This window comes from Pantherophis guttatus, chromosome 7 (genome assembly GCF_059756535.1).
Source record: "Pantherophis guttatus breed Tessera chromosome 7, ASM5975653v1, whole genome shotgun sequence".
NCBI lineage: Eukaryota > Metazoa > Chordata > Lepidosauria > Squamata > Colubridae > Pantherophis > Pantherophis guttatus.
The window spans coordinates 80,398,911-80,687,268 of record NC_142069.1 but is presented as its reverse complement, the minus strand read 5'-3'; the positions used below and the strand labels follow the sequence as shown (position 1 = coordinate 80,687,268).

The 288,358-nt window shown below is 41.9% G+C and overlaps 6 protein-coding genes and 3 long non-coding RNA genes across 20 annotated transcripts in view; 3 read left to right on the top strand and 6 right to left on the bottom strand.

Moving 5' to 3' along the window:
- LOC117678872 (uncharacterized) overlaps positions 1–11,314 on the bottom strand; it is a 16,750-nt gene extending 5,436 nt beyond the window's left edge. For 2 of the 4 annotated variants that reach the window (XR_015728777.1, XR_015728776.1), the window contains exons 1-5: positions 6,061–11,314; positions 2,502–2,694; positions 2,101–2,209; positions 810–995; positions 182–319 (exon numbers count right to left, since the gene is read on the bottom strand). This is a non-coding gene — a long non-coding RNA (uncharacterized LOC117678872). The remainder of the gene's footprint in view (positions 1–181; positions 320–809; positions 996–2,100; positions 2,210–2,501; positions 2,695–6,060) is intronic. The other 2 variants (XR_015728778.1, XR_015728779.1) reach the window with 2 other exon arrangements.
- Positions 11,315–23,658: 12,344 nt separating this feature from the next.
- LOC148112945 (uncharacterized) lies at positions 23,659–46,311 on the top strand. The gene is made up of 3 exons (XR_015728780.1): positions 23,659–45,626; positions 45,736–45,819; positions 46,183–46,311. It is a non-coding gene; the product is annotated as an uncharacterized LOC148112945 (long non-coding RNA).
- Positions 45,164–51,934, bottom strand: LOC117678871 (uncharacterized). The gene is made up of 4 exons (XR_004595169.3): positions 51,721–51,934; positions 49,025–49,142; positions 47,699–47,878; positions 45,164–46,777 (listed from the first exon to the last, which is right to left on the bottom strand). It is a non-coding gene; the product is annotated as an uncharacterized LOC117678871 (long non-coding RNA).
- Positions 51,935–59,875: 7,941 nt separating this feature from the next.
- RIBC2 (RIB43A domain with coiled-coils 2) lies at positions 59,876–70,759 on the bottom strand. The gene is made up of 7 exons (XM_034440356.3): positions 70,543–70,759; positions 68,817–68,898; positions 67,454–67,798; positions 65,926–66,044; positions 62,871–63,098; positions 61,349–61,515; positions 59,876–60,060 (listed from the first exon to the last, which is right to left on the bottom strand). The coding sequence occupies exons 1-7, from the start codon at positions 70,639–70,641 to the stop codon at positions 59,979–59,981; spliced, it is 1,122 nt and encodes a 373-aa protein (XP_034296247.2). The 5' UTR covers positions 70,642–70,759; the 3' UTR covers positions 59,876–59,978.
- A 143-nt stretch (positions 70,760–70,902) lies between these two features.
- SMC1B (structural maintenance of chromosomes 1B) lies at positions 70,903–110,906 on the top strand. Of its 4 annotated transcripts, XR_009620682.2 has the most exons (27): positions 70,903–71,003; positions 72,129–72,237; positions 82,350–82,542; positions 84,383–84,491; positions 85,342–85,545; positions 87,799–88,037; positions 88,140–88,398; positions 89,811–89,951; positions 91,666–91,748; positions 92,163–92,370; positions 94,557–94,742; positions 94,941–95,120; positions 95,806–95,952; positions 96,599–96,736; positions 97,036–97,152; positions 98,097–98,203; positions 98,670–98,811; positions 99,498–99,643; positions 101,985–102,138; positions 102,575–102,673; positions 103,708–103,864; positions 104,505–104,659; positions 105,778–105,929; positions 108,336–108,405; positions 108,620–108,726; positions 109,846–109,956; positions 110,085–110,906. XR_009620682.2 is itself a non-coding variant. In XM_087873292.1 (26 exons), the coding sequence occupies exons 2-26, from the start codon at positions 72,129–72,131 to the stop codon at positions 110,187–110,189; spliced, it is 3,711 nt and encodes a 1,236-aa protein (XP_087729418.1). In that variant the 5' UTR covers positions 70,903–71,003; the 3' UTR covers positions 110,190–110,906. The 4 variants fall into 4 exon arrangements, 2 of the variants coding, with proteins under 2 accessions (XP_087729418.1, XP_060540104.2); XM_087873292.1 differs by lacking the exon at positions 108,620–108,726; XM_060684121.2 differs by lacking the exon at positions 108,620–108,726 and having other exon boundaries at positions 70,936–71,147.
- A 238-nt stretch (positions 110,907–111,144) lies between these two features.
- On the bottom strand, positions 111,145–131,973 carry SIRAL2 (SIR2 antiphage like 2). 4 transcript variants are annotated; one of them, XM_087873295.1, is made up of 10 exons: positions 131,761–131,919; positions 128,926–129,041; positions 124,263–124,325; positions 122,459–122,711; positions 119,588–119,809; positions 117,607–117,735; positions 116,336–116,621; positions 114,716–114,748; positions 113,689–113,772; positions 111,145–111,889 (listed from the first exon to the last, which is right to left on the bottom strand). In XM_087873295.1, exons 3-10 carry the CDS (start codon positions 124,307–124,309, stop codon positions 111,861–111,863), a joined length of 1,083 nt encoding a protein of 360 aa, XP_087729421.1. In that variant the 5' UTR covers positions 124,310–124,325; positions 128,926–129,041; positions 131,761–131,919; the 3' UTR covers positions 111,145–111,860. The 4 variants fall into 4 exon arrangements, with proteins under 4 accessions (XP_087729421.1, XP_087729420.1, XP_087729422.1 ...); XM_087873294.1 differs by lacking the exon at positions 128,926–129,041 and having other exon boundaries at positions 131,761–131,973; XM_087873296.1 differs by lacking the exon at positions 128,926–129,041 and having other exon boundaries at positions 131,721–131,869.
- Positions 131,974–136,884: 4,911 nt separating this feature from the next.
- UPK3A (uroplakin 3A) lies at positions 136,885–173,163 on the bottom strand. Its single transcript, XM_087873291.1, has 6 exons — positions 172,985–173,163; positions 155,664–155,866; positions 154,410–154,565; positions 145,543–145,780; positions 143,656–143,735; positions 136,885–138,644 (listed from the first exon to the last, which is right to left on the bottom strand). The coding sequence occupies exons 2-6, from the start codon at positions 155,758–155,760 to the stop codon at positions 138,508–138,510; spliced, it is 708 nt and encodes a 235-aa protein (XP_087729417.1). The 5' UTR covers positions 155,761–155,866; positions 172,985–173,163; the 3' UTR covers positions 136,885–138,507.
- Positions 173,164–173,220: 57 nt separating this feature from the next.
- Positions 173,221–246,929, top strand: KIAA0930 (KIAA0930 ortholog). 2 transcript variants are annotated; one of them, XM_087873290.1, is made up of 10 exons: positions 173,221–173,632; positions 224,814–224,962; positions 233,728–233,832; positions 236,312–236,389; positions 238,129–238,230; positions 238,824–238,964; positions 241,006–241,200; positions 242,208–242,370; positions 242,885–243,040; positions 245,801–246,929. In XM_087873290.1, exons 1-10 carry the CDS (start codon positions 173,500–173,502, stop codon positions 245,839–245,841), a joined length of 1,263 nt encoding a protein of 420 aa, XP_087729416.1. In that variant the 5' UTR covers positions 173,221–173,499; the 3' UTR covers positions 245,842–246,929. The 2 variants fall into 2 exon arrangements, with proteins under 2 accessions (XP_087729416.1, XP_034296240.1); XM_034440349.3 differs by having other exon boundaries at positions 233,725–233,832.
- A 13,702-nt stretch (positions 246,930–260,631) lies between these two features.
- NUP50 (nucleoporin 50) lies at positions 260,632–280,782 on the bottom strand. Of its 2 annotated transcripts, none has more exons than XM_034440347.3 (8): positions 280,438–280,782; positions 277,345–277,463; positions 274,745–274,828; positions 272,591–272,789; positions 268,352–269,002; positions 264,776–264,857; positions 263,157–263,275; positions 260,632–260,940 (listed from the first exon to the last, which is right to left on the bottom strand). In XM_034440347.3, exons 2-8 carry the CDS (start codon positions 277,411–277,413, stop codon positions 260,735–260,737), a joined length of 1,410 nt encoding a protein of 469 aa, XP_034296238.2. In that variant the 5' UTR covers positions 277,414–277,463; positions 280,438–280,782; the 3' UTR covers positions 260,632–260,734. The 2 variants fall into 2 exon arrangements, with proteins under 2 accessions (XP_034296238.2, XP_034296236.2); XM_034440345.3 differs by having other exon boundaries at positions 280,681–280,782.
- Between the last annotated feature and the right edge of the window lie 7,576 nt (positions 280,783–288,358).

The window sequence follows — 288,358 nt, the reverse complement described above, 5'->3', positions numbered from 1 at the left end:
TTAAAGATGCCCTGAAGAGTTAAATGGAAGCAGGAGAACTTGTGGGGAATCAGTATAGACAGAAGAGCTGCAGGAGGAGGGGTGCTTGGTGGGTCAGCAGCTTGGCCTCTGACCCTTCCCTCTATGTGACCTTGAATGTTTCACTCTCAATGCCCCAGCCCAATTCTAAGCATCTACTCACCACATTGCTCCACATTTTGGAGTTCCATGTCAATAATACATTTGACTGTTCCTCCCAGGAGTCTTGGTGCTGTCCTCCAGTCAGCAGGTTGCAGAACTTAAAAGCACCAGCTCCTGGATTGCTCACCTTCCTTCATTTCTTTTGAAAACATGAAAAACACAAGAAGAGAAAAAGGGAATGGAAAGTAAAGGAAAGGATTGTATTTTCTAGAATCATTTTGATTCAATTAAACACATGTTCAGTCATATAAACACCCTGTGATTAAAGAAACCAGAGTGGACAACTAGTACTCCTGGCTTGGACTCATCATTTTTTATCTTGGTTTGGTTTTACATTACTGGACATGTTCCACAGGCACCTGGGTTGATCAAATTTCAAAATCTTTTGCTCATTCAGAGGTTAAGGATGGTAAGTGATCCCTAACAATTGGAAAGTAATCAATCTACTCTTATAGCACCAATCGGGTATGAAAGGTAAAACTGCTTTGGAACACATTTGCCTCCTATTTACCTTTCCTAAGGGGACCACAAATGGCTGTTCTTACCCCTGGAATCTCCCAATCCTCTGAGAAGTTGTCTTAATGGGGAAGATCCCCCTGAGGCTAGAAGCCCTTCTGAAGACTACTTACATCTTGGAAGCCATCTTCACTCAGATCACTGAGAGCTGACAGAAACTGATAGTTGAGCTGGATGGATGACATCATAAAGCCAGAAGAGTCCTCAAGGATATGATAGGCCTCCTTTGGGATCCTATCCAAGATCATCTTCTCCACCTTTTCTACACACACCAATGCCAGAAGAAGGTCTCTAGGAACCTACAACAAATCACCAAAGCTGACTATTTCTCATCTTTTGGCACAGAAGACATAGCTCTTTGGTTGTAGACTGCCTCTTTATATGGAAGCTCCACTCAGCTAGCTGACTGAGCAAGAGTCACTGATACAGCTCTTGGTCAGCATCCAGTCCAATTCCCTTTGTATTGCCAAGCTGTGTGCTTTTTATTTCCCCCAATATATATGGCCAGCAGTGTGCAGCCGCCGCCAAAAATGCCAACTCAATTCTAGGTTGCCTTAACAGAGGGACAGAATCAAGATCATATGAAGTATTAGTACCAATTTATAAAGCCTTAATAAGGCCACACTTAGAATACTGCATCCAGTTTTGCTCACCATATTATAGAAAAGACGTAGAAACTCTGAAAAGAGTGCAGAAAAGAGCAATAAAGGTGACTAGGGGACTGGCGACTAAAACGTATGAAGAACAGTTTCAGGAATTGGGTTTGTCTATTTTAGTAAAGAGAAGGACTAGGTGCAATATGATACCCATGTTCCAATATTTGAGGGGCTGCCAAAAAGAAGAGGGAATCAACCTATTTTCCAAAGTATCAGAAGACAAGACAAGAAACAATGGATGGAAACTAATCAAGGAGAGAAGCAACATACAACTAAGGAGAAATTTCCTAAAAGTGGGTGCTCCATCATTGAAGGTTTTTAAGAAGAGATTGAACAGGTATATGGTCTCTTGCTTGGGTGGGGGTGTTGGGACTGGAGGACCTCAAGGGTCTCTTCCAAATCTATTATTCTGTTTTGTTATTCTGTTATTCGTCTATGATCCCATCAAGCCAAAAGAAGTCAGGAATGGTATAGGATCTCCTGCCATGGGCAGGGGTTTGGATTAGAAGACCTCCAAGGTCCCTTCCAACCTTATTATTCTATATTTTATGTTCTATGATATGATATGAGTCTGATTTGGACAGTACATTTTTAAACATAGTGTTTTAGTAATACTGAATTTTCAGGTGAACTGTTTATTGAGGATTAAAGGAGCAATTCCTATTCCTATTAAGAGCTGTGGTGGCGCAGTGGTTAGAATGCAATATTGCAGGCTAATTCTGCTGACTACCAGCAGTTCAATTCTCACCGGTTCAAAGTTGACAGTCTTCCATCCCTCTGAGGTCAGTAAAATGAGGAGCCAGATTTTAGGGGCAATATCCTGATTCTGTAAACCCCTTAGAGAGGGCCGTAAAGCACTGTGAAGTGATATATAAGTCTAAGTGCCAGTACTATTACTATTCCAAGAATATACAAGCAACTATGACAGACTAGCAAGTAAGAAAAACAAAAATAGGAAAGTGGACAGCATTATTACTTAAAATCCATATCCTTTTATAATTATTAGCATCATTAAAAGGTACTTGGAGGTTCTCCATCATTAATCAAACATGCTGTACTCATCTGACCTATATTTTTAGGTTTGTTTGTTCATATCCCACCTTTATCACTTTTACAAATAACTCAAGAAAGCAAACAAAGCCAACATACCTTCTTCCTTCTTTTTTCCCAACAACAACAACCCTGTCAGGTGGGTTGAGCTGAGAGTGATTGGCCAAAAGTCACTCAGCCGGCTTTCTTGGCTAAGGTAGATCTCTCACTTTCGTTTTCTGGTGCCTTCACCATGAGACCAAAGTTGGATTTGTATAACACATGATGTCATGAGACATACATGTTTGGCTTCCTGTAAGAAAAAGAAAACACATGAAGAGCAACTTACTATTGCAGATAACTTATTATTGCACAATTCACACAAAAGGCATAAATTATGATTCAGAAACTACAATCTGCTATTTGGATTAGCCAGTTGCATCTGAACAACCGGAAGAAATCCAGGGAGTAAAGTAGCCCATGAGGCGCCAAGGAAGGTGAAGGGCTTGCAAGGAGGACTTTAAGTCCTCTCCTCATTTCCTAGGCCCACCACATCTGGACTGCAAAAATCCAGGTGACCATTAGAGGCCAGTCAGGAAAGAGTCCTTATCTCTCTTAGATACAGCAGGCTGCCAAGGGAGAAGAAGCCTTCAGGATGACCGTTCTCAGGCCAAAGGAAGAAGCCCTCATGTCTGCTGGCCCTTTTCCCCTCATATTTTTCAAGGGAGGTAAAAGAAGCAGCATCAGACAGGACAGGAAAGAGGCTTTTCTGCCCCGTTTGCTTCTAATGGGTCCTGCAGGCCCAGGCAAGAACTGGACACTTTATAATAAAAAAATGAGACTCTGAGTCAATCTGTCTATAGGTGATTCTGAAAAGAGTGTGAACATTTTTGTCACCAGAGTGCTGAACCACCTCTCTGGGCCCTTCTCTGGCCTGCTGAGCCCTTTGCTCTCCTCCTGGCCCAGCTTTTGGGCTGAGCCATTTTCCTTTAACTAATATGTAGCCAACTGAAGAGGCTAACAAGAGATACAAGGCTTAAAAGGGGCCTCTTTGAAATGGTTGAGGAATTGAGGCCTAGAGGGAAGAGTCCAGGACCACAGCAGCAAAGAAGAAAACGCCTCATACAAGGGCAAGATTAAACAAATGAGGTAAAGCAGTGGTCCCCAACCTTTTTATCGCCGCGGCCCGCTGAGCGCGCGCAGGGGTGGGGGCACGGCCCAGGAGCTTTTGCGCACGGCCCATTGCGCACGGCCCAGGAGCCTTTGCGCTGCAGCGTTCATGTCCCCCGGCCGCTACGCGGCCCGGTGCCAGGTACTCCACGGCCCGGCACCGGTCCGCGGACCGGGGGTTGGGGACCACTGAGGTAAAGGACCTTCAAGGAGAGTTAAAGGAGGAAGGGGATGAATCATCTCCTTGGATTCACAAGGGCTCAGCAGGGACAGCCAAAGAAGGGAATCAGCTGAGGAAAGGCTTGACTCCTCCAGCTTCAGAGCTTGCCCAGATCTCTAGCCGAGGGGCTGATGCTCTCAGGGGAAATGAGTTCTTACTGGCAAAAGATCAGAAAGCCGTAACTGATATTCGATTGGATCTGGCCAAGATGCAGAATCAGGGCAAAAGAAATAAGTGCAGAATCAGAGAAAACCCAGAAAAGGCTACTTTAACGGGTATTTCATCTCAAGACTGAACAATTTGCAGAGTTAAAGCTTTCAGATTAAGGGTGTCCATAGAATCTTCTCTCCTAACACGTTTGACAAACTAATAAATACAAATGCAAAAGCCAAAAACATACTGAAAAGTTTGTGAGCAGACAGATGAAAGAACCTGCTGGACGAAGAGAAAAATTGGGGTGGGTATAAAATCCATGATAGTATTAGAGGCAGGTTGCTCTAGTGGTTAAGGCTGGAAACCAGGAAGCGCTGAATTCAAGTGCTACCTGAGGCAAGAAAGCCACTGGGAGACTTTGAGCCAGTCACTCTCTGTCAGCCAGACCCACATCACAGGGTTGTTGTTATGGGGAATGTTATGTATTGAATATATATAGTTGTGTTAAGCCCTGCTTAAGAGAAGCTAACCTTTAGAGGACCCTAACTGTTAGCTTTTTCAAGTATTATGGCCCTAGAGCCATGATGGCGAACCTATGGCACGGGTGCCACAGGTGGCACGTGGAGCCCTATCAGTGGGCACGCGAGCTCAGCTCCGGCACCCATGCGTGCGCCAGCCAGCTGATTTTTGGGCCTTCTGGGCCCACCAGAAGTCAGGAAACACACTGTTTCCGGCTTCTGGAGGGCCTCTGGAGGGGTGGGGAAGGCCGTTTTTGCCCTCCCCAGACTCCTAGAAAGGCTCTGGAGCCTGGGGAGAGCAAAACACGGGCCTACCGGGCCCACTGTGCCATCATGTGCCAAAAATGGGGGGAGCACGGGGGGAGGGGCGCATAGAATTATGGATGTGGGCACACGTGTGTGACCCCACCGCGCTCCCCCCGCTTTTGGCACGCGATGGCAAAAAGGTTAACCATCACTGCCCTAGAGTATAAATTACAGGGATTTGCCTGTTTTTCTTTAGTTCCAGTTTTGAGTCAATAAATGCTGTTGCATCTATGCTGGTCTGTTCTTGCCTGCTGCAGCCCACTACCCAATAGGGAAAATAAGAGGAAGGAGGATTAGGTATGTTCATCCCCCTTGAATTATTTATAAAAATAATAATCCTGTTTAAAAAAAATTTTTTTAAAAAAAACCTTTGTAAATTCTTTTTCAACATGACACATCAAGTATCTAATAGCTGAGATTTTAAATATAGCCAGAGAAAGGGAATCTTTTGGACATCTAGGACTTAATACTATTAAAAAATTTATCTGACTATTTAATAATAATTTCACCTCATGTGAAATGGGGAGAGAATAGAATAGCAGAGTTGGAAGGGACCTTGGAGGTCTTCTAGTCCAACCCCCTGCTCAGGCAGGAAACCCTACACCACTTCAGACAAATGGTTATCCAACCTCTTCTTCAAAACTTCCAGTGTTGGAGCAATTACAACTTCTGGAGGCAAGTTGTTCCACTGATTAATTGTTCTGTCAGGAAATTTCTCCTTAGTTCTAGGTTGCTTCTCTCCTTGATTAGTTTCCACTCATTGCTTCTTGTCCTGCCCTCAGAATTCCTACCCTCAGAGACTCAGAAGTATTTCAAGTTTCCCCTTCTGAAAGGGAGAACATGGGGGACCCAGGGGGCAAAGTCAGACACCCCACTCTCCCCAATCTACAGCCTGGCTGTTTTCCATTGCCGCAGAGCAGGCAAATGGCAGCCCAAAGCCAAGAAACAAGGACTTCTACAGCCACTCTGCCATGCTAAGTAAGAGGGAGGCAGGAGGCAACTAAAGCAGGACGGAGATACAGGAGCAGTAGAGGGAGGTGAGGGCTGTTCACTAAGATGGTCACTCATGTCTCTTCTCTCCTTTGATCTCACAGCAAGCTTCCACCCGCCATGGACCCACATGTTGAATCTTGCCTCCTGGAGAACTTTAGGTTCATTTGCTTGTCCTCCATAGAAATAGGAGACAAGAATGTTTCAGAGGTAACAACAACCCAGCAAACTTTCTGGAACTTCGCTTAATGCATTGTAAGCCACCCTGAGTCTCCGGAGAAGGGCGGCATATAAATCAAACTTAAAAAACAAACAAACTTACTTTTTGGATTTGGCACGGCTCGGAAAACGTTCTGCACGGCATCATCTCTGTCTTTCGTTTCAGGTAGAGAAGAAGTTGCTGGAGGAGGTCTTTGTGCTCATGTTCCAAGGCCTTCTTAAGCAGTCGGCAACAACACAGCATATGATTTTTATTTTGAAGGTAAGGGATCGAAGTCCCAGGGGAGTTTGGAGGAAAATGGGGCCAGTGCAAACATTCACGGAATCAGACGTTAGAACTCCAGTGAAATGTTCCAATATATGTGAATAATCTTGAGTGGGGGATTGTTCTTGAGGATAGGCACCAAGTATCATGGGAATTTGGCACGTCACAAGAGTTGTTTCCCTTCTTCATAAAGAGGCCTCTTTTAACTGTAGTGCACCATGGCCAGAATTGCATATAAGAGACCAAAAGTGTTTATAGGGCCCTTTCCTTGAAATGCCATCCCAAACCATCCTCCTTCCAAAGACCCTGGAATTTAAGAAGCTGGGAGTAACCATAGAGGGAGAGGACGGCTCTGGAGGCCTAAAGAAGGTACCTTAAATTGCACATGTGTATTTTGACAATGAGATTGCTGAGAATAGGAAGTTCCAATCAAAGGTATCTTCCCCCCCCCCCCCCAATTCCACATCAATTTGAAGAACATGGCTGGCAATCCTTCTCATCCGCCTGGAGTCAGATTCTCTACTGTGAGAGCCATCAAATAGGATTCACGTATGTAGCAAACTGAAAATAAGATTGAAAACTTTGGGTTCTCTGCTGTACTTGGTACTCCATCCTGATATAATGTCTTTGGGAGAAAAAGGCAGGGAAGCAGGGTTTCTTTTTCCTTTCTGTACATTTGATGGACTAGGGAGTCCCTGGATGGGATATCTTGCTGCTAATACTTGTGTCGATCAGACAAAACAGGGAATAACTCTGCAAGACACTTTGGCAACAGTATGATGGACTTCTTTCTGTCTCTTCCAGATCGCTGAAGACTAGCAGGTGTTTCCACCATTTCCTGTTGAAATTCGGCTAACTAAAAATAGGATGGTTTCATTAATGAAGGTAACTTTAGTTTGGAGCATTAAGGTGGGGGAGGTATTGGCAAATGAAAGGAAGGAAAGGAAAGGGTGCATATAACCCCCCTTCTAGAACATTGTCCCTCCCAAGACCAGGGTTGCCCAGTATTCTGTTTTTAATTGGTATTAGGGTTGTTTGCCACCCAGTGGAAGTTGGGTGGAAAGCTGCACAAACTGAATCAATAAATACACTTTGGATACTATTCCTTCTCTTGTTTCTCTAAAGAACCTGTGCTCTTTACTATATTTCATTTTTTTAATCTGTATTTTTTGGTTATCTGATTTTTCCAGTCATAAATTAAGTTACAATAAAAGTGCCTGACTCGCAGAAAAGTCATTAAACTGTATAATATTTTTCTTGGGTGCAATCTGTCATACATTTTTTTTTGTTGTTTCTTGTCTGCATTGCTGTATGAGAAATGATGTCTGAATTTAAAAACCAGGAGAGAGAATTTCTCTCCTCTCTCTCTCTCTCTCTCTCTGTCAGTAAACACAGGTTTGTCTAACAATATTTGGCATGACGAAATAGGCGTCTGCACGTAAGCAGAAATAGCACAGGGAGCTGACCCTGGCCAGAGGGATGTTGCAACAAAAACAAGAACCAAAAACAAGAATGGCAACCAAAGTCTACCACCAAACAGCCATGCCTTCAGTGCCAGAAGATGAGAAATAGGCAGCTTTGATGAGTAGTTACTAGGTTCCCAGAGACCTTTTATTTGGCATTGGTGTGTGTAGAAAAGGTGGAGAAGGTAAACTTTGATAGTATCTTTAATTCCTTATTGGTGCTAATCTTTAATTCCTTATTGGTTGAGTACTTTCCAATTCATTGGATAACTTAGCAGCCTTAACCTGTGAATTAGGAAAACCTTTTTAAAATTTGATAACCTCACGTGGTTGTGGAACACCTCCAGTCCTGTAAAACCAAATCAAGGTTAAAAATGATGAGCTCAAGCCAAGAATATCATTTTTCCATTCTAATTTCCTGAATCAAAGTAATTATGGAAACTAGGTTTTAGTTGGCCCCTTTCCTTACATTCCTCTCTCTCTCTTCTAGGGCATTCTTCAATATTTTTGCCTGTTTTAGAGGCAAACGAAAGGAGGAGAAGGACCAATCTCCCGTTTCCACACCGGAGGAGACCACCAAGGCTCCTGGGAGAGTCAGATATGTGGTGGATGTGGTGCTCGAAAAAGTGGAGCGATGTGGTGAGTGGACACTTTGGATTGGGCTGCAACCCTGAGAGGGAAAGGGAAGGATTTCCTTGAGGAGCGGACACCTAGATGCAGCGATATGCAGGACACACATCAGCATCTTTGAAGATGCACAAGAGGGACAGGTCGGAGGCCAAGCTGTTCCTGACCCACTAAGCACCCCTTCTCCCGCAGCTCCTGTATCTATATTGACTCCCCACAAGTTCTCCTGCTTCCATTTGGCACTTTAGAGAACCCTTAAGAGGGTTCACTTGCATGTATTCATATACATTGGCAAGTGGGGAGGGAGAATCTATAGAGCAGGATTTGTCTGAGGCCTCAGTGAGAAGATCTCTCATGGCCAGGAGAATCCACCAGCTCTGTGAAGCAGAAAAAGATTTTAATAGGTGGAATTGGGTCTCGAGGGGAAGACTGCTGCAAAGAAGGGCTTGATTTTGGAGGGTTTTCTTCATCTGGGAGAGACCTAAAACTCTACTGAGCACCTGCCTCTCCTTTCCCAGATTTCTCCACAAGGGATGAGAAGAAGATACTCTTCACAAAAAGGAACAAGGTATGTAGAAAACTGAAGATGGTGAATCCCATCCTCATGAAACCTCTCTCTTGGGAGAAAAGGGCAGGGAGGCAGGGTTTCTTGTTCCTTTTGATCCACTTGATGATGGACAAGGGAATCCTGGACAGGATCTCTTACTGCCAATACATATGTCGATACAGGGAGTGACCCTGCAAGACACTTTGGCAACAGTATAATGGAATTCTTTCTGTCTCTTCCAGCACACTGACGTCCAGCAGGGATTTACAGAATTCCCAGTGGAAATTGAGCTGGCTGAAAATGAGGATATTTCATTAATGAAGGTAACTTTATTACTGATAAATTAATCAATGAAAGAACTTATGACTGATCTTCAAAGTTAAGTTAAAATTGCTGCACCACTCCTGAGATCCCATTTTGGGTGCTTGGCAACCAGTCCACACTTACGAGCTTTTGCAGCATCTTATGGTTATGCAATTGCGTTTTGCAATAGTTTTTGTTGCTTTCTGGGGAAAAAAAAATCACAAAACACCACCTTTGGATAATCTGCATTTGGACTCATGACAACATAATTCTCTTAACATAGCCAAGAAATATACTAATAAGATTTGTGAGCAGACAGGTGAAAGAAGCTGCTGGACTAAAAGTGAAAAATTTGGGGGGGAGGATAGGGTACAATATTGCATTAGAGGCAGTTTTCTCTAGTGGTTAAGGCACCTGGCTAAAAACCAGGAGGTTCTGAGTTCAAGAACTGCCTGAGGTAAGAAAGCTGTTGGGTGACTTTGCACCAGTCACTCTCCCTAATCCTCAACCCACCTCACAGGGTTGTTGTTATGGGGAAACAAGAGTAAAGAGGATTAGATTTGTTTGCTTCCTTCAATTATTTATAGAAATAAACACTAAAGAAACTTATTAAGTTCTTTATCAACATGACAGATAAATATCTAATAGCTGGGGTTTTAAATATACCCACAGATATCTGAATTTAATAGTACTAAAAAAAAATCCAACTATTTAATAATAATTTCACCTCACTGTGGAAAAAAAAAATGAAAATGTAGGATAAAAATATATTTAAATATTCTGGGTCAGATTGCAGCAATTAAAATGATGGTTCTTTCAAAATTGAATGTTTTTATTTCCAACTCTTCCAGTAGAAGTTTCACATGAAATATTAAGGTAAAGGAAAAAAATGATTTTTTGTTGTTGTTGTTTCAAAACTATATACTGAAAACTAGACTTCCGGCGGTGACGTCAGCGTGTCAGGGACCAAGGGGACAGCGCTCTGTTTCCTAAATTCCAATTTTCGATCTGGGAGCCACTTTTTTGGCACTATTGATCACGAAGAGGTCAATAGATTAAAGGGGAAATCCCGGGGACCTCGGAGGTGACAGCAATCGCCCTGAAGGTTTAGGGAAAACCCCTTAATTCCGACCGAAAAAACCCAGCCTTTCTGGGCTGGCTGGAACACTGACTGCCGTCTCAAGAATGGAAGCGAAGATTGAATAAAGACATCACCAAATCAACAAAGAATAAGACTGTGAAAGGTACATACATACAGTGACGGAAGTACAATTAAGAGAGAGACTCCGAACAGATCGGCAAAGCTGAGCCATAAGGAAGCGGCGAAGTGAAAGTAAACGGAGCGAATCAGCGAGATCAACCAGAGGGTGACTAAGCAGAGCTGACAGGCAACGGAATTAAGGTGGACTTAAAGAAATACTGGAGAGTTGTGGATTGAATATCAAATACATCGTTACGAAATTGTCTGGAACTTGAACTTGGAATTGGTAAGGACTAATTGATTTGCGAAGGAATACAAGATCAAGTGTTGGATTATAAACAGAAGTGGAGCTGAGGCGGGAGAGAGACAGAGAACAGATGGTAATTAACTTTGAGAGCGATCGGGAGGAACTTTGAGACTTTGTATCGACGGCAAAGAGATAACATTCTAAAAGACATTGAAGTTTTGGAGTTATAGAAGCAGTATCCTTGGGAGGCACACGGAAGGATTCTGATTCTGATAAGAATCATAAGACGAACGGTTTGAATGATGCAATATTGAGTGTGGATTGCAACGTTTATAATCCCGGAACTAATATAATGCTTGAGACTTAATTCAATCAAACCTTTTCTAACTTATTTTAAATTTTTCTATTTGCAATACTTAACACTTTAATATATAGTAGATTACATAAAAGATTACAGTATATATAACGCATAGTTTTGGAATGTTTTAAGTTGAAGTTTAAAATATAGAATTTAAGCATAACTAAGAGGAAGTGGAATATAAATTAAGAAGTAATTTGATTGAAACATAGATTTTGAATAGGAATAATATTATAACAAATAGTTTACTTGTACCTTCTTCGTATTTATTTGATTGTTTCTGTGCTATAATTTATTACTAGATTAAGTGATTGATATATTATCCTATTATCCTATTTATAATTAATTATATTATTTAAGTGAGGAATTGAGGTTGGTAAGAATTAATAGAGTTAATAGAGATATAATTAAGAATTTAATAGAATTAAATTGAGTTAATAGAATATTTAAATAGAATAATTAACATAGAAATTGACAAATGACCTGCTGAAACGTCGTATTTTTTCCCTACTCCCCGTTAACGACTAAATTAATCCCTTATATAACGATATTAGCCGAATTTGAGAAATTAGATTGGATCTGAAATTTGAATAACAGAAATTGGCTCCTGTAATTAACAGAAGAGAAATTCCATTATAAAATACAGACTGTGAATGAAAATTTGGGAACTGCTAAATCAGAGAATTAAGATGACAACTACCGGCCCATCCGCAGCGACTAAAACCAGTAAAAGAATAGTCACCAGCCAAACATCGTCTATTGCATTACCTGCACAACAGAAAACGATAGATACAATGTTATTGGCAGAAAAAGAGAAAACTCCCCAATCAATTAATATCCAAAATATACACTCAATACTAGCAACGATACAAGAGGGGATGAACAGAACACAGGAATCAATCGCCAATAACCATCAAGCAAGCAATAAAAACCATGAAGAATTGAAGTTGGATGTAACAGAAATAAAGGACAACTTTAAAAAAAATGGACGATAAAATGGAGAAAATTCAGCAAAACATCGCCAAGAACGAACAGCGAATCCAAAACATTAAAGTAAAGATGGAACAAACAGAGAAAAAACTGGAGGATCTAGAATGTGACCAGATAACAACAAATAAAGAACTGGAAGGCTCAATTTCATTCTTAGAGATGGAGAAGGCGTCATTTTATCTAAGATTCCAAAATATCGCGGAAACCAGAGAAGAAGATCTGAGAGATTTAATGGTGGGAATTTTAGCGGTGGCGACCCAAAAGAATAAGGAAGAAATAAATCAGGAAATTGATGAAGTCTATAGGGTATTTACCAATTATGCCCGAAGGAATAAGCTACCTAAAGAGATTCATATTCGGTTTGCAAGAAAATCTGTGAAAGAGGAAATATACAAAATAATGAGAGAGGAACCAATCACCTATAAGGGCAAAGAAATAATTATACTAAAACAAATACCAAGAAGAATAAGAGAAACAAGAAAAAATTACAGTTTTTTGACAACAGAATTAAATAATCACAAAATAATGTTCCGCTGGTTAACACCTGAGGGAATTCTTGTATCATGGCAAGACAAAAAACATAGACTTGACACTCTACAGAAAGCACAAGTTTTTTGACAGCAATTTCGTATCAGAAGAAGAGCAAGAATCCGAAACACAATGAGAATCTGTAAATCAGGAGGACTAATTGGAAGAAGTACAGCAGGAAGGGAGAACAAGTGGAGAGAAAGAAAGGATGGAAAGAGAGGGAGCAAGGGAAAAAATACGAATTACTGGAAAAAACACTAGGAAACTCAGGACAACAAGGAGACAGAAGATTGGCATGGAGAAAGAAATAAGATTAATATCAATTAACATAAATGGCCTTAACACTCCATCTAAGAGATCACACACATTCAGGAATCTACAAAAATTGAACATGGATATTATCACACTACAAGAAGTTCATATCAAAAATCAACAACGTAGATTATTAGAAAACAAATGACTAGGAACACTTTACACAGCATTATCAGAACAAAAAAAGAAAGGCATAGCAATGTACATTCAAAATCATATACAAGCAAAGCAAATATTCGCTGACGAGGAGGGCAGGACGTTGATGGTCGAAATCGAAACAGGAACGAAAAAAATATTACTAATGTTACTCTATGCACCGAACGGAACGCAAAGTGATTATTTCAAAAAGATCCACAACAGAATTAAAGAACTGGACTATTCAAACATATGTCTCATTGGAGACTACAATGCAATTGTAAACACAGAGAAAGACTATCGGACCAGCAAATGAAATAAATCTAGGAAAAAAATACTCCCGGAGACATTTTATGATATGACACAAGAGTTTCAACTAAAGGACGCCTGGAGGGAAATTAACTACGATAAACAACAATTTACATTCTACTCAAACCCGCACCAATCGTGGTCCAGAATTGACATGGCCTGGATGACAGCAGAACTTAGAGCAGACATCAAAAAAATAGAAATAGCAACTAATACATGGGCAGACCACAGTCCGATCGAAATAATATGGAAGGGCCACCAACCGTGGAGAAGATGGATGATGGATAGAGACCTTATGAATGACAAGCAATATGTGGAAATGATCCAAAAGGAATTGAAATTATTTTTCCAAACAAATGTTAAAGAACACACCAGTCTGCAAAATTTATGGGACACAACTAAGGCATACATTAGAGGCCTAACAATTGCCTATACTGCACAAAAAAACAAAGACAAACAACGAACAAAACAAAGCTTATTGACAATATTACAATATGAATTAGAACTACAGGAACATCCGCATAACCAAGAAATTAAACAGAAAATAAACCTTACAAGACACAAATTGAATTTGACCACAACTGCAAAGATAGCAAGGAAAATAAAAATGACCAAGCAAAATCAATTTGAGCACGCAAACAAAACTGGACGGTGGTTAGCTTATAAATTGAAAACAGAAAAAGAAAAGAAGATAATAATGCAATTAAAAGACAAGGATGGATGTTTATACCAGAATAATGAGGATAAAAAACGAATTGCAAAGGAATTTTTCAAAAGCTTATACACAGAAGAAGAGATTCGAGAGAAGGATACGAGAGAATACCTAAATAAACTAAAGATACAGGAATTAAAAGAAGACCACATTGAATTACTGAACAGACCAATCTCTATGTTAGAATTAATAGAAACAAGGAAGAAACAAAAAAACAATAAGACACCAGGAACAGACGGCATACCAGCGGAGTTCTACAAGACATTCCAACAATCGCTAGATGGTATCCTACTACAAGTACTCAACGACGCACTTTTGGAAGCTGAAACCCCACAGTCATGGAACAAGACTATAATCATATTAATTCCAAAACAAGATTCGGACCCCACTGAAATCAAAAACTACAGACCAATCTCCCTCCTCAATGTAGATTACAAACTATATACATCCATCATAACACAGAGAATGAAAACCTTGATCAAACATTATATACATCCCGACCAAAATGGCTTCATCCCTGGACGACAAATCCAAAATAACACAAGAACAATTATGGACACCCTTGAATTCTACGTGCAAAGACTGGACAAACAGCTAGCCTTAATCTTCCTGGATGCACAAAAAGCGTTTGATAACCTTAACTGGACATTCCTCATAGCACAACTGGAAAAGATGAAATTTGGAAAAAGATTTGTAAAGATGATTAAAAGGATATACAGTACCCAAACTGCAAAAATATTAATTAATGGTGAGACAACAGGACAATTTGATATAAAAAGAGGGGTGAGACAAGGATGCCCCCTATCCCCCCTATTGTTTATATTAACCTTGGAAATACTATTAGAAGAAATCAGAAAGGATATAGAAATAATGGGATTAAAAATCAAAAATCAGGAATATAAATTGCAAGCCTTCGCCGATGACATAGTACTCATCTTAGAAAAACTGCTACAATCAGGACTAAAATTACTGACTAAAATACAGCAATATGGAGAAGTGGCGGGCTTGAAAATCAATGAACAAAAAACTAAAATTTTAACAAAGAATCTCACCAAACACCAAGAAAAAGAGTTGGAAAATATGCTAGGAATGCAAACAACAAAAAAGGTCAAATACCTAGGGGTGTGGCTCACCAACAAAATATTGACGCTGAAGGAAGACAATTATACTAAACTGGCTAAACAAATCGAAAAAGACTTGGAAAAGTGGACAAAACTCCAGTTATCTTTTTTAGGTAAAATTGCCACTATCAAAATGAATATTTTACCAAGAGTGCTGTACCTATTCAGGGTGATTCCAGTAAACCCAGGCAGAACATACTTCAAAGATCTGGACAGGATGATATTAAAATACATATGGCAGAAAAAAAAGGCAAGAATCAAATTAAAGCATTTACAGGATAAACGAGATAGAGGAGGAATGGGACTTCCTGATTGGCAGATTTACTATAAAGCGTCAGCATTAAGATAGATAAAGGATTGATTGGATTGAATTGAAAAACAGACGAACATTAACATTGGAAGGTTTCGACTTGACAAAGGGATGGCATGCATATTTATGGGAAGACAAACCCACAAAACAAAAACAATTCCGTAGACATATTGTGAGAAATACCCTGCTCAAAACCTGGAACGAAATTAGAAAGATTCACTATGATAAGATACCACGTTGGATCTCTACAATGGAAGCACAAATCTATCCAAATACAAGGGACACAAATAAAATGAAAACATATCAGGATCTCTTAAATGAAGAAGGAAAATTAAAAACAATAGAACAATTAAGAATCCAAGGTCTTGAAATGGATTGGTGGCCATACTTACAATTAAAATCCAGACATAAAACAGATATGGAGAAATTTGGAATCCAAAAAGAACTAAACCAACTGGACAAAATCTTATTGGGCCCCAACGAGAAACTAATAACAAAAATCTATAACTTCTTACTGGCATATAAATTAGAGGAGGAGATAGTCAAGGAAAATATGATTACGTGGGCGATGAATTTCGGATACCCTATAGAACTAAACAAATGGGAAAAATTATGGAAAATTAACAGCAAACTAACACTATCAGTACCATACAAAGAAAATATCTACAAGATGTTTTATAGATGGCATCTCCCACCGGCACGGATCTCCAAAATGTTCCCCAATACATCTTCACTCTGCTGGAAATGCAAAGCACAAAAAGGGACATACTACCACATGTGGTGGTCATGTCCCAAAGCCAAACAATTCTGGAATAATATCAAAACCCAATTGGAACAAATAACAGCTCAAAAAGTACCACTAAAACCGGAAACATATTTATTAGGCATATTTACATGTAATTACGATAGAGAAGTAATATATTTGATCATACATATTTTGACTGCCTCAAGGATCACTTATGCACAAAATTGGAAGATGGAAGAAATCCCAACACAAGATAAAATAATATCTAAAGTAATGGAATGTGCTGAGATGGACAGACTCACCAAGGAAATTCAAGGAAAGGAAGATTCTCCATTGTTTGGTGGAGACAGCAGCCAGTGTGGGTAGCACTTGCCCAATCAGCTGAAGGACTGAGTCAGCCAATTATGTTAAAGCCCGCCCTTGTTGCCGGGCAGGTCCAGCTTTTGACTCAGTCCCTTCAGTTGATCGGGCGTGTGGTTTTCTGGCTCTGTTCTTCTATATCTCTCTATACCTTTTTCTATAGCTGAAAATTGGATTGATTTACTGTGTTTTTGACCTTGGACTGCTGGACTACGTTTCGTTTGTGGATTTTGGTGTTTTGAACTTGGATTGATCGACTTCGGCTTCTCTTCATGGACTGTGGTCATTGTGAGTGACTCCTGCCTCGTTGTTCCGTCCAGGGCTAGAAGGAGAGCCCGCTTCTCTTGTTGTCCCCTCCGGGGGTTGGGGGGGGGGCTCCTTTCCTCATTGTTGGCTCGTGGTGAAGCCTTTAAAGTAAATTGTTCATTCTGCCTCGTTTTCAAACTCCAGAGCGGCGTTTACTCTCCCCTTTCTTGGGCGCGGCTGCGGCAGCCATTTTGGGACTCCTTTCGCGCCGTTCTCGCATGGGGGTTAATTGAAAACCTCCGTTTTGCCGTTTCCAGCCGTTTTTCTCCCGGAATCTCTATATTTGGCTGAGAGGGGCGTTTAGACCTGGGAGGCCTGCTTCACCTGCTTTGCTACAGCCTCTGCCTTTTTCTTTGCTGCTGCGAGGCTTGTGACTGTCCTTGCCTGCTTGCACCTGTCAATCAACCTGGGAAGCCTCATTTAACTCTGCTTCTGTTCTTCAAAGTGCAACGTTTGCAATCTACTAGCTGGGCTTCTCCTTGTTCCATTCCAGCCACCTCAGTTACTGCAAGAGTTTTTCCTGTGCCTCGCTTGAGCCGCCCGCCATTTTGCCATTGATAATTGCGGCGGCGGCCATTTTGGTGAATTATACATTGACTTTTGACTGGAACTGTGCCATCCTTCCTATGAACTGACATTTGGACAATTATTGTGGAGCGTTTGCGCCCCCTATCCTCAGCCTTTCCAATCTCCGGACAGAAAATTTATTTGAGGGGTTTTTTACGCCCCCACTGCCTATTACAGCGTGATACTTGTGGAGTTCTTAAACGCTCCCTTTGTTGAATTACTATATTGACAGGGGATAATTGGTGGAGTTTTCGCCCCCCCCCCCAGTCTTAATTGAGGCTCTCCATTGACACACTGCAGCTATGCCTAAAGCACTGGCAAAATCTAAACATGGCCGTTTGGCCAGTACTGCTGCTCAAGCCCAGTATCATTCTGGCTCTCAGGATAGACCTGAGGAACTTGCCGTTTCCAGTGACTCTTTGCCATCGGCTGAGCCTCATCAATCTCACCATAAAGGCCACAAGCACAGCGGGGCATCTAAATCTGAGAAACGCAGAGACAGAGTCTTACAAAAGCTCTGCGAAAAAGCGAGCGCTGATATTGCTGCAAAGAGGGTGGTTCCCAGTAGCTGACAACCTGCCTCTTGAGTCTCCTTCTAGGCCTGATACACCTGATCAGTTGTCATTGAGGGATTGTCCGGTGACCATTTCGACTTCGGATTTGTGGGGTTCTTCTGCCCCTTCTACTTCGGTGGCCCCTCTTCCGGTAGTGGTACATCCTGTTGCTTCTGCTCCGACGAATTCTCCTCCGATAGCGACGGTTTCCTGTCAACATCTTCAACTTGAGCAACTCCAGCTTCTTATCGAAACTGCTGTGCAGAGGTCTTTAGCTGCACGAGAGCAATCTCGCAGTCGCCCAGAATCGGTGCGTTCAACTTCATCCGCTTCCCCGGAACGACCTGTTGCTGAGGAAACCCGGCTTCGGGCACCTGATTCTCCTACTTGTTCCCACTCAAGCCATCCCTCGGCCTTGACTGATGTGGACTATTGTGACTCTGCTTTATCTGACGACGAAAACTTACCTCAAGATCAACCAGCTTTCACTGGACTATTTCCACAAGCCTTATTTAAGTCATTATTATTTAAGGCCGTTAACACTGCTCGCCTGTCCTCACCAGCAGTGGATCCAGCTCCAACGTCCGAGGCTTTGGATCCCATGTTTGCTGAGCCGGCCAGACCTGTTACCTCTATCCCGACTCCTCCGCTATTTGTCGATGTGGTGAAACGCCAGTGGTCTTCCCCGGGTTCGGTCCCATCGCTTTCTTCCAACAACCGCAAGAACTTTCAAGTGGCTAGCGAGTTGGATTCTCTTCTTCAGGTGCCGTCTGTTGACGCCCCTATTGCCACACTCCTGCCCAACGCCAACGTTCCGGGTGATCCGGATGAAGGTCTTCGTCCGGATGAACGTCGTTCGGACTTGGTCCTTCAGCGAGCTATCAGGGCGGCTTCCTCCGCCTCGTTCTTCAACCGTACTACTTTACTTTGGCTGCACCAGCTTCAAGAAAAATTGTCTCCGGAGGACCCTTGGATCCGGCAAGATTTAAATAAAATTGTCGCAGCCTTGCAGTTCTCGGCGGACTCCACATTGAGCGCTGCTCGCTTCGCTTCCAAGGCGATGGCTTCCACGGTCGCTGCTCGTCGACTCGTCTGGCTCCGTCACTGGCAAGCTGATGCCCGCCATAAGTGGTGTCTGGCTTCGGTTCCATTTGGGGGGTCCCGTCTCTTTGGTGATGCCCTGGAGCCGTTCCTCACCGAAACCAGAGATAAGAAGAAAGTGTTGGCAGCGGTCTTTCGACGGGGAGAGTCTCGGTTTGCTCCTTATACCCCTCGCTCTCAGTTCCGAGGTGCTGATGGTGCAGGCTCTTCTTCCTCCTTTCCCCCTAGGCCTTACAATAGTTTGGGCAGGCAGCGGGGTGCCTTAGATAGGTCCTCTCGGGGGAAACCTTTTGTATCCAGGCGGCCCTTTCGAGGGGGAGGAGGTCGTGCCTACCGGCGCCGGCGCTGATTGCATCGCGACTCCCATTGGCGGCAGGCTAGCTCTTTTTGCCACCGTGTGGGAGAAGTCTACTTCTGATAATTGGGTCTTGGCTACCTTAAAATCTGGTTTGGCCATCGAATTTCTTTTCCCTCCCCCGAGTACCTTTGTTTGCTGTCCGATTTCTCGTAATCCTGAGAAGAGAGCGTGTATGGATGCAGCGGTACGGCATCTTCTTTCCATCAGGGCTATCCAACCCGTTCCTCCTGAGCAGGTCGGGTTAGGGTTCTATTCCCGGGTTTTCCTGGTCCCTAAGTCCTGGGGGGGGGGAGACCCATTCTGGACCTAAAATGGTTAAATCGGTATGTTGTATACCGTAAATTTAAGATGCAATAGTTGAAATCCATCCTTGACGGTGTTAGGAGGGGCGATCTCCTTTCTTCAATCGACCTGACTGAAGCCTACTTGCATATCCCTATTCTCCCTTCTCATAGAAAATATTTGAGGTTTTGTTACGGGGGGGTTCATTATCAGTATAGGGCGTTGCCCTTTGGGCTCTCGTCTGCCCCCCGTACCTTTACAAAGGTATTGGCGGCTTTGGCTGCTTCCCTCCGGGTTCAGTCTGTTAGACTTTTATGTTATTTAGATGACATCTTGGTTTTGTCCTCTTCTGCTCGCCAAGCTGTGTCGGATATTAAGTTAACTCTGGAGACGTTAGCTGCCCATGGCTTTTCTGTTAATCTAGAAAAGAGCAACCTTGTTCCCTCCACTTCTCTAGTTCATTTGGGGGCCCTAATTGATTCTATGCAGGGTAGGGTGTTTCTTTCCCCTGACCGCCAGAATAGTTTACGGGACTGGTAACTAAGATTGAGGGCTGTAGGTCTAGTTCTCCTTATCTCCTTTCTCAGTTATTGGAAAAGATGATTTCGGCCATTGCCATTGTTTCCTGGGCTCAGCTCCACGCCCGGGAACTTCAATGGTTTCTCTTGCCTTTACAGAAATCGGGCAAGGGCACGTCAACCAGGCCGGTTCCCGTTCCCTCCTCAGTTCTCAGGTCACTCCGGTGGTGGCGATCCCCGGCGATATCAGCAGGCTGTCTCTTTCTAGAACCCCAGCGGGTGGTGGTAACCTCCGACGCCAGTCTCCGGGGCTGGGGTGCCCATTGCCAAGGCCAACTAGCCCAGGGGACTTGGAGTGCAACAGACTCTCTTCGTCCAATCAACTGGTTGGAACTGCAAGCTGTCTTCCTGGCTCTCCGGGCGTTTCGCCACCTTGTTTCAGGCTCCCATGTACTTGTACTGACAGACAATGTGACGGCCAAGGCACATCTCAACAAGTTGGGCGGCACCAGATCCAAGGCCCTGCTGTCTCTGACCATGAAACTCGGCCTCTGGGGGGAACGCTATCTCGAGTCTCTCCGTGCGGAGCACATTTCTGGTGTCGACAACACCCAGGCAGATTGGTTGAGCCGTCAGGAGGTGGACAATGCGGAGTGGCGTCTTCACCCCAAGATCTTTTGACGCCTGGTTCATCGGTTCAGGGCCCCAGTTGTGGACCTATTTGCGACGCATGTCAATGCCCAGTTGCCCCGTTTCTTTGCCCGGTACCCGGAACCTCAGGCGGAAGCCATTGATGCACTTCGGACTCCATGGCCGGACGGTCTTTTGTACGCTTTCCCTCCAACTTCCCTACTTCCCAGGGTCATCTGCAGGATTCTGGACGAATGGGCGGAGGTGATTCTCTTGGCCCCTCATTGGCCACGCAGAGCATGGTTTGCGGACTTGGTTTCCCTCTCTGTCGCTCCCTCCTGGTGCATTCCCTTCGAGGCGGATGCTCTGACGCAAGGGGCACTGAGCCACCCGGACCTTCCTTGGCTCAGCCTGACCGCCTGGAGATTGAGCGGCTCTCCCTGAGGAGTGCTCTGGCTCCAGAGGACGTGATTCGGACGATTCAGGCGTCGAGACGTTCCTCCACTGACAGAATATACTCTGCGACTTGGCGGTCTTTCTGTTCATGGGGTGACCGGACTGGTGTGAATGTTCTCCAACCCTCTATTATGGACATTCTTGTCTTTCTACACGGGGTCTCTCCGAGGGCCTTGCCCCTAACACATTACGTCGCCAGGTGGCCGCCATTTCTTCTGTACTTACCTGCGGTTCACTGTCATCCCTGGCTCAACATACTTTGATTAGACGTTTTCTTCGGGGCGCTACGAACCTTTCTCCTCCGGTCCTGCATCGTTACCCTACCTGGGACCTTCCATTGGTTCTCGAATCCCTCATGGGTCCTCCGTATGAACCGCTGAGGACGGCTTCTCTGCGGTTGTTGTCTTGCAAGGTTGCCTTCTTGGTGGCTGTGACCTCGGCTCGCCGTATTTCGGAGGTGGCGGCCTTGTCCATACGAGCTGATCTCTGTGTGTTCCACACGGACCGTGTTGTCCTCCGATTGGATCCTCCCTTCGTTCCGAAGGTTAACTCCGTTTTCCATCGCTCACAGGAACTTATTCTATCAAATTTCTGTCCTCGACCTTCGCATCCTCGTGAGCGCCGTTGGCACACTCTGGATGTCCGGCGGGCGTTACGAATTTACATCAAGCGGACTGCTGCCACTCGCAGGTCTGAGGCGTTATTTGTCTCCTTCCTTCCAGTCTCATTGGGTCTCAAGGTATCTTCTTCGACTATAGGCCGCTGGATTCGACAGACCATCGCTTCAGCTTATGACCTTTGTTCCCTACCGCGACCTCCCCGGGTGACGGCTCATTCCACACGTAGCGCGGCCACGTCGGTGGCCTGGGCCACTCAAGCTCTTTTGTTGGAAATTTGCCGTGCGGCTACATGGACTTCTCCTGAACCATTCATACGGCACTATAAACTGGACAAATTTGCTTCGGCGGAGGCCGCCTTCGGTCGTCAGGTGTTGCAGCAGGTTGTGACCAGTGACTTGGTTTTGGACCAGCCTGGCCCCTCCCAGACTTGGGGACAGTGAACTGGGGTATGTCCCACACTGGCTGCTGTCTCCACCAAACAATGGAGAAGGGGCGTTGGTCCTACCTGACACGCTCCTTCTTGTTGTGTGGAGACGGCAGCCAGACCCTCCCTTTGCCTGTCTGGTCCCTTTGTTGTCTTCCTTCTTGAGCCTTTTCCTTTCTGCCTAACCACACGCCGAGTCTGCCATTATAGTCCTTCATCAAAAGCTGGACCTGCCCGGCAACAAGGGCGGGCTTTAACATTATTGGCTGACTCAGTCCTTCAGCTGATTGGGCAAGTGCTACCCACACTGGCTGCTGTCTCCACACAACGAGAAGGAGCGTGTCAGGTAGGACCAACGCCCCATCTGACTACTACCTGGTTTGGCAAACGTGGTATCAATGGTTGGAGGGAAAAAACAAAACCAAAAGAGGATCCTAAAAGAGTAAGCCAAAATTCTGTACCAAATAAGATATAACAACGCATAATTAAATATTAAAAAATAATATCGTTATATACGGCGAGAGGAAGGAATATATATCGAGGAATATAGGTTATTGACGTCGGAGGAAATCAGACATTACGTTTAGATGTTATTTATGTTATCAATGTTGTATTTGTCGCACTTGTATGTGTATGTGTATTTTGTGTTTATATATGTAATAAAAATTTAGAAAAAAAAAACTATATACTGAAAACTAAAGAGGAAAAGTTCTGATCAACCTCAGAACCAAAGAGGGTGGACTTAGCCTTATGGCCTCCATCTTCTCCCTCTCTTCCTCGGGAGCTGTTCTCAAAAATTTTTCCTTTGTGGGGGAAGAGGCTGGCTGTACAAGTCATACACGAGCTGATATTCAAAATTGTCCAGAGGAGGAAAAAATAATTATTGATATTGGGCTACAAAAGACCCCTGGAGCATCGTGGTTGGCAGGTCCTTTGCCCTGGGATGGGGAAGTGAGAGGGGAGGAAGATCTTTAGGACTGGGTTCCTTCATAGAAATCTTTTTCTTCTCCCAAATTCAAAATGGAGCAGAGGCAGAGCCCAGACCAAACTTTTCAAATCCACTAAGAACCCCTTCCTTCCTTCTGAAGCTCCTCTGACTGCCCTGCCTTCCTTGAGGTTTTGCCTTCCATGGGACCTTTGGGGAAACCTCAACCATCCCTTGCCAGGGATTGTAAATTCACAAGGGCAAATTTATACCACGATTCGCTTAAAGGTCTGAGAATCATAAGCTGACTGAATAGTGGTATACAAAAATATAAATTCTCATATTATAAAAACATCTCAGTGCTGTGGTAGCGGAACAAGAACAGTGTCTTTCCATAAGAAGAAACAATGGTGCGAGCTGACTGACCCAAGAAGCAGGGATGATGGGACACCCACAGAGAATGGCCTTCCAAAAATCATCTTAATAGCAGGGGATGCATCAGTCAGTCTGGTTCAAGGAGCTAGCTGAATGGAGCTTCTACATTCAGAGACAGTTTGCATCCAAGGAGCTAGTCCTCCTTGGCAGCAAGAGGGAAAATGGGCTATTTTTATTATTTTAGGGGGTGGCTTCCCAAAAGCATTGGCCTGGTTTTGCTGGGAGGCAGAAATGCTAGAACAGGTGATCACTCACAATCACATCATGGTTAAAGGCAAGGAGGCTTGGAATCTCCTTAGAAACTCCAGGGCCTTTGTGTTGCATCCTTTGATGCCCACCGTAGTGATGCAGATGTTTCCTCTATTGGATAAATCACGGAGTTTCCTCAGCGGGAGAATAAAGCCCCACCATTGGCTATAGCGTCTGACAGCTGCTATATATAAAGAGCTGTCAGACAGAGAAGTTGTTGCCAGTTCCTGAGTTGCCCTGTTGTTGCCAGTTCCTGAGTTGCTGTTAATTGTTAAGCCAATAAAGGCTTGTGAAGTCTGCATTCCTGTGTCGCCTCAGTTCTTGGTCCCCCCTTGTTTTCCCTACAGAGCACTGGCGACGAAGGTGGGATTGGAGCTGAGGTAACAGGGAAAGTCACAAATTAGAGCTGAGGCACATTGAGCCAAGCGCTGCCTCTAGTCACGGGCGACGAGACGTCGCTGGCAGTTTAGAAGCAAAATGAAAATTGTCGCATTAAGGGCAATCTCAACGAAAACACAAACAGCCTGTCCTTGTAAGGATGGCACTGCCAATGTTTGCACCATTCAATCCGGCAACCGAGACCTGGGAGTAGGTGAGCTTTGGTAGGATCCCAAAGGAGGCCTGTCATATCCTTGGGAATGCTAATGGCTTTGTGATGTCATCCTTCTAGATCAACTATCAGTTTCTGTCAGTTGTTGTTGATCAGAGTGAAGATAGCTTATAAGATGTAAGTAGGTATTTTTAAAGGCTGCTGGGTTCTGGGGAACCTTCCCCATTTTGTAGCCAGTTTCTCAGAGAACGAAGATATTCCATAGAAGAGGGGAGAACAGCAATTTGTTGTCCTCCTAGAAAAGGGGAAAGGGCGAGAGGCAAATGTGTTGCAGAAGAACGTTATCTTGAATTCCTTATTGGTGCTAAAAGACTTGGTTGAGTACTTTCCAATTGATTTGAATTGATTAGCAGCCTTAACCTGTGAATTAGGAAAACCTTTTTAAAATTTGATAAACTCACATGGTTGTGGAACATATCCAGTTATATAAAACCAAATCAAGGTTAAAAGTGATGAGCTCAAGCCAGAAGTATCATTTTTCCATTCTAATTTCCTGAATCAAAGTAATTATGGAAACTAGGCTTTAGCTGGCCCCTTTCCTTACATTCCTCTCTCTCTCTTCTAGGGCATTCTTCAATGTTTTTGCCTGTTTTAGAGGCAAACGAAAGGAGGAGAAGGACCAATCTCCCGTTTCCACACCGGAGGAGACCACCAAGGCTCCTGGGAGAGTCAGATATGTGGTGGATGTGCTGCTGGAAAAAGTGGAGCAATGTGGTGAGTGGACACTTTGGATTGGGCTGCGACCCTGAGAGGGAAAGGGAAGGATTTCCTTTAGGAGCAGACACCTAGATGCAGGGATATGCAGGACACACTGTTAGATATGAATGCCTAACACGCCTTGTCTATGGCATAGCAGGGGTTAAGGAAACCTGTAACACACACTGCATCTTTGAAGATACAAGGTTGCACAGAGGCCAAGCTGTTCCTGTCCTACTAAGCACCCCTCCTCCTTCAGCTCCTGTGTCTATGTTGACTCCCCACAAGTTCTCCTGATTCCATTTGGCTCTTCAAGGAACCTCTCTCTTGGGAGAAAAGGGCAGGGAGGCAGGGTTTATTTTTCCTTTTGTTCCACTTGATGGTGGGTTAGAAAATCCCTGGATAGGATGTCTTGCTGCTAATACGTGGGTCAATGGGCCGAAGGAGGATGGGGAGTGACCCTGCAAGACACTTTGGCAACAGTACAATGTAATTCTTTCTGTCTCTTCCAGCTCACTGAAGTCCAGAAATCTCCCCTGAAATTTGGGCAGCCTGAAAATCAGGATTTTATTAATGAAGGTAACTTTATTACTGATAAAGTAATAAATGAAGGTACTATGACTGATCATCATAAGTTAAATTAAAACTGCCGCAGCACCCTGAAGGCCTATGATCTCATTTTGGGTGCTTGGCAACCAGTCCATATTTATGAGCATTTACTGTGGTGATGCGATCACATTTTGCAATACCTTTTGTTGTTTCCTGGGCATTCTAAATAAATAATTCACAAGCACATTATTTGTTTTAGGACCATGTGATTCAGTTAACCACAATTATAAAAATGATCTTAAAACTGACCAATATTCTGAACTCAATTATTGTTGTCATTTGAGGTGACCCTTTTGTGGTTTCCACCAATGTAGCCAAGAGATGAAACTCCAACATCTCTGTAGCCTTCAGATGTTCTCATTTTGTTCGTAAGCCTAGGCTTCCTATTTGCCACCTTTTTTCCTTCATTTGTCTCACCTTTTTTTCCCACACAGGCGATCTAAGTTTGGAGGAACTGTGACTTCTGTTGGAAGTGTAAAGAAGCAACTTTATAGCATTTATGGTAGACGTGGGACAAAGCAAAGCAGTGTTAGGATTCACCTCTTAATGACAAGGTTCTTAAAAGTAAATATAAACATACATTCAGAGACTTTTCTTGTAGGCTTAATGGATAAAGACCTTGAAAGAAATGCAACTTTGATGTTATATATGCTGACAGAGAAAGAATATACACAAAATGGAAGGCTACTTTCATTCCCACAATGGACGAATGGCTGCAAAAGTTGATAGAGTTGACTGCTTGGATTAAACTAAATTGACTGCTTGGATTAAATAAAAGAAAACAGTTAATTTTGTTTCAACTTGGAAACTTTTTTGGACTTTTGCTTTGAAGGCTCACAGAGAATGGACTTTATAATAGCTGAAATATGTTTTTTGTAGTACTATTGCACCAGCTACACTTGGGGAGTGTGTTTTTGTATGTTAAATTTGCTTGTATGACTAATAATTTCCCATAAGCCTTAACTTTCTAGAAAATGGCTCACTTTCAAAAACCAGAGCATTTGATACACTGCAGATAACAGTTTCATTTTTGGCTGTTCTCAAGCTTCCATGAGCAAAACAAAGATTCTAGCTCAACCTTGGGAAGCGCAGAAAATGTCTCTTCCCCAGACACATTTTGATGTTTTTCCTTTGCAAATGTTTCTTTTACTGAGAATACAATGCTCTTTTCTATGGCTATGCTCACATATTACTGGATACTTTAATTCCTATGATGTAATTTGGCAGATGACTATTTTTAAACCAATCAACTTTTGCTTTAAAGTTATTTGTTGTGCTAATATAAAAGTCAATGTAAATCATTTTAGCCAGATTCCCCCTTCTCATAGGGAGCCCCCACTTTATCAAAGTCCTCTAATAAAATGTTTTAAAAGTATTTTCTGACTTGTTTCCTCATTGGAAAAGGATGTAGAATGAGGAAAAGCCTAGAGCCAGTTTTGGCCAACAGGTTGAGGTGGAACAAAATGGGCTTGTAAAAATGGTCTAGCTGAGCTCTAGTAGATTTCCTCCTAGAGAATGAACTTGGAAAGAGGAAAAATAGATGCTTGGAAGCAGTGAAGAATGACGGCCCAACAGAAGTTCTTCTCTTTGGCACCAGATTATCACCAGATGCCTTCAAGGAGCAAAGTCAAGAGAACCAACTGCCTTCTTCATCCAGATGAGTTCAACAGGGAAGTTATGTCCAAAGGCCAGATTCTTCCTTGCAATAGGAAGACCATGATGTACCATCCAGCCCTCCACCTTCAGGTGTCCTCAATGTACAGCGGTTTGTTTAGTGGCCACTTGAAGTTACAACAGCACTGAAAAGAGTGACCTCTAACTGCTTTTCCAGCATCTCATGGTCACATGATCAAAATTCAGACACTTGACAACTGGCTCATATTTATGACAATTGCACTATCCCAGAGTCATGCAATCTTCCCAGCTGGCTTCTGTGAAGCAAAATCAATGGAGAAAGCCAGATTTGCTTAACAACCACATTAATCACTTAACAATTTATGACTCACTGAACAACAAGTGGGTCATGAAATGGGACATGACTCATTTAACAACTGTCTTGCTTAGCAGTATTGTGCTCTTTTATTGTAAATTGATTGCTATGTTTAAAGCAATTTTTTAATATAGAAAAGTGTGCACCTGGAAGGAGCCATCTATGTCGTAAACACAACATGAATTCTTTGAGATAGTTCTGAACTTATTACTGGTCACTTAGTAACCATCAAAGGTACAATGGAGCCCAGAGCTACCTATCACCCAGATTCAAAGTTCTGATGACTGCTCCCCTCCCCCCACATTCATGGTCCAGCAAAAAATGGACTTGCTTAATGACCATGGTATTTGTTTCTTGACTGCCACATTCACTTAATGACAATCACAACAAAATTGGTCAAGGTCCATGATGACCTGCTTAATGACAGTCAGATGGATTCGCAATTGGCTGACCTGGCTGAACTGCCATACCCAGCACCAAATCCTTAATGGAACTGCCTCTACATGGAGGGAAACATGCATAGAGGTCCCTCAAGATTCTTTCTTTGGCCCACTACTCTTCCACATCTTCATAAATGAATTAGATGAGGGGATAAAGGGGGAACTCATAAAATTGGCAGACAATACCAAGCTAGGGGTAATAGTCAAAGCTTTAAAAGATAGGGTCAAGATCCAGAAGGATCTTGATAGACTTGAGTATTGGGCCCTATCCAACAAAATAAAATTCAATGGTGAGAAAAGTGAAGTCTTACTGTTAAGCAAGAAAAACCAAATGCACAAGTGTAGAATAGGTGTATCTAGCCCAACAGAAGTAATTGTGAGATAGATCTAGTTATCCTAGTGAACCCCCAATGAAATCTGAGCCAGCAATGTGGTCCAACTTCTGAACAACAAACATATAATATCAAGATCTCTTGAAGTATTACTACCATGTTATATTGCACTGGTAATATATACGGTTCACAAACTACAAACTGCAATTTTGATCAGCCAGTTGCATCTGAACAACCGGAAGAAATTCAGGGAGCAAAGTAGCCTAAAAGGCGCCAAGGAAGGTGAAGAGCTTACAAGAAGGACTTTAAGTCCTCTCTTCATCTCCTAAGCCCACCACCTCTGGGCTAGAAAAATCCAGGTGACCATTAGAGGCCAGTCAGGAAAGAGTCCTTGTCTCTCTTAGATACAGCAGGCTGTCATGGAAGAAGAAGCTTTGGGGCTAACCGTTCTCAGGCGAAAGGAAGAAGCCCTCATGTTAGATCGGCTCTGGAAAGAAACGTGACTCAGCTCTGGTCCGTTCAGCACTTTATTAGAATGGTGAAAAACAGATTGCCAGCAGTGGCTCCCAAGCCTCCTTATATACTGCTCGGGCCAGCCAGCCGGCCAATGACAGCTGTTCAAACTTCCCGCCTGTGGAAGTGACCAATCCCCCGGCGGATGTCCTTATAAGGACATAACACCTCATGTCTGATGGGCCCTTTCCCCTCATACTTTTCAAGAGGGTAAAAAAAGTAGCATCATACAGGACAGCAAAGAGCTTTTCCACCCAATGTTTGCTTCTAATGGGCTCCTCCAGGCCCAGGCAGGATCTGGACACTTTATAATAAATAAATTAGACCCACAGTCAATCTGTGTCTGTATATGATTCTGAAAAGAGTGTGGAACATTTTTGTCACCACAGTGCTGAACCATTTGTGGGTTTAAAGCCAATCTCCTTTCTGGGTCCTTCCCTGGCCTGCAGAGACCTTTGCTCCCTCTCTGACCCAGCTTTTGGGCTGAGCCATTTTCCTTTAACTAATATGTAGCCAGCTGGCAAGGCTAACAAGAGAAACAAGGCCTAAAAGGGGTCCATCTTTGAAATGGCCAAGGAAAAGTCCAGGACCTCAGCAGTAAAGAAGAAAACACCTCATCCGAGGGCAAGAAAACTGACTGAATCTCAAAGTGGACTTGATTTAAATCAGGTGAAGGACCTTCAAGGAGAGTTAAAGGAGGAAGGGGATGAATCATCTCCTTGGATTCGGAAGGGAGGGATTTGGCAGGGACGGCCAAAGAAGGGAATCAGCCGAGGAAAGGCTTGACTTCTCCACACATAAGCCACTGTTGGGTCTCATGGCTGGAGACTGACAAACACCGGACTACATGTCTCCCAGGATGGTCAAGTGGGCGATTTTCCTGACAGGGTATGACTACAAGCTGGTGCACAGACCGGAAAAGTACATTACCAACGCCGATGTCCTCAGTAGGTGCTCCCTGCCAAAACTTGTCGAGGATCCAGCTGCAGCCACACAAGTACTACTTACAGACATTGGACTTAACAGCCCAGTCACCGCCAACAGAATAGCAGAGTACACAAGGAAGGATAAATTGTTGTCCAAAGTTTTAAATTGGTTGTTGAGGGGATGGCCGCAAGAGAAACTGGGGGAAGAGTTCAGAACATTCCAAACTAAACGATTAGAATTGTCAGCACTAAAGGGGTGCCTGTTACTGGAGGAGAGAGTGATTGTGCCACAGGGGTTAAGGAAACAAGTCCTGGAAACATTACATGTGGGCCACCTGGGGATTGTACAAATGAAGGTGCTGGCCTGGAGCAATATTTGGTGGCCAAACTTGGACAGAGACATTACAGAATGGGTAGCGACTTGCATGCCATGCCAGCCAGCTCCACCCTGGGCACCCATCAGGGAGTGTGAAATCCCTAAGGGTCCATGGTCACGGACACATATTGACTTTGAGGGGCTGATGGAGGAACAAACATTTCTAATGGAGGGCTCGGGACAGGGGTTGCTCCTCTGTCTTGGTCCTGTCAGATCTCTCAGCGGCTTTTGATACCATCAACCATGGTATCATGCTGCACCGGTTGGAAGAGTTGAGGGTGGGAGGCACCGTACTACGGTGGTTCTCCTCCTTTCTCTCTGACCGGTCACAGTCTGTGTTGACAGGGGGGCAGAGGTCGACCCCGAGGCCCCTCATATGTGGGGTGCCGCAGGGATCGGTCCTCTTGCCTCTTTTGTTCAACATTTATGTAAAGCCGCTGGGCGAGATCATCCGTGGTTTCGGGGTGAAGTACCATCAGTACGCTGACGACACCCAGCTGTACATCTCCACCCCGGACCACCCCAACGATGCCCTTGAGGTGATGTCCCGGTGCCTGGAGGCCGTACAGATCTGGATGGGGAGGAACAGGCTCAGGCTCAACCCATCCAAGACTGAGTGGCTGTGGTTTCCGACGTCCCGATATAGTCAGCTAGTGCCATCGCTGACTATTGGGGGTGAATCATTGGCCCCCACGGAAAGGGCTCGCAACTTGGGCGTCCTCCTGGATTCACGGCTGTCTTTAGAAGAGCACTTGACGGCCGTGACCGGGAGGATTTTTCATCAGGTTCGCCTGATCCGCCAGTTGCGTCCTTTTCTAGATCGGAACTCCCTACACACAAGACTCATGCCTTCGTCACCTCTCGTCTGGACTATTGTAACGCTCTCTACATGGGGCTCCCCTTGAGGTGCACTCGGAGGCTCCAACTGGCGCAGAGTGCGGCCGCGCGGGTGGTTATGGGAGCAACATGGAGCTCCCATGTAACACCTCTCCTGCGTGAGCTGCACTGGCTCCCGGTGGTCTTCCGGGTGCGCTTCAAGGTTTTGGTTACCACCTTTAAAGCGCTCCATGGCTTAGGACCTGCCCAACCTGACCACAGAAGCAACGATAAGGGCATTAAGAAAATTGCTTGCAACCCATGGATTACCGGACATCCTTGTCTCTGACAACGGACCACAGTTAACTGCAAAAACAATCAAGTCATTCCTAGCAGAGCAAGGAATCAGACATGCCCTGGTTGCCCCATTCAATCCGGCTAGTAATGGTCAGGTAGAACGAATGGTGAGTCTGACCAAAGAGGCACTCATCAGAATGGGCCCCGGTAACTGGTAGGAAAAGATCGACAAATTCCCCTTAGCCCAACATATTGCCCCAGCGCAACCACTAATAAAAGTCTGGCCGAGCTATTAATGGGCTGGAGACTAAGGTTGGACCAGTTGCACCCTCATTGCCATCCGGAGATACCCCTGGACTCAACCCAACAGCTCAGGGAGTTCGAAGAAGGGGATTTGGTGTTTGCCCATAATTACACAGGCCACCCCACTTGGGTACAAGCAAGGGTAATAGCCATAACAGGGTCAAAGTCATACCAGGTGGAACTTGAGGATGGCAGGGTATGGAGTAGGCATACTGACCAACTCTGAAATAGATTAGGGGAGACCTGGTTAAGCAACCTGAAAAATCTGCCATCCAACAAGACCAGAATCCCGGGAGGCAACTAAGTGAGCCTCCACCCTAAGGAGCATACAAAACAGCAAGAGGGAATCAGCACAATAAAAAACTGTCCCTAGCTCCAAAGAACACAGAAACTCTAGATTCAACCCCGAGAAAGGACCGCAAACACTTATCTGAGGATCCGGGAGTCCAGCGGCGAGCTCCAGGAACCAAAGGAGAGGCCAGAGCGGAGTCCTCCACGCCCATAGGAGTGTTCCAGGAGGTTCCTTCTGAGGACTCAGGAGCGGCAGCAGGCTTGATTGTACAGGCTACCACTTCTGAAACAAGTGAACTACGCAGGTCCGATCGCGCCCTGAAGCTGCGTGATTACATTGCCTAATTACAAATGATTGGTTGTGTTCTATCTAGGAGGGGAGGGCTGTTACGTACGGACATAAGGAGTATTCATTTGCATGCCCACCGTTGATTGGCTAATCTAGTGGCGGGAAAAATATACCGCTGTCAGTGGCCGGCAAGACTGCCGGAGCTGTTTAAAAAAAAAAAAAGCTCCGGCAGCCTGCTGGCCTCGTTCCGGATCGCGGCTGGAAATAAAGTGCTGAAACGGACTACAGCATTCCACCTCTTCTATTTGCATCCCTCTATCCAACAACTTCCTTTGGATGATCTAGATTTGGACTCATAACCACATAATTTGCTTTAGGACCATGTGATTCACTTAACAACTATTATAAAAACGTTCTTAAATTTGACCAAAATTCTGGATGCAATTATTGTCGTAATTTGAGGGTGACCCTTTTCTGGTTTCCAGCAATGTAGCCAAGAGAAAACTGAGGCCCTTTTGGTATCCTTTCACCCGTCTTCCATGGGGAAGAAAATTTCATCCACAACTATAGCTCGCTGGATTAAGGCATGTATTTCATTAGCATACAGTAGCAAGGACAAGCCTTTACCTGGGAGGGTGTTGGCCCACTCTACAAGGAGTGTGCCTACGTCTGCAGCCTGGGCCACTCAGGCCTCAGTAGTTGACATTTATAGAGCAGCCATGTGGACGTCGTTAACACCGTTTGTGAATCATTGTAAGTTGGATAGCTATGCTTCAGCTGAGGCATCATTTGGGCATAGGGTGTTACAGAGTGTCCACTCAGCTAGGTCCCCGAGCCCAGCCAGCCTCCCTCCCACTAAATTTGAGCTTGGGTATATCCTACGCTTGAATTTCCTAAGCAGCGCAATGGAAAATGGACAATGACTTACCTGAACATCCCTTTTTGTTGCGATGTGTGGCAATTCAACCCATCCGTCAGGCTGCCTGGTTTGTTCTGGCCCAGGGAGGGTTGTTTCTGTTTGCTTTGTAGGACACGTTGGTGGATGACGCCTTCGTGAAACAACTGAGGCTCAGCAGAGCAAAGGAGGCATGGTCACAACAGATTTAAAGAAATACTACATTCAGTCCCTAGCAAGCAGACAAGAGAAAACCCATGCTTGAATAGCCTAAGCAGTGCAATGGAAAATGTTTCTTACGTGGACACATTTTGATGTTTTCCTTTGCAAATGTTTCTTTTACTGAGAATACAATACTCTTTTCTATGGCTATGCTCACATATTATTGGATGTTTTAATTCATGTAACGTAACTGGACAGATGACTTATTTTTAAACTAATCAACTTTTGATTTGAACTTATTTGTTATGTTAATATAAAAGTCAACATAAATCATTTTAACTGGGTTCCCCCTTCTCATACAGTCTCTACTTTATCAAAATTCTCTAATAAAAGGCTTTTAAATCATTTTCTGACTCGTTTGCTTATTGGAAAACAAAGTAGAACAAGGCAGAACCTAGAGGGAGTTTTGGCCAACAGTTTGAGGTGGAACAAAATGTAACTTTGATTTTTAATTTTGCTGTTAAGATAATTTGTAGATGATGTCAATCTATGTCTATGTGTGATTCTGAAAAGAATGTGGAACATTTTTGTCACCATAGTGCTGAACCTTTTGTGGGTTTAAAGCCAATGTCCTCTCTGGGCCCTTCTCTGGCCTGCTGAGCCCTTTGCTCTCCTCCTGGCCCAGCTTTTCGGCTGAGCCATTTTCCTTTAACTAATATGTAGCCAACTGAAGAGGCTAACAAGAGATACAAGGCTTAAAAGGGGCCTCTTTGAAATGGTTGAGGAATTGAGGCCTAGAGGGAAGAGTCTAGGACTACAGCAGCAAAGAAGAAAACGCCTCATACAAGGGCAAGAAAGTCAACCTGATTGAACAAATGAGGTAAAGGACCTTTAAGGAGAGTTAAAGGAGGAAGGAGTTGAATGATCTCCTTGGACTCGGAAGGGCTCAGCAGGGACAGCCAAAGAAGAGAATCAGCCGAGGAAAGGCTTGATTCCTCCGGCTTCAGAGCCTGCCCAGACCGCTAGCCGATGGGCTGATGCTCTGAGGGGAAATGAGCTCCATCTGGCAAAAGCTCAGAAAGCCGTAACTGATATTTGATTGGATCTGGCCGAGATGCAGGATCAGGGCAAAAGATTTAAGTGCAGAATTAGAGGAATCAGGGAAGACCCAGAAAAAGCTACTTTAATGGGTATCTCATCTCAAGACAGAACAAGTGCTGCCTGAGGAAAGAAAACTGTTGGGTGACTTTGGGCCAGTCACTCTCTCTCAGCCTCACCCAGCTCACAGGGCTGTTGTTATTGGCAAAATAAGAGGAGGGAGGATTGTTCGCTTCCTTGAATTATTTATAAAAATAATAAACTTTTAAAAAAACCTTGGAAAGCTTTTTTTAACATGAAAGATCAAATATCTCCTAGCTGAGGTTTTAAATATATCCACAGAGTGTTCTTTTGGATATCTGAACTTAATATTACTAAAAAATATTATCCAACAATTTAATAATAATTTCACTTCACTGTGGGGGAAAAAATGAAAATGTGGGATAAAATATATATTTAAATATTCTGGGTCAAACTGCGGCAATTAAAAAGATGGTTCTTTCAAAATGAAATGTTTTATTTCAAACTCTTCAAGTACATGTGTCATGAAATATTAAGCAAAGAAAAAACGATTTGTTTCAAAACTATGTAATGAAAATTAAAGAGGAGAAAATTCAGATGGACCACAGAAACAAAGAGGGTGGACTTAAAAGTTTTTCCTTTGGGAGTGAAGAGATTGGTTGTACAAGGCATACATGAACTGATGTTCAAAACTGTGCCGAGGAGGAAAAAAAATAATTACTGATCTTGGGCTATAAAAGACCACTGGAGCATCGTGGTTGGCAGTCCCTTTGCCCTGGGATGGGGAAGTGCGAGGGGAGGAAGGTCTTCAGGCTCTATTTAATAACTGGCAGTCCAGTCAGGAAGAGTTCTGGCTTACATACAAATTCAAAGAAATGACAGAATTTGGAATCATAGTCACCCTTAAACCAGGGACTATCAATGTTAACAGTAATTTTTATAAAAGTCACACCTCATGGACTTCCATACCTTTCCTAAAAATTTAGGTGGAATAGATAGTATTTTATATACACCCACAGAAAGGAAATTCCTGTAATATTTGGAATTAATATTATTAAGTAAAATCAATCATTTATTTAATAACAATTCTATCCCAATGCAGAAAAAAATCTGCATCGCTATATGGGAAATGATGTCTGAATTTAAAAACCAGAAGAAAAATCTCTTTTCTCTTTCTCTGTACATCCTGAGGAAACTTTGGAAATTTCACTAGCCACTTCTTCTCTGACTGAACCCGATCAGAGTGTGCTTCCAGGCCATCCGTTTCCTTTTTTTTTTTGTTTATGTGTAAATGTTCCTTTTCCAATATTTTAATAAAGGTTATGTATAGATTCATAATTAAAGAATGTTAACAATGCAACGCCAATGGTGAGCTGAAACGAATTTTACCACCAGCGGCAAAGAGAGGGTGAGACCATCAGTCATTTTGGGCCAAACTGCAAGAAATTGCAACCAAGTGCGAATTTGTCAATCTGGAGGAAATGATGAAAGATAGGCTCATCTTGGGGATGAGGGGCTGACCCTACAGAAGCTGCTGATTCAGAGGGGAGTCACTTTCAAAGATGTGGTCAAGGAAGCCAGAGCCACAGAAGTGTCTGACAATTCTGCCGCCGACATCTGAAAGACCAGTGGAATACATCGCACCCAACAGGAGCCCGATTGGGCCACTGAGGTCCCTGAGAACAACATAGCCTGGGAGGAGGAAGAGGCAGTGAACCAAATATACCCGGAAAGAAGGGGAAGCCATAGAGACAATGATTTTAAACAACCTCGTTGCCTGGGGGGCATGGGTTTCCATGCTAGATCAGCTTGCCAGTTCAAAGATGCCATATGCCACCATATGCCAGCGAAAGTGCCACACAGCCCATGGCCTGCAGGGCCATGCAGCCTATACCATACCAACCCAGACCCCAGGCCGGTCCAGGGAGGCAAGGACACACAAGACCAGGGCCCCAAAGAAACAAGTGCAAGTGTTGTGACCCCGACTCCTGAGCCTGTCCTAACAGAGGAAGAGGACTCAGAAGGTGATGGGGAGGAACTGACAAGGTCTCCCTCTCCAGGACCGTCCTCTCTGGCAATGCCTCAGGTTCCATCCGAAGGCCAAGAGGAACAGCCTGGGATGTGCCAGGAGGAAAGCATATCAGAACAACAACAGATAGAGAGCAAGGATGATGAATCCTGGCTTGATCCCAGGCAGTGTCGGAGGGAGAAGCGTGCGCAGCAACGAAAGAGGCGTGGAAGGACCAGAGATTGAGCTGAGTCACTGAGCCACACCCCACAAGGAATAAAAGTGGGTGTGATTGCTCTTCAGGTTTTGTGACGGTCAAAGTTAAAAACCTGCGAGTCATATCGCGTTACCTGAAATCTGGATTGGACCTTGGCCAATTCTTGCTTCCTGGATTACTTTTTGCTACTGAATCGGACTGAGAGAAACTCACTTGTTGACTGTGAATGAAAACTGACTTGGCAGGCATTTCACAGTTTACTGCCAAAACTCTTATGTCCAAGGGTTTCTAGTCTGATTGCTTAATAAAATCTTGGCAGGAGTGCCTGGTTGTGTGTTTGCCTGTGTGAGGAAGGGGGACAGAACAGCAGGGAAGAATCATATCTGGAAGCAAGGGGGATAAATCAAACAACAGTGGGCCACTCAGATGCTCAGAATCTCTTTCTTCTCTGTCTATCCTGAAGAAACATCAGAAATTTCCCTAGCCACTTCTTCTCCGACTCAAATTATCTCTCAACCTGAATCATTCTGAGTCTGCACTTTGTAACATCTCTAAGCAGAGTGACATGGCTCAGGTGCTTCGAGAAGCCAAAGTTATTGTGTGGGATGAGTGCACCATGACTCACAAAGGAGGTATTGAGGCTCTAAACAGGACGCTCCAGGACACTAGGGGCAGCAACCGTCTTATGGGTGGAGTTATGGTGCTCTTGGCTGGTTAACTTCAGACAGACGTTTCCTGTTGTGCCATGAGGAACACGTGCAGATGAAGTCAAGGTCTGTCTCAAGTCATCCATTTTATGGCCTAATGTCAAAGTCCTGTCCTTGAGAGTTAACATGCGTGTCCACCTTCAACGTGATTTGAGGGCAGAAAAGCTTTCTAACATTACTTGATATTGGTGATGGCAAGCTTTTGGAAGAGGAGGGAAGAATAACTATTCCAAGTAACCGTTGCAATGTTGTGAAAGATCTGATCAGCTTGACTAACAGAATATACCCCTACATTCATCAGACTGGAGTGGATTGTGTTTCATGGCTGAGGGAAAGAGCTATTCTCACTCCAACAAATGACTCAGCCAACAGCATCAACAACTTTCTGCTGGAGAAGCTGTCCACTGAGCATATGAAGTATGAATCTGTGGACTTGGTAATGGGAGGTTGAGGATGCTGTACATTACCCTGTGGAGTTCTTGCACATCTCAACCCACCAGGATTACCACCTCATGTCCTCTAACTCAAGGTTGGCGCTCAAGGTTACTCAATCTAACCCCTCTGAAACTGTGCAATGGCACCAGGCTTCAGGTGAAGATTCTATACAAACACATAATCGAAGTCACGATTTTCACAGGCATCAATCAGGGAGAAACAGTTTTCATACCCCAAATTCCTCTGATCCCATCAGACTACCACTTCGAGTAGTTGCCTGTTCTCCACGATACTTTTTTGCAGCTTCCCTTACGTGTTTTCCTAATCACATTATGTAAATCTTTTCCTGCATTTTCCCCACTTTTCCCTTTAACTGGTGTTACAGTAGAAGGAACAGATTCGTCTGAATTGAGGAGGTCACTGTAAGAAGTGATTTGGGGCTGGGACACTATGCAGGAGAAATTTGGTTCACAATCCGTTGGCTCAGTGGTGGTCGGTGATTGAAACTCATAAGTGAATATCTCTCCCACTGCCTTGAGTTCAGAAACAGTTCCATAGGTGGAAGTCATAGATATTTTGAGGTAGTGACATTTAGTACTGTAGGGAGCCCCAAACCGCTCATGAGTGGAACCTCTGCCAGTTTGAACTGAGGCAACTGGCAGTTGGGACAGAGTTCCTTTCAGGTTGGCAGGGGGAGTAGAATGTCTAGTTCCTTAGCATCAGAGCATGTGAATATAATACTGTATATGAAATACTAATGATCTGATGGTCATTTCGAAAAATACTTTCTTAGCAAGCACCTAAAAGCCAAGAGGAACATACGTGCCAAATTTCAAGTTTGTAGGCTTTACCGTTCTGGAGATTTCATGATGAGTGAGTGGAATTTAGTTTTTAGATATATAGATTACTTTTTAAATTATAAAGGTTGTTTCTTTTACCATATATTTAATTCAACCTTTCTGTTTCATTTCAATGATATAGAACCCAGTGGAGTCCAGGAACCCAAAGATCAGTCAGTCAATTTGGTGGAAGGAAATTTTTTGCACCTTTTCCAGTTTGGTGCTTCCATCAGTGAGGGAAGAAGCAAGGGATCAGAAGGCTTGCCTCCTCATCAGAAACTATTAAGTGCTACTGAAGGCAAGAAGAGGCCATATCAGCAATGAGAAGTTTCTTCCTGGGCAGAGTGGTGATCATAGGTTGAACCTGCCAAACAGTTTGCCCCTAGAAATTCAATTTGATCTCTTTGCTTCCACATTTCTGTTGGAGTAATGAAAAAGTCTGGCCTTTTCTTCATCACACTGACCTCATCAAAATGTTTAAAAAATAGTCACATCTGTTCAAATATGTCCCAACAAAAATAGCTTCTTCATTCCAATACATATACATTTTTTTCAAATTTCAACAACGAAAGCTTGCATATGCTGCTGTGTGGTCTTTCTTAGACATGACAGAAGAGCATAATGAAACAATTTATTTAAAGATGCAAACAAGGAGGAGCTTGTTGTTCTTTTACTATAATTAGGTAGTGTATTTAAGTGCTTATAATATTTAAAATGTTCAGTAATAGATGTCCTGAAAGTAATTAGTGTGTTCTTTGTTATAACATCATCTTCCCCAGCTACACTTTTTGTTCTTTACAGACGTGTTATTATCGTACTTTCTCTCTTTTCTGGAATTTGACTTGGAAATTATCTTGCTCAGCATTTTGAGCTTCATCATCAGCTTCATACTCAAAATGAATCAAAATCCTCATTTATTCCTGATGAAACTTCGATTATTTTTGTTTCTTCTTTTTTCTCTTTCACTCTTTCCATATTTTCATCACCATCTTGGAAAGAAACTTCTGTCCCATTTTCGGGTGTGAGTTTTCTTTTTCTAATTGTTCTTCAACAATTATATCTTCTGTTGTCACTTCTTTTTCCATTTCTTGTTCTTTTTTTCTTGCTCAGACTGTACTTCTTCGTTGTTTTCTGAATCTTCTCCTTTTCCAAACCAACTCTGAGTAAAAAACTTTCTTAGAGGTGATGCACTTTCAGTGGTTAATGGGTTTATTTCTGAAAGCTGATATTATAGATTACACAGATGTATTTCCTTCTGGAATTCTGTTTTATTGTCCCACAGTTCTTTAGTGAGATAGAATAGTGTTAACGTTGATTATCCAAATGTATTTCCTTATGAACGTCTTAGATGTGATAGAATAGGTAAAAAAATATATAATATACTTGAAGATGGAAAGGAGGAGCAGCTTGTTGCTCTCTGAATTAGATAGTCTATTTAGGTGCATATATTTCAAATGTTCAGTAATAGGTGTTCCCAAATTAATTAAAGTTAAACATAAATTAACTAGTCACTAAGTCAAATTTGACAGACAATATTTCTATAATCTTAAACTTTTATTAGTTCTTTTAATGTATTATTAACAATATTCAATAGTGTCTGCAAATTAGAGCATTCTTTGTTATATTTTGTGCCTCAATTCCAAGCTTTTACAGGTTATTCTAATTGATTGTATTAGAATATGTTTTCTATGTTGTTTCTAAGGTTTCATGGATTAAATAAAATTCAAATAATTCATTCTTGTGATTTCTTCAGTATGTAATCCCTATATAATAGTAGTACTGGGATCTGTACTTAAGTAGAAGGGTTTTGGATGCCCATAGAGCTTAATTTTGGGGAAATAGTTTTTATATATTTTTTAAAAAGGAAGTGATCACTAAATGGTCAGGAAGCAACCTGATTGACCAAGCATTTAGAAGTATTGGTGGAAAGTTTGTACTTTCAGGCTTGCAAGATCCTCTTCATGTAGCCTAATAACATGGTAGAATTAGCTTAAATTGTCATGTTTCCTATCTGGAATTACCTGGGAAGCCTGTCACAATTTCTGGAGGATATAGCCCAGATCCAGTTGGCCTTTCAAAAGTCCTTGAAGAGCTGATGGTGTTCCTGGGGCTGAGGTTCCAAATGTGTGAAAGGCCCCATTCCCTGATTATGTGAACCTCTACAGATTGGAATATCTGTCAGCTGCTATGTATGTTGGTTTCTTTTTGTGTTCCATTTTCAGTTGGTTTAATTGACCTTAGGTTTGTCTGCCGCCTGTGTCACTTTTTGAAATGGATAGCTATACAAATTGAATGAATAAACTTTGGATAGAGAAACTTCTTCACTTGTTTCTCTAAAGAACCTGTGTTCTTTTCTCTATTTCATTTTTTTTTTTAAATCTGTATTTGTTTGGGTATCTGATATCCAATCATAAAGTTACAATTAAAATCTCTGTTTTGCAAAAAAAATAAATAAATCTGCATTGGATCAATTCCAGGGCATCTTCTGTTCCCAAAATCATTGAGAAAAACTGACGTTTGTAAACAGCTAGGTGAAACAAGCTAATGGACTACAGAAAAATTGTTGTGGTTATGGTTTTTTTTTTTTAAATCAGTCCTGCCATCATACAAAGGAAAAAGGCCTTTAAATGTCTAATGGAAGAATTACTAAAGAGAGATAAGGATATAAAGCAGGGTCACTTTCTAGTTAATTGCATTTTACTACAAGGAAGTGATATTTCTATGACCCCAGTGATGAATAAGGTCTCAATAAACCCAAGAAATGCTTCCTAAGAATTAATGAAGAACCAGATTTGAGGGTGGTTTGTTTTAATTAAGTTTCATACAGTATATCTTTAGAAGATTTGACAAGGTAATCCTTCGACTTATGGGAAGAATATATTGGGTGTTGTTTGATGTAATTTATATTAGCAGTCCCCAACCTTTATGATTTGATGGCCCAGTGAGGAGGGGAATTGTCCCATGCAAGCAGTGGACCAGCCCAGTAGTGGGGGTGGTCCGGGGTTTGGGGACCTCTGGTTTGTATTAACCAAGAAATAAGGGAAAATAGAGAATGGCAATGTATTGCAGGTGGTTAATGCAAAGGCAATGCAAATTGGGAAGTAGGTTACTAAAAATGAATATAGTAGTCCCCTAAACTGGAGCAGAGAAAGGATCTCACCCATCATGTGAATCTAGCTCTCTATCGGAATAAATGGGATGAGAGGGGAAAGGAGGGGAGGGGGAGGAAGTGAACTAATGAGAATCATGGACAAAAAAATTAGAAATGGAATGAGAGTTGGTGTTTCCAAATTGATAACTTGAAGAAAGGTTTTAAGGCTAGTAGCTTCTTTTCCAAAAGGGTACTTCAAATAAAGAATATTGCCAAAGCCCAGATTCAAATTACCAATTATGATTCTGAGCAATTCCCAAACTCAGGAGGTAGAAAGGATATCCTTCAAATATCTAGAAAATGATTCTTTTACAAAAAATCAACCAACTATTTAATAACAATTTTATCCCAATGTGGAAAAAATAGCAATTAGAAAGAATGGTGGCAACTCAGCTATGGTGTGAGCCAAAGGGGTAGTTAGAAAAAACAACTGGAAGAAAGCTGTCATGATAACTCACTCAAGTGGGCAGCTTATAGAGCTTCAGTACTAAAGGACAGGCTACCTTGGAAGATCTAGGCCTCTTGTGAAAAAAAGAAGTCTTGATTCTTTGGCTTTCTGAAAAAAGCAGGATCCCTGAACTTTGGAACTTGTCTAAAAGAGGGTCCTATAATTTGGGGCTCAGCTTCATTAAGCCATACAATATTTTTATTGGGTAGAATGTCTGTTCTCTGCAGAGGTGAAATCCAGCAGGTTCTGACAGGTTCTGGAGAACTGGTAGCAGAAATTTTGAGTAGTTCAGAGAACCAGCAAATGCTACCTCTGGCTGGCCCGAGAGTGGGGTGGGAATGGAGATTTTGCAATATCCTTCCCCCATGAGTGGGGAGGGAATGGGGATTTTACAGGATCCTTTCTCTGCCATGTCCACCAAGCCACACCACGCCCACAGAACCGGTAGTAAAAAAAATTTGAATTTCACCACTGGTTCTGTCTTCTCCCTGCCCCCAATCAGTGAGTCTTGCTGAGTCAGCTACCTTAGTGGCACTTCCACATAAAGAGGCTGTCTACAACCAAAGATCCATGCCTTTGTGCCAAAGTATAAGAAATAGATAGCTTTGGTGATTTGTTAGTAGGTTCCTTGGGCTGGCATTGGCGTGTGTAGGAAAGGTGCTTTGATTGGATCCCAAGGGAGGCCTGTCATCTAGCCAGCACAACTGTCAGTTGTCAGTGATCAGACTGAAGATGGCTTCCAGGATGTAAGTAGGTTTTCAGAAAGCCTGCTTGGCTCTAGAGAACTTTCCCATCTTGTAGCCAACTTCACAGACGATTGGGACATTCCAATGGTAAAAAAAGCCATTTGTTGTCCTCTTAGGAATGGGGAATGGGAGGGGGGGAGAGACAAATGTGTTCCAGAGCAACACATTATCTTTAATTCCTTATTGGCACTAAAAGACTTAGCTGAGTACTTTCCAATTGGTTGGGATAACTTAGCAGCCTTAACCTGTGAATTAGGAAAATCTTTTAAAAATTTAAGAAACTCACATGGTTGTGGAACACATCCCATCATGTAAAACCAAACTAAGGTTAAAAGTGATGAGCTCAAGCCAAGAGTATCATTTTTCTATTCTAGTTTCTTGAATTAAAGTGATTATGGAAAGTAGGCTTTAGTTGGTCCCTTTCCTCACATTCCCTTTTCTCTCTTCTAGGGCTTTTTTCAGGTATTTCTCCTGCTTTGGAGGGAAAAGGAAGAAGGTGAGGGATTCAGGAGCTGATGTTCCAAGTTCTCCAACCTGCCAACTGGAGGGCAGCACCAAGGCTTCTGGGAGAAAGCTTGTCAGGTTTATCGTGGATGTGGAGGTCCAGAAAGCGGAGCGATGTGGTGAGTGGACGCTTTGGATTGGGCTGTGACCTTGAGAGGGAAAGGGAAGGATTTCCTTTTGGAGTGGACACCTAGATGCAGGGATATACAGGACACAAATCTGCATCTTTGAAGATACAAGGCTGCACAGAGGGACAGATTAGCGGTCAAGCTGTTCTTGACCCACTAAGCACCCCTCTTCCTGCAGCTCCTGTGTCTAGGGAACCTTGGGCTGCAAAGAGGAGCCTGATTTTGGAGGGGGTAGTCTTCATCTGGGGGAGACCTAAAACTTTGTTAAACACCTGCCTCTCCTTTCCCAGATTTCACGACAAAGGCCAGGACCATGAAGAACAATATTCTCTTCACCAAAAGGGACATCACAAAAGAAGAGAATGCACCTTGCTAGGCTGCCTGCCATATAAGGGACCAACGGAAGAGCCAAAGTTTATGGGAAGAGGTCCATGAGAGGAAAACGAAAACAGGCCAACAAGTAGATACCCCTTGGAATTAAAGGGTCCCATAGCTAAGCCTTTCTCCCAAGTGTGAATCCCATTCTCAGAGGGGTGCAAAAATATTCCTCAGAATGAACAGAGACCCAAAATGGTTTCAACCTTCCCTTCTGAAAGGGAGGACCCAGGGGTCAAGATGCCCCACAGCCCCACCAACTTACAGCCTGACTGTTTTCAGTTGCAGCAGGAGAGCAGCTTCGTTCAAGGCCTTTCTTCCATTGCCACTCTGTTTCAGCTGAAGCAGAGTGGGCAAACAGGCAGAGCGGATAGTCCCAAAGCCAAGAAACAAGGACCTCTACAGCCTTGCCGTCTTGGTAAGTAAGAGGGAGGCAGGTGGCAATTGGAGGCAAACAAAGCAGGACAGAGATAGGAGCAGGGATGGGGGGGAGAGAAAAGCTGCCCCTGGACTGTCAAAATGTGGCCTATGCAAAGGGTCCTTAACCTGGGGCTAATTCCCTTTGCTGTAGGAAATGAGCAAGTCAAAAGAGGCTGGGAAAAATAGAAAGGGGAGTGCTGGAGCAGTCTGGCTGACTTTCCCTTGCTTCTCTCCACTCTTGTTCCCTGCCAAGCTCTGATGGAGAAAAATAGCAGCTTCACAGCAGGACTAGCTGCATTACTTGCTATTTATGAGATCAGGTCAGCCTTTTCTTTCTTTTGCCTGCTACTGTCTTGAGTAAAATAAACCAGAGGGAAATTCATTAAGATGGGCACTGAGGTCTCTTCTCTTCTTTGATCTCTCAGCGAAGTTCCACCAGCCATGGACCCACGCATTGATTCTCCTCTCCTGGAGATCTGTGGGTTCATGTGGCTGTCCTCCATGAAAATTGGTGAGAATGTTTCAGAGGTACCAACTTCAGCAACATTTCTGGGACTTCCTTTCTGGTATTGGAACGCCTGGGAAAACATTCCACAAGTCTTCACCTTTGTTTTTTTATTTCGGCGAAAGAAGAAATTGCTGGAGGAGGCCTTTGACTTCATGCTCTGGGGCCTTCTTCAGCAGTCTGCAGCAACGGATCATTTAATTTTTATTTTGAAGGTAAGGGTTTCAAAGTCCCAGGGAAGCTTGCAGGAAAACTGGACCTGTACAAACGTTCACTGAATCAGGTATTAGAACTCCAGTGAAATGTTCCAATATATGGGAACAATCTAAATGGGGGATTATTCTTGAGGATAGCAGGTAGCATGGGAATTTGGTTGTCACAAGAGCTGTTTCTCTTCACGCAGGAACTTCTTCACAAAGAGGCCTCTTTAATTGTAATGCTCCATGGCCAGAATTGCAGATAAGAAACCAAAACAGGTTATAGGGTCCTTTGCTTGAAATGCCATCCCAAAGCATCCTCCTTTCAAAGAGCCTGGGATTTAAGAAGCTGGGAGTAGCCATAGAGGTAGAGGACGGCTTTAAAGGCCTAATGAACATACCCTAAATTACACGTGTGTGTTTTGACCATGAGACTCCTGAGAACAGGAAGCAAAGGGATCTTTTTTGTTCCACAGGACTTTTGAGGAACACAGCTGGCAATGCTTCTCATCTGCCTGGAATCAGCTACTCTATTGTGGGACCATCAAACTAGGATCAATGTATGTAGCAAAATGAAAATAAGATTGTAAACTTTGAGTCCCCCACTGTTTTTGGGACCCCAACATTTTAAAACCTCTTGGGAGAAAAGAGCAGAGAGGCAGGGTTCTTTTTCCTTTCATTCCACTTGATGGTGGACTAGGAATCCCTGGATGGGATGTCTTGCTGCCAATACTTGCATTGATGGGCCCAAGGGGAGACGGGGAATGGTTCTGCCAGACATTTTGGCAACAATACAATGGATTTCTTTCTGTCTCTTTCAAGTCCAGTAGGCGTTTCTACAATTTCCAGTGAAAATTGGGTTGGTTGAAAATGGGGACGGATTCATTAAAGGTGTGTTTGTCTCACCTTTTTTCTCCATGCAGGTGACCTAACAGTAGAGGAGCTGTCATGTCTTGACCCCCACCGTCGTTTAGCCAAGGATGAACAATGGATGAAACTTCCACTCTATCTCAAGTGCCTTCAGTTGTCCCATCTACAACTTTCAATTATTACATATAAATGTTATAGTTGCTCTGTTCTAATCTTCTGACCTTAAATAGAGTAAATCCTGATATTTATGCTTTTAAATACTTGGATCATCTTCGTCACTTCAAGAATGGATCTTTCTGCTATTGAACTGCAACTTTGATGTTCGAAGAGGGCATCGAGGCTATGTGTGTTGTGGAACAGTTGCAAACAGTTGTCAGTTTTATTATGCTGCAGCAGGTTGGTGGTGTGAAGGGTTGGATTATGAGATGCTTGAGTTTCTGCAAATCTGGGTTTTTCCTCTATCACTCAATATGGTCGATGCTTTTTTATCACATGGTTTCTCTCTCTCTTCTTAGGCTGTGTAGCAGCTTTGGACAGGAATGAACGTGGTGCCTGCAACTCACCTGCTTTCTTCAACTGTTGCTGGCTGGATCATCCTTTCTCCAGGCTGGAGGAAGAATCAAAGACCCTGTGATTCCATGGATTCCCCTGACAGATGGAATAGAGATGATGATAAAGTGTTATTTTTAAAAAAAAAATCAGCCCTGTAATTATACAAAGAAAAAAGGCCTTTAAATGCCTAATGGAAAAATTACTAAGGAAAAATAAAGACAGAAATCAGCAGTGCTTCTTCTTACCAGCTGATCCCTTTTCCTCCTTGCAAATTTTATTTCAGTTTAATCTCTCAATGGAAGGAAGGGAAGGCTTTCTCTGCTGGGGCCCAAATACTAGCTCTTTTTACTGCAGAATCAGCAAGCCAGCCCAGAAAGTCGGATTCTAGGAAAAGGTCTTGGGAGGAAAGCTTATTCTGGTCTAGAGATGATTCACTCCAATTTCACATGGGAAGAGCAGAGCCTGGCCTTATCCCTTAGAGAGGGGGTGGCAAGGGGCTTGTGCTCCTTTCCAGCCTCTTTGCTCCACCAGAGAGGTCACTGAGTAGAGAAACAAGCAAAGCTTTCCATCCATGGCATGGCCAGTGTGGCTTGAGGGCTTGGTAGTGCTACAGCATACTTAGGGCTACCTCTGCAAGGAAGGCCAGACGCATTCTGGTGGCCTGCCTCAGATATTTTATGGGTACAATTGATTTTCAGTGGACACAACAAGTTAAGGAGGAATGCTTTCATTTCCAATCCAGACCTTTTAAGAATAGAGCCTTTTCCAAATATTTAGAGAAGAGGGGAGGAAAGGGAAGGGAGGAATTCTTCAGGATTAAATTGATTTATGATTACAGAACATATTGATTAGAATAAATCATAGGATAGAAGTAAAGAGTCCCTCTGGATTTTACTCCGCTAGTTGTTGCCAACTAACAGGGAACGGTGTTCATCTCCATTTCTTGGTTGAAGGAGCCAGCACTGTCCGAAGACAATTCCAAGCCACACGGCCAGCATGATGTCACATTGCTGTTACCTTTCTGGAAAAGTAAGTCAGGGTTGCTATTTAGAGTTTCTCCCCTGCTCAGTCTTTCTTTGAAATCTTTGCAGAACACCTTTTTCTTCAATTATTTCAAGATTTTAAAACTTAAGTTTCTCGTTCTTCATTCGAAGCTCTGCTGTTTCTGACATCATCTTTGAAATTATGGCTGTCTTTCTGTAAATTATGAAAACCAGACAGAAATTACCCTTTTTTTACTTGAATCACCAACTATAACTAAGATCTTAATTTTTTTACACTCCATTATACTTATTTTGTCTTACACACACACACACAAAAGTAATATTTCTTTTATTCAGTATCTTATTTATATCTGGCCTCAAGATTCTAATAATTAAATTTTAATTTGAAATAATAAGTCAGGAGACTTTGATTCTCCGTTCTTGTCCATCTGCTCATCTAAAATATTTATTCTGTAAAATATCAAGACAAAAGTAAAATTAGCTCCCTTAGGTTTTTACTTGAATCCTCAAACTTGCTTAAAACTAATTAAAAATATCTGGCATTTTATTTGTTCTACATAGCGTTACTTTTTAATAAATTTAGTTTTGCTATTTCTGTTACAACAGCCAGCAAGTTCTTCTTACAGGAACCAATGCTGGAATGATTTATTGGGTACTTTAGAAATGCTCAGTAAAATTGACAATCAGTAAATCTTTCAAGATCATAACTATACCTCCATTATATTCTTAAAGGATTTGACTAGTTTCTTCAATATTAAGGCTAACATATTTAAGAGTTTGATTATTTAAGTTCAAGTTAATAACTTCTACTTTTAGTATTAGCATTACATAATCTATTCTATTACTTCCACAAGGAATTTTCAGATCTTAAAAACTTTTTTTTCCCCCTTACATACCAGAAAACAACAAACCAATTCAAAACAATTTCCCAAGTTTCTAATATGAACAAAAGGATGGAGAAGATGAGGATTGAAATACAGAATAAAGGTGAAGCCAACACCTTAAGTCAATAAACAGCAGAGGAAATAGGTAAAGCTAAGGTTGTCTGGAGTATTCCCTGTCAAGAGATTAATGATGTCTGATGCCCATCTGGGACCCAGTGCTCTCTTTTCTTTGCTACTGCTATTGGAAGTGAAAGTCTTTCAGGAAACAAGGCCTCATTGAGATCAGATAAAGGCACTCAACATGGAGAACTGAAATGTTCTGAACAAGCCTAATTCCAGGCAATTTAATTCAATCCATAACATTGTGTAATGTATGTCCAAGAAAGGGAGCTAAGGAGAAATTAATAAGAAATTCTGAAAGAGAAAGTCAAGGTTGCTGTCTGAAAATTTCTCACCTGCTCAGTCTTTTCTCAAACTCTCTTTTCCACCAATTGGAGGTTTTTATCCATCAGTTTCTTATTCTTCAATTGGAGCTCCTCTTTTTCTGACAACTTTGAAATTTCCATCATCTTTCTGTAAAGTAAGAACACCAGAGCGAATTAACCTTTTAGTTTTTTTAAAATCAAAGTCCTACCAAATGCGATGGTATTTTTTCTAATCAAGGACCAGATTGCATTGTAAGAAATGCGAAACTCTCTGCAACTCCATTGCTGATGTTTATTTTATATTTTTTGATTGATTATGCGAACATTAAAATTCAACATGACCTCATGGCAGATAATACATTAAGATAGTAAATTATAGGCAGATAATACACTAAGATAGTAATTATTACAAAATACTTTTATTAGTCATTCTGGAGAGGGTATGTAAAATGTTGTGGGTGCCTCCGATTATGTTGAGAATATTTATGCCCTATGTTTCAATATGCAATTATTTACCATGAGGGATTCTTGGTGCTCTCTTATGAGCTTGGTTGTTTTTATGCAGACATCACATTACACAAACTAGGTAACATTATCAGTGCTATTAAGAATGGGGTTTGTTGTCAGTTTATATTCTAGTGGCTTGCCCTGTTAGTGAGGGGTGGACTTGGGAGGTTCTATTGTCCCAATGGCAGTTGGTGGGTCGATTACTGTTAGGTTGATTGGCAGTTTCTTGATTGGGGCATTGTTTGTTTCTTGATTGTTGGTCTTTAAGATGGGGATTGACAACCAAAAATTTATAGATATCCACCAATATCTATCTATACGGTCTGTTTTTGTTGCTCCCCTCTGGGAAGAGCTTTCAAAGTATTTCTAGCAGGGCTACCAGATTCTGTAACAGCTTTGTTCCCTATGCCATCAGTCTGGTGAACTCGCAAGATTCGTTTCACTCGCCATGTACATGTATACATCTGAACTAGACTGTGTTACTTCTCTGTGTCGTATATGTGGATATATACATATACATAATTTTGTATTTATTTATTTTATCATGTTTCTGTAGTGTACATTGGAGATGGTGACCCTTTCAGAGCTGTATGCAATGAAATTTCATTTTAATGTATGCCGATCAGTGTACATTCAAAGTGAGAATAAAGTTATTATTCTATTCTATTCTATTCTATTCTATTCTATTCTATTCTATTCTATTCTATTCTATTCTATTTCCTATTTCCTATTTCTTATTCTCTGTTCTGTTCTTCGTCTGCCATCCGCCTTTGGAGATAAAAACTAAATACCGAAAGCAAAATGCAATACTTAGTGTGCTGCAAAGCAGAGTGCCAGTCTCTGTCACCCTTTATTTCTACAAAAGGCTTCTATGGCCTACAGGAGCATTTTTTAAAAATACAGGATGGGTGATGACATCTCAGGGCTTCATTTAGAAGTGAGACCTCCTGCTTCCTTCCCTCCTACCACCCTCCAAGAAAAGACCAGGGGCCAACAGCGTGTAGGAAAAACCTTCTGAGAAAATAAATGACGGGCATGGATCTCTGCTGTTGTTAATCTACGCTTCCCACGCTCTTTGCACGCGATGGCACAGTGGGCCCATTTTTCACTCTCCCCAGGCTCCAGAGGCTTTCTAGGAGCCTGGGGAGGGCAAAAACGGACTTCCTCAACACCCCCCCGGAAGCCCTTCAGAGGCCAGAAAGAGCCCATTTCCCAACTTCCAGTGGGCCCGGAAGACCCAAAATCAGCTGGCCAGCGACTACATGTGTGCTGGAGCTGACCTAGGGCAACACTCATGTGCCCTCAGATATGGCTCCGCGTGCCACCTGTGGCACCCGTGCCATAGGTTCTCCATCACAGCCCTATATAGAATAGCACTGTCCACAATCAAGCACAGGGAAATGTTTCATGACCTTTTGCATTATGTCACAATCTCTGCTCTAGCTATGGATAGGTGCTAGGGGTGCACCCTCAGATACCCCACAGCCTGTGCCCTTTTCAATATGGAGGGTTTACAAGGTAAGTGAGAGCTCCTCAGGCAAAGACCCCTTGACTAAAAGAAGGGGGGGAAAATGGGAGGTGAAAGATGAAAGCCAGGCCCTCCAAATGCTCCCATGAGAACTGAGCACACAGAATGTCCTTAAAACTGCTTCCAATTTGTATCTTAATAAATAGTTGTAATTTTTTTTTTAATCAATTTGGGAGAAGAGGTAGTCAAAGAAAACACGACAATTTGGGTGAAAAATTTTGGATACAATATTGAATTAGATAAACGGGAGAAATTATGGAATATAATAATGTCCTTAAAGCTGCACACAAGCAGATCAAAGGGGAGGCAGGGGCTGGACTAGATAACCCTCTCTTTTTTAAAAAAATTTTTTTTTTAATTTTAAACAAACAATCCATCATTAATCAATCATCAGTGTAACATCTGGGTACAAAAAAAATTTGTGTCATCATATTCAACATTTATCATCATTTTCTTAATACATATTTATCTTTCCTTCTTACATTTAAGTTTAATGTACTACAACGTATTTTCCCCATATTTCTTACTTTTACATTGCCTATTATCTATATTCAATATCTTATTCATTGATAAAATTGCCCCCATATACGGATTAGATAACCTTTGAGGGAATCTGTAACGGTCGCAAAATGACGGTTGGTCTTTTTCTCTCCCCCCCACCCCCACCCCCCCATTAGGTGGTAAAACTCACCTCCACCCCCCCTCAGTCCTCCAACTTCTCTCCCTTTAGGAAACCTTTCTTGACTCCAGGCTGAAGAGGAGAAGAGCTGAAGCCAAAAGAGGGGGAAAAATCCGTTTTTTCCCCCATGAAATGGAGGGGGGAAAAAGAATTGCCTCAAGAAAGCGACTTGGGCCACAAAATGGAGGAAAATGGGTCTTTCCCAGCTTTAGCTGTCCTTCTCATTGCCTGTGGAGGACACCTCGGACTTAAAAGATCGAGAGTGCAGACTGCGCTGAGCAAATGGGCAAATTGACATTTGAAATTAGAGAACAAGAAGATAAACCATATTATAAGATATGGGACTTATTTTATCAATGGTTAGATAAAAAAAATATGGAAATGAAAAAAGATAGAGATTTTTTATAATACAAGAATTGTAGAATTATATAAAATATAACATAAAGATGTATTATTATTATTGGATCGATTTAGTGATGAAATGAATGTTATAATATAAATTAACTCAAATCTTAGAATATTTTGTACAAAATGAGGGGAGAATAGTTATAGTCAAATAAATGATCAATGAGGACAAAATACATAGATATAGATATAGATATATATATTAGATTGATAATATGAGATTTTAGGTAAACTGTAGGCTATGAATATAGTGAAGATGCACAAAAGACTTGTAACTAACCGACACACTGTGTAACTGAAGATGGTTTTATGTTTTTATGTATGTTTGTTTAAAAATTCAAAAAAAAATCAAAAAAAAGTGCAGACTGCCCCCTACAGGCAGCGTAAATGGCAGCTAAACTATGGAAAGACCTGTGGAGGGAGGACCCCTGCTGGCTGAGGAATTCTGGGAGTTGAAGTGCACACATCTTGAAATGGCTAAGGGTGAGAAACATGCTCTACTAGGTAGTTGGACAGATGACCTCTAAAGTCTCTTTAAACTCGCATTATTCTCATCACTTACTTCTTGCATCGCAATAATAGCAGGGCCAGGCTTGGCTTAGTCACAACAAACAAAGGCGACTCCTTAAGTAGCTAAGACACTTGTCGATCAGAAAGGTTGGCGGTTCGAATCCCTAGTATAGGTCTCCTGCGTGAGCAGTGGGGTTGGACTAGATGACCTCCAAGGTGCCCTCCAACTCTGTTACTGTTACTTCGAAATTAAACTAATTGCACCCCGGCCCTGCTACTGTCAGAAGTCCCCACCCTTTATAAATTTATAATACCTAAAGGTCATTTATGTATATAAATATTTGCTATCATATTAAAAGCAACTCTGTTCTCTTTGCTGCACCACCGACAATGCAACTACCCTTCAAAAAGACCTTGACTATCTGTCAGATTGGTCTAATAAGTGGCAACTTCAAATCTCAACCAACAAATGCTCTATCTTGCACATTGGCAAAAAAAAATCAAAACATAAAATGCAAATTAGATGGACATGACCTTGTAGATGGCCCTCACTCTGTCAAGGACCTTGGAGTACTCATCTCTAATGATCTAAGTGCCAGAGCCCACTGTAACAACATTGCCAAAAAGGCATTAAGAGTTGTCAACCTAATCTTGCGTAGCTTCTTCTCTGCTAATATTGTACTACTAACTAGAGCATACAAAACATTTGCTAGACCAATTCTTGAATACAGCTCATCTGTCTGAAACCCGCACTGCATATCGGACATAAATACAATCGAGAGAGTCCAGAGATATTTTACGAGAAGAGTCCTCCATTTCTCTACCCGCAATAAAATACCTTATGCCACCAGACTCCAAATTTTGGGTTTAGACAACTTAGAACTATGCCAACTTCAGTCCAACCTAAGCATAGTACATAAAATTATCTGCCACAATGTCCTACCTGTCAATGACTACTTCAGCTTCAACCACAACAATATACAAACAAATAATAGATACAAACTCAAGGTAAACCGCTCCAAACTCGATTGCAGAAAATATGACTTCAGCAACAGAGTGGTCAATGCCTGGAATGCACTACCTGACTCTGTAGTTTCTTCCCCAAACCCCAAAACTTTAACTTTAAACTGTCTACTGTTGACCTGACCCCATTCCTAAGAAGTCCGTAAGGGGTGTGCATAAGTGCACCAGCATGCCTACTGTCCCTGTTCTAATATTCCTTTTTACTAACTCTTTTCATGTATTCAAATTATGTTTATACTTTTACCTGTTATATGTGCTTAACAAAATAAATAAAATAAAATAAAATAAATAATAAGTCACCTTTCAAATCTCCCCAAAGGACCCACTGAAACCATCTCCTCTCCAGGAGGAAGCTGCTAGCAAAGAAAGAGCGAGTGGACTGGATTTTAATGGGGTTGACTTAGGTCCTCTGTGAATGAACTTGCAGCCATCTTTGGCTCAAAGAGTGGGCAGGCTTCAGGACCCCTTTTTGTCCCCCAAAGTCCCTGTTTTGTTGGTGGGAAGGGGCTTTCCAAGCAGGTCCAACTCCTTTGTTGGTGAGACCTGGGGAGGGGCTTGCCACATGCTCAGGCCCAACTTTTGTCCTTTTGTTTCCTTAACAAATTGGTTCCTTTCCCTGAAAGAGCTTTTCCTGGATTTTGTCCCGTCCTCCCCAGTGGTGAAATCCAAATTTTTTTACTACCGGTTCTGTGGACGTGGCTTAGTGGGCGTGGCAGGGGAAGAATACTGCAAAATCTCCATTCCCACACCACTCCAGGGGAAGGATACTGCAAAATCCCCATTCCCACCCCAGTCTGGGGCAAACTTTACTCATTTCGAGAAAACCAATAAAAACATCTGAATCAAACAGGAAGGGATTGCATGCTGAAAATCCTCCTGACATTGATAGTTAAAGAGAGTTTGGCCAGCTCTCCCCCAAATGTTTGGATCAATATGGCCAGCTTTTAACTATGGCAAGTCATCCTCCCTGGTTTCTCCCTGTCTCATTCAAGCACGTCAAGAAAACTCTTGTCGGACCTGCCATCCTGCTGCACTGGCCCTACTTAGCTAGATGCCAGGCTGTCATGAGTAATGGGGGAAGGAGCTGCAGGATGGGATAAAGGGGTGTGTGGAAATAGAGCAGGGGTGAAATCCAGCAGGTTCTGACAGGTTCTGGAGAACCGGTAGCGGAAATTTTGAGCAGTTTGGAGAACTGGCAAATACCACCTCTGGCTGGCCCCAGAGTTAGGTGGGAATGGTGATTTTGCAATATCCTTCCCCCAGGAATGGGGCGGGAATGGCGATTTTGCAGTATCCTTCCCCTGCCACACCCACCAAGCCACACCCACCAAGCCATGCCACGCCCACCAAGCCACGGCCACAGAACCGGTAGTAAAAAAAATTGGATTTCACCACTGAAATAGAGGAAAGGAAACTGAAAGCCTTTTGCCATCCTGAGACAGCTGTGGACTGTGGAATGCAACACCTCCAAGCCTGTGCAGCTGGGGACCGTTACCAAAATAATTAGTTTGAATACAATTGGTCACTCACTGATAACTAGCGGGGGACAGAACCTAAGGCAGATAAATTAAAGGTTTGGGCACAAAATGCCAGATTTGGCTTTGCTACACTAATCACTTGGCTTTAGTAAACTATGCTTTCTTTAGCTATGAAGATAGAAGTAATTCTTTTCTATTGATCCAGTGGGACGGCTAACAACTCCTTAAATTCTTTAGCGGCCCTATATACCCTTCAAACTGGAAACGGTGTAATCTCCATTTTGCAACATATTGATTGTTCTGTTCTTGCTAGGGTTTCAGATAGAAGGAATTCTGTGGTTTTGGCTTCATTATGGGTAAAAAGCCTCTACAGAGTTACACTCTGTATTTCTTTTTTATTCTTAGCTATTCTCTGCAAACAAAAGCTTAAATTTCAAGAGCAAAGAAATGCAGCTGATATCATTTGGAGTGTTTGCATTGAACATGGCAGTGATTTTCACTGCTGATGCTGAGATTAGAAGCCGATTACTTGTTTTATTAAATTTTCAAGTGCCCAAAGAACTCGTGTAATACGCTTCCTGCTACATCTCTGCAGGATACCCTGTTCTGGCTTTCTTCTTTCCACCTACCAATACTTAATGGCACAGTGGTTATGGCAGAATTATTCTTCTTATCCCGCAATCCTGCCACTTGATCTTCTGGCATCAGTCACCACTCTGTATTTACTCTTCCAGGAAATATGTCTCACTTTCACAAAAACATTGGGGCAGGAAGTTCTTTGTTGTCTCACTGGAATGAAAAGTTCTTCCAGTTTTAGTTCAGGGGGAAAACCCACATTGTTCAGTTTATAGACATGTGGGAAGACCGGAATAAGAGTTTATCTGCCAGACTAAGTGTGGTGGGTGGCCTGGAGCCAAACTTGTGTTCTCAGTCTTGCAAAGCAGCTTAGCTAATTCTTTGTTGAGGTGATTAAGATCTAGATCAGTGTTTCTCAACCTTGGCAACTTTACAATGTTTGGACTTTGACTCATAGAATTTCCTAGTCAGCATATGTCAAAGTTACAACAGATACCCCCCCCCCCCACAATACCCACACAAAGGTACATATGGCAGTGCCCCTGCTGTTGTTCATCCTTATGACATTGCAGGGATGCTGCAGGGGAATGGGACAACTTGGCACAGCCAAGGATACCTTCGAGACCGACTTCTGCCACCAGTAGCCTCCCACCGGCCAATTCGCTCCCACAGAGAGGGACTCCTCAGGGTGCCATCGGCCAAGTTATGCCGGCTGGCGACACACAGGGGAAGGGCCTTCTCTGTGGGAGCTCCTGCCCTGTGGAATGAACTGCCTCCAGAAATACGCAAGATTTCCGACCTCTTGTGCCCTTAAGACCCTGCTGTTCCGCCAGGCGGGGCTATCTATGTAAATGATTTTTAAAGTGGTGTTTTAAATTTTGGATTTTAAAGTTTGGCCGAAATTATTTAATACTTTTAACTATTTTAAATACTGTTGTTGTATTTTGTGTTTTTTAATTGGCTGTACACCGCCCCGAGTCCTTCGGGAGGGGGTGATATATAAATTAAATTATAAATAAATAAATAAATAAAAACTTGGCATGGCCAACTTGTCACAGCTAACTCACCACAGCCAACTTGCAGCGGTTGAACTCGCCACGGCCAACTCGCTGCAAATCAACTTGTTACAGGACAATTTAACAACTCTATTTAATTACCGTATTTTTTGGAGTATAAGACACACCGGAATATAGGACGCACTTTAGTTTTTGGGGAGGGAAATAGGAAAAAAGCTGATTGGCTGGTGGATCAGCCTCCTGGAATACCCCCAATCAGCTGTTCCCAGAGGTGAATTTTAGCAACAGGTTCCTTGATTGTGAGCTCTGTGCTTTGCTTTTTTTTCTGCCTCTGAAAGCCTCCGAAACAGAGCTTCAGAAAAAAAAACCTCTGAAGCTCTGTTTCTGAGGCTTTTTTTCTGAAGCTCTGTTTTGGGGCTTTTTTTCTGAAGCTTCGTTTCTGATGTTTTTTTCAGCCTCTGAAACCTTCGTTTGAGAAGCTGGGCGGGGCTACATTCGGAGTATATGACGCACCCAGATTTTCACCCTCTTTTTTGGGGGGGAAAACGTGCGTCTTATACTCTGAAAAATATGGTATTTGAAATAAATAATTTTTGCCATTCAAATTTCATTTGGTCCCTCCTTTTGCATCCTTTCTTTAATTATTCTATTCCACCATATCTTTGATACTAGTGTAACTCTTGTCCCTCAGTGAGATAGCTGTGGCGAGATGGCTATGGCGAGTTGGCCTGCAGCGAGTTGGCCATGGCAAGTTGGCCGTCATGAGTTGGCTGTGAAGAATTGTCATAGACCCATGCTGCAGAGTCTGCCTCCCCAGCTCCCCAGTTCCTCACAGGCCTTGGCCCGCTCCCAAACCAGCCACTCAGACACATAAGTGCGCCTGAAGTCGGTCAGCAGAAGCAGCCAGTGCATGGAGGTAGTTGCAACCTGTAAAATGAGGCCTACTTTCCGATCCAGCTACCCAATGGACTTGCAGGAATCGGCCTCCCTCATCCAGCTTCAGAAACCAGCAGCATCCAACTTTACCCTCCCCCATTATTATTATTATTATTATTATTATTATTATTATTATTATTGAGGTGATGTAATACTTCTTGCAAGACTGGATTTAAAAAAAAAGAGGCTCCATTTGTTTGTGCACCTTGTGGATCTTCCTTAAAATACAGAGCTCTCTATTGCAAAAAGTACTACTTGCTTGCAGAAAAGCACGAGGTTGCCATGAGGCTGGCTGCCTGAGCCTTGCATCACATTGGATTGCATTGCTCTTCTTCAAAACAACAACCAAAAAAAAATACGAAAAGGTAAGAAGGCAGGTCCTACAAGTCCTTTGGGTGGCTGGATGGGAAAGTAGGCCTTGTCTTATAGGCTATTAACTGCCTCCCATCATTTGCTACTCGCTTCTGATTGGCTTTAGGCTTCTTTGCATCTCTGAATGACTGGCTTGGGATCAGGTTGCAGCCTGGGGAATCCTGAGGGAGAAGAGCATCAGGTGCTGGGGCGGGAGGGAGGCTTTGGGACGCTTGGGCCTGTGCAAGATTTCCAAGGGACTCCCCACCTGTCATGGACCTGCCCCTGGACACCTCTCCAGGTATGAGTTCAGAGGAGGAGGGTGAGTTTGAGTCTGCAGAGGAAAGCATGGAGCTGAATATTGATCAGGATTGGGGCTCAGAGAGCGCTACCCTGATGGAGTATCCTTAGCTGGGTTGATCGGATGAGTGGCAGGCTGAGGCTGAGGGAGGCTCCAGGCGAGGATCGGGAGCAGCTGCTGCTGTTAGCAATGAGGAGGAGGTGGAGTCCACAACATTGGTCAGCTAGACTACTCATGAGGAGGCAAACTTGCCTCTCACAAGGGGCTGCATCGGGGTTGCCTACTTAATCCCGCCCTGAGAACTTGAGTGTTGCTGGAGCAACGTGCCCAATTCTGTGCCTTGTGTGCTCGTGCCGTGTATCCTGACCCGTTCAAATTGTGGACTGCTTTCCTGGACTTTGTGTGTGCCCGTTGGACTCGGTTACCCAGTGACTCTTGCTGTGCTGAGCTTGGAATTACGGACCTGCGCAACGGGGGTGCTTCCCGAGGACCTGTTTGGGGGGGGGGTGTCAATAACACCTGTAGAATTCTTGCTATATGTGGGGGGGGAGGAGTGGGGCAGCACACCATCCCTGGGAGAGGCAGTTGTGCTCCACTTAACAACCTGCACGATTGCTTAATGATTGTGTTGGTGAGAACAGGGATGAGGGGTCATTGAGTAAGAGGTTTCACTCAATGGCTATTGCAACATGCAACCGTTAAAGGGCAGGATCCATTACACTCACAAGGACTTGTATTAATACGGAATGCTTTCCCCACGTGCTTGGAAACACGATGACGAGGTTTCGTGGCTGCAGGCTGGGGACGGTCTATTCTGTTGCTTGCTTTAAGAGAGCAGCAGAAACAAGTTTATTGGGGGAACAGTTTCAAAATCAGGTAGCCTTTTTAAAAAATCCCATTGGCTATTCTGTTAGGTAGCAAATCGGGGCAGTAAAAATCAAGATGAATGCTAGGTGGAAGCAATGTGTTAAGAGATTTCTATAATCACCTAAAATGGTCATCCAGATTTCTCAGCCCGAATAATGGTTTTTGCCGAGTCATCCTAAAAAAGTCAAAATGGTTATTGTGATGTATGTCACCCATAAAAACCAAGTTGAGCTTTTATTGCACCATTACAACTGCCGTCTTGACTCCTCTGATGGCTTTATTTTCCTTTTTCCAATATAACTTTCTTTTCTAGGTACTCACAAATCCTCCATTTGATTATCTTTTCCAGGATTTTCCTAAGGTTTTTTTTAAAAAATCAAACTGATTGGCCTATATTTTCCTGGATCCATTTTCCCCCTTTTGTACAGTAGGACCACATCAGCAATTTTCCAGTTGTGTCAAAGGAGCTTTGAAAGAAAATATTCAGTGGCTTCGAGATTACATCTGCCAGTTCCTTCAGAACCCCGGGTTATAAACCATCTGATCTAGGTGAATTTGTTCAGATGTTATTAAAGCACAGAGTACCATTTTGAAATTGGTGCTTAAAATCTGCATCATTTTGTTGAAGTTTTCATTCCTTTTCATAAATTAAACTTTTTGGAATTGGTTACCCCATACTTGCAATCCCTTTAAGACCAAGAAAATCATCGGTAGTTATATTTTTATTATATATGTGAAGAAAGTAGAAATATTTTTTATAAACATATAACCTGCACATCTATAGGAGAGTGAATATCGGCTCCAACATCATCGGCTAATTGTGTTAAACTGTGAGTAGTACTGGCCGGAAGGAAAATTTGTATATACTTCTTCGTTCATATATGCTTGTCTGAAGAAAAAAAAAAAAACAGTTGATACATGTTAATGGTTAAAGTCTCTAAATGTGAGGTTGCTTACTCTCAGTATCAGTAAGAAATCAATTGTAATGTTTTTTTACAAATGGGCTAAAGCAGGGGTCGGCAACCTTAAACACTCCAAGAGCCACAAAGGTCTTGACCAGAAGCCCTCCATTCAATTCTGAAGCCGACCGGAAGTCCAGTTCACCCACCATAGAGTCTTTTCCTAGCATGGCATCCTTTTTCCTCTACTTGTCCTAACTGAAAGCCCTATCAATTGTGGAGCCGACTGGTGACAGGGAGCCACACCAGAGGGATGAAAGAGCCACATGTGGCTCCAGAGCCACAGGTTGCTGACCCCTGGGCTAAAGAAATTAGAATGCCAGTTTGGTGAAATGGTTAAGAGATAAGACTAGAAACCAGAAAACCATCTCATCCAACCTTAAGCATAAAGCCAACTGGGTGACTTTGAGCCAGTCACACTTTCTCGGCACAAGGAAGGAAACAATTGCAAAACATTTTCAAAAACACTTGCCAAGAAAACTGCAAGGATTTGTCCAAGCAGTTGCCAGGAGTTAGCGTTGACTTGAAGGCATTAAAAAAACAAGTTATCTAAGACACTAGAAAAAAGTGTCTTTTGAAATAAATTGACATCAGTGGTGTGTGTTGAGGGCAATCAAAAAAAGGCAAGATGATGAACACGACAGCACAACTGATGCCCCACACCTTTGTACATGCATGCACATGCAGAAGTCAGAGCAGGGATATCTGGCAGGCTGGAAAGCTGTTGAGAATTAAGTAATGGCAGGCAGTTTATTTTGCTGCTCCACTGGTCAAAGCTACCAGGCCTTAAAGCACCCAGAGCAGTGGTGAAATCCAAATTTTTTTACTACCGGTTCTGTGGGCTTGGCTTGGTGGGCGTGGCTTGGTGGGCGTGGCAGGGGAAGGATACTGCAAAATTTGCATTCCCTCCCAACTCCAAGGGAAGAATACTGCAAAATCCCCATTCCCTCCCCACTCCTGGGGCCAGCCAGAAGTGATATTTTCCGGTTCTCCAAACTACTCAAAATTTCCGCTACCGGTTCTCCGAACTGCTCAAAATTTCCGTTACTGGTTCTCCAAAACCTGTTAGAACCAGCTGGATTTCACCCCTGATCCAGAGGCATCCCATGTGCTTGCCAGAAGCAAATGCTGATGCTGCCAAGCCCTGCTAGTTTGCCCCGGGGAGTTTCTGGGCTCATCTTGGGCTAAAACAAAGTGGGCATCCAGAAAATGTCTTACTTATTTTTCTGCTCCTGAGATAGCTGTGCGTTAAAATTATCTAACGCTCTCCGCAGGTCCCGATTCTGACGTTGCTGATGACGGTCATAGAGCAATTCAGCTCTGGCCTCCTGAATCCGCTTTCGGTCCCATTCTGCGTTTTTCTGGCGTTCCTCTTCATCTAACCTCTGCATGAAAACCAGAAAGCTGGTCTAGGAGGAGCAAATTAGAGCTAAGGAGAAATTTCCTGACAGTTAATCAATTAATTAACAGTTAAACAATTAATCAGTGGAACAACTTGCCTCCAGAAGTTGTAAATGCTCCAACACTAGAAGTTTTAAAGAAGAGATTGGATAACCATTAGTCTGAAAAGAAATAGGGTTTCCTGCCTGAGCAGGAGGTTAGACTAGAAGACCTCCAAGGTTCCTTCCAACTATTCTATTCTATTCTACAGTCAGCAATGAAATACCTCTGCCCCAGTGGTGAAATGTATAATTTGTTATTACCGGTTCTGTGGGTGTGGCTTGGTGGGGGAGTAATGTGACTGGGTGGACGTGGCCAACTTTTGTTGTTGTTGTTGCTTTTTTAAAGCATTTTTTTACAACTATTCGGGTGAATAGGTTGTTAAAAAATGCTTTTAAAAGGTTAAAAAAAAAAGGCTCTGACGATCACAGCTGTGGCGCACGATTGTCAGAGCCTTTTTTTTAACCTTTTAATAGCAGGAAGTAATGACACTTGGGTGGGTGGGCGGAGCCTAGTCACATGACCTCCAAGCCACACCCACAAAATAAGCCACGCCCACAGAACCGGTAGTAAAAAAATTTAGAACTCACCCCTGGACCTGCGGTCATTAATGTGTTGCACTACTACAATTTCCAACAGCCCCTGACAAAGTGATGATGGTGTAGAAAGGTGAAGGTTGCAAATAGGGGTGTCTGGAGAATGTGGTCACACAAATCAAGATGGAAGAGGTAACAGTGCCATCAAAGCTCCACCTCTGGATTTTATGCGTGTGGCATATAGGATGCATCTGGAAAACAGGTGGAGCTTTCATCAGACTGTTGCAGGCCATCTTGGTTTTCCCAAGTTTGTTCTGATGGAGGAAGATCAAAGATGGAGGAAGGAGATCATCGAGCAAGGAATAACATTAAAGGAGGAAATGGCTGAAGGATATGACCTCCTTTATACTATTTGGAGGACCCTGAATAGATTGAGAGTTGGAGTGCCTAAATATAAAACCAATATGCTCAAGTGGAGGCTCTTAGCAGATAACAACATCTGGAAAGACACAGAGCCCGGCCTATCTGCTAGTATGTTGGTTACTATCAGAAACATGTACCGATAATGACTTATTTTTGGCCAATGATAAAGCCAGGAAGGTGGCTTCGTTCTGGCAGTTTAAAGTTTGATGTAGATATGGAATAAAAACAAAGAAGGAAGGAGGAAGAGAAGGAGAAAAAGAAGCCGATCTTGACTTTTTTGATCACACCATGCAGAATTCCAGAATTGTTATTCCACAACGCTATTTCTTTAAAGGGAATACCAGCTTCTCCAGCACTTGTTGCATCTGAATATCCTGGATTTCTTTCAGCTGAGCTTGGCTCATTCCTTTCCATCGATCTGTGATGATACCATTTGGTCCAAAGGAGCTGACAGCTTGCTGCGGGTTTTCAGTCAGCAGATCCCCCTGGAGCTGGCTCATTTTGTCCCTCTCTTTTGCTTCTTCTTCTTGCTGTTTTTCGAGTCTTCTCTTACGCTCAGACTCGGCAGCCTTAAAAAAAAAAATCACAGCAATGTTTACAAAGTGAGAGAGGGTTGGTTACAACCAGACGGCAAATGCTTAAATAAAATTCAGCAAATGGGTTTTGTAGGATTTCTGGTAGGAAATAAAGACAGGATAAGATAAGATGAGATGAGATGAGATGAGATGAGATGAGATGGGATGGGATGGGATGGGATGGGATGGGATGGGATGGGAAGGGAAGGGAGGGGAAGGGAAGGGAAGGGAAGGGAAGGGAAGGGAAGAGAGAAGAGAAGAGAAGAGAAGAGAAGAGAAGAGAAGAGAAGAGAAGAGAAGAGAAGAGAAGAGAAGAGAAGGATAAGGATAAGGATAAGGATAAGGATAAGGATAAGAGAATAAGGAGGTAATTGCAAAGTCTTTTAAAACCTTTGTCTCATTCTGATACTTTAAAAATTACAATTGCACACATGATGCAAAGTATAATTTATACTGGCATCCTGATCTGGGTGATGTTCCTTATCCTCTCAGGTCTGCCCATGAGTTCAAGTGGTGCATTTACACCTCCTTCCAAGCCATGAAACAAACCACAAGGATTAGGTCAGGGGTGCTATTTAGCAGGTTCTGATAGGTTCTGGAGAACCGGTAGTGGAAATTTTGAGTAGTTTGGAGAACTAGCAAATACCATCTCTGGCTGGTCCCAGAGTGGGGTGGGAATGAAGATTTTGCAATATCATATATGGTGGACCTGTAAGAAAATCAAGGCGTTTTGGATAAAAATTTGGTGGGTGATGCAGAATATCTTGAAAAGAAGGTTGAAATTTACTCCTCAATTGTTTCTACTGGGTATAACGACGGATTGTACAGTATTAGAGACTAAATTGATTTTGAACTTAATATCAGCAGCTAGGCTGTTGGTAGCGCAATACTGGAAGAAGGACTCTTTGGCTACTATTGAAGAGTGGATACTGAAAGTAACGAACTTAGCAGAAATGGCGAAAATCTCAGCGTATTTGAAGGACTATACACAAGAAAGATACGTATCGGAATGGAGAAGATGGATTGATTATATTCAAAATAAGTATCAGACAAGAAAATATCAAATAGCTTATGAATGAACGTTAAGTATTAGAAGTATTACGTTATCTATAGTGGAGTTAAGGTTTCGGGGGGGAGTTAGTAGTCTGAGGATAGGTAGGTTAATTTAGCTTATGATTGTTAATTGAAATACCTTGTATTTTGCTCTGGGAAGTCTGGGGAGGGAGGGTGGGATGAGGGGAGGGAAAGGGTGGGGGGAATATTGGGGGGGGGGAAATTCTTTTTTTCTGTAAAACTTTTCAATAAAAAAAAAAGATTATGCAATATCCTTCCCCCAGGAGTGGGGAGGGAATGGAGATTTTGCAGTATCCTTCCCCTGCCACGCCCACCAAGCCACACCACACCACACCACGCCCACCAAGCCACGCCCACAGAACCGGTAGTAAAAAAAATTGAATTCTACCACTGGATTAGGTTCTTACATTGCACTAAGTGTAGTGTTTTCTTTTCTGTGAGAAATGGGTCCAAATGGCTCTTTGAGTGTTTAAGGACCTGTCCTAGACTATTGACAACATTTAAAAACAATTTTGAACATCATAATTTTTGAACATTTGTTTCATTATCTACATTTTATTGCCATTATTAGATATACAGTACATATATATTATATTCTTAAATTTTATGCTTAAATTTAGAATAAGTGGTTATTTTGTTATATGATTTTGGAAGAGGGGTTGGACTGTTTAGTTTGTCTATTTTCTATATGATGTTTTAATTTAGAGTGAGAGGTTATTTTATTATATATATTTGTACCTGTACTGAAGAAAGTTGGAGGTAATTCTTTTTTATATTTCGTTTCCTTCTTTTCTCTTGTTACTTACCGTATTTTTCAGAGTATAAGGCGCACCGGAGTATAAGATGCACCTACCTTTTTTGGTGAGGAAAACAAGAAAAAGAAATCTGCCTCTGCCTCCCAGCAATTTTGCCTCCTTGCAGCAAACAGCAAACAGCCTGCTTTACTTTCATTTTAGTTTTCAGCATAGCTTGATTAGCATAAGGGAAAAAAAATCTGCTCCAGCAATTTACCTCCTTGCAGCAAGCAGCAGAGGCCTGCGGAAAACAGCTGAGAGCAAAACAGCTGAGGCCGATCCAATCAACTTGTGCTAATTAGGCTGTGCTGAAGCTGAAAGGAGTGTTTCTTCTTGCTGCTTGCTGCAAGGAGGAAGCTGCTGGGAGGCAGAGGCCAAAGGGTGGGCCAGTGGGTGGGCGGGGCTACATTTGGTGTATAAGACACACCTAAATTTTCACCCCCTTTTAGGGGGGGGGAAAGGTGCGTCTTATACTCCGAAAAATACGGTAATTCCCACAGTACTTGTCTTAGGCCAAATATATTTACCCATGTAGTAGACTGTATTGCTGTTTTCCTTCTCATCTTTCCTAGTACCTTCTCCTATTGCTACCTTATGATTTATTACTTGTTATTTGTATCTTATGATTAATGATTATTAACTATGATTTATGATCTATGATCTATCATCTTGCTGTTTATATGTACACTGAGAGCTTATGTACCTGAGACAAATTCCTTGGTGTCCAATCACACTTGACCAATAAAGAATTCCATTCCATTCCATTCCATTTACTTTCCTGATTTCTCCATTTGATCTCCTCTCCCCTTTTTTCTTTTTTCTTTGGGGTTAATTTGTATTTTATCTTTTTCTGAAACTTAAAAAAGAGCTGCCTTTTAAAAAAAGCAATTACCATATGTCATACTCTTTTAGCAGGTACTATATTTTAGTAATAGTAACCAATTTTGTTTTACCAGGGCTTGATTGAATTCTGTAGTAGTGATACAGATTGCCCGTCTCGTTTCCTCATCTGCTCGTTGGAGATTCATAGCCTTTTCATCAAGCTCCAGTCTCTGCTGCTTATAGAGTTCATCTACAAATCGAAACAAAGTGCCAGATAGTAAATCATTGACCCCCATCTAGCAATAGCAATAGGACTTAGACTTATATCTCTGGGTGGTTTACAGTGTCGGATCCTCATTTGCATATTGCTCCCAACAATGTGAGTCCTCATTTTACTGACCTCGGAAGGATGGAAGGCTGAGTCAAACTTGAGCCCTGTCAGGACTGAACTCCAGGCTGTGGGCAGAATTATCTTGTAAATACTGCATTCTAAACACTGCACCACCACAGCTGCTATGTTTGTTCAAATCTTTGTTTTTTAGCCCAAGTTCCCAGACTCGGCTTTTTGCGCTCCTCCATTCTTCAAGTGTTTTCCATTTACCAAAGAGATAAATCCTAGGTTTTTAAGTTTCCTATCAAGGGCCAGTGGAGAAGATTGTGGTTAACACCTACTACTTTTTCTTTTATTTGAATTTGAGCTAGACGCAAGGATGGACAGCTCTGTATTCTTGACACGAGGATGCACTTTGGTCACTGACCCTGGTTATTTTAGTTTTAAACTGGATATTGACAGCTTTATATGTTCGTATATTGGTTTTGAACTTGTTTTTTATGAGAAGGTTGCCTTTAATTGTGGTGAGCCATGTAGAGTTACTAAGGTGAGATGGGCAGCCTTACAAATCAAATAAATAAATTTAATATATGCTTTGCCTGTCAAATACGGAAGATGGGGTCTTCAAAAGGGTACTTCTACCAATTTCAGCGACTCAACATGTGTAGTGGGTGAGTAGCCCAGGGGTGAAATCCAGCAGGTTCTGGCGAACCGGTAGCGGAAATTTTGAGCAGTTCAGAGAACCGGCAAATACCACCTCTGGCTGGCCCCAAAGTGGGATGGGAATGGAGATTTTGCAATATCCTTCCCCCAGGAGTGGGATGGGAATGGGGATTTTGCAGTATCCTTCCCCTGGAGTGGGGAGAGAATGGGGATTTTGCAATATCCTTCCCCCTGCAGTGGGGATTTTGCAGTATCCTTGCAAAAGGCCCACCTGCCACGCCCACCAAAGCACACCACACCCACCAAGCCACGCCCACAGAACCGGTAGTAAAAAAATTTGGATTTCACCACTGGAGTAGCCTCTGATATAACAGTCCTTCAGCCATTTAGGATTTTAAAGAACTGACAGATTAATTTACGCCTGCAAAACACCTATGCCAATTTTTCAAAACAGGCATCAGTGGTTTTCAAACTAACAACTTTAAGATGTGCGGACTACCTAATCTACTAAATCATAACTTTGAGTGAGAAGCAAAGTCCCTCGACACCCAAAGTGGTAAAAGAAGAAGTAAAGAAGAAGAAGAGAAACCACGTCATGGCACTCTTTTCAAAGTTTGGTAGGTGACAACAGTTAAGCTAATGCTCTATTGCAGATTTGGTCATACCTGCATATTTTTTATCTGCCAGCGCTTTCTGCTTTTCCCTTTCTTGCTGCAAAAGCCATTCTCTGGTTTGCTCTTGCTGGAACCTCCGTCTATTCTTACTGTTTAAATCTTCCCCCATGAACTTCTGCAAGCTGGATATGGTACAGCGTGGGTCGCTGTCAGCAAGGCGAGCAGCAGTATCTTTCTGCAGGCGTTGTGGGTCAAAGAGGTCAAATTCACGCACCGTTTCTGGCTTCTGATAATTTTGACGAAATTCGTTGATAGCTTTGTTTTGAATCTGGGTATCTCTTTTCTGTCGTTGGTCTAATATACAGAGGATCTTATCATTTTGTTTCATTTCTGCAGCTATATTTAGAAAGAAAAAATAGGCTGTTATTCTAATCCTTAAAAAAATACATTTCTGTGAACTTAAATAGCATGTTGCGTGGCTAAAGTTAATTGTTCCAACCAATTAAGATTACCTGTTCATATTATATGTTCATGCACTTCTTCTCCATTTGAAGGAGTTCAGTTACAGGTAGTCCTCAACTTATGACCACAATTGGGATCAGAATTGCTAAACAAAACGGCTGTTAAGTGAGTTGCGTCCAATTCTATGACCGTGTTTGCCATAGCTGTGAAACAATCACTGCACTTGTGAAGTGAATCATGCATGTTAAGCAACTCCAACTTCCTCTACTGACTTTGCTTGTTAGAGGCTGGCAGGGAAGGCCATAAATGGCCTGGGATGTTGCAACCATTGTAAATACATGCAGTGGCTGAGTGCTCAAAATCTGATCACATGGCCATGGGGATGCTGCAATGGTCATAAGTGTGAGAATCAGTCAAAAGTCCTTTTTTCAGTGCCATCATAACTTCGAATGTTCACTAAAAAAATAAATGTAAGTTGTGGAGTACCTATGTTTTAAAATATTCCTTGAAAAGAATGTTGCACAGAGGTACTTCTATAGAGCTAATATCCGTGCCAATAAATATTCCTCATATCTCACAATGGTACTTCTTGCAGTTCCATTAAGCCCAGAAAAGTTAACATTTCAGCCACCTGTATCCCATCTTGGAGTGCTATCTTAGTATGTGCTGAAGTGCAAAAAGTCCTCAAGACTGGGATGAATACACTAAGATGCTCTGGAAAAAGGGAGATGGATGTGATGGACGTTCTCACCAAGATGTCCAAACCCAAATCTTGCAGAGTTCAAGCATCTTATGATTTACAACTAACTTACTTGCCCAAGGAAAATCTTAGGTGAATGGATGCAGAGACAAGAACAGAATCAAAGTTTTATGGTGGAAGAGCTGGATGAGAACTCATTTTTATAGCCATCTGACAAATGATTGTCTTTTAAAAATGATATGATATATATACCAATGGAATCATCACGGGCCTTCTGGACTGCTTCTTCAATCTTTTTTTCTTTTACCTGGGCATCCAGAGCTTCCTTGTCAATCTGTGGTAGACATGAAGAAAAACCTAGTTCAGATTCCATACCAAAGAAGAAGAGGAAATTTCCCAAAATAAGTTCAGCTTTAACTGCTATTTTCAGGAAATAAAAAGCTGAGACAAATAAAGGCAACAAAATAATATTCTAGTCTTTATTAATGAATTAAAACTAAATAAATTAATAACTAGAATTACACTGTCTCCCATTAGATAGATCTTTAAAACTCTTAGATACAGAAATGTTGAACTTTTAATTCAATTATGTCACATATCTCCAAGATTGTCCTTTGTATTTTAAGGACCAAAAAATAATCAGTCCAATGCTAAACAACATACTATTTAATACACCAGATATTTAATAACTCCAATGAAAAAAGTAATTAGAATTATAATTTATAAAGAAGAAAAATATGTAGCTGAGAAAGTATCAATGTAGCCTAGCTTCACAATTCTTCTTAAAACCTCCAAAGGCTAACATGCATATCATATAGATGATCCAATAAACAAAATGAAATAGGATGATTTTATATGTCACATGTGGTTGGGTTATTTATAAAAAAATTGATGTTATTGGTTCATAATTCTTTGTATTATTTAAGACCAGAGAGTGGGATTAACTTAGATAACAATGATCACACTATCCATACATCAACTTGATTAGACACATGTAAATAATATCAGATCACTCACAAGTACAATAATAATTTTATCTAATTATTTATCTATCTGGCTAAAATTAAATCAGTTTTCACAACTGTAACATGCTAAATCAATAATATACAGATATCTTTTCTCTGCCAGATTTTAACTTGATATTACTTTTTGTTTTCCACATAATTTTATGGTAAATGTGTTTATCTCTTAAGCTAATGATTACATTGTGGGAAGTACTTCAAAGAGTTACAAAAGGACATATGAGTTGCCTGATGATAAACTGTCTTAGAGATAAATAAATAAGAAAAAAATAATATTAGTTGCAGGAAATATAAATTTCCTTCAGTGAAAATCTATCAAAATACTAAACCATTCTTTTATTTAAAAAAATATAAGCAGTAATAAATTGTGACTGCAATGCAAGCTTACATACTTAAGAAATGATCACATAATATTGCTTTTCTTTCTATAATTTGTTAAACATTTTACTGCCAAGTTCGAGGACTGTACATTTATTTATTTTTTTCTATATAGAATTAAGTAAATAGATTTCATAATAATTTAGACTAGAGAACACAGGAATAGTGGATAATTGTATGCAAATGTTTAAGTGCCGACTGCCAAATTGTGTATTTTCACCTAAACAATAAGCACGCAATTAAAGTTTTCAGATACATATTCTGTTTAATATTCTGTTTAATTTTGCATCCAGTTCTAATTCATTTTGGAATTCCTTGGGACAATTTGATAAGGAGTGTCCAAATTGTGTATATTTAGTAAGATTAGCCCGAATAATTATTTGGGCTTTGTATGTTTCTGAGAAAGAAAACTTTCCTCTTTTCTCTTTTTTGTGTATAAAATAAGAGAAATTTTTTAAAAATGCATAAAGTCACGCAGCTGCTGCTGAAAAAATACTCTCCCCATATACTAGTTCGCGCCAAAGAATTAAATTTAAATGACAATTCAAGAAAATCTAAAGAATTACAAAACCACCTACCCCGATAATCCTGACTCGGGCATCGAAGATCTGGCTTTGCCTCTGCAGATCCCGGTAGCGCCTCCGCTCCCGCTTCCCTGCCTCCGCCCGGGCGTGCATAGCCGGCCAGAGCAGTCCTGCCAAAGCAGGGAGGACGAAAGAAGATGCTTCGCGCCGGGATAACTATCTAGGACGCTCAGCATCCCCGTCGCCTAGCAACCGTCTCCACCACTCTGCGTTGCTAAGGAAGTGAGCCAAGTGGCCGCTCTAGCAATCCCGTGATTGCTAGAGCGGCCACTACACTTTATCGTCAGGAGTCTTAGAAAGGAGGCAAGGACCTCTTAGGGCGGGGCAAAGCCTCGGAAGGCGAAGCGCGGGATGGGGAGGTGGGTGAAGTCTCGCGAGATATCCTTTCCTCTCAAGCGCAGCGCGGGATCGGCGGATTTGGCGGGAAGGGAGGTTGTGACGCTGTGAGGCGGAGGGTCAGAATTTATGCATTAAATGTACAACCTCCTGTATAAGCGCTTATATCGTTCCTCGCGGGTCTGTGGAAGAAGAAGATAGTCTTCTGCTCCCCGCCCGTTATTTTGCACATTTCAAGCGCTTGTTTTGCCCGGGCTGGCGGGGTAGTACCTCAAGTTGAAATTCTCAACCGCGAGGTTCATCGTCCATCTTTTTTGATTCCTTCCCAGCAATTTTTATTTCCTTTCCTCTCCCTCCTACCCCCTTTTGAGGGCAAGCTGCGTTGAATCCAGTTGACATAAATACATAAATGATGCACTAGAAAGGTTAAAAAAAAAAACCACCCCACTGGGTGCTCTTTGAAGGGATCAGGTTGCTCCTACAGATGTGTCCCCAAAATGCTGATAATTTCTTCTAGAAGGGACTATATACAATTGGAGGAAATGCTGTATAAGTGCTCACGTTCAAGAACAATGTTTCTATAAATGCAAGGGACAGCTTGAAAAAGGAATTAAAAAAGATGATGGATCCACCACAGTTTTGTCTAGTCTGCACTCAAGAAATCTTAATTTTAAACACTTGGGCCTTTCCTTAGTAAATACTGCTTAAAGACAATGATATATATGCATTCCAAGTACCCTCAAATTAAAAGAAATATTTTGCAGCCAAAGAGTAGGTCATAATAAAACTCAGTAGTGTAAAATAGGAGACATAAAGAACAAATGGTTAAAATTAACAGCATATCCATTAAATGGTTGCACAAATTGTGCAGAATGTAGCTAGTTTTGGAATAACGTATCCAAAAGTAAAAATGAAATTAGAAAATTGGGACGTTTGCTTAAAATAGGTTATGATCGCTGATTGTACCAGCATAGTAAAACAGGCAATATAGCAAATGTCTGTTGTGTGGATGTTTGGGTGGTTTAGAGGTGGGGAATTTGTGGTCGGTGGGAGTGTGTTTGAGGATTGTTATGTGTGTTGGACCTGGTTTTTGTGTGTTAAGTGAATTTCGTTGTATGGGTATACTGTGTATACACGTACAATGACAATAAAGTTGTTATTGTTATTTTTCTTACTTTAGCTCCATCATCAATCATGGCAGTGTTCTGTTTCACATTCCATTTGCTTTCTTTCCTCATCCATAGATGGGATATTTAAAGTTTTTGCTGGTTGAGAATTTCAAATCCTGGCGGGGACAGCAATGCATTGGACCATTCAAGAAATTCACTTGTATCATTGGTCCTAATGGCTCAGGTAATGTGTAGAAATGATTTATAGCAGTTGCCTTTGATTAGGGTACTCCTAAATTGGTTTGTTTCCTTTTATATCCATTCCTTATGTATACGACTCCTGTTATAGCTATTTTATCCTATGCATGCTTGTATTTTTTAAAGAAGGTTTTCCCCTGCTAGACTTGCTGTAATATTGTGCAGTTCTTGTTGAAAAGCAAAAATGTTTTAGGTAAGTAAAATGTTGATTAAAGTGTACAAACTGATTAAGCTATATAAATAATTTATATTGGCAGTAGGGGATTAATCACGTGTACAAGAGATGACATTCCATTGGGAAGAAGGAGAAAGAATTATGTGTTTAGAAGGAACTTACTGTGTCCATTAAGAGTTCCACTGGCTAGTAGGTGTTTATAGCAGACATAAGGAACAGGGTGCCTATAGGCTTAGGCTTTTCTCACCAACCTCTTAATGTCCTTGAGGTTCCTTATATGGCCTATTTTTTAAAAGATTATTTTAATTAAAAATAAACCGGAAGATGGCCTAGTAAAGCAGCAGTCATTGCTATTATATGCAGCAGTATTCTTGGATCACAAAATGGTTCTGTTGAGATGTAGATATTTTGCCAGATATTTTGCTATGTGTTCTCTAAATTCCAAAAAATTTTATCACAAGTCTATGGTGGAACAGGTAACAAATAAAATAAAATAAAATAAATAAAAACACGAATCCAGTTAGATAGTCACTGAAGGGCCCCTCTTTGTTCTTAATATTGTAAGAGAGAAATTGCTTGCAATTATATTCAGAACACAGGATGCTCACTTCAAGGCCTCTCAGTTGTCACAGATAAGAACAGTCTACGTGATTTACACCTTGAGGTTAAAGTGACAGGGATGTCCACTTTGTTATTTCAACAAAAGATAACAGATATGCTTCAGTAATCTACAAAAAGAATTATGATTGTTTTGCAAAGAAATTCTGTAATGTCAATTAAAATTGATAAATGTATAGGACCATATGAACTGCTAACTTCAAAGGATCCTTTGTTTGAAACTGTATAAAAATGGAGTCTCAGGATCATAACGGGGTTCAGATCTTGAGGTATCAATACCTATCTGATCCTTTTATTGCAATAAAATAATTAAACTGATTCTGTCTGCCCTAATTGGGATGTTTTCTTAATTCCTCATCTCCACAAAACATCTCTACAACAAAATTGGCACCCGGCAGAGGGGACTTTGAGAAGCAGAGATTTTTTCCTTCCTAGGCGATCTGCCCCAGCGGGACCGGCCTTTTTGCATCGAAGAAATCAACAGCCGGCACAAGACTCCTTTGAAAGTCTCTAGAATTCTTCGTTGGGAGACGGCCGTATGCTCGCTGGCGAAGCAGCTTCAGCCAAGGACCCACAAGAGGGCAGACAAGACCCAGTAACTCCGCAGACGGCCGAAAGAAGACAGCATCTGCCAGGCAAGTAAATCATTTAAACGGGGAAAGATAGGTCTGTCTATTTTTTAGACAGAAAAGGGGATCTGATCAATCTCCTGAGAGGGGGAAACGGCGTTTTCCAACCCTCTAGATTAGGCTGTGAAGGGAGGTTAAACCAACGCAGTTTCTGCAGGTGGCTGTGAGTGTCCAGGGCCTCAGATCGTTGGTAGTGTATTAGAATGGGTGGAAAAAACAGTGTCCAGCGGACACCGTTACAAGGCATGCTAGCCCACTTTCAAACCGCTTTTTCTGAAACTTACGGAGGTCCTCCATGCAATCCTGACAAGTTACAGCACCTTTGCACCAACGTTTGGACAACTTTAGGTGTAAAATGGCCAGCAGGGGGCTCGCTCGATCCAATAATAATTTCAAAGGTACATAAAATTATAACACAGAAAGGATTTTGGGAGCAGTTTCCGTACATTGATCAATGGCAGCTTACTCAAATGGCAAACCCCGAATGGCTTAAAAAGTATCAGTCGGAATGTGTGCGTGTGTGTGTGATGGCAGAACAGAATAGGAAAACTAAACAGGGAGCTAAAACTAAGATTTTCAGTCAGGAAGAGGAGGAAGAGACAAACCGCCCCCCTCCCTATGCCCCCCTTCCTGCAGCACAAAGACAAAACATTCATTCAGCGCAGCCGGCCAACATTCCACCTCGGAGACCTAATTTACAAGTCAAAAGAGAAGTTAAGAGTGAAGGAGAACAAGAGGAGACAGAAAACCCTGTTAGTTCCCGGACCAGATCTCAGACAAGTCTTAAAAAGGTAGCGATTGTAGCTCCTTTAAGGGAGATACTGGATCATGGACAGGACCCACAAGGTCAGCCTGTGATTAGGTCCCTTTTACAATATCAGCCCTTCACAACAACGGATCTCTTAAATTGGAAGCATCAATATGGTCCATTTAGCAAAAGACCCTTTGATCTTGTTGACCTTTTCAACACTCTTATGCAAACTCACCGACCCACGTGGGGAGATATCCAATTGCTGTTAAATACATTGCTTTCTATGGAAGACAGAGAGAAATTCAAACTTGCTAAAGGAAAAGTATTAAACCGCATGTTTCCTGATGCTAATCAAGCGGCCGCGAAGATAGCAGCTGCCGCAGAAATAGACCCCAACTGGGATAATAACCATCCCCCACATCAAACGCTGCTAAATAACTACCGCCTCTTATGTGTAGAAAGTTTGAGAGAGGCTGCAAAAGGTCCTGTTAATTATGCAAAGACCGCCACTGTTTTGCAGGAAAAAGATGAATCCCCCGAAGCATTTTTAACTCGTTTGATTGAATCTTATAAAACTCATACAGGCATAAATGTTGAGGAGCCTGCAAACAGATTTATGTTGAATGAGAGGTTTATTAGCCAGAGCGCTCCTGATATCAGACGTAAACTTCAGAAGCTAGAGGGCGCTCTTGGCAAAAATACGTCTGAATTGTTAGAAGTTGCTAAGAAGGTTTATCTGAACAGAGAAAAAGAGGAAGAGAAAAGGCAAGTTGCTAAGGACAGAAAGCAGACGGAGATGTTAGCTTTGGCGCTGGGTGGGGTCGTTTTAGGACCTACTCAGTGCGCATTTTGTGGAGAAAATGGTCATTGGAAGAAAGAATGTCCCCGTAGAAGAATGGAACCCAGAGAAGTATCCTACGGGCGTGGATTTCAGATGGTGAGAGGAGGTTATAGAGGAGGATTTAACGGAAGGTCTGTGAGAGGGAATATGAGAGGAGTTTTCAGAGGAAGAAGAGGAAATGAGAGGCAATTTATCTCACCCAGCCAATCAACCCAGAATCCAGAAGTTATCGGCTTAGCTGATATGGACTGGGACGATTGAAGCTGCCTCTGCTCCGTGGCTTCACCCCACCCCCCGGAGCCCTTGATGGATTTATGGGTGGGAAAACATCACGTACGCATGCTGGTTGATACCGGAGCCAGTCGATCAGTAATTAACACACAAGTGGCTCCTTTGTCAGCTAAGAAGATTAGAGTCCAAGGCGTTTCTGGCGATGCAGTTACACACAGTCTCCTGAAACCAGTTAAATGCAAAGTTGGAAACGGCTTAGTAGAGCATCAATTTTTGTACATGCCTAATTGCCCAGTTCCACTGATAGGCAGAGATTTGCTTTCTAAACTACAAGCCACTATCTCTTTCAATGATAATGGACAGTACTTAACAGTAACACACCCAGTGGAAGAAACGTGGCGATTAATGCTAATGCAAGACACACTCATTGAAAGCAATTGGGAGAAATTCAATGTTCCTACCTTATGGGCAGAAGACAATCCCCCTGGGCTTGCTATATTTGCATCTCCAGTTGAAGTCAAGCTGAAACCAGGATGCCAGCCCATTAGAATACCCCAGTATCACATTCCACAGGATGCAGCTACAGCCATCCAAGTCTTAATTGACAAATTCTTAGCTGCAGGCATATTAAGGGAAACTAAATCCCCATGGAACACTGCAATATTACCCATAAAAAAACCAGATGGCGGGTTTAGGCCTGCACAGGATCTAAGACCCATCAATAATAGGACTGTAACACTTCATACAATTATGTCTAATCCATATATTTTGCTTGGAACTATCCCTCCTTCAGCAACATGGTTTTCAGTCATAGACTTGAAGGATGCTTTTTTCACAATTCCCTTACATCCTGATAGCCAGGATTTATTTGCCTTTGAGTGGAAAGACCCTAACTCACGTCGCCATTCTCAATATACATGGACTAGGTTGCCTCAAGGTTTTAAAAATTCTCCAACTCTTTTTGGTCAAGCCCTTGCTTTGGACTTACAACACTTTCAGCCAATTCAGGAAGGTGATTGTCTCCTTCAATATGTAGATGATGTCTTAGTGACAGGAACCACACAGGAGAATTGTTTTAAAAATACCCAAATGCTTCTGGAATTACTGAGAGACTGTGGTTACAGGGCTTCCAGAAAGAAGGCGCAATTAGTTAAAAAGGAAGTTACATATTTGGGATATAATTTGTCTCAAGGCCAACGAAACTTGGGCTTACCTAGAAAACAGGCAATTTTACAGCTGCCCCCACCTAAAACCCGAAAGGAATTGAGAGGCATTTTGGGAGTTATGGGCTTTTGCCGTTTATGGGTCCCTAATTTTGCTCTCCTGGCCAAGCCTTTGTATTCATCGACTCGAGGCGCTGAAAACGATCCTTTTGAATGGGGCAAAGAGCAAATAAATTCCTTTGAGCAATTAAAGACACTTCTCACTTCCTGCCCTGCTCTCGGCTTGCCAGATCTCACTAAGCCCTTTCGTCTCTATGTAGACGTTCGTCATAATGTGGCTTTAGGGGTGTTGACACAACAGCACGGGTCATGGCAACGGCCTGTAGCTTACTTATCTAAACAACTTGACGCCCCGGCCCAGGGATGGCCGCACTGTCTTAAAATGCTAGCTGCTGTCTCAGAACTTGTGAAAGATACAAACAAATTGACTTTTACTTCAGACGTAGCAGTTTATACATCACATGCTCTGCAAACTATTTTAGAACATAAAGGACATTTGTGGTTGAGTAACCAACGGCTGCATACATATCAAGCACTCTTGCTAGACAATCCTCAAATTACTCTTCATCAATGTGCGACCATTAACCCAGCTACCCTCATGCCAATACCAGATGCATCTCTCCCACTGCATGACTGTTTATATGTTTTAGATCATCAATATTCCTGCAGACCAGATTTAACTGACACCCCTCTTTTACATGCTCAGCTCACTTGGTTTACGGATGGATCCAGTTTTGTAGAACATGGGACTAGATATGCGGGCTATGCAATTGTTAGTATACAAGGGGTCATTGAAAGTTCGTCCCTTCCTGTGGGCACCAGCGCACAAGCAGCAGAATTATGGGCTCTTATCCGTGCATTGGAATTAGCCTCAGGCAAAACTCTTAACGTCTACACTGACAGTAAATATGCCTTTTTGACTATTCAAGCACATGCTGCTATTTATAAAGAAAGGGGCTTCACTGATTCTTCAGGCAAATTAATACAACATGCCTCTTTAATCAAAAGGTTGATCAAAGCTGCAAAGTTTCCCAAGTCTTTAGCTGTTATCCATTGCCCAGGTCATCAGAAAACAGACACCCTCATTGCCCAAGGCAATCGATTTGCTGATAAGGAAGCTAAACTCGCAGCACATCAGCCTATAGATAAAACAAATTCTCATCTCTATTTGGCACATGAAATTGCATCATACATTGAGAAATCCCATCCAACCTATACACCTGTGGAAAGGGAAAAAGCTGTTGGGGATCTCAAAGCCACTCTTGTGAGAGGATGGTACACACTTCCAGACAATCGCCCAGTGATACCAGTTTCCCTTGCGTGGCCCCTAGTAATGGAAGCACATCAAACATCACACATCGGCAAAACAGCTTTGGCTCAGCAATTACAGGCTGCTTTTTACATTCCTAATTTGCAGAGCCTGGTGGCCAAGGTCACTTCTCAGTGTTCCACTTGTGCTCAAGTAAATGCCAGGCAAGGACCACGTTTACCTGAAGGACAACAGCCCATCTCTTACTTGCCAATGGACTATTTAGTAGTGGATTTCACTGATATGCCCAGATGCAATGGTTATAAAGCTTTGCTCACTTTTATTGACACGTATTCTGGTTGGCTGGAAGCCTTCCCTACTCGAAACAAGTTAGCTATACAAGTTGCACGCTTTCTTTTAAAGGAAATAATTCCAAGATTTGGCTGCCCATCCCACATCAGTTCTGATAATGGCCCTGAATTTGTACAACGTATAAATCGCCACTTAGCTGAAGCAGCAGGTGTAAAGTGGAGATATCATTGTTCTTTTCGTCCTCAATCAGCTGCGAAAATTGAGAGAGCTCATCGCTCATTGAAAGCAATCATTACCAAGTTGTGCCTAGAAACACATTTGCCATGGCTTCAAGTCTTTCCTATGGCCTTGTACATTTTTAGAACTACCCCACGAACCAAATACCAGTTGTCTCCTTTTGAACTTTTATATGGAAGACCCCCGGCTTTGTTCAAACACCATTTTCAAGGTTGGCCTGACTTAGCTCAGAAAGGGGGAGTGGAAGCCAAGAAATTACTTTTGCAGTTACAACAACATAACAATCATGTTAACCAATTAAGGCATTATATGCAGGAGTGCAGACCACCCCCTATTACAACAGCAGGTCATAATTACAAGCCAGGTGATAGAGTGTGGGTGAAACATTGGAAAGATGAACCTTTAAAGCCTAGATGGAAAGGACCGTATACTGTTGTGATGTGTTCACCTCTTGCAGTTAAAACGCTAGAAGGCAAATCCTGGATCCATTGGACGAGGCTGAAACCGGCGAACCAGGCTGATCCAGTGACGTACGAGGTGATACAGACGGAGAAACCCCTAGTGCTGAGATTTAAGAGGAAGAACACGCCCTGCTGAACCCTACCGGCAACAGGCTCTCTACGCACGGTGGTGACCGCCAGCCCTGTTGAATCACTCCGGAAGCTGATTCTCTACGCACGGCGGAAGATTCATCAGGAGGACAACGACCTTCACAGTGCACATATACATTCTCTTAGCTTTCATATAACTCTTTCATACATATGCTAATGTCATTAGAAGTTTGGGAATACGTTTTGTGGGTATTTGTTTTTCTAATCTTACTAATAATTTTGTTTTACATATATAAGGAACGTTTTTGTGGTAGACCTAGGATTTTTCTTGCTACTGCTATATCCCAAACCACACGCACCACTACCTCTCTCCCTGACCCTGACGTTGTGAGCTACACACCACAGTGATTATGTTTTGCTTATGGCTTTGTACATTATTTGCTCTTACATTCTCAAGTAACCATGTAGGGAACATTGATTCCCTAGATGACTACACTTTAGGTCAAGTTCATTCACGCCAAAAACGCATTGTATATGCACGAGGTCGTTACCTTAGACCTAAGACAACTCCACCACCTAAGATTCCTATCTTGACATACCCAGCTGAGGGGGGAGTAGATAAGGAAAATGGGCCTTTGCAACAATTACATAGAGGAGATTATATATCACGAATTCTGGAATTAAGTCAAGATCTTGTTAATCAGTATAACCCTACCCTAGGTCAGAAATGCTGGTTATGTCTATCCGCTGACCCTACATCTTATCATGCTATTCCTGTAAAATCACACCTTTGGGTCAAAACAAAGGCTACAATTCTCCTCGAAAGGGATAGTAAAGATAAAGTACCTGTCTCACCAATACAAGGAGATTTTTATGAAGCATTCAAACGATTGGGAAAAAGTCGTCTTCCTATCACAGGCCCAATTGCTACAGGTGTAGACCTCATAGGAACACCTTCTTTGTGTGTAAAGAGACATCAGAAACGTGGAAGGCCTGTAGGATCCCTGACAGATGAACAATGTCAGTCAATAATATATTTTGGCCCTAAAATAAACTTGGTGGACATAAAATTAACAAAGGGAATTTTTCCCTCTGCTTCCCGCAAATTTCAACAAAGGGTTACTTTCACAGCTCCACCTGAACTGAACTTTAGGAAAGAAAAGTGGGGTGGAGGGAATCTGTCTTTTGAAAGCTGTCCAAGACCATTTCGACCTCCAAGATTTCCCCTTTGGTTCAACTTACAATCCAAATCAGGTTTATGTATCCTTTTTCCACCTGGAAATACTACCTCTCGATATGTTTTTGAAGGTCCAATTCTCAGAGATAAGCAGAAGGACCCTTCACTAGAAATCCCATTACAACCTTTAGCAGGGATGTTTGTAGCAGGTACTCTAGGTGTTTGGACTAATGAAAACAACCGAAGAATCCATGCCTTTTCCATGAACATCGGAATATGCGTGGAAGAAAAAGGAGTGTTTTTTCTGTGTGGAACTAATGCATATTTGTGCATACCAACAAACTGGACTGGAACTTGTACATTGGCCCACCTTTTTCCTAAAATAGGTGTGGTCAGTGCAGAGCATGCTATTCCTGTTCCCCTTTTGGGACATGTCCAGAAGAGGGTCCCTATACTTATCCCACTGTTAGTGCTTATAGGCATGGGTACAGCTGTTGGGACAGGTATAGCAGGAATTACACACTCAGTAATTCAATTCAGACAAATCTCAGAAGAGTTACAAGGAAGTTTGAATCGGATCGCTGGTACTTTGATAGAGGTCCAAAATCAAATAGACTCCTTGGCAGCAGTGGTGTTACAAAACCGACGTGCCTTAGACCTCCTGACAGCAGAAAAAGGAGGAACATGTGTATTTTTAGGTGAAGATTGTTGTTTCTATATGAACAAATCAGGTGTGGTCAGAGAAGGTGCTCGGGAGTTACAGGATAGGGCTTCCAAGATAAGTCAGAGGTTACAAGCTTCTGACATGTGGTTTTCTTGGGTGCCTGGGTCCGGCTGGATTAAGCAAATGATATTTTTGTTCATATGTGCCATTGCTGGTTTAGCATTCATTCCATGTGTCATACCACTCCTCAGACAATTGTCCATAAAAGCAGTAAAGGAACTTAAAGTTGAAAAGGAACTAGCTCTGACAGAACAATTTCTTAATCAACTTGGTTCCTACCCTATGGAAGGACCTACAGATCCTGCTGTAGATCCATATGTGGAAATGGGACCAATGGAAAGATGGAGAGAATCTTCCTAAGACTTAGAAGAATGGAAACAATCATATATAATCTTTTATATGCCTTTAATTCTTATATTTTGTTAGCATTTTTATATCATAGAATTGTTTATTGGAACTTGTTATACTCAGTAGTTATACTTATAAGTAAGTTGTGAGAGTTTATGCTTAAGACAAACTCTCAGAGGGGGGAGTATGGTGGAACAGGTAACAAATAAAATAAAATAAAATAAATAAAAACACGAATCCAGTTAGATAGTCACTGAAGGGCCCCTCTTTGTTCTTAATATTGTAAGAGAGAAATTGCTTGCAATTATATTCAGAACACAGGATGCTCACTTCAAGGCCTCTCAGTTGTCACAGATAAGAACAGTCTACGTGATTTACACCTTGAGGTTAAAGTGACAGGGATGTCCACTTTGTTATTTCAACAAAAGATAACAGATATGCTTCAGTAATCTACAAAAAGAATTATGATTGTTTTGCAAAGAAATTCTGTAATGTCAATTAAAATTGATAAATGTATAGGACCATATGAACTGCTAACTTCAAAGGATCCTTTGTTTGAAACTGTATAAAAATGGAGTCTCAGGATCATAACGGGGTTCAGATCTTGAGGTATCAATACCTATCTGATCCTTTTATTGCAATAAAATAATTAAACTGATTCTGTCTGCCCTAATTGGGATGTTTTCTTAATTCCTCATCTCCACAAAACATCTCTACAACAAGTCTTCGTTAAGGTTCATCACTGTTCTACCCTCTAAAATTAAAAAAAGACTCCCTGAGATTTTTCTAAAATAGAAATGAAAACTTTTGAATTGCTTTCTTTGTGGCCACATTTTAAAAAGAGGGGAAAATTGTGATTTAGTGTAGGATCTGAACCAGCAAATAATTAATTATCGAGGTATTGCAAGCAATTAGGGATATATCAGTGTCGGGTGAATTGGTGAAAATGTTTTCATGAAATTTAAAATAGTAATATTTGTAATTCTAATTTGCATTTGTAAAAAGCTCTTTTAACATTTTATGCAATTACAGGGAAATCAAATGTAATGGATGCCCTCAGCTTTGTAATGGGTGAAAAGACGTCTAATTTAAGAGTGAAGCACATTCAGGAACTGATACATGGGGCTCATGTCGGAAAGCCAGTTTCTTCAAGTGGAAGTGTAACAATGGTGTATGTAGAAGAAAATGGGGAACAGAAAAAATTTTCAAGGATTATTCGAGGCAAGTACAATTTTTCTAAAAATTAAATGTTGTGAAGTATAAAGAAAATAAAAACAGCTGATTATATAGACACTAGCATTGTTTTGTTCAATTAAGTGTGGCAAATTTATGTTATAGGCTGTTGGATAAATTCAAATTTTACAGAGTCTTGGAATACTATCTGGTATATGATTCTCTAAGCATAGTGAGAAAAGCAGAAAATTATGGATTGTACCATATCAAGTATTAATATAATTGATATTATATATTGGTATATATTGGACAATATCAAATAATTAATATCATTTTCTGCCCTGGCTCCCACTCTTTGAAACATCATGCCTCCTGGATAAGATTACACCCGCCCATTTGGCCTTATGAAAAGGCCTGAAGACCTGGCTCTATCCATTGGCTTGAGGCCCCGATGGAAGTGGGTCATTTTAGAAGTAGTCAATAAGATCTCATTTCCTCCATGTGTGCATCTCGTTTCCTTCCTTTCCATCTTCGTTAAATTTTAAGTCAATTTTAGTGTTAATATTTATTGTTCTAATGTTTTATTTTGTTGTCTTTATTCATTGTAAGCCACCTAGAGTTGCCTCGGGCAAGATGGGTGGCATATAAATTTAATAAATATAATTAAATATCAAGATAACTGTTGTTAGGAATAAAACTGCCGATGTACATTTATTACATTCATTTTAAAAGCAAACACCAAATACTTTTTAAAAGCATACAAAACAAAATGAATACAACTAATGTATAAGATATACTTTGTTATAAAAATGATATTTTATTTTTCATAGACAAAATAAATACACAGAGTAAAAGAGTTGAAAGGGACCTTGGAGGTCTTCTAGTCCAACTTCTCCTTTTCAGTCAGGAGACCGTATACCATTCTGGGCAAATGGCTGTCCAATCTCATCTTAAAAACTTCCAGTAATGGGTACTCACAACTTCTGGAGGCAAGCCATTCCACTAGTTAATTCTTTTCACTGACAGGAAATTTCTTCTTAATTCTGGGTTGGATCTCTCTGTTAAGCTTCCATCCATTACTTCTTATCTTGTCCACAGATCCTTTGGAGAATAGTTTGACCTCCTATTCTCTGTGACAGCCCCTCAAATATTGGAAGACTGCTATCATGTCACCCCTAGTCTTTCTCTTTGTTAGACAAGACATTCACAATTCCCACAACTGTTCATCATACGATTTAGCCTCTAGTCCCTTAGTTATCTTTACTCTTACTCTTCTCTTCACTCTTTATAGAGCCCAACATCCTTTTTGTATCATGATGATCAAAATTGGATGCAGTATTCCAATGTAGACTTACCAGTGCAATGTAAAACAGCACTAAGACTTCATGTGATCTTGATATTATCCCTCTGTTGATGCAGCCTGGAACTGCATTTGCTATTTTGGCAGCTGCAAGCACACATTGCTGGCTCATAGTTAAATGATGCAGAAGGAATAGTAGGAAAAATGTTCAAGCAGAACAAGAGGAGGGAAAAAAATCTAGAAAACTAAAAATGCTTACTTAATTTCATGCAAAGGATCTAACCCAAAAACTAGGTTGAAAGTTGCAAATAACAAAATTACTTGTGTTTCTTAAAAATTAAAAAGAAATAATTTGTTTTATTGGGTTTCTGTATTGTATAATAAATTCGTAAGAAGCATATTTAATGTTGTAAGCAATATAATGAGATCTGTAGTTAAGTGTAAAAATATAATTGCAGAAAGCCAACTTCTAGAAATAGCTAACGTTAGCTAATTACAGCTAATGTTTTACAGTGAAAATATATTAATTATTTATTTTCCAAATGTTGGATTGGAACAAACTTACTTTGTTGCTTCTTTCAAAATTAGGCAGTGGATCTGAGTTTCTTGTTAATGATACTGCTGTCAACCGATCTATGTATACAAAGGCACTTGCGGAAATTGGCATAATTGCAAGAGCAAAGAATTGTCTAGTATTTCAGGTAAATATTTGTGCTCAAAATTTAGTATAGCATAAATTACATATTTATATTGTTAGTAATAATTTTTAATCTTGATCCAAGTATCTGGATGATAAGATGGCTTCAACAGTGATTTTTAAAAAACTTACAGCAGCACATTTGCAAATTTTAGATACAACTATCACTTTGGACTGCATGTCTTTCCAAAAATCTCTCTTGAATTGTAGTGATTGGCGGCAAGGAGTTCTTTTTACCATTTTGTTTGGTACAATATTAGCATTGCCAAGATAAGCATTTCTGGAGAGAGTTACTTGCATCGCAATGTCTTCAAAGTTAGTAACCTCACATTTTGATCTGGAGGGTCCCTTAGGCCTGGGTTGTAATGTCCTCTTGAGATATAGCAAAAACCAGTGTTTGTTTTAACACGAGCTTCTTTTTTATATCGTTAATTTAATGTTTACTTCATTGCGCATTTCCCATGTTTGAAAGGAATTTATGAGTAAACAATCTGAGAGTTGAATACTTGTCACTGTATATTTTCTTGAGATGGATTTAAATGTTACTTCCAGTATCCAGTATCTGGAGTAATTTATGCACTGTCTTCTTTAACAATTTTTTTCTGACACTAGATAGAGGATTTATATATAGGACTCAGAAATGAAATTTATGAAGTTAAAACCCTCATCTCTGGCTTTTCTGGCTCTGAGTACTATTGATATATCAGATGATATTATTGTTATCACCATAAGAACCAAAGAACTTTGGGTAAAGAATGTGGGTTGTTTTCTGTAAAATTGGTCCTTAAGATCTTCTTTCCAGAATCCTTTTGTTCAATTTTAACATTTTAAAATAAATAGAATTATTATTGCAGGGTGAAGTTGAAGCAATTGCAATGAAGAAACCCAAAGAAAGAACTCAGCTATTTGAACAAATTAGTAACTCGGGAGAGCTTGCTGCTGAATATGCAGAAAAGAAGAGGGATTTGCAAAAGTCAGAAGAAGATGCGCAGTTCAGTTACAACAAAAAGAAAAATATTGCAGCTGAGCGCAAACGCGCAAAATTAGAAAAAGAAGAGGTGAGTTCAAAAAAAAAGTTTTGGTTCTTAACCAAAGGTTAAGGATATAAAATGAAAATTTTATATTTTCAATGGAAAAAAACATAGTTGAGATTATCTTTTTTAAATTAAGTTTTCTCACAGAGATTTTGAATCATGAGAATAAAGATTAAGTCATGCAATGATACTGTTAATTTTCCTGTCTTATTTTGACTATGTTATAAATAAAATGATAATACAAGAAAGATTACATAGTGGTACTAACCCTAGGTCAGAATTTTTTTTAAAAAAAAATGAGCCTGAATATCAGAGAACCAACTCAAGTGCTATTAATTTTATCATAATCCTTTTGAAATTCGAAACATTTTTAAGATTGAAACAGCTAGTCTGACCTTCGGAAAATTGTATTAATAATATGCAAATAATATTGGAAGTGTTATTTGCAAAGAAGTTATATAGCCTAACAATGGGGTGACAGAAATTTCAGCCAGATTTCCTTCATATCCTAACCTAAGCCATATACCTAAAAAAGTTAGACTCAACAATAAAAAAGTAAGGGAGAGAGAGAAGGACGGAAAGAAGGATATCATCCTATGTGTTGCTGTGTATTCTAGTCAGTATCTCCAACTTTTATTAAACAATTTTAAGAATTCTATAACAATGTAATTTAATATTTTTACTGTATAGAAATTTTAAGAAACGTATTACCGTATTTTCCGGCATATAAGACGACTTTTTAACACATGAAAATCTTCTCAAAAGTCGGGGGTCGTCTTATACGCTGGGTGTCGTTCTCCTGTAACCAGGCAGACCAGTCCGAAAGGCTCTGACGAGCCTTAAATGGCTCTGACGATCCCAGCTAAGTTCCCTGCAACTCAGCTGGGATCGCCAGAAACCATGTAAAAGGAAAAAAGTTTTTTCCCTTTTACTCTGATGATCCAAGCTCTGACGATTCCAGCTGAGTTCCCTGCAACTCAGCTGGGATGGCCAGAGCCATGTAAAAGATAAAAAGTTTTCCCCCTCCAGCTTGCTTACCTCAGCTGCTAGTCCCAACGCTTGCCTTGTTTCGCTTGCCTGAATCTATTCCATCAGCAACTAACTCCCTGCCTGCAATCAAGCAAGCAGGGAGTTGTGGACTTCAACTCCCAGAATTCCTCAGCCAGCAAAGCAAAGCTGGCTGAGGAATTCTGGGAGTTGAAGTCTACAAGTCTTAAAGTTGCCAAGGTTAGAGACCCCTGTTCTATTGGGTAAGTTTTTTTCCCCTTTGGGAGCTTTAAAAAAAATAGTCAATTGGGGTTTTTTTTAGTTGTTCTTTTTTAGACCTAGCCATTTAAAGTTTAGGAAGTTTTAAATTTAGCTTTCATATAAAAATAAAAATAAAATAAAATAAAATAATATTTGTGCAGCTTTCTGAGATTTAGTATGTTTCTGTAGTGTTTCACTCTAACTACACAAACACACAAAATCTCACAAAGCTGTATGTGGAATTTTGTGTGTGTAAAGTGTGAAAGTTGGTTTTTTGGACTTTTTGTGGCTGTGTGAGGTTCCTGCTTGTTGCAGGGGCCATTTTGGGACTAGCACAGCTGCTTTTACATTGTGGGTGAGCCAGTTGTGTTGTGTTGTGTGTGTTTAGAGTGTGAAAGTTTTTTGGGGGGGCTTTTTGTGGCTGTGTGAGGTTCCTGCTTGTTGCAGGGGCCATTTTGGGTCTAGCACAGCTGCTTTTACATTGTAGGTGAGCCAGTTGATGTTTTTTAATTTTTATTTGGTGTGCATTGGAAGAGGGGTAGTCTTATATGGCGAGTATAGCCCAAACCCTATATTTTAACAGGAAAAGTTGGGGGTCGTCTTATACGCCCAGTCGTCTTATACGCCGGAAAATACGGTACTAAGCCAATAATTAATATGAATACAATCCTTTCCTATATCATATGTCTAACAATAATCATGATTAAAATTTCTTTATTATGAGAAAGGAAAATGATGGTGTTGAGGCTGGGATGGATCTGAGGCTCTCACTCTAATATGCTATTAATCAGTTGAATTTAGCAGCAAAATATGTAGTACAATGCAGCTACATATCCAGAGGAAATAGTCTTATCTTCAATTATTTATATGGGTCTCTTACTGGATGTACAATAAACTACTAATGCTGTTACAAATGTTAAGCAAAATATGAATATAAACTCTTTTTATAATTGAAAGGCATGTGCTTAACTCACAGTCAAGATTTACCACTGTGTAGGAGTTCATAGCTAATCATTTTCTTGATTGTAGGCAGAGCATTATCAGGAGTTGTTTGAAGAACTGACAGAACATAAAAAGCAGTTGCAACTTTTCCGATTGTATCACAATGAGCAAAAAATCAATTTTCTCAATAATAAAGTGGCTGAAAAAACTAAGATTATTGGTACTAAGAAAATGGCTGTTTCTCGTGCGGAAGAAACCATGAAAGCTAAGAAATCTGCTTTTGGGGTGTTAACTAGAAGCAGTCAGCACATTGAAAAAGAAATTAGGTAAATGCATCTAACAAATAAGGCATGTCTCTTAACCATTTATATTAGAAATTTTTGGACTTTCTCAGAATAACCTTTTTTGAAAATTGCATTCCTTTCTAGGGCTCTAGAAATTATATTGAACCAAAAGAGGCCTCAGTATATTAAAGCAAAGGAAAAAACTTCTCACCAAATTAAAAAAGTAGATATGGCTAAAAATAAGTTAAGAGATCATATGAAAGAGCAAGCTAAGCAAGAAGAAGGCAAAAGGGAATTGGAGCTAGAGTTAATTGAGATTGATAAAGCTTGGAGAGCATTTGAAAAAAGGGTTGAAGAAGAGGAACAACATAGAGAAAGAGAAGTTTTCCTGGAAGAAAGTCAGGTAAATTTCAAGGCAAATAAAAATCCTATATGTAATATTTAAAAGAGCAGATTAGGGCTTTAATTTGGATAATTGTAGTTATATACTTAAATCAGAAGTTAATGGTTCTTTATGGTCATCATTGCTAAACTATGTTAATAATAATTTGCACTGCAGTGCATATCTACAATGCCGATTTGCACAAAAGGAGAGAGCGATGTAGTGATAATTATTAATGTGTTGGGCTAGGAGTGGGGATCACTTAAGTTCCAGTCCACCGTCCATCATGGAAATGTGGTACCTGGGCCAATCACTTTCAGCCCAACTCACTTAGTAGGGTTGTTGTAATGGGGAAAAATAGAAAGTATGCTGCCTTGGACTCCAGAATTATGGCAAGATATAAATTTAATATATAAATGCAATAAGTTGTGTGTGTGAGAGAGAGAAATCTACAGTGTATCTACACATAAATATATAATTCAGTCTTGAATCCTAAATCCTCATATGTGCCTTCTCCCCCCCACCTTTTTAATTTTTAATTTGATTAATTATTAGTACATTTTCTTCCTAAAATGTTTGTTCAGATGAACATCCACCCTTAAAATTTGAATGACTTGACTTCTAATTCACTAGACCCTGCTGATGATATCTGGAAAAATATATTACTTTGCAAGTAAGAAGATTTAAACAATCTGGAAAAAAAAAACCTAGAATATTTTGGGAAAAATGCATTATAATGGAGTAACCATAATGCTATATAACATAACCCAAAGATAAAGATTTGAATTTCATATCCAAATTGGATTGTGTAACAATTAGCATCACATCTGCCAATACTATCATGGACAAGATATATATCTCTACAGCAGATAAGCATGAGGATAAAATAGAGAAATTCTATGAAAAGTTAAAGCTTGCTATAATTCATTTAAAATAACCCTAATGGGTGATTTCAATGTGCTAATGGCAAATGTGAAGATCTAATGTTACTTAGCTCTTAGAAATGAATATTCTGGGCTATTTATGCAATTCTCTGAAGAATAATATTACATTTGCCTTAGATAATAAATTACGTACGTATGAGTGTGTGAGTGTTTGAGTCACTGTTGATTCCTGACAACTGCCTGGACCCGACCCTGTAGTTTCTTGGAAAGAGTTTAGAAGTGGTTTGCCATTGCCTTCTTCCCAGGACTGAGAAAAATGGACTGGCCTACTGGTTTTGTGTCTAGGCAGGACTAGAACACAGTCTCTCTGTTTGTAGCAGGCAGATCTTGATTTATAACTTCATTTAGTGACTGTTTGACGTTACAATGGCACTGAAAAAAGTGACTTGACCAGTTTTCACACTTATGACCGTTGGATTATGCTTTAATACGAATTATTTAGAGATACAATCCCATACACATGATGAAGGTTTTTCTGTTTGTGTGCAGGTAAATCGATATCAGGAATTGAAAGAATTAGTTCATAAAAAAGTAGCCACATTAACTCAGCAACGGGAAAAACTGCTATGGGAGCAGAAGACAGATACAGAAAAGATGTCATTTGATCGGCGAAGACAAAAAGAAACTGAGGTATACATATACATTAATCATGATTTGGGAGCCAAAAACAATGTTCTAAAAATAATGAGCTCTTTTTCATTAGGGCTGTGCTGAAGACTTAAGGTTTAGTTTTGACACCAATGTTTGGAAAAATCGTAGCAAAGATAATCAAGCAATAGTTTTGCAAGAATCAGTTTGTTTAAATAGATTATAGCAGATAAATTGTATTGCTTTTTTGACAACTAGATTAGTAGATCGAAGGATAGGTATAGTTAATAGGTTTCAGTAAAACATTTAATAAAGACAACCGTAGCTTCTTTCTTGATAAAGAGAAAACATGTGAGATGGATGATGGATGGTCCCACTAACAGATGGATTTGGTTATTGATTGAACAATAGTATCCAACATGGAATCCTTATTGGAACTATGTCTCCAAGGTACAGGTATTCAGCGGAGGATCCTAAGGTTCTGTCTTGGGCCCAATGGTCTTTCAGATATTTATAAATGGCGTAGAAATTTGCACACACAAAGCTGGATGGATTATTTATTATTTATTTATTTAGCATATGGCATAGAGCACATGGGTAACAGTAATAAAATTATATATAAGAAGCACATAATACTATGGTACACATATAGAAATATGTAGTCAATTTTGTAAAGTTTGAAGAATTCAGGAAATTCTACATTAGTTATAGTTTGCATTTTAAAATACGTCGATTCCTAAGAATAGAATGTATTCTATATATTAATATCTTGGCCATTTATAAACAATTAAGCACAGTATTTGTTAGTTGGAGGAAGTCTGCTTTTCTTTCTGTATAAATACTCAAATGGCAGCTAGACATTGTATGATCCAGTGTCTGACAAGGAGTACCATAGTCACATTCAGGAGAGGATACTGGATTAGCCGGAAGGATTGCTAACTCCTGAGAGGAAAGGCTTAAAGTTCAAAAGGATTGTGCAAATTCTGCAAAGTTGGTGATAAGTGTTCTTAAGTGTGCATAAAAAGTGCTGTTCTATTTGAATAGGAGAGACTTCTTTAGTAATGCATTTGGGGAAAATTACAGGAAGTACTGGAGACGTTCCCAGCATCTCTGCCCTACACACAATTCTTTCTGTAACTAATGTATTGTGATATATTATTGTTCTTGGTACACTGTGGAAAAAAAACAAAGTACTGAGAACAACCACCAGAAAAATTCATTTTAGCCATGGACACTGTAAAATACAAACAGGAAAAATTACATCCATCTCAACAATTCCATTAAAAGTTACAACTGACAGGAGATAATTAAAAATTAGTACTGCAAGCACACAATTCAAACACTAAAATATCTCCTTAAATTTTTAAAATATTAATACTAAAACTATAGACTAAAATGTGGCCTCTGAAGTCCAGAAAAAAGACATAAAAAACCATTAGATTAGAAGTTTTTAAAAGAAATCTCAGTGAGTTTACCCATGCCAGTACCCTTAATTTTCTTTTTGAGAATTTCAGTTGTTGCTAGGCAAAATCTGTTCCTTAGAGGATAAAATCAAGAGGAAAACTTTCATTATAACTTATAACACACATAAATAAAAGAAGAATGGCACTGAAAAAAATGTTTTTGTTGTAATAAATTGAAAAACATTTTATGAGAAGTTAAACACAATGATAATGATAATTTTAAAATTCAGTAAAATTCTTTAAATATTTATATGTAAAACCAATTTTTAATGTATCTTACTACATACTTTTAGGAAAATATAAAGCATGTCTTAGAACAGATAGAAGATAATGAAAGAAGAATGGAGAAGCTTGTGGAATACAGTAGGACATGCTCGTATGTATTTATAGCATCTATTAAAATAAATAATTTCCTGCACTAAAACAAGCTGTTAAGATGCAAATCTTGCTAAAGTTCATTTGGTTTTCTATATTACTTACATATTTGTCTAAATGGATTATTCAAGAACAGCCTAGCATACACTAAGATCTGTATGTCTGGGTATCCTCAGAAGTTCTGGGCTGAGTGTAATAATGTTACATAATATATGATCTACCTCCTTAGGGTTATTTATCTAGGTATGCACTAATTTCTCAAAACTCAAGATATGCATCTCAATTTGGGACTTGAAAACTAAGAGTGCTTGACTTACAGGCATTGGCCATCAGAATTTATGCTAACTTTATTTGACGTTAAATTATTTGTCCAATTCTTTATTTTATTTTTTTCACTTTTTGGCTTGAATTGAAGGGAATCTTTAGAAGAAAAAAAGCAAGAAGAAGAAACACTGACAAATGAGATTCAAACTTCAAAGATCAGAATAGCCAAAATAAATGAAGAACTGAGTAAAGTTGTTAGTGATTTGCAGAATGCTAGAATTGATGTCCATGAAGGGAAACGCCAGCAGAAGAGGGCAGAAAATTTGGAGAGCCTCAAAAGATTATATCCTGATTTTGTGGTAATTAAATAGACTAATTCTTTTAATTTCACTTCACTTCATTTACAAATAGATAGCTCCTTTAATAGTACATTCTACTTGGTTATTCGGTAATACCGAACACTAGTAAAAACAAGTTCAATGCCATGGTAAATGCAGCAAGAACTGTCAAGACAGATTAGTAATATTTTTCAATATGAGTTTAAACCAGGTTTCCCAAAGTGGCCAGTACTGATTCTCAAAGGTTGATGGGACTATCCAAAGCTTTGGTGATGATGATGTTACATTGCACAATCATCCAGATGTTCAGACTGGATTTGGCATTTTCATCCATCTATCAAGTCCTTCTCAAGGACCTGGGATGGGCAGGTGTTAAAGGTATCATCACAGGATGTAAATTATTCCAAGAAAAGCTGCCTTTTGTGCTTGACTGATAGTGATTTTGTTAATGCCAATGGTTTTTAAATGGTGGCTGCAGTTATTTGTTATAGTATTATTCATAGAACTACTAGTTAAAGAAGTATTTATTAAATATTTTTCATATAATAAATGAGCATAGATTAAACAATCTGAAGCTTCATGAAGGGGGTCGATGAGCTGAAGAGTTTCGGAGGCCCTAGTTTAAACAGAAGCAAACCTTAAAACAATTGACATCAATTTTTAATTTTTTTTACGGTATGTACAAACATATATATGCTACCTACTGACCAGATGCTAACAATTCACAATTATAAAAACATAAATAGTAATATCTGTTGTGAATTAAATACTATTAAAATACTATCTATTTGCCTAATTAGCTTTATCCATTCTAAATAAGTTACTTTCCTAAAGGTGGGACCACCCTGACCTGGGGCAGCAGGCTATTCCCAATTGAGCAGGCTTTGAGTATCTGCAACCCAGACCTCTTGGAGTGAACTCATGGCACTTGCTATGGTTAGGATATATTAAGTGGTGCGTTCATTAAGTGTTGATTCACTGAATCCAGTCGGAGCGGCTTCTGGGCCAGCTGGAAGAGCAGCCCACATAGAGCAAATTGCAGTCATCTCACAACAAGATAAGGAAGGACTTTGGGCCAGGAAGGCCTAAAATTGACAGATGAGTTGAAATTAATCAAAGGTTTTACTGGGCACAGCTTCCTGTTGCTACTGAAGCAGGAACTGCCAAGAATGTGTAACTGCTCCTTCATAACTATGTGGAAGTGGTGGGATTTTGCTGGGATTCAGACTCTGTTCCATACCAGTCAGTCTCTTGCAGTCTCCAGGTACTGAGTCAAGACCCCCACTGCATCTCCTGCTTGGCATGCAGTGGGGAAATACAGCTGGATATCATCAGTATACTGTTGATATCTCACTCAGCCCCTCCCCTTAGCGTTAGAAGCACCAAGGCTCAACAGCTTCACATGAATGTTAAAAGAGGCAAGGGAAATTAAGTAGGAAGGCCTTGATAGAGAGGGAAAATTCCTTACCAAAGCAACAAGGAGGGAAATACTACTTAATCTCAAACAAAAGGAGGAATGCCAGAATGTCTCAGATAGGCACCTCGCTAATTTTTATTGTATAAAAGAGGACGAAGTAATCAGAGTAGCAAGATTCTATTACTAAAAGCCAATTTTAAGGTACTTTTAGTCTTAATAGGAAGTAATTTATTGGGCTGACTTACATTTTGGGACTAACAAAAGAGCAACCTTATCTGTTTGCTGTATTACCATACACGTTTATGGGAAGTTCTTGACAACTGGTGTATCCCATCAGTTGAAGTAATTTTATGCAAAAAAGTATAAATACAGGTAGTCCTCAACTTACGATCACAATTGAACTGCGAATTCATGTTGCTAAGTGAGACATTTGTTAAGTGAGTTTTGCCCCATTTTACGACCTTCCTTGCCACAGTTGTTAAATCATTGCAGTTTTTAAGTTAGTAACATGGTTGTTAAGTGAGTCTGGTTTACCCATTGACTTTGCTTGCCCAAAGATCACAAAAGATGATCACATGACCCCAGGACAGTGCAACCATCATAAATATGAACCAGTTGCCAAGCATCTGAATATTGATCAAATGACTATGGGATGCGGCAACGGTCCTAAGTGTGAAAAATGGTCATAAGTCACTTTTTTCAATGATATTGTAATTTTGAATGGTCACTAAATGAACTGTAAGTCGAAGACTACCTGTAGTTGCAAATTAGTACACTATTTTTCTTTTAGGTTGGAAGACTTGTAGACTTGTGTCACCCCATCCATAAAAAATACCAGCTTGCTGTCACCAAAGTCTTTGGCAAATACATGACTGCAATTGTTGTGGCCTCAGAAAAGGCAGCTAGAAATTGCATTCGTTTCCTCAAGGAAGAAAGAGCTGAGCCGGAAACATTCCTTCCTCTGGATTACCTTGAAGTAAGCTGTTTAAAGAAAACATAGTAGCATTTATTTAATTCCACTCACTCAGAATCTTTCATGGAAAGATCATGATATTTTAAATTTTATTCATCATTTTTATTGTATTCTGACATTTTTTCCCCTGCTTTTGCAATACAAGGAACTCAAGTCATTTTCTGTCTAGTATGAGGTTTACCCACCCCTTTTTATATGTAGGTTGAACCAATCAATGAACAGTTAAGAGAAATAAGAGGAGCAAAACTGATGATAGATGTCATACAAACATCTTTTCCTCCATTGAAGAAAGTTATTCAGTTTGTCTGTGGAAATGGCCTTGTATGCGAAACAGTAAAGGAAGCAAAACAGTTAGCATTTGATGGCCAACATCGACTGAAAGTAAGTACTAGGCAGCTGAGTTTTAAAATATAGTTTTTAAATGATCTTTAATAATGGTTTTGCGTGTTAGTCAAATAAGCTTTGGCTTGATGAAACTATATCATTTGAAGATACATCTGGAATGTAGATGGTCAGGCTGTACCAGGGGTGCTATTTAGCAGGTTCTGACAGGTTCTGGAGAACCGATAGTGGAAATTTTGAGTAGTTCGAAGAACCGGCAAATACCACCTATGGCTGGCCCCAGAGTGGGGTGAGAATGGAGATTTTGCAATATCCTTCTCCCAGGAGTGGGGGGAGGGGGAATGGAGATTTTGCAGTATCCTTCCCCTGCCATGCTCACCAAGCCATGTCCACAGAACCAGTAGTAAAAAAAATTGGATTTCACCACTGGGCTGTGCATGCACGCTGGAGTTGGGCTAGGGCAATGCTCACGTGCCCACAGATATGGCTGCATGCCACCTATGGCATGCATGCCATAGGTTCGCCATCACAGGACTAGTCACTCTTTGTCATTCCAACCCATCTCATAGGACGGTTGTTGGGAAAACAGGCAGGAGAATTAGGTAAGTTCACTGCCTTAAATTATATATTAAAAAGGCAGAACAAAAGGGTGGTAGTAATAAGGATGATGAAAATAACTAGTTATCTTTCTAATATTCTGTGTCTGCTTTTTCCCAATTCTCAGACAGTGGCTCTTGATGGAACTTTGTTTTTGAAATCTGGAATAATTTCTGGGGGCTCAAGTTATTTGAAACTAAAGGCTAAATATTGGGAAGAAAAAGAAATAAATGAACTTAAGGAACGAAAGGAGAAACTAATGGATGAACTAAAGGTAAAGCAACAAACTTTTATATGTGGTACTACGTTCTAATAAAAAAGCCATAAAACTATCAAAATTAAATAGTTGATTTCACATTATTTTTAAATACTTAAATATTTAAACAAATTAAACAAATATTCAACGTATTTAAACAAATACGTTATTAAGGATGTTAAGGATGAAGAACTAATTGAGAATTGAAGGCAGTGGTAGTAGATAAAAGGAAAATACCATGAATGACGTAGTCCTTAACTCACAGCTAATCTTCCAGGCTGGAATACATCAGTACAAATAGAACAAAATAGGACTAAGGATAAAATGAAACATCTTAAATAAATCCAGAATGTAATTTCAAAAAGGATCCTAATTTACACTGAGCTCCACTTCCCTAGATGAGCATTTCTTCTGATTCTTCATCTCTTCTCCAGGTTAAGGCATTTTTTATTATCTGGCAAGATATGCCATTTCCTCCCCAAATGGAAGGCTTAAGCACAAAAGTGGAGAGGGAAACATTTCAATTTGAGTGTCTTCGGCTTTGCTGCTCTCTTCCCACTACCTAGATTGACAGTTTTAGGTTTAAATGGATGAACTCTTTCATTTTTGGATTTTGTAGGATATGTTCTGTCCCATTATTACACTGTACAACATCTTTCCATAGATCTTACTGAAAATTAAACACAAGGAGGCAGATTTAAAGCATTTACAAGCTCAGTGCCAAGGAATTCAAACACGATACAAATATTCACAAAATGAACTGGAGATTCTTAAGAAAAAACGTCTGGCTAATTTCTACAAGGTAGAATTAGGCTTTCAAATTTTCTCATTTGTCTGACTTTTGCCTAAATAATGTAATTTTAATCTCTTATAATTAAAAAGTTTGTTTTTATTTTTCTTTTTGAAAATCTATGTAGTATGTTCTATGTGTTGTATTGTTTAGGTAAGTTACAGATTTTTGTTTTAAGTTTTGCAGTATTTTTTTATGATATATTTCTTTAATACTGTTTATTAAATCATGGCCTTATTAATCAATTAAAGCAGTTAGAATAGTCAGCCAGTAAATAAACCTAAATTTTCTTCATGTTTATTTCTCTTTAGGAAAAATCTATACTGGAAAGTGAAATGGTTAATATACAGTCCCAATACACCATGCTGAATGAAGGAGTTTTACAAAGAACTGAAAAAATGAATGAGCTAAAAAAAAAAATTAATGAGGTATATAGGTTTTCCATTATAGCAGCACCTGGAATTGTAGCTGGCTTGCTTATAGCATTGGGTTGGGGTCTTTCTATTCTAGCTAATAGGTTATATTTTCAAATAAAGAATATTCTTAACTCTAAGAAGCCATTTTTATGGAATGTGACCTTGAATGTGATCACCTGCATTCTCTTGCAAAGCCTTGAATGAAATTTTACATTGTATCAAATTTAAATTTGGTCATGTTTTTGAAATTAGAAACTAACAATAGTTGGATTCCTAGGTGAAATATTCAAATATTATAAAGTAAATAAGGGGTGGAATCCATGCAGTAGTCCAATGACTTATTTTTGTCTTCAAAAGAATATTAAAAACAAATATTTTCTTTCAGTGTAAAACTGATATGGAATAGAATATTGTTATTCTCTGAATGGAAACATTAAAAGTAGTAACTGCAGAATGCGTCTGAAAGGATATAAAATCACAAAGTTCAGTTTAAAATGCAGACAAACTTTTAAAATATTCTTTCTATCCTGCTTTGAGAATTTGTTAGAAACAGAATGAATCTCATTAAGTTTCATAACATTTTCCCAATCATTTCAGCAAGAGTAAGTGATATTATAACAGCTTAGTAAATTGAAATTAATGTTTGTATAATATTGGAAATGTGAAGAAGAGGAAATGCCACAGAAACCAAACCACAATTCTTGCATTTGAGATAGTGAAAGACCACAGTGATTTTGTCAGCTTAAAGAAGAAAACATGTAATAGCAAAATAATTCCCCTAATAGTTTTTACCTAGAACAATTTTCTTATGCTATAAACAACATAACATAACAAAGGACATATTTTAAAATTCCTGTGTCTTATTCCATATTACTTCATAAGAGAAGTGAAGCATTCTTGTTTTTAGAAAGTATATTTTATTCCTGTACTTCGGATGGTGGATGGTATTCTAATAGGTGGAAGACAATGTTTTTCATGAATTCTGTGAAGAAATTGGTGTAGAGAACATTCGTGTATATGAAAAAGAACACATACAAAAGCAAGAAGAAGTTGACAACAAGAGGTAAATATTCAGAATTGAAAAATAATACTCATTTAATAATTTCTTTGTTAAGTGCAGTCTTTAATATGTTTCATATCTGGATAGGAAGAGGAAGTTCTTGCAAAGATAAAATGTTTGTGTGAGTAGAAAAAGGTTTTTTTTTAATAAAATGAGGTAGATGAAAGGAGAAGTAGAGCTTTGGGAAAGAAGTAAAAACAGTTAATATCCTTTAGGTTTGGATAGAACCATTGCTGAACTATCTGGAAAAGTTTGACATAAGTGCATTTATTATCTATGTAAAATATCCAGCATACCACGGTCTGCAGCATTTAAATATTTTATAAATTTTAGGAAAGAGTTTTCATGAATTTCCTGATAACCCTGTTACGTATTTCTTGCGTGAGAAACAAGAGTCCCTATCCTTAGTAGTTGATAAAATAAATTGAGTTTACATTCTCTTCTATTTGGCAAAACTGTGTTTGGCTAGATCTGAATTTGAAAACCAGAAGACAAGACTAAATACACAACTTGAGTTTATTAACAGTCTTGTAGAAAAGATGGTAAAGAAAAATAGCATGCTGAAGGCAGAGATTCACAAAGAAGAAGCTGAAATAATTCACCTGAAAAAGGTAACTTATAGTTTTATAATAATTTGAAATATGTGCAGGTCAGTTAAAAATGTAACAGCACTTCTTACTGCAAATTATTAATGATTATAGAAACACCAGTAGGACTATATTATACTGTAAATTAATAAACTAGATTCTAATTTAGAATCAGGGAATTGTAAAAATGTAAACATACTTTCTCCATAATTTATCTTAATCAGAAATCTATATATGTTTTTTCTGATTTATTTATACAAAATTACATGAAATCTGTTTATACTGATTATAAAAAGAAGAGGAGAGTATATAAATTTTGCAGATTATGTTAGCCGCATCCAGCAAGTCCGAATAGCAAGAATGATGGTGGTTGGCGTTTTAACAGTATCTGGAAGACTTAAGATGCCTCTGTCACATCTTTAGATTAGTACTAACGTATAAGTGTGATTTATGAATAAATTACTTGTAGATGTAGATTATGTATTGATAATTAACAATGAAATACAGACATTTTTTACTGTAACTGTTGTGTAAAATTTCATGTAAATATCAGTATATGCATGTTTGAGAAGTTAATCATGACAAAATCACATATTTTGATATTACCATTAATCTGTATTTGGCATCCTTCATTAGATAGTCTGGTGAAGAACTTGTTTAACAACTGAGCATTTCTATTTAAAAAAATGACAAATGTTTTTCCTATATAGGATGAAGAAAACTTTTTACAAATGGTAAATGAAGTCATGGAAGAATTACAGCATCTTAGGGAAAGGCAGAATATTAGTAAAAGCGATGTTGCAAAAGCACAGAGTGAAGTTGAAGAATCAAGGAAGGCGTTATTAACTTTAAATAGGTAACTGATTTTTGTTGGAAAGATAATTAATTTCAATTAATTAATTTGAAATGGTCTTGTGAGCCTCTCACATTGCCTTGAATTTTAATTCACTATAATAATAGATCCTCTTTCAAAGGATGGAGGATAGCATCCAGTTCTCGACTTCATATTTTGCATATTCTCTTAAGGTGGAAGTTTAATGCCTTGGAAAATGCTTTAAAATTTACCTGGACACTAATTCAACTTTATTGTTTCAGTGATGCAAATTTTAGTGATTAAGATATTTGGAGGGATAAAAAAACTCAGATCTCTGGTAACTCCACCTGATCTGCTCCAGTGTGAAATCCGCTAGCTCCCAAATCATTTGAACCATTTAAAATCTGCAATATTTTTATTTACCAAAATAAATATTTTAAATATTTATTTTAAATTTATTTTATTTTTATTTAATATTTATTTATAAGTAAGGATGCCCTTTTAACAATATTAATGACTGAATGACAGGCAGTGAATTCTGACAGTTCACTTTCAGCAGACATACTAGTTCTGTATCTTGACATTGTTCATCTCATTCTCATCAAGATGGAATTCTTTCCACTCTTCTCCATAACTAATGCTTAATGTTCTTAGCGGAATTTTATCCTTTAATTATCTGGTATAGGATAGACTTTACCTTGGACCACATACCTTTTTCTATAGGCTGCTAAGACTCTGTTTTGAGGCCTCTCAGATGAATCTTCTTGAATCTCTCAGCTATCTGTACTATACACATCCATACACTTCGTTTTGCACAGCAAAGTAAATTCCCAGGACTCCCACATCTTAGCAGTAATTCTTCAAAGTACACCTGAATTAATAGAATCCTGGAATAATCTCCTCCAGAGCAAGGATCTTAAGAGTTAAATATTTAAAAGCCATTTTGTATTCGTGTATTTTTGTGTTAGAGCAGTCTATCTATTTATTATTTATTTATTTATTTATTGGATTTGTATGCCGCCCTTCTCCCGAAGGACTCAGGGCGGCTCACAACAATAAAAAACAGAAAATACAAAAAGTTAAAAGACAGATTAAATCAGAATATCCAATAAATAAGGTTAAACATGGGAATACAAATTCAGATTCAAGATTTAAGAATTTAAAAAGCTACAAAATCAGTTTAGAATCAGCTCTCTTAGTCTAGTTCTAAGTATTGCTATTTTCTTTGTTCTATTTTCTTTGTTGCTATTTTCAGAATCTTAAGAGAAAATTCAAGGCATATATATTCATGTCTATGCAACATGCCATTATAATACTTAAGGGAACATTTCCAAATTTCTTTAATTAGCTATGTCTGCGTTGGATGCTTGGACCCTTAAAATATTGCCTATAAAAGCTCTTTAGATAAAATAATGAAAATTTTGTTGGATTACAATATTTAGTAGATGAACAAAGCTATATATCTGTGTCTTTAAGAAATAGGAATCACTGGTAAAAATATATTACTATTATATAATCTTATAGATTTATTTAATCTATACATAAAATATGTTATTGTATTCTGCATATTTACTGTAAACTTGAATGTTAAAAAAGCAGAAAGGTAATGTGAACATTCAATAAATATAAACAAACAATATCCTGTCTATGTCAATAGATAAATATCTGAAAAAGTTTAAAAATCTAAAAACTAGATAATATGTTTTGAAGTTTTCAAACTTTTTCAGGCTGCAGAACTTTTTTCTGTTGTTTTTTGTTTTCTTTTTTAAAAAAAACTCTTGGAAACCCTGATCAAGAAGTAAAGATGTACTGATAAAAAACTGACTGCATATAAATGAATCTTACCTCTTATGGAACCACAGGCAGGGTATTTTGCAGTTTGAAAAATTCTGGTTAGTGTCAGGCGCAAAGAATTGAAACCATTTGTGTAGGTTGCAGCATAAACAATTTATTGAAGCCCATACAGAAAAGTCTGATCAACGAAGTTGGTGTTACATAAGAGTCAGTGGAATTCAAGGGAAGCTGGACATGGATCTTTTGTGGCAATGTAAAAACTCTAAACTGAAGATGCATTTTGCCCCACTCCCCAGTTCTGCCTCCTCTTCTCCTACAGTTAGTTAGTTTATCTCATTTATCTCACTACTGGAATTTTCCAATGAGCAATTAATGTCCTGAATTTGGGCAAAAAGTGCTGAAGATCTAGAATGCTATGTTACATTTAAGATCAATGCTGGTTAAAAGCGTAACTGAAAAGTATTCTGAGATTGCTATTTTTTCTAGTGTATTAGGGCAATTGAATGTTACATGGAAAACTTTGTCATAATTGTTTTCGAGTTTCAGAAATACCAATGTCACATTTTATTTGCCTTTCTTTTGGTGGCAGAGAGTTAGCAACATTACAAAAGGAAGCAGGAGCTATTGAGACCTCTCTGGAACAGAAGAAATTAGAAAGGCATAACAGGCTTCTTGATTGCAAACTGCAAGATCTAAGGATAAACCTTCTTTTGGGATCTCTGGATGACATTAGTGAAATTGAGGTATGGTAACCACCTTTGTGGCAGAATCATTGAGGAAATTTTAGATGTTGAGAATCTGTTCATAATTGTAAACCAATTGTAAACTGCATCAAACTAGATTTTTAAAAGCTAGAAAGTGATTATTAATATTGCAAATATGAGAATTAAAGATACCAGAATTGAAGAAGCTTCTTGATTGAGAAGCAAAATGTCTTCAAGGAAAAACAAAGTCCAGTTGCCTTTTGAAAACACACCTTTGGGATGAGAATTAAAGATTGCTCATTCTGCATCATTTTTTTTCTGTTCAAGTTTTTAAAAATACATAATAAAGACATTTTAATCCCTCAAATGTTGGCTAGGTTCAGAGAAGTGAAATAGTGTTGCTCTTTTCTTTATTTTAACTCTCACATACTGACTTTATTTTAACTCTTAATATTGACTTAACTATTTGTTACAGCTGGAACCTGATACTGAAAGCACAGAAGTCTCTGCAGATATCTATGAAAGAGAGGAGGCACTTCAGATAGACTATAGCAGTGTTAGAAAACAGTTAAAGGTAATATAATGTATACTCTTTCCATATATAATATTGATTATTACTCTAAGCAATTTACAACGGTGTGATTTGCTTAAAGACCATGTGATTCAGACTTAGGACTATATGATTTGCTTAATAATCACTGTAACAAGTAGTAAAATCTGTTGCAAAATCAGGTCTGGTCATATTTATGACTGAAATTCCGGTCCCAATTGCAAATATAGGTTGAGTACTACCTGTAGTGTATAAAAAACATTTTCTGTTCAACTGAATACAATGGCAAAAACACAACATGTTGCTGTGGTTTCCTATGTGGCCCATAATATCTAAAGCAATTCATTTCAATTCAAGATGTGGGAAGTGGTATTTCAGTCAAGTATATTATGATTTTTATTTAGGACTTCATAAAGAAATCTTGAAAGTGCCTTTCAGTGAATAAGTTTAGGTGCCCTTGTAGGTTACACTACTTCAGGTTTTTTTAAGCAAGTGCTTTAACTTACAACCAGACAGTTTCACATCTGGTTTGATTCAGATTCCAAAAATTGAACTTTACATAGTTAGAATTGGGTAGTTTTAGTTTCATGCCTAGATAAGATTATTACTGAGAAGCTTTATTTCTCCAGTGAACAGTGACTATAATAGAAGTGTTTACAAGGTGTGGTCCTAAAAAAAAAAAGATGGCCATCATAAGAATACACTTGAAGCTCAGCCTAGTTTTATCACACATAAAATGTAGGCAGAACTTTGATTGCACCACTGTAGCTAACATCTTGACATTTTTTTCCATATCCTGCAGAAATCCCCAGAATATAATGGGTAAACAAATAATACAGGGTATGACTTTCAAAAGACGCATTTCAACAGCCATGCTATAATTTGTGTTCTTTTCTATCTTTAGTTTTTTATATTATTTTATCATATTATTTAATGCTATAGCTGCTCATAGATTCATTCTACTTACTCTTTACCTCTTGAGACTTCTAATCAGTCCTTAATGGCTCAGAAATATTTCTTGGTTGTTGTCATCACTAATTGTTTCATTTTACAATTAGGAATTGCAATCTGACAAAGAGATTGAGACTCACTTAGAACAACTTCAGCAAGAAGTGGCATGTGAAGAAAACATTTTGTTAAAAACAGCAGCACCAAATCTCAAAGCACTGGAGAAGCTTCATATTGTTACAGGCAAATTCCAAGAATCCCTCAATGGTAATTAATGCTCAACACTTTTTCATTAATTATTTGTGGAATTGAGGCACATTTCTAGCAGTTCATTTTGTTTTATCTCTAATTTAAACTTTTGCTAGTGAATCAGATTTAGGCTCCAGTTCAGTTTAACCTTGTATGTATACATGTATGTTTATAAATATAGATGAGCATATTGTACTCTGCACCCTTGTACATTTAAAGGCTTCAAATACTTCAGAAAGATCAAGAGTAGCAGCACAAAAAACTGTAGTGCCAGCATGTACAGCAGGACACAAGTGTGTATGACTTTTTGTTATTTCCCACTGTGTTCATGGCTGTATTGTAATACTGCTGAATAAAGAGAATAGCTACAGTAAATAATATATTCTTATCAGAGAGAGGGTTATTTTGAAGGAAGGACAAAAAAAATCAGGGCCAAATATTGCCACTTGAGGCTTATTTTTTAATTCTTTTCCTCCATTAAAAATATTGCCTATACATTGAAATAGAATGTATGTTTAAATTTTAGAGTACCCTATTACACATATTTATAATAATAGTTATTTTTGTGTTTGCTGATAACTTAAGGTGAGGTAATATATTTACTAATATCAATTCTAATGCTTAACTGCTACATTTTATTCCATTTAATCCTCCATAGCATTTGAAATCCATAGGAAGGAAGCCAGATTATGTAGGCAAGAATTTGAAAAAGTGAAAAAAAAGAGATACGAGAGATTCAGCCAGTGTTTTGAGCATGTGTCAGTCGCTATTGATCAGATCTACAAGAAACTTTGTAGAAACAACAGCGCTCAGGTTAATATTTCATTAATATTGATTAATTAAAACTGGACATTTGACAATAGATACATCATACATCACTATTAAGAACCTGTTATTAATTTATGTATGCCGTTTGCATACTGGGTAGTATACAATGAAGCATAAACAATACAATGTAGTTGCAGAATGAAACAACAAATACAGGTTAAACAGTTAACATAAAACACCGAGAGGTACTTTAAACTTTAAAACACGAACACCTCAAAATTCAGTAAAACTTTCCTAAGAGGTCTTTTAATGTCTTTTAATGGAAATATAAATAAGAAGAGGTCTCATGCAGTGGTGAAATGTAAATTTTGTTACAACCGGTTCTGCTGAAGAGGTTGTTAAAAAAATGCTTTTTAAGCCTCTGACGATCCTAGCTGACTTGCCTGATCAGCAGAGGCTTTGTTTTTACTTTTAAAAGCATTTTTTCTATGACCTCTTTGGCCGAAGAGGTTGTAGAAAAAATGCTTTTAAAAATTAAAAAAAAAGCCTCTGATGATTACGCGGCTCAGCTGGGCAATTGGGGGGGGGAGCAGGGATTTCTGCTACCGGTTCTCCGAACCACCCACCACCATCTCGGGCGGTCCAGTCTGAGCCGGGAGTATTTCACCCCTAGTCTCATGGCCTCAAAACCAACAACAGGTAAGCTTGAAGAATGGAAGGCATTGCATCACAGAGAGTTCTTACCAAAGAGAGGTTTTTCTTTTGTAGGAGCACTTTGAAGGGTTGCATATAGCCATGGCAAAGTATGGAATGGTGTATTTGGGAGGAGGCAAACTTAATAAATCAGTAACATGATTATTCCAGAGCATACTTTTAAAAATACATGCAGGTATTGATGCATCTTAAGAAAGTGCATCTATGTAGTGCAGGTTGAATCCTTTTCCATCATTTCTCATACAAGCTTCAGACTCTTGCCATTCTGACACCAAACAATTTTTGTGAATTTGTGAACAGAGAGATAAAATTAGGTGTTCTCAGAATTCTGGTGCTACCAAATCCCAGACTTCAGATATCTCCTGGTATCTGGGAGAATGGGAAGCTCATTCTAAAACTGAGCTTAACGTCCTCTACTTCTGAACTGAATGAGAAAATGTGTCTTGTAGGCCTTCCTTAGTCCAGAGAATCCTGAAGAACCTTACTTGGGAGGCATCGGCTATAACTGTGTAGCTCCTGGGAAACGATTTATGCCAATGGACAACCTGTCAGGTGGAGAAAAGTCTGTTGCAGCTCTGGCTCTTGTGTTTGCGATGCACAGGTAAACAAGCTGGATCTTGCTACTGTTTCTGGAAAAGTAAGGTAATGTGAGAGGGATCTTTTCTACTAAATTGCTCAGATCGATCATGCCTTCTCAGAGCTTCGAACTCAAGGCAGTGATGGCACTTCAAAGATTTCTAACAGAATGAGGCATTCTTTGGGAGCATATCTTATTTCACTGGCAAGAATGAGCAATCTTGCATAAATTTAAGACAAAATAAAATCTCCCTTCCCCCCATCCATAATTCACATTTCATTTCATTAAAAAACAGGGCCCTATTCTGAAGGTGAAATGTATGCCATACATCTGTAAAATTAAACTTTTGTATATAAGCCTAGATTAGCTTCTGAATTTGATTGTAACTATATTTTAGGAGAGATGTTTCTATTGATACTTGGATACATCAGTATATTGATGTCATCACTTAGAATTAATGATCGTATGCAATTTTGCAAAATATGAAATAAATCAGGATTGTTTTTAATAAACCCATAAAAATTAGCAAGAAATGTCAAAGTTAAATATCCTCAGGTTAATAATAATAATATGTCTGTAAGGATCAATATATTTTTGATGTTGAATATATTCTTGATCAATATTCTGCCATATGCTGCTGACTCTAAACTGCTTAGAGAGGACTGTAAAGCATTGTGAAGCAGTATATAAGTCTAAGTGCTATTGCTATATTAGCCTCTTTTCCAGCAAGCCGGGTTGGCCTAACACTTTTTAAAATGTTTTTAATTGTCTGTTATTGTTTTTAATCATGAGGCCAAATTTATATATATCTTTTTAATTGTATTTTAATGTTTGTAGTTTATGTTTTTACTTGGCTGTTCACCGCCCTGAGTCCTCAGGGAGAAGGGCGGTATACAAATTTTAAAATAAACAAATAAACAAACTAACTAACTAACTAACTAACTAACTAACTAACTAACATAACTCCAGCTGCGTTAATACTATTATTACCAGTAATATGTGAAGTACCTGATTAATTTCATATGGTGTTTCATCATTTCTGAAATAAGACTAGTAAAAATATAAAATATAAAATCAGCTTTATAATTATCTATTATTTTAAATATCTTTGTACATTTAAGGATATTTCACATATCTTTAACATTTCAATTTAGTATTTATTTGTTTTTTTTATTTATAGAATTTATTTGCTGCCCATCTCAAAGCAAATGATTTGGGGGGTTTCTAGCATTGAAACATTAACATCCTAACAAATAAATGTCTTTAAAAGACTAAAAATAAAAATTGTAATATCCTTAATCTTGACATATAAAAACGTGAAATGTAATAGACTATATCCATAGAAAATAAGCTGGCTTTTGAGGCATACCATTATAGATATGTGAATTAATATTACACCGTATGGTCCCAAAGAATTCCTACAAAATTAATCCATCCAGTGATGAAAATACATACACCTAAAATTGTCTATGGAGATTCTAAATCATCCTGGTCATAGTTGTCCCAAAGGTGCTTTTTCAAAAGGCAGCTGGACTTAGTTTTTCTTGAAGACGTTTCACTTCTCATCCAAGACCTTCGTCAGTTTGGTTCTCATCTAAGAAGCTTCTTGGATGAGAAGCAAAACATTTTCAAGGAAAAACAAAGTCCGGTTGCCTTTTGAAAAAGCACTTTTGGAATATACCTAAAATTAAAAATATATAACAAAAATATTGTACCTTTAAAAAAAGCAACAAAAATAAAAAAAATTCATAGAGGACAAGTTCACCACATTCCTCCTACACACTTTTGTTAATGAAATTAAAATAAATATTTAAGGCAAGACCCAACAGAGAGTAACACAGACCAACCAAAAACAAAATATGAAAACCTCACCCAAGGGAAAAATAGGCATTTCAAAATGGTGACGATTAGTCACTGAGATCCATAAAATGTTTACTGTCTTCCATGCTGGCCAGATAGAAAATTCTGATAATTTTTTTTTATTTAGCCAAGACAGCCAGGGAAAATTTCTTTCTCAGAGAGATCACAATAGACAGAGATCAGGAAAGGTCTGGAACTTATCTTCTTTAAACTTCAGTGAAGAGATTTCACATGCCTTTCCCAAACCATATCACAAATTGTAAACCTGATAAATTTGACAATAATTGGAGGAGCACTCAATCTTCAAACTGATTCTAACTGTGTACACTTCACTGATTTCCAAATCCAGTTCAGATGATAATAACTAACTCTTGAAAACATTTTCCCCAAACTCAGGCAAAAATAAGCCTCCAGTCAGCTTTCCATGTACTGTAATCAAGGCTTTGTCCTACAAAGCTAAATTCTTTACTTGTTTTTGAATTACAAAGATGGCAGCCTTCAATTCACAGAAACTGACCTCTCACTAATTTTTAATAAATCATTTAATTGTGTTTACGTTGTTTTTTTCAGTTTTAGGCCTGCTCCATTCTTTGTTTTAGATGAAGTTGATGCAGCTCTAGATAACACAAATATTGGAAAAGTAAGTCATCCATTTCTCTGTTTGATGTAGCTATATCCAATATTTATTTGTATAACTCAAGGTGGAGTATATTATGATCTCACCCACTTGCCCATCAAAACAACTCTGTGAGATGGGTTGGGATGAGAGAGAGGGGGGGATTGGTCCAAAGTTACCCAGCTCGCTTTCATGCCTAAAGTAGGATTAGAATTGTATCCTGCCTATCTCCATCAAGGTCATCTTCCTGACTCTCTACAAGACATTGACAAAAATGGAAATAATGTTGAAGAAACAGTGCCAAACATTTATTGCATTGAGTTATCCAGTGTGGAATTGTCTGTGGTGAGTTGGCCATGGCCAGATGGCCGTGAAGAATTGTCCCATTCCTCTCCAGACTGTCTTCCTCCAGTAACATCTAGCACAGTGGGCTCTGATTGGCCCCCATCTTTAGGGGCCTGGAAGCATGCCTTCTCAACTCTCAACCCCCCCTTTCACATTCCTCTTCCTTCTCAGGAGGAATTGCTTTATTTTGGATAGAGCTCCCAAGTTAATGTTAAAGTTATTCTGCGTAATCTTGCAATATATTTTTAAATGTCAATTACCTATTTGGGAGTTGTACAGCACTCAGTTACCTTATAAAGAAATAAATTTTAATAACTCAGAAATAAGTTATTTTTATCATGGTGCATTCTTCCTCTTTTAAATTTAACACATTTAAACCATAAATATAGCAAAGGAAATTTAAATATGTACTTTAGTGTTGTAGTACGTTGTAGTGTTGTAGTACGTTAAATTAAATGAAAGAGGAAAGATAAATGTTACATTAAAAAAATGATGATAAATGTTGAAGATGATGGCACAAAAATGTTGCACCAAGACGATACATGGATTGGTTAATAATGTACAGGAATGATAGAAGAGATGTAATTATAAAGCAAAAAAGAATTTGAAATGATGTATGTAAATAGAAAATCGGGGCTGCTCGAATACTGTCTTAGATTGAATTGAAAATGGAAACAACAAGGGAGTGGAAAAGGAGAGAGCAGTAGAGAGAGGGAAGGAGGGGAGTAGGGAGGTAAGGAGAGAGAAGGAAAGAAGGGAGGGAAAAGGAAGGGGAAAGAAGAGTAGGAGAGAAGGTTAGAAAGGGAGGAAGAAGAAAGGAGAAAGGAGAGGAAGTAGAAAAGGGAAGGAGAGGAGGAATGATGAAAGTAGAAAGAGATAGAAGAAGGAAGGGAAGAGGAAAGGTGGTAAAATAAAGGAGAGGAAATGGTAAAAGAGCAAGCCCGAACAATTAACAAATGAAAGTAAAAAGATAAGATGAATGAATAATGATTAATGATGGATAAGAGACTGTATATTTAAATATGTAGATGAAAAAAAAAAACTTTTTATAGTGAATGATATTGTATTTCATATAATTAGCAATTTTCATAGCCATCTCTTTTTTTTTCCTCCAAAAAGGTATCAAGCTTTATTAGGCAGCAATCAGAAGAAAGGTTTCAGATTATAGTTATTTCTTTGAAGGAAGAATTCTATTCTAAAGCAGATGTTTTAATTGGAGTCTGCCCTAAAGTAAGTAATGCTTTTCCCAACTTATTTCAGAGATGAAAAAGAAACCCTTCAATTAAATGAAACTTAAATGATTTTGAAAACTATCCCTGTATCATTACAATAAGATAATATGTCTCTTCCTTTTTCAGCAAGATGACTTTATGTTTAGTCAGATACTGATCCTGGATCTTACTCGATATCCAGACTCTGAGGAGAATGAAAGGCAGAGATCAAAGAAGAGCTCTCTGCTTTAATGCCTGTTGGTTCTACTAAGTTATACATAAAGTTATATGATCCCTGTTGCACTGGTTAAATGTAGTTACTAAATCACTTAGTTCAGTTTAAAACAATACCATGAAATATTTAATGTAGAACTGGTAAAGTTTCTGCATTATGTCAGCGAAGTATATTTTTTGGGGGTGAATGTTGATAGTTCATATCTGCAGTACCCAAGACCCAAACTAGAAATTCAAACAAAGGAATAGTGTAGTACATGTAATAAAAAAAGGGGGGATTGAAGAAAACAAGACTTTCTATTCTGTTTTTCTTGTAGTTTTATCATTAATCTGAAAGATCCTACATGTGTACATATTCCCAACAGCAACACATATAAAGTCTCTATCAGACTAAAGCAGTAAGATTAAGAGTAAATACTATAGTATTTAGGGAAGGGCAGTATAGAAGGCTATAAAGCTTTGGTTGCTTTTGTGTATTAGTTTTGTCCTTTAGTTGTGCATTTTTTATTTGATCCGGGCTTTGGGGTGGTATTAGAAATATCTGCATGTAGGTCACATCTGCCTATCATTCTGGTCACTATAGGACAAACTGCCAATTTGGGGGCATCTATAGACAGTGTGATGTACTCATTGGAGATTCCAATTAATAGTTCTTGATGTAGAATGAAGTTTTTCCACTGTATACACTTGCGTTTGAAGATTGTTAAATAAAACAATTCTAGCTTTCAGATATCATGGTTTGTTTCTGCTATGAGTCTTTTCTATATGGAGAGCTAAACTTTATTGCAAACTGGAGTGACATTTACCATCTAATTTCATATTAACATAAATTAAATTTTATCTTAATAGATTTTTATTATATGACGCTGAGAAACATCATTGCATAGGTAAAGGATGCATTATGCTTTATATCAGTTCATCAACTTTTAATTGTTGGTTTCTTCAGATCTAATAGATGACAACAGAACCTCTCTGAATTATATATGAATTTATTTATTCAAATACAAAGAGATTAACACATACATTTTCTCATTTTGTTCAAGCTTTTTTCTTCAAGAATTTACAAAATGTATAAATTTTGTTACATTAGCACAGTATTTCTCAACCTTGGCAACTTTAAGATACTGTATAGGGGCTTTAATTCCCAGAATTCCTCCTACCATGCTAACTGAAGAATTCTGGGAGTTGAAGTCTACACGTCTTCAAGTTACTAAGATTCAGAAATACGACTAGCATTTAGCCACTGATCTTTTGCAACTGCCTGCATGAGAACTCCCAGTGCTGTCTAGGAAAAATTCAAGAGTTCTTTGCTTACACACATGGAAAGTACTCAGTTTGAGTGCCTTTTTCCTCTCACCAGGTGTCACGTAGCCCTTCAGGGGAAGGAACAGGCTTCCTGTGCTTTACTTACAGCACATGAAATAAGATGAGAGGAGTCAAAAGTTAAAAACTAAATGCCATTTCATAGGCCGTATCTCCCTCTTTTCCAAGACTTCATCCCTGAGATATTTGGAAATTTGCTCTTCCCCAAGAACAGCTATGAAATTTGAATTATTGGATGTGATATTTATAAGGATCTCCCCTCCCAAGCAGACTTTGTAAGAAGTCTACCCCTATCCATTATTTGACTCCCAGCAGATGCAAATGGCCAAAGTAAGGAGGTGTTTCTTGAGGACTGGTCTGATATAGTCACAGAAGGACACCATCTTCAGCAGGATCTGTTTAAAACAACATAAAAGTCAGTTTTGTCCATCTCGGCCCACATGATTTAAAATAGTTTATCATGCATAATCATAGGAGACAGGAGTGTTCTCAGTCAAGCCAAGCCAAATTTAATGAACTAGATGTGCAGGGCTCAAAATTTGTTCCACCTCCTGACTGTCATAACTACTGAGTGCTCCTGCAATCAAGTTTTTTTCTATTAGAATGGAATAAGGAACACTGAAGTCTTAAAAATTGTCTCCTCCCCTTAACAGCGACCCTCAGCCTAGAACCCAGTGCATTGTTTTCTTCTTTTTTGTACAAAACAAGGCATGTAGCAATCCACACCACTCATGAGTTACAAAAGGAGAAAAACATCCATTGCAAAATGATCCGAAAGCCAAATAGAACAATCAGTAAGTAGATCAACTTACTGGCAGAGAATTGCAAAATCTAAAAAAGAGTTAACTAGACTTTCAAAACAATCATTCACTACTTACACATTGTTTTTAAAAATGTGTTTTTTCTCTCTGTGTGTACCCACACACTGTCCATTCCTTCAGTATGTCACTGTTGAGCAATAGTTCTGGCTGTTCCTGACATGTCAGAAGGTAGTGAGGACGGATCTACCCATTCAAGATCTTGACCTATGATTGACCCACCAGAGTTCCCTCTTGTCTCCAATGCTGATATTTTAAGATTTACATGAAACTGCAGGGAGAGATGAGTTGCACCCAACTCTGCTGTTCCCACCTCAGTATGTATAAATAAATATTGGACCGATCAAATACCAAACTCTTTTAACAGTATTGCACAGATGGCTAAATCACTTCGATATTTCCCACCCCATTATTATGACCCCTGTTAAGGGAAGTGTTGGTGTGAGAAATGCTAATGAATATTGGACAATGGCAATACAACACTTGAGGAAACCTCACACATGCTACAAAAGACATAATACAACGATCCCCACAGCTCAATGCGGATAAGGCTAAGGAGTAAAGCATGAGCTGCCCTCCCCTCCTAGAAATAAACTCAGAGAAGGCTTTCTAAATACATACAGACGCCATTCTAGCTGCCCAGTGCAGGTAGTCCTCAGCTTACAACAGTTTGTTTAGTGACCGTTTGAAGTTATGTCAATGAAAAAAGTGACATGACCATTTTTCACAATTAAGACCGTTGCAGTATCCCCATGGTCACGTGATTTACATTCAGATGTTGGACAACTGGTTCATACTTACGACGGTTGTAATGTCCTGGGGTCATGTGACCCTCTTTTGCGACCTCCTGACGAGCGAAGTCAACAGGGAAGCCAGATTCACTTAACAACCGTGTTATTAATTTAACAACTGCAGTGATTCACTTAGCAAATGTGGCAAGAAAATTCGTAAAATGAGGCAAAGCTCATTTAACAAACGTTTCACTTAGCAACATAAATTCCGGGCTCAATTGTGGTTGTAAGTCGAGGACTACCTGTACATAGAAGCTATCCACGGTGCCAGAAGTCACAACTTGCAAGACAGGAGGTGTAGGGTCCCAACTGACAAAATGCACGCAGGCTCAGGACAGGTGGGCCTACAGTCATGAAGCTGCTCCTACCGTCTTGCAGATTTTAATCCCACCAGCGGCTTGGAAACCCTGGCAGTTTGTCTTTCTAATTTAAATAAGATCTGGCATTCAGAGAAATCGGGTGCTTCGTATTGTTGAAGCTCTTCTCCAGCTCCACGTTGACAAGATAGATATTCTCAGCTTGTCGTTCGTTATATGACTGTTACATGTCTTCTTCAAAATAAAAAGAATTGGGAATGATAATTACCATCCTTTGGGTGTCTAGCCTTCTTGGCTCGGTCATTCCCATTCTCTCCTAACCTTCTTTTTGTGCAATCTGCACAGGATGGCCCTGCAAGAAAGAAGTGTTGCCAACATCATATGTGCAACGACATCAATGATTTTTGTGAAAATGTGGGCATTTTCATTCTGGCTCTATTGAGATAGCTTCCCACCCCCAGCCCACTCCATCCACAAGGGTAGAACAGAGACTCAAGAGTCAAAAGAAAATATCTATCACCAACTTGGGGTTTTGTTTTGTTTTTTTTGTAGTCAAAGAATAATTCAGTGTAATGTTAACAAAAGTTAATTTTAATTGTAGCTAAATTTTACTTGAGGTGAAAATCAGTGGTGAAAATTGTAGCTAAATTTTACCTGAGGTGAAAATCAGTGGTGAAAATTGTGGCTAAATTTTACTTGAGGTAAAAACCAGTGGTGAAAATTGTAGCTAAATTTTACTTGAGGTAAAAACCAGTGGTGAAAATTGTAGCTAAATTTTACTTGAGGTAAAAACCAGTGGTGAAAATTGTAGCTAAATTTTACTTGAGGTAAAAACCAGTGGTGAAAATTGTAGCTAAATTTTACTTGAGGTAAAAACCAGTGGTGAAAATTGTAGCTAAATTTTACTTGAGGTAAAAAACCAGTGGTGTCCATGGGGAAGATCCAAATCTGCAAAATGGCAGGTCTACCACCCATCACTTGGACACTCCTTATTGCTAGTTCTTGCACATTAATAAGCATCCATTGTGAGCCAAATTTAACTTCTGCTAGAGAACAAAATAAGTTCATGAAGTAAATGAAGTCATATAGTCAAATTCAGGTTTTTAAGGGCGAATTGCAAGAGGGGGATGTGGACATGTCTAAAGCCCCCAACTAGAAGGACCTTGAAGCACATGAGACTACGATACAGCTGCAGGCCCCATCCCTGGGATGGGGGCTTCCTTATGGGGTTCCTGTTTGGACAGCAAAATTAGCCATTTGAAATTTGAAGCAATATGTGGGAGACTATACTTTACCCCAAAGTGTTGTGCTATCCACCCTGTCTGCATCTGGAAAAAAAGAAGAAAGTTAAGCAATGAATTAACCTGGGTACAATTGTTTAAAATATGCCTCTCTGAAAATTTTTAAACTTAACAGTAAACCATATATACATCTTGTGTTTTCAGTGTCATTAATAACTTAATTATGTTTTATCGTAGTAACACTTCCCATAGCAAAGAAAGGCAAAGAAGCTGATAGAATGTTTGTAGTTCAGGTTGAACTATGGAATCCTTGGTGCTCTCTGAGCTTGATTATTTTCTTTACAGACATTTAATTACCAAATTAGATAACATCATTACTGCTGGAAGAGATCACCAAGATCAATCTCAGAGAGCACCAAGGACCCCAAAGTCATTGAAGAGACACTTTTGGAACAATATAATGCAATTAGGAGAATAATTAAATTACAGCATTGCTCCTTTCTGATGCCAGTGGTCCTTCATCCCTCCCTCCCTTCCTTCCTTCTCTCCCTTCCCCTCCCCTCCCTTACCTTCCAAAAGTGGATTTAAACATATAGAAATTGTAATGTAATGTAATGTAATAAATATAATATAATATCAGAGTTGGAAGGGACCTTGGAGGTCTTCTAGTCCAACCCCCTGCTTAGGCAGGAAACCCTACACCACTTCAGACAAATGGTTATCCAACATCTTCTTAAAAACTTCCAGTGTTGGAGCATTCACAACTTCTGGAGGCAAGTTGTTCCACTGATTAATATACTGCAATGTATACTTTGACCCAAGACAACATTTTGGAGCAAAAGAGATGTGTAAGAGTTTTGGTACATTCAAACCACAGAATGGTTAGCTTGGTGTGTTTAATGTGTGAATCAAAGCAAAAAAAAAAATCAAGATGGTGGCAGCAACAGTGTAACCGAATCTTTGCCTATTATGTGCATTGTACCCATTGCGTCTTCACTTTAAAATTCGGCATTGATATTATCATCAACATTGGTTGAAAAACCCATTTTTAAGTTGACAATTATCAAAGAACGTAAAGTGGAGGAGCTGCGTAGATACATGGCATCCTTATTTTATAAGGAATTTGTATCGACGGAATCTCCCAACTCAGTAACGTTTTATTTATTTAATTTAAGGACATTTCATTTAAGAAGATTTATATGGCCGCCCAACTCACTCTTGACTCCAGGTGGCTTACAAAAATAAAAACCCAATATAAAAACAATAAAAAGCAATCACCACCACCACATGCTGCCCTAGTAACAACAATCAAATAAGCTACTTGATGAGCTCCATCCCATAATTAAAGGTTAAGGTTAAAACCAGAGGTGGTATTCAGCCAGTTCATCCCGGTTCGGGCGAACCGATAGCAAAGATTGCTGTTGGGCTCGCCTACCTGTCCCGGCTCTACGATGCCCTATTTAGGTACGTTTTCGATGCATGCATGGAAGGTGCATGAGCGAGCAAAAGTGCATGCATGAAGGCTGGGTGCATGCATGGAATGCATGCGTACAAAGCAAGCATGTGCGCAGCGAACCAGTGGTACGAATATTGGAAACCCACCGCTGGTTAAAATATATTTTAAAGGAGCACAAGCGTGTAGAACGGCAACCCAGAGATCTTTTCATACTACACCTGGACTCCTTTGTTTGCAGATCTGTGCCGTGAGGTCCTGGAGATACCCTGGGAAATGTTCAAAGCAATCTCCATAGGATACGACTTTTATGCCGTGCACAAGCATATCGGCCTGCAACTTAAAGAACTGGTCTTCGTTTTCTTTCCGCACCAACATATAATGTTCTAGTTCCACTTTGTTCTTAACCGTGTACAGAAAGAGAGCTTGAAAGATTTGATCACGCAGGGTCTCCCCACAGCCCACAAACAAAAAAGATTTCCTCCGGTAAAGGTTCTGTAGCGCTTCCTATTAAAACAAACAAACAAACAAGCAGTTATTAAATTAAATGTTTGTGACATGAACTGTTTGGATGCTGACCTCATTTAAGATAAATTGGCAAAGTGCAAGACATACAGTAATCTTAGCAATGGTGAAATCCAATTTTTTTTACTACCGGTTCTTTGGGCGTGGCTTGGTGGGCGTGGCAGGGGAAGGATACTGCAAAATCTCCATTCCCTCCCCACTCCAGGGGAAGGATACTGTAAAATCCCCATTCCCTCCCCACTCTGGGGCCAGCCAGAGGTGATATTTGCCAGTTCTCCAAACTACTCAAAATTTCCACTACCGGTTCTCCGAACTGCTCAAAATTTCCGCTACCGGTTCTCCAGAACCTGCTGGATTTCACCCCGAATCTTAGGCTAGGGAGACTTTAGTTAAGATCCCTCTACTGAGTTAATCTCAGAGACAGCCCATTGAGGAGTCAGTCTATCCCACCCTGATCTCTAGGAAGCTGTGAAAGTAAAGATCCATTCGTCCTCCCGTGTCAGCCAAATGCTTCTCACATTGTATGAATATGCTCCACAGCAGCTGTAGTGAACATAAAGCTTTAACTCAGGTATCATGGCCCGACTTGGTTGTGTCTAAATGGATCATTGTCCTAAGAGGACACACAAATGCAATTATCCAATTCTTCTCAGGGTACTTTTGAGGCACTGCTGATCTATAATTCTGCCTGGTTCAACAATAATAATATCAATAGTATTAGTACTTGGACTTGGACTTCTATACCGCTCTATAGTGCTTTAAAGCACTGTCTGAGAGGTTTACAACATCAGCATACAACAATCTGGGCCCTCATTTTCTCGACCATGTAAGGATGAAAGTCAACTTTGAGCTAGTCAGGATCGAACTGCTGGCAATCGGCAGAGTTAGACTGCAATACTTCATTCCAACCACTGCACCACCACAGCTCCTCAACCAAAAAGCTTGTCCAGCCTTTGGATCCACATACCATCACTTCAGGGTCTTGGGTCACTTCCCGATATCCTGAGGGATCCAGCACCATTCCGCAGGGATCAGTGTACAAACCGTGAATATGAAGGACACCATATCTGAGGTGTCCTTTTGCCCACTGGAGAACCTGAGGAGAGACCAGTTGTTCAGTAACACAACCTGCAGAAAGATATTAGGCTCCAACTGTACAAGCGATTTATACATTTTGATGGCAGAGTTGTTAGGGCCTTGCTTGTGTCAGACCTGGAAGCCATCTTTTACCTTTGAGCCTTCAGGCCTGCCACAAATTCTACTGTGGGAAAATGGGAGGGGGGATTGTATGGAGTGAAGATGATATGTAGTCAAAATAACATTCTTTCCAGAAAGTCAAGACAGTTGTGCCCTGCAGCTGCGCTGAGAAGACTGAGGAGGTATCTTCTGTTCCGAAGGGTACCTGATTGGTTTGTGTGATGGACATGTGAGTGAAGGGCAAGGACTTGAACTTTCTTTTGGGTGAGGAAAACCTGGAAGCTCTCAGATTCGGGTTTTCCCAGATGTGCCAATATGACATCTCTAATAAAAATTTAACTTTGAGGAAACTCAGGCCTCGGAGTTTGATTTTGTTGGGGGTGTTACTTGGATCCCTGACAGCTTGGTTGCTTCATATACCATCTGATAGAAACCGTGATGATCTCATATATTTCATGACATTGTCATTCAAAGGTCAACTTATGCAATTTGTGTGATGATGTTAAGGTCCTCATGATGACCTCCCAAAACTTCACTGTGGATGCCCAGACAGTATATTGCAACATTAGGGCGGTGTTTCTCAAACTTAGCAGCTTTAAGATGAGTGGACTTGAACTCCCAGAATTCCCCAGCTATCCATGCACTGCTTAAATAAAGAGCACTTTTCTTTACCATCTTGTTGATGTTACCTAACTGAACCATCTCCAAGACTTGGAGCTTCAAAGAAGCAACCTTCTCTAGCTGCTTAAAAATTAAGATTTGTAAAGAGACGTGTAACCAGGGGTGAAATCCAGCAGGTTCTGACAGGTTCTGGAGAACCGGTAGCGGAAATTTTGAGTAGTTCAGAGAACCGGCAAATACTCTGCCTGGCCCTAGAGTGGGGTGGGAATGGAGATTTTGCAATATCCTTCCCCAGGAGTGGGGAGGGAATGGGGATTTTGCAATATCCTTCCCCTGGAGTAGGGTGGGAATGGAGATTTTGCAGTATCCTTCCCCTGCCACACCCACCAAGCCACACCACACCACGCCCACCAAGCCACGCCCACAGAACCGGCAGTCAAAAAATTTGGATTTCACCACTGCTTGTAACCAATGACATTAAAAGGGCATTAAAAAAACCAATTATATAGTTATTTAGTAAACAACACACCTTAAAACAGAAAGAACGCCATATATCTAAAGATCATTGTGTAATGAAGAATATATCTCCTTTGAAGACTGTAAGGCAGGGGTCCCCAAACCCCGGACTGTGGCCTGTTCGAAACTGGGTCACACAAGCAATGGGCAGGCACGCGAAGCTCCACTCACGTGAGAGGTGGGCCCTTGCACTGGCATACAAAGGTCCATTTGCATGCGTAGAGGGCACCCACGCGTGCCGCTTGCACCAGTGGAGCTGTGCTCGTGTGCGTGCAGCTGCCACTCACCCCCCCCACCCATGTCGGGCCGCCAAGCTGGAAGGTTGGGGACCACTGCTGTAGGGAAAAAAGGAATATGGCAAAGACCTTTTCCCCATGTTGGTTCTATCCAAAACACCAGGTGCCCACAGGGTACCATCAAAAAAGTAAAACTGGCAGCCATTACTATGATGCCCATTAGAACAGCAGAGACAGCATCTTTGTGCTGCCATTTTTACCTTTCTTACATTTCTCCTGATGTTCCTCTTCCATTTTCGATGAAATCTGAGAGATGGGGCCGACCGTTCACATTTTCGAACAGAAGCTCGCACCTGTATTTTATCGGGGACATCCTACCTTGTCTTTATCTTTCAGGTCAAGTGATTCCATAGCTTTATGCTGCTGTTGCCCAAAGATTTCAAGTAAGTTGTCATAATTGGTGGTAAGCACCATTGTGCCCCGTTCCATTAGTTGGAGGATGGACAGGAGGACAGCAGGATGGTGAATGTGTTGGTCCAAGTTGTCAAACACTTCCATTAAACAGTCCTGGAAAAAGTTGGGCTTAGCATCCCCGGTGCGCTGCGGAAGGAAATAGAACAGCTTCAGGGAAATGGAACGATGTATATCTTAGAACAGTGATGGCTAACCTTTTTGCCATCGCGTGCCAAAAGCAGGGGGAGCACGGGGTCGTGCGCGTGCGTGCCCACACCCATAATTCAATGTGCCCCATCCCCCCGAACTCCCCCCGCTTTTGGCACGCGATGGCACGGTGGGCCCGGTAGGCCCGTTTTTCGCTCTTCCCAGGCTCTAGAGCCTTTCTAGGAGCCTGGGGAGGGCAAAAACAGCCATCCCCACCCCCCCTGGAGGCCCTCCGGAGGCCAGAAACAGTCTGTTTCCCGACTTCTAGTGGGTTTGGAAGGCCCGAAAATCAGTTGGCCAGTGCACGCATGCGTGCCGGACCTGACCTAGGGCAACACCCGCGTGCCCATCAATATGGCACAGGTGGCACGCGTGCCATAGGTTCGCCATCACGGTCTTAGAACAAAGTTCCCCAATGTTTCCAGCTTTGTGGACCAGTGGGATGTGTGTGTGTGTGTGTGTGTGTGTGTGTGTGTGGTTCGTGCAAGCAGCTGGCAAGCGCACATGTGCAGCTCTATTTATGTGAGCAGTGTGCACACGTGCCTACTGCTCACACAAATGGCGCATAGGCACGTATGCATTCGGCCACTGCTCGCGCAAATGAGCATGCACACGTAATGCGCTGGTCGACCATTTCCACAGCTTAGTTGCAACCCCCCACAGGTTGAGGATCCGTAGATGTCTTAGAAATTTTGGATGATGTCTGGGAACTGCAAAACATTTCCACATTGGACAAACTATTTTCAGGGCTACTCACTGCTCTTTGGACCATCTTATCCCCTGAAACTTTCATCACGCAACTTGGATTCTTCCGTTGATGGGCCAAGAAAATACATCATCAAGACAGTCTTTTTTTTTTTCTCTACTTTAGGAGGGAACTAAAAATATTTATTTTTACCTGGGCACTTAAAGAGGATTCTTAGAGGTTATTTTCTGCTAGTGATTTTTAATGATTGGTTAGACTGCATTTTAATGGCCTGGTAGATTAGGATTTGATTGATGGAATAATTGCAGATGTCTGTAAGACCCCTAGAGCCATAAAATGGAAATTGACAGCATGTCAGTGTTTTTGGTTCAGTAAGAAAGATTGCAATCCTGTGCAAATTGTCTGGAGTCAGTTTCATTGCTGCCTTTTTAGAATAAAGCTGTTCCCACAATTGGATATGGATCACCCCATATGTCAATCCCTCACTAATTATATAGGTAGGCAAGTGGTGGTGGGCAAGGTAGAAGATTCAAAAGTGTGCATCTTAGACACTGAACACCTTTCTGTGAGCAGGAGATAGCAACCCCCTTGCAGAATTACTTTTGCTGGCTGCAGTGGTGGGTTTCAAAATTTTTTACTACCAATTCTGTGGGCGTAGCTTGATGGGCATGGCAGGGGAAGGATACTGTAAAATCCCCATTTCTTCCCGATCAGCTGGAACTCAGGAAGCAGAGAATAGATGGGGGAGGAGCCAGTCAGAATTTTTACTACCAGTTCTCCGAACTACTCAAAATTTCCGCTACCGGTTCTCCAGATCTGGTCAGAACCTGCAGAAACCCACCTCTGGCTGGCTGGCTAAATTCAGGCCAAAAGAAACCCTTATTCATCCAAACATAAAATGGCTACTTTCTTAAGTAGGATATTTTTGGTTGAGAAACATTGCTTCTCGGGTTGCTACGAGTGCAGTTTTGCCAAAAACTAGATTTAAGTGTTGCTTTTTTGGCAAAAATACAAATGCAGTCATTTCATCAATGCAATCACACTGCCAAGTGCCCCAAGACTGTGGAGGGGGTCTGACTGCTGGAATTTTAATTCTGGATCGCATGTTGTTTTTTTCTGGTTGGTTGTAACTTCGAACAGTCAACTAAGTGACCAGTTATAAGTCAAAGACTATCTACAATGGGAAGCCTGACCAGGAATACAAATCCATTTACTGTTGTGGCCTGCTGGCGGCCAGCAAAACTGGCAGCAGAATTGGACAGTAAGGAGGTTGGGGAGGAACTTGGGCCAGTCCTGGGGGCTGGGGAAAGCTCGGACGAGGACTCTGCATCGGAGACAGAGAAGGGGCCAAGGCCATCTGATAGCTATGTACAGCCTCTGGAATCTGACATCAGCAAGGCAGAAGAACATCGTGAGCCTGTTCCCAGTGTGCACATACACAGAGCTGCCAGACGACAAGAACAATTAAGAAAACAGGGTCGACTTGGGAGTAAGGCTTGGAGATGATTGGCCCCTCCCATAAGACATAAAAGAAGAGCGAACGGGATGTGAGCTTTTGCAGGAAGCAATTAGTTCATTTGGCCGATTCAAGATTTGCAAGTGACTCTGTGCCAAGTTTGGCCTTGCCCTGCGTCTGAAAATTAGCTCTTGGGCAGCGTTCCACCTGAAATAGGTGGGTGTTGCTAACCTTCCTCTGAAAGACTGTTTATCAAGCCTTGCGGACTGTAAATTAAAGTAACTTACAGTCGTATAAATAAAAGAGGTTTTGTGGGACTAAGCCTTTGCTTCATGCTTTCTAAGGAAGGCTAGGTCAGAACATTTTCATCTTCACTTTCAAAGCAGGAATAACATTCACTTCAGATCCTTATCGGAGAAATGCTCACCGGTGACATCTTTCGGATTAAATCGTGTGCAACCACAAGCAAATCTCGGTCTTTGGACACTTTTTGACGGAAATCGGCCACGTCTCCCGGATGTAACACTTCTAGCTGGTCAGCTGCTTCAATGACCGCTTCAATGCAACTCCGCCACGAACACAAGGCTGGAATTCCTGGTGCAACAGCAGCACTCACCCCGGTTCCGATTACTAGCAGGAGTTCTTGGGGCTGCTTCCGTACAAGGCTTTTCAAAAATTTCCTAAAAGAGAAATCCAGTAAAACTCCATTTTGGATTGCAACTGCTATGTCTCTAGACAGTCACTTGATTCTGTCATAGATTAAAAATATCCGTAATCCCCTTACAGGAACAGAAACACACACTGCGAAATAATTATGAGATTCTGGAATTAACAATGGAAATAATTTTTGGAGTTAACCAAGCCATCCAGAGCTGTTAGGAGTAGAGATGGGAAGGCCTGGAAAAAAAACCAACCAGAAGTATTGGGAAAAAAACAGGGTTTTTCCAAAAACATTTGGGGAAAAAAATGCAGAAAAAAAATAGGGAAAAAACCCTGCCCGCCCCCCCCCCCATTTTTTCTGTTTTTTTTTCAAAACTGGAAAAAAAACGAGAATAAAACCCTGTTTTTTTTCCCAATTTGGGTTCCCCCCCCCCCCAGGCCTTTGAATCTCTGAGAGGGAGGGAGGGAGGGAGGGAAGGAGGAAGGAAGGAAGACAACTAGGATGGGGAAAAAATTTTGCTGGAGCACCAAATACAATGTGGAGCTTCCCATTTTAATTTTACCCTTGAGCTGAAAGGAGAAAAACGAAGATTACAGTGGCTTTAACAGGCTCCAAAGTTGCCCTTATTTTGACAAAACAAAGAGATTTTAGGTGTAGTCAACAGGATAAAAAGAAGAGGTAAAGAATGAGCACGCTCTCGATTTCTCTGGAAAAAGGACACATTAAGAGGCAAGATTTTTTAAAAGAGGCTTCTGCTTTTAGGTGCAAGGAATATCCTCTTGTCAGTGGTGAAATGTAAAATGTGTTACTACCGGTTCTGTGGGCGTGGCTTGGGGGGTAGTGTGACTGAGTGGGCGTGGCCAACTTTAAAAAAAAAAAACTTCTAAAACCATTTTTTCTACAAACTCTTCTGCCGAAAAAATTCTTTTAAAAGGCTCTGACAATCAGGCAACTCAGCTGGAATCGTCAGAGCCTTTTAAAAGCATTTTTTTGGCCGAAGAGGTTGTAGAAAAAATGCTTTTAAAAGCCTCTGACAATCCCAGCTGAGCCGCGCGATCATCAGAGGCTTTTTTTTTTATACTTTTAAAAGCATTTTTTCAGCCAAAGAGGTTGTAGAAAAAATGCTTTTAAATTTTTTTTAAAAAAGCCTCTGATGATCGCACGGCTCAGCTTGGCATGGGGGGGGGGAGGGGCAGGGATTTTTGCTACCAGTTCTCCGAACCACCTGCAGCCATCGCTACCAGATCAGACGATCCGGTCCAAACCGAGAGCATTTCATCCCTGCCTCTTGGGCCAAACAATTTGATATTGTGAAATGGCAACAGTAGTGAGCCAAATAAAAAAGAGGACAGAAAGGTGTTCTGTCTAGGAAAGGTGCTCTATGATACCATCATCACCTCTTCCCATAGAGGGGTCAAAAAACCAAAATCTGCCCCACAACATCACATATAAAAAACAGCCCTTCAACTGCATGGTTGTGACTACCATTTTTGTATATATATTTTTTGACCCACATACCCCACTCCCAGGACGCCTATGATCAAGTTTAATCTTTCATTCATTGATTTACCTTGATTTTTGCTCACTTTTAAACGTCGTCTTCTTTGAGGGCTCCATTCTCTGTCTCCCCTTCCTGTGAAGTAAGAATGCATGGAGTAAGGAGTATTTAATGAGCAGCTACAACAACTGACGTGATTCATTGATTAAAAATGTAGTTCAATTAAAACTCAGACAAATTTGGACAGCCTGGCAGGAACCTCTCCTGGATCACAGCTCTTTTCACCAGCCTGCCAAACTGAATTCCCCTTTTTTTTCAAACACCTGATCTGTGCATCACCGCACATGCCAACTTGCAGATTTTGACACACACACGCACATCCCACAGAAGTACCCCTGACACAGACCAATTCCAGAGCATTGCGTGAGGCTTCACACCGTCAAAGAAAGTAACAATAATGGATTATGACTCAGAGAAGGTTGTCAGCCATTTCTGAACTTCAGTATGTAAACACTTCAGAAAAACTTCCATGCCCACATTTCCCAAAGAATAGTTTAATATCCATCACAATCAGGGGTGAAATGCTCCCGGATCAGGCGATCCGGTAGCAATTGTGGTAGGTGGTTCGAAGAACCAGTAGCGATGGCGGCGTGAGGCTCCACCCACTTCCTGCTTTAAAAAGGTAAAAAAAAGGCTCTGACGATCGCGCGCCACAGCTGTGATCATCAGAGCTTTTTTTTTAACCTTTTAAAAGCATTCTTTTTTACAACCTATTTGCCTGAATAGGTTGTAAAAAAATGCTTTAAAAAAGTAAAAAATAAAAAGTTGGCCACGCCCACCCAGTCACATTACCCCCCCACCAAGCCATCCCCACAGAACCGGTAGTAACAAATTTTACATTTCACCATTTGGTCTGTTTGTTTCTGCAACTGATTTAAATTTAACTGACTCCTATCTAAGGCTATCATATCTAAGATACAGCTGTATAGTGTCCTCAAAGAGCCAAGTTTTTTTGGCATGTCTTCGGTGCCACCAAAATGACCCTTTGGATTTCAGTACTTGTTGCCCTTCTTCCCTGCCTAAGCCGCCTACCTCCCCCGCCCAAAAGAGGCATTAATATGAGAGAAAGGATATGAATATTCCAGTGGTGGGTTTCAAAAATTTTTACTACTGGTTCTGTGGATATGTCTTGGTGGGCGTGGCATGGCTTGGTGGGCGTGGCAGGGGAAGGATACTGTAAAATCTCCATTCCCTCCCCACTCCTGGGGGAAGGGTATTGCAAAATCTCCATTCCCACCCCACTCTGGGGTCAACCAGGGGTGGTATTTGTCGGTTCTTCAAACTACTCAAAATTTCTGCTACCGGTTCTCCGAACTACTCAAAATTTCCACTACCGGTTCTCCAGAACTGGTCAGAACCTGCTGAAACCCAACTCTGGAATATTCATATCTTCCCTTCCTTGCTCCTGATAGAAACAGCAAAAAAAGAAGAAAAAAGAAAGAGAAGTAAAGAGAAAAAAAGATAGATCACCTGCCCTGACAAGAGAAGATACAGAAGGAAAAAAATTCCAATGGATATATTACAATTTGGGTTAAATTAATTTGTCGTCAAAAGTTTAATCTTCAATTGATTCTGTTTCTCAGTGGGGATATCTACATCCACTACTTCTTTAATCTGCACTTTGAATTCAGAGCTATTTAAAACAAATCTCAACTTCTGGTCATGTCACAAAAATATTGATAGTATCATTTAATGTTTTTTAATCAAGGCTTGCACAATGTTGCTAGGTTGTTCTTTTTTCCTACCAGGAGATGGCAACTGCAAAATTCAGAATTATTAGATGACTGACAAATATAAAGAAAACTGTTCCGTCATCTTGTGGTCATTTTAGGATTTGCAACCCAATGAGCTGAACTTGATCTTGCAATCTTAGAACTTGGAATAATAGAGCTGGAGGACGTCTTCTGGTCCAGTGGTGGGTTTCAAATTTTTTTACTACCAGTTCTGTGGGTGTGGCTTGGTGGGCGTGGCAGGGGAAGGATACTGTAAAATCTCCATTCCCACCCCACTCCAGGGAAAGGATACTGTAAAATCTCCATTTCTTCCTGATCAGCTGGGACTTGGGAGGCAGAGAATAGATGGGGGCAGGGCAGCGGTGGGATTCAAATAATTTAACAACCGGTTCTCTGCCCTAATGATTTTTTCCAACAACCAGTTCACCAAACTGTTCAGAAAGCTAACAACCGGTTCTCCCGAAGTGGTGCAAACTGGCTAAATCCCATCACTGTTTTAGTCCAACCTCTCTCGAATAGGAGACCCCATGCCATGACAGGCAAATGGCTATCCAATCTTTAAAATCTCCAATGGTGGAGCACCAGCAAACTTCCAGAGGAAAGCCATTCCAAGAATTAATTATTCTCACTGACAGGAAATTTCTCCTTAATTCTCTCGTTAATGACCTTCCACCTATTACTTTTTCTCCTGCCCTCAGGTGCTTTAGAGAATACCGTGTTTCCCCAAAAATAAGACCCTGTCTTATATTTTTTTGGACCCCGAAATAAGCGCTTGCCCTTATTTTCGGGGAGGTCTTATTATTTTGGGGCGCATGGAGCAAGATGGGGCTCCTCTTGCCGTCTTACCTGATTTCCAGGTCTGCGTTTAAATATTTTCGGGGAGGGCTTATTTTCGGGGAGAGGCTTATTTTAGCACATGCGCTCAAAAGCCCGATTGGACTTATTATCAGGGGAGGTCTTATTTTCGGGGAAACAGGGTAGATAGACCCATTCCTATCTGTGACAGCAGGCAACACTGCTATTATGTCACCCTTTTCTTTGATAAACTAGACCAGTGATGGCTAACCTTTTTGCCGTCGCGTGCCAAAAGTGGGGGGAGCGCGGGGGATCATGTACACACGTGCCCACACCCATAATTCGATGGCCTCATGCATGCACGCGCGACCCCCCCGCACTCCCCCCCGCTTTTGGCACATAATGGCAAAAAGGTTACCAGTGGGCTTGGTTTTTCATCCTCCCCAGGCTCCAGGGGCTTTCTTGGAGCCTGGGGAGGGCAAACGCCCCCCCCAGGCCGGAAACAGCCCGTTTCCCGACATCTGGTGGGCCCGGAAGGCCCAAAAATCAGCTGGCCAGAGCACATATGCACTCTGGAGCTCAGCTAGGGCAATGCTCATGTGCCCACAGATATGGCTCCGTGTGGCACCTGTGGCATGTGTGCCATAGGTTCGCCATCACAGAACTAGACATTCCCCAATCCCACAACAGTTCGTCGTACACTTTTGCTTCCAGACCCGTAATCATCTTTGCTGCTCTTTTCTGTACTCTTTCTAATCTCAATGTCTTTTTTTGCATTTGGTGACCAAAACTGGATGCAGTATTCCAGGTCTGGTCTTACCAGTGCAGTATAAAGTGGTATTAACACTTCACATGACGTTGAAACTATACCTCTGTTGATGCAGCCTAGGACTGTAGATTTTCTGGTAAGAAATAAGAACCCAGATGTAGAATTAACTGTGTTGACTCCATACGCCTCCCTGAAGTTCAAGTCTGCTTTCTTATATAACAGCAGAAAACTATCAGTGATAAGTGACAAATTGGTCTTTTTAAAGTGCAACGAAGGACATCTGTCACACTTAATTGGGAAACAATTTCATCTGGACGTTTTTGGGAAAACAGACTGGCTTTGGAAATTGGACTTATTAGATTTAATCAGACAAGAATTGATAAGAGATGCTATTAAGAAATAAACAGATATTTCATCCAGGATGAATCAGTGTTAATTCTGGGGATGATTTGGGATAGTTAAGAAGCCGTGGTTAATTTTCTATAAATTGATTTGTTAACAGAAGGTTTTGAAATTTTAATCTTGTCTTTTTTATTATTATTACTGTTCTTCCTGTTACCTATTTTGTCATTAATATAGTATATAGATGACAGGTTAATAATTTCCAAATAAAATTAGTAGTTTAGAGGTTTAAAATTTGGGGGGGGCGGTGTCTGTTTCGCAAGGGGAGAGAAACCAATATTGCTGCAATATATTAATCAACATTCAACTGTGGGGGATAATATGTGTATATGTATTAGTTTTTTTAATGCACTTTTTAAATGTCTGTTTTGTGTTTTTTCTTTGTCTCTTTAAAACAAATGTGGTGTTTTGGGTTTTAACTTTTTTAAATAGAATAAAAATAGACGGGGAAAGAAAAGGAAATTTCTCCTTGTTCTAGGTTTGATGTCTCTTTGATAAGTTTCACTCTGTTACATCCTGTCCTGCCCTCATGTGCTTTGGAGAACAAGTTGACCCTCTCTTCTCTGTGGCAACCCTTCAAATATTGGAAGAATGCAATCATGCCTTCATTTTATTTATTGTATTTATTGGTTCGATTTATATGCCGCCCTTCTCCAGAGACTCAGGGCGGCTTACAATGAGTTAAGCAATAGCCTTCATACTTTTGTATATACCTGCATAGTAGGGCTTTCGCCCCCCCCCCCCCCCCCCCGTAAGTGGTGTTCTTTTTTTTATACAAAGTCAGCTTATTGCCCCCACAATCCGGGTCCTCATTTTACCTACCTCGAAAGGATGGAAGGCTGAGTCAATCTTGAGCCTGGTGAGATTTGAACTTGCACTAATTGCAGGCAGCTGCTGTTACTTAACAGCACTTTAGTCTGCTGCACCACCAAGACTCTTTAAATCATGTCCTTTTGGCAAGCTACCTTTTACCTACCTTATAAGAACAAGGGACTTTCCAAAAACTGAATCAGCAACTGAAGACGAGATTTGTTACTTGCTTCTTTCAACCAAGGACAGCTGCCACTCAGTTTCTGGCAAGCGATAGAAAAGCTAAGATTTCAAAGCAAAGAAAAAGGGGGATAATCATCCTCGAGTCGAAACAAAAGCTGGATTCACACATTGGACTTAAACCAGCCTTCATTTGTTTGGGATGGACGCGATGCAGTCGATAAACTGTGGTTTACAGCTGAGCAACATTGCCCAGGGGTATGGTCCAAACAAACAAGATGACCTATTTCCTGTCCCTCAACCTTGAAGGGGGAAAGTCCCAAAATGCTTGACAAGTTTCACCTGGTTACCAAAGAAAGAAAAAGAAGGAATCCTCCAATCAATCAATCAATCGATCAATCAGAATAGAGCTGGAAGGGACCTTGGAGGTCTTCTAGTCCAACCCCCTGCTCAAGCAGGAGACTCTATACCATTTCAGACAAGGGGCTGTCCACCACCATCTGTATGACCTTGTCAAAGGAGGGAGTGAAGAAAAGGGGGTGAGGGGAGAAGATTCCCCAAGGTTGGGATGGGGAAGGGTGGGGGCGACTCTGGCTCCAGTGAAACACCAGCTGCTTCTAATCTGGAGCAGAAAAGATCGGGCAGAAGTTGCCTTGGCACCAGATGGCAGCCACTTTCTTGACCCCTCCTCTCTCTTTGCAGATGCCCCTGCTTGTTGACAGGGATGTGGGAGGGGGAGCTGGAAGAAGAAGTTCTGAAGAGAGAGAGGAGGGTCCCCATTGACTCTGGGGCTCAGCCGGTTGGAAGAAGCCAGAGACCGGCTCAAGGTTGACTCAGCCTTCCATCCTTCCGAGGTCGATAAAATGAGGACCCAGATTGTTGGGGGCAATAGGCTGACTCTGTAAACCGCTTAGAGAGAGCTGTAAAGCACTGTGAAGTGGTATATATCAGTCTTAACTGCTATTTATTCCTTCCTTCCTTCCTTCCTTCCTTCCTTCCTTCCTTCCTTCCTTCCTTCCTTCCTTCCTTCCTTCCCAGTGGTTAGAATGCAGTATTACAGGCTTATTCTGTCCACTGCCAGCAGTTTGATCCTGACCAACTGGGTCAAGGTTGACTCAGCCTTCCATCCTTCCGAGTTCGATAAAATGAGGACCCAGATTGTTGGGGGCAATAGGCTGACTATAAACCGCTTAGAGAGAGCTGTAAAGCACTGTGAAGTGGTATATATCAGTCTTAACTGCTATTCCTTCCTTCCTTCCTTCCTTCCTTCCTTCCTTCCTTCCTTCCTTCCTTCCCTCCCAGTGGTTAGAATGCAGTATTACAGGCTTATTCTGTCCACTGCCAGCAGTTTGATCCTGACCAACTGGGTCAAGGTTGACTCAGCCTTCCATCCTTCCGAGGTCGATAAAATGAGGACCCAGATTGTTGGGGGGGCAATAGGCTGACTCTGTAAATTCTGTATATAAATCTAAGTGCTTGTACTAGATTAAGAGCCTTGGTGGCGCAGCGGACTAAAAACTGCTGTTAAAGTGGTACTTAGCTGCCAGCTGCCTGCAATTACTGCGAGTTCAAATCTCACCAGGCTCAAGGTTGACTCAGCCTTCCATCCTTCCGAGGTAGGTAAAATGAGGACCCGGTTTGTGGGGGCAATAAGCTGACTTTGTATAAAATAGAACACCGCTTGGGGGGGCAAAAAAGCCCTACTAAGCAGGTATATACAAAAGTATGAAGGCTATTGCTTAACGCATTGTAAGACACCCTGAGTCTCCGGAGAAGGGTGGCATATAAGTTGAACTAATAGATAGATAGATAGATAGATAGATAGATAGATAGATAGATAGATAGATAGGCAGAAGTGCCCCCAAAGTATTTCTTCTCCCTCCTTTCTGTTTCTTCTGGGGGATTGTTAAACTCAATGTGTGTGTGTGGTGGGGGAAATCTGGGCTCATCCTGGTGGCAATGCAACCAGTTGTAACAGCTTCTTTGCCAACCCGGTTCAGGGTTGTGCGCCCAGAGTCCTTGTATCACACCAGAGCCTGTTCCTTTGGATCAAAGACCCTTACAGGTGGTTCTCGACTTACAATGGTTCATTTAGCGACCGTTCAAAGTTACAACATCTTGGAATGAAAGCGACTCGTGATCATTTTTCATACTTTACGACCGCGGCAGCATCCCCACGGCCACCTGATCACAAAAATTCCGACGTTTGTCAACCGATTCATATTTATGACGATCGCAAGATCCCTGACGGGGTGGTGGTCATCTTTTGAGACCTTCCGACAGGCAAAGTCAATCTGGAAGCCAGATTCGCTTAACAACCACGTTGCTAACTTAACAACCGCACAAGCAAAGTCAACGGGGGGGGGGGAGCCAGATTCGCTTAATGGCCACTTTACTAACTTAACAACCGCACAAGCAAAGTCAACGGGGAAGCCAGATTCGCTTGACAACCACGTTGCTAACTTAACAACGGCAACGCTTCACTTAGCGACCGTTGGCAAGAGAGGTTGCCAAGCGGGGCCCTTAAGAACTCACTTAACAAATGTCTCACTTAGCAACCTAAATTTTGGGCTCAATGGTGGCCCTAAGTTGAGGACCACCTGTATATATCCCAGAGCGTGACGAGAGGAGGGGACTATAGGAGCCGAAAATCGCCCAACCAACCCAAGACCAGGCGCTCGGCTTCCCCATTCGGGACTGAGGGAACAATCCTCCCTTCTCCCCTCCAGAGACCCGCCGGGGTGTCCGCCCGCCAAGGCTCTCCAAGCCGACGCCGCTCACCCGCCGCGCCCCGGGCTCAGCGCGCCTCGCCTGGCCTCACCTCACCGCCCGCTACTTCCGAAGGTCGCCGACCTGGCCGGCTCCAGTTGTCCGGGAGGGGAGAGGGGAGGGGAGGCAGGAAGGCCGGGCGGAGCTGCGCAACCCTGGCCGGCCCTCCGCCGGCTCCGCCCTGCCTTGGCAAGGCGGAGGGAGCGAGAACAGCGCCGGCGGAGCTACGGTAGTTACAGCCTCCTCCGCGGAAAGGCCGCGAAGCAGCGCAGCCTCCTTTCCAGAGATGCTCCAGAGAGGGGGAAGCGAAGCTGGCGCTGGACCAGTCCGGCCTGGATCTTTCGCGGGGCGCATGAAAGCTCCATCCGAGGGACTTCGTGCGCGGACATAGCATCTTTGCGCCTGGTCCCTGGGGCTTTCTTACGGGATGGGCGACTTCCCAGGGATCTCCCGGTGGTCTCCCATCCAGGAACAGACAGGTCAGAGCCTGCTTTGGATTTGGCGGGCTATTGGAAAGCCCCCGGATAGCCTATGCTAAGAACTCTGAAAAGGATCCTAGAGAGGAAAGCCAGAATTCTTATTGGTACCAATAAAATAATAAATAATATTTATTTATTATATAAAAAGAATAATAAAATTTCTATTCTATTCTATTCTATTCTATTCTATTCTATTCTATTCTATTCTATTCTATTCTATTCTATTCTATTCTATTCTATTCTATTCCATTCTTGTAGCCTATCTGAAAAGGATCCTAGAGAGGAAAGCCAGAATTCTTACTGGTACCAATTAAATAATAAATAATATTTATTTAGTATATAAAAAGAATAATAAAATTTATATTCTACTCTACTCTACTCTACCCTACCCTACCCTACCCTACCCTACCCTACCCTACCCTACCCTACCCTACCCTACCCTACCCTACCCTACCCTACCCTACTCTACTCTATTCTATTCTATTCTATTCTATTCTATTCTATTCTATTCTATTCTATTCTTGTAGCCTATCTGAAAAGGATCCTAGAGAGGAAAGCCAGAATTCTTATTGGTACCAATTAAATAATAAATAATATTTATTTAGTATATAAAAAGAATAATAAAATTTCTATTCTATTCTACTTTACTCTACTCTACCCTATTCTATTCTATTCTATTCTATTCTATTCTATTCTATTCTATTCTATTCTATTCTTGTAGCCTATCTGAAAAGGATCCTAGAGAGGAAAGCCAGAATTCTTATTGGTACCAATAAAATAATAAATAATATTTATTTATTATATAAAAAGAATAATAAAATTTCTATTCTATTCTATTCTATTCTATTCTATTCTATTCTATTCTACCCTACCCTACCCTACCCTACCCTACTCTACCCTACCCTACCCTACTCTACTCTACTCTACTCTACTCTACTCTATTCTATTCTATTCTATTCTATTCTAAATAAGCTTGGACATGGAGTCACCAGTCGTTTCATGGATGTTATTTCAAAAAGTGAAGCAGGCTTGGACTTTGTTATTATAGTGGGAAACCACTGAGAAATCTCAGGTCTTTTGTTTTTAAATGGTTTTCTTTTTTGGTTCATTTAGCTTTTTAAAAGTTTTTAAGTACTTTTTAAAGTTTGCTTTATTCTTCTTACACATACTTTGCTTATTATAGCATAGTTTTATCGTTCACATACATATCGGTTATTGTTATTAACGTGGATTGCTTTTTAACAAAAAATGAATGTGGATAACATTCAATGAAGAATAATAATAAACAGAAACAATTGAAGGACAATAAAGGGAAGAATAAAAAGCCAAATAATATTTAGTAAGAAAAGACCAGTTTGATATGAGAAAGATTTTTTAAAAACTTTGGAAATTGTTAAACGGCGAATTGTAGCAATGTCCATAATAATAATAGATTATTAGATATAACTGCGGTGTCGTACAATATAAGCAGAATAAACTATTTATGACAAAAGACACAATTTTATCCAAGCCTGAACGAGAAAAGAACCATACTGAATAATAAAATAATGAGGAAAGATTACAACTAGAATGTGGTATGGGCAAAAAAGAGATGAATGGCTGGCATATGGGAATCTGAGAAGAACACCACATGAGCTTGTGGAAAACACAGCTGATAAGAGATGGTGAACAAATTGACCGAGATAACATCAGCAGAGGAATAGTTCAGGGAAAGACCCTCTCTCACCATTAATATTCATAACATCACTGACTCCGTAATCAATAATTTTGAATAAAAGATGATGTGGATATCTGACATCCAGACAAAAAAAGAGCTCAATTAAGCTTTCTCACCTCTTGTCTACGGATGACCCGAAACTGTCTGGAGCATCACAATTAGAAATTGAATCACTACTTCAGGCAATCAAAATTTATAACAATGACATGACATGGATTTTCAGCTAGGTAAGCATGGATTTCTGGACAGAAGAAATAACCTTGAACAGGAGGAAGAGCTGCAAAAGCAAGAAAATGGTCACGTAAACGAAATTTGAGTCCTGGGGCCGAAACATAATTTGAAAAAGTAATTCAAACTTGACCCTGTCTAGTTCTCTTGAATGTAAAAGCAGAGAGGGTTAGAGGCACATTCAGAATTGTATCATTCTGTTGCTGTAAACTAGTCATAAAAATAATACTAGTATTTAATATTAGGCTTTGGTGTTCTCTGTAAATCTCTTAGAGGGGTCGGTAAAGCACTGTGAAGTGATATATAAATCTAAGTCAGGGGTGACAAACTCGCGACCTGCGGGCCAGATGCATCATGCCCTGACCACACTCACCCCTGGTTTAGCAAAGGGGAGAAAACGTTGTGATGTCAGGGTTCCAATGGATGCCCTAATTAAATCATGAGCCTCGAGCCAAGCTTCAAAAGAAATCCAGTTATTTATTAGGAGCTCCATGTCGGCACATTCCCAAATGAAGCCAACTCCGACCCCACGTAATTTATGGCCCTAATCATGACCCTGTTTCCCTCCCCCCCGACCGGGTGTGTCATCAATCACATTCTCCAATGGAGCAATTTTGCGGGTTGTAGAGACCACTCCCCTCTGGCCGCTGTAGATAACCCTGGGATACAGCCTTGAGAAAGATATGTCTGGAATGCACTCCTGTCTTTGGCTGCCTTGCTGCTTCGTTGGTTTCCCATCCCCCTTTCCCTATGGCAACTTGAGAGCAGGCCAGAGATGCTTTGCAAGTTGACATGTGATACGTCACATTATGACATGTCGTCGCGAGCTTGACACCCCTGGTCTAAGTAAATAAGTGCTATTGCTATCTTCAGCTCTTTCATTTCTTCAAAATCTTTCAATTCAACTTATAAATCCACCATTAACTTCTGTGTTTTTGCAACCATTAGTGCATCTCCCATGCTTAGTAGCACAGCACTATCATTCTGAGGGACAACCAGCTTAATTCTTCTCCTATAACAGTTTTCAGATTAAATTGATATCCTGGTTGCCCCATGGCTGAAACATACCTAAAGCTCTTGAGGGAATGGATTTTCATGATGAAAAAGTCACAGTGAGAAGATAGAAGGATGGATAACTCCAACCTGTGTAATGTAGGCTCAACATCAGTTATTAAGCAATGTGCACAATAACACCACAAATCCCTTCACACTTACTTTCTTGCCCGGCTATTCCTCTTTGCAGCAGCTATTAATTGCTTAAGAAATCTCTCTCCTTTGGATCTAAATCACAGACCTTTTCCTTAATAAGACTATACTTCTCATCACTCTGGAATAAGTTGCATCAGGAATGAAAAAAATCCTCCTTGGTTTGAACTGAACTCCTGGAGACTACAGAGAAATATTTTGTTGGGATTTTTTTTGGGTGGTGGTGGTTGTGGTAGGAGTTTTCTCAACTTTGCATTATAGTCTATAGCAGTGATGGTGAACCTTTTAGGCACAGAGTGCCCAAACCTGAAGGAGTGCACATGTGCTCACCAGAGTGCCAGAAACCCAAACAGCTGGCTGGCGCACATACGTGCCTTGGAAACCAGACGACCAGCTGGCTGAGCTGGGGTGACGGCGCACGTGCTCATAGAGAGGGCTTTGCGTGCCACCTCTGGCATGTGTGCCATAGGTCAGCTATCACGGGTTTATAGGTTGTGAATTTCCTGGTGTTCTCTCTAACTGGGTCTAATCCCGGTTAGCTATTTTCTGTGAAAGTTAGTTAGAAACAGCCAATTGTTATGACGGTATTAAGGGTAAGGATGATGTTTAGGAAAAGACCCTGCCTCTGGAGGAAAGAGGGATATTCTAAGATAACTTGACGTGATTTTCCTCAACATAATGAATGTTTTGGGAGGAGATAGAATTAGGAGTTATGTACTGTATAAGGTTATCTGCAAGAGGGATCTAAAGGCCCTGGGAATGGACATTAACAATTGGGAGACCTTAACCTCTGATCGTTCAGCTTGGAGGCTAAAGACGCAGTATGGCCTTCTCCAATTCGAAGAGACACTTGTTCGGCAGGCCGAGGCAAAGAGGCAGTCCCGGAACCAGCGAAATTTGGGGGCTGGGCAGGGGACAGAATGTATCTGCCCTCAGCGTGGAAGGGATTGCCACTCTCGAATTGGCCTTTTTAGTCATACTAGATGCTGTTTTAGGACCTCTTTCCAGAGCACGATACCATAGTCTTTTGAGACTGAAGGATGCCAATGACTGTATATTGTATTGTTGTGTAAAATTATGAATAACCTTAGCAAGTTGTATTGATCCATGCTGGTTGAAAAATTCTGGGAGTTGATGTCCAATCTCCAGGTTGCCAAGGTTTAAGAAGTACAGGTGTAGAACAACATGTAAATATGACCTACCTTTTAGCATTCCCATCCCTGAAATATTTAATAAAGTTCCCTTATGTTGAAATTACACAATGAAAGCTGAGAGTATATAAAAATGGAGACTGAAGGCTGCTTTGGTCACAGTTTTTCCATCTCCACCCTCTCAGCACCATCCTTACACCCAACTTTAATAATAATAATAATTTTAGATTTTTTTAATCCTGCCTTTATTATTTTTATAAATAACTCAAGGCGGCAAACATATCTCCCACCTCCTCCTATTTTTCCTACAAGAGCTCTGTGAAGTGAGCTGGACAGAGAGTGAGTCCTGTCCCAATGCTGCAATTTTTGTCAAACAAATAAGTAAATAGCATAGGTTGAGCAGAAAAGAAACATAAAATATATATTTGTAGCAGGCAAACAAGTCATTAACAAAAAGTTTCAAAATAAGTGTTCAGTTATTTAATTCAATGATTGCGATTCTGTTCATCTTCCTTCTCCAATAATTTTATACAATGTGAGGTTTGAGCGTTCCGCCTTCTACGTGAACATCTTCTGGAAATATGTTTTCCCGAGGACAGAAATTGGAGAACCTAGAACCACCAAAGGTTTCTAAATACCAAAGATATGAAATTGGGGAGGTAAATGCCATCACACACATTATGGAGTCAAAGTCAAGTCTTGATTTGGCTTGACATGATGAAGTCATGGAACAAGTGACTCAATTGCTTTCATTTGCAAATTACACTATTCTATACAGGCGGATGTCATGTTCCACAACACATCACCATGGCTTCTACTCAGCACCTTTGATGAAAGTCTGACAACTTAAATCAGCCCCTGAGCTTCACAGAGCTGTTCTTTGAAGAGGGATATTGAAAAAGGGACTCTGGGAAGTGTAGAGATATTGCCCATTAGGAATAGGCCTAATAAGGAGACATGTTAATTTTAGCTATGTCTGGTAGAATCCATGAGAATGTCATTGCCCAAAATATTCCTCAAAAATAGGTAATTCATGCCTCCCCTACAGACACCCATAATTAAGTATGGTCTTGCTCTACTTTTGTAGGCTATTAGGAACTTGGTTAGGCCCAGTTTTATGCAGAATTCTTTCATATCTTATATGTCAGCCAACCAAGCTTTGTCACCCTAGTACAGTGATGGCTAACCTTTTTGCCATGGCGTGCCAGGAGCGGAGGGGAAAGGGGATGAGTCACACGCGTGCCGACACCCATAATTCAATGCACCCCACCCCTGCGCATGTTAGCCCCTGCTCCCCCACCTGCTCTTGGCACGTGATGGCCCGGTGCACCCGGTAGGCCTGTTTTTCTCTCTTCCCAGGCTCCAGAGCCTTTCTAGGAGCTTGGGGAGGGTGAAAACAGCTTTCCCCACCCCCCAGGAGGCCCTCCGGAGGCCGGAAATGGCCCGTTTGCCAACTTCCGATGGGACCGGAAGGCCCATTTTTTTCCACTCCCCGGAGCCTTTCTCCCCACCCCCACCCCCCCACGCCTGAGGCCCTCCGGAGGCAGGAAACACCCTGTTTCCCTACTTCCAGTGGGCCCAGAAGGCCCGAAAATCAGCTAGCCAATGTGCGCATGTACACTGGAGCTGGGCTTGCATGCCCACCAATATGGCTAAACGTGCCACCTGTGGCACTCATGCCATAGGTTCACCATCACGGGCCTAGTACATTTGAAACAAGGATAATACTGACAATAGGTATCTTAAAAATAATTTGCTGGATCCAGGGTTATCGTTGCAGAGAAAGGATTCACAATGCATCCAAAATACGATGCGTTGGAAGTGAATGCACGTAGAATCTGAAGAACCGTGTAGGAGAAATTGCAGATGTTCTGTTTTATTCGATGCCGCTTTCCTTCTTTACCAGTTTATTCCTTGACTGGGGGAGGGGAGCCTGTAGAATCCCCTTTGATTTCCAAGCAAATTCTGCTCTTCATCCATATCTACAATCATTTTCAATCCAGAAGAAAGGAACCCGTCTACTTCTTATTAGAAAGTACAGCTGCTACAATGAGTGCAATTAGAAGGACAGCTCCACCCACGGAGACCAAAATAGTAATTACGATCATGCCTCCTGACCGTTCGAACATTGTATCGGCTGATTCATAGTTGGTCACTGGAACACAAAGAAATGCAGAGTTAAGAGACAAACATTCCAAGAAGTATCAAAGAGCCCTGGTAGCACAGCAGACTAAAAGCACTGTTATTAACATCAGCTGCCTGCAATTACTGCAAGTTCAAATCTCACCAGATTCAAGGTTGACTCAGCCTTCCATCCTTTCTAAGGTAGGTAAAATGAGGACTCAGATTGTGGGGGCAATAAGCTGACTTATTGACTAAAATACACAAAAGTATGAAGGCTATTGCTTAACGCATTGTAAGCCGCCCTGAGTCTCTGGAAAAGGGCGGCATATAAATCAAATCAACAAAACAAAACAAAACAAAACAAACTCTGGTTTAGATCCCTTGTTATGTCTGTAAAATTACATTCAGGTCTAAAAATCAACATCATAGCCTAGAAATGTTCACAACTTCCTCTATGAAAACCAAGAATTTGGCTGAGCTCTCCAGGCAAGATTGAGGAATGAGTTGACATCAGCAAACAAATATTTTCACGCATTTTCATGCATGAAAAGAGATCCAGATTTCAAGTGCCACATTACACGTTCCACATTTCCTTCAACAAAGGTTGTTTTTCCTACTGCCAAGAGTCGGGCAGCAGAAGAGCCCACTTGTAAAACTGATGTTTAGAATCAGTTAAGTTCCAATGTGGGGATAGGCCTCCATTTAAAGCTATTGTTGGATCTCTTTTCCCACCCATAAAGTGGGACCATTCATCTTCTTCACAACCTTCCATCTGCATCAAGTCAAAGTTTAACAGCTTTGTAAGACCAGGAGGCACCAGTATTTCCAGTATGCAGAATACAGAAGAACAGAGTTGGAAGGGACTTGGAGGACTTCTGGGGGGGGGGGGGTTGGATTAGAAAAGGGTTCCCAACAAGGGGTGAAATCCAGCAGGTTCTGGAGAACCGGTAGTGGAAATTTTGAGCAGTTCAGATAACCAGTAGTGGAAATTTTGAGTAGTTCGGAGAACCAGCAAATACCACTTCTGGCTGGCCCCAGAGTTGGGTAGGAATGTGGAGTTTGCAGTATCCTTCCCCTGGAGTGGGATGGGAATGGAGATTTCCATTCTCCTGCGTGAGCTGCACTGGCTCCCGGTGGTCTTCCGGGTGCGCTTCAAGGTTTTGGTTATCACCTTTAGAGCGGTCCATGGCTTAGGGCCTGGTTATTTACGGGACCGCCTGCTGCCGCAAACAGCCTCCCACCGGCCGGTACGCTCTCACAGAGAGGGACTCCTCCAGGTGCCGTTGGCCAAACAATGTCGGCTGGCGGGCGAGAAGGGGGAGAGCCTTCTCTGTGGGGGCACCTACTATCTGGAACGAGCTCCCCCAGAGATACAGAGGATCCCGGATCTACTCACCTTCCGCCGCGCTCTCAAGACCTTTTTATTTCACCAGGCTGGTCTGGCCTAACCTCTCCCATTCTCTTTTTAATGTAAATTTTAATTTGTTCTTAACATGGGGTTTTAAATTTGTCTTGGGCTAAATTGATTTAATCCGATTTTACTTCTGCTCTTAAATTTTGGTATTCTATGTGTTTTATCTTGTGCCTGTTCACCGCCCTGAGTCCTTCGGGAGTAGGGCGGTATATAAATCAAATAAAATGAAATGAAAAAATGAAAATTTTGTAGTATCCTTCCTCTGCCATGCCCACCAAGCCACACCCTCAGAACCAGTAGTAAAAAAATTTGGATTTCACCACTGTCCCCAACCTCCGGGCCGCGGCCCACTACTGGGCCATGGTCTATTCACAACCAGACCATGGGCCAACACATGCACAGCACAACTTGCGTGAGTGGCAGGGCCGGCACACACACACTTGCAGCTTGAGTTGCAGTTGAACTGTGTATGCATGCGCTTGTGCGCTGGCCTGCCATTTGCACGGCTCGGTTCCCCTCTCCCCGCTAGCCAGGCCAGCAACTTGCTACTGGATAGATAGATAGATAGATAGATAGATAGATAGATAGATAGATAGATAGATAGATATTTATTTATTTAGCCGCCCATCTTACTTCCCCTCTCCCACCCAGCCAGGCCGCCAAGTTGCTACAGGATTTATTGATTGATTTAATTGGCCGCCCATTTTACCTCAGAATAAATCTGGGCAGTTTACAATCGAACCAACACTGTCTGGTCTTATAAAGCTGTTAAACTTTGACTTGATACGGGTCCCCAGCGAAAAAGAAGCTCATGAGATTGATACACATTTCTACAACAATATATACGGTATGTATATATGCTAATTATAGGTGGGAGGCGGGTGGATGGGCCTATCATGTGCGCAATGGCCAAATTGATCAATGATGCATAAAGGCGAATATCTCTTCAATGGTCGTTTTTACACTCTGACGATGCTAGCAGAGGCTAACGAAAGCTAAGTGAATAATATATTTTAAGTTCCGGAAATCGCGATGTCCGTCTCTTCTTTTATAGATACACCTGGAACTCGCATTTTTGGGATAGTTCCAGGAGTGAAATCCAGCAGGTTCTGACAGGTTCTGGAGAACCGGTAACAGAAATTTTGAGCAGTTTGGAGAACTGGTAGCGGAAATTTTGAGTAGTTCGGAGAACCGGCAAATACCACCTCTCGCTGGGCCCAGAGTGGGGTGGGAATGGGGATTTTGTAATATCCTTCCCCTGCCACGTCCACCAAGCCCACCAAGCCATGCCCACAGAACCAGTAGTATAAAAATTTGGATTTCACCACTGGATAGTTCATAATATATATATAGCTGAATAGTTCACAATAGATAGATAGATAGATAGATAGATAGATAGATAGATAGATAGATAGATAGATAGATAGATATAGATAATATATAAATAGATAGGCAGGTAGGTAGGTAGATAGATAGATAGATAGATAGATAGATAGATAGATAGATAGATAGATAGATAGATAGATAGATAGATAGATATAGATAATATATAAATAGATAGGCAGGTAGGTAGGTAGGTAGGTAGGTAGGTAGGTAGGTAGATAGATAGATAGATAGATAGATAGATATAGATAATATATAAATAGATAGGCAGGTAGGTAGGTAGATAGATGATAGATAGATAGATAGATAGATAGATAGATAGATAGATAGATAGATAGATAGATAGATATAGATATATATCTCCACACATTTCTTCCATGCTTGATTCCAACACTTCATCACTTTCTGGCTGAAGCAGTTTGGTCCAAGAAAGCAAGAACTCTCTGCTGCTACATCTGAATATTTATGCAGCCCCAATTTATGAATTCAGCCATATGACTTTGTAAACCATGGCTTATGGCTTAGCATTGTGGACGAATCATTTTGTTCCCCAAACTATGGTTAAAGTCATGTACAGAAATCGCTAACCTTTGGGGGATGAATTGGCGTTTATGACATCATTTACAGCTGAAAGTGCGCCCAGTAAGTGGCTCCCAGGGGGATAATTGCCACCAGTTTCACCTTGCTGATTTTCCAGGATGCCCACTTGCCCAAATTCTAAATTTTCTCATTTGGCCCACCAACTTTGCCACTTAGGGAGCATCCTTGCAAGAAAGCCCTCACCTGTAGGTGTATGTTATGGTGTTCATTTGTGAATAAAGATGCTGTTGCTGGGATTTGCCTGGTTCTGGATTAAAGCAATGGATTGATCTAATCAGGGAGTTGTGGATCAGAATTTTTTTTTTTTTATGGGGAACTTTCTTTTCTTCCTCTAATAATGAAGTAACTAATCAACTATTGAAGTTCACTGCTTTCTTAAGCTACGCTGCTTTGGAAAAAAAGTCCTCTAACTCAAGAATATTGATATGGGCATAGGATAGATTATCTATCTATCCTAGATGATAGATGATAGATGATAGATAAATAAATAGATGAAAGAGATAGATAGATAGATAGATAGATAGATAGATAGATAGATAGATAGAGATAGATAGATAGATGGATGGATGATAGAGATAGATAATAGATGATAGACATAGATGATAGATAGATGATAGATGATAGATATAGATTGACAGATAGATAGATAGATAGAGATAGATAGATAGATGGATGGATGATAGAGATAGATAATAGATGATAGACAGATGATAGATAGATGATAGATGATAGATATAGATTGACAGATTGATAGATAGATGATAGATAGATGATAGAGATAGATGATAGATAGAGATAGATAGACAGACAGACAGGCAGGCAGACAGACAGACAGGCAGGCAGATAGAGATGGATAGATGATAGATAGATGATAGATATAGATTGATAGATAGATGATAGATAGATGATAGAGATAGATGATAGATAGAGATAGATAGATAGACAGACAGACAGACAGAGATGGATAGATGATAGATGATAGAGATAGATAGATAGCTAGATAGCTAGATAGAGATAGATAATAGATAGAAGAGATAGATAGATAGATAGATAGATAGATAGATAGATAGATAGATAGATAGATGATAGATAGAGATAGACAGACAGACAGGCAGGCAGGCAGACAGACAGACAGGCAGGCAGATAGAGATGGATAGATGATAGATAGATGATAGATATAGATTGATAGATAGATGATAGATAGATGATAGAGATAGATGATAGATAGAGATAGACAGACAGACAGACAGACAGAGATGGATAGATGATAGAGATAGATAGATAGATAGATAGATAGATAGATAGATAGATAGAGATAGATAATAGATAGAAGAGATAGATAGATAGATAGATAGGTAGGTAGGTAGATAGATAGATGATAGATAGATGATAGAGATAGATGATAGAGATAGATAGACAGACAGACAGATAGAGATGGATAGATGATAGATAGATGATAGAGATGGATAGATAGATAGATAGATAGATAGATAGATAGAGAGATAGATAGATAGATAGATAGATAATTAGATGAGAGGGAGAGGGAGAAAGAGAGAGAGAGAGATGATACAATGTTCACAAAGCAGCCAAGAAATAATTCCTTACTAACATACCTGTGTTTTTAGTTAAGTATCTTGAAACTTACCATTCCTGGTCTGTATGGCTGTTGACCAATCTGTATGTGCTCTTATGACAGACTTGTCATCCAAAAAAAAGTAGTTCACCCTTGAAATGAAAGGAGAAAAAAGATAAGAGAAAATGCTTAGGAATGTAGAAGGAGGGTTGATGAAAGAGAGGGCTTCAAAAAGATGGAGACATTATAAATGGTTGTTGGTATCTCCTGAACCCTTAGAAAATGTTGTTTCTAAGCAAAATGATTTTTTTTTTTTGGAAACATCCTTAAAAAGAAGAAAGAAGAACCTCCCGAAACAATGGCTGAGAGACTATCCAATGAGGATACCTCATAAAACATTAAGAGAAGAACCCTATATAGAAGTTTCTATGGAAATGGATCAGAAAAGTCAAGATTAAAGCTCCAGACCTTTTTTACATGCATGACATATGCAATACACTAAAACAGGGGCCTTGTGTTAAAAAAAGGGTAGCCACGTCCTGCCTCCTTTTAATATGTGTGGTGTTAACATGTATGGCATAGGAGTGGGGCTTTGACAACTGCAGCAGCCATCTTGAGTTATTGGAATGGGTCCCCACAAATAAAGGTAAAGGTTCCCCTCGCACATATGTGCTAGTCATTCCTGACTCTAGGGGGCGGTGCTCATCTACGTTTCTAAGCTGAAGAGCCAGCGCTGTCCAAAGACGCCTCCGTGGTCATGTGGCCGGCATGACTAAACGCCAAAGGCGCACGGAACGCTGTTACCTTCCCACCAAAGATGGTCCCTATTTTTCTACTCTCATTTTTACGTGCTTTCGAATTGCTAGGTTGGCAGAAGCTGGGACAAGTAATGGGAGCTCACTCCGTTATGCGGCACTAGGGATTCGAACCACCGAACTGCCGACCTTTCCTTATTTGTATTTGTCCCCACTAATAGATAATTGTAAAAAAAAGTAAAGAAGTTCAACCTTAAATGGCTAGCATGAAAGCACCATCATGAGGGGCACACAGTATCTAGTGCACCTCAAATGTCCATGGAAAATAAGGTATTCCTCAACTTATCACCACAGCGGAGCCTAGAATTTAAGCAATATGTCATTGCAGTCATAAGTTGAAGCACCAGATGACTGGACTTGATTTTGCAACCATTTTTATAACTGTTGTAAAGAAAGTCACCGTGGTCATTAAATGAGTCATATACTCATTAAGCGAATCCAGCACATCCATTGTGCCATTTTCTACTAGATAAAGGCAAAAAAAATAATAATAATCCCGTAGCAAATCACAGGAAGCTGCAACGGGTCATAAATGGAAGCTGATTGCCAAACACCCAAAATGCAATTAGGTGACTGCATGCATACAGCAGTCATAACTTTGAGGATGGATTGTCAGTAGCTTTTTAAAAGTCCATCATAATTTGGAATCTTTGTTAAATGACTGGTAGGGTATCAGGGTTCCAAGTAACATCCCCAATGAAAGAAAACTCCGAGGCTTGAGTTTCCTCAAAGTTCCATTTTATTGGAGATGTCCTATTGGCACATCTGGGAAAACCCGAATCTGAAAGCTTCCAGGTTTTCCCCACCCAAAGAAAAGTTCAAGTCCCTGCACAACACCCACAAGTCCATCACATGGTCCAATCAAGCATCATACCCACTGGAGATGCCTCCCAGGCCCAGCCTTCCAGGTGCAGGGCAAGTTGGCCTTGACTTCTTGAGAAAGGAATGTTATTATGATTATACATCACCCATGCTCCATACAATCCCCCCTCCCAGTTTCCCACAGTAGTAAACGTGGCAGGTCTGAAGGCCTAATGCAAAAGATGGCTTCTAGGCCTGACATTGAGGTCTTCCTTAGAGAGGAAAGCTGAAGTTTTTTGGGGGAAAAAGGAAGGTATTTATATATTTCTAGGTCTACAATTACCTATAAAAAGTAGATGGTTTAAGAGGTTGGTTGCAGAAGGGACCTTTGGTTTGACGGCAGAACTCTGTTCCCACCTGGTAGCCTATCACACTGATCAACTCATATTGGCTATCATCCAGGTCGAGTACCAGAACTTCCCTGGTCACTCTGCAGGAGACACTTTTGAATTCATCCGCAAAATACACCTGGGCCTGAGGAGCCCTACGGATATTGTCAATCTGTTCGGTGTCTGTTACACCTGAAAAAGAACAGAAAAGAGGAAAAAAAGAAATATGAAAATCATTGGCCTGTTTTGATCACCAGAAAAAGAATCACAAACCTTCAACTGGGCAGAAACAGGGAAGAATTTAGCTTTCCTAGACTCTGCTTACCAGATATTGTGTTTCCCCGAAAATAAGACCCTGTCTTATATTTTTTGAACCCCGAAATAAGCGCTTGTCCTTATTTTTGGGGAGGTCTTATTATTTTGGGGCGTGTGGAGCAAGACGGGGCTTCTCTTGCCGTCTTACCTGATTTCCAGCTCTGTCTCCCTAACCCTAACCAGAGGAAATGGCGGGGACCAGCTACACATGTGTTTAAATATTTTCAGGGAGGGCTTATTTTCCAGAGGGGGTTAGCGCATGCGGTCAAAAGCCTGATAGGGCTTATTATCTGTGGAGGTCTTATTTTTGGGGAAACACGGTAGATAATTCTACAACTGGATGAGCTATGACCAAAAAAATTAGACCAAGGTGAATGATGGTAATGCTATATAATTAACTGATTTTTTTTTGAATTTTTTTTTTATTTAAAACAAAAACAAAACATAAAACCACCATCATTCAAATACAACTACAGAAAGTGTGTCGATCGGTTAAAATTCTTTTGTGCTCAATCCCATGTCCAAAATTACCAATTATTTAATTTCTCTTATTTAACAGTTTTGTATATCCCTTTATATTATTATACTCATTTAGCCATTATTTAGCAAAGGCTTAACTCCCATAATAAAAACATTTCATATATTTTATCATTACATTAATTTCATATTTCATACTTCATCTCCATGCTTTATTATCTAGCCATTGGTAAAACAAATCCCATATCAAATAGTATTGTTTATCTTCCTGTTCTCTAATTTCAAATGTCAATTTACTCATTTCAGCACAGTCCATAATTTTCTTAATAACTTCATCATCAGTAGGTATCGTCTCACCTTTCCAATTTTTAGCAAAAACAATTTTAGCCGCTGTTAAAATATTCACAATTAAATACCTCAGTTCTTTATTATACATCTCTGGTAAAATCCCTAATAAAAATCTCTCTGGTTTAAAGTCAATGTGTTTCTTTGTCATTTTTTCCAACCATATGTGGATTTTAGTCCAATATCTTTTAGCTTCTACACATGTCCACCACATATGGTAATATGATCCTGGAGTCTGATGACATTTCCAACATTTCTCCGATTTATTCTTGAACATTCTGGCTATTCTCGTCGGGGGTAAATGCCACCTGTAAAACATCTGATATAGATTCTCCTTATATGTAGACATCATCATTTTTATAATTCTGCAGCCACAATTTTTGCCATTTCTCTAAATCAATCCCATGCCCAAAATTTTTCCCCCATGCTATCATTGTTTCTTTAACTTGTTCCTCTTCCAATTTTACCTCTAATAAATAACCATATAATTTTTTAATTACATAATCATCAGAACCCATTAAAATCTTGTCTAAATTAGTCAAAACTTGGAGGTTTATCTGTGTTCCTCAGGGTCATCTAAGTAGTAATGTGCAATTACCTGGTTCATGTAATGTGCAATTTTTATCTCTGGAAATCCATTCCTACTCTCACACCATTCAAAGGATGCTCATCCCAAATTGTATAGCTAAGTGTCTGTAGGGATTCTCAGTCACCTAGATCATGGTTGTCCTTTTTGAGGGTCTACATGATCTGGATGAATCTCTACAGACTTTTAGCTATACAATTTGGATGAACACCCTGTCAGATTCCGTAAAGACTGGAAAAATAAACCTCAGCATGCCAAAGCAGTAACCTAGTTTGTTTATCCTGATATCGGTACTAACTGACCAGGGGTGGGTTCTAAATTTTTTTACTACCGGTTCTGTGGGCGTGGCTTACTTTGTGGGTGTGGCTTGGAGGTCATGTGACTAGGTGGGCGTGGCTAGCTGGTCAGAGTCATTTCTAGAAGGTCCTCGCACTTACGACCAGTCCTCGCACTTATGACCCAACTCATTTGTTTGCTTTTAACACTGATCAGCTATAGGACGGCCCTTTGAAGCCCCGCAGCAAGAGTTTAAACAGTTTTTTTCCCTCTAGTCATCAGCTGGGACTCAGAAGGCAGCAATAGATTGGGGGTGGGACCAAATAAAAGGTAAGAATAACGCGGGGGGTGGGGGGGCAGGGGGGGAAGAACCGCTTCGGTGACATCATATCATCACCGCTACTGGCTCTGCCGAACCGGACCGAACCGGGAGGAACCCACCACTGTAACTGACCACCTTAAAGTGTTACAGAAAGGAATCTTTGTTGGAGCTCACACTCCGTGCTCCCCATCACCTTTTTAAGCAACATACAGCTCCACCCCAGTGCAATCTCTCAATTTTCCCATTAACCCGTATCCTCCCTTTCCCTCCCCAACCCATCACAGGCCACTTCAGTTGTTCCGTGCTGCTCCGTCTTTCCTTAAAGCGATAAAGGTTGATAGACTGCTTCAGTGCATGGCCCTGACGTCATCTAGCATGCGGCTGGGGAGTCGAAGTGAGAGGCATGCCTCGGGGCTGACGTCCCAGGAGAGCAGGCACACAGGAAGGGTTGTTGGCGGACGTGTGCAGAGGAATGGCGAACCCCAAATGAATGGCACCCCAAGTACCGTCGCAGGGCTGGGGCTGACATGCGGCCCCCTCTACCACAGAGATGGTGTTTAAAGACACACCTTTTGAATGGTGTGGGAGTAAGAATGGATTTCCAGAGGAAAAAAAATGCAGACTACAGGAGCCAAGAGCACTATTCAGGTCATCCTAAGGACACAGATAAACCTCCAAGGGCTTCAACGACCCTCTAAAAGGATCCAAATGACCAGCTGTCTGCAAGGAATATAAATCCTTCCATTCCTCACTATCCTGTCATAGCTGAAGAAGCTTCTTGGATGAGATGCAAAACGTCTTCAAAAGAAAAAAACAAGAAAGTCCAGTTGCCTCCTGAAAAAGCACCTTTGGGACCCTCAAACAAGTCAGAATGTTAAGATGGTGGCCACAAAGGTGTAAACCAAAGTCTATTTTTATGCTTATTTGTTCCCTATGACTATCATTAAGTGTTGTACCTTATGATTCTTGACGAATGTATCTTGACTTTTTATGTACACTGATGTCAGCGTTTCAACGCTGGCATGGAGAGCAGAGGAGAGCAAGAGATAAACTCTGGAACTTTTGCCTGCTAAATCCCTTTGAAGCCGGGTTGTCGTGGAAATGAGGGGAGGGGGCACATTCCTGGGGAATGAAATCTGAAGAATGACTTGGAAGATAGCCAATGAGAAGCAGAGATTTGGGGATCGGAAAGGGAGGGATTGGGGGGCAAAAGGTCAGTCTTGTCCGCGCGGAGTCATGATCCGGTGGCTGTGCTCAATTAAAGAAAGATTTCCTTAAAGATTGGCAGTTTGGAAATTCATTTAATTTTGAGATAGCAACGTAGTCTGACAACTGAGAGCTTATGCACCAAAGACAAATTCCTTGTGTGTCCAATCACACTTGGCCAATAAAGAATTCTATTCTATTCTGTTCTGTTCTGTTGTTCTGTTCTGTTGTATTGTACTCTACTCTACTCTACTGTACTCTACTCTACTGTATTCTACTCTACTCTACTCTACTCTACTCTACTCTACTCTACTCTACTCTACTCTACTCTACTCTATTCTATTCTATTCTATTCTATTCTATGAGACTGATGGGGGAATGGATTCTGTGTGTCCCCCATCTCCTTGATGTTGCACAAAACTGTACCCTAAAAACTGAAGTGAAAGATGAGAAAAGGATTGGGCAATACGGATAAGCTAGCTCTGCAACGAAGTTAGTTGAGGCTGAGATTGCCACATCACGTCTACATTTCTTGTCCCTCAAAGAACATCAGCCAAGGAGACATAATTTACGATGATGACCTAGGTCAGTGTTTTTCAATCTTGTCAACTTTTAAGATATGTGGGACTTCAAGTCCCACAATGACTGGCTGGGCAATTCTGGAACTTGGAAGTCCACATATCTTAAAGTTGATAAGGTTGAGAAACAGGCCCCTAGATTATTATGCTAATAATGTTACACATTAAATAATACCAAGGTCTAGGCACCTTTGAGTTGAGCCAACACTTTTTGGCATAATGATGTGGTTTTTCTAGCAATTGTGCAGAAGGATTTCATATTGCTTTTTTTAAAATTGACTTTTTAAAACTGTGTCAGCGAAACTAATTATCCTGGGCTGCTCATCCTGGACTGATCAGTATAGTCTAACCCTGCTCAGCCTTTTGAGATCAGCCAAGGTTGATCTCAGGCAGGGATCAAGCGAAGCCTCAGCTTAATGGGATTTGTGGATCATCCATACACAATTTATTTATTATTTATTTATTTTATCTTATCATATTTATATACCACCCTACTCCTGGGGGACACAGGGTGGTGAACAGCCAAGATAAAAATACAAATAACATACAAAAGTTAAAAGCTATTAAAAATAGATTAAATAATTTGGGCTCAAAAACAAATTTAAAAACATCCAATTTATATAAAATATTTAAAACCCAATTTAAAAGGGAGAGTTAGGCCAGACCAGCCTGTTGGAATAAAAACATTTTTAGGGCGTGGCGGAAAGTGCATAAATCTTGGATCCTCCGTATCTCCGGGGGATTTGTACGGAGAACTAGATATTGGTGGAACAAAAAGCATATTTTTCTGGACTCCTCCTATGTTTGAAATCCAGCCGATGGAGTGATGTTGTTTTAAGTTGTTTGGAGATATTTTGACAAATGCCAAGCAGTATGGAATGCTTTGAAAAAAGAAGAACGGTAGGTGATTTTTGTAGATTCATATTGAATTTGTTGGTTAAGATCTCACCTGCTGCTTGGGACTGAAGCTAAACTATAACACCAGTTACAGATCTCCAAATTAGTTGGGCTCCCACGTCACTACACCAGAAACCTGGGTTTACAAAGCACAGTGGCTAGGTTTACACTAAACTACATTATAGCTTAGTTCCATGAAGGAAACAGCCATTGTGGACACCTGGGAAAAGAAAGCATAACACACGGCTAGTCTAGTGTAGAGAAGGGCCAGGGGAGACATGATAGCAGTGTTTCAATATTTGAGGGGCTGCCACAGAGAGGAGGGGGTTAAGCTATTCTCCAAAGCACCTAAAGGCCAGACAAAGAATAATGGATGGAAACTGAACAAGGAGAGATTCAACCAAGAAATAAGGAGAAATTTTCTGGCAGTGAGAACAATCAACCAATGGAACAGAAGTTGCCTTCAGACGTTGTGGGAGCTTCATCGCTGGAAGCTTTTAAGAAGAGACTGGACTGTCATCTGTCAGAAATGGTGTAGGGTCTCCTGCTTGGGTGGACTAGAAGACCTACAAGGCTCCTTCCAACTCTGTTAATCTGTTAAACGTGTCAAATGTCATATTCTTGTTTTCTTGAATGCCCTTGTCCAAAGAGGAAGTGAATCCTAACCCTCCACTTCATATGGAACAGCTGAATTGCTGCAACAACCCGGGCAACCCATTTCAGAACAAATATGGCAGCTACTGCAGCAGCTCATGGCAGTTTTTTGAAATTGTTGATTAGCATGTTTTTCCTGTCCATGCAGAGAATTGCCTCACACAAGACGAAAAATATTTCCAGGCTGAGTCACAGATCCTGCTAGAAACTGTTATTTTCCCTATTTTCTTTCAGACTAAGGTTAAAATCTCCTTTAACTCAGTCTTGGCTATTCCTTACACCCATCCGTGCCATTGATATCATCATGGAAGCAGCATCCCACAGCTTTCTTTTGCGGACATTTTCCCAAGCCTGGGTATCAGCTTTGAGATTTTCCCCATCCAAAGCCTACATAAACCCAACAAGAGGTATTCAATCCATGGGAAGGATGTCAAAAAGTCAAAAGGATAGCAGAGAGAAACTCTGGCAGGCTTTCAAAAATCTGTTATTAAACCCTATAGCAATAAACTGGGATTCCTGGAATCCTTGCTAAATCCTGTCCTGTCCTATCTCAAAGGGATAAGGATAAGGATAAGGATAATTTTATTTCTATACCACCCCACTCCCGAAGGACTTGGGGCGGTGTACAGCCAGGTAAAAACACAATACAAATATCACAATTTAAATTAAAAAAATTATTAAAAGTATTACATTTAAGGCCAATTAACTAAAAAACCCAAAAATTTAAGAATTCCAAATTTAAAACTCAATTTATAAAGCTAGCCCTGCCTGTCGGAAGAGCAGGGTCTTAAGAGCACAGCGGAAAACTCGGAGGTCAGAGATCTTGCGTATGTCCAGGGGCAGTTCATTCCAAAGGGCAGGGGCTCCCACAGAGAAGGCTCTCCCCCTGGGTGTCGCCAGCCAACATAATTTGGCCGACGGCACCCTGAGGAGTCCCTCTCTGTGGGAGCGAACTGGACGGTGGGAGGCCATCGGTGGCAGAAGGCGGTCTCGTAGGTACCCAGGTCCTGAGCCATGGAGCGCTTTAAAGGTGGTAACCAACACCTTGAATCGCACCTGGAAGACCACTGGGAGCCAGTGCAGCTCATGCAGGAAAGGTGTTACAAGGGTGCAACGGGTTGCACCCATAATTACCCGCGCAGCTGCATTCTGGACCAGTTGGAGCCTCCGAGTGCTCTTCAAGGGGAGCCCCATGTAGAGAGCATTACAGTAGTCCAGCCGGGAGGTAACAAGGGTGTGAGTGACTGTGTGCAAGGTGTCCCGGTCCAGAAAGGGACGCAACTGGCGAATCAGGCGAACCTGATAAAAAGCCCCCCTGGCCACGGCCGTCATATGCTCTTCTAAAGACAGCCGTGCATCCAGGAGGACGCCCAGATTGCGAGCCCTCTCTGTGGGGGGTAGAGATTCACCCCCTATAGACAGCGATGGCGTCAGCTGACTATACCAGGACGCGGGTAGCCACAGCCACTTGTCTTGGAAGGGTTGAGTCTGAGCCTATTTCTCCCCATCCAGACCCGTACAGCCTCCAGGCAGCGGGATATCACGTCAAGGGCATCATTGGGGTGGCCTGGTACTTTCACAGGCTACCCATCTAGATTGCTCTAGATTGCTCTCCATGCCTATGCTTGATTATTTTCAAGAGAGCCACAAAATGTAATTATTCCAGATCTCCTACTGGACTTCTCTTTAGCACTTAGCAATAGCACTTAGACTTATATACCGCTTCACAGTGCTTTACAGCCCTCTCTAACCGGTTTACAGAGTCACCATATGGCCCCCAACAATCCAAGTCCCCGTTTTACCAGCCTCAGAGGGACGGAAGGCTGAGTCAAACTTGAGCCTGGTGAGATTTGAACTGCCAAATTGCAGGCAGCCGGCAGTCAGCAGAAGTAGCCTGCAATACTGCATTCTAACCACTGCGCTTTAATGAGAGCTTCCCATCCCAGTTCCCACAATAAGTTCTCTCATTCTCCAATTCTGGATATTCTACACCCATTACCTACAATGAGTTTTCTCATTCTACCCCTACTACAGGAGTCTGCAACCTTAAACACTCAAAAGAGCCATTTGGACCCGTTTCCCACAAAAAAGAAAACATCGGGAGCCACAAAAACCCTTCCCGTGCCTGGCTATTTCTTGAGCGGCCACAAAACTAGCATACGTAGTTGAATTAAACATTCTGTTTTCTTCTGAAACTTTCCTTTTCTTGGATTTATCCATGGTTGGCCTTCCGGGGGTTGAAAAGCTCAATAAATTGCATGTCGGTGGGTGTCGCACATTGGTGGTTGTGACACACATTTTGAGTGACAGGGAGCCGCAGCAGAAGGGTGAAAGAGCCACATGCGGCTCCAAAGCCGCAGGTTGCTGACCCCTGCCCTACTAGAACCCTCATTGCTCCTTCTTCCTCTTTGATGTAGTTACTACTGCCATTCCCATAGCATATTTATCCAAAGGATAGAGCAGTGTTTCTCAACCTCAACAACTTTAAGATGTGTGGACTTAGCTGGGGTAGAGGAACAATATGTTCAGAACTGGTATTCAGCCGGTTCGGACCGATTCAGGCGAACTGGGAGCGGCGACTACGGAGCGGCAACTGCAGGTAGGCCTGCCCACCCACCCTGGCATAATGATATCCTATTTAGCCACATTTTCGAGGCTGGCCGCATGCACGGAAGGTGTGAGCGTGAGCAAAGCACATGCGTGGAAGGCGGGATACATGTGCAGAAGGCATGCACACACATGAAGTGAGTGTGTGCATGGCGAACAGGTGGTAAGAATATTGGAAACCCACCGCTGAATATGTTCCCTTTACACTTCAAGGACCTTGCCTTAAAAACGAAGGCATTTATTATTAAAAACGAACCAAGCATCTCCAGTAACTAGAAAGCACGAATGTTGAAGTTGAGAGGCTTGTAAACAAAAGACAAAATGGCCTCAGCAAGAGCTATTGTGTTTTTAAGTTGTTTGCTCAACTGGTTTGTAAATCAAAATTTGAAAGGACATTTGGAAGATCCTCTCTGAGAAACATCTGTGAAACCTTAGTAGATGAGACGAGTTTGATTGCAGGAGTGCAATTTCTCAGCTTGAATTTTACGCTTATCTGTTCCTAATGTTGTACTTAAGTTGTTAAACATCATAAAGACTTGCATATTTCAAGGTAAATACCTGGTAAAGTGGATGCATCCGGAAGTTGAGCCACTGCAACTCTGACTGTGGTTGACTTAAACTTGGAGGAAGAGACACATTTTGGAATATTAATAATAAAATTGGTGCCCATGAAGGTGGTGAGAAGCATGCTGTTGTTAGTGGAGAAATCCAGGGCTAAAAAAATAGGAAATATGAAATCAGTAGACATATTAGTGTATTTCTTTAGGTTTGTAAGCCACAGGATGGCTCATTTTTCAGCCTGGTACATTTTATTCAGCAATGAAGTTTTCACAAAGTATTAACAAAACTACTTCTTCTCTTCCACAAAGCATCATTTAATTCTATCCAGAATATTCAATTATTATTTTTTAAAAACAAAAATACTTCCCTTAGTATTTGAATACTTCCCTTAGTATTTGAATACAGTGTTAGAATACAGTGTTAGAATACAGTGAATACAGTATTGAATACAGTATTAGAATACTTCAGTGCTTCTAAGCTGATGAAATATCTACATTTCTCTTTATCACCTCCTAAAGCACAGGAGACGTTTCAGAGAAGGACTTAGCAATCCTACTTTGTAGCAGTGAAGGAGAAAATCCTAAAATAAAATGTATAAAAATAATAAAAATAATGTTCTAGAATTGAATCTGTCTGAACGGAAACAGATTTTTTCCCTTTTAATTTGTCCCCAGATTGTCTGAGTAAGTAATGAATTGGCATGATGTCATAAAGTTATTTGTTTGCCTCTCTTCACACTTTTGGGATCCAATGAATAATATTTGCATTTTGGCAAATTGGCCTTGGCCAACTTGATGTAATTATGGGACCTTCTCCTTGAGGTGCCTTTAGATAACCTTGACCTGCAATTCCTACGGTCCTTCTGGATAAGTATGATGGAAGCTCTAAATTAAGATAAATTAAGGAGCCTTGATAGTACAGTGGTCTAAGCACCCTGTTATTAACACAGCTGCCTGCAATTACTGCTGGTTCGAATCTCTCCAAGGCTCAAGGTTGACTCAGCCTTCCATCCTTTCTAAGGTAGTTGAAATGAGGACCCAGTTTGTGGGGGCAATAAGCTGACTTTGTATAAATATACAAAAGGATGAAGGCTATTGCTTAGCGCATTGTAAGCCGCCCTGAGTCTCCGGAGAAGGGCAGCATATAAATCAAATTTAAAAAAAAAAAAGATGTCTGAATGGCTCAGTTGGGCAAGTCTAAATTAGTTCATGCAAATCCGATCTCGGTTTGACTGAAGGTGGTCGTACTTACGGATTTTCTCAAGGTTTTCTAATGGAATGGTCCATCCTGATCTCAAGCTGCCAGCGAAAAACAGAAGCAAACCCAAATTCACACGATAAAGCCGCATGGCTGAAATCTAAAGATTCGATTTTCTTCTGGTGTCCTAGAAAGCTGCACTGAACTCCACCTGGTTTGACAACTGAAAGGCAGTGACCAGAATGACAGATTTTCTCCTTAAAAAAAAAGGGGGGGTGGGGGAGGTCCTTAATGTCTGGCAAACATAAAACTAGGCTGAGAAACAGGGTAAACCAGAGAATCAAGACATGGACCCAGTAAGGTGGGATATCTGTTGTGCAAAGGGTTCTCTCAAATATTCAAAGCATGAAGCTGATCTATAAGGAAGATTTTGCTTTATGGAATCTGGGCAGAAACCAGACAAGTCTTATTTTCAGGTCCATATCTTGTTACATTGAGAAGACCACTGCAAACACACACTTTCAAGTATTCATATTTATTATTTATATATCCTTTTCAGTGCATTCCTACATATTATGCTCAAAAGTAGTCATGTAGTACTGAATCCGTTGTTGTTGTTGTTGTTAATTGCGAAGTCGTGTCCGACCCATCGTGACCCCATGGAGAACGTTTACCTCCAGGCCTTCCTGTCCTCTACCATCCTCTGGAATCTATTTAAGCTCACACCTACTGCTTTAGTGACTCCATCCAGCCACCTCATTCTCTGCCGTCCCTTTCTTCTTTTACCCTCAATCCAGAGGTGGGTTTCAGTAGGTTCTGACCAGTTCTAGAGAACCGGTAGCGGAAATTTTGAATAGTTCGGAGAACCAGTAGTAAAAATTCTGACTGGCCCTGCCCCCATCTATTCTCTGCCTCCCAAATCCCAACTGATCGGGAGGAAATGGGGATTTCGCAGTATCCTTCCCCTGGAGTGGGGAGGGAATGGAGATTTTACAGTATCCTTCTCCTGCCACGCCCACCAAGCCACGCCAACCAAGCCACACCCACAGAACCGGTAGTAAAAATTTGTGAAACCCACCACTGCCTCAATCGTTCCCAGCATTAGGCTCTTCTCCAGTGAGTCCTTCCTTCTCATGAGGTGGCCAAAGTATTTGAGTTTCATCTTCAGGATCTGGCCTTCTAAAGAGCAGTCAGGGTTGATCTCCTCTAGGACTGACCGGTTGGATCGCCTTGCAATCCAAGGGACTCGCAGGAGTCTTCTCCAGCACCAGAGTTCAAAGGCCTCCATTCTTTGGCGCTCAGCCTTCCTTATGGTCCAGCTTTCACAGCCATATTTTGCAACTGGGAAAACCATAGCCTTGACTATACGCGCTTTTGTTGGCAGGGTGATGTCTCTGCTTTTTAGTATGCTGTCTAGATTTGCCATAACTTTCCACCCCAGGAGCAAGCATCTTTTAATTTCTTGGCTGTAGTCCCCATGTATGGTGATCTTGGAGCCCAGGAGAATAAAATCTGTCACTATCTCCTTTTCTTCCTCATCTATTTGCCAGGAATTGAGAGGGCCGGATGCCATGATCTTAGTTATCTTAATGTTGAGTTTCAAGCCAACTTTTGCACTCTCCTTCTTCACCTGCATCAAGAGGCTCTTTAGTTCACTTTCTGCCATTAGAGTGGCATATTAGCCATATTAAGCATATTAGCCTGGTTTTAAACATTATTGAACTTACATTATATAATTTTATTTTATTTTTTACAAAAGAGATATCTCGTCACATTTTATTGGACAAATTCCAGTTATGAACTTTGAATGTTATTTAAAATGTTTGAAATAAAAATCATCAAAGGAAAAGGAAAAAAATATTGCCCGATTGATAATCCGAGTGAGATGTCATTTAAGTGCCTTCTCACCCAGAACTTGGCCAGAAAGTATTTCAACTCCCATGTAAACTCACCCAGCCCATTACTCCACCATTGACCTGCTATTCATTTGGTTGATAAGCTGTGCTAACAGGTTCTGCTACATGCTTCACAGCCTATAATATTTAACTGCATCACATTTAAATAGAGCCTATTGTTGCTATGAATTTTGACCATGCTCACCTCACTGAAAAGAGACCATATTTGAGAAATGACCTGAAAACACTTGTGGAATTCAACTTGCATTTATACCACTCCCTCTCTTCCCTGAAAATATCTTAAAAATGTAAGTTAAAGTAACAGCTGTAGAATATTCAGCACTTTCTATTGTGTCTAGTGCGGCCGCGCGGATGGTAATGGGAGCGACATGGCATTCCCATGTAACACCCCTCCTGCGCGAGCTGCACTGGCTCCCGGTGGTCTTCCAGGTGCGCTTCAAAGTTTTGGTTACCACCTTTAAAGCGCTCCATGGCTCAGGACCTGGGTACTTGCGGGACCGCCTACTACCACCAATAGCCTCCCACCGGCCGGTACGCTCTCATAGAGAGGGGCTCCTCCGGGTGCCGTCGGCCAAACAATGTCGACTGGAGGCGCCCAGGGGGAGAGCCTTCTCTGTGGGGGCACCTACTATCTGGAACGAGCTCCCCCTGGAGATACGGAGGATCCCGGATCTGCGCACCTTCCGCTGCACTCTAAAGACCTTTTTATTTCACCAGGCGGGCCTGGCCTAACTTTCTCCCTCTTTTTAAACATTTTTAATATTTTTTAATATTTTTTAGTATTTTTAATATTCAAAGTTTAAATTTGTTTTAAATTGATTGGGGTTTTAAATTTGTCTGGGCCAAACTATTTAATTCGATTTTATCTCTGCTTTTTAAATTTTGTATGTATGTATTTTATTGTTGGCTGTTCACCGCCCTGAGTCCTTCGGGAGTAGGGCGGTATATAAATCAAATAAAAGTAAAGTAAAGTAAAGTAAAGTAAAGTAAAGTAAAGGAAAGGAAAGGAAAGGAAAGGAAAGGAAAGGAAAGGAAAGGAAAGGAAAGGAAAGGAAAGGAAAGGAAAGTGTCATATATTTCTTAGTGTTATCCTCTAATGTGAAGAATTCTTCTATGCAGGACTAAATCTAATGTAGAATAGAAATTGAATACAGTCTAAAGAGAGTTCCTATTATTTAAAAGATGAGCATTTCTAAATCCCACTGATGCCAAAGAAAGACTTTTCATTGTAAAACAAATGTCATATTGTTTAACTTTGGCTCGATATGTGCTTCTCCCCAAAAGCCAATAGAATAACAGAGTTGGAAGGGACCTTGGAGGTCTTCTAGTCCAGCCCCCTGCCTAGGCAGGAAACTCTATATCACTTCAGACAACTGGTTATCCAACATCTTCTTAAAAACTTCCAGTGTTGGAGCATTCAGAACTTCCACTGATTAATTGTCAGGAAATTTTTCCTTAGTTCTAGGTTGCTTCTCTCCTTGATTAGTTTCCACCCATTGCTTCTTGTCCTGCCCTCAGGTGCTTTGGAGAATAGCTTGACTCCCTCTTCTTTGTGGCAGCCCCTGAGAGATTGTAAAACTGCTATCATGTCTCTCCTAGTCCTTTCAGAATGAGTTCCAGAATGTCAGGAATAGCGGTATTTAAAATTGCCTTCAGAATCTGAAAATTGGTGAGCATGGCACTGTATTAGAAGTGATGTCCACTAACTTTTGAGATGTTCATACCTTCTACACAAATGGCCTTTTTCACAGGGATCTTTCAGTTGGCTGGCCTGGAGCTCCTGCTAACATCCGCTCTATGAAGGTCAACTGAGGCTGTTGCTATCAACTGTCTTCTCCACTTGAGCAGAGCCTGGGCGTCAGTGGTGGGTTCCTCCCGGTTCGGTCCGGTTCGGCCGAGCCGGTAGCGTGACGATATGACATCACCGAACCGGTTTTCCCCACCCGCCCTCCCCCACCCACGTTATTCTTACCTTTTATTTGGTCCCACCCCCAATCTATTGCTGCCTCCTGAGTCCCAGCTGATGACTAGAGGGAAAAAAACTGTTTAAAGTCTTGCTGCGGGGCTTCAAAGGGCCACCCTACAGCTAATCAGTGTTAAAAGCAAACAAATGAGTTGGGTCGTAAGTGCGAGGACTGGTCGTAAGTGCGAGGACCTTCCAGAAATGACTCTGACCAGCTAGCCACGCCCACCTAGTCACATGACCTCCAGGCCATACCCACAAAATAAGCCATGCCCACAGAACCGGTAGTAAAAAATTTTAGAACCCACCCCTGCTGGGCGTACATGTCTGATGAAAGCAGTAAAGCCTGAAGTGAACTCATTTCTTGGAGAAGAATGAGAAGGACTCATCATGGATAAACCAGACCAGATGTGGTTTATGTTGTGACCTAGGCTTCCTTAGAAAGTATACAGCATAATCTTAGTCCTGGCAAACCTCTTTTATTCATACAGCTGTGAGTCATTGTCATTCCCCATCCGAAAGGCTTCTCAAACAGGCTTTCAGGGGAGTGTTTACAAACACCCACCTTATCTCCCTTGGAATGCTGCCAGAGAACTAATTGCCACACGCAGGGCAAGGCCAAACTTAGCACAGAGTCAAACAGAGCTTTCCCAAAGCTTTTACCGACCAGATGAACTAATTGCTTCCTGCAAAAGCTCACGTCCCGTTCGCTCCTCTTTTATGTCTTATGGGAGGGGCCAGTCATCTCCAAGCCTTACTCCCATGAGAAGGAAGGACTCACATTATGCACCAGTTGGAAGTTTCTGCATGCTCTTCAAGGGCAGCCCCTTGTTATAGAAATCTAAGCAAGAGATTGTGAGGCCATGGGTGATGGTGAGCAGGTCATCCTGGTCTAGGAATGGGTGCAAAAGCTCCCCTAGCCATAGCTGCCCCCTTTTCTTCAAGGAGGATAAGCGCATCAGCATGCCTACCGTCCCTGTCCTACTGCCCCCCTTTATTTGTATTCATTTCTTTCGTTCATAACCATGTTTATACCGTATTTTTCCACTAATAACAGCTTTTCTATATCGGTATCTCTATCATAACAAACATATTTACAAAAGTTCTAATTCTATATATCTCTATCTTAAATCACATCCTTATTTGAATTATAATAACCTCTCTATTCATAATTCAGTTTCATATCCTATATTTCTTCAACAATTTTACCTTCTACATACAGTATTATATTTAACAGATTATCCCTTATTTTTTTTGTCTACTCTCAAACCAGGAATACCATCTGTTCCAAATTTGATAGTACTCGGTTTCTTCCCACTCCTTCCTTTCCATGGACAATCTGTTCATTTCTGCACAATCATAATTTTTTAAAATTATAATTTGGTCTGGAGGAATATCTGGTTGTTTCCAGTTCTGTACTAGGACAATTCTACTTGCGGTTAATATGTGTAATGTTATATATTGTAATTTTTTCTCCATTTTCCCTTCAGAAATGCCCAAAAGAAAAAGTTCCGGCTTCATCTCTCTTCTCTGTTCAGTTATCCCCTCCAACCACTTTCTTATCTTACACCAGCATTTTCTAATCTTAGGGCAGGTCCACCACATGTGGTAGAACGTTCCTTGTTTATAATCACACTTCCAACATTCCGGGGACCTGTTCACAGTGGTGGGTTCCTCCCGGTTCGGCCTGGTTCTCCCGAGCCGGTAGCAGTAACGATATGACATAACCGAACCGGTTCTGCCCCCCTGCCCCCTGCAGCCCCCCATTCCCGCATCCCCCACCCCTGCGTTATTCTTATCTTTTATTTGGCTCCACCCCCAATCTATTGCTGCCTCCTGAGTCCCAGCTGATGGTTAGAGGGAAAAAAACTGTTTAAACTCTTGCCTCCGGGCTTCAAAGGGCCACCCTACAGGTGATCAGTGTTAAAAGAAAACAAATGAGTAAATCAGTGCCTGCAAAAATAAACGAGTAGACTAGTGCCTGCAAAAAATAAATGGGTAGATCGGTACAGGTCTGCAAGCAGTTAAAAGCCTGGTAGACCAGTACCTCTGCTAAATCCTAAATAATTGTCACATGACCATCAAGCCATGCCCACAGAACCGGTAGTAAAAAAATTTAGAACCCACCCCTGCCTGTTCAAGAACATCTTGGCCAATCTCGGTAGTGGCAGATGACATCGATAAAACATTTTGTAAAGGTTCTTCTTAAGGCAATTTAATTCACTTTTCTCCTCTAGCAAAAATGATCTCCTTTGCTTTTCCTTACATGAAGGTACCGAGATTCCAATAGTTGTGCATTCCAGTTTGGGCCTGAATATCTGCACTTTGTACTCCGTGTTTTGTTTTTCCAATTATCCTGGGCAGAAGCAGAAAGCGGCACAGCTCAAAGTAGGAATTTACCTTTTGCAGTTCTTCCTTAGTTAAATATTGAGCACTTGGGTAAGTTTATATCCATCCTGGACTCAACCCTAGCAAGACTGAGTGGCTGTGGGTATCTACTATAAAGTAAGCTTTTGATAAACCAGTTTGCATAACTCTTATTCATTGCTCTCAGCAACGTTTCCTTGTGCATTTACTCTGCTGGTTGGTAACACAACACCAATATCCTTAACAGACCCTCTGGAGACAAAGTTCGTCCATCTCTAACTCTGGATGGATGGCACTGCCCCAGATGACCCGGTCTGTAATCTGGGGTTCCTCCCAGATCCAGAGCTGGGGAACTATGGCTCCTTTATGACTTGTGGACTCCAACTCCCACAATTCCTGAGCCAGCCATGCTGGGAATTCTGGGAATTGAAGTCCACAGGTCATAAAAGGGCCATAGTTCCCTACCTATCACAGCTACTCCTTGAAGAAAAGGGGGCAGCTGTGGCTAGGGGAGCTTTTGCATTCATTCCTAGACCAGGATGACCTGCTCACCATCACCCATGGCCTCATAACCTCTTGCTTAGATTTCTATAACATATTTTACATGGGGCTGCCCTTGAAGAGCATGCAGAAACTTCCAACTGGTGCATAAGGTGAGTCCTTCCTTCTCATTAGGCGGCCAAAGTATTTGAGTTTCATCTTCAGGATCTGGCCTTCTAAAGAGCAGTCAGGGTTGATCTCCTCTAGGACTGACCAGTTTGATCGCCTTGCAGTCCAAGGGACTCGCAGGAGTCTTCTCCAGCACCAGAGTTCAAAGGCCTCCATTCTTTGGCGTTCAGCCTTCCTTATGGTCCAACTTTCACAGCCAGACATTGCAACTGGGAAAACCGTAGCCATTAGAGGACAGCAGAGAGGTATAAAAATCTCTAGTTTTTTGCTGCCCTCTAGTGGTCAACTTGAATTCTGGTCTAGTAGCGGTAGCTGTAAATACAGTAAAGGGTACAGTAATTCAAAAATAAACTAGCGCTAAACTTTATTTATGCTTCACATTTATGTAGATGCCCATTTAACAAACATGGCTCTTGGCAGCACACAATAAAGAACACCATAAAAAACGACTGTTTAAAACATTCCATAATAAAAACATCAATATTCTTTTTTAAAAAATTTATATGCCGCCCTTCTCCGGAGACTCACGGCGGCTTACAATGAGTTAAGCAATAGCCTTCATACTTTTGTATATTTATACAAAGTCAGCTTATTGCCCCCACAAATTGGGTCCTCAATTTACCTACCTTAGAAAGGATGGAAGGCTGAGTCAACCTTGAGCCTGGTGAGATTCGAACTTGCAGTAATTGCAGGCAGCTGGATGATAATAACAGGCTATTAGTCTGCTGCGCCACCAGGCTCTTTTTAAAAGACTAAAGGAAAGCGTCTTTGGTGTTATAAATATTGTAGACACCTCTAAAATTCTCCATTTCCCTGAGATCACCAACCTTATTGGGACAGCCACATTTTGGGCATAGTGTGTAGAATATGGTCAGATCTGGAGGGTTGGTTAGAGGAGAATGGACAAGGGCAGTATTTTTTTAATCTTAGCCACTTTAGGATAAGTAGACTTCAATTCCCAGAATTTCCCAGCCAGCATAGAATTCCGGGAGTTAAGCCCACCCATCTTAAAGTGACTAAGGTTAAGAAACACTGGTTTAGGAGACAGGACACAATGGCTGATCAGAAATCTTGCATTGAAAATGGAACATCTCAGCTACGGAGACCGCTAGTTGCACACGTGGGATTTGACCCGTTGGTAAATATGTTTATAAACGGCACAATTTTAGGTAATTTTTGTGTCCCGTTTCCCTCCAAAGGGTTCAAGAAAATGGATATATAGGTAACTGTCTCACTTTAATTTCACGGAACCCCCAAGACAGGGGTGAAATCCAGCAGGTTCTGGAGAACCGGTAGCAGAAATTTTGACTAGTTCGGAGAACTGGCAAATACCACCTCTGGCTGGCCTCAGAGTGGGGTGGGAATGGAGATTTTGCAATATCCTTCCCCCAGGAGTGGGGAAGGAATGGGGATTTTGCAGTATCCTTCCCCTGCCATGCCCACCAAGCCACATCACGCCCACCAAGCCACGCCCACAGCACTGGTAGTAGCCCTGTTGGAAGAAATCTCCTTCTAGGTTCTGCTCCAAGTGGGGAAACAGACACTGGAAATAATGGAGGCTGCTTGGAAATAAGTTTAATGGTGACAGGATCACATGGCTTGAGTTCCTGAACAGAAAAGGGGCAGATACAGTAAATCCTTAGGTTTTTATGCTCTCTCTGGCTCTGCATTTCTTGGGGCCCCAAAAGAGTATCCTGATTGGTTGTCAGACTCCCAGGGGGTGGGGGTCTTAGCTAGCCTTGCTGGCTGATGGTCACATGTGCTTCCCAGGTCACATGTGGTGAGTTTCTGCTGCTATTGTGTAGAGGGCTAATCCTATCTTTGTTGGATCTTTGGCAATTCCTACTATGGCTCTGTCTGAAGGAGGCAGATCTTTGTTATGTAGAATAGACTGGCCAAGCCTTAATGGCCCATTGACAAAGGGTGGGGGCAGGAAGATGGGAGCTGCTTCAAAACATGCTTATCCCAGGGAAATATAATATTCTGCCTTTTTCATATTTCCTAAAATATTTCACTCTTCCAGGAAAGGGGTGGGTGCTAACTTCCTACAGCCCCAAGGAATCATTTGACTCATACTTCCTGGCCACATGGACAAGTTGGCTGTGCTTAGCCATCTCTGCATCTCTAAAGATAATCACAGATGTTTGGAGTCTTCTCATCCCAAGGCTTGAAATACAATTGCAAATGCTGAACACATGTTGGAAGAAACGTCCATCTGGGTTTAGTTCCAAGTGAGGAAAAAAAAGACACTGGAAACATGGAGACCGCTTGGAAAGATGTTTTTTTTAATGGTGGACAGGATCATCACATGCCTTGTTGATGTTGGGTGAAGGAGAAAAAAAGGGAAGAGATGCTAAAAGTGCCTGAGTTTTATGCCCTCTCTGGGCTTTTGAATTTGAGCTTGTGTTCTGATTGGTTGTCAGACTCCCATGGGGCCATGCAGGGTCAACTCTGTAGGCTGTGTTTTGAGTCCAAGTTTGGTTGAGCTGTGCTGGGTGATGTAATCTTCCCAGGTGCCATGTGGTGAGTTCTGTTGCTAGATGGGTAGAGGGCTAATCCTACCTTTGTTGGATCTTGGTGAGGGCATTTGCTTATGAATAGACCTAGCTATCTCTTTATCTCTTAAGTGCTGACATCTGCTGTGGGCTATTGAGGAGGGTGGGGGCTATTAAGAGTGAGTCTGCTTCCTGCCTAAAAAAACATGCTTCTCAGTTTCTCATCCAGGAAAATATAATATTCTGCCTTTTTAATATTTCCTAGCATATTTCATTTTCCTAGGAGAGGGGTGGGTGCTAACTTCCTACACACGGAAATAACGTCTTTCCTAATTGGCTTAGTTGACCACTTGGGACCAGTTGTCATGAAACACGCATGCTTTAAACCAGCAGTCAGCAACTGGTGGTCCATGGACCCACTGGTGGTCTGTGAGAATATTTTGGTGGTCCATAGAAAAATTATTTGCATTTTTTATATTGCACTAAATCAGGGGTCCTCAGACTACGGCCCCTGGGACGGATACGTGCAATGAACGTTAGTGTTGCTGCAAAGAGTCTCCCCCTTTGGAGTCTTTTTGTGTGGCTCGGAGAGCAGAAATTCCGACTCGGGGTCTGCTTCGGCCTCCTGGTATGGGGCTTTGGGTGGAGGGAAGCGCCGCTGGTGGTGAAGAGCCGGAGAGCCTTGTTCCAGTGGGACTGCATCATGGCCTGGAACTGGCTGACCATCTCAGCCCACTGAGCCTCCAGGCGCCGGTACCTGGCCTTACACTCCCATAGGTCTTCCCTCTGCTTGGAAAGCCTATGCTTGTAGTCCTCAGTGAGGTGCTTCTGCTGAGCCTCCTTCTCAGTCAGATCCAATTTGAACTGGGCCAGCTGTTTTGCCAACTCTTTCTCATAGTGGCTGCTTAGCTCCAACAACTACTTCCTGTTGGGGCCCTAAGGAGCCCGGGCGGGCAGGCCAGGAGTGGCTGGGAGGGGAGAGGCGAGTAGAGGCCGGCGAGGCGCCCCTCAACATGAGTGACATCAAGTTGGCCACACCCACCCAGTCACATGACCACCTAGCCACACCCACCCAGCCGGTCATTAAGCAGATCGTATCAGTGGTCCACGGGATTTAAAATTATGAATTTAGTGGTCCCTGAGGCCCGAAAGGTTGGTGACCCCGCTTTAAACAATTACTTCTTCCGGCTTTACATTTTTGGGAGAGCCATTTTTGAGCACTGATTAATGTCATGTCTGTCTTTTCTAATTGAAATCTCTATAATGGCACATCTCAGGCCTTTTCCATTCCATTTACTCTAGCAGTGTCTCTCCTCTCTCCATGAGGTTTTTAAAGGTACATAACTATTTACTGTAAAAGACGGATCTGTCCTTCATATGTAATGAGCAAGACCCCAGGAACCTCAGGCTAAGAGTTATTTTCCCACATGCAGGAAAAACATTCGCCAGACTTAAGTGGGACCATGCTGAAATCTTCCATTGTTGGGAGTTGCACCACCAGATTATCACTACGAACGAGTGGCTAGGGACCAACTGGATGAGCCTTAATGTTTCTAGAAGTCTCTTAATGGCTTGCTAAATGGACAAGCCCCCTTCGGGGACAGGAGCACAAGAGACCCAGCCAGTTCAGGCATTTTTAATTGACTGAGAGGCAAAGTTGGCTGAAAATTTCTTGCATTCTCGACTTCTCCAAGCTGGCGCCTTTCAGAGAAGTTCAGCTTCAGTTCCTTGGCAAGGCTGGCTTGCCAAGTTAGGGAGTTGAGTTAGGGAGTTAAGAGTCAAATACTTCTGGAGGATATCAATTCTGTGGGAAGCGAGCAAAACTAAAGCGTGTTTTAAAACGCCTTTTAAATTGTTATTTACAAATTACAAGAAAAAAAATTCACAAAACAGCTAAATATGTTTTTTTTAAAAGAGGAGTATAGGCAATCCTCACTTACAGACTACTCATTCAGTGACCTTTTAAAATTACCCTGGTGCTGAAAAGTTATAGGCCATTTATGACCTTTGCAGTGTCTCACGTTCATATGATTGCCATTACTGTCTGTACATCTTGTTCTGTGTCTTTCTTTCTTTTCTCCTTTACAGAGTTGAGAGATTGGAGAGAAAGGGACTGCAGGAGAGTAAGCTATTTACTCTTCTACACATTAAAGCCAATGGAAAAGGGTCAGGCAAAGGAGAGATTGCCTACAGTAACTGAGTAGTCTTGTAGCTACTGAGTAGCTAAATGATAAACATGGTTTATCATTTAGCAACTGCTTCACTTAGTGCAGGAATTGCCACTCCCAACTAGAGTCCTTAAATGAGGACTCGTACCCATTTTAAAAGAGAACTCTTCCATAAAGCTACATCTCTCCATCTCTTAAAAAAAAATTGACTGATTGGCATAAAAGTTACCCATCTGGCCATATCACAAGTTGCTTTCTTTGGGGCTGCTTTCTTATGCCAGCAAAAAATTCTTTAACTCAATTTTCTAAATGTTTGGAACTAAGATTTCTATACAGCTGCCCATCTCACAAATGTCACTCTGAGCAGGGGTGAAATGCTCCTGGTTCGGACCGGATCGCCTGATCTGGTAGCGATGGTGGCGGGTGGTTTGGAGAACCGGGAGCAAAAATCCCTGCGCCCCCCACCCCCCAGCATGCCCAGCTGAGCCGCACGATCATCAGAGGCTTTTTAAAAAAAAACTTTTAAAAGCATTTTTTCTACCACCTCTTCCGAAGAAAAAATGCTTTTAAAAGTAAAAAAAAAAAGCCTCTGATGATCGCACGGCTCAGCTGGGATCATCAGAGGCTTTTCAAAGCAATTTTTCTGCAACCTCTTGGCCGAAGAGGTGGTAAAAAAAAAAATGCTTTGAAAAGTCTCTGACGATCCCAGCTGAGTTGCCTGATCGGCAGAGGCTTTTCAAAGCATTTTTCTCTGCAACCTCTTGGCACTTACCTGGAATGATGAACGGGCGACGAGGAGACTCCTGGGAGGGGCGGGGTGGGTGTGGCCAGCCAGGGGTGGCATTTGGGGGTTCGCCAAACCCCGGTGATCCTTGGCTAGAGGATCGCCCGAACCCTGCTGAACCCCCAGGAGCCCACCCCTGGTCCTATCGATCAGGGAAGTACATCTCATAGAATCACGAAAAAGTGCCTTCACAGTGCTGGACCCTTCTTTATGGAGCATCAATCCCCCAGAGATTGGCCCCCATGTTGTTACTTTTCTGAAAGGCCCTAAACTGTGTTTGTCAGCGAGCCTGTTGGCCACAAATGAAGAAGGAACCTATCAAGTGGTTGATTTGATTCTGTTGTTGCTGTCATGGGGGTGGAGGGGATTAAGTAATGGATTTTTAAATGTAAGTCACCTATGTGTGAGTAGGGCAGCTATATAAATTTGTTAAATAAATAAAATAAAAATAAACATTGTTTCTATTCACTGATCGTATTGTCACAGATAGTACGGCTAGCATGATGACCTAGTAGGAAGAGATACATAATGATGTTCCATGATGTCATGGATTGGTGGGTTTATCATGGATTGGTGGGCCTGGTGGCTCAGCAGACTGATAGCATTGTGATTAACACCAGCTGTCTGCAATTACTGTAAGTTCGAATCTCATCAGGCTCAAGGTTGACTCAGCCTTCCATCCTTTCAAAGGTAGGTAAATTGAGGACCCAGTTTGTGGGGGCAATAAGCTGACTTTGTATAAATATACATTATTGCTTAACGCATTGTAAGCCGCCCTGAGTCTCCGGAGAAAGGCGGCATATAAATCAAATTAAAACAACAACAACAACAACAACACTCCAACTCCATGCTGTAATTTACACTCTACTTTTATTTTTAATCTTCTCACTTTGTAAGGTAGTAGTAGGCCAAAGGTTCTGTTTTGCTTAAGATTGCTCTGCAACCTACCAATGCTAAAATAAGGGGGACACTCTCATTGTTTGCATGCTTAATAAATTAAAACCAAGAAGGAAGCAAAAGAGAATCTCATAAACATTGTTCCATAAAATCAGGAAATGGATCTCAACATTCAATATCTATAGGGACAGATTTAATGAAATGTACTTTTCCTTCCAGCAAGAACAGGCTAATTTTGTTCACCAGGGATGAAACCTTCCCGGTTTTCTCTTTTCCAGACATTCATTCATTCATTCATTCATTCATTCATTCATTCATTTATTATTAATCAAATTTCTATACCGCCCTACTCCCGAAGGACTCAGGGCGGTGAACAGCCAAGATAAAATACAGATAATACAAATATTAAAAGTCCCTTAAAATTATTAAATATTTTGGCCGAAACACAGATTAAAACACCCAATTTATAAAATCAAACAAATTAAAAATTTAAAAGAGGAGAGTTAGGCCAGGCCAGCCTGCTGAAATAAAAAAGTTTTGAGAGCACGACGAATCGTGCGCAGGTCCGGGATCCTCCGTATCTCTGGGGGGAGCTCGTTCCAGATGGTAGGTGCCCCCACAGAGAAGGCCGCCAGCTGATTGCTTGCGCATGCTTCTGCACATGTGCAAAAGCTTCTGTGCATGCGCAAATCATCAATTATGACGTCTGGGCGGGTGAGCGGAGCCTCCTGCCGCTTTTACTACCGGTTCTATAGAACCGGACAGAATCGGGAGCAACCCACCACTGGTAGGACTGCATTTTTCTTTATGTCAGCAAAGCGATAAAAGTAATAGCAGTATAGCCTTTATTGTCATTGTACACCATCATAATCTGGAGTGTTTCACCAAGTACCAAAGCAGGCCAAATTTGATAGCATGACAAAGTGTGGATAACTCTTCAATTTGTAAAGCTCCTCTACATTTTCTTAGATTCTGTCACTTCAAAAAGACCATTTTGGACCTTTCCACCTACGCGGAAGCATCTCAATCTCTTGTGACATGTCCCTTTGGGTGTGCATTGTGGAGGCCCATAAGGAAGCTCTGATGGGGGAGCAGAGATATATTTAGCATTCCTATTTGTTCACCGTCTCCAAAAATCAGAATGTCCTTGTTACTGTCTTCAAACCCAAACTCCAGTTCTAAAAGACTAAAACTTCTTCCTTAGGAATAAAAGATGAAGGTCCTCCTGTCCAGTCATGTTGAACTCTAGGGGGCGCTGCTCATCTTTCTTTCTTAGCTGAGTGTTGTCTGAAGATGCTTCTGTGGTCATGTTCGGTCGTGCACCAATGGTCTACGGAACATTGTTACCTTCCCACCAAAGTGGTACCTATTTATCTGCTTGCATTTGCGTGCTTTCGAACTGCTCACTAAGCAGGAGCTAGGGCACTGGAGCTCACTCCATCGTGCGGCACTCGAGTCTTGAACCCGGGCTATGAGTTTTCTAGCTGACAAGCTCAGCGTCTTTTAATTCGGAGCCATTCTACCCTCTTCTTTAGGATTATCAGGAATTAATCTGCTTCTTGAAGAAGGTGAAATAAAACTTCACAATATTTATCAGGTCCCCAACACGGGTCTTAAAATGAAAGGCATCTCCTAATTCTGTGGGTTTTTTTTTTTTGCTTGTTCCAAAATCAAACTTCAGCTGTTTGATTACCCATCCTACAATTTAGTAGATTTCTTTATTGAACGGTTTTAGGCACACATATACACACCTGTTTCACTCTCTAGTGTCTCTAGGCAGTTTGTAGCTAAAAAAAACCATACAAAAACTACAATACATCAGTAGAACGGGAACCAGATGAAAACAAAAATAGAATAAACTAAAAACATGTCTTCAAAGCAGAGGTGAAGTCCAGCAGGTTCTGACAGGTTCTGGAGAACCGGTAGTAGAAATTTTGAGCAGTTCGGAGAACCAGTGGCAGAAATTTTGAGTAGTTTGGAGAACCGGCAAATACCACTTCTGGCTGACCCCAGAGTGGGGTGGGAATGGAGATTTTGCAATATCCTTCCCCCAGGAGAGGGGAGGGAATGGGGATTTTGCAGCATCCTTCCCCTGGAGTGGGGTGGGAATGGAGATTTTGCAGTATCCTTCCCCTGCCACGCCTACCAAGCCACACCCACAGAACCAGTAGTACAAAAATTTGGATTTCACCACTGCTTCAAACGTATTAACCACTCCCAGCATTGCATCACTCTTCAAGCCCCAGGCAAATTGGTACAGCCAGATCTCCATATCCTTCGGAAAGGGAAGGTTGGGGGCCCATGTCACCTGTGGGAGGAAAAATATTCCAGAGGGTGGGAACAATAGCAGAGAAGGCTCTCTTCTTGGGCCTCCAACAACTGAAATTCTTCGATTTGGGCCTGTATGGTGTCTTCCTTATTCGATTGGATGGGATAGGTTGATGCAACTGGGGGCAAGGCAGTTCCTCTGATCATGAAGCCCTCCAGCTGGTAAGAGGATCCGTTGTGCAAACCCAGATTCTGAAGGTGCATAAATCACTCATCTGCAATTTCCGAGAGATCCTGCTTCCAGCGGAGCATCTGTGGAGGATGCCCGAGCTTCAAAGCTGGGCCTATGGGAGCAATGACTTATTTTATCATTTATGACATGGATTTACAGACCTGTCCCCCATGGAAATCCATGCCATATCATGATGCATGTGTACTTGTACAATCCTGGGTTTCGTGTGATGCAATTTCACCGCCGTGATAAAAGCAAAGGCGCTTGCTAATCCAGTGCATTCAGTTTTTAAAATGCAATACCTTACAAAGCATGATTTTGCCTGCCAAAGTGTCTTTATCTTCCGCTAAAACCTTTGGACCAGGGGTCTCCAACCTTGGCAAATTAAAAAGCCTGTTGGACTTCAACTCCCAGAATTCCCCAGCCAGCTTTGCTTTTTAAATGCAGTTTTTTAAATGCAATACCTTACAAAGCATGATTTTGGCTGCCAAAGTGTCTTTATCTTCTGCTAAAACCTTTGGACCAGGGGTCTCCAACCTTGGCAAATTAAAAAGCCTGTTGGACTTCAACTCCCAGAATTCCCCAGCCAGCTTTGCTTTTTAAATGCAGTTTTTTAAATGCAATACTTTACAAAGCATGATTTTGGCTGCCAAAGTGTCTTTATCTTCTGCTAAAACCTTTGGACTAGGGGTCTCCAACCTTGGCAACTAGGAGCTTGGTGGCGTAGCAGACTAAAGTGCTGTTAAGTAACACCAGCTGCCTGCATTTATTTCATGTTCCAATCTCACCAGGCTCAAGGTTGACTCAGTCTTCCATCCTTTCGAGGTAGGTAAAATGAGGACCCGGATTGTGGGGGCAATAAGCTGACTTTGTATAAAAAAAAAGAACACCGCTTGGGGGGGGGGCGAAACCCCTACTGAGCAGGTATATACAAAAAGTATGAAGGCTATTGCTTAACGTATTGTAAGCCGCCCTGAGTCTCCGGAGAAGGGCAGCATATAAATTGAACCAATAAATAAACAATAAATAAACTTTAACCCTGGCGGACTTCAACTCCCAGAATTCCCCAGCCAGCTTTGCTTTGAATTGGGGAATTCTTTGAATTGGGGAATTCTGGGAGTTGAAGTCCGCCAGGCTTAAAGTTGCCAAGCTTGGAGACCCCTGCTTTGGACTGTTTCGGTACTTTGCTTTTGGACCGGAATCAACTCTTCCAATGCAACCGGTTTTTGTTTTTTTAAAAAAAATTGATTTATATGCTGCCCTTCTCCGGAGACTCAGGGTGGCTTACAGTACGTTAAGCAATAAGTCTTCATCCTTTTGTATATTTTATACAAAGTCAGCTTATTGCCCCCCACAAACTGGGTCCTCAATTTACCTACCTTAGAAAGGATGGAAGGCTGAGTCAACCTTGAGCCTGGCGAGATTCGAACTTACTTTAATTGCAGACAGCTGGTATTAAATTACAGTGCTTTTAGTCTGCAGAGCTATCCAGGCTCCCTTTTGGGTCAGTTCTACTTATTCCTGGAAGACATAAAAGGGACCTTAATCATAATTTAGGAATTGCCATGAGGTTTACCAAGAGGGTTGCAATTCCAGTAGCTTATTCCCTTCCTTACCTCTTCTCCACATCAGCCCAAGGGCTGGTGCTTAGGGAGCCGTCTGCTTGTGGCCACCGTGGTTGTGTGGATCACGCCCGCCGGTTTGCAGGAAGGACGCTCGTCTGGCTTTCCCGCGGCTTCTCAGCCTCGGCTGCAGCAGCAGCATCAGCTGGTCGCTTGGCGGTCCGGGAATGGGTGACGTCAGGGGTCCAGCCCGGGCTTCAGCCACGCCCCTCCCTTCTTCGCGGCCTCCCATTGGCTGCGACGCGCCGAGCTAGCAGGACGCGTTCTAAAAGGCGAGCGCTGCCTGCCAGCCGCAGATCAGCTGCTGCTGCTGCGGAGGCGGAAGCGGCGGCCAGCGGGGAAGCCTCTCTCTCTCGCTCTCTCTCTGGGAAGGGAGGGGAAGGCGGACGGGCATTTCGGCCACCCATGCCCCCGCAGTAGCTCTCTTGCCTAGTCCCCACGCGGGGGCAGGGGAGGGGCAATCCGGCCCGAGCTCTTGAGATGCCCGACGCTGGGCGGGCGCTGCTGGCATGGCCTCCTTCGCGGCTCCCGGGCAGCAGGACGGCGACAGCGGGGAGCTGGACCGCTCCCTTCAGCAGATGCTGCGGGCCATAGTGGAGGAGAGGAACCGCGTTAGCCTCCGCCACGAGATCAGCGGGCTCGGTGAGTTGGAGGGGGGGCCGGTTGGAGATGCCAAGCAGCAGCAGGCGGTGGGGTGGGAGGTGGGAGGCAACCCGGAGACTGGTTTCCCTGGTTAGAGAAAATCGCAGCCTTTGCTTGGCCGGGAGAAATGCACCCCCACTTTCTCGGAAGCCCTCTGCACCTGCTCAGGGGCTCGTTTCTTTTCCTCCCCCCCCCCCGCCCATAACCTGCGAAGTCCCTTAAAAGTGGGAGCCCGCCTTGCACAAGAACTGTCCCTTTGCAGCTTTTCTCATTTCAGTGCAAAACCTGAAAGAAAAAAAAAAATTCTGCTTCCCCCCCCAACTCTTGTTAAAGGAACCAGGCCTCTTCTTGGTCTGGAATAATATAGGGTCTCCTGGAGGGGTTGGACTAGAAGACCTCCGAGGTGCCCTTCCAGCTCTATTCTGAGGGATGGATGGATGGATGATTCCATGCCTGCAAGCTGCCCGGTTGTACCTGGCTGTAGTTTCCAAAGTGTGCCCATCCTTGTGGCCGTGCCTAAAAAATACCCGAAACACTGGCCACCAGTTGCTGAATTAGGGTGATGGAACTGCTACCAGAAAGCTCCGTGGTGTTAAAAGTGCTTAAGAAAAAGGGAAAAGATCCTTTCGTAAATAAAATCTTTATTCCTGCATCAAGATTCTTAAATGTGGGAGATAACAATTGTTACGGTAGATACAAACCTAGGGTAAGTAGTACTGTATAGATATAGTAGCAGGCCTAATAATTCCCCTATATGAGAGTTGTCTCTACTTCCTGCTGGAATAGATCCTCTTAGTAAGACAAATCTGTGAGTGACTCATATTCTTTTCAGGAAAGCAAAGTTTGTCTCATCCGTCCTGGCTTAATTTCCGAAGAGGGTGAGGAGGAGGGGGTGAATTGCACTTTAGTTTTATTTTTTGGGGGGCCAGCCTGCCTTGCCTCACGTAGTAGGGTATCAAAGGTATGTCTCTGCTACTTTGCTGGGCTGAAGAAAAGAGGCAAGAAGAGAAAACTATCATTTTAATGTTCTCTGGGTTGGGAAGTACTGCTGGATCTTGCTGCAACTGAAATCCTCTGAGAGGTTTTATTTATTTAGAGCAGGGGTCTGCAACCTTAAACACTCAAAGACCCATTTGGACCTGTTTCCCACAAAAAAGAAAACACTGGGAACCACAAAATCCTTCCAGTGCCTGACTATTCTTGAGCGGCCACAAAACTAGCATATGTAGTTGAATTAAACATTCTGTTTTCTTCTGAAACTTTTCTTTTCTTGGATTTATCCATGGTTGGCCTACCGGAGGTTGAAAAGCTCAATAAATCACGTGCCAGTGGGTGTCGTACATTGGCGGTTGTGACGCATATTTTGAGTGACGGAGCCACAGCAGAAGGGTGAAAGAGCCACATGTGGCTCCAGAGCCGCAGGTTGCTGACCCCTAATTTACCGGGGGGGGGGGGAGTCTTCCGTATTTCTGTGATACTAGTCGAAATCATCTCTCTCTGTTGTCTTCCTGCCTCATTTCTAACACAGGCCGTAATATAACATGTTTCTTGTGACCAGAGCAGGCAAAAAAACGGATGTGGGAATTGTCCTTCACTGATGTCCCCATCAGTGAGAAATCCAACGCTTTGCCATCTGTAACTTTGACGTTATTTCTCTGAGGGAAAAATGGACAAAGCTGGATCTTTATGCAGGGAGAATAAAGCTGGATGTATGCTCCAGTTTCTAGAATGCAGTGTAAACAATTAAATCCCCTCCTAGACAGAAAAAAAGGCCTTTGTGTTCCTCAAGTTGGAGTCTGTTGTTGTTTTTATTAGCACCTGTTGCACATTCTGGAATTTTGTAACATTCAAAGATCTAACATAATCCCGTCTCCAACATCATCTAAAGAAATGCGCTAAAGCATCTTGCTGATGTCTTCTTTATAGCTTACTTCTGCAAACAAATTGCATGGCCACAGTATTTGTTGGATTAGCACAGAGGTCTTCAAACTTGGCAGCTTTAAGACTTGTGGACTTCAACTCCCAGAATTCTCCAGCCAGCTATGCTGGGAGAATTCTGGGAGTTGAAGTCCACAAGTCTTAAAGCTGCCAAGTTTGAAGACCTCTGGATTAGCATCTAATAAGTGTATTAAAGTGTATTTCCCATTTTGGGAAATCCTGAGAATTTCCCATGGTTTACTGGGAGATTTCTCAGCAAAAGATGGGAAGTGATGAAGGAGCTTGCCTGTAAAATGGTTTGCCAGATTCCCTCCCCGCCCCCCCACCCCAAAGTGGGAAGCTGCTCCAGTTACTAGGAAGAAGGTCATTAGGAAACAACAAATACATTATTCTAGGGGTGTCAAATTGGCGGCTTGCGGGCCGGATGCATCACGCACAGGCCACGCCCACTCCAGTTCCGTAAAGGCAGAAAACGTGGCGATACGTCACATGACATCAACATGATGCGGCGAGTTTGATGCCCGTGATCTATTCTGACTGATGGATTGATATTTATTATTATCCTGTCATTATTTTTGTAAATAACTTGAGGCCGTGAACATACCTAATATTCTTTATTATGTCCTTTATTTCTTTGTTGATAAATATAAATTTAACATACCTAATAATTGTTCCTACTCCTATTTTCCCCCACAACCCTGTGAGGTGGGTTGGGTTGAGAAGAGAGAATGAGTGTGACAGGCTCAAGGCAAGGGTGGGTTCTACTTACCTTTACTACTGGTTTGCATTGTGCCCGCATGCGCAGATCACTTCTGATGACATCCGGGTCAGTGGGTGGAGCCTTCCGCCGGTTTTACTACCGGTTCTTGTGAACTGGTCTGAACCGGGGGCAACCCACCCCTCTTTCATGCCTAAGGTAGGACTAGAGCACACACCTCTAGATTTCTAGCCTGATGCCTTCATCACTAGGCCAAACTGGTTCTGGGTGGTCCCAGTAGACCCATATTAAGAGCAGGGGCTGGTTTCCCAGAATCCTTTGTGCCATGCAGAGGGTTTTGTAGTGTGGACAGATTGTAGAAACAGTTCAACCCAGGGGTGAAATGCTCCCGGTTCGGACCGGATCGTCCGATCCGGTAGCGATAGCGGCGGGTGGTTCGGAGAACCGGTAGCAAAAATCCCTGTGCTCCTCCACCATGCTCAGCTGAGTCGCACAATCATCAGAGGCTTTTTTATTTATTAATTTTTTTTACAACCTCTTCCAACGAAAAAAATGCTTTTAAAAGTAAAAAAAAAAAGCCTCTGATGATTGCGCGGCTCAGCTGGGATCCTCAGAGGCTTTTCAAAGCATTTTTTTCTGCAACCTCTTGGCCGAAGAGGTGGTTAAAAAAATGCTTTGAAAAGTCTCTGATGATCCCAGCTGAGTTGCCTGATCGGCAGAGGCTTTTCAAAGCATTAGAAAAAATGCTTTGAAAAGTTAAAAAAAAAAAAAGTTGGCCACGCCCACCCAGTCACATTACCCCCACCACCACCAAGCCATGCCCACAGAACCGGTAGTAACACATTTTACATTTCACCCCTGGTTCAACCATTGGTGTAGAAGACATTCCCTGAAGAATGAATACCAGTCTCTAGAGCTGTGTTTGCCAACCTTGGCAACTTCAAGATGTATGGACTTCACCAACTCCCAGAATTCCCCAGAATTGAATTCCACACATCTTAAAGTTGCCAAGGTGGAGAAATATTGGTATTTTTTTTGGTGGGAGGGAAGGAAATCACAGTTTGCAGCTGCTTTCTTCCAATATTTTTCTCTTAATTAGATGAGGAGCTGCCCATCGCAAATGCCCATGGCTTCCTATTGTCTGATTGAAGCTCAGCTAAGACAGACTAGAGGTCATCTGTGGCCTTTGAGGTCATGCTTGGTCTTCTCATTTGCCTGCTGTATGTTGCCAGTGCTTTGCCTGATGACCATTCTCCTTCCTGGACAGATCTCAAGATTGTCTCCTTGCTCACAGTCTTGGCTATGCCTTAGAAGTTGCATGATCATTCCATGATTCATTCTCCTTTTGTTCCCTTTCCACCCTTCCTTGAAGTGGTACCCTCCCTTTGCTCTGAATCGGTGACTTCATAGCATTTGTCAAGATCTCCTAAGTGCATGATGGGAACAGCCTTTTGTGTTTTATGCACTGCTATTAAAAAGATTCCCTGTGCTTGTTTCTAACTCTGTTAGAAACCTAGAGAAAAATCTGCAGCCCAATTCATTATGTTTGAACTACAATGCAAACTCGGCTGCCAAAGAAATCAGTTAGAGAAACTGGTAGATTTAATATGCAATGCAGACCTCTGGCAAAATAATTCAAGCTACATCTTCATTTCTCTACTTTTCCGGTGCAAGAATATTGGAATCTGTCTAGCATTAAAAACCATGCATTTTTTCTTTAATTAACTCTCTTGAATATAGTACTCTTCAGGGAACTCACAAGTTGAAAAACAACTTAATTCGACGGCATTCAATTTATAAGAGCCATCTTAATATTTCAAATGCGATGGTTATAATATAATTGTTGTGGGTTGGGCAGCCTTAAAAATTTTAAATTATACATAAAATACAATGCCATTAGGCAAGAAGAAGAAAGTAAGGAGAACCAAAGAAGTGTGATGAAAAGAAGGCACAGCCATATATATATATATTTTGCTGATTCTTGGAACAATTTTTCCACTTTAATGTTTGTGAAGCTACTATAGGTAAAATACAAGGGCGAGACTTCGTTTTACAGTTCAGAAATATCCTTGGAATGTTTTAAATTAGTGTTTTTTTAACCTTAGCTGCTTTAAGATGTGTGGACGTCAACTTTCAAAATTCCCCAGAGTTGAAGTCCACACATCTTAAAAGTTGCCAAGGTGGAGAAACCTTAAAGCAGGAGTCACCAACCTTTCAGATCTCAGGGACCACTAAATTCATAATTTTAAATCCCATGGACCACTAATATGATCCGTCTAATGACCGGCTGGGTGGGCGTGGCTAGGTGGGCATGTGACTCGGTGGGCATGGCCAACTCGATGTCACTCATGTCGAGGGGCGCCTCGCTGGCCTCTACTCGCTCCTCCTCTCTCAGCCACTCCTCGCCTGCCTGCCCAGGCTCCTTAGGCCCCCAACAGGAAGCAGTTGTTGGAGCTAAGCAGCCACCATGAGAAAATGTTGGCTAAACAGCTGACTCAGTTCAAATTGGATCTGACCGAGAAGGAGGCTCAGCAGAAGCACCTCATTGAGGACTACGAGCATAGGCTTTCCAAGCAGAGGGAAGACCTGCGGAAGTGCAAGGCCAGGTACTGGAGTCTGGAGGCTCAGCGGGCTGAGATGGTCAGCCAGTTCCAGGCCATGATGCAGTCCCACTGGAACAAGGCCTTCCGGCTCTTCGCCACCAGCAGCACTTCCTCCGGCCTTCGCCCAAAGCCCCACACTAGGAGGCTGAAGCAGATCCCGAGTTGGAATTTCTACCCCCCTCCGACCCACACAAAAAGACCCCCGAAGGGGGAGACACTCTGCAGCAACACAAACGCTCATTGTACATATCCGGCCCAGGGGCCGTAGTTTGAGGACCCCTGATTTAGTGCAATATAAAAATGCAAATAATTTTTCTGTGGACCACCAAAATTTTCTCACGGACCACCAGTTGGTGACAGCTGCCTTAAACCATTAAGAACAGAAACTCTGCAACTCATACTGTGGATTATAAATTAAAAGAATTAAACGAGTCACTATTCAACTGTAAACAACTTCAAGATTTTGCAACACTGCTGATAGATTGGCTAATCTGGTTGCTTTGATTGGTGATAAACGGATATACATTTGACTAATCTACATATGATTATCAAGCAGATATGGAAAGTACCGGTGATAGGATATTCCTTACAGTAGTAAAAGAAAATTGGTAAAGTTTACTGTTATCTTTTTAGTGATGGCTGTGTTTTGGTGGTCTTATAGAAAAAGATGTACAATATTGCTTCCAAAAGGAAGGATACTAAGACTCTAAAATAGGGGCTGCCCTAAAGAAGAGGGAGTCAAGCTATTCTCCAAAGCACCTGAAGGTAGGACAAGAAGCAATGGGTGGAAACTAATCCAGAAGAGAAGCCACCTAGAACTAAGGAGAAATTTCCTGACAGTTAGAACAAATAATCAGTGGAACAACTTGCCACCAGAAGTTGTGAATGCTCCAACAGTGGAGGTTTTTAAGAAGATGTTGGATAACCATTTGTCTGAAGTGGTGTAGGGTTTCCTGCCTAAGCAGGGGGTTGGACTAGAAGACCTCCAAGGTCCCTTCCAACACTGTTATTCTGTTATTATAGTTCCATGTTTAACAGAGCTATTCAGATAACACTGTAAATTGGAAAAATAGTGTTTCTCAATTTGGTTGCCTTCAAGATATGTGGACTTCAACTCCAAGCGTTCTCTAAGATGAGCATGCTGGGTGAGGAATTCTGGAAGTTGAAGCCCACGCATGTTAAAGTTGCCAACTTTGAGAAGCACTGTCCTGCAGCAATTTAGCAACTGCAGGGCAGTGGAGAACTTAGGGAGAAGTTTGATAGGTGTTTCTGCCAACGGAAAAGTGGCAGGGCCCATAGTGCTTGAGTATTGCAATGGCAAAGCAGGAGTTTTTTAAGCTTGAACCATGCTGCAGTTAAGCCATAAGAAAATTGACACAGTTGTCCCTTGGTGACAATGACACGAAATCACAGGAGTGAAGTGCCTCCCCTACACACACACACACACACACACACACACACACACACAAATCAGTGTAGTGGGCTTCTTGATTGGTATTATTGGCAAAATGCTAAGTCTGTATTTATTTATTTGATTCTATCCCATCTTCATTTTTGGACAACTTTGTTGTGTGCCAATCAGGGTGGATAAAAATCAATGATTTTTTTTAAAATCAAAAAAATCAGATTTTTTTGATTTAAATCGGATTTTTTTGATTTTTATCGAATTTATTTTAATAAAATACTTTTGGGGTAAAAATCTATCGTAAGATAGTTTTCTATTTAAGATACATAAATAATTTAGTTTATTCAGTGGAGCTTAGTTATGTAGCACGAGGCTGTATATTCTGCAACACTGGGACTATCGATGAGTCAACAGTGGGTCAAAGGAGTAGCAGAGATGACAGTTGCTCTTTAAAAATTATGATTTAAATCGAGTTGATTTAAATCAAGCCTTTTTACTAGTGATTTAAATCATGATTTAAATTGTGATTTAAATCAACTCGATTTAAATCAAATCCACCCTGGTGCCAATTGCACCTTTTCCTGTATCAGGAAGCTCTTACAGTTATTCATGCTCTGGTCATCACCTGAATGGACTACTGTAACGCGCTTTACATGGGACTGCCCTTGAAGAGTATCTGGAAGCTTCAGCTGATGGAAAATGCAGTGTCATGGGCCTTCCTAGAAGGACATTTGCTACACCTGTGCTCTGTGCTGCTTTGGTTTCCAGTCTGCTTCCCCGGGTGAAAGAGCCATTTGGTGTAGTGGTTAAGGCACCAGGCTAGAAACCAGGAAACTGTGAGTTCTAATCCAACCTTAGGTTTAAAAGCCAGCTGGGTGACTTTGGGCTAGTCACACTTTCTCTCTCAGACAACTCATCCCTCAAGCTTGTTGTGGAGAATATAGGAAAAGGAGGGAGTATTGGCAATGTTAGCTGCCTTGAATTATTCATCAAAATAATAAATGTGGGATATTAAAGGTAAAGGTTCCCTTTGCACATATGTGCTAGTCATTCCCGACTCTAGGGGGCGGTGCTCATCTCTGTTTCAAAGCCGAAGAGCCAGCGCTGTCCGAAAACATCTCTGTGATCATGTGGACGACATGACTAAACGCCAAAGGCGCACGGAATGCTGTTACCTTCCCACCAAAGGCGGTCCCTATTTTTCTATTTGCATTTTTTACATGCTTTCGAACTGCTAGGTTGGCAGAAGCTGGGACAAGTAACGGGAGCTCACCCTGTTATGCGGCACTAGGGATTCGAACTGCTGAATTGCAGATCTTTTTCGATCCACAAGCTCAGTGTCTTAGCCACTGAACCACCGCGTCCCCTGTGGGATATTAGTAAATTAATAAAAATTTAAAGGTCCTGATTTTGGCAATTAAATCCCTCCATGGCATGGGGCCAGGCTACTTGAGGGATCACCTCTTCCCAATCCTTGGATACAAATGTCCAGATATTTCCTGTAGATAGCTAAGAGCTAATTCCTTCAGAAGTTTTTTCCCACTCTTCCTTGCAACATTCTTCTAATTCAGAAATAATTTTAGGGGTCAGTGTGTTACGCTCCATATTTGAGCTCTCCCACAAATTTTCAATCCTATTTATGCCTGGGGATTGTGAAACCCATTGTAAAACCTTTGTTGGCATACTCTGCAAATATTTCATGGTTGATTAGGAGATCATCTTTCAGATCATTGCCTTGGTGGAATATTCAATCTGTAAAATCTGTATTTGCTTCAGTAGTGCCATGTTTTATGTATGTAGGTCTCTACCTATCTATATTTTCTCCCCAAAGTCTAATCAGATATATATGTTATCTGCGTGTATCTGGTCCTTACATGTGTGTTTGTATGTACAGGTGTAGCGGGAAGCACAGGGTGGACTGTGGGTCCCATGATTAGGAGACAAAATGTCTTTGAATGAAACAGTCCAATATTTCTCAATCTCAGCAACGTTAAGATAAGTGTTGGAGATGGGTGGACTTCAACTCCCAGAATTCCTCAAATCAGCATGCAATCTGGGAAATTCTGGGAGTTGAAGTTCACCCATCAAAATTGCTAAGATTGAAAATCTCCGGGTCACTCGGTAGCATCCTAAATCACTTCCAGCCCCATAGAGATACAAGGGAGGAGGAGGCAGGATTTTTCTAGATTTATTTTCTTTTGCAGTCCTGGTCTGACCTTGGCTTATTTTCAGATTTCTGTTTTTCATTAGTTTGTCCCATCATAGCCATTTTAATCCTGAATCCCTTTTCATAATTGATTTCCAACATTGCATTGGATTGGAAAGGAGAAAAATGCAATTTTTCCCCCCTCCTAGCCTCCAGATAGTGAACAATTAAAGGTAGTCCTCAACTTACATTTAATGACTGTTCAAAGTTACAACAGCACTGAAAAATTTGATTTACGACCATTTTTCACACTTATGACCGTTGCAGCATCTCCATGGTCACATGAGCAAAATTCAGATGTTTGATAACTGATTCATATTTATGACCATTGCTGTGTCCCAAGGTCATGTGATCATCTTTTGCGGCCACCTTACAAGCAAAGTCAATGGGGAAGCTAGATTCACTTAACAACAACTTAATAACTACAGTGATTCATTTAACAACTGTGACAAGAAAAGCCATAAAATGGGGCAAATTTCACTTAACAAATGTTTCACTTAGCAACATAAGTTTTGGGCTCAATTGTGGTCGTAAGTCAAAGACTACCTGTATATTGGATCACCTGCTGTTTCTCTTTATTAATAATACCTGCAACTTTAATCAACCCATTCTAGTTGTTTTTAAATATTTTGGGGTTTTTTGCCCCTGGCAAAAATTATTATGCTTTCAATTTGCATAATCTTTTAAAAGGTCCTGAATAATTATTGCTAGAAAGAGGAGAAGTTTATATTCTGTAAGATTTACAGCTTTTTCCCAAAGGACCTGTCATTGAATATGTAGCTGCAAAAATAAAGCCAGCATTAATCCTACTGTATAAACAAGGTTCAATTTAGTATAAAAGATATATGATGTTCTAGTGTAGTAATATATAAAATTCATATTTTACCCTCTGATTTGATCTTTAATTTTCTTTGAAAATACTGGATCTTTTTTTTTTTTCTCATATTAGCATGGGCCAAATGCATTTTACTGCCTGAAATAAAGAATCCAAGTATTTTGGGATAGGAATATTAGAATTAAATTAAGAAATGCTGCTATTAGATAACAATACCCTGTAATTTAATGCATTTAATGCTGCTGGGGGTTCGCAGGGATTCAGGAGAACCTCTAGCTAAGATTCTGTGCAGTTCGGAGAACCCCCAAATCCCTCTCCTGGCTGGCCCGGCCCATCCTGCCCCTCCTCTCCCAGGAGTCCCCACGCAGCCCGTTTTGGATGCAGGTAAGTGCAGGGTACGCATGGCGGCTCGGGGATGGCAAAAAATGAGCCTACCGGAAGTTCGGGAAGGCCGGAAACGAGTTCGTTTCTGGCCTCCAGAGGGCTTCCGGAGCCTGGGGAGGCCGTTTTCGCCCTCCTGGAGGCTCAAGAAAAGCCTCTGTAGCCCAGAGAGGGCAAAAATGCCCCGCCGTGATGCAGGAGGCTAACTAGGCCACGCCCACCATGGCCACGCCCACCCAGCAACGGGCCAGAGAACCACTTGCTAAAATTTTTGAAGCCCACCCATGGTGATGTCATATGTGACACAATGTCATTGTACCATTGCCATTGTGCATCATGCATGTGACAATGTCACGATGCCTCCACACAGATCCACCGATACAAAGGGAGGATCTCCAGAGGACAGAAATGGAAAGAATGAGACAGTTTTCCTCCACATGGTGCTTCTGCTGGGTTTCCCAGGATCTCCATCTTATTTTTATTTTTTTTTAAAAAAAATATCCTACAGATCTTTCAGCAAGGCCCAGACAGCATTTTAGGTGAGTGGATCAGGATTTTATGTAAACAGATAGTTTCTCTATGTTCATATATGGAAAGAGAAGGAAGAAAGATTAAGAGTGGCATGAGAAACACAATACAGAGTGAACGTAACGTAGGTTGCATATTCCAAGATAAGGTGGTCAACCTTATAGGCAGGGTGGATTTGATTTAAATCGAGTTGATTTAAATCACAATTTAAATCGTGATTTAAATCACTAGTAAAAAGGCTTGATTTAAATCAACTTGATTTAAATCATAATTTTTAAAGAGCAACTGTCATCTCTGCTACTCCTTTGACCCACTGTTGACTCACCGATAGTCCCAGTGTTGCAGAATATACAGCCTCATGCTATATAACTAAGCTCCATTTCATGCTGAATAAACTAAATTATTTATGTATTTTAAATAGAAAACTATCTTACGATAGATTTTTACCCCAAAAGTTTTTTATTAAAATAAATTCAATAAAAATAAAAAAAATCCGATTTAAATCAAAAAAATCCGATTTAAATAAAAAAAATCTGATTTTTTTTATTTTTTTAAAAAAATCATTGATTTTTATCCACCCTGCTGATAGGTCAGTCGATTGGCTGGGTCGAGCCCTCTCTTGGCTATTGGGAGGCACCATGGCATATGTTGCAATGGCATTCTGGCCATGGAGAGGGAAATACAATTTCAAGGCAGTAGATGGTACTCCAGAAAATAAGAAGGTATCTCTTCTTTTGTTTTTGAGGAGACGGGATTTTATTTTATGTTCTTTTATTATTTATTTTTATGCTGTCCATCTCATAGCAACGACTCTGAGTTGGCATACAAGAAATTAAAACTGAGCAATACTAAAATTAAACAATCAATACTCCTCAAGATGTATTGAAAGGAGGAATCGGAATATTTTAAGGTATGGGAGCAATTTTATCGTTGGTTAGAGAAGAGTTATATATAAATAGGGTAATGTTGTAATGAAATGAGTGAAGAAGAAAGAAGAGAAAGAATATAGATAAATGTATTAATAGAAAAGCAAGAAATGTGGGAGAAATGTTATAATAAATGAAATGATAATATTAAGATATGATAAATAGTGGAGGAGTAGGAAGAAGACACAAAAGATGTACTCAGATGATACACTGAATGATTATATATGTTTGTCTATAAAATAAAAAACTTTTATTAAAAAAAAAGATGTATTGAAAGGAAAGGGCAGCCAGCTTTTAAGCGTCGCATGAAATGGTGTTTGGGAGGACATCTCTCATGCTGTCATTGTAAGGTTTTCTTGGCTCACACATGGTTTTGGGAATCCTGTAGCAGGTATCTCAACGTAGAATTGCTGCTACAGCATCATTAGGCAGTAGAAGAGCAACAGAAGCTCCTCAGAAACTTGGTAGCGTTAGCAGTTTATTCCAGGGGTGTCAAACTCAAGGCCCGGGGGGGGCAGATGTGGCCTGCGGGGTGCTTAGATCTAGCCAGCAGGCCGCCCTGGAAACAGCAAAGGACTGGCCCGCAGTGCCTCTGCCAGTGAAAATGGAGCTTGGGAGGGCCGCATGCGGCCCTCTCTGGCTCCGTTTTCGGCCATGACTGCCTCCTGCAGCCCTCTGCCAGGGAAAACGCACTGCCCCCGGGGTCCGTTTTCGTCGGCAGAGGGCTAGCAAAACAAACTAAAAACAAAACAAAAGGAGAAATGTTTCCCCTTTTTGCATTTGAATTTGCAAGAAGGGATAGGAAAGAAGAAAGGGAAAGAGGAAAGACAAAGAAAAAGAAAAAGATGGGAAGAGAGCAAGGAAGAAAAAATAAGGAAAGAGGAGAAGGAAGAAGAAAGGAGAATGAAGGAAGAAAGGAAGGAGGGACAGAGATTATAATGAGAGGGAGGGAGGGTCTGAAGCAGTGGTGGAAATCAAAATTTTTTTTACTGCTGGTTCTGTGGGCATGGCTTGGTGGGTGTGGTGTGGCTTGGTGGGCGTGGCAGGGGAAGGATATTGCAAAATCTTCATTCCCATCCCACTCCAGAGGAAGGATACTGCAAAATCTCCACTCCCACCCCACTTCTGAGGAAAGGATATTGCAAAATCTCCATTCCCACCCCACTCTGGGACCAGCCAGAGGTGGTATTTGCCGGTTCTCCGAACTACTCAAAATTTCCGCTATTGGTTCTCCAGAACCTGTCAGAACCTGCTGAATTTCACCCCTGGTCTGAAGGGAGTCCTGTCTTAGCACTTGGCCACCACAGGTGCCCTGCCCCCCGAGTGATGAGTGATGTCGAACTGACCACTTCCCCCACCCCACCCCCACCTCCGAGGTCAAACAACCTCAATGAAATCGGGTTTGACACCTCTGGTTTACTCAATCAGTGAAGAAGTGGGGGAGAGAGAAGCATTTTGGAAATGGACCTTAAATGGTGTGATAAATGGTTGGCCAGCAAGAGTAAGGCGATTGATACTTCCATGTGTTTTGAATTTAAAAGCAAAGTCTGATGATCTGGAAAAGTTCTGTGGGTCTCCTCACCATTTTGTTGCCTTGGATGGGGCTTGTGGGAACTAATCCAAAATATCTGGAGGAGATCACCCTCCCTATCCTACTAAATATACGGCCACCCCTGCCCCGCTCCATTGCAGTCATTGGAAAGACAGAATATTTTTTTTTTTCAACAAGCCTGCTGGTGGTTATTTTTTTTTTAAATGTTATTTTATGCGATTATTTCGGTTTGCCGGGGTGGGTTCCCTGAAAGGCTTTTGCTGCAAAAATCGAGGACCTCAGAAAAAAAGCCTTTTTCAGTTCCGTTTCCCCATGTGAGTTATATTATTAAGGAGAAGGCAGGTTTCCTTTTGAGAAGAATTGTTTTGAAGGACAACTTCCCATCCAGCTTCAATTCCCCCCCTCCCCTACTGATTTTAAGTGGCTCGATAAATCATGCGGACAGATGGATTGGGCTGAGTTGAAAGTTGGACTTTGTACAGCAGTTTCGGCAAATGTTCTGGGTGATTGACATTTGGGTAACTGAGGTTGAGCTGTCTGTAGTTCCTTATCTGATCTAGAAAGTGTAACATTGGGGACTCGTGATGCATTGCTGTGAGGGTTGGCAAAACATTCAAAAGAAGCAGTCCATAAAAAAACATTTATAGAAATAAAGCCTAGGCTTTCCCAAAAAGCAGGAGGCAGAGTCTTCATCCCGGTAAAACCCCTTTTATTTACACAACTGTGAATTCCTTTCATTCACAGTCAGCAAGGCCTGGCAAACAATCTTTCAGAGGAATAGTTATCAACACAGACCTTATCTCGCTTGGAAAGCTGCCAGGTAACTGGTTTCCAAAAGTAGTGCAAGGCAAAACTTGGCACAGAGTCACAGACAGATCTTCCTACTCTTGAAACGACTAAACCAGGGGTCAGCAACCTGTGGCTCTGGAGCCACATGTGGCTCTTTCACCCCTCTGCTGCGGCTTCCTGTCACTCAAAATATGCATCACAGCCGCCAATGTGCGACACCCACCGGCACACGATTTATTGAGCTTTTCAATCTCCGGTATGCGAACCATGGAAAAGAAAAGTTTCAGAAGAAAACAGAATGTTTTAATTCAACTACATATGCTAGTTTTGTGGCCACTCAAGAATTAGTCAGGCACGGGAAGGGTTTTGTGGCTCCCGGTGTTTTCTTTTCTGTGGGAAACGGGTCCAAATGGCTCTTTCAGTGTTTAAGGTTGCAGACCCCTGGATTAAACAAACAAATTGTTTCCTGCAAAAGCCCACTTCCCGTTCACTCCTCTTTTGTTTCCTATGGGAGGGGCCAATCATCTCCAAGGTGTGGCTTTACTCCTAAGTCGATCCTGCTTTCTTAGTTGTTCTTGTCTTCTGGCAGCTCTATGCATGTTCACACTGGGAACAGGCTCCAGCTGCTCCTCTGCCTCACTGTTGTCTCGCTCTCTCTCTGCCTCCAATGCAGAGCCCTCATCCGAGCTTTCCCCAGCCCCCAGGACTGGCCCATGTTCTTCCCCAACCTTCTCACTGTCCGACTCCGCTACCAGAGGTGGGCCGCCGGTGGGCCACAACAACCTCTCTCTTTGGAGCATTAAAGAAGTTGAGCCATTTACAAAACCCATGTGGTTTCTTTGAAATAGGTTCCGTGTTGCCTCTGTGTTAAATGTGCCAGTGGAGCAAAGAGATACCTTTCAAAGCTTTTTTTTTTTTTTTTTTAAATTTGATTTATATGCCGCCCTTCTCCGGAGACTCAGGGCGGCTTACAATGCGCTAAGCAATAGCCTTCATCCTTTTTGTATATTTATACAAAGTCAGCTTATTGCCCCCACAACTGGGTCCTCAATTTACCTACCTTAGAAAGGATGGAAGGCTGAGTCAACCTTGAGCCTGGTGAGTTTCGAACCTGCAGTAATTGCAGGCAGCTGGTCTTAATAACAGGGTGCTTTAGACCACTGTACTACCAAGGCTCTTTGGGGAACACATAGACACACAGACACACACACACGCCTGAAAGTTTATGGCTCCTTCCACACTTTGAAGAAAGCTTATCTACATCACCAAATCTTATACAGCAGCTTCTTCAAAACCTTTGCATAGTCCTAATTCGCATAGGAGAAACATCAAAGAACAAAACTTTCCATAATTATATATGACTATATAATATACCCAATCAAAGCTTACAGTTCCTGTGCCTTCTTCAACAACACCCCTACGGAAGGGTTTAGACAGTGTGCTTCTTAATCAGCTTTAATGAATCACGGCTGAATAAAAAGCAGATGATTAATACTGTTTCTTTGTTATGTCTGTTAATTTCCATGCCAGACTTATTTGGAATCCTGGAGGCAGAAGCTGCTTCCTACAATGGGGATCAGTGTTGTGTGTGCTTTCAAACTCCACAGAGGGGAGGGGGGGTGGCATCCCGCCTGAAAGGGGGGGGAGGAGGGATCAAATATTTGCACCTGTTCATTGCAGAAGACCGCGTAGGGCAGAGGTGTCAAACTGGATTTCTTTGTGGGCTGGATAAGCATTGTAGTTCTCCGTGGGTCGGTTGGTCGGAGGGGGGGAGAGGATGGAAGCCTCCTGCAGCACCCTGCTGGCCAAAAACGGTCCACGCGGAGGCCCCGTGAAGCCCGTTTTCGGTCTCCTCGGCCTCCTGCAGCACTCTGCTGGCCAAAAATGGGCAGCATGGAGGCTTTACGGGGCCTCCACGCGGCCTCTTTTCAACCGGCAGGGTACTGCAAATGGCCATGGAGGCTGAAAACAGGCCGCGGGCTGGTCCTTTGATATTTCCAGGCCGGCCACGGAGGCCAGATTTAAGCACCCCACAGGCCGTTGAGGGAAATCCGTTGATTTTTGAATTTGACACCTCTGGCCTAGGGGGGAAAAAACTAAAGAGGAGATTGCTTGACTGTCTTTATTTTCAGAGATGGGCTCTGATTTTTTTTTTTATTTTGAAAGAAACGGGAGCAATCTGTGGTTTTGTCCTGTTGCATGGAACAAAATTTTGCAGGACAGCCCCAGGGGCTGAAGTGTGTTACAATAGAATAACAGAGTTCGAAGGGACCTTGGCGGTCTTCTAGTCCAATCTCCTGCTCAGTATTAAACTATTAAATATTAACATTAACAATATTATGAGGAGCCTGGTGGTATAGTGGACTAAACTACTGTTAAAGTAGTATTTAGCTGCCAGCTGCCTGCAATTCTGCGAGTTCAATTCTCACCAGGCTCAAGGTTGACTCAACCTTCTATCCTTCCGAGGTAGGTAAAATGAGGACTCGGTTTGTGGGGGCAATAAGCTGACTTTGTATAAAAATAGAACACCGCTTAGGGGGGGCCAAAAGCCCTACTAAACAGGTATATACAAAAGTATGAAGGGTATTGCTTAAAAGCATTGTAAGCCGCCCTGAGTCTCCGGAGAAGGGCGGCATATAAATCAAACTAACAAACAAACAAATAAAAAAACTATTAAATGCTAACATTAAATTAATACTTAAATATTAACAGTATCAAAGCATGCCAGATTTTACCTCAGACTTTAACTGGACAACATGATTTTTGGGGAGAGAAATCACTGCTGAATTTGGCTGCAGAGTAAAGTGCTGGCTTTGTAGCATAAAATGCTTATTTTCAGTTCTGTGCATCAAGCTTTTTCCCCACCTTTTGGCTTTGCTCGGATAATGCAGAGCTCTGGGAGCCCCCTTCCCCCCCTTCTCATTTATGCTTTAAAGTAAACCTGCTGAAAATTAATGTCAACTGTGATCTAGCACATCTGGAATATGCTACCGCGGGGAAGCCTAGTTTTAAGTGCCACAAAATTGCCCTTGCCTGTGAATCTCTCTTGTTGGATTAGAATAAAATATGACGCATATTTAATATTGCCATGAGAACCTACTTTTAATCAAGATCTCCCTTTTTATAGAAAGGTTAAGCAGATTCTACCAAGAACCCCCCAAAAATGCATCAGGAAGCTCATTAATCTCTCAGCAGATACAGGCAATCTGTTCTCAAGGCTGAGCCATTGAGCCTGTGACTTTCATGAATGAAACCAACTAAGTTTTCTTTTTTCCTAAAGATCCACATGGATGCAATCAGCTTTAGCTTTAGCTCTCCCCCCCCGCCAAAATCTAGCGTGGGAATAAAGTAAAGGGCATCAAATGCATTATTAATTTCATAAGCCTACAGCATGTTTCATTGTTTTGTCTAAACTGCTGCAGAGGTGGATTCCTACACGGGAATAGATGATCACTATGAATTTTTTAAACCTTCCAACTGTTCTGTGTCTGAATGATCTGGCAGCTTGTTTATAAATGTACTTTTGTCCTGCCTTGTTTACAATACAATCAGAATAGGCTTTGGGCACTTGGTCCAGTAGACGGTCTTGGAGAGATCTTCTACTCCAACCCCTTGCTCAGGCAGGAGATCCTATATCAGCGATGGTGATACCACGTGTGCCAGAGGTGGGACACAGCATCCTCTCCGATGGCACATGAGCCGTTGCCCCACTTCAGCTCTGTTGTGTGTCAGCACTTCAAACTACATTTGTTCCAGTGCTGACATAAGGAGGAGAAGAGGAGGCAGCTGGCAAGAGGACGCTTGACTTTTCACCTACTTATTTTCCCTGAAGATAATATCCCCTAGGAGATGGGGTGGGAGGGGGGACATTCCTGGGAGCTGAAGTAATAGATATGGGGAGAGTGATTTGGAAGATGGCCAATGAGACGCAGAGAATTGGGGAACGGAAAGGGAAAGTTTGGGGTCAGGAAGTCAGTGTTGGCTTCGACATAATCGGGGACAGATTGTCGTGCTTAATAAATGAAAGATTTCATCAAAGACTATCTGTTTGGAAATGCAATTTATTTGAGACGACATCAAAACCTGACATTGTGCATGCGTGCATGCCTCCTGCCGGCCAGATGGTCTTCAGGTCGGTGGGGTGCATGCATATGCACGGGGAGCCGGTGCGCATGTGCAAGGAGCACGTGCGGGACACCACAATTTTTGAAGGCAAGCCATTCCACTTGTTAATTGTTCTGGCTATTACTAAGTTTCTCCTTGAATTCCAGGTTGCTTGATTTGTTTCCATCCATCGTTTCTTGTCTTGCCTTCTGGTGCTTTGGAAAATAAGTTGACTCTCCTCAAATACTGGAATTCTGCTATGGTGTTGCCCCTTAGTCCTTCTTTTCTCCAGACTATCCAACCCAACTCCTGCAACCTTTCTTCATATGTTTTAGTCTCCAGGCCTTTAATCATCTTAGTTGCTCTTCTCTGTACTTTTTCCAAAGCCTCAACATCTTTTTTGTAATGTGGTGGCCAAAAACATTTGCGGGCGATATGATGTAATGTGACCCACTGGTGAAATCTGAACCAGTTTACTACTGGTTTGCCGGCCACGCATGCGCCAAACATGCACTGTGCATGCATGCGCAGTGCACACCAAACACGAGCTGCGTGCGCGCAGTGCACACCAAAAGCAGGCTTGGGAAGGTAAGTAGAACAGCACGCGGGGGGGTTATCAGCTGTGGTGCGGATGGGAACCTTTTTAAAAAAATTATTAAAAGCATTTTTTCCTACCGGCTCAGGCGAATAGATAGTAAAAAATGCTTTTAAAAAGTCAAAAAAAAGTTCCAACGATCCCATGTCGCTCAGCTGATCGTCGGAGCCTTTTTAAAACTTTTTTAAAGCATTTTTTTCCTACCGGCTCGGGCGAATAGGTAGTAAAAAATGCTTTAAAAAGGTAAAAAAAAAAAAAAAAAGCTCCAACGATCACAGCTGTGCGGCTCAATCGTTGGAACCTTTTAAAAAAGTTTTTAAAAGCATTTTTTTACTACCTATTCGCCCGAGTTGGTAGTTAAAAAAAATGCTTTAAATTTTTTTTTAAAAAGGCTGACGATCAGCTGAGCGACGCGGGATCGTTGGAACTTTTTTTTTACATTTTTTTACTACCAGTTCGGTGAACCAGTAGCATTTTTTACTACCGGTTTGGGCGAACCGGCCCGAACAGGTAGCATTTCACCCCTGATGTGACCTCAAAATGTTACTGATGAATTCAATTTGTACATTTGAATTTTTTGTTCTTACAGAATGTCAGAACTTGGTGTTGGCCAATATTTCTTATTTTATTGAAACAATATATGAAACCTGATAGATAACTATATCTTCCTATTCCCCTCATCATGTTCTGCCCCAGCTACGGACCCCAAAGAACGCAGCACACACAAAGTCTGTTCAAACCTTAGTTTACTAAATAAATCAGTCTTTTACAGCAATGGCTGTTAATTAACTGCATTAACAGCCACCAAGAATTCAAAGAATAATAACTGAAAGCTTACTGTGGTTGGCAGAATCCCCAGAAGCAATTTGCAGAAAGCTGATAAGATAAGCAAGACGAGACAGGAAGGTATGTGAACGAAGTTGTTCCCTGAAAATTGCTTCAGTCGGCGTTCTTCCTTAAATAGGCTAAGGGAGTGGCCAATTAGCCCCAAGTCTTACTCTCAAGGAGACCTCCTCCTGAGGAGCCACTCCTGCCTTTTGGCAGCTCTTCGCGCCCATGCATCGAGAAGAGGCTCCTCCTCTTCATTGTCTTCACTTAAGGGAGCTTCTGGAGGTTCTGAAGGCCCTGGCTGAATCCCTGCCTCTGGCACCACATCTTCTCCAGCCTCCTCATTGTCTGACTCGAGTGCCAGCTGCACAGGCTGCTGGCGCAGCACCACACCAGCCTCCTCGCTGTCGGAATCAGCTACTAGCTGCACAGGCCGCTGACGGGCCACAACACATCACTGCCTGAAAGAATCCACGTAGCCCAGCTGTCTTGGGAGTGTTGTTTCATCTGAACTTATTTTGGGGTGGTGGGTATAATTGCCCCATGGCTTTTGACTATGTAGGGGTAAGCGCAGTAATGGTTTATAATACGAATAAAATTACGCTTAGGCCCTGTGCTTTGTACAACTGGTGTCAAACTTATAATTACAGCACTGTAAATTTTTAAAAAGACTCCAGCTGCTGTATTGTACGTTCCTGAGAATTGCTGGGTGCACAATCACATGTTGTCAGTTTAACCAGAATTCTAGCTTAATCATGCCCAAGCAGAAGGCTGATGCTCCAATGCTCCCACTTTTCACTGGTTGCCAGCAAAAGCATATAATTAATGAAGTCAGTTTACGCCCATGAGCTCACCTTGGATTTTAAATGAGTGAGCAATCTTGCTATAATTATCTTGCGTTTTCATTCTTGGTGTACATTAGGAAGCTTTTCAAACTCTGGCTTGTATCTTTTTTTTTTAATGTATATAACTTTTTATTAGTTTTTATAAAAACAAACAAACATTTAGTACATCTGTTGCCCCCTCCCTGTGACATCTCGGTGTTATCTTCGGTCGTTCTTTTTCTTCTTCTTCCAAAAAAGGAACTTCCTTCTATCTTGATCTTTATACAAACCATTTTAATATCTCCTTACTCAAACGAAATTCTGCCTATCAAATTTTTAAATATAATCATAAAGCTTTTATCTTTTATATCTCTTTTCCAACCAATAATAGAAACAGTTCCATATTCTATAGTATTCTATCTCTTCCTTATCTTTAATCCTTAAAGTCAATCTATTCATTTCTGCACAGTCCATAACTTTTTTTAATCACCTCATCTTCCAAAGGTATTTTCTCTGCTCTGGCTTGTATCTCTGTTCTACGCTTACCAAGCTATATCAGTTGTTTTGAACTGGATCAGCTGAGCTGCACATTGAAACCTGCAAGCAATGTTGGTTCTCCGGTGGGATTATTATAGGCGCTGATTGAAAGGTCTATCTTTGTGCTGGAAATGAAATAAAATGAATAAATCAAAGTGGATGTCTTCATAGGGAGCCGAGCTGGCTACGCCAAATTGTTCCCATTTCGTTCCAAGGGAAAGATTGGATTATAGAATTGGCTAAAGGAGGAAAGAGATCAACAGGAGAAATAGTCTCCTGTTTTGTACTTATAACGTGCTATTTTTGTTGGTGATTCTGCTGTGAAAACCGATAAAGTGCATTCTGCGCTTAATTGGATATTACACTGTCTAGCTTGGAATCATTTGCAAAGATGTCTGCTGAGATTAACCTGATATTCGGTTAGGAAGGCAAAGACTTAAATATGGTAGGAACTGTCTTTCTCCTTGCCTCTCTTTACAAACTTCTCTCTTCCTTTCCAATGCTGTGTGAAAACTTGGGCAGCTGAAGTCCAGGCAGAGGGAAATCCCAACACAAAGAATTTTGAGTATTTTGTTCTGAGATATATAAATCCCAATTATTTATTTGTTTGTTTGTTTGTTTGTTTGTTTGTTTGTTTGTTTATTTATTTATTTATTTATTTATTTATTTATTTATTTATTTATTTATTTATTTATTTATTTATTTATTTATTTATTTATTGGTTCGATTTATATGCCGCCCTTCTCCGGAGACTCAGGGCGGCTTACAATGCGTTAAGCAATAGCCTTCATACTTTTGTATATACCTGCTTAGTAGGGCTTTCGGGCCCCCCTAAGCGGTGTTTTATTTTATACAAAGTCAGCTTATTGCCCCCACAATCCGGGTCCTCATTTTACCTACCTCGAAAGGATGGAAGGCTGAGTCAACCTTGAGCCTGGTGAGCTTTGAACTTGCAGTAATTGCAGGCAGCTGGTGCTATTTAACAGCACTTTAGTCTGCTGCGCCACCAAGGCTCTTATTTATTACTGTTGCTGTTGGCAGTCTGAAGTCCAACATCTGTAAATAGCGCCACATCATGGATTGACAGATTAGCTTTGCTTCAAAAACAAGGCTATGCACACACACACACACACACACACACACACACTGTATATATTTTGGACTTTGAGAAGGAAAACAACTTTAAATGAGGATGTTTGTAGCTCAGGTTGACATGAGGGGTCCTTGGTGCTCTCAGAGCTTGCTTGTTTTCTTGCAGACCTTTCATTACCAAAGTAGGGTAATGCTAGCACTGATGATGTTACTTAGTTTGGTAATGAAACATTTGCAAAAAAAAAACAAAACCCAACAACAAGCAAGCTCAGAGAGCACCAAAGCACGAAAAGTACTTTAATTTTTCCCATCTGATAATCTGGTACTTAAATCATAGAAATCCCAAAGGTGCCTTTTCAAGAGGCAGCTGGACTTTCTGGTTTTTTTTGGTATTTTTTGGAAAGATGTTTTGCTTCTCACCCAAGAAGCTTCTTCAGCTCAGAGCAAAAGAAGCTTCTTGGGTGAGAAGCAGTGGTGGGTTCCTCCCGGTCCGGCCCGGTTCTCCCGAGCTGGTAGCGGTGACGATATGACGTCACCGAACCTGTTCTTCCCCCCCATGCCCCCCCTGCTTTATTCTTACCTTTTATTTGGCCCCAACCCCAATCTATTGCTGCCTCCTGAGTCCCAGCTGATGGCTAGAGGGAAAAAAACTGTTTAAACTCTTGCCGCGGGGCTTCAAAGGGCCACCCTACAGCTGATCAGTGTTAAAAGAAAACAAATGAGTAGACCGGTGTCTGCAAAAATACATGAGTAAATCAGTGCCTGCAAAAATAAATGGGTAGACCAGTGCCTGCAAAAATACATGAGTAGATCAGTGCCTGCAAAAATACATGAGTAGATCGGTGCCTGAAAAAATAAATGGGTAGACCGGTGCCTGCAAAAATATATGAGTAGATCAGTCCTTGCAAAAATACATGAGTAGACTGGTGCCTGCAAAAAATAAATGGGTAGATCGGTACAGCTCTGCAAGCAGTTAAAATCCTGGTAGACCAGTACCTCTGCTAAATCCTAAATAATTGTCACATGATCATCAAGCCACGCCCACAAAATAAGCCACACCCTACAGAACCGGTAGTAAAAAATGTTAGAACCCACCCCTGGTGAGAAGTGAAACATCTTCAAAAGAAAGCAAACAAACAAGGAAGTCCAGTTGCCTCTTGAAAAAGCACCTTTGGGACAATCATGACCTGGATGACTGAGAATCTCCATAGGCATTAAGTCATAGAAACTTCCATTACATTTGTCCCTTGTAGTAGGCAATTTTCTGTGCATTTGTGTCATTCCATTTGTATTATTGTCACGACAGTAGTTCCCCCCCACCCCCACCATTTCTCATGAATTAACTGAGAATTTGGCAGCTTAGATATAGTGGGGATTGTGTCTGTTGTTGAAAAGTAGTGACATTAACATTGAAACACATGAATAGAATAGCTTTTGAAATGAGTATCAAGCATCACAGTTAATTTATCCTTCCTTTTCAGACAGAGCTTGTGTGTGCATTTAAATATTGTAGGTTTTGCCCCGGAATCTGCACAGAAACGAGTACTAGAATGTGTTTCAGCCTTTAACTCCAATGTACTAATAAGATTTCAATTTCCCTATCCTAAGTGGTGAAATATCATTTTTTTAAAAAGTCATAATTGGCTTCTTGGAACAGCCAAATCACGGCAGTGAGGTTTAGCTATGATACTGGTTATAAACTGCGTCTAGCTTCTTAAAGTGTTAAACAAGGTTTTAAAACATCAAAAGTTTAATTTCACTCCAGGTTAGTGCTGTTTTTTTTTTTTCCCAAGCTGCCTTCCAAAATCTATGCCGGGATTTTCCCAGGCCTCTTAATGAAGAATTCCAGAGTTGAACCTTTATATGGGGAATATCCTATAACCACCCCCCGCACTCCCCCCGCTTTTGGCATGTGATGGCACAATGGGCCCGGTAGGCCCATTTTTCACTCTCTTCAGGCTCCAGAGGCTTTCTAGGAGCCTGGGGAGGGCAAAAACGGTCTCCCCCCCCCACCCGAGGCCCTCCAGAGGCCGGAAACCAGTGGTGGGTTGCCCCCGTTTCGGACCAGTGCACAGGAACTGGTAGTAAAACCAGCGGGAAGCCCCACCCACCACCCCAGTTGTTATCATTGGCGATCTGCACATGCGCAGAAGCACGCGCGATCCTGTTGCAAACCGGTAGTAAAGGTAAATAGAACCCACCCCTGCCGGAAACAGCCTGTTTCCCGACTTCCGGTGGGCCCAGAAGGCCCGAAAATTAGCTGACCGACGCACGCATGCGCGCTGCAGCTGAGGTAGGGCAGCGCTCGCGTGCCCACCGATATGGCTCCGTGTGCCACCTATGGCATGCGTGCCATAGGTTCGCCATCACGGCTATAGGGTGTTTTCAGTTATATTAACCACAGGACAATGTGACGTGTTGAGAAGTACTAGATAACTAGACGTACATAGCCAGATCGTAGTCATCTAAAGCGTGAGGGGACATGAGTTCAATTGCCAGTAGAAAGTTTGAGTGCCATAGAACAAGATCTGTCTGGGTGCATCAGTTACATCTTATGCCTGATAAATGTATGTTTGGTTTTAGAAACTGAGGTCCGGCTAGCTGGGGAAATCTGGGAGTTGAAGTTCACACATCTTACATTTGCTAAGGTTGAGAAACACTGCTCTAAGTGATGAAAACCTTTATCACAGCGTTTTTGTATTTTTTATCTTGACCCTTCTGATCATAAATTACATTTTTCCTTACTCATGTGAGATGTGATTGCCCTAAGAAACAGCAACATATGTTTTGGCTGCCACTCAGTAGTTTTTCTCCTTTAATCCAGTGGGTCTCTTGGAGCTGCATTTGGGATATCTCCAAGCTTTGAAGGGTCATTATTTAGAATTCTCTGCTATTATTAGTGATGGTTTTTTTAAAAAAAATGCTGACAAGGTTTCCAGAGCTACCTTATTGAAAAATGAGCAAGGCCTCATAGAGTTCGGCCATCTTACCACCTTGAGAGGAATTGATTGAAGGAGAATGCAAAAAATTTTTTGCCAGTTGGATGACGAACTCTTGAGCACTCATCAACTCTGAAAATCAATAGAAGAATTTGAGACAGAAATATAGCAGAGATGCGTACTCCCTTTTCAGCACTTGGTGCCGAAAAGGTTCGCCGTCACTGACCTATAGAAAACATAGTTGCTTTTGTTGGTTACCTATCATAAGGCTAAAAATGTCAGGTTTTAGCAGCCTATGAACCAGGGGTGAAATGCTCCCGGTTCGGACCGGATCGCCCGATCCGGTAGCGATGGCTGTGGGAGGTTCGGAGAACGGTAGCAAAAATCCCTGCCCCCCTCCCCATGCCCAGCTGAGCTGCGCGATCATCAGAGGCTGGTTTTTTTTACTTTTAAAAGCATTTTTTCTACAACCTCTTCGGCCGAAAAAATGCTTTTAAAAGTAAAAAAAAAAGCCTCTGATGATCATGCAGCTCATCTGGGATCGTCAGAGGCTTTTAAAAGCATTTTTTCCTCTTTGGCCAAAGAGGTTGTAGAAAAAAAAAAAGCCTTTAAAAGCCTCTGACGATCCCAGCTGAGTTGCCTGATCGTCAGAGGCTTCTAAAAGCATTTTTTAAAAATGCTTTTAAAAGTAAAAAAAAAAAAAAAAGTTGGCCATGCCCACCCAGTCACATTACCCCTCTCCCCCACCAAGCCACGCCCACAGAACCGGTAGTAACAAATTTTACATTTCACCCCTGCTATGAACACTGGCACAGATCATAAACGTTATAACTCTCTACAGGATTTTTTTTGAAGTTCTTCAATTGCATTTTAAAATATGCCTGAGGAAACAAACAAACAAAAAAAACCCTAAAAACATATAGATAACAATGATACCAAGCAACCGTACTTAAAAACACTGCCTGATTACTATGAATGATTATAACAGCAAAATCATCTCCAGGCTTCTGAGAACGTCCAGATATGTTTCAAGGACAAAAGTCAGAACTTTCCATTAATTTACACATTAAGGCAGATGACGTCTCCCTGGATGCTAGACACCAGATAGTAAGGGCAGAAACATTCTTGCCGAAGGCTTCTAACAGAGATAGATTCCTTCTTATCAAATGCACGAAGCTAAAGCGGAAGTATGACAGATGTTTGCTGTGAACAAGAAGAGAACGCAACAAAAATTCCATCAAGTTTAAAAGACAAAATTAGTTCTGCCTTCTACATTTTAGTTGTGTCAGAGGCAAAATTATTGTCATCAAATACAATTAGTGTTTTTAACACAGGGAATAAATTGAAGTGCCTTCTTCCTGAGGGTTGAGAAAGAGAAAAGAGCCTGGATAGCTCTGCGGACAAGGCACTGCAATTTAACACTAGCTGTCTGCAATTAAATTAAGTTCGAATCTTGCCAGGCTCAAGGTTGACTCAGCCTTCCATTCTTTCTAAGGTAGGTAAATTGAGGACCCAGTTTGTGGGGGCTATAAGCTGACTTTGTATAAAATATACAAAACTATGAAGGCTATTGCTTAACGCACTGTAAGCCACCCTGAGTCTCCGGAGAAGGGCGGCATATAAATCAAATTAAAAAAAAAAAGAGTACGAGAGTGCAAGTGGAACAAAACTGATAAGCCAGGATATCAGTTTGTCAAGCTGTAGGAATGCACGCAGAAAAAACTGATGCTACCATCACAAGAAGCAGATAAGTTAGCTCCATGTGATATTCATAACTGCATCAAGAATGGCAGTTGCTGGTATCTTCTGAAAATCATGAGGTTTCCCCATTGACTTTGTTTGTCAGAAGGTTGCAAAAGGGGAGCTGGGATTCTGCAGTGGTCACAAGTATGAACCAGTTGGCAAGAATCTCAGTCTTTGATCACGTGATCGTGGAAACGCTGCAAAGGGAACTGTGAAAAATGGTCATACCGTAAGTCACTTTTTTTCCAATGCCGTTGTAACTTCGAACGGTCAAAATAAATGAACTGTTGAGCTCGAGAACTACCTGTATTTGGACAAGAGCATTTGTGGGATGGGAACAAAAAAGTCAAGGCGAAAGCCACAATTGTGCAATGGAAATCCTGCCCTTAATGTTGCAAGAAGTTGGGTATTTATTCCCATCGTCTTATCTTTTGGTGGGTGCCCATGTTAGTACCACTTTATACTACACTGTTGTGGCCCGTACACGGCCTGTGCAGCTAGTAGCTGATTCAGACAGCGAGGAGGCTGGTGGGGTGCTGCGCCAGCAGCCTGTGCAGCTGGCACTCGAGTCGGACAATGAGGAGGCTGGAGAAGATGTGGTGCCAGAGGCGGGGATTCAGCCAGGGCCTTCAGAATCTCCAGAAGCTCCTATAAGTGAAGAGGATGAAGAGGAGGAGCCTCTTCTTGATGCACGGGCGTGCAGAGCTGCCAAAAGGCAGGAGTGGCTCCTCAGGAGGAGGTCTCCTCAAGAGTAAGGCTTGGGGCTAATTGGCCACTCCCTTAGCCTATTTAAGGAAGAACGCCGACTGAAGCAGTTTGCAAGGAACAACTTCGTTCACACACCTTTGTGTCTTGTCTTGCTTATCAGCTTCCTGCAAATTGCTTTTGGGCATTCTGCCAACCACAGTAAACTTTCAGTATTATTCTTTGAATTCTTGGTGGCTGTTAATGCAGTTAATTAACAGCCGTTGTTGTAAAAAACTGGTTTATTTAATAAACTAAGATTTGAACGGACTTTGTGTGTGCTGCGTTCTTTGGGGTCCGTAGCTGGGGCAGAACATATGCTTCAGTGAAGAGGACTACGGCTGACATGATAGCGGTCTTATTTGAGAGATGGGGGGGGGTCAACCTATTCTCCAAGCATCTGAGGACAAGACAATAAGTAACAGATGGAAGCTTAACAAAAAGAAATCCAGTCTAGAATTGAGGAGAAATTTCCTGTCAGAACCATTAATCAATGGAACTGATGAGAAGTTATGAGTAGTGCTGCTCAGGGTTGAAATCCAGCAGGTTCTGACAGGTTCTGGGGAACCGGTAGCGGAAATGTTGAGTAGTTCAGAGAACTGGCAAATACCACCTCTGGCTGGCCCCAAAGTGAGGTGGGAATGGAGATTTTGCAATATCCTTCCTTCAGGAGTGGGGAGGGCATGGGGATTTTGCAGCATCCTTCTCCTGCCATGCCCACCAAGCCACGCCCACCAAGCTACACCGCGCCCACCAAGCCACGCCCACGGAACCGATAGTAAAAAAAAAATTGAATTTCACCACTGGTGCTGCTCCATCGCTGGAGGTTTTCAAGCAGAGACTGGACAGCCAATTGTCTGAAATTATATACCATTTCTGCTTGAGGAGGGAGGGCTAGACTAGATGACCTCTAAGGTCCCTTCCAACTTTGTCATTCTGTATCCTGTCTGTATTCAGGTGTGGTTTCAAAATACAGAGAGAGAAAAAATGAAGGGATTATTTGTTTCTGCTATTATGTGGTCCTTTGTAATGTGAAGTTCTAGTTTTTAAGCTATGTATGTTCTGGAATATTTCCTAAAATCTAGTAGAAAGGTGCTATAATTTTGTTAGGCCAACTATTTGGAAGAGACAGATTCTTTTCTGTATACAGCGCAGATTTATGCCTCCTGAGTGGGCTTTTAAATGCATTTTTATTCCTGGACTCTGTTGTCTAGAAATACTCTCAACCATTAGGGGAGATTCTTTTCCTTCCAATTTGCAAAAAAAGGATGATTAAAATCTTTGAATTACTATTTTCTGATGGACTGTGGGAGCTCAGTCATCTGAATTCATTTGCTATTAAGCTACTACTCTTTCTGTAAAATGTTCATAATGCTTTACACCCAGCTGCTTGGCACGATTAGTTATTAGAAACGGAATATCTGTAAAATTGTATTCTTGTCAGAGGGAATAGAGAAAGGCAACTGAACAAGCGTGGGTACTTCTTAAAATGAAACAAATTCTTGTGGTTGACACATCTAGTCCCAAAAGCGGATTAATTTTATGCACTGCTATTGAGACAATCTAATTAAATTGGTTAATTGTAAGAAATAAACGAGAGATACAGGAAAGCAGTATGTAATGTTATATCCAACTTTAACACTAAGACGGTTCAAAGAACAGACATGTTGCCTATTTTATACTCAAGATTTATAGTACACTTAGGTTACAAGGAAAGTAGTTGAATCAAAGCGGTAACAAGCCAAGGAAGTCACCAGGAATTTGAATGTAACCTCTGCTATCCAAACCCCACATTTCTCCATCTTTTTTGAGTGTAATCCCGGTGGAATTATTAATTCTGTAAGGATGGTTGAATGCTACTGAAAAATGACTTGGACCAGGGGTGTCAAACCCGCGTCGTCACGTGACGTATCGCCACTTTCCCCCCTTCGCTAAAATGGGGGTACGGGTGGCCAGCATGTGACGCATCCGCCCCGCGGACTGCGAGTTTGACACCCCTGACTTGGACTGTCCGATAATGTACCTACATCAAACAAACATTGTGTTTTATAGGGAAACACAAGCACATTTCTCAAAGTTTTGGTAATTTTAAGTTTTAGATGGGGTAATTTAGATGGGGAGACACAGGGAGGGCCAGAGGTTCTGAACGATGCAGAGTTGTGAGGTCACATTTTTGAGCCACATTTTTGCTTTTCTACATGCATCTCCATGTTAAAACTCGTTGAGAAAGGGGAAGAGCAGGTGACACAATGCCGCAAATGGTCTTTCTGATGAGAGCCTGGGAAAGTCAGCGAGCAGGGCTTACCGATGAAAGAAGATTAATGGAAGCATCTGTCTAGCACTTGCCTTGGCTGGCCATGACCTACATTGGATTTTCCTACCTCCTGATTAATTTATTGGAAGAGGGAAGGAAAGTGAATGCCATTGCTATGGTGTTTGCCACTGCTAGTGAGGCTCTTAGATTAGCAGTGGGAGGTGACGGCAATCTGGCTGCAACATCTGTCACTCCATTGATTGTCAGGATTGATTTGTCTGATCTGGTTGGCTAGTTAAGTGTCTCCTTCTCTCCTCCCTCTTCCCTCCTTCATCCCTTTTCCATGTGGGTTTTATTTCTGCCAGCCCCATCACGTAGACCAGAACAAGCTTCTATCCCTGGGCAGTAACCATGTTGAATTCTATAGTGCAATATTAATGCAATATCAGGGGTTTCAATTCAGTTGTATAGAATATGAAAGAAGTTTAGTTTAGTTTAGTTTAGTTTAGTTTAGTTTAGTTTAGTTTAGTTTAGTTTAGTTTAGTTTATTGTCATTGCACATGGTACAACGAAATTGAATGCCGTCTTCAGTGTACATTATAACTATAAAAATAAAAACACAAACACACAACCTTTACATTCTATATAATTGAAATTGAAAACCCGATATTGCACTATATCGTAGAATTCAATATGGTTATTGCCCTGGGATAGAAGCTGTTTTTCAGCCTATTTGTCCTTGTTTTTTGGTCCTATGTGTGTTTGTGTTTTATTTTTATAGTTATAATGTACACTGAAGATGGCATTTAATTTTGTTGTACGAGGTGCAATGACAATAAATAAAGTAGAACTGAACTGAACTGAACTGAACTGACTGAACTAAACTAAACTAAACTAAACTAAACTAAACTAAACTAAACTAAACTAAACTAAACTAAACTAAACTAAACTAAACTAAACTAAACTAAACTAAACTAAACTAAAGAATCAACTTCAGAGAATGGCTGCAAGTATTTTTTACTGAGATTGGCCGTAATAATAGGATTATGCAAGAATGACTGTGTTGTATATTTCTCCTTTCATAGTTTAGTGAATTGGGGTGTGTGCGTGTGTGTTTGAGCCACTTATATGTTTTTTAAGAAGATACTTTTCACCAATCAGTTGTGCTACGAACGGATCGTGCAAAATCTCTATCAAGGTCCTGTTCCTTTACTGGCATGCTGACTGGGAATTCTGGGACTTGAAGTCCACATGTGTTGAAGTTCCTGCAGTGCTACAGATACTTCACCCCATGTCCAGGAACTTTCTCACAGCAAAAAAATCACAGTCACAACTTAGTGGCTTTATTGTAGATGTAATAGAAGACCTGCCTACTTCGGAATACTTAGGTCACTGATGGCTAACCTTTTCCGGACCAAGTGCCCAAAGAGCGTGCGCACATGCACAATGCATGTGCGCCCACCCGCATGTGCCTCACGCATGCACAGCAGAGACCCAAACACCAGCTGGCCGGCAGGAAGCGCGTGTGCATGCACAGCGGAGCTTAACTGGGGCGACTGCTTGCGTGCCCACAGAGAGGGCGCTGTGTGCCACTTCTGGACGTGTGCCATAGGTTTGCCATCGCGGACTTAGGTCAAATCTGCTTTTCCTGCTGTCGTTTGAAATCACTAGAAATTCAACTACCTTTCTCATGGCTGAGAAGCTTCTGCTCATGTTGTGGCCCGCCAGTGGCCTGCGCGGATCGTGGCTGATCCCGATGATGAGGAGGCTAGTGTAGTGTCGCGCCAGCAGCCTGCACAGCCGGTGCTCACGTCGGACAGCGAGGAGGCCAAAGAGGATGTGATGCCAGAGGCAGAGACTCAGCCAGGGCCTTCAGAACCTCCAGAGGCTCCTTCCAGTGGAGAGAGCGAAGTGGAGGAGTTTCTCCTCAATGCTCAGGCATGCAGGGCTGCCAAAAGGCAGGAGTGGCTACTCAGGAGGAGGAGGTCTACTCGAGAGTAGGGCTTGAGGATAATTGGCCACTCCCTTAGCCTATTTAAGTCGCACGCAACTAAGTGTTTTCTTGCTAGAAACAACATCTCATTACTACAGAGCATCTTGGAGAGCGAGCAACTTCTCATCTGGTTTTCTGGGCTGGTTGCCAACCTTTGTCGGATTTTGTTCTTAATAACTTTGATAAGGACCCTTTGCACGGGAAGTCTGCATTCTTTTTTTTTTTTTTTTTTTAATTGTAAAAGTTTTACAGTTACATTTTCACCCCATTTTCACCCCCCTAACCCACCCCAAACTCCCCATCCCATCCTCCCTAACCCCCCCTGACCCTCCCCTCCCCCCCGGACTTCCATAGAGTGTACCCCATCATTATCCCCTTTATATAAAAAAAAACCCTTGAACTTTAAACCCCCCCAACCCCCATATCATTTTTCATCTTCACATAGTTCAAATATTTCTATCTTAATGTAATATAATACTATCAATAAAAAGCTATTTGATACTTCCTAGTTTGATATTTGTTCTGCACATAATCTATCCATTTTTTCCATTCACATTCATAAGTCTCTTGTGAGCGGTCTTTTAAATATGCTGAAATCTTCGCCATCTCAGCGAAACTGGCCATCTTCAAAGTCCATTCTTGAACGGTGGGCAAAGCTACATTTTTCCAATATTTACCTATCAACAATCTCGCTGCTGTAATCATATACAAAATCAACTTTGTTTCATCCACTGTAAAACCCTTAGCTATACCCAATAAAAACAATTGTGGAGAAAATTGAATTTTTTTCTTCAAAACATTCTGCATAACCCACCAAATTTTTATCCAAAAAGCCTTAACTTTCTTACAGGTCCACCAAATATGAAAATATGTAGCATCTGTACAATCACACCTCCAACATTTTGGCTGAACATTAGGATACATACACGACAGTTTCTTAGGGTCTAGATGCCATCTATAAAACATTTTGTAAAAATTTTCCCTCAAATTCTGCGACTGTGTAAATTTAACATTCTGGACCCAAATTTTTTCCCATGTTTCCAACTTCACTGGTTCTTCAAAATTTTGTGCCCACTTAATCATACAGTCTTTAACTAATTCAGTTTCTGGATCCCTTTCTAGCAAAACATTATAAAGCCTTTTAATATGCATTGGACCTTTCTCTCTTATATGTCTAACCAATTCTTCCTCATGCAACATAATACCAATTTTTTGGTCCTCTTTCCATCTCAATTGTAATTGATTATATTGTAGCCAAGTTAAATTAATCCCTTCGTCCAACAGTGTCTGCAAATTCTTCAGCTGCCATCTGCCCGCATCTGTAAAAAGAACCTCTTTGTATAAAAACCCCCCGAGTGACATTATATTTGTATTCCACAAAGTATGACCAAGATCCAACCATAGCGGTATTTTATAATCCCATTTGAGTCGGTGCTTCTTCCAAACTCTCATCAAAGAGTCTCTAAGTATATGACTTTTAAATACTTTATCAACTTTGTCATCATAAAATAAGTAAGCGTGCCATCCAAATTCAAGATCAAAACTTTCTGCATTCAATATTCCAGCCTTTTTACTTCCAAACCAATCACTTGTTAAAGTTAAAGCTGCTGCATCATAATATAGCTGTAGGTTTGGAAGTTTAAGACCTCCTCTTTCTGGAACATCTTGCATAATTTTCAATTTCACTCTCGGCTTCTTCTCGTTCCAGACAAACTTATTAAGTCCAGTTTGCCAAACTTTCAGTTGTTTATCACTTTTGAGCACCGGAATCATTTGAAACAAAAAAAGAAATCTTGGCAAAATATTCATCTTAACTGCTGCTATTCTTCCAAGTAGAGACAGCTGCAGTTTTTTCCAAGTCTCCATATCTTTCTGCACCTCTCGCCACAACACCTCATAATTATTTTGAAACAATTTCATGTTTGATTCTGCAACCTGAACTCCTAGATATTTTACCTTAGGTACAATCTCAAAACCTGCCCTCCTTTCAAGCTCATGTTTGCGATCTTGTGTCATGTTTTTAACTATCATTTTAGTCTTTTTTGGATTCAATCTGAAACCTGAAACTTTACCATAATCTTATATAATGTCCTTCATCAAGATTATTGATTCCATTGGTTGTGATAGGGTAACAACCAGATCATCTGCAAATGCCTTTATTCTGTAATCCTCTTGCCTAATCTTTATACCTTTCAAGATATTAGAGTCCCGTATTGTATTTAACAAGACTTCTAGTGTTAAAATAAATAAAAGTGGGGACAACGGACATCCCTGTCTTGTTCCTTTTTCAATTTTAAACTCTGTTGTCAAACTTCCATTAATAATAATCTGTGCCTTTTGCTCTTGATAAATTGCCGAAATCGCCTGTATAAATTGGTCCCCAAAGTCCATCTTTTTCAAAGTCTTTACTAGAAAATTCCAATCCACTCTATCAAAGGCCTTCTCTGCATCCAAAAAAACCAGCACTGCAGGGATCTGTTTATTCTTCTCAAGATATTCCAATCGTCTTATCTTTTGGAAGTCTGCATTCTTGAAAGGGGTTTGTTTGGAATTAAACTGTTTGCGAAGCTTGGTGTGTGTCACCTTCTCTGGGAATCCGAAGCTGGGGCAGAACAGCTCATTGATTTTATAGTAATACTGTTTCTCCTGGGTTCTATAGGATTTTCCCCCAGCTGTACCCTTGAGCATTTCATTCTTCGTGCACAAGGAGAGGGAAATTTCCAAACAAAACATGGCACTGTGCCACTCAGGATGTCCATTTGCCTACAAGGAACCAGATTCATTTTATTTTTATTTTATTTATTAGTTCGTCAAACATGTACAAGACAGCAGGTATGAATATGAACATGGACATGAACGAAGGAAATGAATACAAATAAATGGGGACAGTAGGACAGGGATGGTAGGCATGTTGATGCGCTTATGCACTCCCCTTTTACGGACTTCTTAGGAATGGGGTGAGGAGGTCCACGGTAGACAGTTTAAGGTTGAAGCTGTGAGGGTTTGAGGATGTAACAACAGAGTCAGGTAGTGCATTCCAGGCGTTGACCACTCTGTTGCTGAAGTCGTATTATCTGCAATCGAGTTTGGAGCGGTTTACCTTGAGTTTGTCTCGATCGTTTGCCCGTGTATTATTGAGGTTGAAACTGAAGAGGTCGTTGAGAGGCAGGACGTTGTACAGACAATTTTGTGTACTACGCTTAGATCAGACCACAGTTCCAGATTGTCCAAGCCCAAAATTTCAAGCCTGGTGGCATAAGGGATTCTGTCATGAGCAGAGGAATGGAGGACTCTTCTCGTGAAATAATGAATTCGTCGTTATAACGAAGATGATGCAAGAATCGGTGCTCTGCATGACAGCATGGAATCTCATATATTTGCTTTTAAATGAGAAAAAAAAAATCAGCCCAATGGAGCCGAGAGCTTGGTGAGCCTCCATACTTTTATCAGATTCTAGTCTTGCTTCAGTGAGGAATTTCATTAGCCTTATTTGTGCTTCAGGGAACAAGAGATTGCATATAATGAATATGTATAGACATGGCATCATTAGAAGGAATACAGGCAACATCCCTCATATTCAAGATATTCTATTAATAGGTTAAAAAATGTGGGGGGGAAATGCCTTTGACCAAGTTACGTTTCCTTCAAGAGTAACATTATCCGTGTCCTTAGCACTTATTATTTAATGATACAGCGAACATTTTTTTAAAAAAAAAGCACATTCATTTTTTATTCAGTATAGTGGTCATTAACACCCTTCGTTTGATTTGTTGTTTCAAACTGTTACTCTTACTAGTGATAATTTCAATAAAAATATTGCACGTTACACAGCTCTAAGGAACATTCCCCTGAGTTAACGCTTGAGCCTGAAAAATATATTTACTGCAAGGGAGAATTAAAGCAACATCCCCCTCTTCCCCCCTCCCAAAATAGAATATTTAATCTTGCTTGCTGCAAATATTTTTTTCTGGCTCTTTCATTTCCACTTTATTACGTTTCTGCATATTGGATCAATGATATAAATGAGGCTAATCTATCATGCAGCGCAGTGGTGAAATCAGGGGTGAAATCCAGCAGGTTCTGACAGGTTCTGGGGAACCGGTAGCGGAAATTTTGAGTAGTTTGGAGAACCGGCAAATACCACCACTGGCTGGCCCTAGAATGGGGTGGGAATGGAGATTTTGCAATATCCTTCCCTCAGGAGTGGGGAGGAAATGGGGATTTTGCATATCCTTCCCCTGCCACGCCCACCAAACCACACCACGCCAACCAAGCCACGCCCACAGAACTGGTAGTAAAAAAAATTGAATTTCACCACTGCGTGAAATGCACTTACCTTCGCTACCAGTTCAGGAATGTGAGCACACACGCGCCTCTTCTGCGTATGCGCAGAAGGTCAAAAACGGGATGTAATGATGTCCCAGCAGGTGGGGGAGCCTCCCGCCACCAGCACTACCGGTTTGGGCGAACTGGATAGATCCAGCCGGATTTCACCGCTGATGCAGCAACTGAAGCTGATCTCATGGCAGGTCTCTGCCTCTAATCATGATTGCTGATTGACAGCAGTTTCCTCCCATTCTGAACTCAGTAACAGATTAATGTCAAGAATTGACATATTGCAACTTTAAAAAAACAAAACAAAATCTCCACATTTCCAAACTCACTGTAAAATCAAATTCCTGGACTCTGATAGGGAATGCTGCATGTGATATGGATGTGATTGAGGCTGGTAATCCGGTCTACAGCTTCTCAGTCTTATTAAAAAAATGTTCTATAAGAATTTCAGTGGACCAAAGCTATGACGGGCACATAAATCCATATTTATAGGGTCCACCTGGGTTTGACAGGTGGAAGGTTGAGACTGTAAACTGGCGTCTAAATTAATAAATGAAATGAACGAATGAAAAAAAGATAAGTTGTCTATCTGTGAAAAAGAGGAACCGAACAACTACCGTGTTTCCCCGAAAATAAGTCCCTGTCTTATATTTTTTTGAACCCTGAAATAAGCACTTGGTCTTATTTTTGGGAGGTCTTATTATTTTGGGGCGCATGGAGCAAGATGGGGCTCCTCTTGCCGTCTTACCTGATTTCCAGCTCTGCGTTTAAATATTTTCGGGGAGGGCTTATTTTTGGGGAAGCAGGGTATTTTTTGTTGTTTTTATTAGTTGCGAAGTTGTGTCCAACCCATCGTGACCCATGGACAACATTCTTCCAGGCCTTCCTATCCTCTACCATCCCCCAGAGTCCATTTAAGCTCACGCCAACTGCTTCAGTGACTCCATCCAGCCACCTCATTCTCTGCCGTCCCCTTCTTCTTTTGCCCTCAATCGTTCCCAACATTAGACTCTTCTCCAGTGAGTCCTTCCTTCCAAACAACTATAAAGTCTCATTTTATGAAATGGGAATTGATGGAAACATGCAGATAAGTGAAGGATGAATGAATGATGAAGATGGATGGATGGATGGATGGATGAAGGACTAAAATGGTCATCAAACTGTATGTATTGATGTCACTCTTAGGTTGAAGCAAGTGCATATTGAAACTAGGAATTTATCAGTTGTAGATAGTTGCAGGTTGATTCACCAGTGAACAGGGATTATGAAGGAATCAAGATTTTTGTATTGTCTTTAAGGTAAGGTAAAGGTAAATGTAAAGGTTCCCCTCGCACATATGTGCTAGTTGTTCCTGACTCTAGGAGGTGGTGCTCATCTCTGTTTCAAAGCTGAAGAGCCAGTGCTGTCCAAGGACGTCTCCGTGGTCATTTGGCCGGCATGACTCAACGCCAAAGGCGCACGGAACACTGTTACCTTCCCACCAAAGGTGGTCCCTATTTTTCTACTTGCATTTTTTACATGCTTTTGAACTGCTAGGTTGGCAGAAGCTGGGACAAGTAGCAGGAGCTCACCCCGTTACGCGACACTAGGGATTCGAACCGCTGAACTGCCGACCTTTCGATAGACAAGCTCAGCGTCTTAGCCATTGAGCCACCGCATTACTCCTCTTTTATTTTGCCCAAATAGCAATATATCTTTGGCTAGGCCTGCATAAAGGTGTAGCGAAAACATAAAAGAACTTTCAGAGTTTTGTAATCATTTGTGAGAATCTGTGTTGAGAGAAATGTTCTTCAGGGCACAAGAATTATCTCTCCTTTAATGGGTGAAAAATCGAAAGGTCTAATAAAGGGGGATATTATTTGGCTCTGTCATGCCTAACCTGCTTGACAGCAGCTCTGCTTGCTCAGGTCCATTGTTCAGTTAGTTGACTTACTGCTACCCTGAGGCTGATGTTGCTATACAGAATAATTGCTTGGCATGCTTCATGAAATATCACAGCAGCATCCTCCGAGGTTAAATTGGGCTTCAGGTGAAATGCTAAAGTAACTCCAAGTAATAATCATTATTGATTCTTTCTATCCCCCGCATCAGCTCATTTATGACATGTTTTTCTCCTCTGGTGAGCTGGACTGTGGATTGAGGTAAATAAATTGTGTATCCTGAAATAATTTCTCTTTCCTGAAGCCTTTAATTTGGAAGAGAGAAGATTGTTTGGATCAGATGCTTCTACATTTCATTTTCTCAGAGGATTTGAATTATGTTCCTAAGTAGCCTTTAGCAAATACCTGTCCAAACAGAAACAAGGGAAAATCTAAATTATATTTGGCGAAAGATTATTTCAAAAAATGTGTACCTTCTTGTCATGTTCTCTCCCCCTCTTCCCCACCCCTCTTTTTTCCCTCCTGGGTTAGCCCTAGCAACAATCTGAAAGGTCTATAAGGGAAGATGGCTGGATTACCATTTTATTCTAAGTTTTGTTCAGTTTTGTTTTAATGAAACAAGTGAACATGGCTGCAAAACGAAACACATAAAATGTTATAAAGTTGTGATATCTATGCAGTTACTTACCAAGCATATCTAAATTATATTAAAATAACCAAAATACCTTTACAATCCCCAAGGCATACCACAATGTTTGAGCATCCTTAATGTTTTGGAAAGGGGACGCGGTGGCTCAGTGGCTAAGACGCTGAGCTTGTCGATCGAAAAAGATCTGCAGTTCAGCAGTTCGAATCCCTAGTGCCGCATAACGGGGTGAGCTCCCGTTACTTGTCCCAGCTTCTGCCAACCTAGCAGTTCGAAAGCACGCAAAAAAAAATGCAAGTAGAAAAAAAGGGACCACCTTTGGTGGGAAGGTAACAGCGTTCCGTGTGCCTTTGGCGTTGAGTCATGCCGGCCACATGACCACGGAGACGTCTTCGGACAGCGCTGGCTCTTCAGGTTTGAAACGGAGATGAGCACCGCCCTCTAGAGTCGGGAATGACTAGCACATACCTGCGAGGGGAATTTTTACCTTTACCTTCAACCAGCCCAACCAGCCCAAAAGAGCCAACCAGCCAACCAGCCCAAAAGAGAACCTTGACCTTTTAATGTTTTGGAAATTGAAAGTTGAAAAATTTGACATGCCCTACTTGTGGCCTGTAAACTATGCTTTATGGTTTCCATGCATTAATCAGGCTATTGTAGCTTGATCAGTAAGTCCATGGGTTAAAACAAGCCATGTCTCAGCGTGCTGTTGGTTAACTTGTGTTTTTTCTAAGGCAGAGGTTCTCAAGTTTTGTGGTACCATGACTCCCTAACATAATAAATGTTTCTTTGTGATAGTGCCCTCCCAAGTGCACATTGTGCTTGGACAGGTCTCTAAAAAGGTTAAATCGTGGCAACTGGACCAAAGTTTATTAAAAATGAGACGCTTCATTACTCATCCAAGTAACTTCTTCAGTCAAAATGAGAATTTTGGGTAGGCAGAGAGTCACCAAGTCGTTGAAATGAACCAATTCTTGCCAGCTTCCCAGTGCTAATAAACTTTGGTTCAGTTGCCATGATTCAACCTTTTTAGATATACTTTTGGCCTGGATGATTGAGTTTTCATTTACGTTTTGAACTTCCGACATCTTGAAACTGCCAACCTCCTGGTTGGGACCAAGTAAGCTGCTACTTGGAGAGGTGGTTTAATGTCAACTGTCCGGAGGGCGAATCCAGAAAAAGGAACTCATTATTTAACCAAGAGTATAAACTTTACGGAATAAACCACATTGGCACAGAAGAAGTGAAACCTGCTCTGGGTTTCCTGTGCAAAGCAAGCATAGTTAATTTCCCCTTTCCTTACGGGCCCCCCACAGTCCATTACGTCCACCGATCACTTCTGTTCATTCTTCATTGTTCTACAGAGGAATTATTGAGTCTGTCATCTGTACCTCTATAACTGTCTGGTTTGGTTCTGCAACCCAACAAGACAGAGACAGACTTCAACGGATAATTAGAACTGCAGAAAAAACAATGGCTACCAACCTGCCTTCCATTGAGGACCTGTATACTGCACGAGTCAAAAAGTGGGCTGTGAAAATATCTACAGACCCCTCACATCCTGGACATAAATTGTTTCAACTCCTACCCTCAAAACGACGCTATAGAGCACTGCACACCAGAACAACTATACACAAGGAGTTTTTCCCCAAATGCCATCACTCTGCTAAACGAATAATTCCCTCAACACTGTCAAACTATTCACTATTGAAGGCTGCATCTTCTCATCGTTTCTATTACCCATCTCCTCCCACTTATGACTGAATGACTCTAACCTTGTTGCTGGTATCCTTAAGATATATTGTCTGTTTCCTAATATGATTTGATTGCTTATTTGTTCCCTATGACTATTATTAAGTGTTGTACCTTATGATTCTTGATGAACATATCTTTTCTTTTAAGTACACTGGGAGCATATGCACCAAGGCAACTTCCTTGTGTGTCCAATCACACTTGGCCAATAAAGAATTCTATTCTGTTCTGTTCTGTTCTGTTCTGTTCTGTTCTGGGAACCAGCCAGCCACACTGGGACATCTGCTCGTGGTTACTTCCACTGGATGCAAGAACATCTCATCTCCTCTGTTTCAACAATCAGGGACGGATTTAAAATTTAATACTGTTGGAGAATTTTTTCAGTTGCTTCTACAATGACTTAAGCCCCCGTTTAATGCTGTTAAAAAAATAATAAAGCATTAAGCAAGATGTTTCAAATTCTGGGTGAGGAAAAATCGTTTTCAGAATTCAGTTTTTCTTTTTCAAAAAGTTAAAATGACCCTGTAATGCTGATTGATAGTCAAAACAAACAGTTTCTTCTAAGGCAAAAGAAAAAAAAAATCAGTTTGAAGGACACGGTGACCTCACAGGTTGCGGCTGTTTATACCGTTTTCTGCTATTTTATGAAATTTATCATTGTGCGATGACAGACTGTTAGTAACCTTGTTTAATAAGACGAAAAGGTTGTGCATACAACTTCAGTGCACCAGATGATGGATGCCCTTTAATTCTGGGGTGTTTTTGTAAGTGCAGCCAGTTTAAGAGCTGAAATATCAGTGCTGATTTTCTGCCATGTAGACTTTGTTTATTTTGCTTCCTGTGATGTGAAGCTGTGAAAACAGTTTTATTTCTAATGCGTGAACTCACCTTATGGAAGGTGGATAACAGTGTTTAAGCTTTTTGTAGCTTTCCAGGCCTCGCTGTATCTTGTGAACTCATACACAAAGCTTGCTGATAGACTGCAGATTTTTTTTTTTTTAAAGGCAGCCTGTAAGAAGATAAATCGTGTTCCAGTTCCAAGTCGGGAATAAAATGGAGGCTGATTGGAAAGAAAGTTGGTTTATTGATGAGCAGAACCAGCAATGGCATGTGGTTCTGGGACAGCTGACAAAATGGAGTTGCGAGTAGGGTGGGATTTTTTTTTTTTTTAATTGGATTTCTATACTGCCCTACTCCCGAAGGACTCAGGGCGGTGAACAGCCACAGAATAAAACACATAAATACAAAAATTTAAAAATAGAATAGAATATACCTTTTTGATTCCTATGTGGTCATGTAGAGGTCATGGCTGACTCTATAGGCAAAAGGGAAATGCAAATCCTAGGTGTTTGAGCTAATCTTGTCTTGTCTTGCCTAATTGCTTATCTGGAGTTTCTGTCTGACCCAGTCTTTCTGAATGGATTACAAATCTATATTTCTAAAAACTGGCCTCCTCAGTTTCTGCTTCGGGCAGGGAGACTGGGGCTGGTTTCTGCCTCCCTTAAGTCCCCCCCCCCCATTTCTCCTTTAGGGGAAATATTCTATCCCGCCTTTTTAATATTTCCCCAAAATATTTCATTCTCTAGGAGGTGTGGGTGGGTGCTGACTTTCTATAAGCCTTGAGAGTTTCATAGAATCCAAGAACTAGAAGTGACCTATGACCCTTCTTTTCAGTGCAGACATCTAAATTAAAAGTCTCCAATAGATGGGTCCTTGGTGCTAGGTAAGAGCATCAGTTCTAGTAAGCAATGTCATATTTGCTGTCAGTTTATATTCTGGTGACTCGCTTGTCTGTCTTGCTTTTCTGACCACCAGGGGTTTAGAAATTATTTGGGCTATTTGCTGATGGCCCTTTGGCAGTTTCTTGACTGGAGTATTGTTTGCTTGGCAGTCTGAAGTTAACCTTATGAATCTATGCTGATCTGGTTGCTGATTACTGGTGGAGAGGTGCTGGAGTCGTTTTGTTCTCTTTTGGGCTGGTTGATTGTCTCTTTTGCACAGTCTATAAAGGTAAAGGTAAAAGTTCCCCTCGCAGATATGTGCTAGCCGTTCCTGACTCTAGGGGGCGGTGCTCATCTCCGTTTCAAAGGTGAAAAGCCAGCGCTGTCCGAAGACGTCTCCGTGGTCATGTGGCCGGCATGACTAAACGCCAAAGGCGCACGGAACGCTGTCACCTTCCCACCAAAGGTGGTCCCTATTTTTCTACTTGCATTTTTTACATGCTTTCGAACTGCTAGGTTGGCAGAAGCTGGGACAAGTAACAGGAGCTCATCCCCTTATGCGGCACTAGGGATTCGAATAGAAAATTCAAACTAGAAAAACCAAGAGGATTGGTAGTACAGTGTAGTACAGTGGTCTAAGGCACCCTGTTATTAAGCTGGTTATTAAGCTGTTATTAAGCTGGTTATTAAGACCAGCTGCTTGCAATTACTGCAGGTTCGAATCTCGCCAAGGCTCAAGGTTGACTCAGCCTTCCATCCTTTCTAAGGTAGGTAAATTGAGGACCCAGTTGTGGGGGCAATAAGCTGACTTTGTATAAATATACAAAAGAATGAAGGCTATTGCTTAGCGCATTGTAAGCCACCCTGAGTCTCCGGAGAAGGGCGGCATATAAATCAAATTAAAAAACAACAACAGAAAACTAGTGGTTCCAATCTCTAGTGCACAGCCTATAGGTGTTCTTAATGTCTATGTGTCTATTGATGGCTGATTTGTCAGAGTGCCAGGCCTCTAGAAATTCCCTGGCATTTTTGGATTTGGCCTGGTCTAGGATGGTCACATTTTCCCAATTGAAACCATGGTTAAATCTGTCTATATGTTGTGAAATTAAAGAACTTTCATCATGTCTTCTGACTGCTAGTTGGAGTTCATGGATGCTTTCAGCCAGGGGTGAAATGCTCCCAGTTCGGACCGGATCGCCCGATCCGGTAGCAATGGCGGTGGGTGGTTCGGAGAACCGGTAGCAAAAATCCCTGGGCCCCCCATGCCCAGCTGAGCCGCAAGATCGTCAGAGGCTTTTTTCTTTTTTACTTTTAAAACCATTTTTTCTACAACCTCTTCTGACGAAAAAATGCTTTTAAAAGTAAAAAAAAAAAGCTTCTGATGATTGCGTGGCTCAGCTGGGATCATCAGAGGCTTTTCAAAGCATTTTTTTCTGCAACCTCTTGGCCGAAGAGGTAGTAAAAAAAATGCTTTGAAAAGTGTCTGATGATCTCAGCTGAGTTGCCTGATCGGCAGAGGCTTTTCGAAGCATTAAAAAAAATGCTTTGAAAAGTTAAAAAAAAAAATGTTGGCCACGCCCACCCAGTCACATTACCCCCCCAAGCCACGCCCACAGAACCGGTAGTAACAAATTTTACATCTCACCCCTGCTTTCGGCCATTCTTCTGCCTGTTTGTCCTACATAGTGGTTGTTGGGATTCTTACATTGTATGTTGTAAATGACTCCTGTTTTTTTCTTCTTCTGGGGTTGTTAGGACTTATGGTTTGCTTAGGATGTTTTGAAGAGCACTAAGGAGTCCTCATTTCAACCCTGAGCTACAAATATTCTCCTTTATTGCCTCCCATAGACAGCTGTCTGGCCTCCACTTGAAAATATCCAGCCAAATTCCTGGAAGCCATTGGTGTGGGACTGGAGAAAACACAGCATGTGACTTACCCATAATTGAAGGATTGAGTAGGGCACTGCATGAAAATGGTACAGGGTTCATCTGAGGACATCCCATTATGGCCACCTTGATCTTGGAACTGGCTGTTCTGAGTACAGGTAGTCCTCAACATACGACCACAATTGAGCCCAAAATTTCTGTTGCTAAGTGAGAAATTTGTTAAGCGAGTTTTGTCCTGTTTTACGACTTTTCTCGCCGCATTTGTTAAGTGAATTACTGCAGTTCTTAGATTAGTAACACGGTTGTTAAAGTGAATCTGGTTTCCCCATTGACTTTGCTTGTCAGAAGGTCGCGAAAGGAGATCACGTGATTCCAGGACACTGCAACCGTCATAAATGTGAGTCAGTTGTCAAGCATCCTTTTTACTTTTACTTTACTTTTATTTGATTTGTATACCGCCCTACTCCCGAAGGATTCAGGGCGGTGAACAGCCAACAATAAAATACATACATGCAAAATTTAAAAAGCAGAAATAAAATCAAATTAAATAGTTTGGCCCAGACAGATTAAAACCCCGATCAATTTAAAACAAATTTAAACTTTGAGTATAAAGATATTAAAAATATTAAAATATTACAAGTATTTTAATATCCAGATCTAAATCAACCCTGAGGGATGCTGCAATGGTCATAAGTGTGAAAAATGGTCCTAAATCACCATTGTAACTTCAAACAGTCACTAAATGAATCATTGTAAATCGAGGAGCACCTCTATTCCAGCTTTGAAACATGCTCACTGCAGACGTTCTGCGTTGGAATTCTTGGAATGAGTCTTTTGATGTTGGACTACTTCTGGAATATGTGGAATAGACCATTACGAGGTTGGAAGGTTTTGCATACAATTGCTAGATGCTTTCTGGTATCTATTTACATTATTGGGATTATTTCTTGATCCTAATGCATTTTGGGGCAACAAGGCAAAAAGGTCAATTTACTGTTAGCTTCTTTTGGGTTTGGTTTGGATTCGCTTCTCTTGGTGGCTTCTACTGTTGGAAAAAAAATCCAGTCCGGTTTCAAGCGGGGAGAAAGATGCTGGAAATAAAATGGAGGCTGATTAGAAAGAAGGACTCTGTTTATTGATGAACAGAACCAACCACAGCATGTAGTTCTGGAACAGCTAGCAAAATGGAGTTTGGGGTAGGTGGGCTTTTTTACATTCTTCGGGATTTTGTGTTTGAGATGCTCCAGGGGGTTGTGCAATGTAGTGACCTTTGTGTCTTTTACTATTTGAATGGTGGTGGGTTAAAAAAAATAGGATCGCCAACATGATCGCCAACGTCCGATGATGGATATGGCACAAGAAGAAGAAAGTGGGTTAATCCTATTATGTCCTAAGCATATCCTGTTCTGCTTAATCCCATCACATGGAGTTCAAGGTGTTTTGTTTATGAATAGATTGGCCCGGTCTTTCTTAATGGGCACAAAATATCCATCTCTAAAGACTTCAGGCATCTGCTGGAGGTTGTTGGGGCTGCTTTCTGCCTTCATTAAGATTTTTTTCTCCATTTCTCCTTTTGGGGAAATGTAATATTCTGCCTCTTTTAATATTCCCCAAAATATTTTATTCTCTGGGGTTGGGTGGGGGGTTTCCTTCGCTTCACTCCTTGCCCTTTCATCTAGACCAGGATGGCGTTGATACTCCCTTAAGCATTGCTGACAGGGTCACTGAAGCTCCTGATCCCTTTAAGGTTATAATTATTAAGATAATCGCTTTCTAAAATAGTGTGTGGTAATGCCAATTTGCACAAGCAGAACATCTTAAATAATAGACCTAATCGGAGATTAACCTTTGGATTAGAAAAATGCACTGTATGACACCAATGGGATGTAATGGTCAGGAAACTGGATTTAGGACCGGGCAGATTCTGTGCTTGGTGTAAATTCAAAGAGAAGGAAGCAATCAGAAATGGATCCAGGTGCCATCCAACCCAGGGGTGGGTTCTACTTACCTTTACTACCGGTTCGCATCGTGCCAGCGCGCAGATCACTTCTGATGACATCCGGGTCAGTGGGCGGAGCTTCCCGACGGTTTTACTACCGGTTCTATAGAACCGGTCTGAACTGGGGGCAACCCACCACTGATCCAACCTTAAAAATAGAGTTTAGTTCAGCTGTTCATTTCTAGATGTCTTAATAGAATAGAATCCTTTATTTTATTGGCCAAGTGTGATTGGACACACAAGGAATTTGTCTTCAGTGCATAAGCTCTCAGTGTACATAAAAAATACATTCATCAAGAATCATAAGATACAACACTTAGTGATAGTCATAGGATACTAAACAAGCAATCAAAATCATACTAGGAAACGAAATAACACAATATGATTGTAAATGTCACCTTCCCAGCACTGACATATAAAGAGAGGAGAAGCTTGAACTTTTGCCTACTAAATCCCTTTGAAGATTCTGTCTCCTTGGAGATGGGAGGAGGGGGAGACATTCCTGTGATCTGACGAAGAAGGGATGAGGAAAGTGGCATGGAAGATAGCCAATGAGAAGCAGAGACTTGGGGATCGGAAAGGGAGGGATTGGGGGGTAAAGGTCAGTACTGACCGCAAAAGAGCCAGGATCAGATCGCTATGCCAAATAAAGAGAAAATTTCCTCAAAGATCGGCAGTTTGGAAATTCATTTATTTTGAGATAGCATCGAAACCTGACAGTAAAGATACAAGCAACAAGGTTATAGTAATAAGTAGAAGGATTTGTTCATAATTTGATCATAATTTGTTATGCTTTATGAAGGAAGCCTTCACTAAACCAGATATTTGTTGTTGGCTCTGAAGAAGTATTAACAGTAATACTCCTATTAACTATTATGGTTAATGCACTATCTCTAAACATAAAAAGCTAAGTATGGAATGAGTGAATGTATGAATGAATGAGTGAGTGAGTGAGTGAGTGAATGAATGAATGAATGAATGAATGAATTTTGATGGACGAGCTGGAAGCATCATGAAGTTAGCTGAGCCATCTGTTACACCTGATGAACTGTTTTGCTTGTAGCTGAAATGTAGAGTAAGACTTTGCCTTAATTCTACTTGAGTATCCAATTTAAGACTTGCTGCCGTGGTGAGTCTCATCATTACATCATTAGCTTTTAAGAACATCAGAGAAATAAATAGAAAAATACCTTTAGATTACTGAAATAACATGTTAGTTTGCTTTTACTTAACAAAAGAATGGGTTTGTACTTTTTACACCTTTTCTGCAGCTTGGTATAGGTATCCAGAGAAGTGTTTTTCAACTTTGGCAACTTTAAGATGTTGAGCTTCAATTCCCAGAATTCCTCAGTCAGACATGCTAGGGACGTCCACACATCTTAAAGTTGCCAAAGTTGAGAATCCCTGATCCAAAGACTTTTAAAAAAATGATTTAAATAGGTATTTTTGAGCCATTTCAAGCAGTAAGGCTTGAAGGCTGCCGAATTGTAAAGAAAATGACAATTACAATGTCATTTTTTTTTAAAAAAAATTGATTTATATGCTGCCCTTCTCCGGAGACTCAGGGAGGCTTACAATGCGTTAAGCAATAGCCTTCATACTTTTGTATATATTTATACAAAGTCAGCTTATTGCCCCCACAATCTGGGTCCTCATTTCACCTACCTTTGAAAGGATGGAAGGCTGAGTCAACTTTGAGCCTGGTGAGATTCGAACTTACAGTAATTGCAGACAGCTGGTGTTAATCACAATGCTATTAGTCTGCTGAGCCACCAGGCCCCATTTCTAACATTTCCTTTACAAATGGCAGAGTATAGGGGAGTAGTGCCGGGTTCCCAGTCTTCATGCTTTCAAACATTCCTAAATTCATGTTAATTTACACCGGAGATTGTTCTGGGATGTTTTACACTACAGTAACTACTTTCTGGCTTAGACTGTGAAAAATGGTCATAAGTTTAAACCAGAATGTAGTTACCGTAAAACATTCCAGAACAGCGGGGTGTCAAACTCAAATTTCATTGAGGGTTGTACATCAGGGTGTATTTATTTATTTATTTGTTTGTTTGTTTGTTTGTTTGTTTGTTTGTCACATTTCTATGCCGACCAACTCCCTAGGGACTCTGGGTGGCTTACAGCAAATACAATATCCCGTAAAAATTTTTTAAAAGAACATTAAAAACCCATACACTCCATTCCATGGCTGGGTCTCCCAAGATCGCCGTAGCGAGATCAACAGCCCCAGGCCTGCTGGAAAAGCCAGGTCTTCACTGTTTTCCGGAAGGCCAATAGGGTGGGGGCGGTCCGGACCTCGGGGTAATTGGTTCCAGAGAGCCGGGGCAGCCACAGAGAAGGCCCTCCCCTGCGGGCCCGCCAACCGACATTGTTTAGCTGATGGGACCTGGAGGAGACCAACTCTGTGGGATCTTACCGGTCGATGGGAGCTATGCGATAGAAGGCAGTCTCGAAGATAGCCTGGCTCTGAGCCATGTAGGGCTTTAAAGGTAATAACCAACACCTTGAATTGCGTCCAGAGACCGATAGGGAGCCAGTGCAGCTCGCGGAGAATTGGTGTAATGTGGGTGTATATAGATGCACCTACAATAGCTCGTGCGGCTGCATTCTGGACCAACTGTAGTCTCTGAACACTTTTCAAGGGTAGCCCCATGTAGAGCGCGTTGCAATAATCCAACTGTGAGGTGACAAGCGCATGAGTGACTGTGAGGAGAGCCTCATGATCCAAGTAGGGTTGCAATTGGTGCACCAGGCGAACCTGTGCAAAGGTCCCCCTAGTCACAGCTGTCAGATGTTGTTCCAATCTTAGCTGTGAGTCTAGGAGGACACCCAGATTGCGAGCCCGTTCTGAGGGGGACAATTCCCCCCCCCCCAGGACCAAGGATGGACAATCGACACAGTCTTTAGGAGGCAATACCCACAGCCATTCGGTCTTGTCTGGGTTAAGGCTGAGTCTGTTGACTCCCATCTAGACCCTCACAGCCTCCAGGCACCAGCACATCACGTCCACTGCCGCACTGAACTGACGGTGGGTGGAGATATACAGTTGGGTATCATCAGCATATTGCTGATATCCCACCCCGTATTGTCCGATGATTTCATGGTTGTGTTTGACCTTGGGGGGCTGCGATGGGAGTGGGCATGTCCAGCTTGATGTCACTCGTGTCAGGGGCATCTGTGGTGGCCTCCTGCAACCCTCTGCCAGCGAAAACAGAGCTTGGGAGGGCCACCTGCGGCCCTCACAAGCTCTGTTTTTGGCTGTGACGGCCTCCTGCAACCCTCTGCTAGCAAACATGGAGCTCGGGAGGGCTGCATCAGTGGTGAAATCCAAATTTTTTTACTACCGGTTCTGTGGACGTGGCTTGGTGGGTGTGGCAGGGGAAGGATACTGCAAAATCCTCATTCCCTCCCCACTCCTGGGGGAAGGATATTGCAAAATCTCCATTCCCACCCCACTCTGGGGCCAGCCGGAGGTGATATTTGCCAGTTCTCTGAACTGCTCAAAATTTACGCTACCGGTTCTCCAGAACCTGCTGGATTTCACCCCTGGGCTGCGTGCGGCCCTTGTGAGCTCCATTTTTGCTGGCACAGGCACCATGGGACAGTCCGTTGCTGTTTCCAGGGCAGCCCCACGGGCCAGATCTAAGCACCCCGCGGTCCAGATCCAGCTCCCGGACCTTGAGTTTGACACCCCTGTCCCAGAACAATCTCTGCCTGTATCTGCCGCTCCATGTCTTTAGCATTGATCTCGGTGGTGGTTAGCTTTCTCAGAGAAATCAGGGAAGGGAATCTTGCTAATCTTTCCATTGCTGGATTTCCCGATTTGAAAAGTCATCGTCTTAATTCATCCCTCAACAAACTATTTACAGCCAAAGAAATTGTTGGAAATAGAAGATTCTTTACGCTTCTGCTGTACGGCTTTTGCTCCCCGCCAAAGGTTTGGGGAAATACATTTTCAAGCCGAATGTGTTTGTCAAGCGAATCGAAGCAGGGGTTGCAGTGAAGTTATTGATGTAGGCGAATCTTGCCAAATTGCCTTGGCAGAATGCTGTGAGTCTCCCATTTTTTGGCTGACAGTTTTAAGTAATAGACAGTAATAAATGGAGGTCAAATTCTAAGGAACTTCACAATCATTTGCCTCACGAAAATATTCCCCGCCACACACATGTTTTTCTGAGGTAGTAAATTTTTACCCCACTGTGCCTGAAAGTGTTTCAATCTTCTTTTCAATCTTTCAATCTCTCTTACAAAATCGGTAAGATTTTTACAATAGAGGGAATTTGATGAGATTGTGGTCTTTGTTGTGGGAAGTCCTGAGAACCCATGGAAGAAATATAGAGATGGCTAGACTTAGATTTTGCCCTAAAACGATATTAGAACTTACAAACAAAATAAACAAACAGTAACAGAGTTGGAAGGGACCTTGGAGGTCATCTAGTCCAACCCCCTGCTCACTCAGGAGACCTATGCTAGGGATTCGAACCGCCGAACTGCCGACCTTTCTGATCAACAAGCTCAGCGTCTTAGCCACTGAGCCACCTAGCCACTGAGCTAAGAGCCAATTTGGTCTCATGGTTAAGGCACTAGGCTTAGAAAGCAGGAGATCGTGAGTTCAAGTCCCGCTTTAGCCATGAAAGCCAGCTCGGTGACTTTGAGCCAGTCGCTCTCTTTCAGCCCAACTCACCTCACAGGGTTGTTGTTGTATGGAAAATAGGAAGAGGAGCGGTGTGTTGGATATGTTCGCCGCCTTGAGTTTTATTTGTAAAAATAATAAAGGCAGGACACAAATTACCGTATTTTTCGAAGTATAAGGCACACCTTTCCCCCCTAAAAGGGGGTGAAAATTTAGGTGTGTCTTATACACCAAATGTAGCCCCGCCCACCCACTGGCCCCCACCCTTTGGCCTCTGCCTTACAGCAGTTATCTCCTTGCAAGCAAACAGCAAGAAGAAACAGCTCCTTTCAGCTTTAGCACAGCCTAATCAGCACAAGTTGATTGGATCGGCCTCCTGACTCTCAGCTGATTTGCTCTCAGCTGTTTTGGTGGGGCTTCTGCTGCTTGCTGCAAAGAGGTAAATTGCTGGAACAGATTTTTTTTCCCTTGTGCTAATCAAGCTATGCTGAAAACGAAAATGAAAGTAAAGCAGGCTGTTTGCTGCAACGAGGCAAAATTGCTCAGAGGCAGAGGGAGATTTCTTCTTCTTCTTTTCCTCACCAGAAAAGGTAGGTGCGTCTTATACTCCTAAAAATACGGTAAATAACTGACAAGGTGTTATATAAGATGAGGCAGGGCTTGGGTAACTGGGAGGCCATCTGAGCTGCTTGCCAATTTTCCAGTTGATACCTTTGCATTAAACTCAATGAATGCAATCTGATATCTCGGATTCTTAATCCTTCCTTTGACTTCCTTGTTAGGTTTTTTCAAAGATGACCGCATCGTATTCTGGACATGGATGTTTTCCACCTACTTTATGGAGAAATGGGCTCCAAGGCAAGATGATATGCTCTTCTACGTCCGCAGGAGGCTGGCCTATGTTGGCGGAGATGGCGTAGAAGAAAAGAAGGTAGGTTGGTTAACAAGCTGAAACTCCCAAGAAGGGCCATTGTTGTTCTTCTCTCATAAATGGCAAACGGGTTTCCTCTTCAGCTGACCGAAAATTAGAAAGGAGATCAAAGACATAGGTACCGATTTCAACTGAAGGGAGATTTTTTTTTTTACCCAGTTAAAAAAGAATATATTTCTTCAGTGTAAATCAGAAGCAAGCAGGGGTGGGCTTCAAAAATTTTAGCAAGGGGTTCTCTGCCCAGTTGCTAGGTGGGCGTGGCCATGGTGGGCGTGGCCTAGTCAGCCTCCTGCACCATGGCGGGGTGGGGGGGTGCGTTTTCGCTCTCCCTGGGCTCCGGAGGTTTTCCTTGAGCTTCCAGGAGGGCGAAAACAGCCTTCCCAGGCTCCAGAAGCTCTTTGGAGGCCAGAAACGGGCCCGTTTCCGGCCTTCCTGGACTTCCGGTAGGCCAGTTTTTCACCCTCCCTGAACCTCCCTGTGCACCCTGCACTTACCTACATCCAAAACAGGCCACGTGGGGACTCCTGGGAGGGGTGGGACGGGGTGAACGGGGCCAGCCAGGAGTGGGATTTGGGGGTTCTCCGAACTGCACAGAATCTTAGCTAGAGGTTCTCCGAAACCCCTGCGAACGAACCCCCAGCAGCCCACCCTTGGAAGCAAGGTATGCTGGCTGGGAGCACTATTAAAACATTATCTTATGTCACTGATACAATCTAATAACTTAATTTCATTGATTGATTGATTGATTGATTCACTCACTCACTCACCCACCCACCTCAAACAAGCGATTCTGGGTGGGAAACAATCATAAAAGCAGAGTCCAAAAGGAAAAATTAAATACACATAGAAGTTAAGAAATATTATAGCGGGCAGATGTTAGCATAGCCAGGAATTGGGGCCCTTCACACATGGGGGACCCCAGACACGTAACCAGTTCAAGGCCTTCCAAAAGACCAACAGGGGGTCTCTTTTATTTTCTGGCGGGCTAATGTTCTACAGCAGAGGGCCCCAATCTTTTGGGCACCAAGGAGAAAGTTTTTTCCGCGGACCAGAGGGGGCATGGTTTTTGCATGCTGCCTGCATTCCGCGGATGGGGCTTTGCTTGTTTGTGTGGCTCAGTTGCTGGCGTGCCACGGCCCAGTGCAGGTCCACGGCCCAGGGGTTGGAGACTCCTGTTCTAGAGGGCAGAGAGAAACAGAGACAGAGAGAAGAAAATGGTTAAAATAAAGTAAAAGCTACAGCGTTATAAAGTGTTATTCCTATGTTATAAATATCAGGGTAATGAAGATTTAAAGCTGACCAGCCTTTTAAGACTGAGTGTTAAGGATATTGGTGTTGTGTTACCAATCAGCAGAGTGTAGAGCACAGAGAAACATTGCTGAGAGCAATGAATAAGAGATGTGCAAACTGGTTTATCAAAAGCTTACTTTATAGTAGAAAAACAGTCTCATAGTCTTTAAACAAATTCCAAGTCTTTGCCAGTAAAATCAGTCCAGTAGTTACAGAATCTTCTTACCCAACAAACATTAGTTGGTTAGAATAACAAACTCACTCTGGTTCACAAACCACGATGGTAGTAGATCCATCAAACCATGATTAGCAGATAGCAACTCCTCTCAATGGTAGCATATCATACTCTGGTAGCATATCATATTAGCTTCATCATCAAACTGAACACGTTACAATACCTTGCTTAAATACTCTCACAACCAGTCATTACCTAATTACAGAATGACTCAGCATTACAATGAATCAACAAGGAAACCTTTAAAGTAACATAATACACTTACAGGTTAAAGTTACAGTACACATATATTGCCTGGACAACTTGTTAGGCCCAAACCATATCCTAACACTGAGGATGAGTCAGCAGGGTTATTGCCCTTTAAGAAGCTGTCTATATAAGGGAGGCCATTAGAGGGCATCTCTCTCTCCTTGTGTATCATTCTCCTTGCTGTGTTCTATCTGCATTGTAGTTCTCTGGGTAGAGTTGAAGAATCATTGCTTGCCTGGTATGTGCCTACCACATGTATGCTTGTATATAGAAGTATTGTATATAAACCACCATTTGTAATGACAAAACCTCTCTGTCCTGTAGTTTGGTCCTGGGTTGTCTCAAAATAGTAGCCACACTGTAAACACTCTGACAATAAAGAATGTAATTATACATCTAATAATAACTGCGTTCATTTAGACTTTCGACAGTTTTTCCCAGAACAAAAAGAGAATAATGCCTCCTACTAATCTTGCACTTCAGCTTTATTCTATCTACTTGAAAATATTTCTAGAAATGCAGCTTCATATAAATACAGGAAACTATGTTATATATCTTTGATTTTGGGTTCTCTTTTCAGGTAACAAAACTAGTTTGTCAAAGTCCTCCATCCCCTCCTCCACGTGGGTTTAAGAAGTCTCTGTTGGTTAAATATTTGCTTCATTTGTAAAGCATGAAATTAATGTTTTGTGATTTATAGCCGTCTCCTCCTGTCACTTCTTAGAGTGAATACAAAACAAGAAGTTCTGTTTGTTTGACATAAAATCCCCCTGGGCATGAACAATATTGCATTTTTGAACTCAATAGCTCCCTCTTGGTTACTACTGCAATAAAACAGAGTTTATATATTTAAAGCGATTCTAATAATCGTTGTATCTGGCCAGTTATCAAGCAATGTTTTTTTTAAAAAAGGATATTGTGGCAAGCAATCCGTGCTAATTTTTATTTATGTATAAAATCGATAGACTGCTTCAATCTAAAAGGTCTCCTTTTTAAATTAGATCCCAAAATAAATTGAATTGTTTTGCTCTCAAATTGCACATTCAAATCTTTCTCTCTCCAAATTGCCAGTCTCCAATTTGAATTGAATCAGAGCTGATTAGCAAAACCCTAATAGAGAAACATTTTGATGCTTCCTTGCATGCTTGCAAAAGCTTCCGCCTTTTAATTAAATGGGTAAGTGAGAAAGTGCTGCCAGAGTCATCCTGAGTTTTGGCTTCCATAGATACACATGAAATGCCCTACTACGTTGCCTGCTGTTTGCTAATGATGGGCATCTAAGTTTCAGACCCATTCAAAAAGTCAGTGTTTTTCTCAACCTTGGCAACTTTAAGATGTGTGGATTTAACTTCCCAGCATCTTCCAGCCGACATGGTTGGTTGGAGAATTCTGGGAGTTGAAGTCCGCACATCTTAAAGTTGCCAAGATTGAGAAATATTGCACAAAGATAATGTTTCTTTTGATGGTTAGGGTTAAGGTTAGTGGTCAGTGGAGTGGTCAGAAACAGTTTCAAGGCTAGGCCTATGCCCAGCTGCTTAATAGATTTTTTTTTGCTTTCATCCTGCCTTGATTTTGAGAGATGTTCCGCAATTGACCATGATTTGTGTTCAGATGGGATAAATCATGGTCTCAACTCTTCGGTGGGACATGCATTCCTTTGCATGTCAGAAGGTTTCTTGCTATTACTAAACTATTCTGCTTAGATACTTAGTCATACATATATTTTATGTCAACTGCCTCAACTAGTGAACCCAAAATAAAGAAACACTCTCGGGAGCCTTGAAATCCCAAAAGTAAAACTTCATTGGATACACCATTTTGGTACTGAAGAAACAAAACCAGCTCTGGTTTCCCCAAGCAAAGCCTTGCCTAGTTAAACAATAGCTTCCTCTTCTCTCCACTCCTGGGTGATCACATTATCCGATTATCCTTTTGTTATGGGAACAGTCCATCTCTTTCTTTATCACCTGCAATGCTGACCTTGATGGTTGCCAAACTCTCACGATCTCCTCATACGTTCTCAGCATTCCATTTCCCTTTTCCCTCTCACCAACCAGTTCATTGGCAAGTTGAAAAGCGTTAAGGTTTGAAAGAAGCAAAGCGGTTCAATCTTGACATTTTAGCTTCTTTTCTTCCACAATCCATGTTATTACGGGTGGGATTCAGCCGGTTTGGACTGGTTCGGGCGTACCGGTAGCTCTGACGATCAGCTGGCAGCGAACCGGTTCACTCCGACGATCAGGTTGGCCCGCCCCTGCACGCTTTACTTACCTTTATCCTCTCAGCTGATTCATGCGGCAGAGCAGGTTGCCGTGCCTCAGCTGTGTTAGTCCCCAGAAGTAAGACGTAAGTTTAGTTTTGTCAAAACTCTACATGCGCGTGCAGCGTGCAAAGGGCGCAATCACCGAATTGGTGGTTAAACCGGCAGGATCCCACCACTGCTCAGTGAGATTAGCTAGGCCATATAAGATGGCCTGATATCAACACAACAACCATTCCTAATCTCCCAGCTTGGCTTGATGTCATCTGAAGGCTGATCTGCTCCAAACTTGATTGTCACTACAATTGATCAGACTGAGTGAAGCTTTACCTCTCCTCTGAAGGTTAATCAAATACTCCCTGTCATACAATACAGGTGGTAAGATATCTTTAGAAGAATATAACGGGGCTTGTCTTACATTGCTGAACCATCAAGCAGAAAGTCTATCAACTCACACTTTTCATTATTGATGAATTCATTAAGAATGAATTCCTAACTCAAAGAGTTAATTCTTAATTCAAAAAAGCGTTTGGCAGACTTGGCTGGAAAAGATGGTTAAGAATACAAACATACTTCAGGACTTTACAAAGACTGAGATAACATTGAATATTTACTCTACCAAAGCTAGGTATTTTCTACTGTTTGTATTATTAAAAAACTAAAATAAAATTGACAGATACGCAGATGTTTATATACCCTGTTTCCCCCAAAATAAGACATCCCCTGATAATAAGCCCAATTGGGCTTTTGAGCGCATGGCAATAAGGCCAAGCGCTTATTTCAGGGTTCAAAAAAATATAAGACAGTGTCTTATTTTCGGGGAAACACGGTACTTTCCAGCCACACAATTCACGATGATTTGTGAAGACATTACAGGTAGTCCTTGACTTACAACCATTGTTTAGTTTGAAGTTACAAAGACACTGAAAAAAGTGACTTAAAAACTGGTCCTCACCCTTGCAACTGACGCAGCATCCCCATCAGTGGTGGGTTGCTCCTGGTTCACACCGGTTCGCAAGAACCGGTAGTAAAAATTTGTAGTAGTTCGGAGAACTGGTAATAACATTGGCTGGTCACACCCCTGAACCGGTCCTGGCCCGGTTGCCGCTCGCTTATCCCGCCCACCTCATCAGAGGCTTTTTTTTTTAACTTTTAAAAGCATTTTTTTACAACCTCTTCGGCTGAAAAAATGCTTTTAAAAGTAAAAAAAAAAGTCTCTGATGATCGCGCGGTTCAGCTGGGATCGTCAGGGGCTTCTAAAAGCATATTTTCCTGCAACCTCTTCAGCTGAAGAGGTTGTAGAGAGAAAAAAAATGCCTTTAAAAGCCTCTGGCGATCCCAGCTGATCGTCAGAGGCTTCTAAAAGCATTTTTTTCTGCAACCTCTTAAGGTTGTAGAAAAAATGCTTTTAAAAGTAAAAAAAAAAAAAAAGTTGGCCACGCCCACCCAGTCACATTACCCCCCACCAAACCACGCCCACAAAATAAGCCACGCCCACAGAACCGGCAGTAAAAAAAATTTAGAACCCATCCCTGATCCTCATGGTCACACAGTCAAAATTTGGATATTTGTACTAGATATTTGTAGCATCCCTGGCTCCTGGGGTCACCGCTTGCAACTTTTCCATCTGGCTTCTGGCAAGCAAAGTCAGTGAGCTTAACAACTGAGTGAGTTACTTAATAATTACAATTAGCAATAATTGCCTTGCTTAGCAACGGAAATTCTGATTCCAATTGTGGTCATAAATCAAGGACTACTACTACACATAAACCGTTAACTTCTCTGCTAACATCCATTAAGAGAAACATACCTATTCCAGACATAAATTAAGTCAGGGTTGCTCACAGAATGAATCTGGATGTTTGTTCTTAGCAACTCAAGAGCAGTGTGTGTGTGTGTATTTGGAAGGAAGAGGTGATTTGAAGCAGATGGGACTCCGCATAGCACTAATTGTCCAGTTTCTGGCAACATCTGCCACGTAGAAAAGGGAAGCAGTAAGAATGACCTGCCAAGCATTTTTGAGATTTTTTTTCAAACCAAACACTAAAAAGAGCTGAGTTTGCAGCTCCAGGCTGCAAAAATCACTTGTGATTTTTTTTTTTTAAATAGAAAGGAAAACAACTCACTCTGAGACAGGAGCAAGGCTATGCCAGACTTTCCTTTGTTGGCCTGAATCAACATTTCACTTTGCTGAAAGATTTAAGCGTGTGAGCTTCTCAACTTTTAGGGAATAACAGTTTGCTGAATTGATGGTGCCGGTGAGAATAGAAAATTGAGATTTTTGTCCCTAGATTACTGTTCTTCCAAGAAGGAGAGAATGCATTAATCTCCAGAGTACGGATTCATCAATAACCCTCTCATAATTTGTCCAATCTCAGTCGGCAGCCTGTGGCTCTGGAGCTGCATGTGGCTCTTTCACCCCTCTGCTGCGGCTCCCTGTCACTCAAAATATGCATCACAACAGCCAATGTGCGACACCAGCTGGCACGCGATTTATTGAGCTTTTCAACCCCTGGTAGGCCAACCATGGATAAATCCAAGAAAAGAACAGTTTCAGAAGAAAACAGAATGTTTAATTCAACTACATATGCTAGTTTTGTGGCTGCTCAAGAAATAGTCAGGCACGGGAAGAGTTTTGTGGCTCCCGGTGTTTTCTTTTCTGTGGGAAACGGGTCCAAATGGCTCTTTGAGGGTTTAAAGTTGCAGACCCCTGATCTAGCTCTTCTTCATTTGAAATGCTAAGGTGCTGTCCCCTCCTTTTCTGCTGCAGATATTTCACTCTATATGAATTACTGTCATCTCCCCCATTTTGCTTCCCTCCAGATTTTACCTGAATCACAAATGACATTTTACCCATTTTTTTCCTGCATTCAAACTAATAAAAACAGAGCTGCTACTTTTTAATAGCATGACTGCAAATGGAATTATAAATCAACCAAATTATAGTAGGACGTGTTAATAGAGGTATTTCCTTTTCCAATGAATTATTTGCCGCTCTTTTCAGTGCTTGCTGAAACCCAACGCAATTTACTTATTTGCTTGTTTTCATTTATGTCCCACTGGAATCCAATAATTACTAGTGGCGTACACACATTAAAAAAAATATGAAACACTCAAAGTCAAACCATCTGCAAGCATAAGTGCAGCCTTTCAAATAATGTCCACCAGAGAAGACCATCAGCTGTATGCTCTAGGCGTGATCTTGAAAGCTGAAACTGCATTTCCCTGGAAACATTTACATTTTTCCTAACGTGGAAAATGTGGTTAGTTCTAAAATAAATTCTGGATCACCGATAAGAGCCTTTCATAAATTTTCTTCTCCCTCTAGGATGAAAAGTGGATGACACCTCATTCCACCAGCTAATTCCTTCCATATGTATGTGTGTGTGTGTGTGTGTGTGTGTGTGTGTACCATGTTTTCCCGAAACTAAGACCTCTCTGAATAATGAGCCCAACTACATGTGTTAAAATAAGCCCCCCACAATCATGCGCAGCTGGTCCCGTCATTTCCGCTGGTTGCTTGCCGCGCAACCAAAACAAGTTGAGGCGTCGAGGCCGGAGGGGGAGGAAAGAGGGGGGGGAACATGCCCTCCCCTCCCTGATCTTTGTGCCGGCTGAGCGGCAGGCTGCCGTTGCCCTGACGTGTCCCGCTGCCGCCGCCGCCGCCTCATGGAGCAGGACTCTGCAAGACTTGTTGTGCTGTTGCATGCATGAACTGCAGCACCACCGCAAGCTTCATCATACCGGTACAGCTGGCGTCCTGCCGCTCGCGGCTGTGCCGGTATGTTAAACATCGCGGCAGTGCCTTGTAGAGTTCTGCTCCACGAGGCGGTGGCGGTGGCGCGATGAGTCTCACAAAGACTCATTTCTGACAGGTGGGGCAGAGGAGAAGTGAGATGCGTGGAACGAGATGTGGGTCCCCTTGCTGTCTCTTCTCCCCCCCCTCACCCGGCATGGCAGGGCTCCTGCCCCTTCTTAGCCACCCGCCCCCTTTAGGGATGCAATTTGGAGGTGGCAAGTGGGGCAGGCGAGAAGCAGGACATACGTCTCAACGTTCCAGCTCCGTGGCGTTCTTTGCTGTTGTGTCCAGGGAAACACGTTGTAAAAAAACCTTCTCGCAAATTCAATATAACCGGATTGAACAGGCAATAAGAATAAAAATACTAAATGGAAGAAAGATGTTAGACACTACATTACTGAAATCTACCATAGGGAAAGTAACTTTTCTTAAGGGCTATTTGTTCAGGAGGAAGCAATGGGAACTTCTTTCCTACTTCGGATTAACTTGAATATATGGGAAAAGGGGATGAAAATGGAGGAGTTAGTTAGATTCAGGTATGAGCCATGGTGGCACAGTGGTTAGAGTCAGTACTGCAGGCTACTTCTGCTGACTGACGGCTGTCTGCAATTTGGGAGTTCGAATCTCACCAGGCTCAAGGTTGACTCAGCCTTTCATCCTTCCGAGGTCGGTAAAATGAGGACCCAAATTGTTGGGGGCAATGTGCTGACTCTGTAAACCGCTTAGAGAGGGCTGTAAAGCACTGTAATGCGGTATATAAGTCTAGGTGGTATTGCTATCCACATTTGACTTGAATATGTGATTTGATCCTGAGCCTGTGAACTAATGACCGTCCTTCCTTATGATGCTTCTGAACCCACCCACCCCCAAATACTACAGATTTCTAGCTATAGTGTGATTCTTACCCGCACTGTTGGGCTTTGTTTTAGCAGGTTGAAGTTGAAGTATACCGCAGAGATTCCAAGAAGCTTCCAGGTTTGGGCGATCCTGACATTGATTGGGAGGAGAGCGTCTACCTGAACCTTATACTACAGAAGGTGACCTCAGTTTTTCTCTTCTCCAAAGCTTGCTGGCGTTAGGAGAGGGGGATGTCTGTAATTTGCGGGGTATTTTGAGAATGAGAATGGTACCTTGGCTTGAATCTGCACGATTCACCAAATCACTTGGTCATTTCGAGACTCCCCATCTGTTTAAACCAATTAAAGTGGTGGGTTTCTACCGGTTCACCCCGGTTTGGGAGAACCGGTAGCAGCAGCGGTGGTGGGAGGCTCCGCCCACCCGCCCAGACATCATCAAAAATACATTTTTTTTGTTATGTGATTGAATTGTAAATAGAAATCAAGGTAATTTAAGTAAAGATGTAAGTTTAAGATAGAGATATTTAGAAGTAGAATTTGTGTAAAGAGGTTAAATAGGTTAGAGATACCGATGCAGAAAAGTTGTTTTGAGTGTTGAAATTTTGATATGTTTGTTTTTGGTTGTTTATATCTTTTGTGTGTGTGTGTGTGTGTGTGTGTGTATGTGTGTGTGTGTGTGTGTGTGTTTTCCTTGCTTTTTTTTGTGTATTGTTTCTTTTTGTACTGTGTATTTTAATCTTTGGAAATTTAATAAATATTATTTTAATGAGAAATATTATTTTAATTAGACAAAAACGCTCTGCGCATGCGCAGTAGCGCCGCACGCTCGCTACTGATAGCGAACTGGTAGCGCCGGGATTTGAAACCCACTACTGGTTTAAATCTGTAGTAAGGTTATCTGTTCCTCAGCAATTTCGGCTTGGTTAAAGAGATTACACGTAGGCTGATGATCCTATAGCAGAGTGGACAAGGATACTAGGTTTTGTTCATTCTGTGCTTGGTGAGTGCCTCCTGGACTAAGCAGCCACTTGGAAGGGGGTACTGGAGTAAAAAAAACCCCAAAAAACCAGACTGCTTTTTTTTTGTTTGAGGAGGTTTGTCAGTCTTAAATGAGCTTTGGTGTTATTAATCGAAGTGCCAGACATCACACTGCTCCTTTGTGATTTTGTTTCCTTTCCAGAGATTGTAATGATTTATAGAAAGTTGCCCTCCTTTTGCCTTTTCTTAAACAAACCAACAAACCTGTGATATTGTTATTTTCGGATTGGGTTTTAATTTGTGATTTCATCTACCTCGAGTGCTCTGTTGTTGAAACTGAAACGCTGCCAACAAATTCTTGCAATAAGCCAGCAGCATAAATAAATCTCCGTTTTTTTCTGAAAACATCTCAGGTATTTCAGTGTTTGAAAGTGAACAAACCCATTGGATGATTCTAAATTCTAGAAGCCGAAGTGGACAGGGCCAAAATATTTGGAACTTTGTTTGGGGTGAAGGTTCAAGAGGTGTTTTAAGCCTCATGTTGTCTCCCCCCCATCGTAATTTTTTTCCTCTCCTTTGTCTAGTCCCAACTCCAAGAATGAATAGATTAATCAATAGCCCTTCAGTTTAATTTTGAAAACATATTTTTATTTTATGGGGTAAAAGTTTATTTCATTTGTTAGATTTCTATTCCAACTTTGAGGGATGGATTATTTATTTATCCTGTTTCCCCCCAATTAAGACATTCCCTGATAATAAGCCCAATCGGGCTTTTGAGTGCATGACAATAAGGCCAAGGAGTTGAAATCCACACATCTTGGTAGCTGAAGTCCACACATTTGGAATTAAGATCTGCACATCTTAAAATTACCAAGGTTGAGAAACACTGTCTTAAATAATTTTACAGGTGGAGGTGGCTTGCAGTGGTGGGTTGCTCCCGGTTCAGCCCGGTTCGGGCAAGCCGGTAATGGTGATGATGTGATGTCAGCGAACCGGTTCTCTATGACTAAGAGTTAGGCCCGCCTGCCGCCCCCGCGTTATACCTACCTTTATTTGTCGTTTTTTAGCTCAGCTGATAGGCACGGCAGAGTGGATTGCTGCACCTCAACTGGGCAGAAATCTAATGCGCTTGCGCGCAGCAATTGCCCACAAAGCGTGTGCATGAAGAGAACCAGTGGTAACACCGGTTGGAACCCACCACTGGTGGCTTGGGATTTCTCTGGGTGATTTGCTGAGCAATAGAGCAGGAAGAAGAATTCACTTGCCATTCAGCAATTGAATTATGCAATGCTCAGACGGATTCAGGACAGAAGGAATGGGCTGAGCCAAAGGAAAAAACTGAAGTCTGAGAGAATTTCACATGCACACAAATTAAGAAGGTTGGAAGGAGAATTTTGGAGAGATAGGAGCCCATAGATCCAAGAAAGGGCAAGAGTTATAGAAAACCTACTGGGTGACCTGTAGGATTGCGTTGACCTTCAGTTGCAATTGAACATGAAACATGTAAGAAAGCATCTGACTTCTGTTGTGAAGTAGCTCCAGATAACTTCTTTAAATGAAAACCGAAGGACCTCATATTTTCTATTGGGGGGGGATCTGGACATGTACACAAAGGAAAACCTAATGAGAAACCTGATGCTGATTGGTGTTTCATCAAACCAATACTTTGATTTTCTTTCAGCTGGATTATATAGTGACGTGTGCGGTATGTACTCGTTCTGATGGAGGGGATATTCACATCCATAAAAAGAAGTCCCAGGTGAGCAGCTCTGCAATTTGGGAACTTTAAAAGTTCTCCTTCTTTTGGCTTCAGCCTTTGCCCCATTTCCCCTTCCCCCCCCATGAACTTATATTATGGTTTCCTTATATAGCTCAAGTAGTTTTAATTAGCGATAGCCTCAGACATAACTCCATAATAGCTTTGAGGAGCATTTCAAATGGGCTTAGTAAAATTCCCCTAGTCAATTTGTCATCACACATTCAACAAATTAAGAGGAAAGCAGGGGTGGGCTGCTGGGGGTTCGCAGGGGTTCAGAAGAACCTCTAACTAAGATTCTGTGCAGTTCGGAGAACCCCCCAAATCCCACTTATGGCTGGCCCCGGCCACCCTTCCACTCCCAAGAGGCCCCACGCAGCCCGTTTTGGATGAAGGTAAGTGCAGGGTACACATGGAGGCTCGGGGAGGGCGGAAAATGGGATTACCGGAAGTTCAGGAAGGCCTCCAGAGGGCCTCCGGAGCTTGGGGAGACTGTTTTTGCCCTCTCAGAGGCTCAAGGAAAGCCTCTGGAGCCCGGGGAGGGCAAAAACGCCCCCCCTCTATGGTTCAAGAGGCCGACTCGGCCACACCCACTATGGCCACGCCCACCCAGCAACCAGGCAGAGAACCCCTTGCTAAAATTTTTGAAGCAAATGCAATCCTTAGTTATCCAGAAGAGTATACCAGAGGCCTAACCATTGTTGGTAAAGAGTTTGGGAAAGTTTGGAAAAGCTCAGTTTTACAAGTTTGCTACTCATTCCAAGTCAATAGAATATGGAAGGACTCGAGATTCTGTCTGTCTGTCAGTAGGATTACTCTCTGAAAATGGAACAGGATTCACTTTACTAGAATTGCAGAAGATGGCATAAGGATTGAGTTGAAAATGGGGGTGGATCCTTCTGGGGTCTTCAGAGAACGTTTCCCCAAAATGTCTCTGTTGTGGCCTGTCGGCTGCTGGCCCCTCCAACAGCCGAATTAGAGGAGGAGGAGGCATGGGAGTCAGGGTCAGCATCAAGGCAACCTGAGAGCTCCAATTGGGAAGAGGGAATGGAGCTGTCAGAGAGAGACAGAGACGGAGGCGGAGCCTGGGACATCCGTCAGCCCTCAAATGGAGAGTCAACAGCCCCCAGATCTGGAGGTGGCTGATGAGGAAGAGGAGGAACAGCTGGGTCCAGTGCCTGATGCGCGGATGCACAGAAGGCAGAGGAGAGCAGTGGAAATCTATGGGCTGGTCCTTGGGATGGAAGAGCCACCGCTGCTAGTGAGGCCCCACCCTAATTCTGGGGATAAAAGGCAGGGGGCGGAGATGAATAGATCTGGCAGACAACTATTCATCTCCCAGGCGGACAGACTTGTTAGTCTGCGTTGAGAGAGCAACTTTTTGCTGGGGCTGCTGGCACTCCTAATAAAGGAATCATTGATTTAACTTCCGAGGGTTTGTTGTGTTTGGAGAGCTGGGTCAGACCAGTCTATATCCTTATGGAAAAAGCAGGTGGGCAGGGGTTCCAGATGTTAGCAATTCCTCCTTTGTAAACCTGCACTTCTATTAAAAGGATGGGAAGAATGCCAGAAGATATAATCGGAAGGGTTGCGTCCCCTTGTTCACTTGATCTATCCATGGAGGATCCAGGGTTTACAATCAACTTAGCGTTTCCTTCTCCTGCTAGTGGTCGTAGCTGAACGTCCTACTATGTATATATATATCGCAAGCTATATCATATTTTCCAAATGGTGTTTTCCAGCAAGTCTTCGCATCACCAAGTAAACACCCCATGGACAGCAAGGGCGAGGAGTCGAAGATTAGCTATCCAAACATATTTTTTATGATTGACAACTTTGAAGAGGTAGGTCCTCTCTGAGAGTAGGTCCCTTGGGTAGAAGAATGTAGAAGTTTGGGGAGTATGTGTCATGATAAAAATTAACTTCATGTCTAAAAAAAAAAAAATTAATCATATAGAGAGATTAATTGAATGTGGAAATTTTTGGAATCGCATCTTATAAATGGGTTTATAACACATCCAATAAGATGTGAACATATACAATTTTTCAAATAAATAAGACAAGCTGAGCTTGTTAATCGAAAGGTCGGCAGTTCAACGGTTCGAATCCCTAGTGCTGCGTAAGGGGGTGAGTGCCCGTTAAATTTGAATTCCATCACTGCCCCAGACCTTTTACTGAGAATCTGTATGGACTCCTGCACTGCTATTAAATCTCAGTGTGTCATCTGTGATTTAGCCATAGGCAATGACAAATGGTCTTGAGCAGGGGCCTCCAACCTTGGCCACTTTAAGCCTGGCGGACTTCAACTCCCAGAATTCTGGGAGTTGAAATCCACCTGGCTTAAAATGGCCAAGGTTGGAGACCCCTGGCCTTGAGTGTCTCTACAGCAATTTATTTATTTTTTTCTTTGATTTATTTATTTATTTATCTCCGTTAGGTATTTAGTGACATGACTGTAGGGGAAGGTGAGATGGTTTGTGTGGAGCTGGTGGCCAGTGACAAAAGCAACACTTTCCAAGGTGTTATTTTCCAGGGATCCATCCGCTATGAAGCCCTCAAGAAGGTCTATGATAATAGGGTGAGTGTCCTTCCGACGGGGAGGTTGTCTCTTATGCAAACAACATGGGCGCCAATCCAGAAAGGCTTCCTTTTTTCTTGTTTTATTTATTTTATTTATATAACATTCAACTTTCATCCAACAGTATGTAGTCTGGGAACAGTTATGTTTAAGTAGTCATAATACACAACTTTGTTGTGGTATTCGTCACCATAATAGTAATAATATAGTAACATAATAATATAATAACAATAATACTTAACATCCTCTTCTTTAACAATTCTCCCCTTTACCATTTCCTCTTTTTATATCTCCTCCTTTCTAACTTCTTTCTGTTATCTAGCCATTGATAGAATACATCCCGTATCAAAAAATATTCAGTTTCTTCTTTATCCTTAATAGTAAGCATTAGTCTATCCATTTCTGCACATTCTAATATTTTCTTAATTACATTCCCCTCAGACGGAATCTGAGGGGAATGTACAATTCTAGTTGCGGTTAGTATAGGCAAGATCAAATATGTAGTCTTTTTGTCGTATTTTTCTGGTAGAATGCCCAACAAGAATATCTCTGATTTCAGATCTATATGTTGCTTTGTTATTTTTTTCCAGCCATGTGTGTTATTTTCATCCAGAAAGGCCTTCTTGCCTGTGTGTAGAGCAGGAGATGGAAGCCTACTTTTATAATAATAACAGGGAAAGAAGGACCTTGCCGTCTTCCATCCCTCCTCAAATCATTTCATGTCTTGTTTAAAACAAGGCAGTGACTCCTCCCCTGGTCAAGATTGGGAGAAAACGGATTTGTTGTATAGACATTAAATACCAGGTCAGATCCCGGGTAACCTTCTGTAGCGCAAATGGCGCAGTGTGTCAGAATTAAATAAGAGACGCAACCTAGAACTAAGGAGAAATTTCCTGACGGTTAGAACAATTAATGAGTGGAACAACTTGCCTCCAGAGATTGGAAGGGGCCAGGTGTGTGGGGGGGGGCAGGGAGGGCACGGGGGGAGTCACAGGGGGGTCATGCCTGCATGCCCGGGGAGGCGGGGCATCGGAGGGTCGCACGCACATTGCATTATGGGTGCAGGCATGCACGCACACACTTTTGGCACGCTCATACCGAAACCGAAAGGTCCATGCGCATATGCAAAAGCGTGCATGCGTGGACATGTGTGCAGATATGCACATGCATGGACATGCACGAATGTGCACATGCATGGACATGCACACATGCGCAGCAGAGACCCGAAGACCAGCTGGCCGGCGGGAGGCAGGGCATCCCAACACCGGCAGCGGGTCAAGAAGTAAGATCTTTTTCTTTCGGGAGCTTCTGTTTTGCATGGAAAAAGAAGCTCATAAAAGAAACGCCACAGAGATCTGACTTGGGGCGACGGCGCGCATGCCAACAGACCAGGCTCTGCGTACCACCTCTGGCACGCGTGTCATAGGTGCGCCATCACGGGTATAGGGTTTCCTGTCGGGGCAGGGGGTCGGACTAGAAGACCTCCAAGGTCCCTTCTGACTCTGTTATTCTGTTATAAATTTCTTCTCACACTGGAGCCTGGCCACAATTAGAGAACAGTGGTAAATCCAATCGAGAAAGTCCACAAGGATGATGATTGAATGTGGGGAAATTTGCTGATTACTGTGGGAGAGTTGATCATATCTTTCTTTAAGACATCATGTCCCATAATGGTAACCAAGGCAGATCCAACGCCCAACTCACAGAAAATAGCAATAGCGCTTAGACTTATATACTGCTTCGCAGTGCTTTTTACAGCCCTCTCTAAGCGGTTTGTAGAGTCAGCATATTGCCCCCCCCTCCCTCCCCACACACAATCTGGGTCCTCATTTTACCCACCTCGGGAGGACGGAAGGCTGAGTCAGCCTTGAGCCTGAGGAGATTCGAACCGCCAAATTGCAGGCAGCCGGCAGTCAGCAGAAGTAGCCCTGCAGTACCGCACTCTAACCACTGCGCCACCACGGAAAAGTTGAATTGAAAGAGGTCCCTGGCAGTTTATCCTGATGATGCAGTGGCTTGAATTTTGACTCCTCTTTTGCAGGTGAGCGTGGCAGCCAAAATGGCCCAGAGAATGTCCTTTGGTTTTTATAAATACAATAATATGGAGTTTGTGCGTATGAAGGGGCCTCAGGCCAAGGGACATGCGGAAATGGCAGTGGGTCGCGTTTCCACGGGTGACACGTCTCCTTACGGCACAGAAGAAGATTCAAACCCGGGCTCACCGCTGCATGAGCGCGTAAGTTAACTTTGTTAATGACATCTTCCGCTTTCTCTCCTTTCACGATAAAGTATATTATTGGAGACAGTGCGCCATGTTGTCACAAATGTCTTTGCCATTTGTTGCCATTTTGGTTGGCCTTGAGCAAGGGTGTCCAACTGGTGGCGCCCGGGCCGGATGCGTCACAAGCAGGCCACGCCCACCCCAGTTCCGCAAATGGGAAAAACGTCATGTGACGGCAGTGTGACGCAGTGAGTTTGACACCTGTGGCCTTGAGCATCAGAATTAAATCCAGCACAAGAGGCAATATATTAAAAGCTGTTTCTCAGAATAGTGGAAGCCGACAGCTTGGCTTTATGAGCGGAAATTTCAGCATGCTATTCAGCTCCACTACCATTCAGCTTAGAAAGCTTGCAAGAGCTGTACTCCAATCACTTATTTTTCCTCTGGAGTGGAGTGGAGTGGAGTGGAGTGGCGTGGCGTGGCGTGGCGTAGCGTAGCGTAGAGTAGAGTAGAGTAGAAGAATAGAATAGAATAGAATAGAATAGAATAGAATAGAATAGAATAGAATAGAATAGAATAGAATAGAATAGAATAGAATAGAATTCTTTATTGGCCAAGTGTGATTGGGCACACAAGGAATTTGTCTCTGGTGCATAAGCTCTCAGTGTACATAAAAAGACAAGATACATTCGGCCAGATGTATCATCTTGATAATCATAGGGTACAAATAAGCAATCAAATCATATTAGGAAACAATCAATATAAATCGTAAGGATACAAGTAACAAGTTACAGTCTTGCAGTCATAAGTGGGAGGAGATGGGTGATAGGAATGATGAGTAGATTAATAGTAACAATACTGGAGATTTAGTGAATAATTTGACAGTGTTGAGGGAATTATTTGTTTAGCAGAGTGATGGCGTTCGGGGAAAAACTGTCCTTGTGTCTAGTTGTTTTGGTGTGCAGTGCTCTATAGCGTCGTTTTGAGGGTAGGAGTTGAAACAATTTATGTCTTTGCCATAGGTCACGTCCTTCAGCACCCCTCCAACTCCAGAACGCAACAGCCGGCCCTCCTTTTTCTCCCCATCTCTCAAAAGGAAAGTGACCCGAAATCGAATCGCAGAGATGAAGAAATCCCACTCGGCCAACGACAGCGAGGAATTCTTTCGGGATGATGAAGATGGAGGTGCGAGAATTGGGGAGACCCCTTCAGTGGAGCTTGGGGTGGGCACCAACCTTTTTTGTAGCGTTCTGCTAAAGGCCAGTGAGTCAGGAAGGAAGGGAACGGGACGAATGGGTGGGCAGAGGTTTCTGCCTTTTCTGCATCTTGCTTGTTGGAAGGCTGTCGACGTACTTTTGATTTGCTCCCCAGTGAAAATGGGAGAGGAATCAAAACTGTCCACATTCAATGTCTGCTTTTGAATTTTGCTAAAATGAGGCTGAGAGACTCTCAGAGGCCAGAATGGGACAACTTGCCCCAGCCAACTTGCCAACTCACCATTGCCAGTTAGCCGCAGCCAATTCGCTGCGGGAAAACTCACCTTTGCCCTTTGCCCTTAGCAATGATGTCCGGTATATGGGAGCATTTGGGGCTCCTGGTCACAGATGTCCCACTGAGCTAACCAGGCCACCTGGTTTGATTCATGAAGGCAATTCACATGCATCAGTTCCCTTCCTGACGTCGTCTTCTCTCTTGACAGATCTGCATAACGCAACAAACCTACGTTCCCGGTCATTATCTGGGACTGGACGTTCTCTTGTGGGTTCTTGGCTGAAGTTGAACCGAACGGATGAAAACTTTCTCCTCTATGCACACTTAACCTATGTCACGCTGCCCTTGCCTCGGATTTTAACTGGTAAGGCTGCTCTGCTTTTCAATTCCTCCCTTCTTTAAATTCCTTAGGTGTGTATCTTCCCTGGAATGAATGAAGAGGGTGGAACAATGGCGCTTGTCCTCAGCTTATCCACCAATGAGTTTGATAACCTTTCCTTCCTGCCTTCCTTCCTGCCTTCCTTCCTGCCTTCCTTCCTGCCTTCCTTCCTTCCTTCCTTCCTTCCTTCCTTCCTTCCTCCCTCCCTCCCTCCCTCCCTCCCTCCCTCCCTCCCTCCCTCCTTCCTGTTAAATCTCAGTGTAGATTCTTACATTTTCTGCAAATTGCCCACAGCTCCATGTGGCCATTCAGAAAATCAAAGCACTGGTACCCATTGCTCTTTCATCTGACATCTTTCACCTTCAGAGATTAGCATCTTTTTACAAATGTCTGTGCCTGCACAACTTGGACTTCCTACGAGTCCGAAACGCTATTGGGAAGACCTTCAGATATTTCCAGGAAACGGTGTCTTAACAATTATTCCCAATGGACTTTCTGAAGTTCTAATCCTAGCAATCCCATTCCTCATCTCTTATAGGGAATCATGGGCCCATGCTGGACTCCTGTTATCTTTCGTCCGCATGGCAATGTCTCCACTGGCTAGGAGTAAAAGGAGCAGTGAGGACTTGGGTTGGGGAATGATGAAGACTCGCAAGATGAGGAAGTTTTAGGAGGGATCTGCAGAAGAATGAAATTCTGCGGATGTGTCTGTGTAAAGGGCTTCTGAAGGACAGGAGAAGAGCAGCTACCAAGTCAAGGGTCAAATAAGAAGGACCTGAGCCCAGGCCAAGAAAGTAACTTGAGAAAATGTTTCAGACAAGCCCCTCCTTAATTCATATGAAAGTAAAGGGAGGGAGAAGACTAGAAATATTCTATTACTATAGCTATTACAATAAAAATAATCTGGACCTATATGGAATTGTTTTTTTAACCTGATCTGCCTTGTTGGACTGACAATCTGATTGTGGCCCAGATCCAAATCAGGGCTAATGTGTAAGTAAAGAAAAAGGTGAAGAGGCAACTGCACACCAGATTTTTAAAGTGCCGTACAGGTTGCCGTGGGTCAGTTGAAATAAAGGCAAATAATGAGATACAGATCAAATATTAAAGGGGACTTAAAGAATAATTCACTTAGCCTTGAGACAATAATAGTGTCAAGTTTCGAGGTCATCTCAAATAGGAGTTTTTCTTCAAAGCAATTTATTTATTAAGCACGACATTTTACACTCGACTCCATCGAAGCCAACACTGACTTCCAGCCCCCAAACCCTCCCTTTCCGTTCCCCACTCCCCTGCACTCATTGGCCATCTTCCAAGTCATTCTACCCCTAATCTACTCCAGCTCAAAGGAATTTCCCTCCTCCCATCCCATCTCCTAGGGGATATTATCTCCAGGGAAAATAAGTAGGTGAAAAGTCAAACGTCCCTTTCCAGACGCCTTCGCTTCTCCTTCATATGTCAGCACTAGAGTAAATGCAGCTTGAAGTGCTGACAAACAGATGGTTCCAATTTGGAAGTTAAAACCTTTCCTTCCTTCCTTTACTTTACTTTTATTAGACTTCTATACCGCCCTTCTCCCGAAGGACTCAGGGCAGTGTACAGCCATATTAAAACACATAAAACTTACAAAATTTAAAAACCCTTAAAATCAAAAATACCAAAATTTGGCCCACAAATTAAAAACTAACATACACCCATTAAAATTCATATTCATGTTAGGCTAGCCCGGCTTGTTGAAACAAGAGGGTCTTCAGGGCGCGGCGAAAAGTACGCAGGTCGGGGATCATCCGCACATCTAGGGGCAGCTCATTCCAGAGGGCTGATGCCCCCACAGAGAAGGCTCTCCCCCTGGGCATCGCCAGTCGATATTGTTTGGCCGATGGCAGCCTGAGGAGCGCCTCTCTGTGGGAACGTATTGGCCGGTGGGAGGCTGTCGATGGCAGAAGGCGGTCTCGTATATATCCCGGTCCTAAGCCATGGAGCGCTTTAAAGATGGTAACCAACATCTTGAATCGCACCCGGAAGACCACTGGGAGCCAGTGCAGCTTGCGCAGGAGAGGTGTCAGGTGGGTGCGATGAGTCACACCCATAATCACCCACGCGGCCGCATTTTGGACCAGTTGGAGCCTCCGAGTGCTCTTCAAGGGGAGCCCCATGTAGAGGCTCCATTTCGCTTCTTTTTAATAATCAAGGTATTTCAGAAGTATGATCTCCACATTTCAAGTCTTTTTGTCAGGCCCCCCCCAAAAGCCAAGAACAACATGTGGATAATTTTTGAGTGGTTTTCGTTTATCCTTCTTTGTCTTCAGACAGAATCTTGCCAGACTGAAGCAGCTATCTGCAATAACTATAAAAACACTCTGTGAACTACTCGGGAGGGTCTGGCCTTGTCCTCTTCCTGCCCACCAGACATTCCAAGCTCTGCTGTCTCTTTGCCCTCAGAGAAACAGCCCCTCCCTCCTGTGAATCCAGACTACATTCCACCACACCGTTTTCTCATAAAGGCCTCATTAATGGTCTCCACACCTCTGCAAGTAAATGAAGTCACGTATCCCCGTACAGCCAGGGATGGGATTTGGGGGTTCTCCGAACTGCCCAGAATCTTAGCTAGAGGTTCTCCCAAACTCCTGCGAACCCCAGCATCCCACTCCTGCGTACAGGTTTCTTCTAGGTAGTAGAAGAGATGGATTTGGAAACCTCCCATGTAACTCACTGTGATCCTTTTTTTTTTTTTTTTTTGCCCAGATATTCTGGAGGTGCGACAGAAACCGATTCTGATGTCATAGCCAAGAGCTGGGTGCTGCCTTGGAAAACTCGCAGCCAAGTGCCTAAAAAACAAAAAAAAACCTTATCTCTTGCTGTCTTCTGTCACACAGCCGCCACTTGTGTCAGGAACATAACTCTGAAAAAAAAAAAAAAAGGGATCTCTAGGAATTACCAGCCAATCAAGAAGTGCCTCTTTGTTCTTTCCTCCCCTCAGAGAAACAGAAACTGGCTCGTATCGCTTTATAGATAAAACTGGTAGAAGATTTCTAAAGCAAAAAAAAAGAAGAAGAAAGGAAACAAGGGGAAACAAAACTAACCCACCAACATCACAGAAGTAGGGGCTGCTTATAACAACAATAGCGATGCTTTATGGACCATCGGTTAGCGTTTACTTCCATAATTTGGGAACCAACCTGTATAAAATGCATTAATCTTTATATACCTTGAGAGAAGAACCTTGCATAGGATTTCATGCTGGGCGAATCGATGAACATTGGTCTTTTCACGTGCATTAAGAAAGCAAACCTCTTCTGTAAGTGTTTTAAATCGGATAGGATCGCGACGTAGCATAACATCCATGGGGAAGTTAAGGGTGTGGAGGGGGGGGCAGGATTCACGTACATTCATGAAGGAGCTGGGGGGGGGGGAGTCCGATGGCCAGGTTTCTCTGCTTCTCTCAAAGGGATATATATTTTAACGCCTCGTAGCACAGATGGGTTCTGCGACGTCATCTTCACCTACCAAAGATCAGCAAAAACAACGAAAAACAAAAACCCCAGCCAAAAAAAAAGGAGAGAGAAATGTCTTAAGGGTTAAAATTGTAGGAAAGTTGCTCCGGTGTCATTGGCCTCCAGTCAGTCTTCCACTATATGGGGCCTCTGATTTGAGGAAGAGGAGGAACACGCTAACTGGAGAGGACAGGAAGGAAATCCAGAGGAACCTCAGCCTGGACAATTGAAAAATTAAAATGAATCAACGTAGCTCCTAAAAATTCTTTTGACTGTCCCATCAGGTCAAATGGTTCCCCTCAAACTGATGTGTGTGTGTATGCGCGCGCATGTGTGTGTTGTGTGATTTCTCAGTAAACTGAAGACTTGTTTCTATTTAACACTCTCCCCGATGATATTCAAGGACAGGGGTAGGCAACCTTAAATACTCAAAGAGCCACAAAGGTCCTAACCAGGAACCCCCTGTTCAATTCTGGAGCCGACCGGAAGCCCAGTTCCCCCACCATAGAGTCTCCTCCTAGAGCAGCTTCTTTTTTCCTTTACTTGTCCTAACCGAAAGCCCTATCAATTGTGGAGCCGACTGGCGACAGGGAGCCGCAGCAGAGGGATGAAAGAGCCACATGCGGCTCCAGAGCCACAGGTTGCTGACCCTCTGTTTTAGGATATGGGAGGAAGGGAGGCAAAATTCTGGAGGAAGCACAGAGTTCATCGTTGTGGATTTGGGATCGTTACTCAATTCTATTGTATGCGTGTCTGAAGATGTATAAAACATGGGGTAGAAGAGGGCATTTTACTACTTTTCTGAAAATACATGCACTGGTCATTATTATTATTTTAAAAAACGGATTATTCTCATTTAAGCATTTAAAAGGAGAGCATTTGGAGGTGGTGTCGGCGTGTAATGTCAGGTGCCCTACTTCATCTTTGCCGGATTTGCACTTTTATTTTAAATGTATAATATGATTTTTGTGTGTGCGTGTTTACAAGATGTTAGTTCAGCCTGTTTACATATGAACGTGTGTGCGGGCCTTTAAAAAGAACTCAAAGTGAACCACAGAAAAATTAGGGTCGGGGCGCCCAATGTGTGTGTTGCGTGGAGGTGGGGGGGTTGAGGTGCAACATTAAAGATGGCAGCTGGGATTACATTATTATTATTATTATTTATTGAATTTATATCCCGCCCTTCTTCCCGAAGGGACTCAGGGCGGTGAGCAGCCAAAAATTAAAATAACATACAATATAAAAGTTAAGATAACTAAAAATAAATTAATCGGCCTCCTAATTTAAAACCCCAAGCTATACAATTAAAAAAACTAACCCATAAAACCTACTCAGGCCAGGCCGGCTTGCTGAAATAAAAACGTCTTCAGGGCCTTACGGAAAGTGCGGAGATCCGGGATCAGCCGTATTCCGGGAGGAAGCTCGTTCCAGAGGGCGGGTGTTCCCACAGAGAAGGCTTGGGGGCTGCCAGCCGACATTGCTTGACCGACGGTACCGAGGAGGCCCTCTCTGTGAGAGCATATTGCCGGTGGGAGGTTATCAGTAGCAGAAGGTGGTCTCATAAATACCCTGGCCCTAAACCATGGAGCGCTTTAAAGGTGAGAACCCCCTTTACATGACCCAACACCCACTCTTCTTTTTTATATGTTTCATGGGTGCCCTCTTTTTTAATCATACACCAATTCTTGCTGATTGTTTCTTGACCATAATATGATATAACCCTTTATAGCCTCTTTGCTACTAATCTAGTCAGATTTCTTTACTAATTATAGATTTGCCCTTTGGGTGACAAATCCCCCTTGGGTGATTACAGAATCCCCAACCAGCAATACACCCCAAAGAAAGCTTCATCTAGATCCGGGTTCTCCAACCTTGATGACTTGTGGACTTGTGGACTTCAACTCCCAGAATTCCTCAGCCAATGCTGGCTGAGGAATTCTGGGAGCTGAAGTCCACAAGTCTTAAAAGTTACCAAGGTTGGAGAACCCGGATCTAGATGCCTTCTCAGCAAGATTTGAATTCACCTGCTCCTTACCCATTGGCTGGGCAAATGGGCATGTCTTGTTCACTTGCAGGTATATTCTGGATGGAAAAGACTTGGGGGTTTTAAAGCCACTCCTTGTTCTTAGCTCTTTAACTTTGAGGCTTAGCTAAGAAGAAGAGGACAATTGATGTGGTTTTGCTACACCTGCAACATCACTGAATTGGGAGAGTTAATTTAACCTTGTGCAAGTTAGGGCTTGCTAAATCTGACTATCTGTTGACTCCATTTTATGGTCTTAAAACACAAGATACTCCCTATTAAACAGGTGATGCGAACCGAGTCTGAAGTTTGGTTTAATAGGGATAAACTGACTTCCCACTGAATTTCATGCCTAAAGCTCATTCAGTTTGCACCAGTTACTCTTTGTAGGAGCGCGTCCCTGCAAGAAGCTTAGCTGAACAAATTGCTTGGCAGCTTGGAAGGGTGTGAAGAAATGAAAAACAGCCCTGGGTAAGTTCTCTGGATATATAAGCCTGAGTAAACACAGATGGACTTTGATTTTGTTTGGAGTTGCTGCAAGCTGGTGGAAATCCGAATATCATTTTGCTGGCAGAGAGCCAGTGAGGGTCAGAAGTAGGATCGTGTAAACTACTCGAGCTCTCTGAAGCTCTCCCTTCTGCATTGAGGCTACCAGCAAGAGTTGGCCAAGAAGCAGTATCTGTCGGGCAGTGTTGGCTTCAGGGTTTAATGAGTGTGGTGGTCTAGAGCAGGGGTCTCCAACGTTGGCAGCTTTAAGACTTGTGGGCTTCAACTCCCAGAATTCCTCAGCCCGCAAAAGCTCTTCATGTTTTAGACTTGTGGGCCTCAACTCCCAGAATTCCTCAGCCAGCAAAGCTCTTCATATGTTTTAGACTTGTGGGCTTCAACTCCCAGAATTCCTCAGCCAGCAAAGCTCTTCATATGTTTTAGACTTGTGGGCTTCAACTCCCAGAATTCCTCAGCCAGCAAAGCTCTTCATGTGTTTTAGACTTGTGGACCTCAACTCCCAGAATTCCTCAGTCAGCAAAGCTCTTCATGTGTTTTAGACTTGTTGGCCTCAACTCCCAGAATTCCTCAGTCAGCAAAGCTCTTCATGTGTTTTAGACTTGTGGGCTTCAACTCCCAGAATTCCTCAGCCAGCAAAGCTCTTCATATATTTTAGACTTGTGGACTTCAACTCCCAGTTGAAGCAAAGCTGGCTGAGGAATTCTCAGAGTTGAGGTCCACAAGTCTTAAAGTTGCCAAAGTTGGAGACCCCTGGTCTAGAGAACAGGTTTCTTTTCTACATCTTTTTAAATACATGCATACATTTCTGCTCTACATAGTGAGAAGGCCACTGACCCAATAGGAAAAAAAATAGAAAAGCACGTTACAGTCATTTAAAAGTTGGCTAAGAAAATCCAGGAAATCCTTTGACTAACCAAGGATGGCAGAGACCCATTCCTAGCATCTGGGGTTTATTGCATTCCCTGTAACTCTGGATATTGGGCCATAAAACAGTTTCCACACCCGACTGGAAGAAACACAAGAGGCATTGCAGATTAGGAGAGCCTGAAAAAAATCATCAATGGGAATGTGTGCTACATCATAGTGATCATATCAGGCTTCTTGTCTTGAGGCACACCAAGATCCTACCCCAAAGGAGGATCAATCAGAAATCATCTCCCTAAATTGGGCAAAACAGAAACTTCCCCCGACCAGGATCCAGTTAGAACATAGCTGCTGAGACTAACCAATCAGAACCTACGACCAATCAGAAGCCGACATAAAGCACCAATGAAGAACCACCATCAAAATGATCACTTGGCATTGGGCACACTAAACTGCACCAATCAGAAACCACTTGGCTAAAGACCAATCAGAAGTCAGGACACCTGGGTATAAAAACCGGAACTCGGTCACTCCCTGCTCAGTTGCTTGTGGTCTCCATGGCAGATCACTCTACTTTTGAAGATGCCAACCAGAGTTCCTGGTGAAATGTCAGGAAATCTGTTGTGTACACCACGGTCACTAAATGCTGAAGCCCACTTCTGCCCAATGGGAAAGCCTGCACCAGTATATAAAACTATCTCATTTACTTTTTGTATTAATAGGACAATAGCATTTGGCAGGAGGATTTGCTGTGTGTGTGATGAAATGCAGTTACAAAAGGGACAATTCGACCATTAAACCAGCCACAATCTTGTTTCCCCTCCCCCCAAAACCCCCCAAACTCCTTGGTTTGAACTCTGCACGGCTTGTTGGTGAATTCTGAGAGTTGAAATCTACTCATCTTAAAAGTTCCCAAGGTTGAAAAATACTGAGATATGGATTCAGAGTCTCAAGCTAAAAGTACCGTATTTTTTGGAGTATAAGACGCACTTTAGTTTTTGGGGAGGAAAATAGGGGGGGGGATTCTGCCTACCAGGTATTCATCTGGCTAGTGTCCTTAGCCTGGTCAGCTTCAGCACATTAGTTCGCTCGCTGGTTTTGAGGTTGGGGCTGGTTGGGGCTAAAAAACAGCTTCTAAAGCACAGCTGATCGTCAGAGGGAGCAGCAATTAGAAAAGCAGGCAAAGCACGGAAGATAGCTTCGCTCGCATTGGGGCTGAAAAACAGCTTCAAAAGCACAGCTGATAGTCAGAGGGAGCTCGTGACTAAAGCAGGTGAAGCGCGGAAGGGGTAAGAGAAGGCATTCTGGGTAGCCATTTTGGGCACCACGTCACGTTTTCAGCCTCCGCGATTGGCGATGTGCTTTGGCCAGCCCCACAGCCTTGAACGCTTCTCAAACGGAGTGTTTGGAGCAGGAGTAAAATCTACTTAACCTTCCCTATCGGTTTGGAAGTGCACGCGCAGGAAGTAACAACACCTGGGCAGGTGGGCCGACCTTTGCGCCACCATCGCTACCAGATTGCCGAACCACCCGCGGCGATCGCTACTGGATCACCCGATCTGATCCGAACCGGGAGCATTTCACCCCTGGTTTGGAGGCTGAAAACGCGACACGCGGAGCCCAAAAACACAAGCCATTGTCGGTGGCAATCTCAGCAACCAGGACGCGTGGGGGCCGGCAGGTGGGCGGGGTTACATTCTGAGTATAAGAGGCACCCAAATTTTCAGCCTCTTTTAGGAGGGAAAAAAGGGCGTTGTACACTCCGAAAAATACGGTACATATGACCTATCCCCGCCTGCAGGTTGGGTTTGTGTCAGAATACCTGCTGCCGAAAGCAAGGCTTTACTCTCAAAATGCTGGTACAAAATTCAGCCCATTTTTGCTTTGGATCAAAAAAAGTGCTTATGGCTCTCAGATGGGAGACCACCGTGTCCTCTCCAGTGTTTTGAACAGAAAGCTAAGTTGGTGGTTTTCCTCCTGAGTTGCAAGACGGCCAGATAACAGAGCATAGAGACATTTGACTCTCCATTTGACATCTGAGATGGAGGAGCCCAGAATTATAGGATGTCTGGCAAGCTGGGTTCTGGAAAAAAATGACGCTGCTTTAAAACTTGCAATAGGAAACGGCAGCTGATAGCAAATGGTTTAATAATGCCTTATGGAGATAAGTTCCAGAAGGCGTAGAAGTGGGAGAGGGCAAAGCTTCAAAGGGGGATTTTTGCTTCAATTCTCCTTTAAGGAAAAGCCTCTTTGAAAGCTGCTGTGGGGTCTCCTTTCCTCTCCCCATCTTATTTCTGAAGAACAAAGTAAAACCCGTTGTACAACTTTGGGTTCCCTCACGGACCCAGAGAAAATTATTTGAATGATCGACCCAAAGATGCTTCTTTTCAGGAGGCAACTGGACTTTTCTTGGTTTTTTTTTTTTCCTTGAAGACATTTCACTTCTCATCCAAGAAGCTTCTTTAGTTCTGACTGGATGATGGGGAACGGAAGGTTTTATATTCCTTGCAGACAGCTGGTCATTTGCATCTTTTTAGAGAGTCGCTGAGGCCACTTGGAGGCTTATCTGTGTCCTCACGGTCTCACCTGAGTAGTGCAAATCATTATTTGAATGAGGTGAAATCCAACAACAAGGCAGCATTTTTGCTTCCACCGCCTCCACGAGGCAAGCCGAAACATTTCTCATCGAGGTAAAACTGCAGCTCCTTGAAATTCTCATTTTGGAGACGTCCTCCAAAAGATTTGGAAGACCCATTGTTCGTTGTTCCTTGTTATTAAACAGGTGAACATTCATTTCTGTGTACCTTTTTAAAGCTGGCAATGTATATATATGTGGTTTTGATTTCAGCAAAATGCCTACTTCCCACTTTCTTGGAATTGAGTCCTGTGAAACTTAAAAGAGGGGTGGAAGAGATGATCTCACTGCCAGTGGCAGCATTTAAATTTTCTGAATTTTTCATAATAATAAATGTCATCATTTAACCTAGTGGAGTTGGATAATTTGATTAGTTATTTGTTATATTTAAGTCCCACCTTTTATTTTGTGAGACTCCTATTTTCTCCATCACAATAATCCCATGAAGTGGGCTAGGCTGGGAAAATAAGTGGCCCAAAATCACCCAGCCAGTTTTCATGCCTAAAGCAGGATTAGAACTCGGTCTCCTGGTTTGCAATTCAGTACCATAATCACTATACTAAACTGGTTCTCATCAACCTTTTATTCAACTGCCAGGTACTCAGACTTTAGTTTGGCTTGCCACTCAAAAATGTAAGACCAGTTTGATCCTGATGATGCAAAAATATAAATATTAATATTCGGACCATAAAGAAATTATAAACATATTTCTAAAGGTAAAGGTATTCCCCTCATACATATGTGCTAGTGGTTCCTGACTCTAGGAGTGGTGCTCATCTCCGTTTCAAAGGCGAAGAACCAGCGCTGTCCAAAGACGTCTCTGTGGTCATGTGGCCGACATGACTAAACGCCAAAGGTGCACGGAACGCCGTTACCTTCCCACCAAAGGTGGTCCCTATTTTTCTACTTGCATTTTTTACGTGCTTTCGAACTGCTAGGTTGGCAGAAGCTGGGACAAGTAACAGGAGCTCACCCTGTTCCGCGGCACTAGGGATTCGAACTGCTGAACTGCCGAACTTTCAATCGATAAGCTCAGCGTCTTAGCCACTGAGCCACTCTGTCACTAAAAACATATTTCTAGAATAATGCTAAAGATGTATTCTGTTGCCTGAAAAACTTAAAAATTTGCTTTCCTTATTTTAAAAAAGAAAAAAATGGATTTTAAATGAGTGAGGAAGCTTTAATCTCCCCAAATAGGAACACTCTACTTACCTTTTTTTTAAAAAAAAAAAATCACTTACTTATTCTTCCTCTTTAAAAAAATTGCAGATTTCTTGCTGTCAATTCCAGCTCTATGATTTTGACTGCAATTTCTTTGTTTTCCAGCAGAAAAGGGCAAGAAACGCTGACTGGATATACTGGATTCACTTCACAGTGATGGTGACTCACTTTATAACAATTATAAAAATGATAGTAAATCATGTCTGGTCACATGGTGCCTCGAATTGCAACCACAATGACTTAACAACCAAAATTCCAGGCTGAATCGTGGTTGAAAGTCAAGGATTTCATGTGCTATTACCCATGATGTATTCAGTGCCCTAGGTCCTCCATTTTGGATCTGAAACAGTGGTGGGTTCCTCCCGGTTCGGCAGAGCCGGTAGCGGTGGCGATATGACGTCACCAAACTGGTTCTCTTTATTCGGGAGCTGGGCCTTCCCGCCCCCCCCCGCGTTATTCTTACCTTTTATTTGGCCCCGCCCCCAATCTATTCGCTGCCTCCCAAATCCCAGCTGATCGGCTAGAAGGAAAAAACCTGTTTAAACTCTTGCCGCGGGGCTTCAAAGGGCCGCCCTACAGCTGATCAGTGTTAAAAGGCAGTGGGGTGGTAGACCAGTACGCTCAAAAAACAAATGGGTAGACCAGTGCCTCTAAAAACAAATGAGTAGACCAGTGCCTCCAAAAACAAATGAGTAGACCAGTGCCTCCAAAAACAAATGGGTAGACCGATGCCTCCAAAAAGAAATGAATAGACCGGTGCCTCCAAAAACAAATGGGTAGACTGGTACAGCTCTGCAAGCAGTTAAAAGCCTGGTAGACTAATACCTCTGCTAAATCCTAAAGAATTGTCACATGACCAACAAACCACGCCCACAAAATAAGTCACGCCCACAGAACCGGTAGTAAAAAAATTAGAACCCACCCCTGGTCTGAAAATGATTTTGCAAGATACTTTAGCCCTGGACTATTCCTCGCTTCCCTTACTGCAACGTTTAACTGGGTTCTTGAGTTTCCTCAAGCTTCTTCTGGGAAGGCAGAAAGTTATGTCTGTAAGCTAGCAATAAGCCCAGGATCACCAACTTAATGTGTGTGACTGCAGATACTTTCCAACTACCGTATTTTTAGGAGTATAAGATGCTCCGGACTATAAGACGCACCTGCCTTTTTGGGGGAGGAAAAGAAGAAGAAAAAAATCTGCCTCCCAGCAATTTCCTTCCTTGCAACAAACAGCAAACATCCTGTTTCAGTTTCAGTTTCAGCACAGTCTGACTAGCACAAGAAAAAAAAATCTGCCTCCCAGCAATTTGCCTCCTCGCAGCAAATGGGGCGCGTGGCAATAGGCAATGGCAATCCCTGCAGCCTGAAACAGCTGATGGTCGGGAGGCCGATCCAACCAACCATCAGCTGCTTGTGCTAATCAGGCTGTGCTGAAGCTGAAATGGGCTGTTTGCTGCAAGGAGGTAAATTGCTGGGAGGCAGAGGCCAAAGGGTGGGGGCGGGTGGGCGGGGCTACATTTGGTGTATAAGACACACCCAAATTTTCACCTTTTAGTGGGGGGGGGGAAAGTGCATCTTATACTCCGAAAAATACAGTAATACCTTTAGCATTAAAATGATTTGCTTTGCAGTTCCAGAATCTGGGGAACCCATGACTGCAAGGACAGGCTGCTCCTTCTCCCAATCTCCATGGCATTTTACCCAAATGGTAATTACTCTTACTATAGTTATTGGAAAGGCTGCCATGGTGCCCTTTGCAGAGCAACAGATGGGAACTGGAGCTTCACAGAGAGTTCGGATTAACAATAAGGGAGGGCTGCAGCCACTTGCACCGCCTTGGGTATAGGACAATCTGTTCCATTTCAGTCCTACTTGGCTTGGGCTTCCTCCAAATTTGGAACATAGCCCAGGTGAGAAGAAATATACTTATAAAAGAGAATATTTGTAGCTCAGAGTTGAACTGAGTGGTCCTTGAGCTTGGTTGGTTTCTTGCAGATGTTTCATGACCCAAACTAGGTTAACATCATCAGTGCCCATCAGGATCTATTGTGAGTGATGAACCGTCTGCAAGAAAGCTACCAAGCTCAGAGATCACCAAAGAAATACGCTTTGCTTCACTCAAGAGAACATATATCTAACTACAGTTACCTACAGGTTACACCAAAAACTTCCAACGTCCTACAAAGAGCCTTGGTCAACCCAAGTCACAACACTGATTTTTCCAACATTGGTACAAGTCCTGTTTGTTGAAAGTTTTATCACTTAAGATCTTTAGACATACGTACAAAGCTACACGAAGTGGCTTAACCCAATGACTTCTCTGCTTAAGCTATTCTTACAGTCCAAATCCCACAAATAGAGATGCGGTGGCTCAGTGGCTAAGACGCTGAGCTTGTCGATCGAAAGGTCGGCAGTTCAGCGGTTCGAATCCCTAGTGCCGCGTAACGGGCTGAGCTCCCGTGACTTGTCCCAGCTTCTGCCAACCTAGCAGTTCGAAAGCACGTAAAAAATGCAAGTAGAAAAAATAGGGACCGCCTTTGGTGGGAAGGTGACAGCGTTCCGTGCGCCTTTGGCGTTTAGTCATGCCGGCCACATGACCACGGAGACGTCTTCGGACAGCGTTGGCTATTCAGCTTTGAAACGGAGATGAGCACCGGCCCCTAGAGTTGGGAACGACTAGCACCTATGTGCAAGAGGAACCTTTACCTTTACCTAATGAGACAAATAATCCAATTCGGAATCAACATCTCTCATTTGTTTGTTCACATTTCTATAGATTTCCTTTGTTTTCCTTTACACGTCTCCAAAAAAACACAGCTACTGGGTAACAGGTGAAAAATCTGTCGTTCAATGACCAATGACTAGACCAGGGGTAGGCAACCTTAAATACTCAAAGAGCCACAAAGATCCTAACCAGGAGCCCCCTGTTCAATTCTGGAGCCGACCGGAAGTCCGGTTCCCCCACCATAGAGTCTCCTCCTAGCGCAGCATCCTTTTTCCTCTACTTGTCCTAACCGAAAGCCCTCTCAATTGTGGAGCCGACCGGCGACAGGGAGCCGCAGCAGAGGGATGAAAGAGCCACATGCGGCTCCAGAGCCACAGGTTGCTGACCTCTGGGCTATACCTAGGGTAATGCCTGAATGGTAGTGCATAGATCAGAAACTTGTTTTGACAGCGAGTAGAAAAGGAACAGTATCATTTTTAAATGGCAATTCATTAAGTTCTTACACATTATTTCCAGGCGCTGTGCAGTATATCAAATGTCACTTGTAGGCCATATTGAGCAGCTTCTGTTGAAAATAATTTAGAATGTTAGAACGATGGAGCCTTTAGTCTTTTTTTCCTCCCGATGAAGATAATAAAATGAAGTTAGAGCCCCACCTACCGTATTTATTATTATTTTTTAATGTAGCTGCACGTATTTTGCTGACACGCATTTCAAATGGGAGAACAGCGGAAAAGAAGCTGCAAGACCATTTTCTCCCTCACAAAAGAATCTACAGAATCTGCAGAAAAATCTTATTTCAAAGGGGATTTTACCAGGGGTGAAATCCAGCAGGTTATGACAGGTTCTGGAGAACCGGTAGCGGAAATTTTGAGTAGTTCGGAGAACCAGCTAATACCACCTCTGGCTGGCCTGAGTGGGATGGGAATGGGGATTTTGCAGTATTCTTCCCCTGGAGTAAAGTGGGAGTGGAGATTTTGCAGTATCCTTCCCCTGCCACGCCTACCAAGCCACACCCACCAAGCCACACCATGCCCACCAAGAACCGGTATTAAAAAAATTTGGATTTCACCACTGGATTTTACCCCTTTAGATTGATTTTTTTTTTCTGAACTAGCTCGTGATATTGGTTTTCCTTGTAAGAGCTTTACTTTTGGATGGTCAGCCTCAAAACAGTGCAGGACTTCTTTTACCAGAAGTTAATTTCAAGCAACGGGCAAAGACACTCCACTAAAAAGTGTTTCATTAAAATTGGATTGAAACGTAAGCAGACAGAAATCATGCAGATAGACATTAAAATAAGCAGATTACACTTGCATTTCCTAGCCTTTTCCCTAACCCTGAATGTACCTTGCTCTGTGCCACTCAATGTCAACTAATGAAAAACATTTATCATTTGGGGGCAGGAAACAGAGAAAATGAAGTATAAACCCTCATATGGGCTTGACAGTTAAAATCAGAAGCTCCTTGACATTAAAATGCCCTTTTTCTACCTTTATGATGCCCATCTTTTGTGACATTTTTAAAGAGTTACAAGTTGTTTTTAGAGCTTCAGATTTTCAAAAGTAGCTGGCATTAAGTATCTGGATTTCCTTTCCTCATTCTACTTGTCCTTTGGGAAATATTCCTAGTATATTATCTGCTTTATTCATTTAATTTTTATACCTTCTTAGCAATCAACTGACTTGTCTTGCCCAAGAGCATACTTTCAGCCTTTTAAGCAGCTCTCCAAAATGTCAGGCACAATCGTAGTTTTCTGTTTGAAATGTCAGTTTCTCTTAATACATGGATCATTTTATACAGTTTACTTTGCAATCTGCCAAATGCATATATACAAACATACATTTCTGTAAGAGGAAGCTCCTCCAAATAAAAGTTCTGTTCAAAATATGCAGATGCTGTCTGCTGATCAGAAAAAGCAGACAATTCACTTGTACAGGATTCAAAACGGAGTAAAAAGGAAAAAAAATCAGAGGATATTAAAGACACCTTCCAAAAGATAAGAATATTATTACTGAGACTCTTGGCCATTCAATATGAATATTTCCAGAATATTAATATGCACATAAGCATTTCTGATGTCTCACCCACTTTAATATTAACAAATTAATCTAGTAGTTATTTGATAGGCATAAGGCCCAAAATTACACATTTATATCTATAGGGCTTGTGCAGCATAATCTCTCACTATAATTTAGAGTGGCCCTTTTCTTAAAATAATTTCACACATTCCTTTAAAGGTCCAGAACTTCAATCTGATGAAAAAAAAGACATTGACTCACATTTCTTCTTATGCAGTACTCCTGTTCTTATTTTGGGAGATTTACTACGATCTGTTTCTTGTGGAACATTCTGTCTCCAATAAGAAGATATTTAAACAACCTCGGTCAGCTGCAGAGTTTGTGGGCCGAAGTACAGAGATTAAGAGGGTACAGGCAATCCTCAGTTTAAGACCACAATTGAGCCCAAAATTTCCTTGCTAAGTGAGTCACCCCTTCCCAATTTTACGATCTTACTTGCCACAGTTGCTAAAGTGAATCACTGCAGGTTTTTTTAGTGACACGGTTGTTAAGTGAATCTGGCTTCTTCGTTGACTTTGCTTGTCAGATCGCAAAAGGGGATCCCATGACTTTGGGGCACTGCAAGTCAAAAATCTGAGTCAGTTGCAGGGTAGATTTGATTTAAATCAAGTCGATTTAAATCATGATTTAAATCAACTTGATTTAAATTGTAATTTTTAAAGAGCAACTTATCTCTGTCCCACAGCGGCTCCTCCTCTGACTCTCTGTTGACTCACCAACAGTCCCAATATTGCAGAATATACAGCCTCATGGCTACATAACAAAGCTCCATTTCAGGCTGAATAAACTAAATTATTCATGAATCTTAAATGGAAAACTATCTTTAGATAGATTTTTTTTACTCCAAAAGCATTTTATTAAAATTAATTTTTAAAAAATCAGTTTTAAATTTTTTAAAAATCAATTAAAAAAAAATAATAATTGGATTTTTATCCACCCTTCGTGCCAAGTGTCCGAATTTTGATCATGACCATCGGGATGCTGCAAAGGTATTAAGTGTGAAAAATGGTCATAAATCACCTTTTTCAGTGCCGTTCTCTATTTGAACAGTCCCTAAATGAACTGTTGTTAGTCAAGGACTACCTGCACTTAGATTTTGTGACAAAGTCAGCACCTCCCAATTTAACAAGAGGATAAAAAGGTAAAGGTTCCCCTTGCACATATGTGCTAGTCATCCCCGACTCTAGAGGGTGGTGTTCATCTCCGTTTCAAAGCCGAAGAGCCAGCGCTGTCCAAAGACGTCTCCATGGTCATGACCCAACGCCAAAGGTGCACGGAACCCTGTTACCTTCCCACCAAAGGTGGTCCCTCTTTTTCTACTTGCATTTTTTTTACGTGCTTGCAAACTCAACCTATGGAAAAAAACAGATTGGGAAGAGCTAAAGGAGACAAAGAAGGAAGAAGCTGCTCCACCAAGCTCTTCATCAATGGGCTCTAATTAGAATTGAGATGAATGAAGGTTTTCAAGGTTTTGCCTCAAGCCTCTTGACGCCATCTTCTTCTCTGAAGACAGGGCTGTGAATCTTGCAGTTAAGCATCAAGAAACGACAATTATTTTGGAATTGTTCTCCAGATAACATTCAAACTATCTCCTGGACCTTCTATAATCAAAACTTTCCAACAGTTGTTACTTAAAAACAAAGCTTTTAACAGAACACAAATTGTAAAGGGAATTTCCCTAACAGGAAAAGACTTCAAATCCAGCCGGAAAATACGATTTAGCTATCTTTTTTCTTTTCTTTCTCGCAGCTAAATAATTTGCTTGTTATACCGTTTCTATATATAGAATATATACTAATTAGGGGGCTTTTAGCAACTTTAAATTTTCACATACAACCAATGAAGATTTTTTTTTTGTTTTTTTGCATTTCGTACGCACGTTTTATTGACAGATGGTTTGCACAGTAGATATTTCGAAATCAGAAGGGGAGAAAAGATCCATGCTAAGGTTACAAGTTTCATCGGCCCCACCTTCTATTTCTTTCCCTCATTCAAACCCTTCAGAATTTCTAAGACGGTCCTTAAAATATGAGAGCGATGAGTTAAAAAGTTTACTACTAAAGAGTCAAGTGGGGGGAAAGAGCAGCAGCGGTTTTGGCGGCGTTTCCACGTGACGCTGGAAACGCCAAGTCTCAGACCTCCTCTTTTTTCTCCAGCAAAATTTTGTGCAACTCATCTGCGTCTTCACTTGTCTTCACCCTTATCAATATTGGCAGAGGGACTGTGGCATTCTTCTCGTCGATGGGGGGGTTGGGGACACAAATAATGAGAACGTTGTTCTTCCCTGTTCTCGAACACGGCATGTTGGGAGGCAGCAAAATGTTCAGCAATATGTTGCCTGCAAGGAAGGAAGGAAGGAAGGAAAAGTCAAATTTACTGTGGGAAAACAATAAAACCAAGCTGAATTATAGGTAGTCCCCAGCTTTATGACCGTAATAACAGTCTGCACTTTCTATTGTTAAGTCATGACTGTTGTAAATCGAAGCACCCATGTGGTGGGGGTGTTCAGTGAATCCAGAAGTCTTTAGGTGAAGCCATTCATTCCTTTGGGTGGAGATTTTTGAGTGGCTTTTTTTTGGTCAGAAACTGTCACCGTCTCTAAAGGTGAACTGGCTGCTAAGCACCTGAGATGCGATGATGCAAGCGTGTGAATGTGTGCGTGTGTGTATAACCTAGTAGTTATTTGACAGGCATAAGGCTCAAAATTACACATTTATATCTACAGGGCTTGTACAGCATAATCTCTCACTATAATTTAGAGTGGGCCTTTTCTTAAAATAATTTCACACATTCCTTTAAAGGTATCCAGGGTCGTATGAGTCTGGGGCAGTCGTGGGTTTCAATTTAGTTTGCTACCGGTTCGCTCGTGCGCACTTGATGCTTCTGTGTCTGGGCGAGTGGGTGGAGCCTCCCGCCACCGCTGCTACCACTCCACCCGATCTGGGGCGAACCCGTAGCAACCCACCACTGGTCTGGGGATATAAAAAATTAACAGAAATAAACACTGGGCATGTTCATGGAGGGGAGACCTGTTTACTGGATAAGGTTACTTTGGTCGTCTTAGATGAATGGTTCACAATGGGAATGTGCCCATAATACTTTTGCTGGGCCTCCTGGTGGTTTCTGATACCACCAAACTTTCGGGGTTCCTGGATGGAATGGGACTGCTTTCCAGAATGCCCAACATTTGCAGAGATTAATTCTCAAGGTCTTCTTCTCGAACGCTCTCTCCTTTTTATTTACATGCGAGGGACCTGCTTGAATCCTACAGCATGTCATGAGGTTATGCTGCTCTGAATAAGAACAAACAGAACCTGATTCCAGATAAGCAGAGTCTTCTTGGTCACTCAAAATCAGATCTAGCTTTCCTGGACAGTGTTCCATCTCCTCTGAAAATTTGTGTGTGTACTTTAAAAGTGCTTCCTGGATGTTTGGGCTTCAACAGTTCACGAGATATAGTTAAGACTGATGAGGAAAGCTCAGATTTAGCAACGTGATCTCTTCCTTCTTTTCAACTCAGATGACCTACTGCAATGTATTTTAGGTAGGTGGCTCGGCTTTTGAAGTACTTGGAAAGAGCCTCTGGAATGAAGCTAGTCTGGCTTATTAACCATGCAACTCCTACAACTAGTTCACTCCTACTAGTGAAACTAGTAGCTTATTTTGGGACATGATACAACAATTTGTTTATACCCCGTAAAGTCCAATTTGACATGAAACAAGCTAGCAAAAAGACCACGTTGTGTCTTAGTGTTACAACAGGCATTCAGATTTTCTCTTAGGCTATCAGAAATAACTTTGATGACAGGAAGAGGCTTTTCTCAATATTGCTAGCAAGTTCTGAAAAAGTTTCTGCTAGCAGAAACAAGTTCATTCCCCTTATGTTCTTCCAACAATGGGCAACACATTTTTATTTAGACCAGTGTTTCTCAACCTCAACAGCTTTAAGATGTGTGAACTTCAACTCCCAGCATGCTGACTAGGGAATTCTGGGAGAAATCCATATGTCTTAAAGCTGCCGAAGTTGAGAAACTGGTTTAAGACAAACCCTTGGTGTATAAGCAGGTTTTTAACTCATGATTTTAAGGACTTCTTGGATGTTTTGCTACTTTTTGTTATACTTTCATTGTTTTAAATTGTGGGTTTTTTTTCCCCCGTAATGCGGTTTAAATTGTTTTTTTTAAGCCAATCAATAATTCATGGACTGAAAAGCCTAAATCTGTGATGGCGAACCTATGGCACATGTGCCAAGAGGTGGCACCCAGAGCCCTCTTTGTGGGCACGCGAGCCGTCGCCGCAGTTCAGCTCCGCTGTGCACGCAAACGCACCTGCCAGCCAGCTGGTCTTCGGGTCTCTGCTGTGCATGTGCGGGGGGCGTGTGAGGGGACCGCATGCACAGGGGCCATGTGTGCATTGCATTTTGGGGGTTTGGGCATGCGCGCGCATGCCTGCACACACTTTGGGCACTTGGTCCGGAAAAGGTTAGCCATCACTGGCCTAAACCCTATAATAAAGATGTATGTTGCAAAACGATTTTTAAGAAAAGTCACATACCTAAGTTGGTATCTGCCCGTATTAATAACTGAGTCTTCTGATTACTGGCAGGTTTTAAATGTAACGTTCCTACTCCTTTTTCTTTAAATTCGTTATCTTTCTTGTAGAAGACTTTGCACCTAAAAAAAGAAAGAAAAAAGATTGGATCCTGCAACATTATCCTGGGACACATATTTTTGCCTTCATTCGTAAAAAAGAAAAAAAAGCACATCATCCGGGAAGTGAATATACACAGGCTGAAGATGCCCTCGACTGAATCTGTACCAAAAGAACGAGTTAATTAAAAAAAAAAAAGCAAGTATCTTGTATTAATGCAAATATTATTTCAGAGGATCTACAGAAATCAATGAGTTCTTTTTCAGTTAGACTGAATGACACGACAAAATTAAAATCCATGCAGGTCGTTTTCAGGAAATAAGAGAGATCAGAAAAGCAGCTGAATAAAGATAAATACTTCCATAAGCGTATTCCGTAATAAATACAACCAACTGGTAAAAATGCAAGCAGTCAAGATGTAAAGAAAAAGAATGCAAGACATGCAGGTAGTCCTTAAATTACAACTGATCACTTAGTGACCATTTAAAGTTCTGATGTACCCTATTTGGGGGTTGCATACGACTCAGATTCCGAGTTCCACCAGTTGCCCTTCTTCCCCATGGTCATGTGACCACACTCAGAAACTGGGCTGCATTTACCGTTATTTGCAGTGTTTCCTGGCCATGTGACCACATTTCACGATGGTTTTGCCAAAAGCCAGCATTTACTTCCAGTTTCTGGTGAAACCACGCCCGCTGGTTCATTGTGGTCACTCAACAAAAAAGTCATTAAAATCGGGTTGGTCACATGACCAATCCACTTTACAACTGTCACCCATTACGACTGTCATAGGCAGGCTCCATTATGGTCATAACTTGAGGACTACCCACATAGTGGCTAAGGCAATAGAGATAGCGGCATACCATATTGTTATCAGAGGTGAGTTTCACATAATTTTACCACCGGTTCGCCGTGCACCGAAAATGTGAACACATGCGCGCGGCCTTCCGTGCATGAGCTTTGCTTGCACGCATGGCTTGCATGCATACATGTGGTTTAGAAAACGTGGCTAAATAGGATGGCATAGGGTCGGGGCGGGTAGGCGGGTCCACCCGCAGGTCGTCACTACCGGTTCTCGTGAACTGGTCCGAACCGGCTGAATACCACAACTGGTTGTTATAAAACTTATTACACACATAAAGATAAAGATTTCTCCTGTCCAGTCATATCCAACTCTAGAGGACGGTGGTCATCTCTGTTTCTTAGCCTAGGGAGCCAGTTGTCTGAAAGCATTTCTGTGGTCATGTGGCCAGCATGACTATACATTGCGGCACATGAAACGCTGCTCCCTTCCCACCGATGTGGTACCTATTTATCTACTTGCATTTGCATGCTTTCGAACTGCTGTTCACCAGCTGAGGCAAGAGCAGGAGCTCACCCGTTGCACAGCGCTTGGGTCTCAAACCCAGGCTGTCGGTTTTCCAGCTGACAAGCTCAGCATCGTTAACCACTGAGCCACCATGCCCCCTTTTGATACACGTACACAATGCTAGCTTTACTTGCAAGCCCAAAAGTTAACTCACTTCTTTGAGTAAAAGGCGTCCTCTTCTTTGACTTCGTTAATGACTACTTTAGGTGGCTCTTCCTCCTCTTCATCACCCCCTGCTGGGAAAAGTATTTCAGATCACAATTACATTTCATGCCAGTATCCTTATTGTTCATGCAACTGTACCGCTGTATGTAAAAAATCTTGTTGGGTGTGGGCCCCGAATGAAAATATATGGAAATATTTCAAAGGCATTCAAAACATTTTGCATTTTGAAACATTTGAAACTTAAAAACAGCTCTTCCAGCCTGAATGCCAGCTCTCTTGTTAGGTTTCGATCGTATCAAGCTCATTTCCAACCGTTCCTACTTCCCTCTGGTAAATTGGAACATCCCGCTTTTGAATTTAAAAGGTACACACACATCTCTTTGACACAATTGCTCTGTTCCCAATGAGAAAAGGGACAGAAATGAACAGTACCTCTACCCATTCTCAGCATTTGCAAGCCCTTGAAATCCAGAAGCAAGCACAGAAATAATTTTCACTATGTATTTGCCGAATGTATTTCTTATCATCACTGTTTACATGCAGGCCTAGAACATGGTCTGCATTAGCTACATGAAGGGTTTCTGTCAGGGAATGGGCTGCATCTCAAAAGAACCAGGAAGAATGCAACGGAGATGACCAGCTCAGTTTATCTGAAGGGCTTTGAACTAAAAGTGAGGGAGAAGGGTGACCATTTTTTAGGATCTTTAGGACCTAATCCCAAACATAAACCCCAAGACATCCAATCAAACGAGGAGGTAGGGATGATGGAAAGGAAGAAAATAGCAGATATAAAGCAGGAGATGTAGGAGACATACCTAGGGTCAGCCATAAAGGACTTAAGATGCTCAAAGTTTGGGAAACAAAGAGGGTAAACTTGAAGTACTAGAATAGGAGGACAGGTACGATATAGTTGCCATTACCAAAACCTGGTGTGAGGAAACTCACAACTGGAAGGTACTGCGGGAAGGATACAGACTATACGTATCTATATCTATATCTATATCTATATCTATATCTATATCTATATCTATATCTATATCTATATGCTGGAAGGATACAGACTTGTCTGAAGTGATGTAGGGTTTCCTGCTTAAGCAGGGGGTTGGACTAGAAGACCTCCAAGGTCCCTTCCAACTCTGTTATTCTAAATTCTAAAATATAAAACAAAACAGGCCCAACAAAAGAAGAGAGATCACTTCCTCTCTACAGAAATGTACAAAAGAAACATGAAAGCCTCCTAGAATGCATATGGAGTCAATGCAAAAGGACAAAAATAAAATGACGGCCGTAAGTGTATCCTACAGGCCATCCTACCAAGTAGATAGGCAAACTTTTGCTAATGCCACCCAGTAAGAAATAGATGAACGTTTTTGCTAATCAGAGTTAACCGATGTATGTAGGAAAAATACCAGAATAGTACCATATTTTTTGGAGTATAAGACGCACAGGAGTATAAGACGCAGCTTATTTTTTGGGGAGGAAAATAGGAAAAAAAAAATCTGTCTACCAGGTATTCATCTGGCTAGCGTCCTTAGTCTGGTCAACTTCAGCATATTAGTTTGCTGGTTTTTTTATCCCCTGCTTGGGGATAAAAAAACAGCTTCTAAGGCCCAGCTGAGAGGAAGCAGCAATGAGAAAAGAAGGCAAAGCACGGGGAGATCACTTCACTCGGCTAGCGCCTAGTTAGGGCTGAAAAAATGCTTCTAAAGAACAGCTGAGAGTCGGAGCAAAGCAGAAGCAAAGCTTCACTTGCTAGTGTCTCGTTAAAGCACAGCTGAGAGTCCAGGGAGCAGGCAAAGCTGGGAAGATTGCTCGCTAGTGCCTGATTAGCACATTAGGGCTGAAAAAAAGCTTCGAAAAAGCTACATTCAGAGTATAAGATGCACCAAAATTTTCAGCCTCTTTTAGGAGGGAAAAAGGTACGTCTTATACTCTGAAAAAAACGGTAATCCGGAACCCGGAAGAAAGCAGCTGGCCGGCGTGCATGTGCGCGACAGAACCCGGAAGAGCAGCTGGTGATGGCACACGTGCCCACAGAGAGGGCTTTGCGTGCCACTTCTGGCACTCATACCACAGGTTCGCCATCACGGACCTAGAAGCAAGCAAAGTTACCAGAAGCCAACATGGGTTTGTCAAAAACAGATCATGCCAAACAAATCTTATTTCATTCTTTGTCCAAGTGACTAAATTAGTGGAACAGTGAAATGCTGTGGACAATAATATACTTGGATTTCAGTAAGGCATTTGAGAAAGTAGACCACAACCTACTGCTTAGTAGGTTAGAAAAATGTGGGATAGACAGCGTCACCCAGATGGATTTTTAACTGGCTGACAAACCACACTCAAAGTTTAGTCCTTAATGGAAATATATCTACATGGAGGACAGTAAGCAGTGAGGCACCCCAAGGTTCTGTCTTCCATATCTTTATAAATGATTTAGATGAGGGAATAGAAGGGGAATTCATCAGACTTGCAGATAACATCAAGCTGGCAGGAATAGCCAACACCCCAGAAAAATTTCTGCCTCTGCCTACCAGCATCCATCGGTATTCATCTGGCTAGCGTCCTTGCAGCAAACAGCAAACAGCCTGGTCAGCTTCAGCACGTTATCGCAGCCTGATTTAGCATGAGCAGCTGATTGGTGGTTGGATCGGCCTCCCAGAATACCGCCAATCAGCTGTTGCAGGCTGTGGGGATCGCTACAATACATTGCCGCCTCCATGCGTCACATTTTTGCCCTCCACGTGTTGCCTTTTCAGCCTCCACATGCTCCATTTTAGACGCGTTCCAGGCTGCCGGGATTGCCACAGTACATCGCCGCTGATCGCCTTCTCCGCGCGTCACACTTTCAGCCTCTGCACACCTCATTTTTGGCCTCCGAGTGGCGCATTTTCGGCCAGTTCCAGGTGGCAGGGATCGGCGGCGGGATTCCCCACTGCTTGGAACTGGCCGAAAATGCAACGCGTGAAGACCAAAAATGGGACGTGTGGAGGCCGAAAATGTGATGCGTGGAGGCTGACAGCAGCCGAAGGGTTGGGCCCGGTGGGTGGGCAGGGCTTTGGTAACATTTGGTGTAAGATGCATAGACATTTCCACCCACATGGGGGGGGGGAGGCGGAAGTGCGTCTTATACTCTGAAAAATACGGTATGTTAACAGGACTCCAGGGAAAAACTGAGCCAGGCTTAGACTGCTTGCCATAGCTTGGCAGCAGAAGCACAAAAAACACTCTGTCTAGTACAGAATGCTTAGTGGCTGGGAAGAAGCCATCAGGGGCTACAAAACGTTCCCTTGCAGTCCAAACAATTCCACCATGCAGCTTCTCTCTTTTGATTCTCTGCAACAGAGACAGATCGGGAGAAAGGTGCCTCGCTTTCAATCTGGACACTAATGAACATACAGCCATTAATCACGCCCAAACAAAAGTAGTGAATTTGTAAACCTTTATGGTCCACCCCCTAAACATATGTAGTGACAGGCACTCTGCAACACAAATGGGAACAGATGACCAGAGAGTTAAATGGGATCACACCATTTCACAATCTCTAAAACAACATCGTACTTACTTTGTGCGTTGCCAGCTTTTTCGGCCGGAGCATCTAATGCATTATTGGAAAAGGAAGAAGCCACTTTGGTCTGGCTTGCATCTTTGCCAAACAAACCTCCATTTCCAGAGGAAAATGAGAATCCAGACCCTGCCGTCCCTGAACTCGGACCAGATTTGTCACTTTTGCCAAAAGCGAACAAGGTGGTGGTGGAGGCAGCTGCCGGTTTGAGTTCTATTTTCTTTTCCAATTCCGTTTTCTTCCCGAGGACCTCCTCCGATTTGCTGCTGTTGAACAAAAACGTGGAGGCCTGCGGAAGGGCGGTGCTCCCAAAAGAAGGACGAGGCTGAGTTTCGGTGGCTTTGCTGCTGCTGCTTCCAGAGCTGCTGTTGCCAGCGAGGCCCTGTTGCTCTATGTCAGCCAAGTATCTCTCATAGTCATGGAAGATGGGGGTCAGGTCACAGAGCGGGTTGGCATTGACATGTTTGACTATCCAGTCCCGTACAGAACAATTGAGGGCAGCCAACTGTTTATGATAGCTCTTCGAGTTGCAGGCTTTGCTCTGAGTGAGTCCGGGAGACAAGGGCTCTGGATTCTCGCCATTGGTTTCTGCATGTGCAGAGGCTTTCTCAACTGTCACATTATTTGCTGAGCCGCTGGAGACCACAGAACCTGTAAAAGAGGAAAACATCCAGGGATTACAATTACAAACCACCTTTGTGGAGAATCACCTTTAAAAAACAAAACAAAACAGGGGAGAGGCCTCCAAAATATAGCAGCTCATCTAAAAGCTACACTACCTAAACAAGTATGAAGCCAGCATTTTGATAGCAAGAATATCGAAAAACAGAAAAACCCAAAGAATATAATCTTTAAGACTCACATCCAGCATCCCTCAAGACATCAGAATGATTAAAATTCTAAGGAAAGTTCTATTGAATTAAACCACATGTTGCTTTCTTTGTAACAACCTTAGCTCTTTGTGAGATACATCTTAACAATACTGCAATATTTGCCCTTGAACAACAATATTTTTGGGGGGGAGGTGTTGTTTCAGGGATTGCATTTTTAAAATATTAATAGAAGCGCCCAAGAGCTGTAGGGATAAGTTGGTAGCTTCATGATGAAGGATTTGGAAGAACTGGATTTCAATAAATTCAATTTATAGCTGAATGTAAGGAATATAATCAGAGGACAAGCACAAAGAGGGCCCAGAGCACCATGCAAATGAAGCATCATCATCATATCCAAAAGCCAACCAGGGATTTTATTTTAGGGATTGGGCCAGGACAGGTGGAAGGCAGAGGGATCATCCACCTTATCGTACCAGCTTTCTTCACTCCTGTATCCGCCGTAGAAAGAGTGTGGTTTTCCCACAGCCAAGCAGTGGAATGTATCAGGCTGCCTGACCAAGGAAGGAATTCCTCCTTGGCTGATTGATAGCATTTTTTCACTTCTGTTTCCCTACCAGAAGGAACTTTTAACTCACCCCCACCACCACCCAGCCAACACAGAAATGCAGGTTATAAACTTTTAACAACTTAGTTCAAAAAACGAGCAATCTGTAATTTCTATAGGGTTGTTGTTGTTATTATTATTGTTGTTGTTGTTGTTGTTATTATTTTTAATTTGATTTATATGCCGCCCTTCTTCGGAGACTCAGGGCGGCTTACAATGCGTTAAGCAATAGCCTTCATACTTTTGTATATTTATACAAAGTCAGCTTATTGCCCCCATAAACTGGGTCCTCATTTCACCTACCTTAGAAAGGATGGAAGGCTGAGTCAACCTTGAGCCTGGAGAGATTCGAACTTACAGTAATTGCAGACAGCTGGTGTTAATCACAATGCTATCAGTCTGCTGAGCCACCAGGCCCTGTGAATCTGGAAGGAACTGAACTGCATTGCCAGCAGTTCGATTCCTTCCATCCTGACCAGCTCAAGGTTGACTCAGCCTTCCACCCTTCTGAGGTCGATAAAATGAGGACAATTGTTGGGGTCAATATGCTGACTCTGTAAATCGCTTAGAGAGGGCTGTAAAGCACTGTAAAGCGGTATATAAGACTAAATGCTATTGCTATTTGTAAATCTGCTCTAAAGATGTTCTGCAACATCCTTACTACATTCATCATACTGAGAGTACCTTTCTGAATTACACTGAAAAATAAAAGGCACGAGACCAGAGATCATTGAATAATTCTTCCACTGAGACCAAACTTCAAATTTAATAATCAGAATTGCTGATATTAAGGATAAAGGTTTTTTTAAAAAATCCCATGGTAGTAAACATCTCTTTAAAAAAACAACCTGAAATAAATCTGCATATAATAAATAAGAGGGCCTCTCATTCAATTTGGAGACAAGCAAGCAGATGACCAGAGGCTCTGAAAGCAGGGTCACTCTCTATCCAAGCCCTGTGATCATCACTGAGCCCTTGCAAACCTACATGAACCTAGTTTTCAATCCTCTTAAGATCTGGATCCAGACTCAATAAATGATTTAGATAGCTCTATTCAAATTGTAACTGGATCCAGCCGATTGGCATTTCTAAGTAACAAAACAGCACGAATGCTCATTTTCTCTCTCAGAGGTTCTGTTTTATCTAACAACTGCTGCCTGTTATTTCCGGCAAGATGTGAAGAATATGATTCAAATGTGACTTAGAAGATATAATGCTTTAAGGATGCAAAATATACATCACAACCAAGTCCTTCCAAGAAAAGGCCTTACAGATTAACACAAAGACCAAGGGTGGGTTTTGCAGCATACCTCCCACCCCCAACAAAGTTCTAAACAAGCCCCCAAAACATTGAAAAAAGTTTCAATGGCAATTGAATGGATGGAGGTGGCCCTCAACTTCCCACCATTTATTTAGCCACTGCTCAAAGTTACAACAGCTCTGCAAAAATTAGGATGCGATCAGTCCTCGCACTTATACCCATCTTACCATGTCCACAGTCACATGATTCACATTAATGTCCCAAAGATGCTTTTTTCAAGAGTCAACTTGGATTTTTCTTGGGGTTTTTTTTGAAGACGGTTTGCTTCTCATCCAAGAAGCTTCTTCAGTTCTGACTCCATAGACATTTAGCTACCGTGTTTCCCCCAAAATAAGACATGGTCTTATATTAAGTTTTGTTCCAAAAGACGCATTAGGGCTTATTTTCTGGTTAGGTCTTATTTGGGGGGAAATACAGTACTAAATGCATCCATCTGGCTAACAATCTTAACTGGGGCTTATTTTTTTGGGGGGGGAGGGCTTATATTACGAGCATCCTGAAAAATCGTGCTAGGGCTTATTTTCCAGTCGGGTCTTATTTTCGGGGAAACAGGAAACTCTGGGATGAACACGCTTTGAATGGTAAGGGAGTATGAGTGGATTTCCAGAAAAATTGCAGACTACAGGAACCATTTGAGCTTCAATTTGAGATGCAGACAACACAGACTCATCCCCAACAGCCTGCGCCCGTCTTCAACCGTGAAGGGACACGAGGCAGAAAACATCCTGCAGAGGCTCCACACCCATCTGTGCTACTCAGGTGACCCTGAGGACACAGATAAACCTCCAAGTGGCCTCAATGACTCTCTAAAAGAACGCAAATGACCAGCTGTCTGCAAGGAGTATAATTCCTTCCATTCTCCACCATCCAGTCAGAGCGGAAGCAGCTTTCTTGGGTGAGAAGCGAAATGTCTTTAAAGAAAAAAAAAAAACAAGGAATTCCAGTTGCCTCTTGGGGAAAAAAAGCACCTTTGGGACACCTGGATGATTGAGAATCTCCAGAGACAGATTCACACTAATAGCAGGACAGTTAGTCATCGGCACTTATTTGTGACATTTGAACTATCAGGAGGTCACACAAATTGCCATTTGTGGCCTTCCCAGTGACTTCCAATGAGCAAAGTCAATGGAGGAAGCCAGATTCGCTTAAGGACCACATGATTCACTTAACAACTGCAGCAATTCACCTATCAACAATGGCAAAAAAAAAAAAAAAGATTGTATAATTGGATATGATTGACTTAACAACTGCCTTGCTTACAACGGAAATTGTCATCCAGGACTACCTGTACTGGATTTATGTTAAAAAAATACCCTTATGCCACTTGGTTAAATGCAGCTTTCTCCTCAGGGAACCCAAACTAAACGCAGTCCTTCCTTTTTAAACCACAGAGCATTTATTTAAAAAAATAATTTTTGTTGGAAGATATTGAGATTATTTCCCCCAGTAAAAAAAAAGAAAAGAAAAAAGAATGAACTTACTAAATGTAGGTTCTGTTTCGGAAGTCGTCTTTAAGCTGGAGAGCGAAGCGCTGTGTGTAATGCTGCTGGAGCTGCCGCCACCATTGGATAACCCTCCGAAAGATTTTGTTCCAGAGCCATTCCCGAAACCAGAAAAAATACTAGTCCCAGAGGGTAAAACGAAACCTTTAAATCCCTTAAAAGCTCCGCCACCTTCTGACTGAAAAAAGAACAGAAATAAGTTACTGTACTCTCTGTTTCTCAGATTACAAGGCCATCCTATGCCTATTCAGAAGGGATAAGATTTTCTTACTATTTTTTCATGATGGCTGCATGTGCAGTAAACCCCAGATATACCTGATGGCCATCGCTCCTCTCTCCCACAGTAATCAGAAGCTGAATCAGCTTAGTGCTACGTCTAAAGTGGGCTTCTTGGTTTATTTCTCCCAAATGTTGCTTCTCGTGGGCACTTTCCAGTTATTTTAGCCATTGCTTTTAACAAATGTCATTCCATTTCCTTAACTGAAAATATCTTGGGCAGGAGCCTCCAATGGCACCCATCCAAAAATGCCTCCAAAGTAATATTTTGAAAAACCAGAATCGTGCCACTTTTCTTTTTTGAGGGATGCTCAGCACATTACGTGACACCTTCTGTTGAACTTCACAGCATGGCCTTTGAAAAGCCTCTTTCTGTAGAACTGAACCATCAACCGGGGGGGGGGGGGGCACATAAATCCTCCTATCATTACTCAACAGCAACTTAAAAGCTTCTTGTTAAAAAGGTTAGATCAGATTTAGCATTGTTAAGTACTGGGGAGATGATTGATTGATAGATGATAGACAGACAGACAGACAGACAGACAGACAGATAGATGTATAATTTAAATTATATTGGACCACTGCTAAAAAAAACCCCACTCCATCTCAGGGAAAATTCCAACAGCATAAACTGTGTAAGTCAATCCCTTGACTCAAAACTAAAAGCTGTGAGCCATCCAAAGATGACTTTTCTTGCTGTACAAAGATAAATCAATAGTTAGTCAGAGCAGGCAAAATGTTTTTAATTCTAAACTCCCTGTTCTTATTTTAAAAGCAGGTTATTTTGACCTTACAGCTGAAAGAGAAATGTTTTGAATTAAAAATGTTCTACACATCCTTAATAATAAAACAGATTTATTTTAGCCCTCTTCAAACATTAAGTTACAAATGACTAGAGAGGCCTCAAGAGTACACAATTCTAAAAGATGACCTGTGCGCTAGCAGGGCTCACAAAAAAAAGGATATGCCTCAAGCTTCAGTTTGAAGGAGGGCAACTTCACTAGACTTGGAAATCATATGGATTTGCAGAATTAGCCTAGCAGCCTGGAGGAATCCTGGGAGTTGAAAACTACTCATTTATAAAGTTACTGAGGTTGAAAAACATTGAGTTTAGTCCCTTGATCCTGCTAGCTCTCCCAGCATTTTCATATGTCATAAACCGAGTTTAGAAAGAGTATATGGGATTCACTACAAATCACCAGGAATAAAAAAAAAAAAAACCTGTTAAATAACAGCAATTTTAAATTCCATAAATGTTGGTTTTCTAATTCAGATGATTCAGTTGCAGATATATAATAGAAGCTGAATAACTATTTGGAATTAACACAATCCTGAAGAAAGTACAATATTGCATTCTGCCAACTAAGTTTTTACTATTAAAATATACAAGTGTTTATCAACATAATCACTCTTTTATTGGATGAGAGAGTCAAAGACGGGAACTCAATTTCCTTTATTATTATTTAGTGTAAGGGATCCATACAAACAGTGAAAAGCTAAGCTTTTTAATAGTTGGACCTAACCACAAAAAGAAACTTCTCTCTTCCCCAGCTGTTAGAAAAAGAACGGCTAGAAACATGAAAATCTTCCAGAATTCTTATCTTCTTCAAATGCTCCCCCAGAGACACATTTCATGCATTATGAATCTTCTAGAATTACAAATGATATTTTGCATCAAAAATTTAAAAGAAATCAATTATATATTAGTCTGAGTATGTTAGTCTGAGTATTTAGTTAAGAGTTCTGTTTATATAAGCTAGCAATTAGTGACAAAACTATTTTTAGGCAATGCAAGGAATTAAGACAAATTAGCAGAAAGATTATTTTAAAATGGTAAATATATATATATATATATACCTCATTCGTCACATTTCTACGCTTTGCCTTCTTAATTGGTCTGTTTTTCAAAACTTCCTCACTGGCCACTGAGAAAGTTCCTACCTGCAGAGAATGTTTAAATTCTTAGACAAGCAAAATGAAAATAGTCTGGAAAAACAAATCCCAGCAAAACCCATTTTCTTACTCCGGCTCTTTGGTGTAACCATCCTCTATTAACACCACGAGGTTTAATGTTGTATTGCAATATGCAATCGCTTGGCATGTTCAAATTTTATAACAGCACTGTGGATGATTACTTATGAATCATTTCTGGGTATCATAGCTGCTCACTGACTTGTTCAAAATATTTAGAACATGTTTTCCATAAATATTTCCCAAAAGATGTCAACTGACAGATTCCCCTCAAATTAGTCATTATTTTTAAGAAGCATATTTATTGCAATTTACCCAATGAACTTTAGAAATCATTAAATTGCTTTCAGAAAAACCGTAATTATTTCTATTTATAGATAACAAGGATGTCCTGTAAGAGATTCTAACATTCACGTTAGTTTTTATTATGGAATTACTTCCTTCTTTCCTATACATACAGTATATATAAAACCCACCATATAGGTTAATCTTACAATTACAACTGGGATCAGATTTTGTTGTAAATCCTTGGGGTTTTAAGTCAAGCTGGACACAAATTTATGACAATTTGTACAGTGGGCAATTTTGCCAGAAGTTGGCAAAAAGGGTTGTAAATTGCGATTATGTGGCTGTTGATATGCTGCAACCAGTTGTAAATGTGAGCCAGTTGTCACGCACCTCAATTGTGATCATGTGACTCAGGGGCGGTGTGACAGTCATAAGTGTGAGTACAGGTCGTAAGTTCCAGGTTGTAATTTTGAACTATCATTAAATGAAGAGATGTAGTGTTGAGGACTATCGGTACATTTAAGAGCTTTAAATGGAATGCAGTGATTCCAATTCTAATTATTTTCCTATAGCAACTGGGAGGCGGATTGGGTTGAGAGGTAGTTCTGTCTCCCAAGGGGGATCCATGGCTGAAAGAGAACTGGAACAGAGCCAATCCAACATCTTCATGCTGTACCACACTCGTAGATTTTGCTTAAAAACGCAAGAGTAACTTGGACACACAGTCAAAGGATATAGACCAGTGTTTCTCAAGCATGTCAACTTAAAGATGTATGGACTCTCCCAGAATATCCAAGCCAACATACTGGCTGGGGCATTCTGGAAGTTGGAGTCCACACATCTTCAGGTTGTCCCGGTTGAGAAACAGCGATATAAACAATGATAAAACTTTCTACATTAACAGATGGAGAGGAAAGGAATCAACAAAGTTCCTCTCAGAGAATGGAATTCTGAACTGTGGTATGATCCACAGCATGAGGATCACAGGATCGCAGCCTACTTATTATTTACTCGAAATAATAAGTAATCTTAAGCTAACTAAATAATGAGTTAACATCTTAAGCTAATTGATGATAGAACATGGAAGACAGGGAAGATATAGGTAAAGGATAATTAAATCAAAATTTTCTAGAACTCTCACACCACTGCTTGAAATATTTATCGGTTTTTATTGGAAGCATTCACAAAATTCAGATCTGCTTGGAGAATTTGGAAGTCAGAATCATGCTGATGTAATGTCCAAGAATAATTTTAACAGCAGATTTCTCCTGTAGCTGTTATGTTGCATGAAACTGCGAGCGCTTTAATTTGAACTGAAACACAATTACCCAATGGCATGTGTGAATAAAAACAACCCTAATTATACTGTTTTTCAAACAGTGTGTTTCGTTGGTATATTCTCAATAGAAATAGTTGCTTTATAAATTACTGATCTATATGACTAGCCATCTTGACTAAACATTGTGAAAACCATCACTACCAAGAGCTCAGCATCAATCCCAGGGAAGAAACTCAGTCCTGTTACAATCCAGGAGAAAACAATTAACTGATGTGATGCACATGGCCTCCAGATTGGCTCTGCCTGGTGTGTGAGAAGGTTGAAACCTTGCAAGATATTGGGGTGTAATTATCAAAATCTTAGATTTTGAAGGCAACGTCACTGCACGAAGAGCCTACACAACATAGCCCTATCTATGGCTCAGCACAAATGTGTGATTTCCTTCTCTTGCTTAAGAAGCACTTAAAAGTGGTTACTTTTTGGCTTGATTCCCTCATTAGTGAGGCCCCATCAGGGGCAGGCAATAAAGAAGCTTCTTTTAAGAAGCTGTTACTGTATTATCAGGAAGAAAACAGAGAAGTCCAAATTTCAAAGGTTACAATAAGTCATTATAATTGGCATGTATTACCAATAAAGTCTGCATGAGTTCATATCCGTTTTTAATTACACAAGACAGATCAACTTTAATACAACAACCAATACACTGGTAACCCCATACTTTTCATATAGAGACAAGTTATATGAGACAGATTTTTCCCTGTGACTGCTTTGCTCTTGACTCAGAAAGGCTGGACAAACTGGCCCGTTACCTTCCCAGTTTTGGGAAGTATTTTCTTCACACATACCAAAAATAAGGCGACATACATTTGCGTACTTCACACACTGTTGCTCTAAATTAATGAAAGCAAGCCTTGTTTACCTCTTCCGTTTCTTCTTCTTGATCCCAGTTTCTGTCAGTCAGTTCCGTCTCTGCCACTCTTTTAGCCATTTTATAGCACTACTGCATCACAGCAAGCAACAGTTAGTTCTGTTTCAGATCTAGTTTTTAGAAAAAAAGGATGACAAAATCAGGACCTTTATAGCCTGATAACCAGAGATATTAATTAGATCTAATAACCAAAGATAGTAATAATGTTGCATAACATTTCAGGTACCCTATTTACTAAGATACACTCTCAAGGAACTGTTACACTTCTGACCAGCCAGAGATGCTGCTATACAGATGAAACTGGAAGAGACAAAGTAAACTACTTTTGAGATCTCCCAGAAAAACTGGGACATGTCAGTAACAACAGTAACATGAGAATATGATCTGCCAAATGACATTACTCAAATTCCACACCGTCATACAGAATTGGGGTGTTGGAAGAGGCAAATTTAGTTCAGATGTCCCACTGTTGTGTTTCCCAGAGACGCTGGTTCTATAAAAGCTATGAAGGATATGAATTTGGGAAGTTTCTACCCTGTTTCCCTGAAAATAAGACATCCCCTGATAATAAACCCAATCGGGCTTTTGAGCGCATGCGCTAAAGTAAGTCTCCCCCTGAAAATAATACTCCCCCCAAATATTTAAACACAGAGCTGGAAATCAGGTAAGATGGCAAGAGGAACTCCATCTTGCTCCACATGCCCCCCCAAAATAAGGCCAAGCGCTTATTTCGGGGTTCAAAAAATATAAGACAGGTTCTTATTTTTGGGAAAACATGGTAGTCTATCTTGGGGCTTGAAGAAAAAGGAAGGCTGAGTTACTCCTTGAGAGCCAAACTGCAAATTGCTGACAGGTTGAAGTTGCAACTATCCATCATCCTTGCCACTATATGTACACATCTGATGTCCCTCTGGCTGGATGAACCCCCCCCAAACAGATACTATAAAAACAGCCCCAAAGTACTCTGGATGGCCAGGGTCTTCACACAGCAACTCTTGGGTTCCTAATAAGGGAGGCATGCAAGTGCCATATCTTAAAGGGTTTAAGTTTAAAAACAAAATAAAAAAGAAGCTAGCACAGTGCAAAGCACCAACATCTAGTATGGAATTTCCAAGTATGCTCAGTTTTTGCATATGAGCAAGAATTCTTTGGAAACTGAGAATGCATGTTCACACCCCAGTGCTTTGTTCGGAAAGGTGCACACATATCTTCTCCCAAAGCAAAAATAAACTCTGGTTTACTTTTATATAGAGAAAATAGTGGGAGGACAGGTTCATTTGCCATTCTTCCATGAAGTTGTTTTGTGACAGGTCATCCTGCAAAGCAGCCATTTTGTTGACTTCCCGCAGCCTCTTTAAAACTCCAAATTTATTCAACAGTCAATGTCAGTCATCAAGTTTTATGTTTATTCCTGGCATTAGGAACTTTGGATAGGAGTTCCTGTTTGACCAACAGATGTTTCTTTAAAGAATCTAGTGCCACCCCACCATGCTTGCACAGAAGCTGCCTTCTTGCAAAACTGGGGCTCCACAAATATGTTTTTCCTGGTATCCCTCCACTGAGAAGCCCCCACCAGCAAAAGCTGTGCCTGGAGCAGCCCACAGCTCTGATGGGTAGCTGATGAGGTCATAATGCTGTGGACGAAAGGCAAGGATATCAGCCTATTTTCAAACAAGAGCCCAGTCAAACTGGCTTGCCAGAAAGGTTTAAAAGCCAGTTTCCCAATCAATATGCCCCCGAAAGATGAAGACCCCAAGACATGGAGGATCCCCTTGCTCATGCCACATAGCGCAGTCTCAAAGATCTGGATTAGATGCAACAAAATGACTTCTATGAGTCTCCAACAACCCCAATGATGTGATTGCAGGTCCGAAATGGAGAAAGTAATAAAGCAATAAAGAGGATCCCCTACAAGAGACTAATCACACATGCAGCATTGAACAAGCGTTGATCCCCTAGTTTTTCTCCTGACTCACACAGGAACCTGCAACCAAGGAATAGGAATAGAGCTAGAAGGGATCTTAGAGGTCTTCTAGTCCAGCTCCCCTTCTCAAGCAGGAGACCCTATACCAGGGGTGTCCAAATGTGGCCCCTTGATGAGTGGTGGATTTCAACTCCCAGAATTCCCCAGCCAGCAACTTGCTCATATTTATAGCGCATGCCAGCTGGGGAATTCTGGGAGTTGAAGTCCACCACTCTTCAAGGGGCCAGGTTTGGACACCTCTGCCCTATACCATTTTAGACAAATGGCTGTCTAGTCTCAAATTGAAAACCTCCAGTGACGGAGCGCCCATGATTTCTAGTGGCCAGCTGTTCCACTGGTTAATTGTCCTCACTGTTAGGAAGTTTCTCCTCAGTTCCAGGTTGCTTCTCTCCTTGATTAGTTTCCATTCACAGTTTCTTGTCCTGCCCTCTGGTGCTTTGGAGAATAATTTGGTCCCTTCTTCTTTGTGGCAGCCCCTCAAATACTGGAATACTCTACACCAGGGGTCTCCAACCTTGGCCACTTTAAGACTTGTGGACTTCAACTCCCAGAATTCCTCAGCCAGCTTGGCTGGCTGAGGAATTCTGGGAGTTGAAGTCCACAAGTCTTAAAGTGGCCAAGGTTGGAGACCCCTGCTCTACAGTCTCCAGAGCTGAAGAAACAAATTCAGAATTCATACTAGGAACAGAAAAATACATGTAACGTGTCTTCAGCACCGTATTTTTTTCAAAGGCAGCATAGTTTTGAAATGAAGTTTATATTCCTCTCTCTCTTTCTCCTCTACGCCAAGGTTTCCCAACCGCCTCCCCTGGGTGGACTCCAATTCCCAGAATTCCCCAGGCAGTTTATTTTGAGGGCGGATGAGGGGTGGAGCCCAACCATCTTAAAAAGGGGATGAGGTGGCGGAAAAAAAAAAAACACCGCCCTACACGACAGCGAAAGCCACGGCTGTCCTCCCAAACTGCGCGTGTTTTGTTTTGACGCGGCTGCCCGCTCGCAAGCCCCGTCGGGGCCTCAAGCGGGGCGCCTCAAAAGCAAGGCCTCGTCCAACCAGGCCGAATTCCCGCGCTTTTCAGGTCACGCTTCCGGTTTGGCCTTACCTATAGAGGGGACGGTCTAGGCTTCCCCGCTTGCTGCTCCCTCCCGCTAGAACCGGAAGCTCCCGTCCAAGGGGGGAAGCCGTGGGCAACCCCACCCCCCCACACACCCTTCGGTGCTGCCTTTCCCAAAGGCGGCGAAGCGAGGCGCTGAAAGGCCGCCCTCCCAAGGGACCGCCTGCCATCATCTCCCCCCCATCGTCCCCCGCCGCTCCTGCCCATGCCTTCCCCGCTCGCGAGACCCACCGCCGATGGGCTCGTGCCGACACCGCTTCCTCCTGGCCGTGGCGCTCCCCGGGAGGAGCGGCAGCGGCTTCCGCTTCCGGCAAGCGCCGCCGCCCCGCCCTCAGGGAGAGGCGGAGGGAGGGGTGTCGTCGCGGGGCGTGGCCTCCGTCGCCTGGGAAACCTGGCGGAGGGCTTTGAATGCTGGGGCGCTACGCCCTCCTTGCGCGTAAGGATCTCTGTCCGTTACATTACAGCAGGGGTGATCAACTGTGGCCCTTTTACAACCTGTGGACTTCAACTCCCAGAATTCCTGAGCCAGCTTGGCTGTCTCAGGAATTCTGGGACTTGAAGTCCACAGGTTGTAAAAGGGCCACCCCTGCATTACAGGAGGCTTGCCAGGGATGGGAGACCACCTGGAAATCCTAGGGCTGGTAGTTGTGGGCAGAACACACACGGCTTTACCGACATGGATCATCCTGGAGGGATCCGGGACTGAAAGGCGTGTCGTCCTCTTTTCCCTTCAGCAGGGGGCAGACTTAGGTAGCATTTATGCAAGAGTAACCAGAGGTTGGAAGGGACCTTGGAGGTCATCTAGTCCAACCCAGGAGACCTGTACTAAGGATTCGAACTGCCGAACTTTCTGATTGACAAGCTCAGTGTCTTTAGCCACTGAGCCACCTAGTCAGGCTTAGGGTTAAGATGGGGCACCACCGGGAGATCCTATTCCTGGGCTTGGAGGTTGAAGACGGTGGCAAAAAAACCCACAACGCCTTTGCAAAGTAGACCAGAAAGTGAGCTGGATGTTGAGGAGGCTTTTTACAGACAGTTAAAAAGCTGTAGTGAATTGGAAAAAATGGTGTGTGGGTGTTCCAGCATCCTAGTTTAGAGCTGGCTTAAAAAAACCCAGGAAGGAATTTTGATCAACTGTGATCTGTTTGTCTGAGCTTTAGGATCTCAGTTTTGGCCCAGAATTTGGGCTTCTCCACCAGGGAATTTAATTTTAATTTATTTAATTTCCAATTTATATACCGCCCTTCTCCCTGAGGACTCAGGGCGGTGTACAGCCAAGATAAAAAACATAGAATACAAATATTAAAACATTTAAAAATATATATAAATTTTGGCCCGAAAGTTAAGGAATGAATCAGCAGCTTTTATTTCCCCTAAAATCACTCTTTGTTCAGGTAGAACTACCAAGTGATGTATGGCCTCTCTCGGCTCCAAAGAGATTTGCTACCTTTGATAAGTCTATCTAAATTACTCTACATGGATTAAGAAAATAGCCTGTGCAATCCTATATTTCTGTTTTGGGGGGACAGTGATATTTTCTCAACTACCTTTGAGAGCATCGTTGGTTTCCTTTGTAATGCAGTCTTATTTCACTTCATGCCATTAAATATATTTCTCAGCAAAGGGATCTGTAAGTTTCACTAAACTCTCAAAATTGTCCTGGAGACAAAAAAGCGAAGAGTATGCCTTTTGCATTGATTTTCTGTATTTATTTATAGTGCTGTTATGTAGTGAAGGAGATATATTGAACTGATATGGATTGTTTTAATTTTATATGAACTTTGCTAATAACTATGGTTGCAAATAAATATTTTCAAGTCAAATTTATATTTGATTTACTGCATATCCTCGCCAATCTCACATACATGATTCCGTTGGATAACTTTAAATTTATGTTTAAAAGGGAGTAGGTGAGGCCAGGATACCAACTTTTGGGGGGTATCAATTGCTTAACAGTTGAACCTTGCCTTATAAAAGTTCCCAAATCTCCACCTAAAAATAGAGTGGAGCAATTTTTTTGCTTGAGACTCTCCAAAACTCTGACCTTTAACCTCCAAGAGTCCAACCTGAACTCTTACCCTACCAAAAACACTTTGTGCTAAGTACAGATCTCATCCCTCAACTCTGCACGTTCTTTTCCTTTCCATCACTATCCACATTTTTTAGAAATCTCCCGAAAGACTGCAAAAAGGACAACCTGCTGAGTTCTGCAGAAGATCCGTCATCTTTGGTGTTTTAGAAGAACTGCTCCAGCAAAAAGGTAATGCATTATTATGCTGTGCCTGCAAGGTTGACCTAAGAATCACAGCATGGATGAAAGTGCCTTTTCTCTGTATTACAAGGTACGGAAGCGGAGAAAGATGGACTTAAAAGGTACGGAAGCGGAGAAAGATGGAGTAGGTGGGCTGCTGGGCTTCAGATATTTTATTTTTAACTCACAGGTTGGAAAAAGTCTGAAATATCCTACCCTCGCATTTTCTACCTTTTCCCTGGTTTGGAGGATTTCTTCCCTCAGCAACTCCTGAAGTGTGTTTGGCAGAATTTGCAATTTTTGAGTTTTGCAGGAGCTGAATCCCATCATGGCTTGAAAGCCTTTTCGGTGAAGAAGGGAGAAAGGACAGTCTGGAAATTGACTGCGTGTAAAAACCCTCTGTCTCAGGGTTGGAAGTCCGCCAAGTCTCCAGCCAGCATTCTTGATTTCTGCACAGTCCATTTAGAACTTAGAATTTAGAATAACTTTATTGTCACTTTGAATGTACACTAATCGGCATACATGAAAATGAAATTTCGATGCATACAGCTCTCAAAGGGTCAACATCTCCAACATGCACTATATAAACATGGCAAAATAAATAAAATACAAAATTATGCATATACCCACATATATTTTATGACACAGAGAAACACCACAGTCTAGTCCGGATGTATAAGTGTCCACGGCGAGAAAAATGAATCTTGCAAGTTTACCAGATAGGTGGCATAGGGAGCAAAGCTGTTACAGAATCAGGTAGTCCTGCTAGAAATATTTCAAAACCTCCTCCCAGAGAGGAGCAACAGAAACAGACCGTAAAGTGGATGTGTGGGGTCTCTAACATTGCTTTGAGCTCCAAGCACATAGCGCTTATAAGCAGTAACCTGAATAACAGGAAACAAGCGTCCTATAATCTCAGCTGTCTTTACCACTCTCTGTATGGACTTGCTATCTGAGGCACTGTAGCCATTATTCCCACTTTCATTCTGCCATTATAGGTGTGGCTTGGTGATTTTTTCCTCCTCCTTGCCTGTTTTTATTATTTTCTCTGTGCAAATTCCATTGATAGCTAATTTGAGGGGAGGGGGGTCTCTTAGTGTGTCAAATGGCCTATTTCAAATATTTATGATACCTGCACAAGGTATGGAAATCAGAATATTTTGCTGCATAAGGTGGGCTCGTGTCATCCTATTTCATACAGCTGTTTTGATTTTCACATAGCGTGTTTTGTGAGTTTAGGCAATTGGGATTTAATTAACTGGTTAAAGACAACAGGGTCAATATATGAATCCCCTTGGTATTTAAAATGCAGTCTTAATAGTTTAGAAAAAGATTAAAGTCTATTTTGGGCGCAGTTCACAAAACACACACACAAAAAAACCCCATCATTTTTTTCAGATTAATTATGCCTTTCAAAAATTTGCTGTCCTTGAGCAGATAAGATTACTCGTGATTTCACGAATTTACCCAACTTCTTGAGAAAGAAAATGATAGCTCTCTGTTATGAAGGGGGAGGAGGGTAATTTTGAATATCCCTGGCAGATCTTATCCATGAATTCTTCAGTAGAAGACGCCTATGATAAATGCCATCTGAACCTCCCACTGTGATCATTCTTGCCATAACAAAGTCTTCTTCCTTCAGACCAGCTCTAACAAAGTAGAGATGCTGTGGATCCAGCCATAGGCCACAAACACAGAATTTAACAAACCTTGTGCGCCAATCCTGAAATCAAGCTGGTTAAATTTCACGCTTTTAATGAGCAATTCGTGAAAGAATGAAGCCACATTTCTAGATTCAAAAAAACCAACAACGGACTGCATTGGGAAAAGAATCAGAAAAAAAAAAGGAAATAAATTAACATGCTCAGATAATTAAAGAAAAATACAGGGTAAGTTCGATACTTATCTCCTTGAAGAAGTTCTCACAATTTGGCACATGTTCTGAGTCGGTTTATTTATTTGTCATATTTCTATGCCGCCCACTCTCTGAGGACTCTGGGCGGCTTACACCAAAGACAGTATACTAAATAGCATATTGCCCCCAACAATCTGGGTCCTCATTTTACCCACCTCGGAAGGATGGAAGGCTGAGTCAACCTTGAGCCGGTGAGATTTGATCCGCTGATCTGCTGAACTAGCAGTCAGCTGAAGTAGCTGCAGTACTGCACCCTAACCACTGCACCACCTCGGCTCTATTGGTTGAGAAGAGAATTACTGATTTTCAATGCCATGCTGGATTTTCTGCTTGGATAATGTTAGACGGGCCCTGCTTCCTTTCTATTTGTTCGCCCTTGAGAAATTCATCTGTCTGGAACCTGCACTGCATATCGGACATTCATACAATTGAGAGAGTCCAGAGCTATTTCACGAGAAGAGTCCTCCATTCCTCTACCCGCAATAGAATACCTTATGCTACCAGACTTGAAATGTTGGGCTTAGACAACTTAGAGCTACGCCGCCTTCGGTCTGACCTAAGCATAGTACACAAAATTATCTGCTACAACGTCCCACCCGTCAATGACTACTTCAGCTTCAACCACAACAATACACAAGCACACAATAGATACAAACTTAAAGTGAACCATTCCAAATTCAATTGCAGAAAATACGACTTCAGCAACAGAGTGGTCAAAGCCTGGAATGCACTACCTGACTCCATGATCTCTTCCCCAAACCCCCAAAACTTTAACCTTAGATTGTCTACTGTGGACCTCACCCCATTCCTAAGATGTCTGTAAGGGGCGTGCATAAGAGCACCAAGATTTTTTTTTTTTGGATATACTCAGTGGTGGAATTCAATTTTTTTTACTACCAGTTCAGTGGGCATGGCTTGGTCCGTGTGGTGTCGCTTGGTGGGTGTGGCAGGGGAGTGGACCTCACCCCACTCCAGAGGAAAGATACTGCAAAATCCCCATTCCGTCCCCACTCCTGGGGGAAGGATATTGCAAAATCTCCATTCCCACCCCACTCTGGGGCCAGCCAGAGGTGGTATTTGCCGGTTCTCCGAACTACTCAAAATTGCCGCTACCGGTTCTCCAGAACCTGTCAGAACCTGCTGAATAGCATCCCTGGATATAATACTTTTGCCTCAAAATGCTGGATTCAATTTACTTTTAAAACGTAGGTCTGCAGCCATCTGTCCCATGGCTGAATGCAAAGATGATAGCTTTTCCTCTGCAGGAAGTCACATATCGAAGAATGGAAAAGGTAACCCTGAGTTACTCCTGAAAAGCATACTTGTTTTATGTCTAAAAGGTTACTATCATCATCTCTCACACCAGGGCAGCAACAGCTCTCGGGTTTTCGTCTCTGACTTTGAGTAAATTATTTCAACCGTGTTCCATGCAGAAATGTAATAAATAATACAATGCAGGTGGAAAAGCGAGTATCACTTCCTCCAATTCCTAGAATTACACTTTAGAAAATGCCATTCTTCTGAACTTCTAACTCATTTCACCAAGTAGTATTTTAATGACAATTTATTTAGTCAAGGACATGGATACCTCCTCACACAAAACAGCAGGTCCGGGGCTACACACCACAATGGCTATGTTTGCACAACCCACTAAACCAGGGGTCTGCAACCTTAAACACTCAAGGAGCCATTTGGACCCATTTCCCACAGACCAGGGGGGCCTTCGCGCAGGTTCGCCTGGTGCACCAGTTGCGCCCTTTCCTAGACCGAGATGCCCTTCGCACGGTCACTCATGCCCTGGTTACTTCTCGCTTGGATTATTGCAACTCCCTCTCAAGGCTGCCCTTGAGGTGCACCCGGAGGCTCCAGCTGGTCCAGAATGCGGCCGCGCGGGTTGTTAAGGAGCTCCCTGTTACTCCCGTGAAACACCTCTCCTACGCGAGCTGCACTGGTTACCAGTAGTCCTCCGGATCCGCTTCAAGGTGCTGGTACTTACCTATAAAGCCCTTCATGGCTTAGGTCCGGGGTACTTGCAGGACCATCTCCTACCGCCTCCCACCGTCCTGTCCGCTCACACAGGGCTGCCCTCCTCAGGGTACCGTCGACCAGACAATGTCGGCTGGCGATGCCCAGGGGTAGAGCGTTCAACAAATTAACAGTAGTGGGTTTCAAAATTTTTTACTACCGGTTCTGTGGGGATGGCTTGTTGGGCGTGGCATGGCTTGTTGGGCGTGGCTTGGGCATGGCAGGGGAAGGATACTGTAAAATCTCCATTCCCACCCCATTCCAGGGAAAGGTTACTGCAAAATCCCCATTTCCTCCCGATCAGCTGGGACTTGGGAGGCAGAGAATAGATGGGGGCGGGGTCAGTCAGAATTTTTACTATCGGTTCTCCAAGCTACTTAAAATTTCCGCTACCGGTTCTCCAGAATTAGTCAGGACCTGCTGAAACCCACCTCTGATTGTTAAGATATGTAACCTGTGATGCATCTGAGAAATATCCAAGCTGATAGAACCATGACGTATTTGGATCCAATTCCTAAAGGATGTATTGCAGTGTCTGGGGCTGGAAAGATAGCACTTGACTTGGATGCTTCAAAGCAGGAACTCTTTTTTCTCATGATTAGGGGTGTCCACAAGGTGTGGTCAAAAAAGTCAAGATGATGTCCATATTTACCTGTGATGTTTTGATCGCATCTTTGTGGGTGCCATCATCACTTTTTTGACCATATCTTGTAGATCAGGGGTGTCAAACTCAAGGCCCATGAGCCGAATCTGGCCCGCAGGGTGCTTAGATCTGGCCCACGGGACCGGCCTGGAAACAGTGAAGGACCAGCCTGCAGTGCCTCTGCCAGCAAAAACAAAACTCCGTTTTGGAAGAGGGCTGCAGGAGGCCGTCGTGGATGAAAATGGAGCCTCAATGAGTGACATCAAGATGGCCATGCCCCTGGCCATGCCTTCCCCAGCCCCTGAGATCAAACACAACCCTGATGCGGCCCTCAATGAAATCTTTATCTTTTTCTTTATCAAATTTCTATACCGCCCTTCTCCCAAAGGACTCAGGGCAGTGTACAGCCATATTAAAACACATATAAATTTACAAAATTTAAAACAATTTAAAATTGAATATATAAAAATTTGGCCCATAGATTAAAACACACATACACCCATTCTAAAATTCGTATTAGGCCAGGCCGGCTTGTTGGAACAAGAGGGTCTTCAAGGTGCGGCGAAAGGTACGCAGGTCGGGGATGAGACGAATCTCAAGGGGCAGCTCATTCCAGAGGGCTGGCGCCCCCACAAAGAAGGCTCTCCCCCTAGGTGTCGCCAGTCGGCACTGTCTGGCCGATGGCACCCTGAGGAGCCCCAATTGAGTTTGACACCCCTGTTGTAGACCAAGGGTGTCAAACCTGCGGCCTGCGGGACGGATGCATCACATGCTGGCCATACCCAGCCCCGGTTTAGCAAAGGGGGAAAAAGTCATGATACATCCTGTGACGACAACATGATGCCACAAGTTTGACACCCCTGTTGTAGACACTCCTAGTCATGATCACGCTGGGAGGAAAAAATGCATGGAAAAAAAAGTCAGAGATGTGATACATTCACCTTCTACGGATTCTGATATTTTTTTGGAGGGAGATGATGACTCAACAGCCCTGTTTATTCGCAGGTCTGCCAGAAAGTTTGACTGTGAATCAGAGCAATGATTCATGATTCACGGCCTGTAAGGAGCATCAGGA

Excerpts from the sequence above, each read along its gene's own strand:
- RIBC2 (XM_034440356.3), bottom strand. The coding sequence starts at position 70,641 with ATGCACGCCCGGGCGGAGGCAGGGAAGCGGGAGCGGAGGCGCTACCGG. Across the intron at positions 67,799-68,816 it reads GGCCCGTGATGATTCCATTG|CTGCAGAAATGAAACAAAAT; the intron begins GTATATATATCA and ends TTCTAAATATAG. Across the intron at positions 66,045-67,453 it reads GGCAGATAAAAAATATGCAG|ATGAACTCTATAAGCAGCAG; the intron begins GTATGACCAAAT and ends TTCGATTTGTAG.
- SMC1B (XM_087873292.1), top strand. The coding sequence starts at position 72,129 with ATGGGATATTTAAAGTTTTTGCTGGTTGAGAATTTCAAATCCTGGCGG. Across the intron at positions 95,121-95,805 it reads ATGGCCAACATCGACTGAAA|ACAGTGGCTCTTGATGGAAC; the intron begins GTAAGTACTAGG and ends CCCAATTCTCAG. Across the intron at positions 98,812-99,497 it reads AAATAATTCACCTGAAAAAG|GATGAAGAAAACTTTTTACA; the intron begins GTAACTTATAGT and ends TTTCCTATATAG.
- SIRAL2 (XM_087873294.1), bottom strand. The coding sequence starts at position 124,309 with ATGGAGCCCTCAAAGAAGACGACGTTTAAAAGTGAGCAAAAATCAAG. Across the intron at positions 114,749-116,335 it reads CTGCAAACAAAGGAGTCCAG|ATGCAGACAGGGTGGATAGC; the intron begins GTGTAGTATGAA and ends CTTTTTTTCCAG. Across the intron at positions 113,773-114,715 it reads GGATAGCACAACACTTTGGG|GGCCATCCTGTGCAGATTGC; the intron begins GTAAAGTATAGT and ends TCTTTCTTGCAG.
- UPK3A (XM_087873291.1), bottom strand. The coding sequence starts at position 155,760 with ATGCGGCTTTATCGTGTGAATTTGGGTTTGCTTCTGTTTTTCGCTGGC. Across the intron at positions 154,566-155,663 it reads AGAAAACCTTGAGAAAATCC|CCCTGGATTTCTCCACTAAC; the intron begins GTAAGTACGACC and ends CTATTTTTTTAG. Across the intron at positions 145,781-154,409 it reads GGATGCATCCACTTTACCAG|GTGTAACAGACACCGAACAG; the intron begins GTATTTACCTTG and ends GTTCTTTTTCAG.
- KIAA0930 (XM_034440349.3), top strand. The coding sequence starts at position 173,500 with ATGGCCTCCTTCGCGGCTCCCGGGCAGCAGGACGGCGACAGCGGGGAG. Across the intron at positions 224,963-233,724 it reads ATGGCGTAGAAGAAAAGAAG|CAGGTTGAAGTTGAAGTATA; the intron begins GTAGGTTGGTTA and ends GCTTTGTTTTAG. Across the intron at positions 242,371-242,884 it reads TCGGGATGATGAAGATGGAG|ATCTGCATAACGCAACAAAC; the intron begins GTGCGAGAATTG and ends CTCTCTTGACAG.
- NUP50 (XM_034440347.3), bottom strand. The coding sequence starts at position 277,413 with ATGGCTAAAAGAGTGGCAGAGACGGAACTGACTGACAGAAACTGGGAT. Across the intron at positions 274,829-277,344 it reads AAGAAGAAGAAACGGAAGAG|GTAGGAACTTTCTCAGTGGC; the intron begins GTAAACAAGGCT and ends CATTCTCTGCAG. Across the intron at positions 269,003-272,590 it reads CGAAACAGAACCTACATTTA|GTTCTGTGGTCTCCAGCGGC; the intron begins GTAAGTTCATTC and ends CCTCTTTTACAG.